This window comes from Manacus vitellinus, unplaced genomic scaffold, assembly GCF_001715985.3.
Source record: "Manacus vitellinus isolate BGI_N305 unplaced genomic scaffold, ASM171598v3 scaffold_2_pilon, whole genome shotgun sequence".
In the NCBI taxonomy this organism is placed as follows: Eukaryota; Metazoa; Chordata; class Aves; order Passeriformes; family Pipridae; genus Manacus; species Manacus vitellinus.
In genome coordinates this window covers 34,332,272-34,620,629 of record NW_021940208.1, presented here as the reverse complement: position 1 = coordinate 34,620,629, position 288,358 = coordinate 34,332,272, and the positions used below count along the sequence as shown (strand labels likewise).

General features: G+C 35.3%; 3 protein-coding genes across 8 annotated transcripts; 2 read left to right on the top strand and 1 right to left on the bottom strand.

Moving 5' to 3' along the window:
- Positions 1–52,207: 52,207 nt before the first annotated feature.
- On the top strand, positions 52,208–195,058 carry KLHL1 (kelch like family member 1). Its single transcript, XM_018070994.3, has 10 exons — positions 52,208–52,388; positions 64,490–64,626; positions 80,482–80,678; positions 115,559–115,771; positions 137,986–138,172; positions 158,641–158,865; positions 172,941–173,103; positions 188,122–188,334; positions 192,267–192,438; positions 193,452–195,058. The coding sequence occupies exons 1-10, from the start codon at positions 52,246–52,248 to the stop codon at positions 193,509–193,511; spliced, it is 1,710 nt and encodes a 569-aa protein (XP_017926483.1). The 5' UTR covers positions 52,208–52,245; the 3' UTR covers positions 193,512–195,058.
- Positions 195,059–243,642: 48,584 nt separating this feature from the next.
- EXOSC8 (exosome component 8) lies at positions 243,643–254,462 on the top strand. The gene is given in 12 exon segments (XM_029960837.1): positions 243,643–243,674; positions 245,290–245,326; positions 245,947–246,010; positions 247,067–247,140; positions 247,683–247,728; positions 248,703–248,808; positions 248,896–248,939; positions 249,192–249,219; positions 249,221–249,288; positions 249,842–249,962; positions 252,210–252,316; positions 252,742–254,462. Coding segments are annotated over 12 exon segments (828 nt in total). The 5' UTR covers positions 243,643–243,657; the 3' UTR covers positions 252,858–254,462.
- On the bottom strand, positions 252,675–286,406 carry SUPT20H (SPT20 homolog, SAGA complex component). 6 transcript variants are annotated; one of them, XM_029960836.1, is made up of 23 exons: positions 286,305–286,406; positions 283,728–283,763; positions 282,531–282,589; positions 282,380–282,446; positions 277,046–277,172; positions 276,318–276,421; positions 275,688–275,804; positions 275,507–275,560; positions 274,459–274,598; positions 273,498–273,654; positions 273,355–273,411; positions 271,773–271,844; positions 270,661–270,818; positions 268,428–268,460; positions 266,377–266,494; positions 263,995–264,103; positions 263,607–263,765; positions 261,570–261,882; positions 260,437–260,591; positions 258,192–258,247; positions 256,754–256,879; positions 254,937–255,042; positions 252,675–253,399 (listed from the first exon to the last, which is right to left on the bottom strand). In XM_029960836.1, the coding sequence occupies exons 1-23, from the start codon at positions 286,320–286,322 to the stop codon at positions 253,299–253,301; spliced, it is 2,442 nt and encodes an 813-aa protein (XP_029816696.1). In that variant the 5' UTR covers positions 286,323–286,406; the 3' UTR covers positions 252,675–253,298. The 6 variants fall into 6 exon arrangements, with proteins under 6 accessions (XP_029816696.1, XP_029816694.1, XP_029816695.1 ...); XM_029960834.1 differs by lacking the exon at positions 256,754–256,879 and having other exon boundaries at positions 277,046–277,175; XM_029960835.1 differs by lacking the exon at positions 256,754–256,879 and having other exon boundaries at positions 252,883–253,399; positions 261,570–261,639; positions 263,995–264,100.
- Between the last annotated feature and the right edge of the window lie 1,952 nt (positions 286,407–288,358).

Here is a 288,358-nt window from a genome sequence, read left to right as displayed (position 1 = left end):
TAAAGGAAGAAGTGAAAGGGCTGAGTACTGTGCCCTCCTCACACACCAGAGTCTCATACTCAAATTTTGCTTCACTAGAAAAAATCATGAGGAAAGCATCTTACACTGTTTCTCTTGAGTTTGTCACCGTGAAGTAAAAAATTCAGTATTAGTGGGAATCCAGAAGGTTAATAAGTGAGGGCATGATTTTGTAATTCAAACATTAACTGAGAAATTTAGTTTACAAGTCTCCATGGTCAAAACTATTTATTTAAATTAAATCATTATTTGATAAGAAATAATAACGATCAGGGTAGAGTCAGAAACATAAAAATTTGCATGTGTAAAATATAGTATCAAAGCTTTTGTATAAGCAGTTCTTTTGTATCTTTCTGTTCTGAGAGCACAAATCCTGTTTTGATGGTTTCTGCCCATTAGTCTTTCCCACTTTCATGTCTTCCTTCTTTTCTCCTAGCAACCTACAACTTTGTGGTTAGCATACTGCTGTACAAAGTTACGAATTTGAAACCTGTCAGGATAAGCAACAATCTCAATGCAGCTTTCTAATTTAATGAGAAAATATTTTGGTCAATTCAGAAAATGTAGATAAAATTATCATCAAAATTTGCAACTTAAGTACTTAATGTACTGTTGCATATGTATCTAGACTCAAGAGAGGGTTTCGGTCTCTGGTTTCTAAGTAAGTGGGGCTTCCCATTTACAGCTTTGATCTTGGTACCTGAGCTTACAAAAAGAGAGGAATCAAGATACTTTCCTTATGTCTTAGTCTATCCTGTGAGCTCTCACATATTTAAATATTTTCACCAATGATCATGGCTATGGCCTTTCTGAGGTGCTATCCAAATTGGAACCATGGCTTCTGCAGTGATAGCCAGATCCTAAAATTAAGTACTAAAGAAGTAAAATTTATAGCTGCTTATGCTTTCCATTGACTTGGCTATTTCATATAGAAGGCTTTGTAAAGAATGTAATTTAATGCTCAGGGTGGAATATAGATCACACAACTCCACATTTCTAGGTTATGGAATCAGAAGAGAATAATTAATTTCTTTTTTGACTTGATTATGAAACTTTTAACAATGGTTATATAACTTTTGTGCTTTTATATTTTTAACTTTCACAACAAAAGAGGCAAGGTTCCTACACGACACAGGCCACAGACCTGTCTCCTCCGAAGTTCTTGTTCATTCTCAGAGGATCTGTGATCTGTGCATGGGATGCAAAATAATATGGTGATAAAAATAGTGCAAGATCACATAGCTAGAGACTGTATATATATATGTGGATGGCATTAACTAAATTACAAGGAAAATCTAGGTCTAGAATTTCCTCGCTGTAAAGTCTGGCTTTGCTACTCCGAGAACAACATTTCTAAATCTGGGTGTTTAGCACCTTTGTTTGTTGTTTTATTTGGGTTTTTTTTTCTAACAAAAGAACCAGAAGAACACACAAGTAACTTTATGCACTGTCATTTCTTTTGTCCACCACGTGGATGCAGGACTGAAACGTGAGGATTCACTGTATACCCCATTGCCACTTAACTGATAGAATAATTGATAGCAATTTTTATGTGGACAATTACAGTGATGATTGCATACTCTCTCTGAAGAAAGACTAAGGAATTCAACAGCTGAAGGGATGGCAAGTCTTCAGAGTCTTCTGCTGCATTTGGGATTCTAGTGACAAGCAATGAGTCATATATTTTCTACTTAGTGTTACCAAACTTTCTTTTGTTACATCCTCTTTACGCTCTTTTTGTATTGAGTTTGTGTCCTCCTTCTGGATCTTATTGTAGCTTTTTTTTCTCCTTTCCATAGTCTCAGAGGATTCCTGACTGCCTTATTCAAATTCTGGGTACCTCACCCAGTGTTACTCGATTTTACTGACTTCTCTTACTATCTGCCTTGTTGATTTACTCAGTAGGTTATTTACTGTCCATTCCTTCCCATATCGTGTCCTAGATCCTACCAAAAATAAAGTCAAATTTCTCCTAGTTCATTAACAGCTTCTTGGACTGCTCATTCTGTTTCTATTTCCTAATCTTTGAATTTCACTATCATTTACACCTTCCTGTAGCTCCTTTGTCAGTTTTAACAGAATGACCTCAGCTCCCAGTTTTACTTTGTTCTCTGACCTGTTTCATCAGCTGCTGCCAAGTTGATGGTACTATTTGCTATATTTAATGGGTCAGCAAGACACTAGTATGAGTAATTTGTTCAGTCCTTGATGGGGATTTATCTCATCTCCTTTCTTTCTTAGATGCAGAATAAGGTGAATTATCTTCCAGGCGTGCCTATTTTTCTTCATTGAGTGTAACAGTAGTCTAAAGTGGCTAGTTGAGGTTTAAATGTTCAATTTAAATGTTTAATATTCGATTAAACTTGAGAAAATGAACATCATTTGAAGTCTACATTGCAAATTTAAACCGTTCTAAAAGGGTAGAGTAAAAGGATAGCATTAATTGAGTCTTGGTACATTTTCATAGTGTAGTAAAGGTCATATCTATCTTAGTAAAGATCATATCTATTATCTCAGTAAAAGTATGGATGCTGCTCCAGAACATGGGCCCATTAAATGCACTAGAAAGCAAGACTTGACAGGTTTTTTGGTTGTTGTTATCCGTGTACTTTAAACATTGACAAAAACAATGTTTTTTTTTCTTCTGGACTTATTTTCAGAAATACTTACACTGTTTTGCAGTAGTATTTCCAAAAAATTCAACATGAAGAAAAGATTTGGCAGTGGAAATATCAGCTGCACAGAGAGTGATTAGATCAGTAAAATACCTCTAAATGTATGGTTCTCTTAAGGGTTACATCAAAGACCATTAGAAAAGGGAAATGCTGTTCGTCCTTTTCATAGTAAAAGTGAAAGCAAGTAGAGAGAAGAATAGCTATCTTTGGAAAATCCAATTGATACTATATCTTTATAGATAAGCCTCCAAAAATACTGTCGGCTTGAATATATTTTTTTTCCCCCCCCTCGATAAAACCAGTTCTGGAATAATAATACTAGGGACATATGTAGGTCTATATGTGCACAAATAAATATGTATTATCTGCATTTCTCTCTTTATATAAGCATCATTGTATATATATATATATATATATATATAAAGTGCATATATGTATATAATATTTATACACAGATACATACTTTTAATCTGTAGATTTCTACACAGTTATAATAAATCCTGTATAATATTTTTGAGAGCAGTGATGGTGGAGTCATGGTCCCTGGAGGTGTTTAAGGAAAGAACAGCTGTGCCACTTGGTGCTATGGTCTAATTGACAAGGTGGAGTTAGGTCATAGGTTGGACTCAGAGGTCTTTCCCAACCTAGTTGACTCTGTGATTCTGTGAAGTTCACTTAAATATTATACATGGAGAAAAGTTATAGCATGTTGTTGGAATTAACATGAATTCTTATGTTAAATTCATAAGAATGGTGCTGATACATGTAGGTTAACATATTCTTTGCAGTGATCATTGCTTTCTAGCAGCTACTTCTTATCCTTGTGACAAGTATTTTTTTTATATCCTGTTGCAAGTGGTTTAAGAGTTTACTCTTTCTTTTTATATCTCAAGCTTGCATTTTTTAGGTGAAAACTGCTCCTTAAATATTATTCTATGATGTTTCGGCAGAATTTCCTAGTGAAAAAGTTTCCTGGTGTTATTTGAACAATTTTTTTAGAATACAGGATTAATGACCTAAAATAAACTATTTACACTAGGGAAATAACTAGGTGTTATTAAAAGTTTCATAAAGGAAATTTATCCTGTAAAAAGTTGAGAACTGCTGCAACTTCCACAGAAAGATAAGTAACTGTGTAGTCATCCCTAGTAATATGGATAAAAGATCCCCATAATCCCCAAAACTAAACTTTACCAAAAATATAATTTCAGCAGTACCTAAAATTTCTGATTTTTATTTCAAAAAATTATAACAATGATAATTTAAGACAAACACAAATCTAAAATATTATTATTTTTTGGTAACAGTTTTACTAAAGCTCATAATTTTGTTTAGATGTTTTCCATTGGTATTTTAAATATTTTATTTCAAAATTTTTGAAAATGTTAATTTTAACTGTAATAATAAGTTAAAACATTATTATAATTTACACTCTGAAAATACTCTTTTAACTTATTACAAAATAAGTGAAAACATTTTGCTGCATAATAAACAAAACAAAGTAAGTTTCTCCAAAATTCATGTTAAAATTTACCTGGAAGTTTCAATACGTATTTTAGGTTTATATCAAGTTGTTCACTCCATATCTCCTATTTACAACTGAAGTCTGGAATTGAAGTACTAGCAATGGTGAGGATTACTGTAAGTTTAGACCATTGTAATCATACCTCCTACTTCTTCACTCTTCAGTCCTTTACTGCATATTTCATTGCCAGATTTTGGCTGTCACAAACACCTTTTCTTGCAGTTAGGGTCCAGAATCCATTCTTTCACTCACCTAGGCACATCTCGTCTCTAGATTTCCATTTTGACTGAATTTTCATCTGTTCTACTTGACCCATGAAAGATATAAATTTTAATTAATGAAATAAAATGGAAAATAAAGGATGAGGGTGAGTAATTAATTCTCAGAAACAAACCGACAGAAAAACATAGAGAGAATTAAGACTTGGTTCAATGTGGTATGTGTTCCAAAGTTTGCACTGATTTGCTTCAACTTATTATGTTAAAATTTAATGTTAGAAGTGAAACATGTAAGATTAGATCTGGTTGAAAATAGGAGATTTTATATTTTGGCCTTTACCATTATCTCAAAATAAATTTGAAGGAGAGAAATGTCTTTTTCAAAACTTAGAAATTGTTTTTTGAATCTGAACTAACACTCTCTGTCAAACTGAATTGATTGTCTGAGTTTAATAAGTCACTGATGTTCTTATTGTCTAATAAAGGCTTAATTCATGGAATGCATAACCTACCATTCTTTCTTTTTCTAACTATATCAGTCAGGTTTTCTGGTTTACTATGTCTTATCAACATTAAAATATTCAACCTTTTGTAACATGTTTATTTGTCTGTCATGGGTTTTTTCCTCCCTCTCACTCTAACCATATGGAAAAAGCGTCATTGTTTTGACCTTGGTATCTTTTTGCTGCTATTTAGTGTTGCTTTGTGCAAAACTCATAGAGGAACACAAAACCAAATCAAATAAGGGATCACAAAAGATCCTTTCATCATGCACGCCCTCTTTGCAGAATGTAGTCCTAGCCCTATTTGGGCTCTTAATTCTTTCTAGTGATTCTTCAGTGGTGTGATTCATACCTATAAATAGAATGTAGAAATATGTAAAGAGACTTTCTGTTCTTAGATAGACTTCTGACTGCCTATGGAGATCTAAGTTCTTTTTATATTCTAGACCAGTCAGGTGCATCACTAACCAGCTTTCAGACTGATCTGGTTCACCACTTTTTCTCATATTCCTTGTTATTTCTCTACTTACAAATTGGAATCTGTAAAATTAGTATAAATCCATCCACTACTAATCTCCACATGCATTGCTATATTTTTATTCATGCAATCAAATTATGATAGTTTGCGAATGTCTGAAAGACTATTTTTACAAAATTATTTATACTGTAGAATTTTATAGTACTAATCATGCTAAATGTAAACCTTCTGTATGTAGTGTCTCGTGGCTCTGTTTATGCAAGCTGAATTATCTTCTGCCGGTTGTTTTGTCATAATTTTCATTATTAACTTGTCCACAAAGATAACCTACTTTTTTATCAATTATTTGAAGTTCAGAACAAAAATACCCCAAAACAAATACCACCTCCACTCCAAAGTAGCAATAGTAAGGACAACTCCAAAATATATGAGAAATTGAAAATAGAGAGGGAGAGAAGAGAAGGAAGGGGAGAAAGAAAGTAAACAATATGAAATAAACAAAAGAAAGTAAACAATATGAAATAAACAACCCAATATTTTCAGCTAGTGAGAACAATTTTTTTTGTCTTCTGTTGATAGACAATGAGAACTTCAAACTACTGTACTATTCAAAAAAAATTTTTAATGGAAAAAGCTTCAATAAATTATTGTTAATCAACAATGCCTTCACCAACATATTTGATGAATTAATCCTCCTGAATTAAGTTTTTGTATATCTTGACCCTCTTATTTTAATTTGAAGATTAATGACTTTTTTTGGAAAATATAATAGTTTTTGAGAGGATTGAAATGTAGATGAAAGTGAATGCTTCTGTATACTGTTCGTCTGGTATGGAAATGGAATTTATGAAAACTGCTATGAAAGGGATTGAAGAAGAAAGCCTCGTTCACATGCAAAATTGAGAACAGGAGTTGTATCAGTTGGAATGCGTCATATGTTTCTTTTGCCCCCAGTACTTTCATTCTAGTCAATAAGGACTAAAGAATGAAATAAGGCATATGCTTTGTAAAAATAAAGATGAAAAAAGTCTTAGATGATTCACCCATATGTTACAGAAGGTAATTAGAATGCACAATAATCTTGGGGAAAAAAATCCTCTGGAAAAATGAATATGGAATAGTATAACTTGATATCCTGTCATAAGAATAATCAGCAAAGGTATCAAGTAGGATCAAATGTCTAGATAGCATTCTGCAGAAGTGTTGCGCTTAGTACAAAGCAAGCAAAATATGAATGAACTATTCCATACTGCTACTAAAATTTAATCACAGGAGTAGGTGAACAGGTACATAGCCTACAAAACAAGATTCCTATTCTCTATTCAGTTTTGGCAGAGCCTCAGCTTCATTATATTGTCTAGGACAATCAAGAAACATATGGATTGTTTCAAGAAATTCTGAGTAAAAAAAATCACTATCATTTTAGGAAACATGTTGTACCAAGAAAAGATTGTCATAGGAAAGAAACTTTATTTTATTTTACAAATACTGATATACAGGAACAGATTTCCTGGGAGGGGTATGGACTATTTGATATCTGGGATTATGAGAATAAGCTAGTCAAATATCTGTCAACCCTAACATGTTTAAACATGACAATCCTTTTGCCTTGAAGAAAGAAGCACATCAAATAGTCTCTCACAAAGTGTCAGTCAGTATCTTTCTGTGAAAAGGTTGCCCATGTGCATGCTGACAAAGATTAAAAAAATATCTAACCTTTCATATGGCATGAAAAATTTTTAAAACAATCTTTGAATATATCTATTAGAATTTAAGTATCTCCTCTCTTTACATTTTATGGCTTCATCTTGCTCTTCCATTGGAGTACTGTGGTGTGCCAGATCTCATGACTATTCATAAACAAAATCAGTCCCCATCATGTTAGGCATTTAACATAATGCACATATTCCTATCTTAAAAAGCTTAGCATTTAAAGAAATTATGCTAATTGAAAGTAAATGCCAATACTATTACTTGTGGGGGTTTTGTTTTTGGTGGTGGGGTTTTTGGGGGATTTGTTTGTTTATTTTTATTTGTTTCTTTTGTTTTTAAAGACAGAAGCAAAATAACTGAGTTACATGGGCAAATTTATAAACTGAAACTGGCTATTTCGAATCTGAGTCCTTAAAGGCATGACCCTATATCTTCATCAAATAACTGTTAGAGTAAAATATATTTATCCATAGTGCTCATAAAAAAAATGAAGTTTAAGTGCATAATGAAAACTCGTGTGTTTAGTTCCTCAAACTCTTTCTAATTTTGTAAAATTTAGTGTGTTCCTTTTTGTGCACAAACTTCATTGTTATGTCCCCAGTTATCCCACTAAGTGTCATATTTCTCATTACATTATCTTAAAAAGATTGTGGAAATACAATGAAGTTTGTTGCTTCCAGATAGTGAATAAGATACAAAATAAAGACTTAAAAGTAGTTGTGTATAGTTTCCTAATAGCACTAAGTAATCTCTTGTGCCATCTCTCTCACCACCATGTAAGTTGTCAGGTTGATTTCTCTTCAGGTGATACTGTTTTCGTGACAGGCTTCAAACATTACTAAAACTGAGAGTTGAAATAAGATCTTTTTATGTACTAGACAATCCTCATAAGAAGAGAGCACACAGCATTGAGAGTGTAACTCACAGGATCAAACCTGGTTGTCTAATCAAGGAAATTGCTGTCTGAAATGTCCTGCTTCCTTTATAGTGGTGATTGGGAATTATGTAGCAAAAAGGAGGCGGAGAGTAATTAAGAAAGGAAGGAATGTACCTTGCTTTATGAACTCTGATCCAAGAAGCTCACTTCAGAAGGAGAAAATCATTGGAAGGTTTCTTTCCAAATTTCGGTGATTAAGAACTCATACAGATGTTTCTTAAGTCTTTGGTTTGGTGTTGAAATTAATTCCTTTGTGCCTGACAAGAACATTTGGAAAGTTTCAGTCCAAAAAAATCAAGATACAGAAAACTGAAAAATAGTGAGTTTAATTGCTCTCAAAAATAGAACTTGGAAAGAACTTCTTTTTTTTTTTTTTTCTCCTGCAGTCTAAGTGTTCTATTACAACAGAGATGTATCTAAGCATATGTTATTTTGCAAGGTGAAGTCAAATAACTTCTCTCTTCCCTTTTCATGTAGTCTAAACAGAGCCACTCTGTAATTCCTACAGATTACTGTACTGTAGGAAAAGCTCATTATACTTCAGGATTTGTATTTTGTTTTGCTTTTATATTAGCATATGAAAACAGCAGTTGAAAAAACAAACCCATCCAACAGATGGCTTGTGCATTCTGCTACAAGCAGATGATAGGTTCTCTGTCTAGTTTATGCAGATAACATTGTCTGCTAAAAGTTTTGAGGAAAGTACTATTATGGAAGCAAAATGTCAATATATCTTTTCTCTTTTTTACATTAAATGATGCAAGAATCTCCAACATATGCACAATTGTATGTTTCTGTATATATAAATCTAGATAGACAAACATGAAACAATAATAATTTCTGGAAGTGTTGCTGCCTCTCTTTTCAAATGTCATGTTTTGATTATATGTCGCAAACTTTGCTGTTGGGGCCACAACACTGTAATAAAACTTATATGTCTGCATGTTTGAGCATATTGAAATGACAAGTAGATGGGTCTGACTTTCCTCACTGATTTGTACATACTTTTTAAAAACTATTTTTCATTATTTATTGCAATTTTTTCATGGAAAACCCCTATGAATAATTATATTGCCTTTTTTACCTTTCAATAAAAACACCACATTGGAGGAGACTCTGGTGGAGCTCAGAAAAGTACAGTTCCCCTTTGAGTGCAGGTGAAATTTAATTTTTTTAAGATTCTTTACTGTTACCATAACAGGCAATCCTTCTGTCAGAAATTGAATTCCAGCATCATATCAGAGTAAACAGCAGTTGTAATTACTCCTTAACCACTTTTGTAGAGATTTTTCTCTTCAGGAACAGAACACTGTCTGAAAACATATGTTAAAAAATGCACCAAACTTCTTGTCATGTACAGTAAACAAGTTTCAGACTATCAAAACTCAGTCTAAAGTTGATCTAACTTAAAGATTATTGATTTCTCAAGAACAGATGTTGTTCCTGATGACTATTTCTGTAAATGTGTTGCATGCCTTGTCTTTGCTGTACAGTATTTCAGAAAATTTTGTAAGGTTATGTGCATTTTTGCCATAACCTTTGTTTCCCAATCTTTGATTTGCTTTATCTCATGCTAATTCATGTAATAATGTCTGATTTTTAAGTTTTTTAAATGAGTCCTTGCAGCAAATTTCTTTAGTCTTGTTTGAAAACTAATGAAAACCAAAATGTGTTAAAAGTAGTAAAAAGTAATCCTAGTGTATACAATTTGATCATTCTGTTCTAATTCAATGTGCTATGGGTCATTCAAAAAACGTCTGAAGTTTCCTTTCTGTACACAAAGCAGAGATAAACATCAATTTTCCATGAAAATATCTTTTGTAAGAAAATAATGTTTTATTAAAAAATAGTGAAAAGAAGTGATTCCACTGCTGCCATTTACTGATTTAAAATTAATAATTAAGATTTTCAAAAGTACTGAAGCATCCTCTACGGCATATGAACAAAATCCTACAGTCTCATTTTAAAAAAAAAGTGTGTTTCATAGAACATAATTAGATAGTTAAAAGGCCTGAAGAGGGTTACAAAAACTAGTACTAAGTGATTCAAATGAATGTGTTGATTTGAGCTGAGTAGGACTTTTTATTTAGCAATTTGTAAACTTGTTCATTAAATCATTCAGGTTCTGACTGCATTATTAGAACTTTGGAAAATTATTACAGAATCACAGAATATGCTGAGTTGGAAGGGACCCACAAGGATCATGGTGTCCAACTCCTGGCTCTGCACAGGGCCATCCCCAAGAGTCACACCAGATGCCCAAAAGTATCATCCAAACACTTCTTGAACTCTGTCAGGCTTGGTGCTGTGACCACTTCCCTGGGGAACCTGTTCCAGCACCCAACCCTCCTCTAGGTAAAGAAACACTGTTTTGTTAAATGTTTAATAGGGGCAAAAAAGCAGTATTATTCTTCTGCTAAACTTTTTGTTACATGCTGTGTATTGTCCCTGCTCTATGACCTTTTAAAATGGCATTTAATTTTAAATCTCTAAATTGCATTAGAAATTAATTTCTGAGATTAAAACAGCAATACTTAGAACGACAATAAATAGTAAATTTAGGAAAAATAGCATGCAAGCAAGAGGAAGACTACTAGATTTTTAATAAACCTCTTCAGACTACTGTAACTTTTCTTACTATTACTTTTGTGTATTGGATTATCAGGCCCCAAATGATTCAACAACTTTTCCAAATTTTCTGTGCTAAACCTGCAAGCAGTTGATTCCTTATGCATTCCCCATTAAACTGTATTTATCTCAACCCATAAGTTTTCTACATTTTGTGCTTCTGATTCTCTCCCTGATCCTGCTGCTAGGGGAGTGAGCGAGTTGCTGCGTGGGGCTTGGTTGGTGGCTGAGTTTAAAACATGACAATGTAAAAAAAAAAATTATTTGTTAGGATAAGTATCCAAAACAATATGTTCACACAAGTTTTGTAAATCATTTTTGAAAATGACAACCTATATACCCCCACTAAAGTAATTTGTGGAAGGATAACAAAAGTCTCTGAAGAGATAACAGGAAATCTTGTTCTAATTTGACACAAAGAAGAAAAATTTTGTTTTTAAGGAATCAAGCCTCACTAGTTCTGGAATTATTTGTTTGATTTTATTACATTTTTATGTTTCATGTATGCAGGAGAATTTTAACTTCTAATTAAAATGTTAACAGTCAAGTAATGCTTAAAAACTAACTTCCTGCTGTTGATTGTTGGAACTCTAATAGTTTAATTTGTAATAGACCATAAATTACTGTATAATGGGTTTTTTTATCTGAAAGAATAGATTTGAGAAAATATAAAACAAAACAAATGGAAAAGATAGTTGTGAGAAGAATGTGAACTGCTACTGTCATCATGGCAGTTTAATTCATTTTGCTTTATAGCTACATCAGTTTAGGAGCATTTGCAGGGAGAGTTATTGTATGTCAGAAGAGAAACAGTAATATTTTAAGATAGGTCAACTTTTTAACTTGCTACCATGTGCTCATATCCAAAGACTAAAAGCTGTAAATCTTAAGAGTTTCACTTTATTCAATAAAATAGAAAAATGAAAGATGTTAGTTGTCTTATAGTATCCAATATTCTTGATATACATCTAGGTTAGAATCCACAGACCTGAAAAGCTATCTGAAAGAAGCTGTGCTTGGAAGGGATTCACTTTGTTCCAAGACTTGGTCTGGAATGAAACCTGAATTGTCCACAGTTGTTTATTATTTTGTTGCTTAGAAGATTTTCAAGTATGAAGCAGAATATTCATTTTGGTAAAAGAAACTGAAACTTCAGTAATGTGTAAAGAAAAGGCATTTTGAGGTTCTCATGCTACAAGGGAAGCAAGATCAGAATTCTTGAGTGAGATCTTCATTGAGGCAGAGTATCTCAATTCATTTTAGCCATTTACATTTAGATTACCAATTTCAGCATGTCTTCCTATGCTCTATAGTCAATGAAGAGAAATACGTGCTTGAAGCCATGGCTCAGCTAGCATATATCAGATGGCTACAGTAGTATGGATTGGATCGTCCTTAAGAAGTGCTTAGATTTCTCTGCTGCCCATTCTGTGTTTCCATAAAGATTCTCTATGAATAGAAAAATGGAGACTACACTGGGGCAAGGCAGATTCTGAATTCTGCCCTTCTAATTTGCTTTCATTACCGAGAAGGAAGCCCAAGCCTCATCATCTTATCTGAAATGATAGAAGGAATGAATTAAAAGAAAATAAACATTCTTTTAAAGGTAGAAGAATAATTTTTAGCTGTCTTTCATATATAGGTGGTGTTACTTCAAATTACAACTACTACTACATAAAAGAACACATTGGAATAAAAATGTAACTCAGAAAGTTCTATGCAGAAGATAGAAAACAAGAATTAAACAGTACATATAAAGAAAATTATATAAGCTACTTTACAATGAAAATTCTATACAGTAAAAAAACTTATATGAAATGAAAATTTCAGAAGCTAAATACAATTTTTAAAGCTACTCTTGCAATTGGAAGTGTTATTTGCAGTCCAATGCACATTTTTTTACCTATGGAGAAGTAAAAAAACCTCAAAAGTTTTTAACATTGCAGCATTGCTGAAACATCTACATTCATGAATTTGAATTATTTTTAAGTGTGCTTAAGAGCTGGATTAAGAATTTCATATAGAGATACTGTTTAGAGATACTGGACGAACATTTTTGAGTTCAAAGAGAACGTATTCAGATTGAGGCCCAACCTTAGAGGGCCTAAAGCTATTGACAGTTCTGCTACCAGTATTGACTAAAATGGATTTCATCTCTTGTGACCAGTAGTGCCTAATAAAATTTTGAGATTGACCAAGTCTAACTAATTGAAAGTTTTGAAAGAAAGTTTGTAACAATTTCATTTCATTGGAACTCAAAAGTTTTTTTCTTTTTTCTTCCTCTTATTCATTGACCAGAAATAAATTTATCATAAATAAATGAGAGAAAAAAAAAAAGCATCAGAAAAGCATCCCTGTAAAGCACTAAAGCAATAAAATGTGTATTTCTTTCCTTTCTGGTAAATACACTTGCTCTCTTTTAAACAGAACTTATCACAAGCTCAACTCTTGTCTTAATATTTTATAACCTTAAACCTTATAAAACTTTAACTCTGATATAAAAGTTTAATACATGGCAGAGGATAGTTGCTGAATAAGAATGTTTTGAAAGGAGTTCTTTAGCACAAAGAAAAAAGCACTGAAGTAATTTGTGAATATTTCATGTTATAAGAACCAGCTTCAATGTCAACCTTCATTTTTTTGACAAAAAAATACCATGAAAAGGTTAGTTCTAACCTTTGGAAAAGGTTACTTCAGTAATACCAAGCAGGGAAGCATATGAAATGTTTGCAAGCCTTTGTGTTTTTAGTTTGCATGTTTCTGATGTCAATTAAAAATATCATCCCTCAGGGATAAGTGCATTTCGGAATAAGCATCGTTAAAACCTTTATCCTCCAGAAAGTATTTTAAAGGAAAACAAATAGGGGAAAAACAATTAATATGTATTTCAGACTGAAGTCTGCAAACCCCGTTTTATTGTGGGAGTTAAGTAGTAGCAGTTGAACTAGTTTTCAGTTAATTCTGACTGACTATTTCATTTTGCTTGGCTTCAGTGGTCCCACTAAAAATAAAACCCAAAGTCATGAATGAAAACAACAAATTTTACATCCACTTAGAGAATCATGCCTGAGACCAAGAGTATTTGATCACAGCTAGATGAGGTAATCCATTTATGCCAAGTTCTGCCAGCTGCAAGTAGGTTGCTTAAAGCTGTGTTTGGTCATCCTATATTAAAAATTTCCTGCTCAGCTAGTGTGATTGATGGCTATCCAATGTTTTTGTGTCCAGTCCTCAACTCAGAAATAGTTTCAAGGTCTGAAATGAGGAACATTTTGTTTTGGTCTGTCATTTCTTTGCTTCCTGTCCATGCCCCAGTTTCTCTGTAGTTTACAGCACTGTCATATGCAGGTCACCTTACCTTACAAGGTGTGGCAAGCGTCAATGTAAAGGAGAGTTGTATTTCGAATAAAGGAAACATCTTCACAAATGATCTTCCCTTCTTCTTTCCTTTCTCTCTCCCTTTTTTCTCCCTTTTTTCTTCTCATTCCACAGCACTGAGCTGCATTGCTGTCATAGCCTTGTGAAAATAGTACTTTATAAACTGCAAACATAATAAAATTGCTGGTCATGACAAATGTCTGAAGTCAGTCTTTCCTATTAAGTCGATGTAATGGTTGCAGTATGTACTGTGCTGTACTGAGGAATAAGACTATAGCTTTTGCAAGAACTATACTACCAGTTTTTCCCACAAGTAAATCAGACAACGACAAATTTTCTTCTTCTTTAGGAGTATTCATAAAGTCTCTACTGTGCATTTTTATGGAGGTAGAATTTGCCCAGATTGCTGGAACTTTGCACAGATTCTGTGTACTAGTTTTTCTGTTATTAAGGTCTGTTTCTAATTTCATTGCATACAAATATTCCTGGTGACTTGGAGAAAGTTTGATTCAATAAAATGATATAAAACTGCCTCTTTATTTTGCATCTGTAAAGTGTGGAGTTGGAGGACATTACCAATAACTGACTTACTAAAGGAATACACAATACAGGAAAGACAGAAGGAGGGGTAAGATGCTCCCAAGGTCTGTTCTGCGTCATCTTAAATCTATGGCATGTGGTTCAGTAGATGATTATATTTGTATATTGTGGATAATTATAAAATTATCCACAATGAATCCAGAGTTTTCTTCTAAGTGGTAATAGCCAATTTTTAGTCAATTTAGAACGTATTATTTCCCATGCTTGGTGATTCTTCCCTACTCTCTTTGATTCTGCATTTATCAACACTGAATTTAATCTACTTTTGATAACATTCAAATTTATTACTCTATCATTCAGAAGCATGAGATCTTTCTTATACTGCTATGATCAGGTTAGATTTGATTATCATTAATAATTTAAATAAAATATTTTTCATACTCATTTTTCTTGGGTAAATAATTAACAACAAACCCAGCACACAGGTCAGAGATGCCTCTGTGGAGATCTCTTCATTATGAAAAATGACCATACATTTCAATCCTTTTCCATTCCAATCTTTCAGCTGATTAATAATTTATTAAAGATCTTCCTCTTCTTTTAAAACAGAATGGGTTCTTTCAGAGGCTCTGAGGGGAGAACTTAACAAAAGTATTTTTGAAAACAAAGTGCATATCTTATATCATATTCACGTAGTTCGTGATCCCTTTACATTACTAAAACTTGTAATCTCTGATTTCCTCCATAGAAGCCAGTTTGAGACTTCCAGATCTAACTTATGTGTTCATTTGCCTATGAATCATGTTCTTATTTTGTTTTTATGCCAAGTTCCTTTAACGGAGGTAAGACAATGACTAGTCCTCTTTTTAAAGTTGATGTTACACCTGTAGCTTCTGTCCATTGTTCTCATACCAAAGGTGATTTAAGTTACATCTTATACCAAAGCAGATTGCTGTATATTTCATAGAAAATTAGTGGATGAATACAAAATTATCTAGGCAATTTATTGTTTTCTATTTCAAAAATTTATTCCAGCACATTTTCTGTTAGCAATTTCATTTTGTGACTACCTGTCAGATTTTGTTTCCAGTGAAAAGAAGACATCTAGTCAGAGAACTTACATGTGTACCTCTGTGACTTAATTCTGTTGTAAATAGAAAATGAGATAGAATAGATAAAAAAACAAAACAAACCCAAACCGAATGAAACATGGAATTTTCCCATATTTTTTAAACCTTGATAAATGGCATATTTTTATGCAGTTTCTTTCCAGATATGATACATTCTTTCAGTCTGTGGTACTACAATATTTCTGCTATCAATTTCTTGTTCTTTGCTAGAACTATCATCTTTATTTCAAGGGAATCTCAAAAAAATGGAACAGGCTTCCAAGCACACAAAACTAAAAGATTATTCTTTTTTAAAACCTTCATTCTGTCAGGCTTTTTTAACATGCATCAAAAAATACCACTTCATAATAATAATAGAAAAATAGAATGGGAAGGAAGTTTTTTTTTCATTTTTTGCCATCATAGTCAGTATACAAGGCAAAGTGAGAGTTATGATAAAAACTTAATTTTTAGTAAGAAAATCCAAAGACTCATTTTTTTTAGAAATGCATACTTATGGAATTAATTATATTTACTTTCTGTTATCAGATGGCTAGAAGTGACTGTTAAAATCTCAACAAATACCCTTCTGCCTTTGTAAGTACAAGGAGATAATGTGCCATCTCAAACATAGATCATTTGATGCTCAGTGAAGATCATTTAAGCTACGAAAGTTTTACCATTTATTTAGAAAAAGGAAAGGATTATCTTCCTCATAATTTTACATTACTTCTACAAAACAAAGCATCTTTTGGGAAGGAAGAGAAGAAGGGAGGAAAACAGGAGTAATTTAAATGCCATTTAAATGATCTCAGTATTTGATTATCCTCCACATGAAAGGTCTACTGAAGTATACTGTCTCTGAAGATAAAGACCAAAGTTCAGGAGACAGTCCAAGCCTAGGACATGAGTCAGAAAATAAGCATGCCTGTTACTGAGTAGGTTGATTGTCTAAACTCTCTGGGTTTGGGGATTTTTTTTTTATTTATTTTTTTTTTTAATTTCTAAATTACTCGGCAGAATAAAATCTGCTTTAATGCCAGAATTCTGATAAATACTACTATTGAACTACATTGCCTCTTGAGTATTCTGGAAGCTTCTAATTTTTCTTAAAAATGAAGAAAAGTAGTACAAGAAAGAGTTTCTCACTTTGAAGATATCACTTCAACTAGTTTGTTTATTAATCTTTCAATGTCTATTTTTGTACAATAACTGATAAATAATTGCAGAAATACAAGAACTTGCAATATGATGATCAGTTAAACTGATAATGAATTCTGCGCCCAAGATTTTCTTGTGATAATTTTAGCCAAATTAAACTTAAAAATAAATCTTCAATAAAAAGCAATCACCTACATTGGAATTTTATTTCTCATTTTAGGAAAGCTTGAATGTATCTCTGAATTACTTGTGAAAGATTGTCTTTATTCTTGAAAGGGTTTTTTTAATATTATTTGTGCTGACTAGAGGATTATAAAGGTCTTCATAAACATAATAGCCTGGATTAAAAGCATAGTTGGGAATTATATAATCACATCTCATTTCTTGCTCACTTCTAAATACACCTGCTAGGAAAAATTCAGAGTAACTTAAAGCATGTGGCTAACATGAAGCACAGGCAATCTCATTAATATAAATGTTTTTTTAGGTTAGTTATATACATATATGTGTGTATATATATATACATTTACATATATATATGTATGGCCAAATTATACCTTTTTGTTATGTGGGAGCTCTGTATGGGAAATAGGCTTGGATGTTGTTACAGTAAACATTCACATCTGCCCACCACTGATCATCTCTCCACTGGAATGGAGGGCTGGAAGACTGCTGAAGAGGATGTTGAATAACCCCGTCTGGTCCTGTGGAGAATACCTGAAAGTGCGAACACATGCATGACCCACTAACTTGAAAAAAATGAATCAGTTATAGTAAAAAATATTTTTGAAAACTATGCAATAAAATAATACTGTTCTATAACTGATATAAAGACTCCTACATTCAATGCAAAAAAGTCCCACAAGCCTTGTAAAGTTTTGAATTAAGAATTCATCTCTAAAATAGAGTATATGTGTTGTTATTTAAAAGTAAATGTAATATATTAAAAGTTTGTTTAAAAAGAGTGATATATATATATACATAAAATATGAGATAATATTCTGTTTCTTTTTTTCTTGTTATGTAGTACTTGTTTTACTAATATATCAAAATACTTAAAATATTTATATCAATAATATAAAATCTGTGGCACTTTTAATAATTCTTATTTAAATTAATTAATAAATTAGAATATATGGAAATAACATGCCAATTGTTATGACTCTCAAAAAGATATTATTTTATGAATTTATGCCAGCCAAGCAATGCTATTAAGAGTACCATCTTGACTTCAATCTAAGAAACACTATGTTACCTCTACAATAGTTCTAATTTTTATTTTTTAAAAAATTATATTATTTATACTATATTAACTGGAGAAATCTACTGCCACTTTTAAGAAAACAAAGGTGGAATGGAGATCCGTGGCTGTACCCAGGAGAACAGTGCTCTATGTGAAACAGTGTTTTGACTGATGTAGATCTCAAGGGTCAAGGGTATATTTATTCCCACCCAAATATTCAATGATTTCTCAGCCTACTCACTGTTTCTTAGCTTAAAAGCATGTGAATTGTTCATAGTGACTTGAACAATATTAATTTGGACAAGTCTGCACCACACTACTCTGCACTGCATAACCAAACACACTTCGGATTGCTGAAGTGGATATAATTGGACTTTGTTTCTCAACATGTTTAAAAAAAGGACAATAACTTTTCTAATTGTCTGTAGTCTGGAGATGTTCATGTGTTTTGGACAGGCTCAGAAGCTGCAAGTAAAACCCACATTTCTTCTCTCTCCTAAAGAATATTTGCTTGGTATTAATATTAACTACATATACCTTTCAAATCCATCACTGAAAATAAATCAGAAACCAGAAAAGTGCTCTATTTGCCTCTTTCTGAAGTCTGTGTCTACATCTAGGAAATATCTTCCGGAAAACTTAATGTTTAAGTCCCACCAATTTAAATAAGAATATATTTGCTTTCCTTAATAAGATCTTAAATTAATAGTATCTTCATTTTGGTTTCTCTTCAGTACACAGGAAAAAACTAACACCTATCCATGATTTCTTCTAAATGAGATTCTTACAAAGCAGCAGTAACGTTTTTATTTTTGCAACTAAAGTAGCAAGTAAAATTTTACTTGCAACTTCTGACTGCTGAACCAAACAGTATTCAAAAAGCCAGTCATCTTCCTTCATGAAAGCTCTATAGAACAGTAGTGTAAAAAAGGGAACAAATAATTGATAGTTTAACTTTTTTTAATAGATACTAATGTTCAGAATGCTCTCTAAACAAAATAAGGATTCATTGGAGAGGCCTCATGAATATACAGGTTGGAGTCCTTATTCTAAAAACGACTAAGCTATTAAAAGTTACCAGTAGTTTTCAGTGTTGTCAATGAGTAAGATAAAATGTTTGTGTGAGTTTGAGGACCAAAAGCATGGTTGATGTTCCTTATTCTGCTAAACAGGGAAATGAAGGCAAAAGATTTTTCCCTCCCATGTGTCTTCCCGCTGTGTTCACAAAGGAGCCTTCGCAAAGGCTCTTAGCCTTGACTAAGCACACACCTAGCTTTAGGCATCTAATTGAGGCATAAAAGTGAGTAATACGAGAACTGCCTGTAATGGTAGTAGAAAAATGAAAAGTATTCCAGGTAATCTAGTGCATTTGATGTCCATTAGAAGCAGCTAACTCAGTGCGATAAGTTAAGCCTTTCCCCATTAGCACCTTTAGCTTTGTGACTTCTTGAAAGAAGGGCAAGAGAAAAGTAGGGGAGCATATGGTAGCATTATAAAAGAGTCAACCTCCATTTATGGAGGACGGGGAAGACTGAGAAGTTGCTCCCAGCAGACACTTCTTAGTTTATTCACTCTAAGCAATTGCTCTCAGATCCATATTAGGCCATGAAATGTGGAGTTTGACATTAGGGAAACACACTTGCATAGTTCCATGAGTCCAAGATTAACCTAGAAAATTAGATTTGCTGTAGTAATAAATATCTTGTAGGCCTCTCTTGTCATCTTCCCTTTATTCTGCCTTCAGATGAACCTATGAATACTAAAGGAAGATGCAAGTAGAATTCAATATCAGGCAAATTAAATGACATTTGGAAAGAGCTTTATTTTTATTCTGGACAAAAATCCAAATAGCTATGGATTTTTAAGTTCTAATTTAAGAACATAAGTCTACTAACCTTTAATGAGACTGTTACTGTAACTGACTGTTGAGATTTCAAATACTCTTTTGAAAAATGTGTGAGGTTTAAGAAACTCAGGAACGATCATGTATTTTTCTAATAATTAAACTGAACAAATTTGGTGGGTCAGCCACATTTAACTGTGTGTCACACACGAGCATACATAAAGTGTTCCAAGGATTGACGCTCTAAAAAGGTATTTTTGGATATGTACTAAAATGTTGCATTGGTTATTTCTTGTATAAACACAGACTGGCAAAAAAAAAAGTATTTTTAAAGCAAAGAGCAGGTCTGTGGAAACTTAAATGTTACTGAGCTAATAAATCTAAACTAAGTGAATCTAAACTGCCACATATTGGAAATCCTTGAACAAGAGCTATCCATTAGTGTCTTAAAATTTCCTATTCATGGGTTGAGGCAAATGAACTCTCCCTTCCCTTCTACTGTTTTGTTTGCCTTAAGGATTGTTGATTGATCTATCAATCCACAAGTATTGCAGATACCTCCTTAGAATGAAATTTGTAAGTAAGCTTGTTATCCTTCATCATTAAATGAGAATTGCACACTGTTGTACTTAGCCAGCTAAATGTCAACATGATTCGTTGGTAAGGCATTGATCCATCTAAGTCTCTTCCAGCATCTCTACTAAGAGACTTTAAAAATAACGTCACTAATATTTCATTCAACAGCACAAACTTTTATTGCTGTTCTTTCATTTCATGTGATTTTTTTTAAGCAAGAGAATCTGCTTTACCATTCTGATACAGAGATTATACTTTAGAAATCCTCATTTATGTATCACTCCCATGAAATGATGAATGGGGAATCATAATATTGTCATGTGCTTGTTATATAAGACAGCCGTGTCAGCGTCTACCAACTATATACAAATAACTGTTGAGGATGACAGTTGTGGTACTCCCACTTAGCAGCTTTGGTGGGACCCTCTCAGCTTTAGCAGAATGTCTTAAAGAACGTTTGTGAGATGTGAGCAGTTAGGAGAATATTTACCCACTGACTACCCTATATATATGGCTTTTTGAACCCTATACTCAGCAGTTTCCTTAGTTGATGAAATGGGGAATTCCCTTTTTCGGGCTTTACAGAAATCCAAATCTCAAGCTTATATTTAATTATTTATAACTCCTATTGCATAGCCGAGTGCATGTACTGATCTACTTCAATGCTGTTGGGTTTTGTTAATTCTATTAAATGTATAATTAAGAGTGAGCTGTAGCAATGTAACTATTAAACTCAAGAAATGTAAAAAAAAAAAAAAATTTTTCATTTAACAGTCAAAACAATACCTGCTGGAGTTCCTTCTTTATGCAATTTTAATTCTTACTACTGGCTTTTCAGGAGCAGACTTTAAACTGGGGTTTGTTTTACTTTACTTCAGTTCCTGTAATGTATACATTTGAATGTGGTCGAGCAATTGAAGCACATGTTATTAGAAGAGAAACCAAATAAGGTGTCCAGAGAGCTGGTCATCTCATCACTAAAGTGAATGCCTGTAAATGTCCAGATGAATACCTCTCTAGGCTCCAATAACAGCTTAGTTCAGTTCCTCATGCATAGATATCTAATGTCATTTGGCATGCCCTAAGATGTCTAAGATATGTTCCATGGCGTTGACAGATGCTACGCTGGATCTAGATAAAACCAGGCTTTATATAATGCCATCTGAAGACTGGACAAGATACTTGAGAGCATCTTAATAAAGAATACCATAGAGTGATACCTTTATGTTCAAGGCATAAAGACTTTTGTCAATTACGACTAATTTTAAATGTACAGATATATCTTGTGTTTACTTGGTGAACGTAGACTGTGCTGTAATTTGGTTTTGTCTACTGTAATTTCCTTTTTAGAAAAAAACTCCACAGTTATGGGCCATGTTATATTATGATTTATGCACACATGGCAGAACTATAGTAATGAAAGTTGTTAATGGTGATGGTGAGAAAAAAAAATCCTGAAAATATTTAAGATTCAAATAACACACCTATTTCCATTTCTCATGTTCTTGCCTATCTTCTGAAATGTAGAGTAGATAAATGAATTAATGTTTTCTGTGGTTCTTTACATGTTCTAAGTTCTTCATCTTAAATTGGTTACTGCAATCAGACTGAAGTAATTCATTCTATATATTCGTTTAAGATGCTTTGAGATTGCAAATCTAAGAAACAATTTTCGTAGGATCCTTTCACTTTCAAGAGACACTGTACAAAGGTTTATTTAATGAGATATTCATTGAAAGGAGTACTGCCTCTTGAAGGGAGTACTGCCTCTTGAAAGGAAAACTGCCTCTTTGAGAGTTTGAAAGCAGTGAAGAAGTGATAGATTTATAACAGTTAAATCAAGAAGGGACCATTACATTGGATTAAGACACATAGAACACATACACAGAATTTCATTCGGGTACCTTTATGCTCAATAAATGAACACTGATCTTATAAGATTGGGATCAAGAGATAAAACCTATCCTCCTATCACCAGTATTTGAAGAATAAATCATGTCTAACCAATCTCTTTGTTAGATTTACTTTCCCAATGAATTAAAACCCAGGAAAGATTTTGGTACTTAAGCAATACTGATAAATGAACTAATGATATATGATGGAGGTATAATCAGCCTCTGTAAGTGTTCAGCTGCTTAAAATCAATCATAGAATAGTTTCTTAAAGGCTTGTTGTAAGTTGAAAGGACATTTATTACAGTTATGTCCTGAAGCCAGTTTGATTCACTTACTTGAATAGTAAAATTTAAAAAAAAAAAAAAAAAGCATACAAACTGCAGGTGAAAGTCAAAAGTGATTACAAAAATGATTGTAAATATAAGTCTGATCTCCCATTGATTTTGAACCATTTGGAAGGAAAAAGGAAAAAAAAATTGAAATCTTGATGTTGAAACACAAGGCTCAGACACTCAAGCAAATTACCCATGGGTACTGCTTTAATAATCACAGATGTTTATATCCCACAGCAAATGCGAGGTAATTTGAATTAACTTATTTCTCTTGTAACAAAGGGTAAGCTATTTCAGATATCTGGTTTCTGTGGTTAAGAATAGAATTTTTGGTCAGCTGATGTGTACTGTCTTTTGGGAACCTGTTTAGCTAGAGAGAGAAACACTTATGATATCTCTGAATCTCATTCACTGAAAAGTTTTGAGAATTAGGTAGACATCTTTCAGTAATTGTCTATATGTGCTTAATTCTTACTAGGCAGATGGGTAAATAATTTTTCAAGATTTATTTAATTTTAATATTTACATCACTCTTAGCCTTCTTACTCCAGCTGCAGGAGGCATTGTGGTTGCAGACTTTGCAGCCTGCTGGGGGAATGAAGCCACCCTGACATCTGCTGGAAAAGCAGCACAGTGAGCTTTAGGCAGTCCAAGAGACTCCTGGAATGCATGGAGGATAACTTCTTAAGCCAGGTAGACAGCTCTGCCAGGGAAGATGCAATACTGGACCTGATGGTCACCATTGCAATTGCACTAATCAGTGATGTGAAGAATGGAGACAGCCTGGACTGCAGTGTTCATACACTGGTGGAGTTTGGAGTCTTAAGGGATATGGGTCATGCAAAGAGCAAAGTCAAGACTCTTAGGAAAGCAAACTTCCATCTATTCAAGGAGTTAATCAATAGGACCCCTTGGGAAAGTGTCTTCAGGGGCAAGGGAACAGAACGGACCTGCCAGATCTTCAAGGACACTTTCCATGGAGCCTGAGTGTGGGATCCTCAGGCACAAGAAATTGGGCAAGGAAAGCAAGAGACTGTCATGGCTGAATCAAAATCTGCTGGTAAACTAGGGGGCAAGAAGCAAATGCACAGGCAGTGAAATCAGGGAAGAGTATAGGGATGTTGCTTGGTTGTGCAGGGATGGAGTCAGGAAGATAAGGCCCAGCTGGGGCTGAACTTGTCAAGGGATTCAAAGAATAATAAGAAGGGCTTTTACAGATATGTCAACCAGAAAAGGAAGACTGGAGAAAGCATACCCATCCTGATAAACAAGGCTGGCAAACTGGTAACAACTCAACAACTTTTTTGCCTAAATCCTCACTGGCAACATCTTTTCCCACACCTCTCATGTGGATTAATAGCAGGATGGGGACTGGGGGAGCAAAGTCCCTCACACTGTAAGAGAAGATCAGGTTTGTGAACAGTTGAGGAACATAAACATAGTAAGTGTATGATGAGATGCATCCCAGAGTCCTGAGGGAATTGGCTGATGTAGTTGCCAAGCACCATAATATTCAAAAAGTCATGCCAGTCAGGTGAAATTTCCAGGAACAAGTGAAACATTGCATCTCTTAAACAGGGTAGAACAGAAGAGTCTAGGAACTGCTGAGCTATCAGCCTCACCTTTGTGCCTGGAAAAATCATGGAACAGATCCTCCTAGAAGCTATGCTAAGGGACATGGAGGACAAGACAGCCAGCATGACTTCACCAAGGGCAAGTCCTCCCTGACCAACCTAGTGGTCTTCTATGATGGAGTCACTACATCAGTGGACACCGGAAGAGCTGTGGATGTGATTTATGTGGAATTTGGCTGTCAGGCTTTTGACACGGTCCCCCATAACATCCTTCTCTCTGAATTGGAGAAATATGGATTTGATGTGTGGACCATTTGGTGAATGAGGAATTGGTTGGATGATCAAATCCAGAGGGTGGTGGTCAGCAGCTCAGCGTCCAGATGGACATACTGACAACTGATGTCCTCTGGGGGTCCGTACTGGAACCAGTACTGTTTAATATCTTCATCAACAACAGTGAGCTTAAGTGTGCCTTCAGCAAGGTTGGTGGTGCAGTTAACATGCGTGAGGGTTGGGATGCCATCCAGAGGAACCTGGACAAGCTTGAGAAGTAGGAATGGGAATCTCATGAAGTTCAACAAGGTCAAGTGCAAGGTGCTGCAGCTGGGTCAGGGCACCCCTGGTATCAATAGAGGCTGGGGGCTGAACAGATCAAGTTTGAAATCATTTGGTCGTTGCTAAAATTCATGGGGGAACAAACATATCCAGAAAGTTGTCTCGATCTCACACTTGAAATAGTCATGATGGTAGCTTCTGAGATTTGCTATGGTTTTGGCACTTAGGCTATCTCAGGAGAACAGCAGGTCACCAAGCTGTCACCACACTGCTCGAGAAGTTGTGACTGGATCTGTTTCTATACTTTCACCTTGACTCCATTTTTGGTAACTAGTGTCTCACTAATTAAGGGATGGGATGAATGGAGATGGCAGTATGAATTAGGACAGCTCTTTGTTTTGTTATCAGTAAAATGACACTGAATGATTGTCGTTGGCTTTTCTGGCTCAAGATGCTTTTCAGCTGTACTAACATTTATATATTATGTATTCACATCTTTCAAATGCTAATAGAAAGGAATATTCAAACAATCCCCTAATAAGCATATTGTTTCTCCCTTCTAAGTTAGGATTAGATACAGTTGTAGCTAGACTGCCTAGACCTTTACATTGTCAGTGCGAGGATTTGGGGAAATAAGCAGCAGGAAGAAGAAAACTAATATATCTTCATAATATCTTTTAGGAAGAAAAGCAAATGGAAGAATTATTTACAGTTTAGCTCCTCATCTGCTATATCAGAATCATATATCTTCCCAGTACAGTTAGTATAATGAACATTTCTCACGTTCCTTGCTTGGCCAAATGCATCCAAATGATTAGCACTTGTAGTGTTCACCAGAACCCCTCTGACTCACCCTGAAAATGCTCCCTCCCACCCTCATGTAATTTACAGTCACAAAGTTCACCAGGAAGACCAGGAATATGAGTGTCACCCCTGTCACCCGTTTTCTGAATTTGTCAGACTACTTAGTGTGCAGTTAAACTAATCTGCCTAAGTGACATCTGTGTACAAATACTGTCTTGATACCAATGCTGTTTGAGAGATATAAAGTCCTCAGCTTCCTCCAGCAAGCTGATGCCAGGTCTCCTAAGCAAGCTGCTATGACTCATTTACTCTACCCTCACCTTCCATTAGCCTTGACGACCTGCTGTCCAAGGACATTGCGAGTGGTGTATTTCTAAAGTGGTCCCTCCTAGTGCACAGCTAATGTGCGTATATGTTTCCTTAGTAATCTCAGGTCAATTTAGAATTGTTCTGCTTGCTGATAGTATCATTGCACAAAGAAATGGGCTTCAGCAATACCATGTGTGAGAAAATAAGGAAACAAGATTGGCAAAACAAATTAGTATCTTACTGTAGCTTCTTTTGGGATCACAATAGCAGCCTCCCTCTGTTCCATGTCTTTTCTCATCTCTACACCCCAAGTCACATTACATGCTAGTTTAGTTGTTTGGTGCTGTGAACATTTCACAAGAATTTATCCACAGCTGTCAAACTCACAGCTATCATTATTTTTATTAGTCATCTTCCCTTCTAAAAAGTCAGCATCTTTCCCACAGCCTCACCTTTCTCCCTGCCTGACTGTCTACTTCTCAGGATTGCAAGCTGGTATTCAGTTGTTGTCTTCAGTAACACTGGGTTTCTATGTGCATTTGCCATTAACTGCACTGAAAGGAGCAAGAGCTCACCCTACTGAGCAGGACTCCAGACGCTGGAACCAGTTAGGAAAGGAAGAAGTGATAGAAAAATATGTGGTATTGTTATTGTCAAGCTAAAATACTTCCACACAGAAGCTCAAGAAGGAAAAGTGAATTCTTCCTCAACATTTTTACAGTCCTAAGGTTACCCTTAAAATTCTACCCTCTCTTCCAATTTAATGTGCAGTTCTGCACATATGCATACATATATGTGTACACAGAAGTGTGATGCAGAGATATTCTTGCAGTGCAAGTGGAGTGCAAACCATCTTGGCAAAAATTACTATCTACATCTGCATGAGGTCTGTACTGTTATGAATTATTTCTAAAGAAAGAAAAAATAAACCTATAGAATTAGATTTTTTTCTTTAGGAGTTCAGAGCACTCTGACAAAGCTATTTACCATAAAGTGAAAAACCTCTGCTGCAATTCTGACAGTAAATTTATTTCTCTGCTCCTATGCTCTCTCATTCTGTAAAGCGAGTGAGGATGGAACTTATTTATCAAGAACATACTGAATTTTTGTAGTTACCTTTTCTTATTCATTTATATTTTTCAGCTATGTTAACATCAGAGTGTTCTTATTTGTGGTGCTTTTTTTAATCCACATCTCTGAAATCTTTGCAAAAAGCAATCCTTTAATAAGCATATAGGTTTTCTCCTTTTTAGGATACAGCTAGATACTAAGTAAACAATCAATCTGTGGATCAAGTGTTTTGTCAGTTCAGCGTATTTTCACAGGAATCAGCATGATTCCTACCATAACTGTAGTTAATAACAAGTACCTTAAAGTCCTTGCTTTTATTGTTATTTTGGCCACTGGTAAGCATGCTATTGCAACTATTAACCGTGGCCAAATCTATCAGAAGGAAAAGACAGTCTATATAGTTTTATGTAGTCAGCAATGAACTTCACAGAAGCTTAAACTTTTTTTTTTCTGAAAAAAATCAATTGCAGTTGAGCAACCCTGTATTTTTGCTGTTGCTGTTGTTAGATCTATGCTGAATAACGATCATAAGTTAAGAATGCAGATATCAACCAGGAACTCAGTTTCATGTAGTATAAATGCAGTTTTGCTTTAAAATAGGTTATAATTTTATAATTAGATCCTATTAACGAATGTACATAGTAATAAGTAATTTATGCTACTGCTTGTCATCATCAAACTCATTACTTGCAGAGTCTTTCATCCCTCTCCCTAACCAGAAATATGAAAAATTCTCCCAAAAGGCCCTCTTCATATATATTCCCTTTCCAAGCCCCACCACTGAAACTTTCCTACAGAAAAGTAATGAGATTAAGCTTACAGGACACGATGAAAACAAGTTCTGGAGAGCAAGCTCCAGTTTTCAATTGCCATTTCATCCAAAGTAGTAATTTCTCAGGGTCAAAACATAATTTAGGTGTATGAAGTTCCCTGTGAAATAGCAATAGAGAACAAGGGAGAGTACAATGGGAAGAAAAAAAATAACCTGTATTGAAAATTTTTATAGAACTGCCTTTTAACTCAAACAGGTTCTAGCCAACAGGTTATCTTAAAATTTTACCTTACTTAACTTTGAGAAGGGTCTTCATGAAACGTCTTACTGTGAAAGTGTATCTCATATTTTTGGGAGAAGGGAAATCAGGGACTGCTACCATAGGAAGGTGAATAGTGAGCAGAGGGAGACAGCTGATGTATTGTACAGCCCTACAGCATCTGAACACAGCAGATGGAGCCCAGGGCTGTTAACTGGGAGCCAGAGCCAGGATGCTTCCAGGGGATCAAGAATATAAGGAGATAAGGCCAGAGACAGGACTAGAGATAAGGCTACCATATAGACAGTAGTGGAGTTTTAAAACAATTAAATTTCCTCTTTCACTCTTTTAAAATAAGAATTATATTCCCGCAAGCCTGCAATATCAGCAATAGCTCAGGAAACAAATCAAGCCTATATGACCACCAGCCTCTGTAGACATTAAAAGGAAGAGTGTTGCCTTCCAGTTTCAATTCCCCTGTGGAAATGGTATTGAAGTGCTTGTGGGGCCTTCAATTTATATATAGTTAGAGACACTAGAAAACTGCAGTCAGGACTGTAGGCATATAAAGGACATTAAATATATCCATGAAGAATTCTGAGCAGGACTAAGAAAACAAGAATACATTCTTTTAAATATTGGGAAGAAACATACTTTGCTAATGTCAGAACTTGATAGGCAGGGCATACTGAAAATACAAGAGTCTTATGCCTTATATGTGGTGCATTTATAATTTTCCATTCACTGAAATGCTATCTGATTCGGTTTTAATTTGTGAGATGTTAGTAATGAACTATTAAATGTAAATAATAGCAGACATAATAACAATAGGTCTAATGTGTAACTACATCTAACAAGGTGTAGTAACAACTAAAAGTGAACTCCTTGATCAAATCTTTGAGCTAGTCTTGAAAAAAAAAAAAGAATGTCGGAGAATATCTAGCGGTCTAAGGAAAAGTTTGTTTCTTCTAATGTTCAAAAAGGCCAACTACATGTTATAGGCGAAATAGTCTCATGTTAATCCTAGGAAGATAATAGGGAAGTTGATATGGTAAACACTACAAAAGAATTGATTAAAAACAAAAGAGCTTCATGGAGTATAAGTTTTATCAAATGAATTCATTATGTTTGTTCAAAGCAAGAGATGGGTACAATCTAGAAACACTGGTATATTTTGACGCTGGAAAGGTTTTATATTAGTCTTTCATAAGATTCTAATTCAAAAGAAGAGTTGGGTTTTTGTGGGTTTTTTGGGGTTTTGGTTTTTTTACCAGGCTTGCATTGAGTTAATTAATTTTCACTGCTCTAGACTTCATGCTGTCAAATATGCATAAATATAAAATTGGTCTTAAAATATATTAATTTATTGATTTAATTTTTAAATGTTTCTTAAATTATGGAATCTTACATAATAATTACAAAGTAATACAGTTAGCATCAGTGCTAGTAATGGGATAACCCAAAGAGAATCTTTTGAATACAAGCTATTACAAGGTATACAGGCATATCTGCTAAGAATATAAAATATATTCATAAGATAGGAAATAGCATCCTAAAAGATAAAAATAATTTAAAGAGAGGATCAACAAATTTTTTTGAAAAGAAGAAGAAAGATTAAGTAAGAAAATACATGGCAATGATGAAATCATCACAAGAACTACACATTCTATGCTGGTTTGCACTTTGAAGAAAGTATGATCTGAAAACAAAACTAAGAAAAAAACTATAAGGAAAAAAATAGAATGATCTGGTAATTAAGCTTTAGAGAAAGTTAATAAGAAGGGCAATGTGTAATATGTACACTGGAAGACTGTTTGGGTTTCAGAACTGATATTTGAATTGTCTTGTAAATCCTGAATCCTTTCTGAGCAAGCAAAATATATAGGAATATTATTCACTTGAAGCATATGTGTGTTTCTACTAAAGTCAATTACATTCTTCTGTGTGTTTTTCTAGTTGACTGTAGGGAATTCCATACTAGGTTTCTGCATCATGCCCTTCTGCATCATGTAATGTGTTTAAATATGTCTTCATCTGTGCTGGGACTGTTGCTACCTCTGTTGCTGTCAGGCATATTGGTAAATATGCATTTAATGACAGCCTACTGTACCTTTGACTTGGTTAAAGTGTTTCTTCTGGGGATATTAGTAACAGTTTGGACTCTTGAACGCATTCGAGGTGGCATAACCAAGGAGGCTGGTCTGAATGAGCCCCTGAGAAATGTGAATGTTAGATAAAACGATGTGGATTATTAAATGTTTGGAGATAATAGTATTTTTTTTATTTATTCTTTTTGCATATTGTGGCAATCTCTAATCCAATAAATGTATTAAGTGAAGGAGGAAACAATGTGAAAAGAACACATGCTTTTTTTGAACCTTCCATCCCCCCAACTCTCCACCCTCCCAAACACTGTTGTCCTACAGTCTTGTTTTAAAGAAAGCCAGGATTTTCTTTTATAGAATCGCTTAAATAACATAATTAGGCTGACTGGTAGAGGTATGAGCTCTAAGATTTATTAATATTATCTAGTTCTGTCTTTTCTCCAGAAAAACAAAATGTGGAAAGGGAAGGAAGAAAAAATAGAGGACAGTTTATGCTTATCTCTGATTCTTATTACACATTACTGGGAGACCATAATTCTAATGAAAAGCATGGGTTCCAAGCCACTTTAAAGGTTTTACTTCAGTGATTCATGAAAAATATTTAGCTAGGCTTACTTATTCTTACTTGGTTACAGTTAACTTTGTGAAATACAAGATTTACATGATAAGAAAGGATAGTTCTGTCATTGAAACATTATATTAATACATAGGAGATTTAAGTTCAGGTTTTGGTTTTACTTCAAGCTTTCAATGTAATTCTGTGGACAAGTCACTCAATCTCAAGGTTTCCACATGATCTGTAATATAAAGATATTCTCATTTTTCTTTTTATTATGTTTGAAGGATGGTATTATTCTATCACCAAGTGCTATTATGCTCTTCAAGAATAGTTTTTTATGTACCAAATAGGGCAAAAGATGTAATTCTATATCTTTGTAAACTCTTTACGTTTTGGTAAGCTGCACTATTACTTTAAAAATACGGGAGACAAAAAAATTACTGGAAAAGGATAGTTGTGTAAGAAGCAAGGAAATCTGATAGATTCTTTTCATATCAGAGGATTTCGGCTATGATGATCTGTTAGAACTTGTTTTAAAGAGAGGGAGAACTTGAATCCATAGGTTCATAGAATCATGGAATCATAAAATGGTTTAGGTTGGAAGGGACCTTAAAGGTCATCTAGTTCCAACTCCCCTGCCATGGGCAGGGGCACCTTCTACAATATCAGATTGCTCAGAGCCCCATCCAACCTGGCCTTGAACACTTCAGGGATGGGGCATCCACAGCTTCTCTGGACAAAATGGTAACACTGTGATTTCTATGGAGTACCAGTGAAAATGTTAACTATTCTGATAAAAGACATAACACTGAGAATATTAAGTAATTGTGCAGCCAAAACCATTTTCTCACCATACAGTTATCAGTTTAAATTACATTTGGTAATCTTTTACATATTTGATTTTGTCATTACTCTTTATGACATATAAAAAAATCAGCAAAATGAAATTTTCAAATGTGACAGAATAAAAGCCTGATACAAATGAAAATAAAGTCTGTGATTAAACATAATTTAAAGGGTACACTATCATAATTTTTAGCTGCTTTACATTGGCCTGATTCTTGGCTGTGCATTTTGTGAATTTTTCTGATTAATGTTTGCACCAAAAAAACCAAGCAAGTAAAGAAAAAGGCTATTTCCTTGCTTATATTAGAGAAGAGACCTACCAAAAGGTACTGGAAGGATATTGGCAGTAGGGTAGATTCTTGAGGAATAAATCTACTTGGATTAGAGAGATGTTTGCAAACGTTGACTGCTTATAACTCCTTTTCATCATCTAATTTTTTTTTTCCTTTGTTAAAGGATTTTCTGTGTTAAAAAGATAAAAGACTGGTTCTGTTTTATCGTTTTGGTTACAAAACTGTTTTTTAATGTAAAAAGACACATTTCAATCAATGGGGGAACATGCTCCTCCAAAGAGCAGTGTTTAGCTCAATCTGATGAAGAGTGGTTCATAAAGATATGGAGTCAGACATTCATAGAGATCATGAAGAGAGGAGATGCAGCTCTGCTAAAGCATGCCATTCAACATTTATGCCAAAGCATAATTGTATATTTAGAGTATCCAATTAGGTGTCAAAACAGTACTTTAGATTATTTGCATTCTGCCAAGGAATCTTAAGATTTTGGAATGGTTAATTCTAAACGGTAAGCAAGCAATGTGAGGTAGTTTTAAAAAAATAAAAGGGAATAATAGTGAGATGATTCAGCTGGGATGAAAAGTGAATACTAAAGAGATATCTGTAGAAGGGCAAATAGCTCTTAAGAAAAATAATTGGGGGGAAAAGTGATTATGGTTAAAAGAAATAATATATTTAAATATGTGCGGTATATTAAACAATAAGTGTGTTTTCCCAATATTTGTAAAAGTAGTGGGATTAATTGTTTCCGTCAAAGATGTGCTTGCTATTGACAAGATGGTACAGAACAGCTTAAAGAGCTTTAAGAGATTAATTATGTATATGAGTTTGAATCCTTTAGAATACACAGATCCTCAATACATGTGAAATCTGTGCTCAGAACAAACATATTTTAAAAACACATAAAAAACTTGGGGAAATTAACCCAGTCAACTGATGTTTAAGTCTTTATTTCTACAAGGCTTAAAAGTAGTGCAGGGAGGCTGGGGAAGGCAAACACTGTTTCAGGTCCTTGGTCTTGAAATGAAGCATCCCAAAATGAAATGTTATTGTAATTAATTTTTTTTTCTGCCAACATTAAGCTTGGCATTGTATACTTTAAAGTCTCAAGACAAATTATAAAGGCAGAGTTGAGAAAATTCACTGTAGTAACAATTTCAATAAGAATCCTTCAACAGTATGTTTAGGAAGGAGAATTTCTGTTGACTTAAGACAATCAAGTGATTATGGTTTGGAAATATATAGCGAGCAAATGTGATATGAAGTCCACTAAAATAGGCTTTGTGCTCTTTGTCCATTTATAAAGTAGGAGAATTATGAATGGACAGCAATATAAGATCATTCCACAGAACAGATACTGTTGGATTTTTGTTGAGATAAATATAATATCACTTATGCATAATATTACATTTCAAGCTTAGGAACAAGCCAGTGATGGAAATTCCTTCTACGTGATCTTCTCTAAAGCCATAAGTAACACATTTCAGTTACATGGTGTAACATAGTCAATAGTCAAAGTCAATGGCCAGTGATGGCTAGAGAGGACTTCCAGTTCAGAATAGTGTGTAATCAAACCAATAAAAAGCTTTTGTGGTCTGGACAGCTGTAGGTACAGAACCCAGGGTTCTGGGCACAAGACCCAGATCTCCCACTGTCTGAACAGATACCTCTTACCCAGAACCACTAAGGACTGTTACTCTTAACAGTTGGACTCAACAATCTTAAATGTCTTTTCCAACCTAAGTGATTCTGTGATTCTTCCCAAAGGCAAGTAGATGAATAAGTCTGGAATGGTTATGTGTCTCTTCATCACTGTTTTATATTAGTGTTAGTCTGCAATCATGAGGCAGTCTCCCTTATGCTGTATGCCTTTTCCAGTCTTACAACTGTAACACTCCAGTTTTAAGCCTCACGCTTAATTGGGAATATTACTTACATTTGAGACTTTTAAGTTTGCTTACCAAACTTTTGAAAAGCCTTTAGTTTGTTATACCTCGAATTCGTATCTGGAGAAAACGCTGCTGTGTTTCCTCTAAAAAAATTTCTTTTGATTTAGTGAGAAAATGAGATATTTTGGCAAAAGATTTTACAGGGATAACCTATAACTAATGCAGAAATATTTCCCCAAAAACCCAGCAAAAAGACCCAGTTCACAAAAGCACCCACCACAAAGCAATCAGTTTTAGTAAAACACAACTTACTAGTCTTAAGTTACCCACAAGAGAAAGAAAAGAGTAAAGCAAGAAAAGAGAGATTGAGAAAAGAAAGAAGTAAAGAAATAAAGAGAGGAGGAAAATTAGGTGCACATATTAATTTCATTTCTGGAATTAATAGGCATTCTGTTTGGCATCTCATTATAATGAATTCTAATTTAAGCTTATATCCCATGGATTTTGTTCTCCCTGCAGCAGATTTTACCTGGCATTATTTTCTTCACAGCTGTAGCCCTCTTTAACCAACCAAGGATGAACTGATGAAAGGTTACAGTATGTGCTATCTTGGTTCTTAAAATCTGCTAGGTCTCTAGTTTTACAGGTGAATCAGCCTGTTTTGTTGCACACATTTGCAAAATTTATGTAATAGGCAAGTATCTGCTAAAACAGTGTTTCCAGGAATAAAGAGAAAGGGTAAATTTATGTTTGTTTCAGGCATTGACAGGGCATGGCAATAAACACCTGTTAAGATCATTAGGGGTCATTTGATATAACATGTTTCATCTGTGAATTACTATCCATTTAGGCAGCATAATAGAGCTTGATGAGGAGGTTGTATTTGCTTTGTTTCTGTGTCTCCTAGGTTTAAAGGGTTTAAAGCTCTAAACTAGAGTATAATAATTTGGAGTTAGGAATTTAGCAATGAGAACTGAAATTGAATTAAGGTAAAACGTTAATCATAAAATATAACATAAATATACTCTTTGACTGCATTTGGTTCCAGCAGTAGAATAGTTGATGGTTTGGTGTGTAAACGTAAGTACTATACCATGATTCATAACTGTATGTTATCAAAACAGCATTAGGACAATAAGAACATTCTCATGCTAGGCAGGTTTGGGGTTGTTGTTTTGTTTTTATTTTTTTTTTTAATGGAAAGGATAAGGGTTAGATTTCAATTGAGTTTTTTAATTGGTTTTTTCCACTTAACAACAGTAGCTTGTATTTCCTTTGTTTTGCTTTTTAACTATAAAAGCTGCTAGCAATTGAATGCACATCCATTTTGTCTGAGAGTAAAAATGCTTTGTGTATAATTGTTTTTTCATGCCAAAACCTTTAAATAGATTAAGTAACTGTATCATCCTTCTAAAATTAAGTAAAATGGCTTTCCAAGGATACAAAGTTAATTAATTTTAAAAGAAAAATGTACTTGATAGTAGTACAAAACCTTATGTACCCCAAAAGTTATCCTGCTAGATTTGCAATTCTGGCACATTGGAAATTTTTTTGTGTGTTGATATTGCAGTTATGCAAAAATCTATTTGAAGTCTGCCCTTTCAAAATTATTCCACAAATCTAGATGCAAAATATACCTGTGCTAATGAGTAAGTGCTGACAGGGAAAAGTGGATGTTGGACTGCAAAGGAAAACCTTACTAGATGGATTAACATTATGATTTCTGTTAAGATAGGAGTACTTCCTTTCCCTTTGCTAATTATTGTAGCATTCTCTTTTTCCCTTTCCTTCTTGGAGCACCTCCCTGGGAAAAGAAAGACAGTGTGCTTGTAAAGAATTTTGAACACCTCAAGTGTCTGACCATTTTTACCTATGACAAAGTAAATAAAATAATCTAAATCTTTTAATTATTTAAATGCTTTGATTTTTTAAATATTATTTTCTATACATTGTTTGTATTATTGTTCTTTAACTTAGTTCCTTGGTTTAATGTACTTAAGCTGTTTGCTTGTGGGCTTTGAAGCTAGTTTGTCTGTAACTCAGAATAATCTACCTGTATGTTTGAACACATGGACTTTCAAGAATACACAACACGACAAATGAGACAAATCCTTTTCCTTTCTGTAAAAGATCCTCCAAGAACTTTCAAAATACAATCCACCCAGTCAATATACCAAACACTGTTGCTTCTCACCTCAAGCCATGCTGAAATACAAAAAAGGAATCAACTCAGTGGTCTTAAGTGCCTTTTCCAACCTAAGTGGTTTTATGACTCTATGTTTCAACTATTGCAAAGCTTTGCAAAACATGATAAATATATTATTCCAAATAAAATTTACACATATCGAAGTTTTAATATAATTATTAAATTCAGCAAAAATTGTGGTAAGAGAACAATGGTGTAATTGAAAGAAATGCCATTAATTTATCTTTAATTGTTTTTAATTTTATTTTTTTTTACGAAAGCATCACATACTTGTTAGCTATTTGTTTTTGGGATCTTTCATTTAAAATGTTACTTGAAAATTATGTTAAAATATAAAGGCCAATTCAGTAGATACCTTTTTGTTTTCTGTGTGATCTGTGATGAACTTAGGATTCATTGGGGATTAATAGCATCTGGCTATGTCTGTACTGTAAACAATACAGACCAAGGCACAAACTCAAGCAGCCTCCTATCACCTATGCCATTTAACTACAGGCAAATTTCATGATGTAGGTTTGTCCCAGTGTCTGGGCAGGATCTAAAAAATAGCACAGCCCAGGGATAGTTCCTGATAGGGAAAATCAGCATGCTTTGGGGCAGGAAGATTTTAGCACAATGGGTATTAGCTATGCCAAGGACAGGTTCTGATATAGTTTTTTTTTACTAGTATGGATGAAGCTATTGAAATGTGTTACATTTGGTTGCCTACATTAGGTTATTTACATAAACCACGGCGTTTTGCTAAACTACAAACACGATCTGGTTAATTCTGGCATTTATTGCTTCATTTTTTCTTGGCCAGGTAGTAGATTTTTGGAAATACCACTTCATATGCTGATGACACAATTTCTCCATTGCTAAAATATAGTTAATAATGCCAGCATTCTTTTAAGAACAGTATTGGTGACTGTGCAGAATATATCTAGATAATATTTGAGTTTAATGGAAATATTAGACTGGTAAATGTAAATTAGTATAAAGGATCATATAAAGTCATGCTGTGCTACATTGGTGTTAACCTTTTAATCCGTTTTAGTTTCATGTGTAAGAAAACTAAAGCAGTCATTTGCTTTATTTATATGACCTTCCTAAATGTATCACATATGAAAATACATTGTAAGAAATTATTTTTTTCATTTTTCAGTAATAGGTGAACAAAAATCTCTTGTTGAGAATAGCTTGACATAAAATCCAATCTAGATAATGCTACCATGAGTTCATTAGCTGAACTCTGCTGAACTGATGTACAGTGGATTACTGGTATCTTGTGACAACAAATGTCTTAACCATGCAATCCTTGAGACCCCTAATAGATCTTGAACTGTACCAGGAATTCAATAGACAAATGATGCAGTTTGCAATGCAGTCAGGTCACAATGCATCCTTGGAAGTTTTTTCTTTCCTTTTAAAGCATTGTTAAGAATAGTTTATTACAGCTCTCCAGTCTAGAGGAGGTCAAAAAGCTCTGATTATCAGCTGTGGTTGTAATTATTGTGCAAAATGCATGTGAAATAGATGAACTTCACAGTGAATCACTTGAAGCTTCACAGATTATCACTGGCCTTACTAAATTTCTCCTGCATGTGTAACTCAATAATACTGCTAGCACTATTAACAGTACTTGATAAAATTTTGCTTTCATTCCTTCTTTTTAATTGCACTGATAATTTTTGGTGTTAAATTAAAAATTAACATAATAATGTGCAATGGCAATGACAATTAAAAACCAAAAAGTGATATGCAAAAATTCTTGCTGAGCAAATTGTATATGTCTGTCTGTCTGTATATGTTCATATGTACATACATGCAAATGTATATGTAAATATGAAAACTCACACATACCAAATATATATGTATTATGCACAAAAATATATAAACAGACATTTTTACAATTTATATAAAATTAAGAACAAATTCCTAATAGATTAGAGTCAAAGGAGAACCCAGAGGAGAAAACGTTTAAGCACACCAGACACACCAAGGTCTGCTCTCTCTTCATTCAATGTTTTTCTCAAGCATGGAAAATGAAGGTAAAAGATTAGGTTTCTACTTTTCTTTTAAGAAAATGGAACCTGGAGTTTTCATGTCTCAAGACACCACCAAAGGACTGTAAGAACAGTCTTAGTGCTGTATTTGTAAGTTTTCCTCTACTGCTTGAGGAGCCTTATATGATGCTTTATATGAAGAAATCTGGCTTAGCCTGAGGATTACTCATTATTTCCTAAGGGAGAAGCACATTTTTGTGGTCCTTTATCCACTAATAGCTGTTGACATATTTTTCAGTAACTTTTTTATGTGTCTTACATTAAGACTCTTTGGACTGGTGAACTGAAACAAGTTTCTTTGTGTATGAGAGAGAGGGGGTCTGTACCAGCAACTGGAGTGGCCTGTGACCTTGGTATGTCCAGCTGCCATCAACTGGGTAGAATGGGGTGTCTGAGCCCAGCTGCTGGAGACATCCACCTTGTCATCCAAGTTGGTGCCTTGTCAGTGGTGGTGTTTTAAATAGGAAAGGTCTGTCCAGAAAGAATGAGTAGTATTTTGCAATCTGTTGCAATTACATGCTATGATTGAGAGATTTCATATCATAAATGCTAAATGAATCTCTCTTTTTGACAGCAAGAAGAAAGAATTATGCCAAGCACACAGGAAGAGCTTCAATGGAATATGAATCTTGGAAATCTGTGCCTGTCAATAGCATAATGCATATTTGACAGATTACCAAATACAACAGATGAGAAACCCCAAAATTAGCATGCATGCACATATCAACATTTTAAATTGAATCATATCAAAACTTGGCAGAACAAAATCATTAGCAGGTATAGTTCATTAATAAAAGTCAGTTTCATACATAACTGTACCTAATTTCATGATATATAGTATGCAATGATTGCGGTCATCCAACAAAGTTTTATTGATAGCTGCTTTAATATGGTCACACACAGCCTACAGAAGAGATATATATGTTCGTTACCCTGTTTACTAGTGATAATTAATATTCAGATTGTCAAAACAATTTGGAAATAGAGACATTGTATTCCACTGTAACATAAATCAAAAAGTACAGGTGTGCTGCTTTAGTCTTTCATCAGTGAGAAGTTAAAGATCTTCATCTACTAAAAAAAAATGGGTCTAGTTTAGAATTTACTGATGTGGGGTAAAGTTTCTTGACTTTTGATTGAAAATACCAGTGTTTTATTCATAAGCCGTGAAAGAAATGCAGAATCAAGTAATTATCGTTAACATTGCTTCTTATTGAAAGAAAATATTGAATAGCATAAAGTGGTAGACAATTTATCTTCCCTTTAGAATAAGATTGGTGGAAACCTTTGTGTTTGTTTTACAGCACTCCTAATGAAAGCTGGGACTTGCTTATAGGGATTGATTTATCTGCTAAGTTTGGGTATGTAAGTTGCTCAGGTGTAGAAAGCAAGCTGACAATAAAACTCTTATAGCCTAAAGACATCTCTGGCCAAGAGACTCAGCTATAACATTGCCTAATTGTTACATTTTGCCCTTAAGCATGTGTAGGATAGTTTGGTGTACTCCATTTATAAAACTGTTTTATGGAATTTGGATTTTTAAGTGACAGCTAAAAGAAATGAATTCCACAATTAGGTCTCTGTAATTATACATTGTGTAAACTACTCATCTCAGGCAGCGATTTCAATAGTGAAAAATTGTTGCACCTATATCATTCTTAGAGATAGGCTAGTAATTATGGCATTAATGCCTTCTCTTTTGTCTTACAGCTGCCAAAAATATAGAAACATTCAGTCATGACTGGGAATGGCTTTTCAGCAAAATAATCTCAACCAAATAAATTTGTGTGACAGCGGATAATGCTTGCAATAGCTAATGAATATTAGGTGTTGAATCGAATAAGTAATGAACATACCAGGGCAGTGCACGGGGCTAGAAAGGCATCTATACAAATCATAGAGCTATTTAAACTGTTTCAGGTGAAAGCAGTTACCTGTAGTTGGGGTTCGTTTTTTTAATCTTTTTTTTCGCCTTTTTTAAATTTTATTTTATTTTTTTAGCTAATGGCAGGTTTTCCTGCTAATTTACTTCTTTTCTCTCCCTCAAACTTCTGATAAGGAGGAGTATTCTGGCAGCAAAAATGGTAGCAACAAACCCTGAGGAGATAAACTTGCCATGTCACTTTTACTGATGTGAGATTACCCTAGAGCTATTCAAATTTAAGACCAGAAGTGAACAGTCCCAATGACCTTACAGGTTAAAAGATTTCTCAAAGATACCCTATGCTAACACGCTCATCTGGGCTCTGTATGAAACATGATGAGGCCAGAGATGCAATAGGACTGGTTTTGTTTCGCCAGTGTGAATTCACTGTTATAAATCCAGTTTTATAGTATTATTATTTCTGAAGCTTGACTGGTATTAAAGTGATTGAAGAAAAATCTTAGTTGAGCCTCTGTATTGCTGTTCTATAGATTACTATGTTTGACTTGTTGAAAAAACAAATTTTGTGTAGTTCTATGTATCTTGCAAATGTGGAACAACATTTTTTCACTTTTTGAATATTTAATTTGTTTTAATTTGTTTAATTTGGTTTAATTTGACAATTTTGAAGGTGTACTAGAAAACACAGGTGAAGACAGCATATATGTATATAACTCCTATTTGAACTGATGTAGTAAAAAAAATTCTAAATATGAATGCAAAAGACCGTGGTACCTACTTGGAGACATTCTTCATGATTTTTGGCTGTTTAAGCCCAAAAGGATGTTGGTTTTAGCTTGCTCATGTCTGAGACATAGAAGACCGTAGTTTACAGTAGGCAGGATTTTCTATACCTTCTGATTCATGTGAAGGAACACCACTAAATACATTTTTAGCACTTTATTTGTCTAAGCAAGATTACTTTCCTCAAAATAGACTTTAAAATGTCATTTACTACTGAATTTGGGTAATGTCTACATTTTAGTTTAAAAAATAATCTAAGTTGCCTTTAATACTTTTATTTATTTATTTTTAAGGCACCCAGATGTTTGCTATGGTATTTGCATTTAATCTAAAGAATGACAAAGAAATCAATGAAAAATTTTCTTTCTTTTTAATCTGGTGTGCAGATGTAAACAGTGTTACAGATATTTTTAAAGTAGGTTGATGAAAAGTACATTTCTAGTCTCTATTTTTATGTTAATCTTCCAATTTCCATTGAATATTAGATTGATCAAGAAAGACTAATTAGTCATAGTATTCAAATATAATTTATAATAATATTATAATAGAATATAATTAATATATTTTGATATCTGGTATTGTGATGAAGAGAACATTCATGACTTAAAATTGTACAAGATATAATTGCTCATTTTCGGATATTTTTCTTCTAACAAGTTATATAACTAGAGAAATAGGTAAAGATATATTCTACAATCAGTGGTCATTTTTAAATATCTTTCCAGAGAAATTGAGTTTGATGGGTATCATGTTATTTGTGTTGAATTAATAACCCATGATAAAACAATGTAATTGATTCCTGAGAGGTCTAAAAAGTTTGAGAAATTGTTCAGCATTTCACTTTGATAATCATCTTGATGCTGTTTGATAGCTTTTTAAACATTTCAAGGGTTCTTAAAGATGTAATATTTTTAATCCATTTCTTTTAATCCATATGAACTTCAATCTTTTGTCTTTTCAATTATAGTTGAACTAGAATTTTGTTTCTATCCCAAAATTAAAGAAATAAGTAAGTATAAAAAAAATCTACTAATCTCAGGTCTTAACTACTATTAACTATAGCTACAGTATTCTATGTACACTGAGTTTGTCAGATAGTCAGGAAATGGAAGGCTCTGCAAATTTGTCCATATCCACTGAAATTAGCTTGACATTTGAAGACACATTTAGAAAGCAAAAACAAGCACATGCAATAAAAAAAATCAAGTAGACTTCAGGTTTGACTAGACAGGCACTTTTTGAGATGCAAACAGTGACAATATAGATTAGCCTGGTATATAATGAATTTGACTAAAATAAATCTTATTCTAGTAATTAATTCTTAATTTTGAAGTGGTGTGGTGTTCACTGAATCTAGTTGGAAGTGCACGCTTAAAATTTTACAGACCTGAGAAATTAAAGGATTACATATTTTGTTAGAGAAGCAGGTACTTTTAAAATATTTAACAAATTTATGAATAATCCATATGGATTAAAGATAAAATATAGCCAAGTAATCATTGCTAGCTGTTTTAAAGGTGTCCCGAGACAGTAAGAGAATTTATGGAATTTATGTCCAGTCATCAAAGATATGCAAAAGATGTGAATAGCTTTTATCTCTATATATATGACCTGCAGTTTGTTCCTCTTGTTCTCTATCTAAATAAAAAGTGGAAAAGAAAAAGAAAGAGAATGGCCTCAAAAAAAATTGCTGTGATACAATAACCTAAGAAAAAAATCAGAAACATAAGGAGAAATCAGTGTTGTTACAAAATATTCCTGAGCATCCCTCTTCACCTACACCGGTGTTGCATTAAATTGAATGTAGATAGAAGCATAGGTCAGAAATGTAGACATTCCTTTTATCATCCCTGGAGCTCAGCTTCCAAAGGAGACTGTTGCTGCCGTGTTAAGTACTGACATGCCTAACACTGAGTTCCTACAATTAAAAAAGATACTAAGGTTCGTTAGAGGTTTAATGCAAAAGGTTAAGTACCACAAAGCAGAGATGCATCAGACTGAGAGTCCTCATAAACTAGCCAGTTTAGGGCAGGTGAGGAGAAGAAATACCTTTCTTTAAATCTTACTTTTTTTCATATGTGCTTCTGGAAGTATCTTCATCTTTTTTGGAGTAGCAGGCAAGACTGTCTCATATCTGTATCTCTTTAAAGAAGTTAAACATTCACATCTGTTTTAATACCTTTGTGTATGCCCTGTGCAAAATACCTGATCACAAAGGTCTGACTTCTCTGTGTTGTTTGCAGTTAATTATGTGGTTAGGGCACTCATGCTCTGCTCTTGATTATTCCTCCAGTGAAAGGTCTTACCTAATTTGGTAGTCTGCTGACTAGCCTGTGAAGTGAAGGGAGTGAAAGTGTTTCATCTACTTCATCTTTCAAGAAAAAATAAAAGGCAGAGGGGTACAAAGAAATAACTTTAATGGACAAAAAAAAAAATCTGAATTCCAGGTTTTGTTTTTATGTTTGTGTCATGCTTTGGATAAAAAATGTAAAACATCTTCAAATCACAAGCAGTAACATGGAAAAGATAGATAGAATAGATAGTAGATAGAGAATAGATAGTAGATAGTGGGTTTTTTTTCTATTTTATAATATAAGCACTAAGTATGCCACAGGCTGTCCTGTAATTCTCTGTAACTGTACATAATATTGAGGGTTTGACTGGAGGTTCCATACCTACAAGTTTGCAAATTAAGGTCAGTATTTAACTTGGATATGTGTGTACCTACCTTTTTATTTAATTCAGTCTAGCATATCACTCTTGTTGCCTGATTTCAACCTCTGTAGATAGTAATTTTACAAATACTGTGTTAGACAAAAGTAATATTAATGGCTATTAATACGCATACATATGAAAAATTCATTAGACCTTTTTCATATTGATCATAGGATGAAGAGCATGGCTTGGGTATGTGCTGGGTGAATGAGTGGTGGCTATTATGGAACATGTAGTCCTTAATTGCTTGCAAGTTAAGTTCCTAGGGTTGTAGTGATCCTGCAGTGTAGAAGCTGAAACCATCAAATTTGTCTTAGACAGGATTCACCAAATTGTCAATCTTAATTGCTGTTTTTGGGATTAGCAAATGAATCGACACTTTAAAACAGCAGGGCATAATAACCTGCAGTTTATTTCTTTATTTCAGACATATCTTTCTGATATGCAGATTTGCAGATGCAGGCAGGCATGTCAGGGCCATGAAATTCGTGAATGTCACCAAAAGATGTATGACACTCAATAGATCTGTAATGAATAGCAGGAAGAGATTGTATGCTACTTGCCACTGAATGCTGTGCAAGCTCCCTAAAAGCTTGTCTTGCAACAGAACACGGGTTGAATCATTCACACAGTTTACTGAAGGGCAGGGGTGCATGCATGTGTGTTGTGATCTCCCACCTCACCAAGTGTAGTATTTGACTGAACCAGAATTTTAAGCCAGGAATTTTAAAGATTCAGCTTACTGTGGTCTTTGACATGATTTCCGTTGCAGTCATAATGTGTTTCAAGCTCTAACATGCTACCTATGCTGTGGAATATCAGCATGTAATAGAATAGCGCAGTGAAATTTTATACATACTAAACACAATATTCATGAAATACTTGCTTGTCTTTTTTTGAATGCCATCACCATCACTCACCTTTATGATTTCTGTTTACATAAAGTCCCTATATCATAAAGTAAATGCTGGAAGAAAATGTCTCCTAATAAAAGATAGATCTGCATTCTTGTATGTATTTGTGTACACTCTCTGAATGAGTAACTACATCAGCTAATTTACTTAGTTTATCCATACAGATAGGGCCATTTGTCAAGACAAAATAGTTAACACATGACACAGGCACCTCTCTTAGGCATAATTCAAGCCATCCATTCAGAAAATAGAGCACTGTTACAGAAGGAAGTGCAAACATCTGGGAAGTGGTCAGCTGGTGCTGGGATGGAAAAGCCTGTTTACTGTCACACAATGGGAAGCATGCCCTATAGCTTTTCTCTTCCCTCTTTTTCTTTTTTTTTTGTGTGTTTTTTGGGGGGTTTTGTTTTTTTTTTTGTTTGTTTGTTTTGGTTTTGGGTTTTTTTGTTTTCTTTGTTTGGTTGGGGTTTTTTTCTCCTTCTCTCTCTTAACCATCCCACTAGTAAGTCCAGCACCACTCTTTTATAATCCATGATTGCATTGTTCATAGAGTAGTACAGGACTAAGGTAGAAGAGAACTCCTGTGTCAGTGACACTGGCATTGGTTGAATGGACTTTACGAAGTTGCATTTGTTGGAAAATTACACACTACTGATAAAGGAATTACAGCCAGAGCTTTCTGAAATATGTGGGACTTTTCCCTCCATGGTATATTAGAACTTTCCTGTATGGTGTTGGCTTCATCAGTTTCTGAATGTACAATCTTTAATGTCTGTATTTGTAAAAATCTCATTTTGTGTGGAAGTATGTGCATAAACGATGGGTGGTGATAAAACCATAAGTTATTTTATGTGCATCACTTCTGCATTAAAATACTATGTGATCTCTATTGATAGATCTGTCAACTGCTTATTGTACCTAAGTCTGAAACCATCTTCCAATTGTTCTGCCTAAGTCAGAGTTCAGAATTCCACTGTTCTATGTTTTTATCATGTATCCATATAGTATAGGAAGTAAAATATTTAACATTATTTTAATGATGGAGATCAGCAAATCAAGTCAATACATTTATCATAATAATTTTATAAATTGAAAAAATAAAAGTGTCAGTGATTGTTATTTGTATGGCTGTTAAATGCTGTTAAGTCCCTATTATGAAAGACAGTTAATGTCTTTTAATTTTTAGTCTTTTGCCTTGATGTTCTTTCATATTCTATCCACTTATTTGACTTACAGAATCACAGAATAGATATGATTGGAAGGGACCTCTGGAGATCATCTAGTCCGACCCTCCTGCCAAGGCAGGGTCACCTAGAGCAGGTGACACAGGAACGTATCCAGGTGGGTTTTGAATGTCTCCAGAGAGCAAGACCCCATGACCTCCTGGGGCAGCCTGTTCCATTGCTCTACCACCTTCAGTGTAGAGAAGTTCTTTCTCATGTTGAAAGAGGTGAAACTTCTTGTGTTTTAGTTTATGGCCATTGCTTCTTGTCCTGTCACTGGGCACCACTGAAGTGAGTCTGGTACCATCCTCTTGGCACTTGCCTTTGAGATATTTATATGTGTTGATGAGATCCCCTCTCAGTCTTCATTTCTCTAGACTAAACAGACCCTTCTCCTTCCATCTCTCCTTATAAGAGAGATACTCCAGACCCCTGGTCATCTATGTGGCCCTCCACTGGACCCTCTCGAGTAACTGCTTGTCTTTCTTGTACTGAGGAGCCCAGAACTAGACACAGACTTTAAGTCACACTCAGTGAAACTCTGAATATTATCTATGACTGAGTGAATTTGAATAATGATAAAAAATCAGTGAATAAAGATTATAATATAAGAATCATTCTGAAATGCTCAGCAGAATTCTTCATTTATAAAATTCATCAAAGTCCATTCCCGTTAATTTTAATACTGCTGTTTTTTTCACTGTGAAATAGTGTTAGTCAGCCATCAATTTAGCAGTTTCTAAAAACAAATACTTTCAGTTGTAACCAGATTCATCAGAACCTTATTTGTATTTTTGAGAAGCACATCTGATGCCAGACACATGACCTGAGTCTCTTTGTAGTTCTTGAACGATAGTATTTGTGGCTGCTCACATTTTTTTTTGCCTCTACAAGGGGTACAAATACAGATTATGCATCACAGTGTTCATTCACACTCATCTTCAGGCTCAAACTCAGTCCATTTTTTTATAACTGAATTATAAGGTTCCAGCATGGTGTTTGTCACCTGGTAAAAGGTGGCATTGGGGAATAAGGGAATTATTTAAATTATATAGGAGAACTATTTTGTCATCTTATATTTGACCACTTAAGTAATTCACAAAGACTCAGTGCAGTTCATTATCTGGAATAAGCTGTTATAACAACTGGGCATCAAGGAAACTGAAAGTCTATACTTTGTGTGAGTGTGAAGTCTGTGTCTGCCAGCACCACTCAGTGCACAGTGGTGTTCAATATATTGTCATAAATTTCTCAAGCTCTCATTTCCACTAGGGCAGCTACTTCTTGATGTTCTTCCTGTACCTGTCTACTTGTGGCTGCTTCTCAGCCAGAGGAATGAGTAGTCATCACGAACACCTTACCTCTGCAAAAAGACAAGGAAATACATCTCCAACCTGTTGCATTTAACTACTCAGACCAGTAGTATTATCCTCCTGTACAAGAGTCTTTGTCTCAGACTTCTGAGATGATAACTTCCACTGTCTTCACTAAAATATGACCCAGCAGCTCTGCTTTCCTTCCCTCATGTCATTAATAACAGTAATAAATTCTAGAAAAAAATGGGGGAAGACTGAGGGAAGGGGCAGCATTTGTCATGAACGTAACTGAACTCTGTAAGTAGTTGCTTTCAGAAAATGAGATTTTTTTTTTAGTAATTGTCCATTAATTGAATTAATTTTATTTAATCTTTTAAAAGTTTTTACAACAACAAAGTCAAAACCAAGACATTTTTAAAAGAACTGAAATCTAAAAAACCCAAGTATTTTGGGAGACTAGGAAATCTTTTTCTATGTTGGTTTATCACACTGACAATAGAGAGGTCAGTGCTTGGAGCTTAGGTTTGGTCATTATCTGGTGAAGGGTCATAGATAAGAAAAAATCCGAGTGTATTTTGAACTCAACCAAAACACATACCTTGATTTGTGTATTATTAGTAACCTGGAAAAATCATACTGCAAACAAACTCTTCCTTCTCTAACTGTACTGCCTTTTTGTTGAACTGCCTTGTTGAGCCTTTTTTTTTCCTGTCAGCAACTAAACAAGGCATATATTTCTTCTCTATAGAAGCAGTTTGGGGTAGTGCAGTTGTCCCTTCTCATTGTCCTTTCTGTGTTTCTGAAGGGCTGCTTGAACAATTTGTCTGAAATCACACAATAAACTGGTAGCTAATATTTTGTTTCTCAGGGTTGGTAATATTCTTAAGTTGTACAGAAACACAGAACAACAGAGGATTCACATGTATTTTTCCTAGGCATACAGATGACCTAGTGACTGAATTTTGCCTTATGGTGTCCAAAGAATGAGTTACATTACAATTATCTTGATCCAGAAATTGCCTTTAGGAGGAAACGTCATTGTAAAGGATACATTATGCAGATTTATCTATATAACAAGAACAACGGGTTTATAATGTGCACTGGACTCCATTTTTTCTTTTACATGGAAAAAGAATCCCTGAGACAGCAGCAATGCATCTCCGAGCTAACCTGGTATAACTAAAAAGTCCTATTTGATATTCCCATTATATTTTTATCTGGCACTTCTACCTGCTGAAATTCTAGGTAGAGCCTGTAGTTGCAGATATCACTGCAGGTAACAGAGTGAAAAACGTAGCTTTTGTTCACGAACAGAATTTTAGCCTTCCTGTTACTGTAAGGAAACTTTTTTTTTTTGCAAGTGATCACTAATGAGAGCCATGACTTTTGACAGTTCATCTTAGTTTGGTAATTGCAATTCCTCAGGCTATTGATTTCTAAGCATTCAATAAGCAATTTTTAGAGAAAGAATTGTGTGGATTTTGTTCACTCATATATGGAATATTTCTTCTGGCTTTGCAAGTTACAAATAGCAAAGTAATTTTCACTGAAGAACTGGTTATGTTTTTTTTCTTGACTATGTGTTTTGGATATGTGCCCAGTAATATACACTAAATTACATTGAACAGGTTTTGAATAAGTTTGCGTCATCAATCCTGCATAAGTGAAAACTGAAAAAAAAAATTGAAATAACAGCAGGATTTGATATTCCAGTAACAATGAAATGATATGATATTTTCTGATTAAAAAGTTCTTTATTTTTGGCCAGGACCTTCAGTGAAATGAAGGATGTGTTCTGATAGAGTATTTAATATACCTAAGTACTCTGTAAAGTACTTTGCTATATACAGTGATATGAATCTGTTGTTTTCTGCACCTCTATGAATATAATTTCCAGAATGGAAACATTTCTAAACCTAAGCCTCTGGTTACTCAGAGAAATGTAGTATAGTTTCAAATCATATTTCATACTACTTTTTTTTATTTTTTCCTTTGATTTATTCAGGATATGGTTTAACTACTGGTGTTTGTGTTGCTGTTTTCAAATGTTTGCAGCTTAAGTGTGGCAGTTTTACTAACTACTTAACAAGACCGATACAGGTAGCTAAATTTGTATGTAAGGTCCTCTTTTTTTCTTGGCATTTTCTCTGTAACTCTGTAGCGTTACTATAAGATAAAGGTTTTAATTTCTTTATTTTTGTTCAAATCAATGTGCTTTTTCTAGTAAAAGAGGAGCACTGTGGACTCAGATGTTATAGATTCTCTAAGTTTTTATTTCTATTTACACTATTTTAAGATCTGTAGAGGCTCAAAGACTGGATTTTCTCAACACCTTGGGGCTCTTTTTAAAACATTTCTCTTTTGAGGGCAAAAAGTTGTTCTTAACATTGAAAATTAGTCTATACAAACTTGCTAAGGTGAATTGTTTCCTTTTTTTTTTTTAAAGACTCAGGGAATTTTCAGTCAAATTTGTGTCAGGAGTTGCTGCTGAATGCAATCAACAAGCATCTCACAGCATGTGTGGTCCAGTTTCCCTGCACCTAGACAAAAACAATATATGCAAAAAGAAAATGTGATTTTCATATCTCTAATTGGCCCTAAGTGCCTATACATGCCTTTCACAAACTGGTAGAAAGTAAATGGTATTTGCTTTAAATAATTCCTACTTGAACAAGGTGCTATCTACATTTAAAGCATTGATTATGCAGACAGAACTTTTGTAATAAACAGAGTTAGCTCCTGAATAGATAAGTAGCAGGCTTTTAATCTGGACTTTCTGAGAAAATAAATAAAAGATTAATTTATTGTCTTCTACTAAGCTTATTGGTTCCTATTTTTCAGGATAATAATTTAAAATATGCTGAGCCTTTGGGGGCTTGCTTTTGAGCAGTCATTTACTGACTTGCTAAGTGACAGATATACTGAGTTAGACAGTAGAAAGTCTATGGCAAACAGGAAAGAGGGCAAAATTTGTGGCAAACACTATCTAACAATTCAAGAGCAAAATAGACTAAGCTCATTGCAGCCCAATACTTCATAAGACTAGGATAAATTCAATCAGGGTACTTCTTTTTTTCTGACCTGGAAAAGACAGGATTTTGAATAGCCAAAAAGAGTCAGGACTAGCATCCTATCTGTTCAAATGTAAACTGACTTATACTTGCTTTCTGAATTAACAAACAATATGAACCTGTTAAATCTGCTCATTCCTGTTATTTTCCTTTCTCAAAATTGCTGTTGTTGTCACTTCTAGATTCCTCAGGGGAGAGGAAGAAATGTGTCTGTTTAACCCCAGCAACCTCATTTATTAGGAACTGATTTATTTCTTGTAATTTACTTGTCGTTCTAATTCTTCAGCAACAAAACTAAAGTTTGAGTAGGGCTACAATCAAAGTGAAGAGAAAGAAAGAAGGAAGAAAGGAAGGAAAGAAAGACAGACAGAAAGAAAGAAAGAAAAAGAGAGAAGGAAGGAAAAAGAAAGAAAGAAAGAAAAGAGGAAGAGAAAAGAAGCCGAAATACCTACCCACTACCCATTCTAATGAGCTTAGCTCTATCATTAGAGGTTTTTTTGGGAAAGGATTTGTTGATCAACCAAATATGTGAGAATAAATTTGGATTTCTGATCAACATGTGTGGCACTCCAGAGTAGATAGGAACGCATAAACAGATTATACCACTCACAGAATCAATGTTTGTTTGATCCGTTAGGAGGAGATATCTGGCACAAAGCACTTAACAGCATAACAAGATTAACTATAACAGAATTAAGGAAATGTTTCTTTCTAAATCACCACTTCGTAACTGTGTCTGTTGAGGAATCAGGTTTAATAACATTTTACCAGTTCAGTTTCCTATAGACAGGCTCACACATAACCTTTACAGCATAAAAATTAATTTAAACCAATTGATGACTTTTCAGGATCTGACTTAATGTTATGAAAGTGAATTTACTTCTTTTAAATGAAGTTTAAATAAAGTGAAATTACTTAATTTTAAATGATAACTCATTATATTGAATTAGTACCTGTATATGACACTTAATAGCTGGTGGGATGAGATCCTAGCGTAACTGTGTCGGTTCACTGTGAAATTATCTGCATGCCACCTTCAATTATGGAGGCTTCCAGATGCTTTAAAGGAATGCTGTGAAGCCTAGAGATTACTGTGACAGAAAGATGGAGTAGCTCCTCCTTAAACCTGTTGACCCTCATACAATGACTGTAGGAGTGGAACACTTCTGGACAAAAAATAATTCAAAAGTAAATCACAAGCATATCTCAACATTTTTTTTAACTTTTTTTTTTTTTTATAACTGCATTTGATTTTAATAGCTGACTTTTAAGCATTAAATTTTTTTCCAGCACCAGGAGTTTAGACTGCATTTTCTTATAGGTCTTTCAATATCATTCTGCAAATATAGTACCTACTGAATTCAAGCCTTATGTAATGAAACTGTTGTATTATTACTATAAATAATCAACATTTCTTATGTGCTCCTTAATATTTATCTTTCAATAGAATATATATAGAATGAGTTTGGTTTGAATTAATTTATAATATTGTTTCATATGCTGGACTAAAATATGTCTTCTATTGCTCTTCTATTGATTATGTAAACTGTTTTCTATATATCTAGTTGAAGAAAAAAATAATTAGCTTCATCTGTGAAATCCTGAATTTTCAGCACTACAAGTTACACATCTATATATAATATAAAAAAATCTTACAACATTAATTTGAAACTATCTCATTGCTTATTTTTAAAAGTTGTTGTGAATAATTTGGAAATCTAGTATTAGCTAGACCTGACACTTTTTCTTATTTTCCACTACAACACTGCACTGAGTAACTTTGAACTAGGAATAGGTGGCTATATAATGAAAAAAAAATTACATTTTCTCCTGTTTTTCTTTTCTTCTTTTTTTTTTTTCCTAATATAGACTTCATTATTTTTGCATGCTAAATTTACTTTCTGTTAATGAGCCTTTCGGTTGAAAAGTAGCTATGTCATTTATTGTTGTGGAAATAATCACAATTCTTTACAAATTAAATCAATTAGAATTTTATTTTTCTTTCCCATGGGATGTAAAATGAATGTGAATTTGAGAAAGTAAACTAGAGTAGGCCCTCTTAGAAACAGTGGAAAGATAGGATTGCTTTTTTCGTTTCTCTCCCAGTGCAGTAAGATTTTTGTACTTCTAGGGATGAGAACAGGGAAAGGATGCACTGATTACTTGTATCAGGTTGTAGAAGCCTGTGATGAAGCCTGGTTACATCTTATCAACGTGGAGTTTCTCTTGTGGTTTACAGACTGTCAGGAGCCAGCCACTCCTTGCCACCCCACTGTGACATGGATTCGTGTAGCTCCGAGGAATTCTACCAGGCTGTTCACCATGCAGAGCAAACCTTCAGAAAGATGGAGAGCTACTTGAAGCAACAGCAACTGTGTGACGTTATCCTGATTGCTGGGGACCGCAAGATACCTGCGCATAGGTAGGTAATAAGCATAAAATATGGAAGTTACAAAAGTAAATGTTTTGGGTATGTGTATTTATTAGAACAGTGTTTTCTGTTACCCCTCATACCTGCTTCTGTCTTGCTTTAGACATAGCTATAAGGGCTGCAAAAGGTGTATTTGAAGGTTGGGGTTTTGAAGGTGAGGGTTTTTTGTACGTATTCCAAACGTTCAAGTAGCACTCAACTAGCAGACTGATTGTGAGTGTGACAGACAATTCTCTCTACTGTGATTCTGTTCATATGTGAGGAGAATGGAAATTTCTGAAATGAAATGCTGTATAGGTACACTGAACACTGTGTAATTTCTAGTTTAAGATCCTGATACTCTGATAAGTCTGTTGTACAGAGTTTCTCAGACACTTATAGAGGAATACTGAAGGCTTTCTCCTATGATCTGTACTTTTCAATGAACGTTTGGAATATGTACAAAACGTATTTACTTTTAATGATAATTATTGATATAAAAATATAATAACATTATCATTTATAAAATTCTATACGATTATCTGGTATTAAAACAAACCAGTATATATGAAACTATGCTTGGTTTTAGATAAAAATTAGAGTTTAAAATGGTTACTCTTCACTGAGATTTTGGTCTTAGCAATAGGTTTTGATTTAACAAATGCAAATAAAAATCAAATCCTAGAGTTTAGATTAAAATACAGAGAATAATTCAGAATTTTCAGGTGAACAAGTAGTTTTGCATCTGAACTGTGCATAAAGTTGCAAACCAAGGGTGATCTATTTCCTACTTGTGTCCTGATTTCTCTGCTGAGTTACCAGATTCAGAGCAGGACTATGGTTTCCCAGCAGAAAATCAGAAAAACAGCCAATGGATTCCTGAACTTATAAATTAATTTTGTGGTGTAGAGGGATACTATGAGATCATCTTGGCAACTTGGACCTTACGAAGTTGCTTTTACCCTAAGTGAATAAAGACACGGAGACTATTCCTGTTTAACAAAAAACGTTGGATATTTTATGTTGCCATAACAGTAAGTAAAAAAAAAAAAAGGTGCAATATGCAAGACTGGAAAGCCAAAGTTATTGTCCAAATGGTAAAAAGTAAAGCAAGACAGAAACCATTAAAATATTCAAATTACCCCAATAATTGTAATAAATGGAAGCATAACTCCACTTAACAAGCAGTAACAGATTGATCTAGGTAGTTTGCAGCACACATGGAATGGAGTCCCCCTCAGATTAGTAGCTGTAATAGATATAGAAATATTTCTCTTCTTCTTTCAGCAATTTTCATTCTTAAGACTTTGTTTCTAGTCTTCTATCTTCTAAGAGCTGCCATTTCTCCTGTTCCTCCCTTACCTGCGTGTATTCAGATTTCCGTTAGGTCCTTAATAATTTCTACCCAGCGACCTGGCACCTGATCCAGCTTCTGTGTTCCAGGCCTTTTGCCACTGTTAAATGTATTATGCATCTAGCACCTTATGCACCCCTGGTAGCTGTGGTCTGGTACTATTTTCATCTAAATCGCCAAGATCTTTCCTTTATGGGTATATCAAGTACAGATGTAATAACATTAGACTTTAGTCCTTCTATCCATCTGCATTTATATTGTTCCTACAAGAGCTACAAGATTTGCCTTAAGGTGCCTACCATCACAAAGAAAACTGTAGGAATAATAGCCTAAGGCCTTCTAATTTGTGTCCAGTTTTACATTCCTGTATATTACTGAAATAAATCTTTTTTTTTTCCAGAAATAATGGGAGTTTTATTGTTCCTTCTTAGCAGTTACCAGTCCAGTTTTTGCTTTTCACATTTTTCAACACATATAAGGTGAAAAAGTAGAGCAAAATAAATGACTGAATCTACATTCTTAAAATGACACAAAAATACTTATTAGATACATATAAACATTCCATAATTGGTATCATTCACCCTATTGAATATGGACGGTACAAAATATACATTTTTTACCAGTATACTTTTTGCCCATTTTAGTTATTTTGGTAACCTGCATAGTTTGTAGAGTAGGAAACAGAGGAAAATGTAAGTTGTTTGGTTTTTTTTAGTTAGTTTAGTTCAGTTACCCCACTATTTTTAATACAGATGTTCATATTTGTATGCCCACCTTTCAGCAGTAATTTAATTTCACATTTGTCATTTCAATTCTACAGTATATGTAAATCAGTCTTGAGCTGGAAAAATACCCTAATAACAAGACTGAACATGAAATAATAGCCAGAGTCTTATTTAGATTTTCTAATAAACCTTCAGAGACCTTTACATTTATTTTTCTGCTTCTCAGTGGTCTGCAGCTGAAAGTCCAAATCTCAAAGAACTGGAAAAGTCAACTGTTAAATTTTGTAGAGCTGATAAGGCAAGATAAAATGAGATGAAGGGTATTCTGAATTTTCTTTCCGTTTTTATTTTTAACAGTGTTTATTCTATGTTGTTTTAGACACATGGCTGGACAAGCACAGGGAACTGCTTATTTTTACTGTGGCTGTTAAAAAGCTAGAAATTACAGATTCAACTTTCCCTGCTCAAAGCAGGATCAACTACAAGGTTAGATTAGACCATTGAGGTCATACCTGGTTAGTTTTTAATATCATCACTTGCAGAGGTTACTCTCTTCTTAGCTTGTTCCAGTTTTTTATTATTCTCACTGTTTTTAGTGATCCAGCACGTGGTGTCTAGGCAAATTTACTCCATGATCTCGGTGAGGCAAACCAGTCTATAGGTGTCTACATCTTTCTTCTTGAGGATGGACATGGAAATTGACTTTTCCAGTCAATCTCAAACCTACAATTATCTGATCCATTAAAGATAAGAGAGAGTGGCCTTTCAGTGACATTGTAGATCTTCCTCTAGCATTGTGCCTTCAACTTATCCTCTCTGCTCCGAGGACTTATATATGTCCAATTCATTTAACTGCAGCCTAAGGACATCTTCCTGTGTTGTGAGTTACACCCTCCACAGAACCTGCCACTGGGAGATTTTTTCGTTTTCCTTTTTCACCTACTCTCTTTTTGCATTTGACTTTCATCAGGAGTCACTTCAGAAGTCCAGGCTTGTAATTTGCTCTTCATTTTACAAACTTTTCTTAGGATCCATTGTCTAAAATTTCATTGTCTCATGGTCACTGCAGCCAAGTTTGCCAACATATTTCACAGGTGCTTTCTTTTGTCTCTCCAGATCTGTCAGGAGCAGATCCAGTAAAGTACCTCCTCTAATTAAAGAGATCCAGTAAAGTACCCCCTCTAATTAAAGATTTTGCGATTTAGGCTAGATAATACATACTTTGCATTCCTTAGAACATATAAAAAACCTGCTTGCAGAGGACAATGCAAAACCAGTATTTGTGGAGTTTTTAACTGTGATACTTATCATAAAATCATTGAATTAACCGGGTTGGAAAAGACCTCTGAGATCATCAAATCCAACCCTTGATCCAACACTGCCGTGGTTACTAGACCATGGCACTAAGTGCCACATCCAGTCTCCTCTTAAAAACCTCCAGGGACGGAGAATCCACCACTTCCCTGGACAGCCCATTCCAATGTCTGATTACCCTCTCTGTAAAGAATTTCTTCTTAATATCTAACCTAAACCTCCCCTGGCACAGCTTAAGACCATGCCCTCTTGTTTTACTGACAGCTGCCTGGGAGAAGAGACCAACCCCCACCTGGCTTCAACCTCCTTTCAGGTAATTGTAGAGAGTGATGAGGTCTCCCCTGAGCCTCCTCTTCTCCAGGCTGAACAGCCCCAGCTCCCTCAGCCTCTCCTCATAGGACTTGTTCTTGAGTCTCTTCACCAGCCTTGTTGCTTTTCTCTGGACCTGCTCCAGCACCTCAATATCCTTCCTGAACTGAGGGGCCCAGAACTGGACACAGTACTCCAGGTGTGGCCTCACCAGCGCTGAGTCCAGGGCAAGAATCACTTCCCTGGTCCTGCTGGCCACCCTTTTCCTGATCCAGGCCAGGGTGCCACTGGCCTTCTTGGCCACCTGGGCACACTGCTGGCTCATGTTCAGCTTCCTGTCGATCCAAACTCCCAGGTCCCTTTCTGCCTGGCTGCTCTCCAGCCACTCTGTCCCCAGCCTGTAGCACTGCCTGGGGTTGTTGTGGCCAAAGTGGAGGACCTGGCACTTGGCCTTGTTGAACCTCATCCCATTGGAATCAGACCATCTTTCCAGCTTGTCCAGGTCCCTCTGAAGAGCCCTCCTGCCTTCCAGCAGATACCCCCCCCTAACGTGGTGTCATCTGCAAATTTGCTAATGGTGAATTCAATCCCCTCATCTAGATCATCAGTGAAGATATTAAACAGAACTGGGCCCAACACTGATCCCTGTGGGACACCACTAGTGACTGACCACCAACTGGATTTTTATTTCTCAGAAAATAAATAGGAGAAAGTCAAATTATATATTACAGCTGCGTTTTATTGTTTGGGTGTCTCAAACAGTTTTAATGTGCTTTTTGTTAGCTCCTGAACATTACATTTGTCTAATCTAATATTCCATTAAACAGGTTGCAGATGTAATATTTTGCATGAAGGAATAGAAAAAGGAAGAACAAAAGAACCATGTGTTGTAATAATGAACAAGCAACCAAAAAGGGTACTGAGAAAGTAGGAAGACCTTTTAATAGGTATTTCAGAGGGAAAAGTAGCTGACATTTAAATAAATTTCAAAAATTAAATAAACCTCATCTTTTTTTGTTATATTGCTATAACATGTATAAATAACAATTAAATATAAAAATGTAAATACCTTAAAGGGAGAAAGAATGCTAAAATAGTAATTTTCCTTCATTTAAGCTGTTGTACTATTAGCACTCCATCCTAATATATTAGGATGAACATGAACATGGAGTTTCTAGTTTCTCCACTCATTCTGGAGATACATATATATATATTTTTCTCATTTTCTGTGACTGTCATTTATAATATAATATTTAAATCAATTATTGAAACACTTATATTAAAGCTAGAAAAAATAAATAATTATTAACTAGAGACTGATGTAACTCACCGATACCAATGTTCTTTGGCATCTCTCTTTCTCTCAACCTAGAGAACTGTCCTTGAGGGACATCCCAACCCAAGGGAGGAATCTCCACTAATACACCCCAAGAAGGGCTATGTTACAAGAACCTGGCAGTATGGAAGTCCACTTTATACCTTTACAGTATAAAGTGATTGACTGACTCTGGTGGTTGCCTCAACATCCGGATGTTAATTCAGGATGTTAATTCAGGATTGAAGCCAGACTGGTTTCAACATTGCCAAACCTGGGGATTAGAGCCACCTCAGCCCACCACTGATACATTTGCAAATAGGGCATTGTCTTGTTCACATTTGGGGGAGGGGAATATCCTGCTACAATGAGAAATCTGAGTTCTTATGCATTTTTGTTCTTTCTGATATTCAAGATAAGGGCTAAGAGGGGCTCTTACCGTGGCAGAAAAGGTAGTACAGAATTATTAGACAATTGTCACTTACATGTGAAACAAAGAAATACTTTAGTAAGGCTACAACTGGTTGGATGAAAAGTGAAGAACTTTCAATACAAATTTAAAATTTTCATTACAAATATGGAAACAAGTTCAACTGGAGCTTTTTTTTTTGGATGCTCAGTTCTAAAATAATACATCTTTTATTTACTATCACCCTGATAAATTTAATAAAACTCTTTCAACAAACTGCAATTAGTTTTGTCTTTTTCAGTTCTCTGAGTAGTGATACCAACTGTTTCAATTTTGAATGCTACTATTAGAGACAAAGTTTAAAAAAGTATCAGTATAATGAGATAAATTAATGGAGAAAGTTAGACTGAAAGGCAAGGAGAAAAGATAAAGAAGCAGGAAGAGAAGGAAGGACAGTTTAGAGGCAGGAAGTGAAAGAAGAAAAATGCACATTGTCCTAACTGTTGATTTGTTTTCTGGCAATAGTAGCAGATGCACGTGGAAAGCACACAATAAAAGCAGTACAGCCAGTTCACTCCGAGATATCTGTAATTAAGATTTGAGGAACTTCCCACATCAAACATTGCATCTGAAATGTGTTGTTTAATACAACCTACTGTCCATGAGTTTAAAAACAGTTTATTCAAGTAATATGGTTGAAACAGAACAACAACAGCAGCAAAGATTCCTCCTACTGGAGGGAAAGCAGCAAGGCACTTTAGATAAGCCTTTAATGTTAACCTTGATTGATAATCTTGATGTGGGGATTTGGGTTGGTGGCAAGTTGGATATGAGTCAGCAGTGCCCTGGCAACAAAGGGCCAACTGTTGGGGGTGCATAAGACTGGTGCCAGCCAGTCAAGGGGGGTTATTGTCCTGCTCTACTCTGTGTTGGTGAGGCCTCAGCTCCAGTACAGTTTTGGGAACCATGGTACAGGGACATCACACTGTTAGAGTATGTCCAGAGGAGGACGACTTACAAAGAGCAGCTGATGTCACTTGGTTTGTTCAGCCTGGAGAAAAGAAGGCTGAGTGGTGACCTCATCATAGTCTACAGCTTCCTTAAAGGGAGAGGGAGCAGAGGGGGAGATGCTGATCTCCTCTCTGGTAACCAGTGACAGAACATGAGGAAATGGAATGAATCTGAGTCAGAGGAAGTTCAGATTGGACATTACAAAAAGGTTCTTCATCAGGAAGATGGTGAGTTACTCCACCAGGCTTCTCAGGGAAGTGGAAAGAGTTCAAGGAGCATCTGGATCATATGCTTAGTCCTATGGTTTATTTTTGTTTTAGTTTTAGGTAGTCCTGCAAGGAGCCTTATGGGTCCTTTCCAACTTGAGATATTTTATGATAGTATTAAACCAGAGTACTAATGGTATTACTTTATGGAGTGGAGGCAAGTGCAGTGACTGAAATGAACTTTGAAGGGTGAAAGAAACAAGGATGAGATGTCTGAAAAAGAAAGTAAAAAAGAAATGTTCAGCTGCCTAATCTCTCCTGAGGTACTTTGAGTGCCCTGTCTGGCTTCCATCATGTAGTTCAGAGGGAGACAGGGTTTTTATAGGTCAGCGCCAGCCTATGTTGATGAATTAGGTACTTTGAATTATCTGAAACTGGTCTGACATCGATGTTTAGGGGATTGATTCCCCTTCCAAATTGATTGTTAAAAGAAAATAAAATGAGGGAGAGGCTAAATGATACAGAATATGAAAATAAAACAAACTAATTCAGATATATGACAGATTGACAAAGAAGGCCATATAAGAAGTACTTGGATCAGGAAGATGTGACAACCCACCATCAAAAAAGGGACTGAAAATCACACACAAGGATTTGACCAAACCACATTCTATGGAGGAATAGGTTGTGAAGATAAAATAATATTGATGCTCTATTGTGTAATTTTGTAAAAAGGAGTTCTAAAATAAAAGGATGACAAATGGACTTTAAAAAATCTAGATACTTAAGCAGTCACTTATTCTAATAAATTCACAGATCATTCTCTATACTTCCATCAAACCTAGCATTTATGTTTCTGAGATTTCTGCTGATAGTTCAAAGGAGATAAAACTGGACTTTTCCTTCTCCCGCAAGCTTTTTCCCCTTTTTCCTTGTGGAGTTACAGTGAATAAAGGAAATCATAAAGCCCACATATTGAGTATCACAGTTGATTGTGTCATCTTTCTACAATCAAATATGTATGCTATGTCTGAATTGTGTGGGTATTCTTCTGGAGAAAACCACTGAGCTCTGTTTTGTATTTGCATCATAATGGATCCTCATCAGCTCTTATCTTCATCCCTGTGACATTTTGCTTGTCTTGCCCATTCCCAAATGTTGAGAAGTTAACGGCATAGAGTTCCAAATACTGGCTGCAGTTGCAGGTATCTTTAAAATTGACATAGGACCGCAAACACACTGGCAAAGTGTTTTGGACAATGGACTTTGTTGTCAAATCTGGCAAATGTGATATGTGCATTACTTACAGTTTCTGAAGAAAACTAAAACTCTGGTCGACATTGTGTATTTGTTGGAAGTGTTGATATTGGATTTGTGTAACATTCCTAAAAACATTGAGACAATATGAGAATATAATGGAATGTAACTTTGCGTTTCAGTTTGTAGAATAGAAGAGATAGACGCACTTACTGTATTTACACTTTAGTTTCTGGAAACAGTGAAAGAATTAAAAGAAGATGAATTAAAGAAAGAAGAGAATGTAAACTCGAAAGGCATGGTCCTCAGGGAAAAGAGGGAACATCACTTAATGTAGATTACTGGTGTCACTTGTAGCTATGTGTTGTATAAAAAATTAAAATGGAAGGAAGCTGTTTAAATAAAGAGAAAAAGTAAACTTTCTTGCTTCAGGCTTAATCAATTCTCTTCAAAATTCAATCTACCTCTCTAGTTGACTTCCTTGGAGATATTATTATTATTATTATTATTATTATTATTATTATTATTATTATTATTATTTAGTTGTTCTTTAAAAATTCCCTTTATGAATAGGCTAGTTTATAAAAGTTATTGTGATGGTCTTGGGGAAGAAAGTTTATCACATAGTTCTCTTCCATTCTCTCAAAAATGAGGTAAGCACACAGAACACAATGTCAATATCAACAGTTATGATGAAAAGTATGAGAAAATTCTCATTAATTTAACTGTTACATACTCATTGCTTCTTTACCCAGTAAATGTGGATTTCTGATATGATAATGAGCTAATCTGATGTTCCTGAATTATAAGCAAGATGATTGCACTATGATAATGGTTCTGAGTGGATACTAAATCCCAAACTTATTCTAAGATTGCCTCCTGTTTGTTAACTGCATAGGAACACCTTCTGTTTAGAAAAATTTTGGAAAAAAATAACAATATTGAGAATTTTACCGCATGACATTTTAATTTTCGCTTTCTTTTTGACGGATACAATTGTGAAGTATGCATATATATATCTATGGACTCACATATATGCATTCATAAATTATTTTTTTTTGAATATGCGTTTTTAGCTCTGAATTCTAAAGAAAATTTAATTTTCAATGAATGGTGGAATACTTCACAGAAAACATGTTTTTGAAAAGTCAGTTGGATGCATGTTACTATTAATGCATATTACTTAATGGTGCTTTTGTGTACCGTTCAGATGACTACTGTCTACTCTCTTTTTTTCCTGAAATTATTTCAAGGGCATGCATGGATACATCTTAGTATAGGTTCTGCAAACCTTAAAATTTATGAAACCATGGAGCCTTATCTATACATACAGAAGATGTTTGTCTGCTGCAAGAAGAGCTGTAAAGCAGATATCAGTAAAGAACTATCAGTAGAGCTTTATTATTATTAGTAAAGACACACAGTGTCAGCTGGTGTCCCCTGCAGAGCAGCAAATCACATCTTAAAGCAGTGAGTCATGGAATCAATGATCAGTTATATTGATTACTATAAAACAAACCAGAAATATATCTGGCTGAACTTAGTTGTAAAGGCAGAAAAGTCCCTTAATCTGGAGAAAAGCTTTCTGGGTCCACAAATTCATTTAAGCCACGAGTTACCTGCTATGAGTTTCAAGGATGAAAGTTTATTATGTATTCTCTCTACCAGATCAGCAGTTAAAAAAGGTGACATCCTGAGACGGCTGACCTTTATTGATGAATAGGTCAACATGCCTTTAAACCAAGATTTAGGAATGTTTGGAGCCTTCTGATCTACAAAAAGCAGCAGATCATTACAAATTCATTGATCTCTTTGATTTCCCACTTTTCATCTTCTATCTCAACACTGGAACGCAATTAAGTTTTACAAAAGGTGTCACCTTTCAGAATTAAGTGTAATTAGCAAGTTCCTCTCACTTTAGTTCAACTTTTGGAGCGCTTCCCAAGGTAAAAGTTAGTGTCTTGAAATCAGTTAACCGTTTCGTTGCAGTTATATTGATGAAGAAGCTGGTTCCTTATTTCTGTTAACTATTGATTAACATAACGTACTTAAAAAAAAAGAATCCTTGTACATCAAGCTGCTACATCACAGAGCCTTTCTGCTGAGTTAAACCATCTTTAATAGGTGATGCAAACTTCTAAGTAAAATGGGTAATGCTGAGGACCTGACATCTGTATTATTTCTTTTTAGTCTTTTTTTTTTTCACTTTGGACTGGATCTTGTCTGGTCCTGTAGACTGAATTCTCCTTCACAACTGAAATCCATTAGATGACTTCTTTGACTTTCCTCACACAAATTATGGAAAACCACACATTTTTATATAAGTTTGTGAAAGAGATGTAAACCTTCTGTTATTTATTTTCTGTTCTCCCTCTGTTGTTTGGTTTGGTTTTTTTTATATTTGACAATAAGATTATATAATAAATAATTCATGAGCATAAATGATGTAAATTGAAATACAAGTTACTACTGATTGAAAATATTTCCATTAATCATTAACCTCTGTATTAAAAGTTCATTCATCCATTACTTTTGATGCAGCAAATGGTTTTGGCTTTGCTTCTAGCAAGTGACAAAGTTGAAGACTCCTAGTTGAATTTGAATGATGGTTAGTAAATCTGAAGCAACAGCTTAAGCAAAATGGTCTCAAATGGAAATCTCAATCACATACCTAAATTACGTCTTTGCTGGCTGTGAGAGATTTTATTTCATAGAACATCATCAATATTTCATTTTTTTCTTTTCTATTTTTTTATTTTATTAAAGCATCTATTAACAGTAAAGTCACTTATTTATAAGTGTTCAAAAATTATTTGAAGAAGGGATTTAAAGATAATAAGTAAATAAATATTTAATTAAAATAAAATGGAAATAACAAATAAACAAATAGAAGTAAATGTTCCTCAGTGATGAGAAAACAATGATGGAAAAATAGGAGCTTCTGGTGGCAGCACCAAAGTATGGGGTTTTAGCAATTACATAAATATAAATGTGAACTGTTTATGAATTAGGATGTTTACTTCTAAAATTCATGATTGCTAGAGTTGAGAACAACACAAAAATTGATAAAACTACTATACCTAATTAGTCATTTCCTATCATTAGAGCCAAAGTAAAGGCCATATATATGTCTTCAAGCTGCCATACTTGCAGGTAAAATATAGTAGCTTAAAACACTGTAAAATTATTAAGCCAATTCAAACTTTCATACTTTACTTTGCTGTTGGAATGAGCTAAGAGAGTAAAAGGAATCAGTTACTGTGCTGGCTGATAAACATTAACTCATTTATCTTTACTATTTCTTTTTTTTAATTTATAATTTATTTCCCTTGAACAAAATAGTTAACAATATACTAAAGGCTAAGTATTTTTCTTGGTTTCCAAGTTCTCCAGTTGTGATTCTCGTGTCTTTTATTGTGTTTATATATTATAGTTTCAAATTAATCCAGAAATGTGACCGTGTTTTATGGAAGCATGTAGTACACTATTTATAGCTGTACCACATTTCTGTCTCAAGATCATCTGGGAATATTCATTCCTAACAAGATCAGAATTTCACTGTAGATGGTATTTAGAAGAATTCCTAAGCTTAAAGCCCCAGTAATTACAATCATACCTGATACTTCCTGTGTTTTGATTTATCTGAATCAGATCCTTAAAGAGCAAGCCATGCACATTTTGTAGGTATTTTGAAATTATTTTCCTTGGAAATGTTTCTTAACAAAAACATTGCATTACACAATGATTCTATTTTGTTTTTAGTGAATAACTTGTTAAGCTACCAGTAGTTTTATTGAAGATTGATAGATTGTCTGAAGTCACATGCTGGTTTTGAAGTTTATAAAAATAAGCCTTTAAGAACAATGAAGAGTATGAAATGGAGTATGAAATGTATTGGTTTTGATACTGAGAGGTGATCTTGTTAACATTTGGGATATCTGCATGATTGGAAGATTATCAGAAAGACTGAGCACTAATTTCTATGTCGGTTTTATAGTCATATGCTAAAGTGCCACTTGGTTTATATCACAGGAGGCAAAACCAAATTAGAATGAAATGTCATGCTGTGTTTCGCTGCCTATATGCATTAATAATATTGCTCCTGGTAATTTATAACTATTCTGAAAATATGTTTTTTAAAAAGTTTACATATATATGAAATTTCTAATACATATATCAATGCAAATTATACCAGTTTCTAACTTTTTTGCAGACTTGTCCTCAGTTCTGTCTCTGACTATTTTGCTGCCATGTTTACAAGTGATGTTTGTGAAGCCAAGCAAGAAGAGATCAAAATGGAAGGCATAGACCCCAATGCGCTGTGGGATCTTGTTCAGTTTGCATATACAGGTATTGTACTGCATACATTATCTTAATCATCCAAAATGCTTATTTATCATTTCTAGGGCTGAGTTCAGATTATCTCTTATCTCCAAGTTGTTAAATATACCAGACTTGGCAAATGCAATAGGACAGTCAAGAAAATTATATCTTTTTCTTGGTTTTCAAATACTTAATACTTGCCTCATATGCACATAATTCAGATTACATAAGATCACTGAAGGAACTGCTGTATTTTTTTAAGAATAGCCCTATATTGCTGTCTTAATAAAATTTCAATTTAAACAATTGCATAAATCTTTTAAAATTTAAAATAATACAATGTTTTAAAAGGTTTTATTAGGAGCTGGATATTGTCACTTTCATTTCCTGTTATAGGGTACTACTCTGTTGTATAATGTAAACTTATGAATAACAGACAACTCAGAGTTAATAACTCAAATCTTTCTTCTGAATAGCTTTTACATTTTACTGCATTATAGATTTGGGCAACTTGTTATGCACAATGTAACTGAAGTGCATTAATAATAAAACTAATGTTACAAAATAAAGTCATTAGAAAAGAGGAAATGCCAATAAGATTTGTCTTTCCTTGACTTGAATCATATAAATATAAAATAGATGTTGTTTTCTGTTTGTTTCCTAAAAGACATCCTTATATTGTTTAAATTAACAGTATTTTATCATGATGATTCTATTGTATATTTGATTTAGCTTCAATTTTAAATGGATACCCCAATCCCTGCAGTTTTAGTTTTCTATAAATACACATAAAATAATTTAATCACAAGTTGCAGTTTGCTTTGATATATTTAATCAGGATGTGTTCTGTGTTTTCCATGACATAATAACTTTACCATCCTAATGGGAAACAGAAACTGCAAATAAATACAATTTAAGTTAAAAATGCTCTTTTTGAGAATAATGTTTGACAAATACATGTTCTAGGAATGTCTGACAACATTTTATGTAGTACTCTACGTGTTCAAAGGTTAGTGCCTATTCCCTTCAGTTATAGTTTTGCCATTCAGGAATGTACATCATCCAGAGGGTTTCAAGCTAGGGATCCATGAAATGAAGAACATGTAAGTAGTTCTTAGGAAGCATAAGAAGGATACAATCTGATTCCTTGGTACGAGGCTAAAATCTATGGTAGAAGAATACTGGGGCAAAATCAAGAATACTTTGGCACAGAATAGAGAAAGACCTTACTGGTAATGTTAAATCATTCTGTAAGATGAAGGTAAAAGAAAGAGGAGGCAAGAGAAAGATGAGGGACAGTGTTGTTCCCCTGGGAACTGTGGAAATACTCGAGTACTGCATGATTCTTGCACCTCAGTTTTCACTGAAAGATCTAATGGAAACATACAGCACAGTTGTTATTGACAACAAAAGACAGCACATAAGTTTAGATTAAGAAAAGAAGGAGAGAAAGAAGAGAGAAAGAATAAAAAATTTAACCATTTTCAATATGACTGAAGCTATCAGAACTTTATGGTTATCTCTGAGAACTTTGGAGACTGGATGAGGCAATGAAAAAGTAGAAAAAGTGAACTCCTGCTTTCTACAAAAGATAAAGATTTTCAACCACTTTACACTCCTTGATTTATCTATGCTTTGTGATGTACTCTATTTTTTGAGGTGAATAACATGGAATTTTCTTTTTGATGTTAGGTAAATAAGGATCAGCCTTCACAAATGGATGAAAAGAGAACTCCTCAGCTAGCATACTTCCTGTTTTCTAATTTGCCTCATGTGAATTTGTGTCTGCAATATTCTTTCATTTATACAGTCACACAAAGTCCAAACTGTGAGAAATGGCAACCTTACGTGCTATTGTAACATCACTTTGAAGAATTAGAAACTTAAGGTGATAACCAAGGTGTCTAATTTCTGTCACTTGTAATGGTAATACACTATTATCCTTTTTTTTCCTAACCTCTTTTAGAGACCAAATAAGACTCAAAAAATATATTCATAAGTTTACACTTGCAAATTTCACAAACACTTTCTGACAATAGAAGCGTGATGAGACTGAGGAAATGTGAAACTATTTTACATGTTAAAAGAGTACATTTATTGGATGCCATGGACCATTCCGGTTTTGATTACTCGGTCTTGCATTTCTATTCCATTGGGTTCTTTGTCCTGACTTATTCTGATTTATCCTTATTTATTCTTAGCTTGTGTCCTTATCTCTTGAAATTCATGTTGGTTTATTTCTTTCCCTATTCCTTTTCTCTGCATCAGATGTCTTAGCAGGCACCTAAATTTCCTAGCTACAATTACGCTAGTAAATTAAACAGTACTAGGGAACATTTGAAGGCACTGGAACACAATTATCTATATTGATCCTGGCAGTTTTAGCCAAATCCATCTAGCAATCTCTCTAACAAATGTTGGCTACAGCTTGGATACACAGGCTTATCATTAATGCTCATCAGAGCCTTGAAAAAGTGCTATGGAGAATTCAGTGATAACTCACATGATCAGGTAATTCCTAGAAAATGGTCCCAAACTTATTCAGTTTATTGAAACTAAATAAAGTTTTTGCTTCTCAGTTAATCATTCTATTTCCCCTTGACCTTGCGAGATCAAAATCATATTTTTTTCCTTCCCTTTCATTTCCATTGTTTCTCATGATTTATCTGGCTTCACAGTTTCTTATCTCTTTTCTTACCCTCTGATTTCTTATTTACCACCAGTCTAGTTCATGTCCTCTTTTCCTTTGAGTCAGTTCACTTTCCTTGTGCTGCGTGGGTGTGTACAAGGGTAACATTGAAAAGCTAAGAAAATAGCCACTGTTCTGATACCCAGTAGCAGCCAACAGAAATTCTCTTTTAGCCTCTGTAACCTGGAGCATAGATTTCTCTAGACATAGACAGAATATTTGGAGAATCTGGCTGCCAAATTCCATTTACTGACTGCACAATTTGTGAAAAAGTTTTCAACTACTCATGTCGGTGACCAATTTAGCTCTTTATTCTTTTACCTCAGGCACAGCAAACTATTTTGACAAATGAGAAGTTATTCACTCTTCTATTTTCTTTTTCCTGCCACTTCCTCCTTAGCTCAAGAAGATTAAAAAACAAGAACAAAAAAAAAAGGATTTCACATATAGTTGCTACTGTTATAGAGAAGTTTTTCCCTGAGGACAACTGAACATTTCAGAAAAAATACAGCTGAACATGGGCTTGCTTGCAAAAATTTAGAAGTTAAGAGTATTACAATTCAAATGTGTTGAGATGCGATTTTAAAAAAGGGAACCATTTCCACATTTAATGAACTGTAATTCAGTCAGGTTTATATTTTTTTTAGAATCTAGTGAAATTACTTCATTTTTAATTAGGAGTTCAAGAAGGATAAAATATACATATCTATGAAAAGTATCATTATAGATAGAAATATCCTGAACTGATATCAGACCTTTCAGCAATATAATCAAATACTGTTGCAAAATATCAGAATTAAAGTTCAGCAAAAGGGAGGTTTTGTACATCAGAGACCTGAGGAAAGATAGGTATATTGTTCTGAAATGAGAGTTGTTAACATCTGCTATGTCCATCATGAGTTAATTCCCCATTGTGGTGAGTTTACCTTTGCTGGACACCAGGGTTCTACCAAAGCTGTACTATCACTCCCCTCTTCAACTGGGGAGAGAAAATATGAGGAAAGACTGATGGGTTGAGATAAGGACAGGGGAAGATCGTTCACCAATTACCATCACAGTCAAAACAGTCTTGACTTGGAAAAATTAACTTATTGCAAATCAAAGTGGGAAAATAAGAAATAAGAAAAAAATCTTAAAATACCTTACCCCACCCCTCCCATCTTCCCAGGCTCAACTTCACTCCCCATTTTCTCTACCTCCTCCCCTTCGGTGGCACACTGGGGACAGGGAATGGGGGTTGCGATCAGTTCATCACACACTGCCACTCCTTAGTCCTCAAGGAGAGGACTCCTCACACTCTTCTCCTGTGCCCAGCATAGTGTTCTTCCCACAAGAGAAAGTCCTCCATGAACTTCTGCAATGTGATTCCTTCCCATGGGCTACAGTTCTTCACGAGCTGCTCTGATGTGGGTTCCTCCCATAGGGTGCAGTCCTTCAGGAGCAGGCTGATCCAGCATGGATCCCCCTGTGGGTTCACAGGTCCTGCCAGGAAACCTGCTCCAGTGCAGCCTCCCTGTCTTCACAGGTCCACAGGTCCTGCCAGGAGCCTGCTTCAGCACAGGCTTCCCATGGGGTCACAGCCTCCTTTAGGAATCCACCTGCTCCAGTGTGGGGTCCTCCACGGGCTGCAGGTGGATGGATATCTGCTCCCGCCTTGATATCTGCCTCCATGGGCTGCAAGGGCACAACCTGCCTCACTATGATCTTCACCCTGGGCTCCACTGTAATCTCTGCTCTGATGCTTGCTGCACCTCCTCCCCCTCCTACATGTCATTGGTGTATGCAGGGCTGTTTCACATGTTCTCATTCCTCTTTTCTCTTGCTGAAATTTTCTTCTGCACAATAACTGTTTTTTCCTTCTTATATATATTATCCCAGAGGTGCTACCACCATCACTGTTGGGCTCGGCCTTGGCCAGCACAAAGTGAGCCCAACACGAAGTTTGCATTGACTCTGTCAGACATGGGGGAGACTTCCAGGAGCTCCTCAGAGAAACCACCCCTGTAGCTCCCTCACCACTACCTAAAACCTCGCCACACAAACCTAATAAACCCTACAAAGTAAAGACTACATTTATTTTCAAGATGTCCTATTTTTTATGATAATTTGGTGCATGTTTATTATTAAGAGCAATCTCTTGTATCGATATTGAGCCTTTACAAAGTCTTAACAAGTAAAGAAATAACTAAATAATATCTCAATGGGAGACCAAGTAGGTAGGTAGCAACTTCGGCAAATTTAATTTAGGAAAAAAAACCAAACAAAACCTATCACATAAAAGGGTGTATATTGTCTCTTTGCCAATTATTTGAAGTCAGGATATTACTTACTTTGCAAATGAAAACAAACTTCAGGAAGAGCTTGCCATCTTTTAGAAATCATTATATTAAATAAAGCCAGTCATTTTTTGAGGCTATTTATAGGAGTAAAGTTGGATGAATGGTTAAAGAAGATACAATGGGGACTTTTTTGTCTGTTTTTCTTTTTTGTTTTTTTTGCTTACTTGAATTCTTTTCCCACTCTTTTACTTCTTTTAAAATAGGTAGTATTTTTTGCACCTTTTCCCTTCTTTTTTTCTGGTTAAAGAAAATACTACTCTGTTAAATAAAGGAGACACAGTACTTACATTATGGAAGACTTTATACAATGGTAAATTGTCTTTCTTGTATCTCTTAAATACGTAGATGACAGAGTCATGACACACTGAAGCTGGACTGTGTTCAGTCATGTGTAAGCAAATAGACTTCTAAATAATTGGCAAGATAGAGTTACATGGTGACCAGCAGAGCATAAAGTCCTGTATAGCCTTCATAAGAGCTGCTCCTGAGTGAAGGCAGCTGCCCATCTAAGAGTAGTAATAGGAAGATAGAAAATTAGACTGCCAAAAGCACTGATTTAAAGATAATAAAAGGTGTTGAAGTTTCTGTGAAGATTCAACACGACTAATTATATAAAGTTAATGCGATAGAGGTACCTATAAAACACAATTTGATTAAAGATTAAAATGTGTTAATGTACTGAAAACTATGTTAGATCAACTTTGAGGTTCTTTTGGTGGTTTTATTTTTATAGACAACTTTTTTTAAAAAATAATAAGATAGTGACTGCATATTGTTTTGTCTGAAATAAGCACAAGGTTGTCTAACGACATAAGCTAAATTTTAGTGTAATTACCACTTGTATAATTCAAATTATATATATGATGTAAATTTGTTAGAAAAACACTCCATCAAAGTTATGTACTTCTTGTAGTTTACATAGGTCCACAACGGTAAGTCGAAACTCATTTCCCACTGCTTTTTTGTGAAGGATATATTTGAGTAGTAAAAAGATATGCAACTTCATTAATCTACCCACACTTTACTGCATTTTGTTGGTTTATTCAAATAGACAAAGTATGTTTTGTCTGTGATATTGTCTATGATTTGTCTGTGAATTATGACTTAATGGGAAAGAAAACTTCCTCCTTTGCATGCCTGCTGCTTGTGAGCCAGCTGAGGAAATCTGAAGCTGACACTTACGTACAATGACTCTGCGGAAAGAGCGTTTCATTTCTCAAGCAACAAGATGATTAACAGCAAAAATTCTAGGTTTGAGTATACTGGCTTAGTGTCATGGGGCACAGGGATAGGTTTTCTTTGATCTTTTTGGAGTTCAGTATAAGCAGTAATACAGAAGAGTGTTTCTTTACCTTATTTTCTTAAGTAATGCTGCTTTCTTGGTCTTAAAACTTGGGTTTTCATCATGTGCAATCTTGCTCAAATAGTTCAGATAGGAGTGGAACTAGAGATTGATATTCTAGTGTTTTGCTGCTACTGGTAACTCTGGGAGCCTTCCTTTGAAGTTACGACAGAGCTGTGAGGTTACTATAGATCTCCTCATACTGTATCAGGATATCTAATTAGCATGCATTCCCAACTGTGATCAGAAAGGTAGACTGGTGCTTTCATACTATTACTGAAACTGAAAAAGCAAAAACTATTTAACTAATAGAGAACTAAAAATCTTTGATTTATTGATGCATATATGAAAAAAGAAAAAAAAAGAGAATATATCATACATGGAAAGGGTTCAAACCCTGCTGAATAGCTTTTAATTAGATTTTATTTGGGGGATTCTTTAATTAAAGTACTGTCAAGTGTTTTTGTCAGTGTTATAGCTAATAACACACAGGGCATACAGCAGGGGTGTGGCAAGAAAATGCCTGTAAGCACAAAGACCTTTAAGTTCCTGCAGAACAGAAACTGTATTATTTAAACATCCCAGGGAGGTTTGTTTCTTAGGTTTGGTTTAGGGATTTTTTTTTTAATTCCTGAACTCAGTTGTCTGTATGAATAAACAGTGAGAACAACTCTTAGCATACTTTTGGCTTGTGCCAGTTAATAGTGTCATAGAGTGCAGAGGTTATCGCAGCCACAGGATTGTTCTGCAATGTGCTGTTTGAATGGGACAACTGTGGTTTGAAGGATGACAGCGTTTGGTGTATAACTGAGGCCATTTCATTCCCATTAGTCTCAGTCCCAGAAAAGCTTAACTTGATAGGTATAACATAAGGCTTATGCTAAGACAAACAATCCCTGGCTTTTAGGTGCTGGTAACCTGTTTGCAGTGCTTCAGGCTACTCCTCTCTAGTAGATACTGATCACGTTGAGAATTGGAGTGACCCCTGATACTGTGTATGCTGTGAAGGTCCCTGCCTCTACCTCTATGACATGTTGAGTTTGTTCAACAGTTATTTGTTCTGTACCATCATGTTAGAGATGCCTGTGAACATGGACCATGTCTAAAGAGCGCTTTTTGCAGGAGACTATTACCTGTTGCTGTCCCACTACATTTGCTCTGCCATGTACTTGATGGTTGACTTTGCACTTTCAGAGAATAAGCCCTTAAATTTCCATTCATTTCAGATGGGAGATCATTCGTTCCAGGAACTCTGGGATGGGTGATAAAAGGACAAATTAAGGTAATTGGATTGATCTGGAAGACTTTAGCCATTATGTAATGGAGAGCACAGAAAAATGGTCATGAATCATATTAGATGCTGGTAGACCTTGAATAAACTTAATTTCTGGATATGGATGATCCGCTGTAAAGTTCTCTTCTAGAAGCAGATACTTGTTATAAACTCCTTTTCAGGAGTCAATAAAGAGGGAGTTGCAAAGAGAGCTATCCAAAGAAGGCTTTTTTATCAGGGTTGCTCCAATTTGGGAAGTAGGAAGTGGTAGTAATCTCATGATCTTTAGAGCCATCATTCAGATATATGTCATGGATGTTCTGCATTGACTACCCTTCCAAGTTCATATGTACCTTTGTTCCAGTTGCATTTCTTACTAGTGCTAGAGCAATTTACAAGATTGACGTTTTCAAATAGTTTCCTCATAAAAATCTTATTTATGCATCAGCAAAGCCTTATTGCAACACCAAGGATTATTCCTGAATTGAACTCTCATCTATACTGTCTATGTATACAGTGCCAGAATCTTTCAAAGTTTCTCAACATAACTGTAGGACTAGATTGTCATCTTCTTTCATCTATGGATGTCAGGCTACTTGGAATTAAATACCTTACTTCACTGAATGTCTTTCTGATACTAAAACAAACTGTGGACTTTCATGTAATTCAGTTCTGTAGGAAAAAACTTCATAGACACATTTGTCTTAAAGAACTGCAGAAACTGACTGACTGCTTCCTTTTTTTTTTTTTTTTTTTTGAGCAGTCCCTACTCTGAGGATCTCGTTTTCACCTGGAGCAGTTGTTTTCCATTCCTGTCACTGAAACACCAAGTCCTTGCTCTTTTCTGAAGTTATGCACTAAAACAAATTGTTATTGTTCCTCTTTTTACCCAGGATACTTCATTAAGGGATAGAACTGGCAATTATGTGTTAGGAACCAGCTGTTCTCTCATTCTTTTGGCAATGTATATGAGAATTGCTTGGAAAAGAGCTCTGAACTGGATATCCATAAATTTTAAGTATTCAGAATGATCTTGAATATTATGGGGAGATAGCTAGTGACTGTGTGTCCTCGTACTGTGGTGCAATCTGCTACTCCTGAGAAGTCAGTAAGAGTAAATTCAGGGAAGCAGTGAATATGGAGGGGGAGGACAGATAACTGAGTGCACTGCAGGGTGCATTTTAAAGCTGTCCCTTGCTAGGTTCAAAGTTCTCAATCTCTAAAGAGAGATTAAAACAAGTACTGAACGTTAAATACAGGACCTGAGCGTTCCTTTGAGTGGAGTGCCATCCTTCTGTGTTGTCATCTGGCACATGCTAGGCTGTTACCTAAATAGCATCACTGAAGTGATCAGACAGGCTGCTGTAGCATGTTATGCCTCTTTAACATGCTTCTCTCTGGAGGTCCTGCAGTGGAGATGTGTACCTGTATCCACTCTGTTGAGCTCAGCTGCCTAGCTGTGTGTCCACAGTTCCAAAAGAAAGCAAAAGAAATCTTTGCAAAAAAAAGAAAATTGCAATGGTTGTTTTTTAAAGAGGTCCTCACATTTCAGGTGTTTTTCTACTCCTGTCTCTGCATTGTAAAACACCTTCACTCCCTTTCTATTCCATGCCCATCTGACAGCATCTGTGCTGAAATGTACCCACAAAACAGGACGTGACTGTAGTACTCAACTTCTTCCAGAAGTGCAATCCAGTCCAAAGCAACGCATTAGGCTGTAAGGTGGAGACATAAGCAAAAATCTTTTCTTGGCAATTGGTGCCTTCATTTCTGTAACATTTTGTTCTCTAAGTGTGGATTCAAACTGCTCTTTGCTACCATAGCACAAGCTGCCAAATCATCACCTAAGACGTTAAGAAGCTTATTCTGGCAGAGGTGAGTGTTCCTGCTTCTGAGCTGGCTTCAGATCTGCAGAATAAAATACTTCTCCTTCAAACCTGAAAGCTGAGCTCCTTTGTCCTTGAGACATTTTTTCCTTTTTTTAAATTTTTTTTTTCTACCAGAGGTCAAGGCTTGATTGTGTTCACTGTAATAGAAAGGCTATATCTCTCTAAGATATACCCAGTATTTGGTACAATTCTTTTGGAATGAAACTTGCCCCACTTCTCAAGATGAAGTTTGCTTATGTTTACAAAAGTAAATTCCTGGAATGGTTTTCAATGTGTGCTGCATGATGAGCTGGACCTATATTCTGGAAGCAAACAGAAGTATTGAAGTCCATTGCTTAAAAACACTTAAAGGAAGCTAAGGCCTTATGTATGAAATGAGCTTTTGGGAATACTTCTTCTCATCTCTCAGCCTATTTTGTGTATGAGTACAAGATTTGTGCTGTTTGAAATTTAGTTAGTAAATGCTGTTTAGATTTGTGTATTTTTTGAGGTAACTCTTATATTGTTTTTTTCCTTTGTTTGTTTTAACATGTGAATTCGTATTCCTCTATTTATATATAAAATTAAGCTTAAAATTTCCAAATACGACTGTGTAATAGTTGAATTATTATATTACTAATATAATGACCATCTACGCAAGTACAAACTAGTAATATTTAGCACATAATCCCAGCAATGTTATTCATATTTTAACGAGTTTTCTATAACCAATGGAAAAACATATCTTCAGTCTCAGAGTGCTAACATACCTTTCTTCACAGTTGTCAAAAAGGTTTTATGAATATTAGACTCACAGCTAAATGATTTATTGTTTTTACTCATATATATCTTACAGGTCACTAAGTTAAACTATAGAAAGTGAGATAAGGCACGTGAATGGCAGTTCCTTCATAAGGAGAAAATAACATCTTAATGTCTCTCTCTAAAAAGCTGATGTATATAAGTCAGCGGACAAATTTTCTTTGAAAACATGACATTTTAGTTATAAAACAGAGGTGTTGTGGTTTGTTGGGTTTTGTTGGGTTTTTTTTTTCACAGACCAGGACATGAAAAGGTAACACATCATGGATTTTTTTTTTGTAATTTACTTTTCTAATCTTTAGCCAGACATTTGCAAGAAGTTTCTTGCTCAGGGTGAATTTTTATTTGTTAATACCATTTCCTTATCGCTCTGCAATATTGTAAATTTCCATGCCATTTAAATACAGTGGACTTTGGCAGTACTGATGAATGATCATGTGATTAGGCCACTTTAGTCCACTTGCTTAAAGATATAACATGATTAAGGTGTAAATAATTATACAGTATTTTAAAAGAGTGATTCTATTCAATTTATAATAATTCCCATATTACTGTGATGGAGGCTTTTTAATTTTTGTCAACCTGCATATATTTATGGCTCTGGAATAACTGATGAAATTGTTTTATACGTAATAATGCAAAAATATAAATTTAAAATTCATTTTATATTACAGATTTCATAATTTTGAAGTCGTGCTTGGTAGTGAGGAGACTACCAAATAATAACATAGCTGGCAATATAATCGACCATTTAATCATAGTCGAAATTATATATCTGAATCAAGTGAATGCTTTTCTGAGCATGTAGTGACAGGACAAACACTTCAAACTGAAGCAGAGCAGCTTTAGATCAGATAACAGGAAGAAATTCTTTACTATGAGGTTGTTGAGGAACTGGAACAGGTTGCCCCATCCCTGGCAGTGTTCAAGTCCAGGCTGGATGGGGCTCTGAACAACTTGGTCTGGTGAAAGGTGTCCCTGCCCATGGCAAGGGGGCTGGAACTAGATGATCTGCAAGGTCACTTTCAACCCATCCCATTCTATGATTCTAAATAAACACAATCAGCCTATCTTCCTCACTTGCAACTGATGAATGTGGTCTGCAGCAAGTAATTAATAGAAAATAAAAAAAGTTTGATCAGGAGAAACCTCTGCAAAGCGAATATATTGTGTCCTGTTTTCTGTTCTGAAAACAACTTCACCTTTATGAAAAGTATGGAAAATGATACAATGTAGAACTTACCTTTCAAGGCATAGGTCAAAATCAAAACCTTAACATTGCCTTTAGAAATCACCTGGAGACTAAAAGATGTTCTGCTAAGGGAAAATACTTTTTGTAGCATTCTTCACTGACTGATATTCATGAATAGACATAAGAGGTGATTTTACACACTATGTCATTACCAGGAGTTGACAGTAACAGAGAGAACTGATCAAACCAAAGAGCATTTCATCACCTGAAACCTGATGATTTTGATGATTCAGCTATTGTGTTTGGGAGCAGATGCCCTGAGTTCATATCAACAAATATAAATATCAGCAGCATCTCAGTAAATCAAATGAAGGTGCTCTTTTTGTAGCTGAAAACAAGAAATAGCCATTCAGAGTGATTCATCTCATTCTGAAGTACACGACTAAAACAGGACAGGTGAAACACCTCATATTTCTCTCCGTGGACTGTAAAAGGAGTGATTAGCTCAGGTGGCTACCTGACAAGAACCTAAGACTTGGAAAGATTAATGATAAGCAATGGCAGAAAGGCCTATTGTAGCAATAAGAAGTATATTACCTTTTTTTATAAACTTTTTCAAGTGTTCACTGGCATTTGATGCTTCTTCAAAAAAGTTATTTCTTGTAGTCATAATTGTAAGCAATTTATCTACTATGCAAAAATCTGAATAAATATTATCTTGATACCATTTACTGCCTTTATTTTTAAAAAAATGACACCTAATAGAGAAGCTGCATTCCTACAACTGGTTAGCCTATGGAAATAATTCCATTCAGCAGCACTTCAGAACTGCAACACAGTTGATCAAGACACATGAAATAGAAAGGTAAAATTTTAAATATCTGATTACAAAGAATTAGTTCTAGCCTTTGTTTCTAATTCCTTGACACTTCCAATGACTTCACTGTTACACCCTTACTCACAGGTATCTTAAGAATGTTGAATAGTCTTGCTATGAATGGATGTGTGTAATTACAAGAGAGAAAAAAAATTACTGTGCACATGAGGTAAAATGATATTATGATGTGTGAAAAATTTGGATGAAAATTTGTTGCTTATGCACAGAGCAAATGAGCAATACCTACTGAGTGGTCCCACCACAGGTCCCACCTATTGGTCAATAGCTGTGAAACACTGACCTTATTAACATCATCCAAGGGTGGTCAGCATGCATTCATTATGAGAATGCATGCTAGAGACAGGCATTTTAATTTCTGCGTAAGGAATGCACACAAAATTTGTCACAAATAAATCTATAATTTAGAATAACAATTAGAATACATAAAAGTTCTTTTGATTGTTTTTTCCTCATATTTTTTTCATCTTAATTAATTTAATACAAAAGAAGATTTAAAACTCTGGTTAACTTGTTTTTCCCAGACTGACACACTTGTGTAAGCTACTTATTGCATAAAAATATGAGGGGGAGGTGAATTGAAGAAGCAATAGTATTAATGCCCCCTTGAATATCCTATTAATCATTTTTAAATAGATACTTGCATCTTCTAATTGCCAGTATGAAACTGTCTGAAGATTGTATATTCAGAGCTTCCTAACAACTTTCTTTTTTCAAACTCTGACCATACTAAACACTTGATATCCCAGAGCAATTTGCATAAAAATGTCATAGCATTCTTCTGAAAAAGTGAATACAGCCCTTGTGAAAAAATTTATGAAGGTGTCTTGATGCTTAAAAAAGAAGATAAAAGACTTGGAAAATATTTAGATGGATTAAAAACTTATCTATGATTGAAGCCTAAAGAATGAAGAACAATAAACTCTTTAACTCATATTGAGTGTACTTTTCTTGCTCTTATCATAGTAAATAGTAAGCAGTAAATTAGTATTTCTGAATTTATTTAAAAATAAGTCAAACTATAATATATTTATATACCTAGATACCCCAGAAGCCATTTTATATTTACATCCTCTATTAATGTGTAAGGCAGAAATGTGTTTACACTCTTTCATAAAAATGTGAAGGATCTTCTTCAAAATAACCATGTTGGTTGCATAAGGAAATATGTAATTTATAGAACAGATAATGATTTTTATTGATTTAAACTTAGTTTAATTCTACTATTTCCCAACTAGTAGCCTACCAGGACTAGTCTACCTTAAAGTTAACAGAAAGTATCTTCAATTTGAAAACAAATAGATTGATGTGGCTTCAACTGATTCCTTTGTGCTCTTCTCCTAAGGGTAGCTACATTCAGTGATAAAAAGCCGAACTATGGTAGCTATACCGTTACCTTTCCTCAAAATGATGGTCATTCTTTCAATACTTACATCACTTTGCAAATGATATCTGGATCGGTTTTATAGGGCCAGAGACTTTACTGAGCTCATTGTTGAAAAATAAATAACACATAAGTAAAGGAGATCGAGGACTCCTTTTTTTTTAATTTTTTTTTTCCATTTCTCAGTCCATCTCCTTTTCACAGGTGTTTTGCAAATTTTTAATTTTCTGCCTTCTGGTACCAGGGTGATAATTTTTAACATGAAAACAACTATCTTCTGATATATTCCACTTGACACAATGAAACCATCTTCAAGATAATAGATTGTATGTTGAGCTAGTCATTACCTGCAAGCATGTAGCAAATGTGGGAATGTCATTGCTAAATTGATTGGAGGTCACCCAAGAATCTGCTGCTGAGTGTGCTTTCTGACCACATTGCATAAAGGTGTGGTGGACAGAAATTCTGAGAAACTGCCAGATAACATAAAGAGAAGCTCACGTGACATTAATAGAAGCATAAAAATAAGCAGAGGAAAACCACTGAAATCAGGCTGTGCACTTGATCCAATGCAAAGGATTGCAAAAGGATGTATTATCACTACATCCAGTAAAATATAAGTTCAGTTTCCATCATGTATTAAAAGCTCCAGATAAAGTGAAAGTAGAAAAGATCAGATGTGTAGTGTTAATGTTACTGTATTTTGGGTTTGGTATTGCAATATAAAGCAGCTTTTCAATGGCATACTGTTGTGAAGTTGGTGGCTTTAGAACTCCTTAGTGCCATGAGATAGAACTGTTAAGATTTGTAGGTGGGGTTTTTTTTATGTGACAACAGATACAAAGTTTGTGTGGAGAGAAAAAAAGGAGTTTATCTGAGTGTTGAACTATATCACTTTGAAGAGAAAGATCTATATACACTTAATCCTCTTATAGTTTGAGATGATTTTCCAAGTACAGCAAAATAAAATCAGAAGTGTTGTTTACAATTTATAATTGCAGTTTTTTATTTTCCTATACTTTTTTTTCCCAGTTCCACAAGTCATCCTTGTAATCTTTAATTTATGATTTCTTAAGTTGTTAATGCAAGAGATTTATAAGATACTAATGAAAAAAAAAATAAAAATTTTGGTTGGGAGGGAGCATTATAACAAGAATTACATATTTCTCAATAAAAAAATGATTTTTAAAAGTTTATTTTATTCTATTTTACCTTTTATTTGTTAAAAAGTGCATCAATCTGCAAGGTAAAGATACTGACTTGTGAAATTACAGAATTAAGTACAATATAAGTATGATTTAATGGAAGATAAGTATTAGGCATGCATATGTGTACTTTTCACTAATATAAATTATTTTAGAAGAACGATATGCTATGAGAAGCCTGCCATATGTTTCTCAGATAAAATTAACCCCAAAGTCACATTACAAATGAGCAACACCAAGTTGGAAGATTGTAAGCCTTATTTGAAGATATGTGGTCACAGCACCAAGCCTGACAGAGTTCAAGAAGCATTTGAATGATACTCTTGGGCACATGGTTTGAGTCCTGGGGATGGTCCTTTGCAGGGCTAAGGGTTGGACTCGATGATCCTTGTGGGTCCCTTCCAAATCAGCAGATTCTGTGATTTATGGGTTTATTCATACTATACTAGGAAGTTATTTCATTCTTTTCAGGGAAGTAAATTATTTTGAAGTTTGCTCTGTGCCACTGAACATAATACAAGTTTTATCACCAACTTCAGTGGAAAAAAAAAAGAAAAGAAACACAACAAAAAAAACATCCACAACCCGGTTGATATTCCTAAGTCTTCTCTTCCATTCCACACTCTACAGTCTCTCTTTGTATGCCTATTATATAGTTGAATTAATAGAAGTTTAAAAAGAAATGTTTTTAATACTGTAATGTTCAGGTCCCTGAGATGTTCAGTCAGGGAGACTAATCCTTCTTTTCTTCACTTTTTCTGTAGATTTATTTATATAGAACTATGATTATTTTTAAAAATATCTTTTGAATACTGCATGTTTTGTAAATACCAAGTAAATAAGTTTGCATGTGTTACCAACCCTTTTTTTTAGGCTGCCTGGAACTGAAAGAAGATACCATTGAAAATCTTCTAGCAGCTGCCTGCCTCCTCCAGCTTCCTCAAGTAGTAGAAGTTTGCTGCCATTTTCTAATGAAGCTTTTGCACCCATCCAACTGTTTGGGAATACGAGCATTTGCTGATGCACAAGGATGCACAGAGCTTATGAAGGTGGCTCACAACTACACCATGGTAAGACAGTTTTGGAGTATCTAAATTATAATCTTGTGAATACTATATATCCTCTATAAGTAAAAATACCTTTTTTGGTTTTGGCTTGAAATTATTCTGTACTTCCATGGAACTTTATTCATAAGTGGTCCTTTTGAAACCATAGAAATGGTGATTCCTATGAAGGTTAATTCTGATAACTTCTAGTGAAGTTCTCATAACTTTACTTCCTAGTGAAGAATTAACCTTCTATGATGGATGCACTGTCTGCTAGGTCAGAACAGCATATGTCTTATTTAGATGCATGATCACATACAGGTAAGAATAGTAAGAGTGTATGTAAATCATGAGAATACTTTTTAATCCCTTTCTTTTAGTTTAGCTTTAGGAAAGCTTTGTAATTGTCATTGTAATGCATAGGAACAATATCAAGAGAAGTTTTGTTGGGTCGTGGGGTTTTTTTAATCAAGGATTATCCCTCCATTTAGTCATCTGTGAAGTAGATTAAGACAAAGAGTTCTAGAAATAAGGAATTTTATCTGATAATAGTTAAAATTTTTCAAGTTTTATCTGACGGTGCAGGTATGGTATTAATACTAAAAATTAATCAGAATCAGTGAAGCAAAATATGCTACTTTTTCAGAAATTAAATCATATTGGTAGTCATTTGATTCTTCATACTTTGACAAAATTAAAAACATCTGGCTCATGAAATTAAACTTGCAGAAATAGTCGATTATTTATCATTTCTGAGAAATAATGGTCCCTTAAGGTCTATACTGAAGTTATTATTGAAGTAATAGAGCACATTTCATTGAATCTACTTCTCTTGTTCAGCAGTTATGTCCTTATTTTTTTTATTCTTTACAATAGCTAATAACATGTTGTATTTCACAGATTTAACTGTGTTTTTCTTACCACTGCAGTTCAGGTAGTTATACCCATCTTGCACTTCTTGAGCTTAGTTCTATGGTTTCTTTGTATTTATTAATTTAAATTGTAGCTTTCCAGATCCAAGCTAGTCAGTTTAACCTTCATCTGTCAGTGGAGAGAAATAAGCTGTCAGAGCAGCATTCATCTGATCTACTTTGGAATGAGATTGCATTAGAATTGAACAGATACATTTTGAAAGAATTCAATCTTTTTGTAATTTTTTTATATTTATAGATTACTTTCATATTTTCAGATTTATTTTGGTTTTTTGTGAGTGAAAAGCGGTATAATGAAAAATATAAAAAATAGACAAAAACATTGATTAAAAAAAAATCTTGTTATTCTTTAAAACAACTTACTGAAATATTTTTTGGGTGAATGAAATTACTCATTATAATACATTTGAAGACTTGTGACTAATACATATCTGACATATCACAAGGTCCACAAAGATCTGTGCCCATTTCTGAGATATTAGGTATATAATCTATTATTCTTTTTAATGCTCAGATCTAAAATCTGAATTATGTGTAATGGGAAAATCATCAACAAAAGATGGCAGATCCAAAATGATGTCAGTTGTAATTAATAAGCACACTGTGATTTAACTGCAATGGCATTTGCAAGCATGCACAATAGTCATATGTTCTCTTTGCATGAAAAACAAATACATCTAATCAGCAGTGAAATTACAATATTTTTTTTCTGATTCAATGAAAACATAACTCTAACAGATAAGCTTCATGGTGCATGACATTTTCATAGGCATCGTGTTACTTCATTTAGGTGTGAGTCAGCTCACATCTATTTGACTTACTGTTTTGTGCTAGAGGGTGCAGAAGACCAGTTGGGAGTGGGGAAAGAGTACCTTACTGCCTGTCTTGAGTACAGCACTCTCAATCGGGGGAATCTGCATATGAGAAAAGTGGTTTCCTGCATAGCCAGGAAAAACTTCAACAGTGCAGGGAAGATACCTTGGAACAGCAGAATCTTGGGATGTGAAGAAAGGATAGGAAAGTGATGAGCACAGGCAAAGAGCAGATGCATCACCTCTGTGACAGAAACCATTATTTTTTCCTTCAGGCTCCAGGAGATCAGTGTGGACTGTGATTAAAGCAAACATTAAGTAGGGAAAGAGGGAGTTTAATAACAAACTCCTCCAGTCTTATGCAAAGGATTTGAAGGGACACCCTCTTTAAAAACAGGATGGAAAAACCACATTTCTTTTTTAAAAAGTTCTTGTTCTTTCAAAAGGACTTTAAGGCCCTTTCTTTAAAGCTTTTAAGGATGCTTTCTTTAAGAGTTGCAAGTGATCTCAAATTCTTGTCCTGTGAATCCTCTTCCAAGGTGTCATGACAAAAGCCTGCTGTGAATAGGAAGTAATAGTACTTTCTTAACTGGCATACTGTGAATTGTTTGATTGTAAAAATTTACCATGCAAGCAGAGTAACATATTCATGAATACAGCTTTCAAAGTTTCAGGGTTTCAGTTTTCAAAAGAGAAAATAATTTTTGTCTTTGAAAATGTGAAACATGAAACGAGTGAATTGAATTTTTCTTGGCTTACTGTCTTAAATATTTACTTAAAGTATGTATCATATTAATTGTGGAATTGCTAGGAAATTAACATCTCTGATGTCAAAAGCACTTAGTGGGAGAAAACTTGGATGAAGGGGGAGCTCTGACAGCATTTGAGAGAACTCTAACAGCTTTTGAACAGTAAAATAATACTATGATTATAAATGCATTAGAAAGATTAAGTTACTTTCAGGATATTTAGCACTGTATTACCAAAATATTTTAATAATATATCAGTTCATTTAATAGGGATTTATAACTGACTGACTGAATTGTCAGTTCTAGAATGCTAATCTTCATGACTTTTTTTAATAGAGTACAAATAACAAAGCTAAATGGAGTAGATATAAGGGTCCCCAAAGTAAAGAAAAATGAGGGTAATGACTGAAATTGTCTGCTTTTCGTTTTGCTCTTTACATCTACTAATACATTAAGTTTTGACCCCACTGTATGTCTCTTCAACATTGTAGCCAAGAACTGTCAAAACCAAAAATAATACTCTTTATTCAACTAACCTTAATTTATTTCTATACAAATAGGCCTGACCAGAAATAAAAGTGCTGTACTATAATGTTTTTTGAGATAAAAACACTCAAAGAAATAAAAGTTCTACACTGGTGGGAAATGGAGAGCAAGACAAAGTTTTTCAAATAATCTTGCAAAAATAGATTTATAGGTGTAGCTTATGCAATCAAATGTGTAGTAATTTTAATATATGACTCAAATCTCATCTTTGAATAATTTTGCTTCATAGTTAATTACATAGCTGAAAATAAATTCATTGATTCATTAAAAAAAGAAGCAATAAAACTATAGCTCTGTTATTGCATTGTACCTGGCAAATGTCTTACAGCTTTTCTCCACCGGTTCCTTTTAAGTAGAAAGTCATTCACAGTTGTATTCACAACAGCATTTTAATGAAAATCAATATATTTTCATGGAAATGGTTTGCTTCATTGAATCTCCATAAATGTTTTAATTTTCATTTTTCAAAAGAAATTTCCTTACCTAGTGTCCAACTTGATATAAATTCTAAATTACACTGTTGTTCATTAAACAGAAAAAAGAAATTATATGCATATATATATATAGTCAACTTGCTTTGTGCATTCGCATAACTTGTTACAAGGGCAAGACATTTGAGCTTGGAAATTTCTTTATATTGAAGAAGAAATAGCTTCTAAGGAGCAGATAACTGAAATTAAGAATCCTGTTGACTTCAGGAGATATATCCTTTCCAACACTTGTTTTCTGTTGTATTGAATAGCTTTGATTTCCTTCAACCATGAAATCTGTGGAAGCAATGAATACAAATTTTTGTTTTCATAGTTGTCAGAGGTATGTCGAGAACTAATTCAAATGTGACAATTTTTTTTCAAAATGTAGTCATTGCTCAGCATGCAGAAAGTATCTAATGGAAGTAAAAATTGTTCACTGTACAGTTATATGTCCCTTCCCATGAGCAGAGTTATAATATCCCTGGTATTTACTGGGATATTTAGATTCAGTATCAAATATCAAATTATTATTTTGAAATTCAAAATCTAAGAGAGGAATATAAGAATAGCAGTGAAGGAAAATCAGATAACATTTGAAAAATCTTTAGAAAATACACTTGCCATATAGCAAATTATGAGGTTGGTGGAAGAAAAGGGGAAGGTAGACTTCATAAAAAGTTAGTGAACAATTAAAGTTGGAGATTGCTATGTTTGCATTCTCTGTGCTTTTTAGAAATGGAACTTAGATAGCAATGTTTCAAATGAAAACATTAGGAGGAAGAAGTTAATAATAAGACCAAAAATGTAAATTTTCATTGGTTTCTTTTTTTGTCACATCAGATTTAATGTAGTTTGTTTTATTTCTGAGGTATGAAATCATCCTGCCAGTGTTTTATTGTGTGATTTTTAATTTTCTTTTTTTTTTTATTTTTAATGAATCTGCTAATTTAAATGGCAACAAATATCCATGTCTCTTGATTCAAGATTTCTGTACTTCTTAATTACAATCTGGGTTGTTACTAGCTTGTCAGTTTCTGAAAACTTTCAATCTACATCTCCATATGTCTGATAAGTTTAATTTTCTAATTTACTGCCAGTTACATGATAATAGAGTGAATTGCATGTGTGATGTCTTTTTTTATTAAAAAAAGGCAGCAAAATAGAACATATCAATTAGTTAAAGCAAATGATTTTTTTCTGGCAAGCATTTTTAGTGACAGATCTTTATTCTTCTAGTTAAAAGGGGTTTCATATATAGGTAGTGCTTAGAAATTGAGAGTGTTACATTCCAAGATATGGTACCCGTTTCTTCATCTCATTATTATGCCATTTGATTGAAGCCTGATTGCTTCCAACAGAAACTTGAGATACTTCATAGATAGAACTATTAAATCTGTCAGTGCTTCACCTCTCAGGAAACTTCACTTAAACCTCAGTGATCATTTTGCATCTTGAAACTGCAGTTTGAGAGTTGAAATGATAGAGCTTGTTCTACATTTTTATTTCATCATATTTCAAGACGAATTACTAAACATAAACTTGTAAAATCTTTGAATTACTTTGATGCACTGAGCAGGAGAATGGCCATAAGTAAAAATTTCTGAATGATCTGAAGAACATAAATGAGTAAAGTGATCGATGTGTCTGTAACCCAATCATAATGTTAGCAATATAAAGGACCCTAACATATATTACAGTTCCAAGCCTGGGAGATGCAGAATGTTTGCAAATGGTAGAAGGTGTTTAGCTTCTCACAGATGCAGTTCTGTGCTTCACACTGCAAGGGTCATTAGTCCTAGCACAGCAAAACATTATTCAAACCTAATTATAAGCACTTAAGTAATCTCAGTGACATGTACTGACTCTATATGGACTCTTTAACTTGCTGAGAATCCTGATTATACTGCAGATGGAGCAACTGTTTCATTTATGTGAAGTGTATGCCTTATGCAAATTTTGTAATGATCTTTTATGGTGAAGAGCTTCAGTGATCATGTTATTAGTTATGTTTATTATCTAAGTTACAAAATTTCATGGTTAAAGCTTGGTGGGGTGAGTGGGTAAGGAGGGATATATAAAACCTTTACTATCCAGTTGCATTAACAATAGCTCATCCTGAGTATTTTGAAATATTGCAATGTTACTCCATATTCAAATTAAGGAAAATATTATTGAGATACTGATAGATGGTGATAACAGTCATTGAGCTGTGGTTGCACATTCAGACATCGGGGTTTATTTCAGTATTAATATGACTTTAACTAAGGTCAGATAGCAAGTGAGGCAAGAAAACTCCCTTTAACAGTTCTTCAGTGTCATGGTAAGACTGGTATTCTCCAATTTTTTAGTGTTCCCACCACGTGCTGCTCGCTCACTCCCCCTTTGTCCTCCCCCTCCCCCTGTGGTGGGCTGGAGAGGAGAATTGGAAACAGAAAAGGTAAAGATCGTGGATTAAGAACAATTTGCTGCAAATGGCCATGAAATAAGACAATGAACAGAGGTAAATGATTCACGTGCTCACCACAGGAAAAAACTCAACAATACCTGACCCTTCCCACCACCATGCTACCCAATACAGAAGGGAATTCTTCCAAAGTCCCCAGAAAATGACTTGAGGTGTTATAGAATACCCTCAGGGTCCTAGCCACATGCCCTCTTCTGGCTACTGCAAAAATTAACCCTGTCCTGGCCAGAACTAGGACATTTAGCATATGGTGCTTAACTTTTTATGTACAAGGTCATCAGTTGGCTTTCCACACCAGATGCTACTCAATAGACACTGATCAGATAACTGCTTTATTAACTTCATATTGTACTTTCTTTTGACCACTTTGACCTCCTTATCATCACATTGGTAACATATGGATAAATATATAAATAGATGCATGGAAGGCTGACTGGATAGACAGACTCAGAGACTCGTGATCTGTAGTAAAAAGTCCAGCCAGTAAATAGTGATGTTCCTCACAAATTATTTCTGGGTCCAGTACTGGGTCCAGTCTAGCAACTTTAATAATTATCTAGATAATAGGATGGAGTTCTCAGCAAATTTTCAGATGTCATGAAACTGGCAGGGAGAGACGATCAATATGTTTGAAGACAAGGCTGCTATTTAGAAAGCATGCTGGAGCAATGGGCTGAAAGCATAAAATCATAGAATCATTAAAGTTGGAAATGACCTCCATGGAAATGACCTCCAGTCAAATCCAGGCTTTGACTGAATACCACCATACCAACTAAACCATATCACGAAGTGACAATGTACTTCTTTTTTGAACACTTCCAGGGACAGTGACTCCACCAGTTCATTTGGGAGCCTGTTCCAATGCTTAACCAGTGAAGAAATTTTTCCTAATATCCAACCTGAACCTTGAGGCTGTGTCCCTCCTCTTGTCCTATTACTAGTTGCCTGGGAGAAGCCACCAAACCCCACCTCAACACAAACTCCTTTCAGGTAGTTGCAGAGAGGAATAATGTCTCCCCTGAGCTTCCTTTTCACCAGTCTAAACCTCTCTCCAGAGCTTTCTTCCCCTTCTATACTCCTGCCCAACTTTTTGTTGCCTGCAAACTGACTGAGGTTGCACTTGATTTTCTTGTCCAGATCATTAATAAAGGTATTAAACAGGACTGGTCCCATAACTGAGAAACATTGTGAAGTTCACCAAAGGGAAATGCAAAGTCCTGCCATCTGGGGACAAGTAACCCGATGCATTGGTACAGGCTGGGGAGCAACTGTTGAAGAAGCAGCTCTGCAGAAAAGGACACCAAGTTGAATGTAAGCCAGCAATGTACCATGGCAATGAGGCCATCAGCATCCTGGGGTGTATTAGTGAGAATGAAAAAATTAATGAAGGTGATCCTTCCCTGTTTGGCACCCATGAGACCAAATACAAAGTGCTGTGTCTCCTTTGGTGTTCCTTAGTACAACAGAGAAATGGATATATTGGAGTTAGTCCAGTGGAGGTCAGCATGCTAATTGGATGCTGGAACACATAGCACCTGAGTGAAGTCTGGGGAAGCTGGACCGATGAACCTGGGAGGAGATGTTACTCTTCTCTGCATCTACATGACTGGGGGATACAGACAAGAAGGTGCCACACTGTTGTTGGAGGTGGAGATTGATAGGCAACAGACACATATTAGACTACAGAAAATCCCAACTGGACTTTAAGATTTTTTTAAAAAACAATTGGAGTAGTTAAATGCTAGGAAAACAACAACCAGTTGAATTTTTGGGATCTGTTCTTGACTGAATATGTTACTGAGTACCCTGACCTAGTTGAAACATGTACAGGGAGTATGATTAGATGAGGTCACTTTGAACTAAAATTATTCTATGAGGCTTGATATATATTTCCTGTACATTTTCAGTGGTCTTAGGAATGAACTATGTATCCATGGATGACATGAAACAAAAGTTCAGATATTTTTTATTTTTTTAGTTTTACATTTCAAGCACTGTGAAACAGATGGGTTTACCAGAGCTAGCATTTAATTGGCTTTTATTAGCAATAAGCTATTGGTAGCATGTTAGCAACAAGTTAACAGTAACACATTGAAATTTTAAAACATTCAGCAATTTTCTTATGTTCGTGGCAGTAGCTTGAAGCAAAAAGTTTAATTATATCTCTACTTAAAATGACTCCTAGATCTACATAGAATGATAATTAAAGAAAACAGATCCCTATTTAACCATTTAAATTCTGATTTTTAAAGTTGTTTTTTTGACACTCCAACTGCTTGTGGTTTTTTTTGTTTGGGTTTTTTTTTGGGGGGGGGTTGTTTGTTTTTTGGGGGATTTTGGTTTTGGTTGGCTGGTTGGTTTTGGAGGGGTTTTTTGTATGATCCTTTCCCTCTCTGGCATCCCTTGACAAGTAAAATTAAGTTGAAAATACTCCAAAGAAACCAGAACAATTGAAATAAATGATGTTACCAGAGATACAGAGATTAAAAAGAAAAGCATTTTGGAACAGACTGTATAAATTATGCCTGATGGGGAAGTATATTTTTTGAGGTTTAAAACTTTCTGTTTTGCCTTTTAAAAACCATACTAGTGATACCCGAAAGTGAACATCTTCAACACTGCAAACACAAACAAAAGTCCTAAAATGCTTGTAACTTTCAAACAAACCACAAAATTTGATCTTTACATACAAAACTAAACTTAGACTAGGATATTTCTCTCCATAGGATGACTTTCTTAAAATATTTCAGGGTTTTTTTTTTAAAATCATGACATTTAACTATTATGAGTATTATTATGACCCTTATTACCTATGTCTTTTTCTTTTTTTTCTTCTTCTTTTCTTCTTTAAGAAGAAATTTTTCTTCACAGATCACTTTTCTCACTCAGTATTTTTAAGATTCTTGTTTGAAAGTAATAATCAGCACTTGGTGCTTTTTTTTAAGTTCTCCTTAGTACAGCTGTGACATAGCACATTACAGTACCACTCCATCAAGACACAGTAGGAGAAGAGGAATGTAAGAGCATTTCAAGAACTAGTATATGGACAGCAAGATAATTAATAGAAAGTAGAAAAGACAACTGCTGATAGTAAAATGCTGTGAAATCTACAGGAAAATAGTTAAGCAAATAGTCTATAGTAAATTAATCACAATTTGATGGCTTCTTAATCATCAGGAATTTAAATTTGATTACCTAAATGCCACATTAAAAAGGTTCATATGGCAGAATGTTGTATTAATCCTAGAGAGTGCTGGTCTGAAAAGTAGCACTCTCAGATGAACAATCTTTTTACATGATTCACAAGACTCAACAGTTCCTGTGGTTTTAATCTGTTTTTCAAGTTTTTTCTAGTTCCAGAAACCTAAATATTCACCAGCAATGTTAATATCCCATCAAATTAATATTTTCTATACTTCAGAGTGCTATCAGAAGTAGAATTGTGTATTAAGGGTGCTCTGATACGTCTCTTCTTCATCATATGGTTATTGTTTGTCTTTGAGGTCAGCAGATGTACATCTCAATCTCTCAAGTGAAGAATATATCAATTCATAAATTCTGCTTCATCTCACTGAACTGTAGGCAACAATAAATTACTGCCTTTAATAGGTTGCTCAGGACAAGCAAACTCTTAACCTAACAAACATTGGTGAATACCTAAAATCAGCATGAATCTCTCAGTACATACAGAACTTCAAACATCATATTGAAAAAGCCTCCAAAGACAGTGAATTTTGGAGGATTTTCTTGGCATTTGTGGAAAACAATGAAGATGAGAATCAAGGCAGCTGAATTTTGTAGCTGTAAATTCAAACCTTTGAGTCTGCATACTAGTGTAACATCAAATACCTGAATTTTTTGCATGTCCCAGTACTGGGGATAAACTTTCTTTCTTTGTTTTCATGAAAGAGCATCCAAGTGTGGATAAATACAAAACCCCTCAAGAGTACTTAGATTGTGTATGTAGAAAATTAGAAGTTGAGGGCTGAATTCTCTGAAAATGTAGTATGTATTGAAGTTCCAATTCAGGGGTACCAAGAAAGCATGACATAACCTGTGAGTGTGTTTTCTGTCTGCTATTCCCAATACTTTAGGATTGAGAAGAGGTACTTTAGGGTTGAAAGGTCCCTAGTGATTTCTGTGGGCTTCTCCAGTAACAAAGAATATAGCCTAACTGGAATATATAGCTGGCGGGAGGGGAAAAAGAGATAACATTGGACAGGATGATTGAACTCATACTATCATGGGGAACTCTGTTAGGAAAAACAGAGGAAGGGAAGATACAGGAATGAGACATGGTAGAAAAGTGAATCTTAGGCTAGGATTGAGAAAGTAAACAGAAGAGTATATGGCCAGTAGAAATCTTACTCTGTAGAAACTCCATCTCCAAGATTCTTGTCCCTAGTCATTGCTCTGCTTTCTGAAATCATCAGGGGCTCATATTCTTAAAATGGCTTAAGAATATTCAGTCTGATCTTATCTGGCAATAATGTTTTCAGTATAAAGCAGGGCAGGTAGCTCATTTCTCTGTTGACTAAGTCATAAAGAATTTGGTGTCATTCAGAAGTGAAGACAATGGAATCTCAAAGAATAGTATCTTTTTTGATATGCCAGTACTGGGAGGAAAAAAAGTTCACAATAGAGGTTAGCCCTACTCTTTCCTGAAGCTGTATGAGAAATTGAAACTTTACAGTGTTCTGTCCATGTGCAGGGACCCTTCAATACAATAATGACAGATGTTAGAGAGTCATAATGCAGAGATACTGGGAAAAAACATCATGTACAAGTATTTCTTCCTAAGTGGACCCAGGGGGACAGAAGAGTGCATGTTCTGACTTACACCGTCTATATTAAAAAAAATATTCATTGTTAATAGACAAGACTTTAGTCTTTCCATTTCATTGACATGTTACTCCATCCTGAGCCTTAAAATATGCTGACTCACATTTAGAACACTTTTTGTGATATTGCAAACTTTCAAAAAGTTTTTCTGTCATGGGAACATCACAACCTTGTGCTAATAAGGAGTTGGGTGACTGGATATAATGAGCTGAGTTGGGTGACTGGATATAATGATGTGTGGCTGACAATACAAAGCAAAGATGGACTGTGGTAAGCCTTGGTACAGCAAGGAAGAGAAAAACAAAGCCTGAAGCTGACAGAAAGTTACATCATATCATAATGGACTGATTTTATTGGTGGCCTGTGTGACAGCTCCTCAGTAATAGAGATTGGGACCAGAAGGGCAGAGGAATGCGTGTATTGTTGTGCAGGCATCCAGCACTGAGCTGCAGAAAGTGTTGCATTTCCCGAGGCTCCACTGTGCCAACTCACATTTAGGGCCAGCTTCAGTAACTGGAAGTGTGTGTGGGTTGTACGCGTGGGAGCATGAAGTTTTTCCTGACACAGCTTACCCACTGGTTTGGTTCAGTTATTAAATTGAACTTTGCAGCATTACACTGTCTGGTGCTCTTTCTCCCTGCCTCCTCCTCATTGTCAACTGTTCATCATGTATTTCTTTCTTGACACCAAGAAATAACATATCGTCTCATGTTGACTGGAAATCATCCGTACGAGAAATAATTTTTTTTTCCTTTATGGAAATATTTAATGTAAACCTGTCACATTTTTATAACTCATTTAGACTTGAAGGTGTTAAAGACATCTGTATTAGGGAGAGATTCGAACATACTGAATCTTGAAAACCATGACACCGTTGCAAGCTCAACAAAACTGATATTTATTACCAAGAGGAGGAAGGAGGAGAGAAATAAGCCCCCAGCACGACCTCCCCAGTCACCCAGCTGTTGCCCATAAAGTTATTTTACCGACCTAGCATGCCTATAGCAGAAGCTACATCCTTGGAGAGTCAGTAAGTTCACAAACTGGCAGGTGTCCCTGCCAAAAGGCAACGTTGTCCTTGTTGTGAAGCTAGCTCTCTTCCAGGAAAACACTGTCTGCTTTTATACAATCAATGAACACCTCTGCCCAGGGAGGTGTAGCCAGTACCGCCCCGCCAGAGGTTCTCAGTCCCACCCTCTTGGTTATGTAAGTTCATCCCTTCAGCGCATGCGTGGGAACTTTGGAAATCCCCTAACGCAGACACAGTGGGCTTTGGGGGTCTTTTCTAATTGAGTGGGTCGAGCCTTCCTCCCCTCCTCTTCGATTTCTCCTTCAAATGCCCTTGGCAGACAATGAACCAATAGTAGAACACCAATTAAAATAGTTTATACAGAAGTTCTCCCTCCAAGGACGAATTCACTGTTTTATCAGTGAACGTGGCAGGGAGAATATAAACTACAACAGGTGGCTGGGGCCAAACACAGACTAAAAGTAGCAGCATAAATTCACCCTGCTACAGACATCGTAACAGATGATAGCTACAAAAGAGGACAATATAATATAAAAAATTAAAATATTCTGAATCATGTCCTTTTATATAAAAATAAAAAAAGTACATTTAAATTGTTGTAGAAATGCTCATCAGCTACATTGGATCTGCTTTTGTCATGTAATCTTTTCTGAAAAAAAAAACAATAAAACTATACAGCACCAATATGGTGTGCTTTTTATATGATCAACATCTAAAATGCATGAGGCTAGACCAAGAAATATAGCTATATCTAATGAATTATGTAATTTCATTTTTTACATCTTGCTGTCTTTCACAATATGATTAACTTCTTTCACTTTTCTCTCCTCTTTCTTCTCCCTTCCTCCGTCTCTTCTAGTCTCTCTCCTCCTGCTTCCGCCTTCCCTATGTCCCTTTCCCCTCCTTCCCTCTTTCTCTTCTTGCTTTCCTGCTTTCACACTCTCCCTTCTTGCTACCTGCTTTCCTTCCTTCTTTCCTTTCCTCCTTCCCTTCTCTTTGATTTCCACTCTTTACCATCTTTCCATATGTGCTGTAGGGATATTTCACTTCTTGGTCACTTAAAGTAGACACACACCTTAATAGTTGTCTGTAGCAATTCTGTGCTACATAGTGACTATGTAATGGAAAACTTAAAATTAAGCTGGAAAGGCAGCAAATATAAAGAAATCAAAAAAGGATTACCAGAAATGACAACAAATGTTAGCTTCGCTCTCCAGGTATGCTGCTCATTCATTGAATCCTCTCCTTTTCTTCTGCTCTTTATGGTACGTTTTAATTGCCTCCATAAATTTAATGACTATTCCAGATGAAATCAGAGGGATTTTTCAGGTATCACTCAAGACTAATGATGGTTTCTTTGGAGATTTTCTGGGCAAGTATTGATCTTCATCATTTGCAACTTTTAAACTTAAAAACAAATAGTATTATAACCAAGTGTTAAGTTACTGGATATCCCCATTATATAATAATTATACTATAATGATATATTTTTGTAATATATTGAAGGTGTATATATATTATATATTGTATATTAAATATACATTATGGTATATATAATATATATTATATATATATCAATATATTATATTGATATATAATTATGTACTTATATGATATATAAGCTATATTATATATAGTTATAATGTTCAATCTAATGTAATTATAAAGGCCTTGATGCTGTGTAAGCACTGCTCAGCAGTAACGAAAACATCCCTGTGTTATCAATGTTGTTTTCAGCATAAATCCAAAAAATAGTCCCATACGAGCTACTGTGAAGAAATATAGCTCTATCCCTGACAAAATCAGTGCAGCCAAGAAGTTGGTTTCTAACTGTAAATGAGAAATTGGTTGACCTCAACACTTAAAAACATTCGTAAAAACATTTCTCAAATTTTCTGAAAATGTAACCAATGCTGACGTGGAATGAAAGCAGTAGTTATTTCTGTTGCAAGTATCAAAATTTTCTAGGGTATGGCAAATTTCTGTCAGTTAGAGATAGCTGGCATTCCCCTAGGTAGAGAAGACTTTTTTCAATTAACAGTTACAGCTGATCCCCATTCCTATATCTGGAGATTCTGTCTTTTTTTATGATCAGACTTGTCTTATCACTTTATGATCCTCTTTATATGCAACCCCACTTTTGTAACATCCAGTGTACTTCCAGCCTAGCGGAAAAGAACAACTATTCTTTAGAATAAGATGAACAACTCAAAAATTAAAAGAAAGAAAAGAAGGAAGGAAAGAAGGGAAGAAGGAAAAACGTGTTTATTTGAGTGATTCCTTTAAACTTCTAAACTTTTGAAATTGCATTTCCAAAAGCCTGTCTGAAGATGACTGCTTCTGAATTACTTCAGAAACTAAAACATGCTTCAAAATAAGAAGAATCAGTTTCTTCTTAGAAGGAAATAGCCTTACTTGATTTTGCAATCATTATTGCATCTAGTACTTTAAAAGGTATTTAGAGTAGCAAAAAAATAATCTAGCTTAAACTGAAATAATTTTGTTAGAGTCATTAAAGCTAATGCTCAGTTATACCAGCTGGCAAACACATATACTTGTAGAATCTCCCTGTTAAGATTGTTTCAACTTTTTTCAGGAGTATTGTATATTCCTTCATGATTCTTCTTATATTTTATCTTTATTTGTAACCCCTGAAATTATTTGTTCAAAATGGTGCCATATTAACATCACATTTGATGTTAATCTGTTTAGCTAGCGTGCTTTACAGGTTAGAGCACATTAGTGTAATCTGAGTGTCTTCCTTAAGGAAAACATTACCAAGAACTAGATATAGAGAATTGTTTGGACATTTCTTGGGGCTTTTATGTGGGATAAAATAGTTTGGGAAATCTGTCACTTAGCACTGATAGTGCTAAAAAAAAAGACTTGTAAGGATATTCTGTAGCACTGAAGTGCCTATAATAAAAGACTGGCAGTTGACTCAAGGCTAAATATGGTTTTCTTCAGTAATTACTCAAAAATACTCATGCTACCGAAAATTAGACTCAATATCAAATAGCTGCATTTCATTCTCCTCTATACCAGTGTTCTGGAACACTGAAATTTTCAACTTCAGTATGAATCTGTAGTTACCAAGCTCTCATTTTCTTGACATAAACTTGACTAAAAATTTTAGTGTTCAACAATAAAGTGTAAGTATTTAATTTTTTTTTCTAAGTGTTTGTGTTTGTTGTCAATATTTCTATTTCATTCATATAACTCCCTCTGGTGGATTATTTAAAATATGAACATGCAATCTCTAAAGAATGTGGCTCTAGAGGCTCATTTTAGGGCTTTCAGTACTAAGAATATTTCAGTTAGCATTTTATATTTTATATTTTACATAGATATTATTTATCTTGATAGCAGTTGTGTTACTTACCTTCAAAGTAGTTCTCAGAGTACATCTGAGTTTTTTTGCCCATCTGTAATACTGGTATCCTCTATCATGCAAAGGAGAGTTTATTAAAAAAAAAACACCACAAAACCACAACAACAACAAAAAACCCAAACAAAACCCAGTTCTAATAAATTGAATGATCTAAAGTTTATCAGTAATACCAGGATTGGCAGGGCAGTCATGAGAAACACCAACCATGGGGAACTACCTGCACTGGTTGCTTAACATTAACATTATTTTTTAATATGCCCACGAGTGAGTTAGTTGTATATCCTAGAGCAAAAAGATGAAAATGAAGAGTCTGAATTTGAAATGAAACTCTGAGCAAGAAGGACCAAGAGAAGAATGCTACGGCCCAGGAAACTGTAATGAACAAGAAGCCGTAGTGATATGTAATTATTTATGTACTCATGTTAAGACAGAGCAGTTAACTAGATGAGTTTTTAGTTCATATGTGAAACTTGATTTTTTACAGGTAGCAACAAGCTGATTATCATGCACATCATCCACAGGTATGAGAAGATATGGCTTATTCATTAAAGAAAGGAAGTGAAAAGTAGCAGTGGTAAATGGAGTGACAGTCAGGAAAATAATAAGGATTAGCACTTATAAAAGAGGTTCTGATAGACTGAAAAGGGAAGAATATTAAAATAGAGAAAAGTGTCTGTTAGAGACCAGCAGAACTAGATTTGTAAATAGATGCTGTTGTCTTTCAAGTTGTAAAAGTGAGAGATATTATGAGGGATTGTCATTATGGAAGATTTGAAGATGTAAAAATGTAGTAAGTAAATATTTCTAATAAAAGTAGGGGCTAGTAATTTCTGGATGCCAGGTTTCTTTACTAAACAGTTACTAAGCCAAAATAAATTCATGATGTCATGACTTCAGAGTATCATTGAAACACTGGTTGTCAAAAATAAAACTGATTCACGTGATGATGAGCAAACTTAAAATGAAGGATAAAGAAACCATGGGTAGCACTTAACAATCTTGATTGCAAAAGCTAAAACAGTTATTATAATAAGTTAGTCAACTTCACCAAATAGATTAAGAACTAAGATATTGAGGAGATATAGATCTTTAAAATCAAATGTATAAAATAAACTTAGGTGTAAGACTACCTAGATTTTGTATTTCTAAAAAGAGGAAAAAAACTTTTAGAGAGGATCCTCACCAAATAAATAACTGGCTCAAACACAAACCCACAAAAACAACTTAGAAATGAGATAAGAAAATACAGGTAATGGAAAAAAATCAGTGTAGAAAAAATAAAAATCAGTAAATACAGACATCCAGTGGGAAGCAGCAAGAGCAGATTTAAATTATTTTGAACAAATACAAAGAAAACCCCCACAACAACTTAAGAGGATTTTAATTGCTAAATCTAGAGAATAACAGTGTTAATTGCAGTGCAATAGTGAGCGTATTTACCAATAATTATGTAAACATCATGAAACTTAACAGAAACCTGAACTTACTTTTAATAGTTACACTGATTTCAAACATGTAGACCATAGCAGGATGTGCTTAAAAGAATACTGAAATTCTTGAAAGGAAATTTATCACAATTAAGATGAAGGTAAAACTCAGAGTCCAAAATTTATGTTACTGATACACATGCATGTATATGTCTTTGCACATATGTATATATATCTTCACATGTCATATACATATATGGAATAGATTAAAAAACCCTTTTCTGTGCCAGTGTGGTATTGTGACAAAAGAAGGGCTTATCTTTGGATGCAACAGTGGATTTTTGCATATTTTGTGTAATCCTCGTGTTACCATTTCTAAATAGCACTTGACATTTGGAAGATGTGAAAAAGGGAGACACTGGATTATAGGACAAGAGAAAATATCTTGCAATAAATACTTTAGAGTGCTCAGGCTGTTTCAGATTATTAAAAAGAAGAGAAGATGAGGTACTTGATGACAGTGTATCTCCACGGGGAGAAACTACTGTGAACTAAAGAGCTCTTTAATCTAGTTGAGAAACCTTCACAAGAGCCAATTCAGTTTAGATGGATTGGAAATAAGGTACACTTTTCCATCAACAAGATTGCTTAAACAGTGGAACAAACTGGGATAGTTACAAAGAAAAGCATTGAATTCTCCGTCTCTAGATATTGTCATCTCAAGATGGAATACATTTGAATAAAATTTAGGTAAAGCAGAAATTGTCCTGTCAGAGGGTAATTGGTGAACTGTATATGCAGAATATATTTTATATATATAAAAATTAGATTGATGATCTAACTGGTCTTCTTGGCTTTAATTCTAAATATCTATGTCATGCTAGTCTGTTTTTTTCCTTGTTAGTGCTTGATATGTCCTGTTAAAAAGGTGCAACTGAGGAGCAGGCTGCCATTTTGTTAAGTCATGAATACTGAAAACTGAGTGAAGTGGAACTGTGTGGGACAAAGGCTAAATTCTGCTTAACAGGTAACTCAGCAGGGGGAACATTTTGGAGTTTAGGGTGTCATTAGAGAAATTTTGCTAAACGAGGAATCCACAGTATCAGGAAGGATAGGAAATTTCTTTGCTCAGGAGGAAGCAGATAGTCAGCTGTTTTGCTTTTATTAATGTCTTTATAATAGTCTATCTGGAGCTGAAAAGCACTGTAGAAAATGAGACATTAGACCAGCAAAATGAACTCCTATCAAACTCAAGTCATCTTTCTGAACCTTCTCTCATCAGTGCATTTCCAACAATGTGTTATTTTTCACTTTTTACGTCTATGTTAGAATTCTGTAGTCTTCCCTGCTTGCAATGAGTCACCTAGACAAGGCTGCCCAAGAAATTAATCTGACGTTTTATAAAATAGATCCTATCAAAAAGACATGATATTAAAAATCAAAATATTTTTCACCTATATTAAATGTGTTAATTTGAGGTCCTGTTAATTCTGGCATGTTCTTTTACACTTCCTATGATTTAAATTTATCCTTCTAAATACAGGGTTTCACAGGCACACTGTACCTTTTGACATAAGTACAGGTGTTCTTATGTACTGAGGATTAATAGAATTGCAGAGAATCTTTTCCATTTGTGAAACTGAGGTACATGTGGGCCTTTTATGTATCACTTTCTATTGCAATTAAGGAGTTGATATATGATTTCTGTTTAAGGTTGTTAACTTAAAAAAAAAATTGAAGTTATTTAAATTAGCAGAATATATTTGGTTAAATCTGCAGTTTCTCAAAACCAAATTGTGTCAGTGGCAGTCATGGTTTAGTATAGCCTAGTGCAAAGGTCTTAAATAGGTCTAGACTTGTCAGGGTTTTTTATTGTTGTCAGAGCAACATTTTGTGCTTAACAGCAATATAATTTTTCAGAAGGTCAGTGCTGTGCACTGCTAATACAAATAAAAGAAACATTCCCCCCTTCAAACACTTTCAGCAGTTATATCTAGCCAGTGTAGCTGCTGTTGCAATAGGGTTAAACAAAGTATAGAAAAGCTTTATGATGCTGCTATTACAGTCAGGCAGGTAAGGAAATTGCTTTTTCCCAAAATACAAAGGTTAATGAGAATTAATAGTTTCACTTGTGTTTCATTAAAGACTTTCCTACAGGTAGTATAGTCTAATTCCCTACTTCTGTATCCTACACAGAATTAGATTTTTAAGACTTTTAGTTAAAGGTCCAAAACTGTTGTTCAGACAATTATATCCATTCCATTTTCTTAATTTTTTCAGTCTGTGCCAAGAAGGTGCTGATACCTCATTCCCCCCCCCATATATTTAATTTATATGGAAAACCTCTTAGTTGGCATACAATAATATTGTAGTTTGCTATGAATAAATCCAAGCTAAGTCAAAGCTCAGGTGTTTTATGTTGTTTATTGTTGGGTTTTCTGTAGTTTTTTGAGGGGAAAGTTGTTTGTTCTTTCTTTGCTTTCACCTGGAGTGCTCTGAATTTTCTGGAATGCTTCCAAAGGTTAATCAGTGTTCCTGTTTCACATGTTGGCAAAATATACCAGTTTTGATTTAACAAAAAGATATTATACAGGTCTTTATGTTGTCAAATGGAGAGTAGCACACAGTCTACAGACTGTCTGAATGACATGCAGCCCAAGTCAATACCATCAGTTTTTAACTGTTTAGTCTCTCTACTGAAATTATTAAAGGATTTTCTTCTGATGAAGTTTTGTGCTGCATCTGTATAAATACTAACCATATACTCAATTGCATTAGCCAACAGACTGAAGGAAATTATTATTCCCCTCTACCCACGATTAATGATGCCTTAACTGGAATGCATTTTCCAGCTGGTGTCCTTTCAATTGATGAGCAAATTGAGCCAGCTATGAAGCTGAAACAGGAAGCATATAATATATGAAGTGAACCTGAGGGGACATTCATGAAGAAAAGAAAGCTAAGGGAGACAGTATTTTCAGTTTCCTATCAGGGGTTGTAGAAAGAGAAGATCATTCTTTTCTTGAAGAGGCACAATGAGAGGACATCGGGCACCTGTCCCAAGTTGCAGTTTTCAAGTGAAAAACACTTCTTCACAGTAAGAGTAGTACTCATTGTAGCAGTTTTCTCTGAGAGTCTGTGCAATCTCTGTGCTTGGAAATATTCCAAGCTAGACTCATCAAGGCTGTGAGCATCCTGTTTCGTCAGTCAACCTGATGCATGAAGTCTACATTTGCTACATTCCACTGCTGTACAATCAAGGGAAAATGTAATAGTCACATAATATTCAGATGTAATTATTTGTGACATTCTGCAATTTTCAATTTTCTGTAGAATTTTCATGAGCTAGAGCTATCATTCAGGTCAGATTCAAAACCCTGTGGTGGAATGTCTTCAGTATATGTTTATACATATTCATGCACATATACACATGCACCTGTGTATGTCTATATACATTTGTAGCATTACTGACCAAGTTCCAGTTACAAAAAACACCATTTAATCAATAATACCTGTAATTTTGGACTTGCTGTTCATGTCACTGAAATGAAGATAATTAAAAAGAAATGTGGAAATTCTTGTAACTTATGACTGAATAGTATCCTCTAGACAGGTGACTTTATATACTAAGCATATTCTGCAGATGAACTTATGTTCAGAGAAATAAAAAAAGGAAGTTTTTTTCATATCTATGGCTCAAAAAGCCAAAACTCTCAACCTAGGAGTGTAACTGTAAATTCTACTGCATTACTATGGTACAGTTCTGTAATGGGCTTACTGTGGAGTTAGTAAGTAGAGTTTCACACAGAAATCAAACTACATATTTAGAAGTTAACAACTTGTACATGCAATCTCTCCGCGTAAAAGAAAACTGTCAAAACTGTGAAAATCACTAGCTATTATGAAACATCTGCTTCTACTTGGAATTGGACCTCTGACAAGGTTGTATTCAACCACAATCAATTTTCCATTATTCTTTTGCTTTTCAAAAACACTGAACATACTGATCATTTTGATTCTAAACATGAGCCATGTACTGACACACAGAGCCAGAACTAAAAGTATTGCTAAACTTCTCTGCTGTAGTTTTGAGGATCAGTATTTTAGAGACATACAAACTTTTTCTTTAAGCCAGTTTAATTCAGCTGTAAAACCTACAAAAGGTTCATTCTGATGGTTGTTAAGCTGCTTTGCTTAGGTTTAGACGAAAATCTGAGGTAGAGTTGTGAAATTCCTAGGGGAGTTTAAACTTTATGTTAATTAGAATTTGATTATAATTTTTGAAAGGTATGATGTAAGAATTTATTCAGAAGTACACTTGAGAGTTTTCTTATTTGTAGTGACTCTTCAAAACATATTGCCATGACTTTCTCATGAAAGTTGTTGTCACAATGTGAATCCACAGAAAGGATTTTGCAAGTCTCTTTTTAAACACTTGTGTTTTTCTTATTACAAATTTCATACATATCAGCATAGATTAATGAATTCTGTAGAATAAGTTCCTGAATTAAAATACACTTCTTTTTTTTTTACTTTTTGGTAGCTAAATTGCCTTTGAATATGTACTAAACATATATTCTCAACAGTCTTAGCACTCTTAATATGTTATATACATCAGGACCTCTGAGATGTATTGCAACTGACTTATTTATTGGTATATATTGACTTATTTACTCGGTAAATACCTATTCCTTTTAAGAAGTGATATCCAGAATATATTTTGGAATTGCATTACATAATTCAGTATCTCTGTCAAGTACCTGCTGGGAAAATTAAGTATATGAAAATATAGATACTTTGACTTTTTTTTCATTCAGGATGTCCCTGTACAATGTGCAGAATAATATCTACTGCTGTCTGATTTTATGTTTAACTAAAACTGAGAGGGGACAAGAGCAGCCAGAGTTTATCAACACTTTCAGCTTTTCATTAAAATTCAATGTTAACTGAAAATTTCCTTATTTAAAATAAGATTGTATTTACTAAGTACTTTCTCAGTAAGAAGAATTAAAAACTTGTGCTTGGGAGAAAGCAACAAGTATGAAATATCAGTGTTTATTTTACCTTTATCTTATTCTTGCTCCTATTTCTACTCTTCCTGTATTTCTTTTGTAAGTGAAGCAGTATACATAACATGGTATGTTGCAATGGATATTACTTCCAAACCTGAGCCTTGCTTCCTAGCTCAGAGAGACTTTTTTCTTAGTGTTGCTCACAAGATAAAAATGTGCTGTTAGGTTATAGTATGTGTATATCCTGTGTTCATGTGCTGAGGCAAATTAGCAAATTTAAGTTGAAATGCAAATACCCCAAAGTTATTTGGAGGAGGGATTGCTCTGTGATGCAAAGATGGGAAAGCACAGAACTCAAAGGCATGTAGCACAAGTGCATCACATTTAGTTCATTGAGTGGACCCCGTTTAGTCTAATTACTAGTCTGTTCTGCACTCTCCATGCCACTGTCTCCTGTCCATAGGAATTAACACAGTTAAACCTGAATCTTTTTTGATCCTCTTTTTTTGTTGTTGTTCACTGACTTAATAGGGCTGCCATTAGAAAGGGTTTTAAATCCAATGATGACACATGATCTAAGATTTGAAAATTTTAATATCCCATCTGTTGTCTTGATTGAATAGTCAGTCCAGTATCTGGCAAAAATGTTGATGAACAGAAATATGTTCAAAATCATCTTCGCAGGGAGTGCACTAAATAATGTCTTGTTCATGAACACTTAGAATATTTTCTTGGGAACTGATGAAGTTAATTCATTCAAAATGAGGTTTGTCTTATGGCCTAAAATTTCTCAGGTACATATTTGAATTATTAAACTGTTTGAAACACAGACATCATACTACTGGTGCCCCATATTTTGTGGCTTCTCTTCCACAGAAGATTTGTACTCCAAGATCCACAGAGCCATACACCAATAAGCTTGATTTCCAAATAAATTGATTATAATAATGGAGAACAAGTATAAAGATGGATTAAAAAAATGGAAATGAAGTAAAAGAAATTTTGGTAAGGCAAACCCCATATTGCAATTCTATTTTGTGCTGTGTACTTGCATTTAGAAAAGTCCTTTGATAAGTCTCTGATTAGCAACTCTTAAAGAAACATGTGATCAACAATTAGGAAAAAAAGGATGAAAATGAATATACAGATGTCACAGTGTAAAAAGTTACCAATAATAATCAAAAGGGATGTATGATGTGAATCACTCAATTAAACATTCTAATGAATTGTATGGAAAAAGAGCAAATTATGAAATCAAATGGCCTTATGGACAGTAAAAATTACTAAGGATAGTAAAAACCACAGACTGTCTCTAAGAAGTTGCACAAAGGTCTTGCAATTGTAAGCATATAATGCCAAATAAAATCAAATAGCAATAAGTTAAAAATAATGGAGCTGGAGAAATCATCTGTATACATTTAATGATGAGATCTCAACTGACTATCAGAGAGGGAAAAAATACAAGCAACTTTTATTTATCGAGTTCTGCTCTCTGCTTATGAGAATGTTTACTGAGCACACAGAGTGGTTGCAAAAGAAGTGGAGCTCTGAGGAGCATTAGAAAAGGAACAGAAGATAAAACAGGAAACACAAAGTTTTGCTGTGCTCCATGGTTTTTGTTTGCACCTTTCATACTGCATGTAGCTCTAGTTATCTAATCTCACAAAGAATATATGGAAATTAAAAATCACTGAAAAAAAGGATCAGTGATGACTGCACCTAAGTGGATGTGTGAGTATGTTCTACAGAGTAATCTGAAGTCAGAATCTTTTGCTGTCCAGTTCAAATAAAAATCATGCAGCTTAGGTTTTCCTTTTCATGGGAAGAAGCTTGCGAGGTGAGGCTGGTGAGTGTACATCTCTCTCCTTGGATTACTGTGAGTAAAGACATGTTGGAATGGCACTTCCATGGCATTCTGTTTAGTTGTAGCTAAGGATAATCATGGAATAATAATCAAAAATGTGAGGAAGACCCCTCATAAGAAAAGAGATGTTTTGGTAGTGGGGGGGGGGGGTTGGGTTTTTTGGTGGGGGGGGAGTTATAACTGCTGGAGAAGCTGTAATGGACACTTCAGACATGAATGGCATGAAAAGAGAAAATAGGATATTATTTTCCTCAATTCAAGAACTGAGCTTCATCAAATCTATTTCAGCAACAGATTTAAAAGTAAAGAAAAAGAAAAGGAAATATTTGCCTTTTACAGGCATGTGCTTAAACTCTATAGTGGACTGCAAGGGATTCTAGGAAGACAAAACCTAAATAGATTCAAACTGCTATTAAATAAATTGAAGAGAAGTCCAAAAAGGTCTTCTAAACATCTCATACAGAAAATCCCTAAAATCACAAATTCCAAAATCTGTGATGCACAGACAAGATAGAACATTCACCATTTAAACTTCCTCTAATCATTGTCAAAATTACATCTGGTCACTGGTCACAGATGCACCTCTTCTTGCTCTAAACCCATACAGCTCGTTTTATGTCCCATGAACACTTAAGCACTGAGTATCACCTAGATACCTCAATTCTGTTCAAGACTTTATCAGCTATCAATAAGCTTATCTCAATAAATACCATATTTTTAAATGCCATGAGTACCATCTAAAGCATAAGGGAATCAGGAGTTCCATTCCTAAAAGTTGAGCAAATCCCCATGTTATTTCAAATTCTTCATTTTAAAGAAAGAATGTTTATATCTCCATTCTACTGTGTTAGGCAGCATAATTTCAGGTGTAAATGTCATCTACTAGTGTTCTGTTTATTTCTAGAAAAAAATTATATGTTTATTTTTGCCAGGTCCTGCACCTGGGTCACAACAATCTCATTCAGCAGTCTTGAGAAAGAGCGGCTGGAAAGCTGCCTGCCAAAAAAGGACCTGTGGGTGCTGGTCAACAGCTGCTGAATATGAGCCAGCAGTGTGCCCAGGTGCACATGCCATGTGCATGATGCAGTGGCATTCTGACCTGTATCAGAAATAGTAGTGCCAGCAGGACTAGGGCAGTGATTGTCCCCCTATACTCAGCATGGGTGAGGCCATATTCGAATACTGTGTTCAGTTTTGGGGCCCTCAATACAAGGACACTGAAGTGCTGAGATGTGTCCAGAGAAAGGCAACAAAGCTGGTGAAGCATCAGGAGCACAGATCTTGCGAGGAGCATGTGAGAAAAATAGGGTTATTTAGCCTGGAAAAAAAAGAGGCTCAGGGAGGACCTTTCGCAATCTACAACTACCTGAAAGGAGGTTGCTGTGAGGAGGGGATCTGTCTCTTTCCAAGGTAAAAAGGGATGGGACAAGAGGAAATGACCTCAAGTTGCACAAGGGAAGGTTTAGATTAAATATTACAAAAAATTTCTTCACTGAAAGAGCAGTCAAGTATTGAAATAAGCTGCCCAGGTAAGTGGCAGAATCATCATCCCTGAAAGTGTTCAAAAGATGTTTGGATGTGGCATTTGGACATATGGTTTAGTGGTAACAGTTGGACTCAATGATTTTAGAGGTTCTTTCCAACCTTAGCAGTTCTGTATTTCTATGAACTTGAACACAAGCTAATGAAGAAGACCATCAAAACAACCAACAACGAGACACAACTATGAAGTTCTCTTTACTTCCTTCTCCTTCCTAATAAAGAATTTATCCTAAGAAATGAATGCATATCACAGTTAGTTGCAGCATAAGATTGTTCGATGTTAACATAAAGTCTTGGAGAGAATAAAACAAAGTGTCCGTTCCTTCCAAATTTCTAATTTCCAAAGCACCAATAAAACAAGACTAACTGTCAGTTTAATCAGTACTATGTGCAGGATGACAAATGTTTTACAATTTCATTTCAATCTGAAATTTGGCTTTTGAGATTTACATAGTAGGTTAATATATTTTCATCATTAATTTAATAGTTTTTAAAGTATTTTATCAAACAACTTAATGTGACAAATCTTCAGCAGCCTTGTATCTTGACAACCACTTAAAAGCTAAATACAGCGGTTCTTTTAGATTATAATATATATAATTAATTTATTGTATATATTAATATATAATATAAAATATTATATATAAATACATATAAATATAATTTATTATATATTATTAATATATACCATTATTTTCTTGAAAAGAGTGTAGAAACCACCATTGTTAATGGTCAGACACCTTTGTGTGAATCATTCTATTTTGTGAAATACTGTGGAATACATTTCAGTCATCTAGGAGAGGACCTATTTCAATTGACTTCATACCCTAACTGCTCCTTTAGCATTAATATGGATTTAATAACATACTTGAAGTTTTTAAGTGCTGTCAGAAAGTAATAACCATACGAGTTTCTTCAAATTTACTTATAGAGTGGAAGTCTATGGAAGTCCCCTTTCAATTGAGAGGTGGTCCTTTCCCACAATTCTTCCCGTATTTTAATGTTTGTCTAATTTGAAATATATTCTCTTCTTTCATAGTAATTAAAATTCTCAGGAATGTTTCAGTTTGTGCTGGATGTTGGGTGGAAGGTGGATCAGAGTTTGACAATGAAAAACACAGTGTGTGAGACAATGATTCAGGCATATAACTCAGGCATTTCCTGAACTTTGTATTTTCCATATTATGGGCTTTTTTTTTTTCTGTAATGCTTTCGAAAGGTATATGCTTTTTCAATACAGTGATTTGCTATAATTTAGTCAGAAATGCTAAAATGTTCTTATGTCCCTGCTATGATACTTTAAATATTTGATTTCAGTTGAAATGAATACTGAATCTGAAATAGTAATATAAACTACCATTTTTAAACACTTCCCTCAAACAAAACTAACTAAAACATTCTCCAGCAACAGCATACATGATGTGACACAACATGCATATGCTTTGAGATGCATAATGAAGATAAAAGAAACAGTGGTTTTGCAAATCTTTTTAGTGTGGAGAGTGATAGAGCAATGCATTTTTCCTTTATGATCTTGCAATTCCCTGTGGCTGCATTTTGATTTTAATGGCTAAGTAGGCTGAGGATAGGTTAGTGAATGATTATGAGATTACCAGTATATATTAGGTGTTATGAAAAGAAAAAGTGTTAATGATTAAGTATCTTGCTTTCACTCCTGATCATTACAATCTGGTGTTATAGGACACAGTACTGTGAATGAATTGTAAAAGCAAGGCCATAACCACTCAGCCTTTTTGAGTTATTAAAGATCCAAGAGATCATTTTGAGTTTTTAAGTTTTGGTGCTAATGGGCTCATTAATCAGAGTGAGAAATTTATAATAGGAATCAGTATGTATGAGTAGAAAATGGACAAATTCAAACGGGATATTAGACACACGTTTTAATGTTCAGATTGATTACTTCTGAAAGCTACTGTGAAAGAGGCAAATTATCCATCTCCAGATGTCTTTGAGATGATGCCTTTATAGGAAGCAATCTTCAGTGAATCGGATGTTATTAGGTTCAACAGAAGGGTAACTGGGTTGAAACAAAACTGAAAGGGATTCCAAGGCAGTTTCTTGCTCAGGGAAACACAAAGCTGGGAGAAATGGCTGATACCCCAGGGTGCTGTGCAGCCCTTCAGAAGGACCTTGAAAGGTTGGAGAGATGAATGGAGAGGAACTGTCTGAAATTCAATGAGGGCAAATATAGGGTCCTACACCTGGGGAGTAATAACCACATGCACCATTACAGGCTGGGGGCTGACCTCCTGGAAAGCAGCTCTGCAGAGAAGGACCTGGGGGTCCTGGTGGACAACAGCTCTCCATGAGCCAGCACTGTGCCCTAGTGGCCAAGAAGGCCAGCAGAATCTTGGGATGCATTAGGAAGGGCATTACCAGCAGGTCAAGGGAGGTGATCCTGCCCCTCTGCTCAGCCCTAGTGAGGCCACATCTGGAATACTTTGTCCAGTTCTGGGCTCCTCAGTAAAACAGGGACATGAAACTCCTGGAGTGGGTCCAGCAGAGGGCTATGGAGATGATTAAAGGACTGAAACATCCTCTTATGAGGAAAGGCTGAGGGAGATGGGACTGTTCAGCCTCAAGAAGAGGTGACTGAGAGGGGAACACATCAATGTATAAGTATGCAAACGAAGAGTGTCAAGGGAATGGAGCCAGGCTCTTCTTGGTGGTGCCAAACAATAGGACAATTTTTCATCAGAAACTGATGAAAAAAAGTTCCCCCTGAATATGAGGAAGAACTTTATTGTGTGGGTGACCGCGCATTGGAGCAGACTGCCCAGAGATGTTGTAGAGTCTCCCTCATTGGAGATATTAGTGAACCATATGGACACAATTATGTGCAATGTGCTCTAGGATAACCCTGCTACCGTGCTTGAGCAGGGACGGTGGTCTAGGTGATCCTTTCAACCTTACGCATTCTCTGTTTCTGTGAAGCCACCTCCTGTAATCGCTTTTGTAAACTGCATCCTAATTTATTACACTGGTTCTAATCAACCTGTTCCTGTCCTATCCACTGGAAATCTGTTCTGGAGCTTAATGCTTTAATAGCCAGATTACTTTTTTTTGTGATTTCCAGTTTTCTTTTAATCAAATTTGAGATAGATGAGATTCCTGATAAACTTGTTACCCTCCATTTTTCTTATTTTTCTTTTCTATACCTGTAATCAACGTAGCCAAGTGCTCCATTAAGATATAAAAGTATGTGATCCTTTACATAAACCAAAATTATCATAACTCCAACAGTTATCAACATTATTGTCATACTGAGTCCAAACCACAGCACTGCACCAGCTACTAAGAAGGAAATGAGCTCTATCACAGCTGAAAGCAGTACGGTAGGGAAGAAAGAAAAGTCATTCTAGGAGAGTAAGAAAGTGAGATTGCCATGATGAATGCTTCCCTGGAGTGTTATAATTTAAACCCGGAAAATTGTCCTTCTGCTATCTACATGAGAAGGGTTGCATTCCTGCTGTGTAAACAGCACGATTTAAAATGCAGGGGGAAGCTCATATTTTCCATACTTGGGAAGTGCTGAGGGTAAATCTTATACAAGTAACAGCAAAACAAGACAATCACCAGAGTCAGTAAAAGTGTGTATTCACACTATACAATACTACACCATTTTGACAATTTGCACTGTGACTATATTTTTACTACTTTTAGCCTTTTCAGTCCAAAATGCATCTGGATGATTCACAGTGATGATCTGTTTTGCTATTTCCTTGAAATTGTGCTGAAAACCCTTCCAGTGGCAAATATATCAGTCTGGGCCTATTCAAGTGACAGAAGACAAACATTCCAGTTTTTTTAGGTCCCAAAGTGTGCTCCCTCATTCTATTAACTTTATTTTGGGAAGGTAAATAATAATTAAAAAAGACACTCCTCTGTCCCCGCCCTCCCCCCCCCAAAAAAAAAGTGGAATAATGAACAACAAGAAAATTGTTTTCCAGGCTGCTAGAGGTCTATTTTTCCTAGATACCATGCCAGGAAGAAAATGTTATGCATGCACTGAGGCTTAACACTGAGAAGTTCCAGGATTCGTAGGATACAGGGTCTTCCAGAGCAGTGTTGGAAGATTTTTTTAATCAGGGCAAGCAAGATGTCCTCATGCATCTTGCAAGTTGTATATTTTTTGTGTACAGGTTTAGGCTTCTTGAATCTTCTTAGATGTGAAAAAGAGTGTGCAGGATGTGTAAGACAAGATCCTTCAGGAATAGAGGAAACAAAAATTAATCATACTGACTGCTTGAAAGTTTTAGCCAGTTTATTGTGATAAACTGGCATATCAGCAAATATCTATGAACAACTGATTCGGAACTACACTTAGATCATGAAATCCCACAATACCACATTGAATTAGACTATAGTATGGCTAATTCTGTGGCCTTGTATCCTAAGAGCAAATTATTTTTATTTTTAAAAATTAATTTAAAAGTTACAAGTAAAATATTTAGATTGTGGAAGTGTAACTTAGTTATCTAGAAGTCTCTATTAAGATTTCAATATGCTGTGTGAGCTGGTGTCCATAGCCACAGGCTCTTCTATCCTCAACCTGCTGTCTGCTCTCCCCAAAAAGCAGCCCTTGCTGGTCTCTCTTCCCACTGACAAAGTTCAGAGGAGCATACACATATACATATGATTTCTTTCCACTATCTTTTGAACACTCTAGCCTTTATATCCCTTCTGTAATGGTGACATCGGGCTGGCATCTGATGCTGGAAGAAACATATAGCTCTTTGGATTACGTAGGTCAGGTGGAACTCACTCTCAGATAACATCTGAGATTTGCCTAGAGATTCAGGTTCCTAGATAGAATCTGGGATTTGGCTAGAGAACCAGACCATAAGCATATTAATAAATACTGGTCCTTTGTCTAATTGGAGTTCAGGAACCTGAAAAGCCCATTCTCCTTAGGAAAGAAGTTACACAATAGTACAGGAGGTGTAGTCTTGTGTGATACACAGCAGATATGGAAAACTGAGCATAAAAACAAGAGGATTGAATTCAATGTAACACACTGAAAAAGTTTGAGACTTGACCAAAATCAAAATTTGCTTCTATGTCTTTAGAACTTTAGGAAGTATACCATATGATTTAGATTGGAAATCAGAGTCACTATTTATTAATTTATTTAAATGTTCTCATGAAAACTTAGTGTCTAAACTAAAAGCTGTGTGGGCTTAAAATATTTATGAACATTAGTTATGTACTAATTAAGTGAAAACCTAGTATCTGGATATCTTTTTTTTTCAGCATTAGTTTATGTGGTTTTCATTTTTGTATTGGTAAGGCCACAGCATCAAAATCACAAAAATGTAAAATATTTTAAATAAGACCCTTGCATCCAGAACAAAAAAAACAACTAAGCATTTTACTTCCATGGCAACTCTGATGTAACAGGTTCTAAGTAGCACTCTCAGAACATGACATTGTTTTTCAACATATGAAATTATTTAATATTTTTCAGGTTCTTCCTTACAACTGATACATGCTGATTAGTGAAATCAATGACATAAACATCAATGAGAACTAACTTTTGCAAGATAATTTAATTCCATGTGAAATAGTGATCATTACAAGTCAAGATTAAAAGAAAACAACCCTAATTCATTTGTATTAGTGACATTTTTATAAAGATACATGCTATTAAATTACATTTGGTAATAGTTTATTATGTTCCTATGATGCACAATCTATTAGATACTCAACTGCTTGCTTATCTACCTTTAAATATAGATATGTTTTGTTTATGTAGCTTTACTGTTCTAATACTTCATGGTCATTTAATTCTAACCCTGTGTACAACTGAAAAGGTTTAAAAGTGAAACAGCTCAATCATGGAAATGCTATAACCCCAAAGCAGTGGTTATTGCATTGTCATTTTTGTGAAAGTGGAAGAGCAATCAAGTGACACATAACTTTCTTCAAGCAGGTTCAGCGACTTTCATACTTTCTATTGTAAGCTACCTTTTCTGAATTAAAACCAAAAATCCACTACTCCATTTAATTACAACATTACAGCTTTTGCTGAAGAGAAAGGCTAAGTGAATGACTCATGCAGAAGAGGCATTAGTTACAGCCCAGTTGATCTTATGAGACTTATGGGACATTGAAGACCAGATCTACAAAGTTTCTTGAGTATCAGAGTCAAAAATTACAGGTCCTGAAAACTCGTCCCACACTGTCACATAACCTAGGGCATACTTTAACATTTAGCACCCTTACTCTTGTAATTATTTATCAGCCCATGAGGACTTAAGCATTCCTGAAAGCATTTCACTAGAGCAGGATGAGAGGAAATGGCCTCAAGTTGTGTCACAGGAGGTTGACATTGGATATTAGGAAAAATTTCTTTACTGAAAGAATGATCAAGCATTGGAACAGTCTACCCAGGAAAGTGGTGGAATAACCATCCCTGGAAGTGTTCAAAAAACATCTAAATGTGGTACTTAGGGACATGGTTTAGTCGTGAAGATGGCTGTGTTAGGTTAATAGTTGAACTCAATGATCCTAGGTCTTTTCTAGCCTTAATGACTGTATGATTCTATAACTGTGCAGCTCAATTCCTATCTTGCACCATAATTAAGATTTATTTAATTTATCCTGAAAATTGTAATGAGTAGACCACAGACATCTGTTGAATCCTGTTCCCTAAAGTGCAAAAATGAAGACTAGTCACATTAAAAAAAAAAAAAGGTGGATATTTTTCCACAATAAGCATAGGAGAAATTATTTCTGTTATTATAAAACAGCAAGGCATTGAAATATGCTTTGCTGCTCCAAAAGAAATTAACCTCAAGAAATTAAAGTGTTATCTAGCAAGTTTTAAGCATTCAGTAGTCAATTTAGGAAATGCTAGGGACTTAAAGGAGAGAGTTTTTAGCTCTGAAGATCAAGAACCGGGATTTTATTGCTGCTATTTACGTATTTTATATATATATATATATATATATACACGGAAGTTATATGATTATGTAAAGAATTTTTATTAAATGTAATTTTCTACAATACTCATTCCTAAGTAACATGAAATTAGAGTAAGTCCACATGTTTGGAAGAAGAGATTTGAGATTGTATATTTTGTCTAAAAACTTCATTAATTCTACTTTCAGTCAATGGTCAATTAGTACAGAGACTGGAATAAGTTATTTTTAAGCATATATGCAAATAAAAAGATAAAAATGATACAAAATCTTAATAAAACCTAAAATTATTATTTTGAAGGTAGAGCTCCTTCTTTGAGTGTTATTAAAGTTGTGTGAGTTCTTTAAATGTGTTTCACCATCACAATGCTTCTCTATGATATTAGGTCTTTGTGTTAATATGCTATTGCAAAGTTTGATGTTGGTTCCTATTAAGAAGTAGAGTAATATTTTTTTCATAATGAAATTTAATGTCGGTTTAACCAGGTTTAATTAAACTTTGGCTTATAAATCATTTTATTGAGAAGTGCAATGAAATTTTCTGAGTTTTATGGCTTTTTAATTAAAATTAATTAAGCCAACTTGTGGTTAAGTGCCTGCAAACTAGTTCCCTTACATTCCCAAGCTATTGTGCAATGTTCTAGTCACACAATTTAGCAGGAGTTAGTGGATTAAAACACCATTACATAAAAATCTATTTTTTTAGAGACATATTGACGTTTAATCAAATAATTTAAAAAAGAACTAACTCATGTTTTAACCCAATTATCTCTTACGTTAAGATAATTTAAGAGCATGGTTAATACAGTCCATGACCACATGAACACCTTTGATTGTCTTTGTGTCAGCATCCTACTTTGCGTATATATGTAAAGTTAAAAAGTAACTCATTGAAAGTTATATTTTACATATGAAAGTATTTACATTCGTAGTAATAAGCATAATTTTCGGCTTTATCTAATTTATTCTATCTGCACTTATGTATTTCATCTGTAATTACATTACATATTTCAAAGAACTTCTGTCTGTCATGATTTTGTCATGTCTATGTCTTCATTATTAATCTCTGCTACCTTATGTAAGATAATATGCAGTTAATTTTTAATAAATTCGTTTAAGCAGTAAATTTCAAAAAATATGAAGTTGGAGAATCGAAATAGGAATTTCCTTCTATCGCATGGGATGGAGGAGGACAGCATGTGACACACTAGAGCCAGAGTATAATTCTGATGTTATAAATCTTGCACCTTTTTTTCCTGCATTTGTTATAATGGCCGAGACCCAAACAAGCAATTATAGACAGCATCGATTTGGATTTTGATATGCTAAGAACTGAATCAAGCGGGTGTAGCAGTCGAAGTATCCACTTCCCTGAGTTTTGATGTTCTTACACTTCATGACTGAAGTTTTGTCATTCCTTCCCTGCTTCTTGTCTTACTCTCACAAAGTCTATCCAAAATAGCATGAAATTCATTATTATCTTTTATCTGTTAGATGCTATAACTTACTGCTCCTTTTATTACTTTTTGATTTTTTTTTTGTTTATATAAAAAATAAGGGTTTTTTTCATGTGCCTCCAGTCTACAACTACTTCATATTCATCTCAAAATTGTCTATGAATCAAGAATTTTTAATTTCTCCATGGAGATTAGGCACTTTAAAAAAAAATGTTTGGAGAAAGTACCCTGCAAAACTGTGATTCTATTGTGTCCTGTTAATGTAGAGTAGGTAGTTCAGAGAGTGCTTAATTCAATCCTTAGGATTCAGTCAACCAATTGAATTTTTTTTGTTTAGTTTATAAGTTTTATGTAACTTATATAGTTTTTGTTTATTTTTTTTTCTATCAACCAAGAAAAGGTTAATTTTTTGCAGTAGCCTGGAGGGTGCATAGCTAAGGAACAGTGGTTATTCTGTACTACCTCAGGTCATTGCTGGGGGCAGGGCAAAGGGAATCTCTTGAGAGGAGAAGGGGTTCCATCAGTCACGTGAATGAGGTGGAGGGAGCTGTCCAGTATTGTCTATTGTCGGGGGGGGGGGAAGTTCCTTTCTTGTATCCTCTCTCATTAGTATTGTTGCTGTCACTGTTCATTTTCTTACCTCATTGCTGATTCCAGTAAATTGTTCTTATCTCAACCCCTGAACTTTGCCTTTTGTGCCTCCAGCTCTCCTCTTCAGCCTGCCCCAAGGAGCGGGGAGAGGAGAAAGGCAGGGGAGTGAGAGAGCAGCAAGTGGTTTGGAGAGTCTTGGTGGGAGCACTGAACTGCTGAGTACCATTTCTAAACCATGATGGTATTATAAATTTTAATACTGTGAGACCTTAATTGCTGTATACATTTTGAATGTTAACTGGATGTTAACAATCTGTTCTAAACAAGTTCAAGAAATAATGCTAAGTTCAGGTGTTGATCTTCCTCTCAGCCTTGTCATGTATATAAACTGACATCATCTGGATATTGATAATATAACTGTATATGACTGACAAGTTTTTTAAGAAGTAGATCAGACAGTGAAAAAACACAGGAAAATGTAGTATGTCCATATAAAGATTTACAATATATTGAATATGTTGAATTACAACTGAGTTTATAAAAATTTCAAACACTAGCCTTTTCTAGTTCTGACAATTCTTAATTACAATATTACCATATAGTCTTCATATTTTTCTCTGAATATATTTATATATGAATTGCGACTACAGCTGTTGAACTCATCCGTGGTTTGTTTTTCTCATGAGCTGTAAGAATATGGCACAGCATACCCATGTCCGTGTATGGCAGATACAGGCTGATTCTATGGTCTTATTAGCTTTAGCATCTGTTTTTTCTTTTCTGAAATATTACTGAATTACTGAATCTGAACTACTTTCTTCTTCTCAGGAGAATATAATGGAAGTTATAAGAAATCAAGAATTTTTACTTCTACCAGCTGAAGAGCTGCATAAACTTCTTGCTAGTGATGATGTGAATGTTCCTGATGAAGAGACCATTTTCCATGCCTTAATGATGTGGGTGAAGTATGATATGCAGAGGCGATGCAACGACCTAAGTATGCTACTTGCTTATATCAGATTACCACTCCTTCCACCTCAGGTATTTTTACAGTTATGTAATAATAAGAATAAAACCAACATTGTTATTGTGTTATTGTGAAAACTGGCATCAGTTTATAATCTGCAATACTCTAATACTCTGTGTGTTTAAAAGAAAACCTGTTCAGAATTAGAAAAAATTATTGATAACCCTTAACCCGGAGTGATCTCAGTAAATTTGAGGAATGGACCAACAGATATGCAAGAAGGGCAGAGCTGTGAAACTGAAGAGGAGCAACAGCAGATTTCATAGCATGCTAAGAATGATAGACAGAATAGCAAATATTCTCAGAAAAAAAACAACCAAACAAAAAAAACCATAATCAAACACATGGGGCTTATGATGGATACCAGGCTGAGTATGAGTCAACAGTATGAATGAGGAAAACTGTATATTGTTCTACAGCAGGAAAAATTCTGTCAGCAAGCCATATGAAGTTATTATTCACATAATACCTGGTGCTGCTAAGTCTGCACCTGAAATATTGTTTCCAGTTTTGCACTCCACAATTCAGAAGGCATAGGAACAAATTGGAAAAGGTCCAGAGATGGGCTACCAAGATGGTATATCAGCTAGGAAAGGAGAAGCTGAAGAAATGGTCTAGTGAAGGGGAGGCTAAATGATGACCAAATAGCAACTTAAGACTTGAAGGGAAGGTCATGGAACCAAATCTTGAGAGCACCACAAAATGTAAGAAGAGGCAAACAGCCCAACTTGTAGCATGGACAGTTCAGGTTGGACATTGGCTTAAGGGGAATCACTTGGAATGCAGTGAACAAATGCAGATGTTTTTTCAAAGTCTAAGTGATCTTCTTCATTGAAGGTTTTCCTGAATTCCTAAATCCAGTATTGGCACTAGCCCTGATTTGAGTGAGAAGTTTATCTAGTTGGCCACTGAGGTCCTTTAGATCTCCCTTCCTATGAATGCTTCCATGAATCTGTGATTCAGGTTTTGTATCTATGTATGTGTGTAAGGTATGTAATGGTCTCATTCTTATCTAGGTTCCCTTTCTCATGAAAGGCTGGACCAGAAGATCTTTCAGTCACTTCCAATCTGTGCTGTTTTGTAGTTCTATGATTCTATGGTTCTGTGGTTTCACGTTATATAAAGTATCTGTTGAAACAACTTAGAGGCGAGATTTCAAACTGCTTTTATATTCATAAGCTTTAAACCTGCTACAGATTCTAAATATATGACTCACAAATTTAGCTGCGTTCATCCAATCAATAGGGATTTTACTACATCTAGACATGCCTTACTTTGCTTACCCCTGAACTGCTATTTGCATGTAAACCAGTGATCCCAAAATTATCAAGATGAGTGTTTTAGCTTTTTATCCATAATGTTAAAGGCAATTGCCTGTATAATTGTTGTTTCACATGATTGACACTTACCTATACACTCCTAAAACAGTTGTGTTAACTTAACCTGAAAATTAATTCCATTGTGTATCTTTCAGAAAATTTCTCTATTATTTTCATTGCACTGAGAAATAACTGAAGAGCTCTCTGGAAAGAAGCCAGGTCAAAATTAGCAGCTAATGATTGAACCTTTGAGAAAAAAAAAATTGAGTTCCTTACTTTTGAATTCACTAAAAAAGATGAAGTCATAGTCTACAAGTATTATTAACAGTTTGGAAAGATTGTACTGAGATCCTCTTAAAATGAATGTTTAAATTTATAGCCTGAGTTTTCATGATACCTCATTTCAGTCTCCAGGTGCTGTAATTATGTTGGCAATGTAGTCAGACTTAAGTAGTACGATATCAAACAATGTAATTCATAATTCAATAGCAGAATTATCAGAAGCTAAGCAGTATTAACATGTTAAAAGGAAAGTATCATGAAGATGAAAATGAAATAATAGAACCTGACGCGTTACTATAGAACTTTTTTACTCCTTTCATTTACCTGAAACAATCTGCTAAACTTAAACAGTTTATGTTTCTTCATTCAAGTCAAACTAAGAAAGATTGGTGGCTTGACCAATATAAGAAATCATTTCACATTTAGTCACTTCCTTTCAATAGGCATTGCAGATATTTTGTGTTGGTCCATACAGAAAACATATCTTAATTTATGCTTATTTCACTTTCCTTGACTTACTGACACTAGTTTGTCTAATGCAGCTCAAGATGTCACCTGTCTTCTTTGAGACACGGGCACAGTGCTGGCTCCTGTTCTGACAAGCTACATTCCAGCTGGGTGTCCCCCAGCCTATATTAGTGCATGAATGTACATACATATACACATGGACATAAACATATACATTTATTTCATTCTTTTATAGTAGAATGTTCTTATAAACCTTTTCCTTAAATGTGAAATTCCACAGTTGTGGACAGATATATTCATTAAGGTCTGATTAGAATAGCTAAAGGTGTTCCCACCTAGCTCCCTGATGCCATGTGATATAGTGATTGCTGTCCCCACACCTCAGGGAGCAAAACAGTTCATTTAAACCCTCACTAATTCTACACAGACAAAAGTCTAACCCTGTCTGCACTTGAAGCTAAAACATTAACTTCTGACCATGAACGCAAAGAGTATAGAGAAGTTTATATCTATTGAGCTGTATTTTCCTTATCTTTCTCTCTACCTTTTCCAAAACAGAATAGTTTCTTCTGTGTTTGTATTTCCTATTCCCTGACTCAAGCTGTATCTGGAAACATTCAGTGCAATTCATCAGCATGTTTGAGCCTCTGCCTATTTTGATTACTAAGGATGTAATCACATTTATTAAGATGAAAAGCTGGTTTCTGCTGTTTGCCTATACACAGTGTGATGTATCTGTTAATGTTGAGCCTACAGCATGAGCCAAAAATGTATGCATCTTCTATTGGGCAAAACATTATTTCATGGTGTTTTTTAAGAGTGTAAGAAGTTGCTAATGACACTTGGGCTGCTGAAGGAATTTACAAGCAAAAGTTAGAAGTTAACATATGATACAGAGTACCTAGAATAGCATGACAGTAAAGAGTGAGGATGTTACACTTTAGGTTTCAGTGTTTCTCAGCAAAGATGTGCATGATATAAAGACCACAAATATTTCCTTGTAGAAATGTTTGAGTTAAAGATAACTTGTACTCCACCAGAGTGCTATGTTTATAATGGCCATTCTTTGCAACTGTTTGTAACAGCAGATCACTGGTTAACTGGGAAACTAAAATAGCATAAGGTAAAGCATAGGTGTTACTGCCTTTTCCTCTGCAACACTTTAAATGATATCACTTTCAGAGGCTTTGCGAATCACATCAGTAGAATAATGCATAGTCTTTGAGTACTGTGACTGTGACTCAGATTCAGTAAATCTAATATAGGCATCTAAATTAGATTTCTTGCCCAGGAGCAGAAACAATGCAGTCCTTATAAAATGAAGTACTTAAATGCCCTGTAACTCACTGGAGAGAAAGTGAATGGGTCCACATGGGTCCTGTTCTTATTTATACAGAGATGCTGTAGGTAACCTGTAGGAAATGCTAAGCCTCTAAATCCCCTTAGAATGTACACATTACATCTGACTGTACATGAATTTAAAAGTGTATATGAATTTGCATGTACTAATGGTGTAGAAGCCCTTTAAATCCTAGCTTGGATAACTGACATTATGAGGCAAACTTATAAATTCCTTCTCCAGCTCAGGTAGCATTTGGCAAAGAGGTACTGCCAAAAAAAAAAGCAAATTAACCAGGCAGTTGTCATCGAACTCTGACCTCTTCAATATATATTGAGCTAGATGAAACAACTGAAAGTTCCTATGTCAATCAATCTTTAAATTTCTTCTTCAGAGCAGTGTGATTGATAATACGAAATGAGAAGCTTTTTCTAGAAGCTCTAACCACCTCTAGCATCACTAAAGAAGTGCAGCTTATAAGAATTTGCACCTGACTAGAGTTCTAAGCTTTTTAGAATGGTTCTTCCCTACTGGTCTGAGGTAAATGCGAAGTATGTGTGTATATTCAGTCACACTCTACAACATTTTGTGAATTCTTTCAATCATTTCTGGATGAACTACATACCAGGAGATTATAACTTGAATCTGAAAAGACTAAAGGTATGATACAGCTTCTTATTCACCTTTGTGTTTCCACATCAGCTGGATTCCTAACCTCCCACTATAGGCAATGAAGATCTAGTGCACTTTCCAACACATAGGAACAAACCTGTGTGCTGATTTGAGAGGTTCCATGATCATGTTTTCTGGGTCCCAGCAGATTATCTGGAAGCATTCCTTCATAAATCCAGTGCCATGTTTATTGACCCTGTGTGGGTTCTTAGATGCCATGTGGCATGTCAAATGGTGCTAAATGCTTGGTTTTGTGCAAGTGGATTAAGCAATTACTCAATTTGAATGTCAACCTCTATCAGAATAATATAAATTTGGGAATGTGAGGAAGTTTGACAGTATTTTTAAAGTAATATATATGTTTATTTAAATAAAATAAAAATTAATTAATTAACTTAAGAATTAATAAATTCTCAGTCCATAAAAATGAAATTTCAGAGAAGCTTCTAGGATGATCTCCATATTCCTCTATTAGCTTATCATTGTAGGGGAAATTTAGGCCCAAAATTTCTATTGCCTATGAAGTGACAATTAGTTGAGTATGGTCAGTACAAACAAGCTAATCTGTTATTTCTCTAATTTTCTTAGATAGATCATACAGTAAAGCTAACTTACTCACTTTTTTTTATAGCAGCTTCTCTGCCTGTGGATGTAGCTTGTCAGAGGATACTTTACCTGAACAAAGATATGATAGTTCAGTGCAGTGTGCAGATACAATCCAAAGGGGTTTGTTTTGTTGTTTTTCTTTTTTATCTTCTAGCTAATTCTAAAATTGTCCAGAAGTCCTGTCAATGTGGCGAGCATTTCTTATGTAGATAAGTGACATTTGAGCATTTGTAAACAGTGAAAATGATAACCATTCAAGACAGTTATGTGTGATATTCATTTCCAAATGCATTTGTCTATCAGTAAATCTTAGTGAATACCAGTAAATATCAGTAAAGTATCACTAAATGCTTTGAAGCTGTCGTGGGGTGCTGTTCAAATAAAAAGTTGTGACAACATAATTCTATAATACCATTTATCTGACACACAGGCAACTTACCTGACTTTTTATTGAGTGTCTCATGATATACTGGGCATATGGTTTGCTGCTAAATATTTTTGGGGTATTTTTATATAGTGGAAGAATGTATTTTCACTAGTAAATCACTATTGGAAGTGATCATAAAATACTTGTGGAATGATAATGATGCATAAAAAATACAAACCTTGTCTCTCTTTAATTGTGCCTCCACAGGTCATGCAAATATAACTTATTGAATGTAGTGAAGGCAAAGATCAATCGTTGCTCTCAACAATTGTTAACAATGGGTAACTTTAAAAGCATAAACCATTATTGTTGTTGATTTCGTTGAAATCTGTTATTTTAAACAAAGAAGGAAAGAAAAAGGGAGGTCTAAGACATGGGTTGGACTTACCCTCCATAATATTATGTCTCTTTTTTGCACTGTAGTGCTGTGTTTTGCATTCTTCCTTCTCCCTTAAATTGATGCAGCATAATAGGAAAGCACAGAATAAGAAACATTTTCTTTTCTATTTCTAGTTGAGCCATCAACATTTTGGAGATTATGTATGTCCTTAAAGAATTCTTCATATTGGTAACATTTAAACTTGAAATACTATCTGGAAAAGGTGCTTAAACAGACAGTTCCCCTTCTTTGTGAGTTTTTCCTGTCCATCCTTTTTGCCTACTCCTAGGACGTGAAGATTATGTTTGAATAAGGAGAACATCATTTATGGGGGGAAAAAGCTTCTTTTATGTTTTATTTCTTTGTATTTATTCTCTTATAAGAGTTTTATGAAAGTAACATGAATTTTGGTAAATTACAGCTAGCTGCAGATAATAGGTAATTGCAGTTAAAAATAAAAAACCAGTAATTTCCAGTAATTTTTAAATGTAGACTATTAGTTTCTATCGGCTGAATAACATTTGTGTTCTATTTGTTAGCATCTTTCATGCTTTTACCTAATCTTCTATTTGATTTATCACTTTCAGAGAAAAAAAACAGAATTTTATTCAGAAGCGCTTCAAATAAAGACATCTACCTTTAAACCAAAGGAGACCAGACAATAAAAACATTTTGTCAAAGACCTTGTCTTTGTTGGTTGGGGCATTTTTTATATTTTCTCTTTTTTTTAATGTGATTTTCTTTTTGTTCAACTTCCTTTTGAATGCAATTTGACCACTAGAACTTTTCTTATTTCTTAAGAAGTATTTTAACACTAATGCAAAATGTATATTGTTCTCAGAATTATGATCTTAATTTTTTATCTCGAGAAGTAGAGAAGAAAGAATTCCAAGGTACTCTAAGACATATTCATCCCACCTAACTTTATCTAAACAAATACTAAATAATTAATAAATAAAAACTAAATAAATAATTACTACATAATTACTTTAAGAAGGGACTGTTTTCCTAAACTGAATAACATTTGAATCATTAATACATCAGGATGATAAGTAAATTGGTCAACTTAGTACAAGTTTCAAAGATAGACCCAGTAGTACTGGTAGTTCAACAAAAGTCAGTATGCGTGACAAAAAAATATGGGCATATTAAGAAATTAAGTTAAAGTTTGAACAGCGTCATAGAAGAAGACAAGGGTCCACTTATGGAAAATAATACTGAAGATTTTAATAAATGGTCTCCATAAATCATAAGCTTTGGGGAAGAGTTAATGTGAAAGTGATTTCAACACCACAGTTTAATTACTTGCTACAGATGCTACCAATGAATATTCCAATTTCATTGCTTAGTTTATTCAAGGGGGGTGGTGAAGTCAGCTTCTTCATTTCTGTATCAAATGTACAGCCTCAGAGAATGTGTGTGTAAATGGTTACTTGTTTCTCTAATATATTTATTAGGGTAATGTAATGACAGGTTAAGAAAAACAAATTTCAACTATGCTGTATTCTTTTTGGTCTGGGTTGGGTTTTGTACTCTGATGTGAGGGGAGAATAGGGAGGACTCAGGATTATAACTGAAGGGTAGAAAGCAAGTTTAAAATTTCTTTTGAATATGAAGTTATAATGTGTGTGCAAAAAGGAGAAATTGCAAATCAATTAAATACTGACAAATTTCTTCTGGCAGTGACTATGATCACCAAAACTTAGTAGATGTAAGAATTCAGTTTTTAGACAGAAAACCCAATTAATTTTTTTTTCAAAATCCCAGTCCAAGACCATTCACTATTACTGCCATGTGACTGATCTATTTGCCATATATTATCACCTGCATGCATACACAGATCACAGACTTGCAGTCACAATAAAAAAAGTCTGAGGTGTCTAAGCAGTAAATCCTAATGTAGATTTTCGTAATAGAAATTATTAAGCCGTATGTTGCAAGGAGGAACTGGTCTAGAGTTTCTTAAAGATGCTTAAGTCTGATGCATCTTATTGCTGGGAAGAAAGTAATCTTACTATGAGAATATAGAAATCTGAGGGATTTAGTATAGCCTTTCTTCTTGCATTAGTTGAGCAGCTGGCTTGACTAACACCTTATGAATAATTTAGTCCAGAAGCAACAAAAATGCTGAATTTCATGTACTGAATATTTGTGTTACTACAGAAAAGTGCCTGGAAATCTCTGAGATAAAACAACTTTACTGAAACCATTAATTAAGCATGAATAACAAAAAAAGAATTCCAAAGAGATCCAGAATGTTCAATGAGCTGAAAGAAGATGATAGAAAACAAAGCAAAATAAGACATGCTAAATTTGGGAAGTTATTAATTGCAGATATTTTTCATTATTTTATTTCTAAGACAATATATGGAAATGGTTGTTTTAAAAGCAAGTAAAAACTCAAAATTATAAATTAGATATAAAGTTTTTAAAAAATTTCAATTTAAGGCCCCTCATTGCAAGTTAGGTGAGTAAAGCAGATGATTATGTTGGATTTAGCTCAATTCATTCAACTCCTAGCAAAACAAAAAAGGTCTTTAAGTAATATTGCTAAGGTTCATATGGACAAAATGAGTTTAGAAATGGAGTTTGAACTTTAGCTCCATACATGATCAATTTGAGACCTTGTGGTCTCTATGTTTAAGGGTCCCAAAAAAGTTAACAACTTTTCTATTAATTTTTTAAAATTAGAGACAAGAGTGAAGGAATGTTTAAGTATTTTCATTTACTTTAGGTAAAAATCTATTTGTAAATCCAGATTTGTATAAGAATGACACTGTTGGTAATACCTTAATATATCCTCAAAGTGCAAAAATTGGTGGAAAATTATTTTATGACTGCTATACATTATACTTTCAAAATATAGTAATTTAAAAGAAAAAGTTAAAAGAATTTGTAAATATATTTGTCGTAAATTCATAATTATATGATTCTTGAAGTGGTACGTTCTGTTATGCAAAGTTAAGTTAATTTTGTGTGTACAAAGCTGGCCCAATTTTCAAATTCATATATAATTTCCAATGTATTTTTGAGAACTATTCTAAATCTTAATTTGAATTTTTAAAGTTTTTTAATTTATTCTTGTTCTCTGATTATAAATCTTAAATATACTAATAATGTATGCTTAATCAATAGTCCCAAATACTTTCTCACACAAACAGTGCCAACATGCTGTTGTTGTCTTTCCTATTTTCTTAGGATTTTTTCATGAATGCTTCATTTTGTATGTATAAAATTAAAATTTGTTTTGTATTTTTCTTTATTTGAAAATATTACTGATGACTGAAATATCTTACTGATTTTACTTGAAATACTTAATAGTATTACTAGTGGAAACCATTTAAATTTCTAATGCAGGAATGTAAATTAATATCATGCATTGTCAAGAAAGGTATAATGGTCTCTTAACTTAAATCTGTTCCTTTCAAGAATAGATGTTAAGCAGAAAATTTACTTAATGTTACAAGAGCAAATATTAAAGTGATATTGAAAGAAGACATATTTTAATTCCATTCCCTAGTACCTTTCTGTAATTAATTTCATAATTATCTTTTATTTTTATCTTGAACAAAGGAAGAAAATTAATTTAGAGCTAACCCATAGTATTGGAGAATTCTGGATTCTGATATAATTTTATCCACCTTTACAAGCATGTAAGCCCCTTCACACAAAAACTATGCAGTATGGAGGTTTAAGATTTGAAAAGCGGGTGTTGTGGTTTAACCCTAGCCAGCACTCAGCCCTACACAGCTGCTTGCTCACCCCCTGCCCCTAGTGGGGTGAGGGAGAGAATCAGAAAGTAAAGTAAACATGAGAAAAATCATGGGTTGAGATAAAGACAGTTAATAAGTGAAGCAAAAGCTGTGTGCATAAGCAGTACAAGGAATTGAACACCAAGCAGGTGTTCAGCCATCTACAGGAAACAGGAAGGGTGATTTGGAAAAACCAACGCCATCACTCTGAATGTCCCCCCATTCTCCTTCTTCTCACAGCTTTTTATGCTGAGCAAGACACCATATGGTATGGAATATCCCTTTGGTCAGTTCACATCAGCTGTCCTGGCTGTGTCCTCTCCCAGCTTCTTGTGCACTCCCAGCCTCTTTGCTGGTGGGGTGGGGTGAGAGGCAGAAAAGGGCTTGACTATGTGTAAGCACTGCTCTGCAACAGCTAAAACAACCTTGTGTTATCAACCCTGTTTTCAGCACAAATCCAAAACTCAGGCCCATACTAGCTACTGTGAAGAAATATAACTCTATCCCAGTCAAAACCAGCAAACTGGTCAGAAAACAGACTGTCAATTTTCAACTGAAATAAGAAAAATAATAAAAAGTATGAAGAAATGGGATATATTTTCTGCAGATAAAAAAAAACCCCTTTAATTCAGAAGATACGATATTGAATGCCTAATCATGTATCTTTTTAAACCCCACAGAGAGTGTTTGAATGTAAGCCTTTGTTTCTGTATGTATGTCAGGGAGTCAAATAATTAAACTGAATCTGCTTGTAATGCCTCATAGGTAATCACCAAAAATGTGAAAAACTTATATGGCCTCTTGAAAAATTTGTGAAGACTAACTGGTAATTGGTTAACTAAAAATTACTTGATGTAGCATACTTCCCAGTAATAAGCACTAAGTGTGAGTTTTCTCTGTCCATATTGTATTCATTTTCAGAATTTTCAGTATGATTTTCCTACCATACTTTGTGACACTATGTAGATAAAATGATTTAGGATAAAACTTGATATAGTCAGCTTTGGGAATCAACTCAAATGTGTTAAATCTAGATTCAAAAGACTCTGCATCAAAAATAAAATTTATTTGAACCCGCCCTTTAATGTGTTCCTGAAAAAAGGCAACACCCTTTTTTCGCGGTGTTTCTCAACCTTATGGGACCTTCATTTAAAACAAAAAACCAAACCACACCGAAACAAACAAAAAAAAAAACCAAAACACACCAAACAAACACAAAACCAAACCAAAACAAAACCAAAACAGAACAAAAAAAAAATGAGAAAAACCAGGAAAAAAAAAGAAAAAGTAAGCTTACATCACTTCTAGGGGGAAAAAAGTGCTTTATTACCTAGATGGTGAAAAGGAACATTCTTTTCTACCTGTTTTAACAAGATTTATAATGATATAAAATCACAGTTTAAGTGAAACCTATTATTCCCAATTTAAACCTAGTTAGTGAGATTAGCATTTAAATTATCTGTCATCAATTTTATTTCAGTTTTTAGTAGTGGCTGATGTCTATTCAATTCCTGTAGACTAAACTAAAGATATTATTCATGTCAACCAAGATTTTAATCTGAGAAAGCATAGATATATTCATTCAGGAAGAATCTTGAATTATTGATTCATGACCAAATTTATTCATACAGAAGTTGATCTGCTTGGTATGCTATTGATAATAGTAGCTCAGTATACTGTTGTTTCTACTTATAAACCCTACATTAATTGGGTTATTATAAAGTTTGTTTTCAAGATGTTCTTGGAAAAAGAAATAACAAAACTATTTACAATCACTACATAATTGCCCTGAAAAACATACATCTCCAAAATCAATTTACTATGAAACATGTAAATGGCAGTTGTTGATCTATTACCAGTTGCAGAACAGTTCCGCTCTCTCAAGGAATTCTGCATAATTTTTTAAAAAAATCATAGAGTTACAGCATGGTTTCAATTGGATGTGACCTTAAATATCATCTACTTTCAACTCCCCTGCCATGGGCAGAGATGTCACCAGCTAGACCAGGTTGCTCAAAGTCCCATCCAGCCTGACCCTGAACACTGCCAGGGATGACCTGTTCCAGTGTCTCACAATGAAACAAAAAAAATTAAATTACTTAACTCTCTATTATCTTTATCCCATAAGTTCAAAACTTTTTAAGTAAGAAACTTAAACATTATTAAACAATAGTCTTTATAACAAGATCATTTTTATCCAATAGAAGTAGCTCAGAATTTATTTGTTTCATAAAAAAAGAAGTAGCACTTTGTGGGGGATTTTTTTTTCCTTCATGTTTGCAGTGGAGCACAAATAACCTAACTGATATTTCTTAAAATGGGTATATTTATATTTAGTTCTAATCAGAATAGCAATTAATTAAGTTGAAATCTTCAGTTACAATAGTATTACAGGCATTTCTTGCAATTGAATTACAGACAGAAAACACAAAGTGTCAAAAATTTATTCCTTTCATCACATTAGGCAACTGAAATGCTTGCATTCATATGCCAACATTATGATGTAGGAATAATGACCTCTACCAGCTTTAGACAGATAAAAAATTCTTCTAATTGGAACTCTGTCCATAGAAACACAGTGTTTCCTAACAACTAGAGCAGCGTAAGCATGGTAGGACTTTGAAAGTATAACTAATCTTATAGAAAGTTTCAAATTAGTAGTTTTATACTTTCCAGAAATTCCTATGAACCCTTTATTTGCTTTTCATTTTAATCTGTACAAAGAGCAATCATGACCTTACCTTTCAGAAGTCTCTATCCTTTCCTGGTAGCTGCATTACTGTGATCATCAACAGTAACCAGCCATAACAAATCTGTACATGGAACAAGACTCATAAAAGGACAATGATGGCTAATCAAATATCTCTCTTGAAAACTATTCAATGTGTAAACTTTCAGATTTTTCTTTCATATGGTAATGTGTTTCTCTGACTCAAGGTTGTCAAGTGACTTCAGATGTGTTTTGGATCAAGAAAGAGACTTATGGGCTTTGTTAAATGAAATGTGCCATAAAAATCCACATTTCATTAATTCACAATTCATTTAAAGGACTTTAAACTTTTTGTTCTTCTCTTACAATTATTAATGCTATTAAGATAATTCTAATCCTCTGTTCCACATGACATTGGCATGTAAGTTTCCAAGGGCACGGGACTCTTTAAGGTTTTTCAAAGGGAGAATGCATCTAGATACTGGGATGGTTTTTAGAGAACTGAAAGATGCTTTCTGTCTGTGATAAAATTAGTGATTGGGTATGAAATTTAATACTAATCAGGGTATGGAATAATTATATGTTCTTAAGGACTATTCAAGACTATAAATCATAATAGATAGACATGGGCAGATAGACACCACATAACGCATAATTTGCAATGATGCTGTCCCTCTTTTGGCAGCAATTATCTGTTGGATTACAGATTAAAAATTTTACATGTGCTTATTCTTTAACTTTGGCATGCAGGGAGTACTTTCTCAGTTTATTTTATAGCCCTGATATCTGTCCTGGAGGAAATACCCATGTTTTTCTTTTTAGTGGTAGGAATCCAATGGTGTTTCATCATCTCCCCTTTTGGATAATTACTGTGTCTGAGGCACATACCAGGGTGGTGGAATTTGAGGTTTAGTTCATCCTGACTGAGTGAATATTGTCACACCTTGCACTTTTCACAAGGTAGAAAGCTCTATCTAAATAACCACGAATCGTTCAGTGTCTCTTCAGAAGTATGAGGTTACTATGAAGGTTTTTCTCTAGCAGTGGCTAAATTTCATCCTACATGACACATACTCAACAGGGTAGAAAAGGACCCATCCTATTTCTCAGGTGATCGGTTATGTAGAATAAGTGAGATTTTGCTTAATATCATTCGAATCAACTATTCAAATCACCTCAATAACTGGAAATCACTTTCATAACAGCAGGCTGGAGGAGATCTGTCAGGAAGCAGTAAATGCAGAGATGCTCCCCAAGGAAGGAAGGTGGGAGCTGAGAATAACAGCAAGGCAGGCAGCAATCAGTGAAGTCTCATGGTGCACCCACTGTCAGTCAGCGTACCAAAACTCCTTCTTTTGAGCTCATTAGACTTGACTTTCCTTTTGGCAGTACTTGAGTACTTTACACTCCAGATCTCCAACTGAATATGCTTCACTGAGTTGAAACATGCCAGCTCTCTGCAGCATGGAGTTGAAAGTAATTTGGAAGTACATCTGAGAAAGCACTTGTTCAGGGTTTTAGCTAGGAAAAATGAGAAACATGATGACACAAAGTTACAAAAAATTCTCAGGATGTTGCTAGTCTGAGAAGTTCTAGCAACGCTAAAATTAACTATGCTGGAGTAGCATTGATATGAATCTTCTGAGAAGTGACAGCTCTGTGAATTTCCACATGTTACAAAACCCATCAATCTTCATTTAATGTTAGATACAATTCTCTTTTAATGAAGCATGTCATAGCCATGGAAAAGCTAGCTGAACATAATATAGTTTTCAGGGAAGTATCCTTATTAACTGAATTTCCTGATCAAATGCATCCTGATTTAATAAAAATATATTGATTATCCTGACATAATAAGGAAAGATAACTATGGAGTAGAAAAAAATTGAAGCAGATTATTGAAATTTAGACAACATGACACAATTAGCTTTATATGACTTCTGGTTTCTAAATAGTAGCTTCAGTTTCAGTTTCTTCTTTTTTCCCCTCGCTCACAGGTTTAGCCTTAAGGAGATTCAAAAATACAGTGTTTATCAAAAGTCAGCCCATGTGCTAAAAAAAGTGAGTAGGAGGGATAAATCAATATTTTTCTTAAAATTATTGTTCCCATATCTTTACAGTCGGGAAAAGACATTGGAATAGTATGTTTTGCATTACACGGTTGATTCTTTTTTTTTTTACTGTTATTTTTATAGTAAGTTAGAGTAGGCTTTTTGACAAAAAAAATAAAGAAAAAGGTTTTTATGATTTGGACACTGAGTATATATTTTTTTTAGGGAAATGAACACAGGTTTCTGTCTGCTTGAATTGATTTTTTTTTCCCTTTCTAAGGTGAATTTCTAATTGGAAAGAAAAAGATATGCAGCTTTCATTTGTACTTGGTGCATGAAATCTCAGGATTTTGGGACAGAACGGTGTTTATGGATTATTAATTCTTTATTTGAAACACCTGGCAACTCAGTTGAAAGATCTCAGAAATAAATATTTGCTTTAAGAGCCTAGGCACAGATTGGAATCTCTGAATAAAGAAGTAGTAGTCTAACAAGAAATCACGAATATTATTGTTGGACTTTGATCCTCACTGATATAATAAGCCTGCCATAAAGACCCTTGACATCAATTCCATTAATTCCATTAAGCATTAGAAAGTATATATAACTTAATATTACCTCAAATTTGTGCAGAGAAAACTGATAATTTGATTTCTTAGCTCTCTTGTGCCTGTATTCTGCTAAGTTAATGTTGACAGAGTATACTGTTCAGTTCAGTAGTCCTAAATGTACATTAAATCATCTTGCAAGAGACGGCATGATCCTGCTTAAACTCTGAATATGGTTTGTCTTCAGGTCTTTGATTTTTAGTCTACTGACAGCCTGCTGAACACTTTAGAGGAAAAAAAATCAGGAAAAGAATATGTAAAAAATCTTAACAGTATGAAATAAAAATTAAACTAGTGTTCTGAAAAATGCTCAACACCATTGCTTATTAGCATACTTTAATATTCCTATTTATTAACATTAATTGCATCCTAACCAGAACAGGCACACACAAACACACAGAAACCCTTATCGCACAATCATAGAATCATAGAATGGGTTGGATTGGAAGGGGATCTTGAAGATTATCTAGTTCCAACCCCTCTACCAAGGGCAGGGATACCTTCCGCTAGATCGGGTTGCTCAGAGCCCCATCTAACCTGGCCTTGAATATCTCCAGGGATTGGGCATCCACAACTTCCCTGGGCAACCTGTTTGTGTGCCTTGTCACCCTCACAGTAAAGATGTTTTTTCTCATACCTAATCTAAATCTGCTCTCCTTCAATTTGAACCCATCCCCCCTTGTCCTGTCACTATAGTGCTTGTAAATAGTCTTGCCTCATCTTTCCTGTAAGTTCTCTTCAGGTACTGGAAGGCCACAATTAGGTCATCCTGAAGCTTTCTCTTTTCCAGGCTGAACAATCCCAGATTTCTGCCATTCCTCATAGGAGAGGTGCTCCATCATTCTGATCATCTTCATGGTCCCCTCTGGACTCACAAAGGTCCATGTTCTCCTGTGCTGGGGACCCCAGAGCTGGATGCAGTGCTCCAGGTGGGGTCTCTTCAGAGCAGAGTAGAGGGGCAGAATCACCTCCCATGACCTGCCGGCCACACTGCTTTTCATGCAACCCATGATACGACTGGCTTTCTGAGCTGCAAATGCAGATTGCTGGGTCATGTCCAGCCTCTCATCCATCAGCACCTCCAAGTCCTTCCTGGCAGGGCTGCTCTTGATCTGTTCATCCTCCAACCTGGATTGATACCTGGGGTTGCCTCAACCCAGATGCAGCACCTTGCACTTGGTCTAATTAAACTGCATGAGATTCCCATGTGCCCACTTCTTGAGCTTGCCTAGGTCCCTCTTCATGTGTGCCATCCCATCCTTCAGGTGTGCCAACCCCACCACTCAGTTTGGTGTCATCTGCAAACTTGTTGATGGTGCACTCAATCCCTCTGTCTATGTCATTAATGAAGGTATTAAATAATACTGATCCCAGTCCGGACCCTTGAGGGACACCACTTATCACTGATGCCCACTGGGACTCTGAACCTTTGACATCTACTCTCTGGAAGCAACCATCCAAACATTTCCTAATCCACCTAACAGTCCACACATCAAAACCATCACTCCAATTTGAAGAGAAGGATGTTTTGGGGAACCATATCAAAGGCTTTACAGAAGTCCATATAAATGACATCTGTAGGTCTTCCCTTATCCACTGATGTAGTTACTCCATCAAGGAAGGCCAATGGGTTGGTCATACAGGATTTTCCCTTGCTGAATCTCTGCTGGATGTCTCAAATCACCTTCCTGTTCTCCATGTGCCTTAGCATAGTTTCTAGGAGAATCTGTTTCAGGCACAGAGATGAGACTGACAGGTTTAGTTCCCAGTGTCATCCTTTCTTCCCATTTTAAAGATGTTTCCCTTTTTCCAGTCCCCTGGGACTTCCCCTGACTGCCATGACTTTTCAAATATCGCAGAAAGTAGCTTGGCAACTACATCAGCCAGTTTCTTCAGGACTCTGGGATGCATTTTGTTGGGTCTGATAGACTTGTTCACATTCAGGTTCCTCAGGTGGTCATGAACCTGATCTTTGCTTAAAATGGCAGAGATTTTGCTCCCCCAGTCCTCATCTCACTGTCCATCCACTTGAGAGGCATGGGAAGAGAGGTTGCCATTCATGACTGAGACTGTTAACTACCTCAACCTTCTCCTCGACTGCTGTTACCTGTTCACCTTCTAGCAAACAAAATGCTTGCTTTTAATTTCTTGATAATCAGAAGTTTTGCAGCCCTTCCATTGATATAATGCGTGACAAGATTATTAGGGTACACTCACTGAAAGTTGTTAAAAATCATAGCCTAAATACCTTCCTGAGAATTGTGTTTTCCTCTACATGCTAGGGAAGGTTAATAAATCTGAAAATTAATTGGACTCTAACCATAGACTCTATTTTCTTGATACTCAATTTAGATTAAGAAATACTGAAAAAAAATCCAGTGATTATTCTACTATTCTTGTACTGACTCTAGCTCATTAGAATTAAGTGTAAAAGCATATAGAAATTCTATTTTTGTATAATACCATTACAGTCTGTGTGAAAACACTGACATGCTATGAGAGAAGAGAATAGAATCTTGATATTTAATATCATGAAATTAGATATGAAGATCACTTATGTTAGATCAGAGACATTTTAAAGCACTTATTGATAAAATTTTAGGTGACTGCCTTTTTGATTAAGAATAGCAGACTCTGGGAGATGGCCACTTTCCTGTAAAAAAAAAAAAGTTAATATAAAAGTTTAAGAATATTTTCAAGTATAATTTATTTTATGTGCAATTTATTTACAAACATTTATATCAAGCTATTAACCTCAACCATGTGTAGTGACCCCTCTTAAAAATATTGCCATCCAGGAACACAAATGTCTCTGCCTCTTTTTTTGGAATGTGTCTATTTATGTTCTGTCTGTGCCTCATACTGTTTTAATAAAATTCTTGACAACCCAGCGCCCTGAGCCTTCAACCTCAAAGCATTTATATTACAGATGGAAGTACATATTGTTTTAATCTGACCACAGTATTAAAGCCTCTTCAGTGACTTTGCTTTCCAAAAGCGGCTTTTTCTTGTTAAAATTATCCGAAATCTAGATGCAGGCAGGTGTGTTTCTAAGGAGTAAGACTACAACAGATGATAATTTTGTATATGATATTGACTCCCTCTTAGTGAATTTCTGTCGTCAAGAGAATATGGCCTTGGAATATATAGATCAGTAGAAACAAATTAGTTTAAAAGATACATACATGTTAGGAAGAAGCCAGAATGGAAGTTGTGACAAATTTAAAGGAGCAGCGGATCAAATTTCACATCTTTTCTGTAACACTTCTCTGAGACTGAATTCATATTAGTCAATCTCAATATTTTTCTTGTTTTTCCAGTCAGTGCTGCTATTTCAAACATTTTTTTTTAGTTTCTTAATACAGTAGTCATGCACATTTGTAAAAATGAATATGACAGATACAGTTGTTTTATGAGAAAAAAATAGCAAATACAGTTTTGGAGAACAAATATATGGAGGGATTTATATATATATCTCATTTTCCATGTAAGTAAGAAAAGTGCTTGGTTCACCAGACATAGAAAGTTGATATGACAGTTTTCAAAAATCTAATCTACCTAAATGAAAGAAAGCATATGAGCCATTCATTATTGATTGGGAGAAAAAACTTCAGCCTCATGCCTTCATTTATTGATACATTAATCCAGGTTTGGTACTTTGACAGCAATTTATTCAGAAATCCTGAAAGATATTTGAATTCCTCAAAATAAATTGATATTTTCAATGCCTTTGTATCTCATCTGTCTCTTTCTTTCTTGAATTTCTTTTTACTTTCATGATCATGGGATCATTTGTAGTTGGTGCATAATCTATTTGAAAACATGGACCACATTCAAAGATGTTTTCTGAAAATATTATTATCAGAGAACATAACTGTCTTTTACTTTCATATATTCATTCTTTTAATATTCTTGTATCTTAACTGATAAAACAACACCATAGGTTTAGTGACCAAAAAAAAAAATTTGTTTGGTTTAGCCTTCTTAATTATACATTTGTGAGATAGCATATATTTATTGGAGCATTTAGTTTCGTATCTAAGGACAAAAAATGAATATTAGGATTACTCCAGTGAAGACATTTAAGTTTAATATTTATGCAGTCCTTGTGCAAACTAATGATTTGCAAACCCATGGTTTCCTTTGTATTACCTGTTCCCTCTGTGAGAGAGTAGAATAGAACAGAATAAAATAGAATAGTTCAGCTGGAGGTGACCTACAAATATTCTCTCGTCCAACTGACTGACCACTTCAGGGCTGACCAAAAGTTAAAGCAAGTTATTAAAGGCATTGTTCAAATACCTCTTAAGCACTGGCATGCCTGGGGCATGCACCAGCTCTCTAGGTGTAAATAAATGCTTCCTAATGTAAATTCTACTGTTTTCTATGAACCAAGGGGCTTTGTGTATTGCTATGCTAAATTATCACACTTTTGTTCTTATTCCTCCTCCCTAAAACTAATTCAATTACTTTGTGGTGAGGTCTCTTTGTACCTTTTTGCATTGTCTTCTACTTTCTCTTTTCCTCTCCCATTTTTTTTTATACCCCAACTTTTTTTCTCTTTTATTATATGGATATGTGGATATTTTATGGTACCAGATATTCGGGAAGTTGGGCAGAATGAAACATGATGCATACTGTCATCTGAAATGTGCCAGAGGTTTTCAACACACAATAGATGGCTTAAAACTACAAATCTTGTTAATTAGATGTTAATGCTTTAATAATGTCAACTGTATTTCATCAGTTTTTTGCCTGGAATGTCATTGAACATTGGTGTGACTCAAACCATCCACAAGTTTTCTCACCCATGAGTAACCCATGGAGGACACCTCATAGTCTTGGTAATTTGGACAGCCAGCTTTAATTAAATGGAAAACATTTTTAAAAAATCCTTTAATATCTTCAACTACAACTTGTGGAATTTGTATTAGAACATAAAAGAATGAACTACCCAGTCTCCCACTGTAATACATATTCTCATCAAATTAAATGAGAGTTAGTTCTGCAATTTAATAATAGAATCAAACTTTTGGATACAAGAAATTTCACTGACTTCCCCAAGACCTACAAAAACTCAAGATGTGAGTAGAATTTAAATCCCTAGAATTTAAACACTTCAGAATTCCTAATAACTTTTGCATTTTTACAGTTTTAATGTAGATAAATTTAATATAATCTACCTGGAGAACAAACAATAATTGAAAAAAAAACCAAACAAGAAAAAAAAGCCAAACATTAAGTTCAAATTTAAAACCATAGATTCTGGATTGACCACTTTCATTCAGGAGTAAAATTTTGGGTCTCTAAAATAGGAATTTCTGGAAAAGTCAGCTTCTGACTTTGTAGTCAGTAGATCTGCAGTGGTCAAAAATTCAGAATCAAAAGTTGCAAGTTGTTAGAAAAGAAAAAGTAAAAGATAACAAAACAGAGCACATCATTTTACCACCACAATAATTCATGGTTAATAACGTGTGCGGTTCTGATCCCTTCACAAAAAGAATCCAACAAAACTGAAAGGTTCAGAAAAAGTCAACAAAGGTGATAAAAGATATAAATCTTCTTTCATCTAAGTAATGACTGAGAAAGCTGAGGCTTCTTGGTCTAGAAAATACTTGACTAAAAGAAAATACAACAGAAGTCTAGAATATTCTAAGAAACTTGGTACATCAGTAATTCATTTTCTCTTTCAACAGAAGAATTAGGGGGTACTGAAAGAAAGAAATGTATGAAACAAATCAAGTGAAAGCAAACAAAGCAACCAGAGCCAGGTTTGAAACAAAAGGAGGGAGGTAAACCTTCATATACAGTGAGTAATAGGCTGGGTACATTGTGGATGCTACAAATTTATGTGAGTTAAAAGGAAGATTGAACTACTTAATGGAAGATAAGGTCCCTGAGAATTACAAATTGCATGGAAAAGACATCCACCTCAGAATGTGCCTGATCTGAAAGTCGGACATTGGGTGAATATTAAAGGGAGTTACTGTATATTTGAAAATAATTTCATGGTTTGCTCCCTAGACATTGACATATGGTCACAGTTGGAGACATCTTTTATCTAGGCTAGATGAGCCTCTCTCTTCACTTCTTTTAACGTATTTATTTAAACATATCTATTAAGCAATTTAAGCATATTTATAATCTGTTAGGTCGTCAGCCATGAAAAAGAGTTCTGGATCACCAGTTGAGATACTGTAGCCTGCATTGCCTTTCTTTGAACCTGAATAGACTCATCTCATCATAGACACTTAAAATCAGAAGCAGGACACAACTGTCTACATGTGCAAGCTATTAATACTTAGATGTCACAAAAAAAATCTGCTAAAGGCTGACAGATTGACAAAGGACATTCATACGTTCTTCAGCAGCCATTGAAACCCAGATGAAATAGCTGAAGGTTCTTACAAGCAGTCTAACTTCCTGTTTTTAGGCAACTGCAATACAGTTTGCATATGTTTGCATATATGTGTCTGGGTGGAGATACATCCTCAAACTTCTGGAACTAAATTCTCCTGCTTCCTGGCCTTCAGCGGCTTCTCCGAAAATTATTTGGTCTCCCAGTCATATATTCTAGGAGATCTAAAAATTTACCACACTGTACAGATATACTGTCATATGCAGTTAAAACCTGCTCTAATATGATGGTCAGCGGAATGTAGGGATCAGCATGTAGATGTAATACTCAACTGCCTAAATATAAATATTGAGAGTTTGACTGAATTTGAATGCCCTAGTGTATCTGGCAGATATGGCCCAAAATCTTCATAAGCACTGCACTCTTCTGACCTGACATCAATGAGATCACAGAATCATTCAGGTAGCAGTAGAGGTCAGGAGGTCTGTAGTCCAACAGATCAAAGATAGGTCAGCTGTGAGATTAGCCCAGGTTACTTAGTTCAGTGGGATCTTGAAAACTTATGGGGTGATTTATTACTTCTCAAAAACTGGTAGATTTGTACATACAGGCAGATGAATCCAACACTTAACATTTACAACTTGCAACCTTCTTCTTTGGAAATGTAACATAATAGTCTTTCAACTGTATGCACTAAGCATTTGGTTTTGTAACTATTGATTACATTTTTAAGCCAATTGTAAAAAGTTACATTTTCTGCATTATTAGTCCTTTATTTTGCTAATAATACGGCAAAACAACAGATTCAAAACTTGAATAAGCAAGTTCTTTCATTGGGTTGTTGTTGATGTTTTGTTTTGTTATTGTTGTTGTTGTTGGGGTTGTTTTGGTTTGGTTTTAGAAATAAAGGATGTTCCTGCAAAGAGATGCTTTCCGGGTCCTTTCAGTGTCACTTTGGAAACCATTAGAAATAAGTCAGCCTACAAGAGAGCAGTTAGAGGTCTTCAATGCCTTCAGTAAGAGATTAGTAAGATTGTAGTCTTAACGGCTGGCGAAACAGTGATTTTAAAGTCTTTTAAAAATCAATTAACTATTTACTTTTCTGCCCCTGCTGCAAAAAAAAACCCAGCCCTGCAAAACCATGTATTCTACAATGAAGTGATATACTTACAACATCCTTTTTATCTTCTCTCATTGCATGGTATTGCTTTTCTAGGAATTTCTAGCATTTTTGATTCACCTTCATGTCATTCACAGATATTGGCAGACCTGGAAAACCATGTGCTTTTTAAGGATGACCTAGAATGTCAGAAGCTTATTCTGGAAGCCATGAAATATCATCTTTTACCAGAGAGAAGAACTCTCATGCAAAGTCCAAGGACTAAGCCTAGAAAGTCTACAGTTGGGACACTTTATGCTGTTGGAGGAATGGATAACAACAAAGGTATTAAAGGATATTTATTGCTTTATAAGTTATACCTTGTATTTTCTTTATCAGCAAATGGTGAAATAACTTTCTATTCCAGGATTGATGTGGGGATGTCTAATCAGTCAAGAAATGCTGCCAAGACTTTAGGTCTAATAAAAATCTACTGATATTTAAGGAAAAGAATAATAATGTTAGTGAAAAGAAACTGAGGTTTTAATTCAGTCTTTGTTAAAAATTATTATAATTTTCAGAAAGAAATTTAACAAAAAAAAATTGAATGAAGTTAATTTACCTTAGTTTTAGATTTCTAGAAATTATGTTTGCTCTATAAATGACTCAAATGCTTCTTTCATTCTTTTTTAACCAATGAACAAAGGCAGTTTGATATGCAGTATCATTGATGTGCAGGTATTCCATCCTTAAATAGTTGTCTAAAATATTATGGGTGATTCATGGTCTTCTAATGCAGAAATTTGTCAGTCCTTTAGAGAAAAAACCTAGATAACTAGCTTAAACTAGATTACTACTTTGTCAACAGATAATGGAAGATGAAATTATCCCCATTTTTCTGTGAGGAAAAGTAGAAGGCAGTTGAAATTTTATTTAAGTATTTTGTTGTTATTTGTTGGGATTAAGAATTAAAATTATGTACTTTCATTTCTGCTAAGAAGTCTAATCCACTGATTTCTTGAATGAATTAAATAAAATATTTGAACTTAAAGCTAGCTGTGTTATAAGCCTACATACTCAAAAAAGGCTTTTATTATTTTTTTGGTGATATTCACTGACAACTCCACAGTATCTTAAATTTTAATGTCCGTATTTAGACTGAAGATTATGCCTTCAGAAACACTAGTTCTCATATAAAATAAACTGTACTTAAAAAAAGTATAAAATGATATCTTCAGGATTTTACAACTCTGTGTCTAGGGTATAGTTATTGCAGTTGTTTCACTAAATAGGTTTGGCCATATCATATGCAAAATTACATGACATGCTTTTCCCATAAAGTTACACCAATGAGAATGATGTATGACATTTGTGCATGTGTGAAAAATAAATGGGCAGCATCAAGAGAAGTGTGACAAGCAGGTCAAGGAAGATTAATGCTAACAGTTTCTGTTATATATCAGAAAAAGGTTTTTCACAGGTGGTGGTTGGGCACTGGAACAGGATCCCTAGTGTTCCTGTGGTGACACGGCAGTGGTCACAGCACCAAGACTGTCACAGTTCAAGAAGAATTTGGACAATGCTATCTGGCACCTGGTGTGACTCTTGTGGATGGTCCTGCCCAGGGCCAGGAGTTGGACTTGATGATCCTGATGGGTCCCTTCCAACTCAGCATATTCTGTGACTCTGTAATTCTGTGATTTTTTAAAGTCCCTTCAAACCCAAATTGTTCTATGTTTCTATGATAATAAGAAAATGTTGATGAATCAGTATACATATATTTTTTTTGTAACTGTAGATTATTTTTGTCCATTTAGCATTTATAAGCATTTGTATAGCCAAATGTGAGGCATGGATGTGCACAGAACATTGTCTTTGGATCATAAAATAACTAAAATACAAATGTCCTCTTACTTAGAACAAGTTACTTTGAACACAAGTATTCATTGTGGGTAGGAAATAAACCCAATTTGGATGCAGCAGTATTTGTTCTCATTTACTATAAATGTCTGTTCCTCAGTCGAAATGTAGAAATATTCAGGAAGAGAGCGCAGAGTGTAACACCATTGCAGCATCGACACACAGCCTATTTTGCAGTTTCAGGTCAGGCAGAAGCAGTTTTTTTCTGTAGCAGCAGAAGAGGACACAGAGCAACAGAGGTTCAGCCCTCTGTTGGTGAAAACTCTGACTGAAGATAACCAGGACTTTTATACATTTACAGCAGATACAAACTGCTTTGAGAGGGGGTCTGTTATGGCAGAGCAGCATGTGCACAGTAGGAGCCTTTGTTACAGCTGATGTAATATGTATTCCCAGTAACTCAGGTCCTGCAGCTGTGTAGTCTCGGCTTGCATCTGTTCAACTCATCCCTCTTGTGACTCTTGACTGGCTTTTATGTCCAGTGAGTCTTGTTTCCACATGTCAGTTCAGGAGACCTGTTTGCTTGTTTTGAAGAATCACTGAGTTCATAAAGCAAGCCTGAATATTTGGGCTGTGAGATGATGCTGATACTGTATAATCTCTCCTCAATAATTAATAATTTATTTTTCCCCCCACAACTCTCTTCACTGAAATGCTGACTTGGATGGTTGCAACTCAAAATGATGTATTTTTAATGCTTCCTAGTGTTTGCTACCAAATATGAAACAGTTACACATAAGATCTGGATGAGCTAATCAAATTAGCAATTTATTAAATAACATATAAAATAGTGGGAAAGTACAAATATTATGAAAGTATTTAAAGGTTATGTGGCACATCACATAAAAAGCAGCCTAGCATGCTAAGTTTGTTTTAAAATCTCATCTATAGTTATCTTCCTTTCCATAAAAAAAAGTGATAATTAAAATCCAGGAAATAGCAACTGGAATTTTGCCTGATGTGAAAAGTTAATGCAACATAGTTCTAAATGGATAAAATTGAAAGGATCAAAGTTGGATAATTTTGTAATTTTAATTTCATAATTGTACAAAACCTCATTCAAATCTCTGTTTCTACAGACCTTTGGTTATTCATTAATTTAATTTCAGAGGTGCATGTAAGAAACACACTTTCCCTATATGTTTGCATTACTGAAATGAGATGTATTGATAGATTGGGGGTATATGCTTCTGACAATGTTCCATTCACTTTACCCATTAATATTGTCACACTGACTTCTCTAATTTGGATTATCAGGATTTAATCATCTAATAGCATACGAAAGCTAAGTCCACATATAAAGGAGGACAATAGACTGAAATGAGTAATTGCAAGAAGTGGACGTTTACCAATTTTAAAGAATGATTAAACACTGACTTCCTGCAGCCATCTTGGAATCCTAAATGCAGAGAAAAAACCATGTGATAGAACATGATGTATATGGTCTATGTTAGATGGTGCTATGGAAAATTATGAGCAGGCAAATATACTTGTATTTTACTTGAAGGAAAATATACCAAGAGGAGATTGGTATCAATAATCAAGCAGTCTTACACTGGTGTCAGAATTCTGATTGATGTCTCATGAAGTGTCCTAACCTAGCTGACTCACTAGCTAGCAGTTAGAACAATAAGGGAAAAGTTAGAATAGTAAGGGACAAATGTCTTTCTTGTTTCCAGAAAGACATTTCTCGCAGCAGACTTCACTTAAACCTTATTTATTTTACTTTTATATTTTTCATTCTCATACAGGCATATTTTTTAAATACTGAAAGAAATGTTGGAAAACCTATTGTAAATACTGTAAAGAAATGCAAAAATATGGAGAGGTCATGTTTTTCATCTTAGTAATTCTTGCTTTTTGAGATATGTGTCTGAGATATCTGTAACTTGAAAAGCTATCTGCCTCTTTCCTCTTCAGTTTAGTGAAAATTTGTAAAAACAAAAAAAAGAAAGAAAGTTAAATGCATCAAAATTGTTCTATGGCATTTTGCAAGTGGTAGAAATTACTACAAACCACTTTGTTTTCACATACATAAAACATTTGACGACATTCATTATCTATCCATTTGATGCACATAACTATCTTGAGCAAGCATCTTATCTTCATCTTACTTGCATTTTCATTCAAAATATACAGCGTACAGTAAATGAGTTTAATTTTCAGAATGTGAGTGCTTATAGTCCTGTATTTGTATAATACACAAAAAAACCCCTACTCAAGATAGAGTATTTTTCTTTAAAGAAATAATTCCAATGTGTTTATGACTTTCTATTTTTCCCTGGTGTGCTTTTGGAAAGGTTTTATATAAGTGTGTATATATATATATATATATGTATGTATGTATGTATGTATATATATATGTATGTATATATTTATAAAATCACACATATAAATTATTGAGGTCTTCTCTTAGAAGTTTGAGGGTGTAGCATAGTTAAATACCTCAAACTTTCTGTTGTACTTCACTCTTTCCTTAATCCAGCATGCAAATGAATTCATGGTTGGGACTTCCTGCATTTAATGGTACATAGTGCTCATAATATATTGCTAATATTTTATTGTTATTACTATTAAGAACTTGGTATATTTTCTTATTCCTGTTTGTATATTAGAATGCAAGAAATAGTCTAATGCTTACAAACTTCTCAGGAAAGTTGGAACATCTCCTGGATCCAGCTGTCCTGACCCAGGACCCTCCTGTCCAGCTGCTGGAGCCCAGCATGGTGCTCTTGGAAAACCAGGATCTCTGCTCCGTCTGAAGGATGCTTCTGCCATTTTCCCATTGGCAGGTTCAACCAGTAGTGAAGTTGAGTGTGTGTGCCACAGACAGGCACAGACACAAAAATACACAGAGGACACAGATAGGCTGGTCACACAGATGGTCACAGACAAAGTGCTGCTCTCAGCAGCCCCCACATTTAGGACTCACACCAGACACGTTTTCCCTCCTCCTTTTGGGCTGACAGAGGTTTCTGCACACCACACTCCCCAGGTTCACGAGCACACACACATTCGTGGATCCCCTGAGCACCAGCATGGCTCTGCTGCGCTCCTCACTCATGCTTGTGTCCCAAAATAGCTGGTTTTCATGAGGAGGCCCCCAGTGGCTGGAGGTTAAAGACCTCACTGCTCCCAGTAGCTGGCACCACAGACCAGACTCCAGGAGCAGCTCTTGTCAAGCGGGAACATAAACATGCTGTCATTACTTATGGTATAAGTAGATGTTCACAAAAGAACTGACAAATGAGAAATTGATGGTCCCTTTTGTAATCCTACTCCTTTTATTTATAATATCACATATCTGTCCTCACCATTCCTATGTATGAGTTTCTTCTGCCTTTAGTGCCAGTTTGTTTTCACCTGTGTTTTCGATGAGGACATTTGCTATGTTAAAGGATTATGTAGTTATAGCCTTGAAATACCTCAGGAGGACAATAAGCCAAAATAAATTATGCCTCTGAACTTCGAAGTAGCTGTCTGCATACTGCTTTTATTTAGATACAGTTTTTCTCTGAAATCTTGTCTGCTCTATTTTAACAGTTCTGACTCAGCCCAAAAACTCCAGTGATTTCAAGTATTAGAAGTGAGTAATTTTACTGAGATAGATGGTTGTAATATGAAAGAGCAGGGTCCTGGAGTTGATTAGCCTGCAGAATAGGAGGCTCAGGAGAGACCTTTTGCACTCTCTACAACTTGTAGCAAGGTGGGGGTCAGTCTCTTTTCCAAAGTAACAAGTGATAGGATGAGAGCGAATGACTGCAAATTGCATCAGGGAAGGTTTAGATTGGATATTAGGAAAAAGTTCTTCACTGAAAGAGTTGTCAATCCTTGGAACAGGCTGCCCAGGGAAGTGGTTGAGTCCCCATCCCTGGAGGTATTTAAAAGGTGTATAGATGTGGCACAGAGGCACATGGTTTAGCGGTGACCTCAGTAGCTAGGTTAAAGGTTGGACTCAATCGTAAAGTTCTTTTTCAACTAAAATGATTCTATGGTTCTGTGTTTACTAATTTCCATGTAATATATTTCAGTATTCTTTCTTATAGTTTCTGGAGTTCATTTTTCCAAAAAATTTACACATTTAAGTGTGGGGTTTTTTTAAACATAAAATGTATGTTGTTATAATCCTTTTTTTCTCAGACATTTAATAGGTAGCAATGGTAAATAATTACAGCATAATTTACCTTAATTGTAAAATGAACTAATAAACAAGTAACATTCCATTAGCTTTAGGTCAACACTGTGTACCAATGACCAACTCTGTTTTCCTTTTTCACACATTCTGGAAGACTAAATAGGAAAAGAATAATGGAGTATATAAACAAGAACAGCCAAGCAGAGAAATGTCTCTCATTGGAGTCATTAAGACAGCATAGTAATGAGGTTGTCATTGTGGTGAGTTTTCCTGAGAAAATTAGAAAGCCAAAGTAAGAGGCAGGCAGGCTATGCAGAATGGATAACAGAATTTTTCAGTCTCTGTATTGCAAATGTGCATTGAAACTTACTTATCCTTTTAGATTTCTTAAATGAAACAGACATAAGTTACCTGCTTGAAAATAAAAAAATAGAAATCCACTGCTTTTTAAGACAGAAAACAAGACATTTTCCCAAATTTTGGGAAAATTAGTTTTATCTACTGCAGAAATTCATATTTTCAGGTACTTTAATATAGCCCAAGAGTTCATCATTGGATATATGTTTGATAAACTGCAAAGAGAGTATGATTTTTAGTTTGATTCGATGAAACAAAAATGAACTGTTTCAAGAAATATATGCATATGATGTATTTAGCTAACAACAAAACATTCTGGGGAGAGAAAGATAATTAATGAAATAAATAATAATAAAATGAAATAATAATAATGAAATAATAATAATGAAATAATAATAATAATGAAATAATAATAATGAAATAATTAATACTTAATGAACCTCAGGAAGTTCAACATGGGGAAGTGCAAAGTCCTGCATCTCAAGAGGAACAACCCCTGGAACCAGTATAATCTGAGGGCCACCCAGCTGGAAAGCAGCTTGGCAGGAAACAACCTGGGGTCATTTTACCCCTATACCAAACATCTGCATAATCATTGTTCAGATATATGGAAATGCCAAAATTACACATGTAGATTTGATCCCTGAAAGCAGATCTAGGGAGCAGAGGAAGCTGTACAGAGCAGCCACCCTTTCTGTCTCACTGTCCTAAATTCTGCTATCGAAGAGTCAAGCTAATGATCAAAATTGTCCTTTCTGGCTTGAAAACAGGAGACACATAGCTTGTGGACATTGGAGAGATAAGATCACAGCATGTTCTCTGTGCTAAGCTCTTAAAATCGTTCTTCACCAGATTTTCTTTCTTTAGTTTTGCATTTTTATTCCAATTCAGGTTTAAATACTCCTCTATTCCTTCTCTTTTCAGTCATTAACATTGCTTACATTTTCCACACTCTGCTCAGATCTGGAAATACTGATGAATCCTTTAATAGCATCTCGGATAGATGATGAAAGGACTGGAGCATCTCTCCTATGAATAAAGGCTGAGAAATCTGTGACTGTTTAGCCCAGAGAAAAGAATGTGAACCAGATGACCTCCAGAGGTCCCTTCAACCTCAACTGTTCTGTGATTCTCTACCATGTTAGTATAATTGTAGAGTAAAAGTAGAGCTTGGTTAATTACTTCAGCAGAGGAATATAAAATACACTGGTTAATCACTAATGAGATAATTAAATCTATAAATCACACTAAAATTCTCTCCTAATCCAGTTCTTATAAGTATTAACATGATTATTTCCTTCTTTTCACTGCTGTGATTTTCAATATGTTCCAGAACATTCAGTCTCGTAGGCCAACTAGCAGTCAAAGCACTTCTGAATAGAAAAAATAATCCAGATTTTAACACCATCTGGTATTTTTTTACTACTTATTTTATATCATCTAATTTCTGGCACTTTTTTAATCGTAGTTATCTTCTGAAACTGCTGATTCAGTTATGGTTTGAAATAAAGTGAAGATCCTGAAGTGATCTATTCTGAAGCCTACATGGCTTCAAATATAAGAGAAGAGCCAAAATTATCACACACAAGATAAATTTCACCTTGGCCATCTGGTATTCACTATTGTTGATAGAAACTATGGGGTCAAGCAGACAGTACCAGAAGCTGCTGCGTGTATTTGGGAGATTATTCTCCCAAGAACACGCCTCTGTTCTTCCTCATTGCTTCCTTACTACTTACTCTATTGTCTGACATTTCCAGTGCAGATATTTTATCACTGATTAAAGTGCACAGAAAAAAAAAGGAAACCTTGTGTGCAATTTGGAGAAGAAACATACCTGGCAGATGGATGATTTAGAGAACTTCTATACTATCAGAAACATTATGTATCTTGTTCTCAAGACAATTCACTTCTGGAACCACTCTCAATACCCAGTGTGGTAGACTAGCATAGTGCATGATATGAATCATTAATAAAAGGAAGTTTTGTAACTTTTAGACTAGATAAAAACATAAACCATGAATGTTTTATGTAATAAAACATAGCACTATATTATAAAACAAAACACCCAACATTAAAGACATTGCCTAAAATCACTGTGGAAAAGCTGTCATTTCTGATACTCAAAAATATAAACGTTGGTGGAAAAAACTTGTGTTGGTTTTAGAGAACTCTGATCATATAGAATAACTGAATATTCCCAAGGGTTTTCTGATTTTTTTTTTTCATATCACTTTATGGCAAATCCTTGTGACATTTTAATACATTATTTTCACTGAGAAAAGAGCAATATTCCTTTTTTTGTACATGTTATAGTTTTTTGAAGAGTTTAAAGGAATTTTTTGCAGTCTGACTACAGAGTAGTGAACTGCTACCCTGTGTTACCATTTTCTCTATAGCTCTTTCATTACCAAAATATTCTTCTTGGTATCTACATCAGTAACCTGCTTAGGTCACATATGTTCCACTTGAGTAACTGTCTTTTCAGTTCAAAATGTAATGTTGCAGATCACTGGATCAAGGTCATCATTTTGCATCTACTCACAGCAGCATCTCTAAATCTTGAACAAAATTATCAGAGCACCAGTCAGCAACAGCTTCAGCAATAGCAAAATCAGCAGAAAGTGTTACCGGGGAAAAAAAGTAGAAATGTTTTTATGATAAATGTAGAATTCCTACCCTTCTTTATGTGTTTAAATACCAAATCATTCTAATAGAAAGGAAAAAATATAAGGTACCTTTATGGTGGAAATGTCTACATTGAATAAAAAGGTGGGGTTGGGGACAAGGGCAGATATTTAGGATTTGCATCTGCTTATGAAACAATTTTCACTTTTTTTTAATATACTGCTGGCTATATAAAAATTTACATGAAATTACATTTAAAAATGTATTCTATTATAGTTTCCTTCACTTGTGTATCACTACTGGTTTTTGAGTTGTCTAATGGTTAGAAAAGAAATACATGACTTATTAGACTGTCTTTAAGATACTGGATATGAAACTGTAAAGATTAAACAAAAACAAATACACAGAATATTGAGGATTTTACAGTAAAAGTGCTACACACCCAGGCAATTCCTCTCTACATACACAGATGCACAATCCCCTATTTTTCAGATGGACAGAGTTCTAAAACAGAGTTATTTCAGTGTGTAGCATTGAAGACAGAGTATACGAAAAAGACATAGAGAGGTGAAACAGAATTAATTTAATATCTATTGGTGTGATTAAAAAAAGCGCGTAGTAAATTTAAAACCTATGCCATGACTATGGCAGCACAAATGATTTCCAGTAAGAAATAAGGATATTTCTTGATGTTCTGGATACATTTCAACATATTTTTTTTCTAACCTAAATTCTACTTATGATCCAATTGGGTATTGGATGAGATTAGTTCTGTGTATTGTGCATACTTTCATAGGCATTATAAACCTGATTAATCAAGGTCTATGAAGTAATGAGAGACTTACAGAGAAAGAAAACTTTAGAAAATAAATACCGTAGATGATCAGAGTAGTGTTGCATGAATGTTCAACTGCTGCTGACAACCCCTCTGTGTGTGCAGCAGGGGTGAATGTGATCCTACCGTGCCATGTTTCTGTGAAACAATAAAGTACTAGATCTCACAGTTTTACCTTTATGTACAGAACAGTACTCTATTGCACAATATAAATTTCTATTTTTTTGCTTTAATTACAATTTGTAAACTTATTTATGACTTTTTTTCATGAAGCCTTTCAAGTGATATTCTAATTATCTTCTATTACACTTCATCTTTTTCTAAAATAAGCAATTTTTGCTTATCACTGGAACCAGCATCTGACTGAGTGACTCCACTGTACCACAGCATGGTGGTTTAAAAACTCTAGATACTGATCTCACCTTAGAAGTGGTGAAAATGAATGGGGATAAGGTTCCATCCCTCTCTCTGCTAGTTGCATATGTCCAGGGATACTCTGTAGTCCTTCCAGATCCGGTGGCAAAGAGCGACTCATTGTCCTGCGATGTAATTCTTGATTATATATGCACTTTTTCAGAGTTAATGAAATAATGTGAGGACTGTGTCACAGACAACTAGAATGGTGTTTGTATATCAGGGTATGGATGCTTAAAAAGTGTAAAGGTGCTTAACCTTAGAAAACCTACTGAAATCCTTATCAGCACTGCAGGATGGATGAAATCAAATGTGCTGCATTCTCATCCAGTCTGCCATTGTGGATTGGACCCTGAAGTGAATGCTGCATACAAATATTTCTTCCGTTTTTATTTTACTGCTCCCACTAGAACCTAGTAAGGCACAAATACATGTGAAATATAAACAATCAGGGTCAGGGAACAAGCTGGGGGCCATGCTATTTGGCAGAACAGATGCTTCTTAGTTTGTTATTTGCACCTGGCTGAAAACTTTGGAGGTAGACACAAGGGCAATGCAAGCAATCATATAGGAATTGCAGGATAAACATTCTCCCTATACCCTCCCTGCTCCAGAATATCAAAAATTCCTTTGTGAAATAAATAAACAAATTAAAGATACAAAAGTGATGTTTTTAGAATGGATCCTGTAAATTCAATTCTTCACAGACATGGTTGGATTCAAACCTTTCCTGCTCAGGAGCAAACAACAGAAAGACATGCTAAGATAAGCCTAAGAACAGTCCTATTTGTGTCTTATTCTGTTCCCTGCAACATCCTGTCTTTATGTCAGTACAAAATTCCTTATTGCATTTTTAAATTATGTCAATCTTGGACTTAACATTACAATGTGTTCTCTTCATGAACTAGCTACAATCTTTCCTCTCAAACCTGTGTTTCTAAATCTCCTATGTATTATCTCACATATTTTGTCCCTCAGTTACTTCCATTCCTTTGCATGTTTCTCTTCTCTGACTTTCTCCCTCCAAACTATTCTAAAAAATTGCAAGTAATGTTTGAGTAGGGCAAAGTGGTGCTGTTATTTTAGAGAGTGTAGATAAAGAACTTCAGAAGCAAAATAATTGTCTGCCAAGTTCCTTTTTTTCCTGTCTTTTATTTTCCTTCCCCCACAAAGAGTCTGGGGCAATTGCAAAGGCTGCTGTAAAAGGCAAAATATTTAGGGCAGAGTATGTAAAGAAAAAGATTAGAAAAGAGGTGAGATAGACATGTGCAACATATGGTTATATAGTTTTGGGACCGGTAATTATTCAAACCACAGGGATTTGCATAATTAAAAAATTATGATACAGTTGTGGCTCTGTAGTTTATAGAAAATCTCTCTCTACAGGCTGTGATAATTTTAAGTAATGTTTGTGTTAAATTCAAGGCCATATTTCCTTATAGCAGGAGTAGAACCATCAGTAAGTTGGAAGTAAAATAACTGCAAAATATTAACAAGTAAATTTGAAAATATGACTCACACTCTGTACGTTGTATACTTACTTTAAAATTTAGGAGTTATTTAGTCAGTACTCAGACAGCAGGGTTACTATTTTAAGAACAACAGCTTTTCAGGACAGAAATTTTATGTTCAATTTCTTTATAAAGCACTTTCCAAATGCTTTGTTAGGTTCTGGGAATGAACAGTCCCTTGGCCCCTGGCTGCATTGGTGAATGGATACTACAGTGCATATATACAATCTATAGTCGGGAACATTTTACTTTTCTAAACTGAATAAATATACCTCCTTAAAATTTACATATTTTGAATACACATCTTTATATTTTTCTGATTTTTCAAGGAAAGTGCACAGGCATAATTATAGCACAGGAAGAGGGAACAGGCTATGATAGCAGGCAGGCAAGGACCATGGCAAAGAAACATTTTATTGTCACTGTATGTGTTTCAAACAATAAAATGAAAATCTGCAAGTGCTAATAATAAAATCAGTTATAATAATAAAATAAGTTAGATAAGTTGCAATTATAAAATAAGTTATGAATACTGAAAGAAACTTTAAGGAACATAAAACAATGATACTGCATTAAAATGTTGTCTAATAATTTGTACTTAAAGAGCATTTAATCTTATTATTCACATTAACTAAAATGAATCAGAATTCTAGGAAAAAAAAGTGTTCTATTGTTCCTGAAATATGTTATATATGGGAAACCAAGTTATACCTGAAAGTTGAAGACAGAAAATAGTTCTTGTGTCCTAAAACTTTTGTTTTCAAAGTATTTATTGTTGAAAGCTATTTTAAAGTGTCAGCATTGTTTTATCTATATTCTCATAGAAAACAAATATAATAGAAAAATTGCCTGCAGTCCCTTCCTTTGTCTTAAATTGCCATAACCTGCATTACCAAAACCTATATGGTGTCTCCCCTTTCATTCTGCTATATGAAATACTAACAACTGACATAAGAACTAGAATATGGTTCATCTAAATTTTAGTGTTTACATTATACATGTCTACACCTAAACTATACAGTCAATGCTGAGTATAGTCAATACTGATGCAGATAGTACACTTGGTCTAGTCAAGACCAGCATTTACTACACAGGAGAGATGTACAGAATCCACTAGCAGCACTGACCACCACCACCCTGGGAGCTTATACAAATAGCTCAAATTGAAGATACTTACATTTTCATGTTTAAAGCTGTGTCCATCCCCTCTCCTGATAGAATGAACTGAATCCATTCCAGTTATCGAAACCAGTCAGGAAATTGAACAAAGGAAGAAATTGCGTCTGTTCAGAAAATACTGTAGCAGTGTGTCTGTAGTGAAATATCATCACTCTATTATTATTGTTTAAATTCATCTTTTACCTGTCTCTGAGTGTTTTCATTCCTACTCTGTGAAACTTTTTGTCTATTGCCATCATCATATTCTTCCCACCATCTTACTTTCATCTTACTATCTGCTTTTATCCATTTTCTTTCATATTGTCCCAATTATATTACTTCTACCTACTTAAATTTCTTGAATAAATATATGGCCATAGACTGAAAAAATATTTGATGCTATCACATTATTTATTTCTATATGCCTTACTTCTCTTTTTCTGCCTGTGTCTGGTTTTTAGTCTGTAATATATAAAGTTGATTTTTACTTTGATTTTTCCAGTACCTAGCATAGTGGGACATATTGTGAATGGTTCTTTACCTACCACCATATGATTAATAATGTAGATTTTTCTGGTCCAGAAATCTACAGCCTATTTAAATCAGAAATTTATTTGGTTTATTTAGCTATATCAAAGGTAATAAATTTACAACTATTTATAGTTCTAAATGTACCAATACATTGTTATTAATACAGTAAAATCACATCAACATTGCAGTAAATTCAACAATAAGCTCTTCATTAATCATTTCCATTTCCATTTGAACACATTTTCTCTTACATGTAGTGTTGAATCAATTTATTTCTGTTTCTTCTTTCTGCTTCTTTTTTTCCCATATTTCTAACAGTTTTTTGTAGCATCTGATAAAATCATAGCTCCATGAACCTGTGAAACAGAGGCTTAATCTGCTATCATAGGGCATCCAACAGAACTGTCATTGTAATGTGTGCTTAAGTTATTTAACTCTACCATGAAAAGACTCCTATGAGATCATAGATAGATGCATAGATAAATAGAAAGAGATATATGTATAATGTTATTGTGAAAAGTCTACAGGGAAAACAAAATTATAAAATTTTACAATTATAGACACTATAGACAAGTCAAAACATTTATGGTCTCTGCTTCAGTAATGTTTCCCATTTCCTGCTTTCTTTCTGATACCATGCTAGTTTAATGACAGACTTGCTTATTTATTCTTTTTCCAGTCATGTAAAGATGGTCTAAAATTACATCAGCTTTCTACTGATAAGAAGAGAGATAAAATATCAATAAGAGATTGAAGTATATAAAAAATTTGAGTATTAATTACTTATTGATTACTTTCTGTAAAGATAGATGTACGCCATAATCACTTTGACCTGCATAATTCCATAATACCCATAATATCAATGGCTGCCTAAAGTCAGTAGGTGTCCTTTATTGAAAATATGTATGGAAAAATGTCTTTCACAGCAAAATGATGCACTACCTATCAAAGTTCATATTTCTTACATTGTTTTTACTCACATAAATACATTTGCAATCTATGATTCCTGTCCCACTACACTAAGTAAAAAACTAATCTTTTATGAACATCTATTATTATATTATTGCCTAAAAGTTATTATGAAAACAAGTTACACTGTCATTCGTGATGAGAAAGACCATGACTTGGCACTTTATTGTATATTTATGACTAGTATACTTTCCTGGAGCTTTGTGCAGTGAGCTTTTGTTACAGTTTTCTGCATTTTGAGAGTCAATTGAATTGATAACTTGCTCCTTTAATCCTGTTCATCTTGTTTCAATAACTCTAGTTACTCCAGTATCTCAGGGACTAGACACAAACACCCACTATCAATTTTGGCAGAAAAAAATCGTAATCAGGAATTGCTTTTGTGACATTCTTTTGTAGGAACTCTTATACTCCCTGATATATTATTTAATTTCTGTATCTCTAAAATAGAGACTTAAAGATAGACACTATATTCTACTTTCCCAGGCAGGTTCTGCTTAACTAACCTGATCTTCTATGACAAGGTGACCCACTTAGTGGATGAAGGAAAGGCTATATAAGTTGTCTGCTTGAAATTTAGTAAAACCTTTGACACCATTTCCCACAGCATTCTCCCGGATAAACTGGGTGCTCATAGCCTGGATGTATGTACTCTTATCTGGGTAAAAACCATCAAGATGTCCAAGCTGAAAGAGAGATGGTAAGTGGATTTAAATCCTGTTGGCAGCCACTCACAAGTGGTGGTCAGGACAGTGCCATTTAATATCTTTACCTGTGATCTGGATGAAGTGATCTAGTGCACCTTCAGGCAGTTTGCAGATGACATCAAGTTGGTGGGAGTGTTGATCTGCTGCAGCATAGGAAAGCTCTGCAGAGGGATCTTGGACAGGCTGACTGGATGGGCAGAGACCAGTTGTATGAGTTTCAATAAGCTGAAGTGCTAGGTCTTGCACTTGGGTCACAACAACCCCATGCAGCACTACAGGCTTGGGGCAGAGTGGCTTGAAAACTGCCTGGTGGAAAAGGACCTGGGGGTGTTGATTTACAGACAGCAGAATATGAGCTATCAGTGTGCCCAGGTGACCAAGGAGGCCAATGGCATCTTTTCTTGTATCAGAAATATTCTTGCCAGCAGGACTAGGGAAGTGATTGTTCCACTGTGCTCAGCACTGGTGAGCACACATCAGGTACTGTGTTCAGTTCTGTGCCTCTCACTACTAGAAAGACATTGAGGTGCTGGAATGCTCCCAGAGAAGGGCAGCAGAGCTAATGAAAGGTCTGTAGCACAAGTCTTATGAGGAGTGGCTGAGGGAGCTGGTGTTTAGCCTGGAGAAGAGGAGGCTCAGGGGGGACCCTCAACTACATGAAAAGAGGTTGTAGCAAGGTGGGTGTCAATCTCTCCTGTCAAGTAACAAGTGACAGGAAATGTTCTCACTAGAAGAGGTTTAGATTGGATATGAGGAAAAGCTTCTTCACTGAAGATGTTATCAGGCAGTGGAATTGCCCAGGGAAGTGACAGACTCCCCATCCCTAGAGGTATTTCAAAGATGTGTAGATGTGCCACTTGGGGATATGGTTTAGTGGTTGACTTGGCAGTGCTGGGTTACTGGTTGGATGCGATTCTATGATCCACTTAGACTCCTTGGTGCAGCTTTGGTCCATTTCTATATGTCCTAACAGTGGATACTGGGAAGAAAAACTCCACTTCAGCTCCTCGGGAAGCTGTAGAGAACAATGAATTAACCTCTCAACCTCCTTTTCCAAATTAGACAACCCCTAAAGACCCCAGCCTCTTCTCACAGGACATTCCTTACAGCCCCTTCACCAGCTTTTCTGCCCTTCTCTGGATGCATTCAAGGAGCTCCACATCCTTCTGAAGTTGTGGGGCCCAGGACTGCACACAGTACTTCACATGAGGCCACACCAGTGATGAATACAGTGGGTTATCACTTCTTTTGATCAGCTGACTGTGCTGTCTTTGGTGCACCCACCCCTGGATAATTCAGAGCTTCTGCTTTTATTTTTTTCAGAGCAAATAAATTAGTTTTAATATTTGTGATGTCAACATTTGGAAATGTAAGGATACTCTCTTTCTGAAAGTATTATATTCAAATATATTCAAACCATAAAATATATGATAAATGAAAAATCAATATTCTAATATGTTACTGATTTTATATATCCAAAGGACCCAATTCTTAAAGAGCTAAACTAATTTGTCTATTATAATCCTGTTGGAATTAATCAAGGTTTTGCCTCCTATTCTAGGTGCAGAATATCCTTTTACTTGCAAGATCAAAACAGTTGAGCTAAACAAAAGAATCTATTACTTTGTCAGAAATACCCTTTTTTCTTCCTAGGTAGAAGTTTATTCCCTTTTATAATCTTAGTTGTCCTATTACTTGTCCATTTGTATGTGAATGAAGAAGTTCTCAATAATCTGCAATTAAACTTATCCTAAAATCTCTGTTGATGATATCTTTCAGCGGTTCCACCACCTTTTTGTTGAAAGATTTTTCCTGTTTAAATTTAACTCCAGCAGAGCCATTGCAATCAAAATATTTTAAAACAGAACAGCACTAAGACAAGACAGGTTTTTTTGTTCAATTACATATTTTTTGGTTTGGGTTTTTTTCCATTACAAGTACCTAATCAGAAAGAATTATCTGAATGTCATTAAACCAAATGCAATACTATGACTTAAATTAGGAATATCTTAATGCTAATTAAAAAACTATATTTTTGTGTTCTTAGAACCTATTCAATTGGAGAAAGTGCATTAAAAACAGTACTGATGTCTGATATGTGGGGTAAATTTTCCTCCCTTCAATTTAAACAGAGGACTTCATGTAGTTGGGAGTGAAAGCTGGCAGGAATTGTTAAGATTTTAGTTCATAAATATGTATATTTTTTCCTGGATAGTTGTTCATATAAATAATATATAAATAACAAGAAATTCAAATAAATATGGGACATAGCAGGAGATGGAGAGGATTACAACAGTCTTTTATTCATATATTATTTGATTCACTGTCTTAAGTGAAAGTGTTTCATATATGAGGTTTTATCTTGTTGAAAGTTTTGAATGGATCATGCCTAGGAAAAGAAACTGATGGCTACAGTCACCACCCCAGATCATGCAATCAGATTGCAAAGGGCTTTATGAGGTCTCTAGTCCAACTTGCTTCTCAAAGCAGGGTTAGCTATGAGATCAAACCATACTCATTTGGGTCTTGAAAGCCTTGAAGGATGAAGCCCCAATGTCTATGGATGAACTGTTCAATTTGTTTGACTATCTTCCTGATGAGGACATAGCACCGTTTTTAAAAATTTATTTACTTGTATTTGTTTGTTTAGGCAGGCTCATATCCAGCTGTATACTGAGACTGTTCCATGACAGGACTGATGTATCAACAGAATAGATGTTGGTTCATTTTGTGGTTGGGGCTATAAGCAGAGGTTACATCTGCTTCTCCATTTGCTGCAGGAACAGGGGAGAGACTGTAGATGTTTTCTACATAGCTATTTAACATTGAGGCTCTGTTGTCTAGAGTTTCAGCAGGTAGATTAGTTGAGATGAGATTTTACTCATTTTACAAGTTGCAGGCTGATCACCCATGCTGAGAGTCCTGAGTGATGAGATTTTTAACTTGGCTCAGTGTTTTTCGAAAAAAGTCTGGAGAATGGCCTGACTAGAATGATGACAGATACTAAAAAGCTATAGTGACAAATTATAGGAAATTCTAAGGCCTAGAGTTCTTCCTATAGGAACTGTCATCAAATAGTGTTATAAAGATGTCGCTTCCACCTTCTTCTTCATGTGATCTTGGCATCCATAGAGAGTCTATGGGCATACCTGTGCTGAGACAGAACTGACTGGCCTGCATGAAATAGAATTCAGCCAAAAAAAGACAAACTATGCTTTTATGCCCATCAACAAGATAGCTATATTCTTTTAGCTGATTCTATCATCTCTTCTTCATCCATGAGCTGATTTTATCTAAGGACTATGGTAATTTAAGAGATCTTTTTTTTTTTTTGTCTGAAATGCAGTCTAGAATGTATTATATTCGTGTTCCTGACACTAAAGATGATTTTATAGGACTGAAACCTATTTCACTTTGTGTTGTTGTTTTTGTTATTATTATTGTTGCTGTTCTTGTTATTGTATCATCCACATTCTTATCATCGTTACAGATTAGCAAGGTACCTTATTGGATAAACAGAGTTCAAGCACTCCAGAAACTCCTTGATTAGATGCTCAATATGTAATTTAAGAAAACTTTGTCTCAACTCAGACTTAGCCAATATTAGAAAATATATAGCTGAGCATAATTCAAAGACTCTATTTGTTATGTAAGCACTATTTTCTGAAATCAGAATGGCAAAACTTTTAAACTGTACTCTTTACCATTTGAGTAGACAGTATTTCTCGCTTTATGGTGAACTTACCACCAGCTGCTGCACGAGAGGAACCCCAAAGAGAAGATACAAGGACTCCCTGAAACAACATCTCAGCCTTGGCCATATTTATCACCATAACTGGTCTACTCTGGCCTCCAATCGGGAGGCCTGGAGACACACCATCTATAACGCTGCTGATGCTTTTGAGAAAGCACGCAGGATCACCCTTGAGGAGAAAAGACAATGCAGAAAGAATTGTGTCTTGCAGAATTTACCACCTAAGGAGTCTTTCTGCTGTGCCTTTTGTAATCGGATATGTCTGTCTCGTATTGGCCTTTTTAGCCACCAGCGTGTTTGTAACAAACGTGGGTAGAGCCCTCCCCAAATCTTCATTCGCGAATCCCAGCCATGAATGAAAGACAGTATTACGGAACTCATGTGCTACAGTTCTAGCTTTTAGCATGAATATATTCCACATATAAAAAATTTCCAGCAGTACAACTTTATTAATATGCATCATTATAATATGCCCTGCAGCACCACCAAAAACCTGTATCAAATAATCTGTATATTTTCTTCTTTCAAACCTGAGGATTTATGCATTTACAACTCAATTTTAAACTAGAGTCAAAAAGAGAAATAAATATGTCTCTTTGAATCAAATGCAAAATTTACTTCATATATCTTATGGCTTCATAAAACTAGAAAGGGATTTAATCCAGTTGTTTTGTTGTATTGTACATTATTGCTGCTCTGCTACACTTAGATACTAATTGAATTTAAATTATGTCTTTTTTAGTTCAATTAACAAAGCTATTGCTTTCTTGATGTTTGTTTGCACTCAGTTCATTGCTCTTTTGTTCCAAAGAATGAATGAATCCTGAAATAATTAATTCCCATGGAATTCTAACCTTTTATTATAATCCAAATAGCTAGTTGGTAAAGCTTAATAATTATGTTGATTTTTTTCTGTAGGATATTTAAGCTTTGGAAGCACCATTATGTGTACCATTAAGATAAAACACCAGTTACATTTCAGATGTATTATCAAGTCACCCTCTAAAGGATTAATTTAAATTCATCTATTATTTAGGTATTTGTAGTTCTGTTTTAAATTTTTCTACTGTCATACTACAATAAATGGAATGCATGACTGACATTCTGGAATCTAGTTAAGTTAATTATGCTTCCTTTATCCCTCTTTTTTTGTTAATAAACTCTTCATTTCTTATAACATCGTTGTGATATCTTGCATATTACGTGCGAGTTAGTTTAAACAGTGGAGGCTTCTTAATGACATTTTCATTACTAAATGGTAAGTTATATTACGCATAATGGTCTTTATAGTTTTTTAATTAATCTTTGAAAGTAATTCAAATTACTAAACTCAGAAGGAAATAGTTTTGACTGGATATGGAAACATTCTTGAAATATTTTGCTTCAGATTGTAAGTATAGCATTCTCTACTTCCAGCAGAAGCATGTCTGAAAGAAACCCTACACAAGTATCTAAAATAAGAACAAAAACATGAATGCAAATTAAAATACTACTTCTAATCTTAGATGACAATATACATTGTATGGAAGATTGGAATCAAGTGTAAAAACATTAGTATTTTATATAATTATTTCACTGAACTTTAAAAAATCATAAAGTTAGAGCATAGTGTTATTTGAAGTTGTAATATTTTGTTTCTATAGCAGCCATTTAGATTTTCTTTTTTTTCATGCTACTTGAAGAGGTAAGAAAGGTAATCTATCACACACACATGCACATATTTGAGGGACTACTTTATTTAAAAAAAAAAATTTCAAGATGTACGTCTAATCAGAAAATATTATCAAAGTTTTAACACTTTTAGGGAAAAAAAAGAGAATAAAAAGAGAAACATTGCCTTTTTAAATACATTTTTATACATAATTCTATTATTATTATTATTCTATCTCATCAGGTGCTACGACTATTGAAAAGTATGATCTCAGAACAAATATATGGATTCAGGCTGGAGTAATGAATGGCAGGAGGCTTCAGTTTGGTGTTGCTGTCATCGATGACAAGCTGTTTGTCATTGGAGGCCGGGATGGCTTAAAGACATTAAACACTGTTGAATGTTACAATCCAAAGACCAAGGCTTGGACTGTGTTACCGCCTATGTCGACACATAGGCATGGCTTAGGTAAGAAAAACATTATTTTTAAATGATGCCTCAGTTTTCAGTTATGTAATTTGCAGTGAAAAACTGAAAACTCAGTACACTTAAGCTGTCGTAGCATTCTGACCAGTAATAATAACTTCTTGTTAGATCACTATGTATATTGAAGGTTAAAGTAAATTTTTATTATTTGACAAAATAATACTGGAAAAAGAAACCCCAAACCAAAAAATAAATGGCAGAGGAACGCTGAAACTTACATAAATTAGTGAGAAAATTCAGATCTGTATGCATTGATTTTGAAAAAGGGCATTTTTAATTTTTCAAGCAGTCAAGGGACTATTTTAATCAGAATTATGTGTTTACATTTATCTATTATGATAGGATATAAAGGTTATAAAGACTGTCAATGAGGGACTGATATGCTTTACAAAGTATTTATAGCAATAGCTTCATCACGACTGAAAGGATATTTTTTCCTCAAGTGTTTTCAGATAAGTTGGGTTTTGTTTTGGTTTGATTTTATAATAGTCTTATCAATGCCATTGTCATCATTAATCAAACCACACTGTATTCCTCTTCCCTATTGTTTTTTTAAATTAAATAAAATACAGTTCTGCTGCTTCCTTGAAAAAAAAAGAGTCCTATTATATATCTCATATATATTTATGGTAGGAAAAAAGCTCTAGTTTATTCAATTACATAATTAATTTTGTGAAGTTTCAGAAATAGTATAGTGATGAGATTTTCATGCTTAAATAAAGGAGTTTAGAATCTGTAAGTCATACTACGTATACTGGAATACCCACCAGAATATAAATTTATAAGGTATGGAAAACCGAACTCCTCATTATCTGTTCTACTAAAATCACTTGGTGTGATAGAGTTATTACAACATGATGAAAAGTAGAAATGGGAAAGAAGTGTTGGGAGGAAAGGGTAAAAAGAGGATGAATGGTGACAAGGATGGTAGATTTGCTCAGGTGACCTCGCAGCTGGGAATGCCAAGACCTGGAGAATAACAGTTGGGGAAACCCCATATATCATGCCTAGTGCTGTTTATCCTCTGTTTTGAGAAGTAGAATTTATGTGTAGAGATAATGTAGGTGTTTGGGGAGACTTGGAGGCACTCTCATGGACATACTTGAGCTCCTTCTTTTGGGAGAGAGATCAAAGCTCAGAGATCATAAAAAGCACAGGGGAGATCACAACACGGTGGTAAACTACGTGTGTGCATATCCTTGATAAATGGGTGCCAACAGCAGGCTGGCTGCCCACCAGGATAGCCTGAGCCTGACGGTGCCTGTATTCTCACTGGTGTGTCTCTGCCTGGCTGTTACTTTGGGGTCATCTGGTTAGGGAGGAAATGAAATAGGTTTACTCTTTGCATTTCAGCTGTGGTTTTGTGGTTATTCTGGCTGCCTGCCTGTGTCAACTCACACAACAGGCTATGTTATCTTGTCCATTCCCCTGAGTTACAACTAACAGCAAGTCCTTTAATGTACTGTTGGGTCAATATTGCACAAAATGAACATGCTTTCCTGCCCCTCCAGTCACAGCATTGGACACATGTAATGCATACATACTGCTGCTGTTAAACAAGTCTTAACATATAAAACAGTGATGGGAATCTATATCAGATGGCATCATGACACTAAACAGCTCTGTGATTTAGAATTGTTTCCTAAGTTTAAATTTAATTATAAATTAGAAAGCACATGAGAAAATACATAAATTACATGCAGAAATATATGTAATATCTCTTTTACCAGTGTTCCAAAATTTTACAGAATCTGTTATTAGTTTCAGTACTGTTCCCAAGGGTAGTAAAAATACAATAACTTCAGCTAAAACACAGGAAAGTATTATTAAAACATTATGGAATTCTTGATAGAGAAAAAACTTTTCCCAGTGACAAAAGAAATGGATCCATGATCAAAAACCCTTGACGATCAGTTAAAAAAACAATTTTGGACCAATCATTTTACAGATGCTTTTGGTCAATAGATTTAAAAAATACCATTATAATTTAAGTCGAGGAAAGTTGAGGTTATGACGAGAAAAACTGGTACACTTTCTATAGGAAAAAAAAGGAACAGCTGAGGCATTTGACCACTGAAGGGTTTTTTTTGTTTTCTGTGGAATCACTTTTGAATTTTTCTGTTGAAGAAATTCTGGCTTTTTGTAAACAATATCTAAAATGAGGAAAGAAACGTAAAATGAGGAAAGAAACATAAACTGAGGTGATTAAATGCAGTTGTTTGGGAAGCATTAGAGATGTGCTCTCTATTTGGAATTGTGTAAGAATCATGATATATTCTTCCTGAGAAGCTTAGTTAATAGAATTTAATTGCTTTTTTTATTGCAACTTTTTTCAAAATATCCCATACAGTTATTAGTTCAGTAATACCCTTTGTAATAAGAAATTAGTCTGAAGTAATAAATCTTTTTTGTTAGTTTTCTAAACTATGTGCTATGTTATATCCATGTAGTGGTAATGCTAGAGCAGTTTGAATTGGTTTGTATACAGGATTAGAAATAAGCACCCATCCTTTTCATGAATGTCTTTTTGTTGACATAGCAAAAAATTTTCAGATGTAGCCCATTGTAACTGAAGTCACAACCAGGTAATACAATTCACTTTATCCTGTCTTCATATAATCTTCAACAGATCCATGTATATATAAGTTAATATATGTAGAAATGAGGAAATAAAAACTGTCAGGTCTTGTAGTGAAAGTACATAGTGTAGAAAGTCATATGTTAGGCAGTTTCAAAGCTGCCATTGAAAGATGAGGGAAAGCTCTGGTAATGGTAGTTTTTGCAATAAGTCATGCTTAACTACAAAAAAGAAAGGGCAGACTGTGAGATGCAAAATTATTATTTAAAATAATAGTGATTCTAATATCCCTGTTGAGTAATCCATAAACCAGAACGGAATATGAAAGAGCAATAAGACACCAGAAAGGCAGTGAAAGGCAGAAATGAAATGTAAAACTGATTATGGTTTATAAATTCAGCAATTTTGTGAAGCAATTCTGCATCCCCTTGTCCACTTTCTTTGCTGAACTTAATAGTCTACACAGAGGAGAAGAGAGAAAGGAAACCAGTGATAGCCTAATTAAAATTTTAGATATCAAATCCAGTGAAACCAAGATTTAAAAAAAAACCAAGCAAACAAAAGATTGATACTGAGTTTGTCTTTCCAAAATAAATGATTTAGTGCCAAGCTAAAGTCTGAAAATAAGCTATAAATCTTTTGGTTCAGAAGGAGAATATTAGTACCAATATTATGTTTATAATCTAAAATGTAATTCCCAAATCATCATAAAAAGGATCATATTTGGACAGAGTAGTTCCATTTAGATTTTTTTTAATAGGAACATATAAGTACATTGCAAACTAGAACCTTAGAGATAAAATTTGGGTACCACAGCTTAAATTACTTTTTATCAGCTGTACTTAGCAGTGGAAAGCTCTTTTTGTTTTTATTTCAGGGAAAATTAAGACATAGCATAAGCTAGCTTTATGCTGTTATACAGACATTAAGAATCTGAATTTGTCCAGAAACAGACTCAAAGCAATGACAGTTTCCAGTAGTTCAAATTTGGGTAAATCTGGACCCCTCCTTGGTTACAAACTGGTCACCAAGGAAGGCCTAGCCCAAACCACCACAAGTGCTAATTTGGACATATTGAATTTCACCTTCAGATGAATGGAGGAGTTTTCCATTAAATAGAAGTAGAATAAAAGCTTCAGAGTTAACCTACAAAAGAAAGGCACTCTTTTGAAAAAAAAAAAAGGCATTGTCTTCTTAATAGGAATACTTTTAATGTTTTCTATCATAGCTGAGTATAAGAAAAATTGGAACATTATAATTAAGCACAAATATAAATAATTTTCAGTCTAGGTACACTAGGTAGATTGTATTTTCCCCTTCTTCACAGGTGATTTAGCCAAGAATACTCTACTGAAAATATAATTTTAAAAGCCACTTGTATCTGTGGTAATGCAAATATAACTTAGATTCCAGTTGCACTTGAAGTTAGAAAACCAAAGAAGTTGTATTGAGTGTGTACGTATAACTTGAGAGACGTCAAAAATATATGATCTTGAAAAACTGTTTAAGACGCAAAACTAAAACAAAAATTATAGTAAATTTGTAGGAAAAGTTCTATTTAAATAAAACTAACATAGTAATGAAGTACATAATATCTTAAAGGGCTAGTAGGTAGTATCAATGGAACTGCTTACCAGTTTAGTAATTTCTGGTAGAATTATTCCTTCATAAAGCAATAAATTGAAAAAATATTATATATAATAAAGTTTCTATATATAAATATTGTCATGAAGCAAATATTTTTAATCCCTTTGCTTTCCATTGATGACATAAAGAAGGTAATTTTCAACAATAAATTTGTACCATTTCAACAGCTTTTTAAAATGAGCCTTCAGTGCAATACCAGAAAAAGCATCAGATACTAACCTTAATAGATCTATAATAGCAAAACAATATATGATTACCTTGATACAAGTAAAGGAGAAAACAAATCTAACACAAATTTATAATGAACAGGTCATTACAATGAAAATTTGAGGATTAAATATGCACTTTATGAAGTCAATAAAGTCTACTTTACTTTATGCCAGATAAACTTTATTTGTAAACAAAACCTTTAAAGAATGAGTATTACTAAGAGATTTTTTAAAATACTTTGACCAGGAAAATATATGCCAAAGGATTTATGAGCACAGTTGATCAGGTACACAGCAAAGAAGCAAAACCACTAAATGTACAGGCTGTCTGAGTTTTACCTTTTTCATGAAATATTATAAAACATAGTTTATTGCTTGTTGAACACTGAAATCTGATGATGAATGATACTACTCTTTAGACCTAGTTTGAAGGATGATTTTCAAGTCAATGAGAGTTGAACTTTCATCTTCCATTTTAAAAACATTTGTCATAGCAGTTAAGCAATTGTGTTATTTTAGATAGTGCTTAAGCCCCAATAAATACATGCTTGTGTATGGAGTTCCAATCTATGTGAAAGGTGTGGTAGAAACCGTTAAAGTATACTGGGAATATAAATAAAAGTTTGGTACAACCTTAACACTCCCATCCGTGATAACTGTAAAATAAGCTATAAAAATGAAGAAGATAAAAAGAATCTTTGTTCTTCTTTCTCCACTAAGTTGCAGAATAGCTTTTTCTTTTTATGTACCACTATTGTTACCAAGGAGGCAAAAATGACAAATTACATCTTCCATCAACATAGAAAAGAAAATAAGTAGGGTTTTCTTCTGCATTTGGATATATTTTTTCTTTTGGAGTTTTACAGCAAACTAAATCTAAATTTCATGTATGTTTTGTGTATGTAAAAGAAACCAGACTGTGGAGATTAAAAAGAACAGACAGATCCATGAGAATCTGAGATTCCATTCTGGACATCAGGGCAGATATGAACCTGCAGTGTCCTTATGAACTGGAGGCCAGAGATGAAAGGCAGGAAGAAAGAAATGTCAGTAAAATGAAGACAATTGAATTAGCATTGAAACCAACAGATTAGCTCATACCCTATTGGTATGATAAAACTGTAATTATTTATGATTAATTAATTTCCCAGAAGTGCTGTAAGCAGAGCAACTATTTATACATAAAAGAATTCTTGAAAGATATAATCATATTTTTTGCTGAATGTTTGTTACAGTGCAAATCAGCTAAAACATTGGATAAAGGAAACTTTTCCTGTTACTAGTTATTAAAGCATATTGAACACTGGAAATATTATACCACTTCATACTACCACACATATAATACTGAACAAATTCTACTGCACTGGGCAATGATATTCCGTATTTCCAGATGTATGCGGCAGTATTTAGATACTCTGAGGAAATGACCATGATTGTTCAATTGAAGCTTAAATCAACAGAGCTGTCACGGATGCATCCTCTACATGTCAAATCTGCAGCATACTCTGCTAGTGCAGGAAATCTGAGGTGCTTTTGGACCTTCATATATTGGCAATCATAAACAATACTTTCCATCATGAAGATCACATTCATATATTGATTATGTGCTTCAAGAGTAGAAAGAAAAATTTTCGCTGCTTTGTTACTTGTGCAACACGAAGAAACAGTTTTCCATGTTGTTGTGATTTAACCCCAGCCAGCAATTTAGCCCCACAGAGCTGCTGGCTCTCTGGCCCCTGGTGGAGTGGGGAGAGAAGCAGAAGTACAAAAAATGAACTTCTGGGATGGGATAAAGGCAATTTAATAGGTAAAGCAAAAGCTGCACATGCAAGGAAAGCAAAACAAGTAATTCTTTCAGCACCTATCATCACCTGAGCATTAAGTAGAATAGTTTTTCAACAGATCACAGAGTGCTCTGACATAGCTTATTGTTTACCCTTTCAGAAGCAGGTCTTAAGAGATTAGTTTGAGAAGCTTTCTTTTATGCAATATTGATTAGTAATGTGTACCTCTATGTAGTTAAATTATTGTTATTTTTAATGTGAAAATCTCAGGAGAAATATGTCATTCTGGCTGCTTTCACTATGTATTGACATAAGGCCTGAGTGTTTAAAAGTATTTTTTCTGCAATATTGATTTGCATGTATATTAGATTTTTGCTTTGGATTTACTTCCTAATCATGGGGAGCATTACAGAGATTTTTTTTTCTGAATTATTAAGTATATTTTTATTGTACTTTACACCTTCAGTAAGTAGTAGATCATGACCCAATCCACTAAAGAGTTACAAATCATAACAACAACACTTATAATAATTTCTGGGTCACGTTCTCAGGATAATAGTGTGGCAGTGTTAAGAATCTAGTGTCTTGTCTAAAAAACTGAATGTAATGCAAGAGTACACAAGCAGATCTTTACTTCTATAAATTTGTATTATATTAATATGTTAGTATAATATCTTTGGCCCAAGAGAGCAGTGATATTTCTATAATTCTTTAAATCAGCCTCAATACTTGCTTGTGAATAAACATAGGAATAGGTATTTTCAACAATGAGTCACTGAATATTCACTAAGGAAGGTAGGAGGTCTAATTCTCCAGTTAATCACCCACTTAATTCCCAGTTTGGCCTATGGCAGTCTTATATGCAGCATCTGAAGAATGATAATTGTATTTCACACCCAGTTAATATTATGGTTGTGAGAACTAAATACGAGGTTTAATTCATTGATGCATAATTTAAAACAAATTAGACTTTACTTTCTCTGACACCACAACTGTGGAAGAAAAGTGGTTTAAGACTTAAAGGGCAAGAACAGAGTAAGGAAAAGCAGCAATGTTAGTTACAATTAATACAGAATTGTCTAATTATGCTTCTGTGGATGTGGGTAAGAAAGGAGATTGTTAGAAATGTACTCCTACTTGTAAACTAAATAAATGCAGAGCTTAAAAGTGTATTATTCAATCAAGTTTAATATTTGGATAACAAATCACTGATTGTCTTCTCACCTTCAATGTCATGATATAGTGTCTGTCTGTGATGCTTTTTCAAATTTCAATATGTGAAATTAGATCCATTAGGCACATAAGGAAATGCAGAGTTAAAAATATAATAGGCAGTGTTCCTTTATTTTGTAACATCAGAGAAAAGCAATTTAAAAATCCAATTCCAGTTTTTAAGTATAAATAATGGGAACTGTACAGATCTCAGCATCTAATTAAACATAATAGGGGTTTTGCTGAATAGCTTTGTGAAGGCAAGCAAAAGTAAAATGCCTGCCATTGCACACTGGACAATATTAATTTTTTAGATCTCAGTTTAAAAATTACACTGTTTGCTTTCGTAGATTCCTAAGTCTAAATACTTAGAGGAATTATTTTTAAGGTACTTATGTTTGTTTGCTTCTGTTTTAGTTCAAGAATCTACCAGTTTCTGAATTATTGTTTTCTACAAATTAGAGAAGTAAGATCTGATTCCACCAGTTTCCAGTTTCTTTGTTCAGATATATAATAACCTTGATTATTTTTAATGTAATTCTCTTACAATAAAATACTCCCTTTCTGAATGTATTATTGCTTTTCTCAGAAAACAACAGAGCACTAGCATTGTGTGAAACATTAAATCCAAGAGGATTTCTTCTTTCCTTGTGCCTTAAACTAGTTCTGCCAAATTATTGAAGATGAGGTACAGGAAGAAAAGCTGTGAGGGCCTCGTGTCCTTCCTCTTCTCATAGCAAACTGTCCTGGAAGAACTAATAGTACTATTCTTGTGTGCAATTTGCTTAATGACAATCAGACTTCAAGTGTCAGCTGAAAATTATTATTTTCTCATTGAGGAAACAGGAAAAGTCTGTTCTATATATTTTAATAAAAACATCTACATTCTGAGTGTAAATCTAGGTGAATGTTTATTATCTAGTGGAACTAGATGACAGAAAACAACAAAATTATGTACTCTGGTGTCAATTTACTGTAGGACACATACTGAACGTTAAAACCTGTTTCATGAAGTCAAAATGAACTCTCATCTTCTAACACACTGTTCAGTATCTTGACTGCAAAAAGGTGAAAAATCATATCTCAAGAGACCATGCAGAAATTGGCTGCACCATTTAGAAAAAATAAAAAGTATATAGAGTTCAGTCCCTTTGCTCTTAAAGGAGTAGGAATTATACAGTGTGCTAATAGGATTGGAACTCTGACATTTCAACAGAAACTATTTTAAATAAATTTAATTTTTTTTCCTATTAAAACAAACGACCTGGAACATTCAGAAAAGTGAATGACCTTGTTTCATCAATTTTACTGGAAAATATTTTGCTTTGTGATCTTGGCAGAATGTATCCCTTAAGATTTTCATTGTGGTATTTCCATTTGCAGTTACCATGGACTGTTCAGTAACTTCAGTACAGGTTGACACAGGGGTGAGATGTACTGGAATCCATCCATTCTGTATGATAGGGAGGCTAAAAGCAACACCTTTGGGACTGCCCTTTAATTTGTATATACAATATAAAAATCATGTAGAAGTTCTGGCATCTAAACTTTAAACGAATTCAAATGCTTGAATTCAATACTTGAATATGTGACACAATCTACTGTAATATAAAATGTGTATTTAATTATTTTCTTGGGGGAGTTGATTACATTATTTTTACTACTCATTAAATTTTTTTGAAACATATGGTGCAAGCACTGCCTAATGGTGAAAGAAAATACTTCTTCATTGCTTAGAGCTTTTCAAACTTGGTTTCTTAGAAAGCATAAGAATTAGACAGTGGGGCTTCATAGGTAGGTGGCTTTGAGCACAGGTAATAGAAGCAGGCAAGAGATGCAACAGTTTGTACATCCGTTGCCACAAAATGGAGCCAAAACTACTGAGGGCAATATATTGGGTTCTGCAATGGCCACTCTGGGAAATATGTCTCTGGAGAAAAGAGGGACCCAGAAGAGCTGACAGATTTTCCAAGGATCACTTGCTTTAATCTATCTTGATGTGCAGAAAATCAATCAAGAAAGTAGGAGGATGTATTGAGAGCTTCTGATTAAAGTCAAACTGAAAGAGTAGCGTGCAAGTGGTGGAAAATGCACAAGTGACCCAGGAGAAATACAGAGGTGCTGGAGGGATCATCTTAGGAAAGGCAAAGCTCATTTTGAGTTGAATCTGATGGGTGACTTGAAGGGCAACAAGAAAGGCTTTCTCGGGTCTTTAAACAGCAAAAGGAAGACTCAGGGAAAATGTGAACTTTTTTTTCCTGGTTGGGGCAGGGGACCTGGTGAGAAAGACCACAAAAAAAGGATGAAGTACTCAATGCCTTCTTTGCCTCAGTCTTTAAGACTGACTTTGAGAGTCCTAGGTCCCTGAAACCAAAGAAGGAAATCTGGAACAAGGATGACTTACCCTCAGTGGGGGAGGAAAAATTTAAGGAATATTTAAGCAAGCTGACCATGGAACCTGAAAACATGCACCTACAAGTGTGGAGAGAGCTTGCTGATGTAATGGTGAGGCCAGTGTCAATTATCTTTGAAAGGTCCCGATGATCTGGTTCCTTAAGACTAGAAGAAAACAAATGCTACACCTATTGTCAAAAAGGGCAAAAAGAGTCTGCAAAGTTACAAGTCAGTCAGCCTCACCATGATCCCTGAGAAGGTGATAGAGTAAATAATACTGGAACAGTTTTGGTTCATATTAAGTTGACTGGGAATATAAATTTATAGAAGAAAAGTAATTCCTGACCAACTTGACTAGATGAACAGTCAAGGTGAAAGAGCTGTAATCAGCAGCACAAAGTCCAGATAAAAGCCACTAGTGATGTTTCCCAATGCCCAGTGTGCTCATCATCTTCAGTGGTGACCTGGATGATGGGAAATAGTGCATGCTCAGCAATTTAGCTGATGGCAAAAACAGTGAGGAGTGGTTGATGGTTCTGCTGCCATCAGATAGAACACAACGGGCTGGAAAATGAGCTGATAGAAATTGTCAGGCATCACAGAAACTAGTATATTCCTAAATTCATAATTTAAAAAAATCCTTGCCATCATTGGTTAAACTACAAAATTCCCATGCTTAATTTAACAGGTTACCAACTCCAGTCACTAGCTTTTGTTATTCCTCTTACAGTTAGACTCTTAATCATACAATCTGTTCTTTATGTGGATACTTATATACCGTGATTAGATTACTACTTGGAAAAAATTATCTTGGTATACTCTACATTTCTTACAGAATTTCTGGCAGATTTTCCTGATTTTTAGTGGTACTTTTTCAATTCCCTCGGAAGTTGTTTTGTACTATTTACCTTCTTTACACATACTACATCCACACCCACTAGTTCTCATGGATGTACCATAAGAGGAACTCCCTACCAGCTATGTCTACATGTCTCTCAATCTGTTCCAGTTTGTATTTATGCTTTTCAGATATCTACAAATATCAAAATTAAAAAAAAAAAAAGAGAGAGAACTTAAAATAGGTGCAATACTACTTTCATGGAATGCAGCATTGTGTGTTTCTTTTATTTACTTGTGAGAAAACTGGACTTGCACTATTGAATTTACATAATCTGAAATGATGATTTTCCCTTACATATACAGCCGTAACTATACCAAAACAAAATTAATTCAATATTGCAGAATGCATTTGTCCAGTATTTTAAAGTTTAGTGAGCCAGAAGTGGTCCAGCTCTTAAGGAGCAAGTGTAAGGATGTCAGTGCATTTGGTATTCTGTAAAGAAGAGACTTTAAATGTGTGACCTCACAGCACATTAATATAACGCTGTAGTCAGCAGCATGGAAGACTAGTTTTGTACAGAAGACTTTCTGTCTTTTTCATGTATGGAAAAAATTATTTTCCTATACCTTTGCCAATAAGTTTTCCTGTTATAGAAGAAATGCAAACAGGCAAGCTCAAACAGGGATTGCTGTCTTGAATACCTTAAAATTCTCCAAGCAAAATAAGCTTCTAGGTTTCCTTATTGGTGTATCTGTGACTATATTCCCAGCTTTTGGACACTTTTCTAACTGCAGCATTTCTTTGTGTCAATGTAAGATTAATTTGTGTGGAAATGGAATTGAACATCATGATAACAAAGTGTGTAGAGGTTATTCAGTAAGATCTGACAAGTTCAGAGATCACCAATAAACTAAGCCAGTTGAATTCACAACATAGCACCATTTGCTACATGCAAAATCATTGGGGAAAAATCAGAAGGAAATGTGCATCTCACAGGGTTCTACATGCATTATATAAACTCAGAAAAGTTCTCATTAGAAGAGCAGAGAAACCAGTGTAGACTATTTTCTGTATAAAGCCCAGTTAAAGAGTATGACAATAAATGGAGAGAGAAAATAACATTATATTAATGCCATGAGCTTATCAATTTTCATGTCATTAAAAAAAAAAGGGAGTGATAAAAATCCATGAAAAGGCAGGAAGAATGGTATTTTGATTATGGGGAAAGCAAATTTCCTTCCAGACAGTGACTGAAATAATTGTGATGCCTTAATTTACAGCAAGAAAAAGATGAGAATTAAACTCAAGTATGAGGTACTTGACAAAAAGTATGAAACTGTGAATAAGATAAAAAGAATAAGTTGAAAACAACTCTTTATATCTTAATTGAAGTACAAATAAGCTATTTGAGGAATGAAAGCTGGAAATTTCAAAATGTCGAGATGTGTTTTGACATGCATCATAGTTTCCCTGTGAAAATCACTGCATAATAATAAAATTCTACTTATTTTTTTAGGTGAGAGAGGGTTTGTGCATTTATCTAGACAGCAATTATGTATGTGAGTACCTGTATAGAAACATTCAGGCACCTAAACTTTCTTTGAATATGACTCATTTTTATCCCAATAAGAATTTGATTTTCTATTTAACTTTGCATTAAATTAAGAGCATATAGATGAAAAGCTAAATAGTACAGTGTTGTTATAATAAACCATAGCAAATACTTTTTTGACAATGTAAATCAGTTTGTTTGGGATTTAAGAGTATTTAAAAATATTAGATATTAGAATAGGCAAAAAGCCCCACTCGCAAACTGCTGTGTCGTACAGCCTACTATGCCCTAATTTTTGTGTGAACACTGACACATCTTCCTACATGTTGTTACTGGTTGCATTCTGAGATAAGTCATTGAGATCTATATTCAATTTAATATCCTCTTTAATATTCTGGAAAAATTATAACTAGAAGATCTAATTGAATAGAAAGCATTCATAAGCAAGACAATAAAAAAACATTGGAGAATGAGTTGGCCGAATGAGAATGAGTTTCTACAGAAAAAGATGAGGCTCAGACTTCATAAGCAGAAAAAGTTTTGTAAGGGTTAGTAGGGCTTTCTAGTTATTTTCTTTCTAAGTTAAAAAATACCAACAAACCAAAACCAACACCCAAAGTGCAGGAACACTTTCTGTGAACACTGAGAGGAAACATATTCAAACTCATTGATAAATATAATTTTAAAGTCAAATAATCTTTTAACGAGTGACTTTTCTGAAATAGAACAACATGTTTTTACACAGAAAGTGGAAACTTTACATTATTTTAAACTAAAAATGGACTTTTCTGCAAGAAAAAAATAAATCAGTTCTCTGAAACTTCAATGGTCTACTGTTTTCTGACTTTCTGATGAGTTCAAATCATGTGAAATGGAGTGGGGGGTAAAAAAAGATATTGACTTAGGAATAGAATTGTACTTAGCCTGAGATTTTTCAGAATGATGCTCATTTGGGGTGATGGATTCATAGAATGGAATTACTGAGCTCACTTTCTTGTAACAAACGGTACTTAGCTCTAACTTATCTTCCAGAAACTTCTAAGCTTGACTGAAGATACAGTGAGAGAATTGATCAATTCCTTTAACTGGGTTATTAAAACCCCTCATAGTTAAAAATCTGTTTCTTATTTAAATATTTCCTTTTTAAACTTTCATGCTTTACATTTTGTTTTACTTTTCTTCAATAAATAAAAGAATCCTTACATATACAACATTGTTTTCCTGTGAAGGTATCTGGCTATTTCTTCTTTTGATAGGGTAAAACTGATGAAGCAGCTAAATTTCTCACTCTAAGTTACTTGCTCAAGACTTTAAATGTATTTTTTTTATTCTGTACGGATCCATCAAGCTTTTTGCTAGTGAAAAGTTGTGTATTTTCTTTTACATAATTGACAAAAATGCTAAAAAAAAAAAATCAGACTTCTTTCCCTTTCCTGTGGAACCCACCAATACCCCTTAGGTTGACAATAATTTGAGATCCATCAGCTATCCAGTCCATACTTTTTGTGCTTTACTGCTATTCTAAAGAGCTAATTCATAATCAGAATGTTATAAGATACTAAGTCAAACCGTTTACAGAAATCTAAGAAGCAAACACTCTTCTCAAGGAATGAAATTAAGTTTGTGTAACAAGACCTGTTTTTCATAGAAATGTTTGGAGTGGCATTATTTTATTCTTGTTTGTTAATCCTTAATTAATCAAATCTCAAGTTGGTGCTTCCATTTTTATTTTGAATATACAAGTTCATTTGTTGGTTTTGTTTTGGAAAACTTTTTTAATTTTTACTACTGATACAGAAAGCATACTTTTATGTTCTCTCACTCTCTCTTCCATTTTTAGGAGTTACAGTGCTTGAAGGGCCTATTTATGCGGTGGGAGGACATGATGGTTGGAGTTATTTGAACACAGTTGAGAGGTGGGATCCTCAAAGTCAGCAGTGGACATTTGTGGCAAGTATGTCAATTGCCAGAAGCACTGTTGGAGTAGCAGCATTAAATGGCAAGTGAGTAGGGTATGCTTACACAATTGAAACACTTTTCATAGAGGGATGAATAACTGTGATACACAGTAGTAACTAACTTTTAGCATACTGAAATTCAGGGTGTCTTTTGAAATAAATGTAGTCACATTTGGGCACACCCTCCTATATCTCATGGCTCGTATGTTGATTTGAAATAAGTATTATTTTATGCATATTCTATATTGGTTTTGTGTAATATTCTTATCAATGCTTAAGAATATAGAAATTTCAGTTTGTATAGTATAAAACAATTCAGGACAAATTGTAGTTGACTCATCTGACTTTTATGTGTTGTATATGCCAATTCCAGTTAACCGAGTTTATCTAATTGTCCTAATTCCAACCACAAAAGGGTTAATTTTTGCAGTAGCCAGGAGACATCGTGGCCAGGACCCAGAGGTTATTCTATACCACCTCACTCTTTGCCGGGGTGGGGAAAAGGGACTAATTTCTGGGGAGAAGGGGTTCTTTCCAGTTGTGGTAGCATAGCACTGGTCCTGAGCCGGAGGGAGTGGTTGGGGGTAGAGTGGCTGTGGTTGGGTGTTGTCTATTGTTGGAGGTTTCCACAGTGAGCAGTAACATTTCTTTTCTTGTACCTTCTGCCGTTGGTATTGTAGCTGTCACTGTTCCTTGTCTTATTTCATTGGTCTTTCCATAAATTGTTCTTATATCAAGCTGTGATCTTCGCCATTTGTGCCTCCAATTCTCCTTTCCAGCCACTCACAGGGGGGAGACATAGGGGACTGTGGGAAGCAAGTGAGCAGCAGCATGGTTTGGAGTTTCAGTGGGGACACTTAATTGGGGAGTACCATTCCTAAGCCATGACATTTACCCATGAAACCTTATTTGTCTGAAGGTGACAACACTCACCCACAAGTAATGTCATGGTTTGACCAGCTCCCCCCTCCGTGGAGCTGGAAGATGGCTAGAGGCAGGGTACTAAGATCCTGCACCCTATAGAAGAGAGAGAGAGATTTTCCAGCTACGGCAAATCGGAGCTGTAATCTTGAGAGTAAAGGAGAGACTTCTTCTCCTCCTGGACTTTATGTGGGAGGAGGGGTGATTTTTGTAAATACATGATTTTATTATCATAGGAGAATCAGTTAGGATTGTTGTATATATTACTTTATAGTTTTTATTCTGTTAGCAATAAATTTTGATATAATTTCCTCCATTTTGCAGGAGAAGGGGCAGGGGGAAAGGGAGGCTTTTCACTGGGTCTTGGGGACTTAGCGAGGAACCAAATCAAAACTAAGACAAGTAAACAGAAATTTTGTTCTTGTCAAAACAGACTACCTCAAACCTATAATTCTAATCATGTTCATATTCTAAATTTCTCTTTTATAACTTTCACTTTTTAGGTTTTAATGTGGCACTTATTAAAACTCATTTTATAGTAACATGATATTATGTATTCCTTGTTACTTACAACTTTTAAAGTACTTACTTTTAGCTAAAAAATTATGGTATGAACTGAAATAATTTATAGGTGGGGAAGAATTCATCACACCTAACTTCAGATATTTTTCTTTAGACATCTACTACTGTTCCAATCATACTAAGCTTCCTCTATGGTCAATGAAAGAAATAGAAACTTTTAGGATATTGTTTGTCTTACCTATTTTAGACATCTATGTTCAGACAGTATGAATTGTGCTCTGTAAGTGCCCATTTTTCTCAAGTAACTATACAGGAAACCTAAGGACTCTGTCTCAGAGCTTGACTTCCAAGGTTTTGATATTTAAGCAGGAAAGGTGTGTCCCACTATAGAAAACTGAACATAATAGGGGGCAGTCAGTAAAGAATCCCTGGAAAATAGTGGGAGCAATGGAATAAAAATTTTGGAATATTGTTTTCCTCACACTTTATTGCTACTGAAAAAAAAGGAAGAGAGGATGTGAAACAGCTGCAGTTGTGGAATAGAATGAAACATTAAAAAAAATTAATAAAAGTTTGGATAAAAAGTATATAGGGATAAAAAAAGGACTTATTAAGGGTATTGTGTTTCATGATAGACTGTGCTATTGAATAATTCAGGAACCCACTGAATTTTGCCCACCCCATTTCTTCCAGCTGAAAATCACTCAGTTTTGATTATACAGTTGTAAAAATCTCTTAGAAATCCTTTTTACTAGATTTTGCTTATCACACCTAAGATACAGGCCTGATATTAATGGGCTGAATTGATTTCTGGGATTGTCAGACTCTTCCCACTGACTGTAAATCACTGAATATAATAAAAATCAAACAAGAAGCTTAATTTAGCCTTTAAACAACTATCTTACATTAGGAAATTGTGTACCTTTCTGTAGCAACAACAGGAGACCTGACAGAGTATCCATAATTCCATCATTATAACAATATACAGGTTGCTTTTTTTAAATTTATCTCAAATTAATTAAAACTACTGGCTTTAAAGGTCTTAGTTCATTTTGTGAGTTTGTCATATTGCAGTTATGTTCTATTAGCATAATGACTCCAATTAAATAGGCTTTATTGGATGCATTCATTATTAATATTTTATTATTTAATTCATGGTATGAATCAGTGATGATCTCTCGGATGATCCACCTCTCATCCATGGCACTACGAGTTAGTTTTGTGTTGTGAAATCATTTGAAAACCAATGAAGCTTAATTGTCATTGCTTTGTCTTATTAAGTCAAACTGGCATTGAAATGTTCCAGAGTTGATCAAATGGACAAAGCTGCTTTAATAACCCTGTTATTCTAAAAGAATCTGGTTTCAATAGTCCATAAGCCATGAAGCAAACCAGCAGAAACAAGATCTAAACAAATAACCCCTCAAATATTGATCTAAAATCATGAAGATCTGCATATAATTATGTATATATATTCCGGGTATATTTCTTTTGCACAACTGAACATATATCTAATGCTTCCCAGTTTTAGGATACTCAATTGAATTTTGCATTACTTATATCACATTTAAAATTAAAAGAAATGTTATCTGTGTCCCAGAAAAGTAGAATGGACATCACTGAAAACTGAAAAGCAGTGGTGTCACTGAAACAAATAGAAATATATTATTGATTTATTTTTTTTTAATCTGAATAACCGTCTTCAAAAAATATTCCATTTTCCAAGAACTGATACTTGAAAACATATGTAAGAACCAGATCTTTCAACTTCCTGGTGCTATTCTTACTACATTGCTGTTCCACACAACTGACATATGCTGCATTCCTCAGGATATTGGAAAGGGATATCTCAATGAGCAACAAGATGTTGAATTTATCATTCAGCAAGGGAGAAACTATTTTGATATGGAAGTCCTGAGGAGTTTTTTTCCTGGTTATTCCCTATGTTTCCTTTCTTCTGCACTGAATTAAATAATTATGAAATGCATTCAACATTTTTAAATTTAAACTGAAAATTTTATATCAAAATCTTTCCTAAAAATTGAAAAGGTTTGTGTCAACATGTGCATCATAATCTAATCTGAAAAATCTTTAATTATTGAAGCCATAAAATCCTGCTGAATTTCTTGGAAATTCAGAAAAATAAGTATCTGAAGTATGTTTTTTTAAACTTAGTCCATTTCACAAGGTTCTTTTGTATAATCATGTTACATTATTACATTTTTAAGTTGCAGTACTGTTTCACCCATAAGGCCTTAATGGAATATCTTCCTGTTCAAGCACAAAGGTCACCTGGTTTGTTAACTTCAGATTTCCCAGAGGAATAGGATACAGTAGTCACTATCCATCAATAAGGAACACAGGCAATATTCATTTTCTTAAATGTGATCCTACAGGTAGGGAGCTGCTAGAACAACTAATAAAAGTGATATGTGGTTTTCTAGATAAAAGAAAGACACATGTCAGATTTATTTTACCACAGTTTCAACAAAGCAGTTTATCTGGTGTTACATGGGAAATAAATAGTTACAGGGATTTGAAGAAGAAAAGAACTTCTAGTTGTTGTATGCAACACATTTACCCCTGGAATTCTTTAAAGATTTGCCTTGGGATAAAAGAGTGTAACAGCAAGAGTACTTTAGTTAAATTATCATTAGACCATTCAAAGTGTCACCAAAGGGAACAATATCATGTGGGTCACGTTGGGCTATTCTACAGAAGTATTTGGATAACCCTAAGAAGCAACACAAATAGGATGTTTAACAGTATATATGTGAATTGACAGGTCTTGTGTTTGAAGAAATTTAATGTGAAAGTGAAAGAAGCCCAGTACCTTGTAAGCACAGAGAAAGAACAGTAGAAGAAAGAAATCTGTTGACAAAGAAAAGGAAATGCTACTGAAGAATACATAAAGTGTTGCTAATAATGGAAATACTTAAGTTATTTGGATTACTGTGTGGAAATCTGGTCATGCATATTGAAGGAAGTTTAACTGAAAGTGCAAATGCTATATAGGGTGTACCATGACTATCAAGAATGCCTGTCATACCAAAGAAAAGCAACAAAACTATTACAGTTGGCAAAGGAATAGATGCATAAAAATAGCTAAAATTCGGGTGGGAAAGTAGAGATGGAATGAAAATAATACAGAGACAACAAGAACATGTACACAAAACTCTCTTCAGTTCTAAATGCATGTTTATTGGTTAACAGAAAGGGTTATGTATTTTCATGCAACACCAAGAAGGAGAATTTTCCTTTTCAGTAACATTGTTGTTTTCCCAAATCAGCAATTGGTTCTGTGTACCACTAACAATGTGTAGTGAGGCTTTGGAGATTCCATCACCTTCATCCTCATGTGTTTCTTATAATCAAACAGTACATATATAAATATAATTATTTATTGTTAATTTGATGTCTTTATCAAATTTTAACACCTGGTAGGTGTTGTAGGACTTGCCACCGTAGAATATCATGGGATGAAACATGGTCCTGATCTGGAAACAGCATCATCCTTTCCACCTTGTTAACAACCTGTTGCACAAACTGGAAGAGAAAGAGTGCATGAACTTTGTCAGATCAGCAATAAATATGAAATATTATTATATATATTATATATAATATAATTATATAAATATGTAATAAGTAAAAAAAAAAAGAAATGCAAAATTGAGATTTACACTTTGAAAAAACTGTGAGGATGCTGTTTTTTATATACAGATAACAAGTCCAAAGTTGGGATGATTTATTTGAATTGTTCTTTGGGGCTGACATAAGTGGTGTATAGCTAGTATGCAATGTATACTATGTAAGACTACTATTCTACAGTTTTCAGCAGATAATAATGAAGCAATAGTACTGTTCTACACTGTAAGTTAGAAGCAAGTATGAGTATGAAAAGTATGAAAAATTCCTATCTTTTCCAGAAGCTTTTAAAAATTGTCACGTACTATTTCAAGAATATGTCGTAATTTCTTACTTTTTAAACTAGAGAAAAAAAAATCTAGTTGACACTTTCAATCCAATAGGTACTAATCCTTAAAATGTAGTTGCCTCCAAGACTACCATGGCTATTTATTAGCCTTCTATAAACTCTCTAATACGCAAAGCGTACATTCCCTAAGAACACTAAACCTTTACACTAGTCTAATTTAATTTAATTTCAGAACATGTTTTATGCTAATAATGTAACTCTAAGTAAAAATGAAATTAATTTTAGACACTTTCCTCAGGAATATATACACCTCGAAGACATGCTGTGTATCATACAGATTTGTGTTATTCCAACTATTTTTGTGACACTGCAATAACTGAAATTTTTCTAGATTGTCCCATTATATGGCCATAAAAACTGCATTACAAAAAACATTCCTAAATTTCTGCTTCTGTGTTCTAAATTATCAAGATTCTTTTGAAGCAATTGTAGCTTTCTTGGCAAAAAGTCTGGCCCTTTACCTTTGATCTCCTTAACAAATATCAATAAATCTGTGTTAAAAAAGGATGAAATAGTCAGCTGTTGATCTGATCTGCAGGTTGACCGTAAATGATAGAACATCACAGCAGTACCTTAAGTGTCAAAAATAATGACTGTGACACACACTGGCAAACAGTTCGATCTCATGGTAACATCTTGTGGAATTCAGGCGAAGGGGGTCCTGCCCTTTATTGATTGCCACATCCTCAAAGATGTGCTATAGTAAACTTGATATTTCCACCTACTGCTGTTGTTTTTATTAGATATCACACACTATTGTTCTATGATAGATGACAAAAAGCAAGGAGTTGTTTAATCTTAACTTTTAAAAATAGAACTGTTTCAAGTACTCTTTCAAATAATGTTTTACTCTTATTTCAGAAAAAGAAAAGTTTTACAAGTACCCAATGTGTCTAAAGAACAGTGAAAGAGCAAGGAGAAATGCTGCAAGAGAATATTATTCCTCATAAATATCTATCTGACATATCTGATTCTTTCAAGAAAGAGGAATCAATGTATTTTTATTATTATCGTTAGTATTAGTATTTCGATTACAGTTATTTTTATAGTCACCTTCTGCATTTAGGCACTGTACAATGAGAGAATGAGAAAGGGGATGCTGTGAACTTGCAGTTGCTTTTAAATTATTATGGTGGGTTAGTCTTGGCTAACAGTCAAATGCCTGCCCACTTCCCACTCCTCTCCTTCTTTAGACAGGGGGAGAAAATAGGCTGAGAAAACCCATGGGTTAAGATAAAGTCAACAAGATCACTTACCAGTTACTGTCACGGGCAAAACACACTTGTTATGGTGAAAATTAATGCAATTTATTGCTAATAAAAATGGATTCTGGCTAGTGAGGAGCAAAAACAAATTTTAAAATACCATTTTTCTTCATCACTGTCCCAGACTCAATTTATGTCTTATATAGTCCTATAGCCCCACTCCTGACTGGTGCAGGGGAATGGGGAATGGGGGTTGTGGTCAGCCCATAACTGCCTCTATCTGCCACTACTTCTTCCTCATGCATTTCCTTTGCTCCATCATGGGCTCTCCATGGGCTGCAGTTCTTTGGGAAATAACCTGCTACTCCAATGTGATGTCCTCCACTGGCTGCACTGCCTGTGACTGGTGATTATTTTAAGCAGGGAAATTAAATGCAAATGCTATAGGCAGGATGCATAAACTGACCCAGAGATATTTTCTTTTATAGGAACAAAACCCTAAACATAGATCCTCTTAATCCAATCCAACATCTTTAAAACTGGAGTTGTTTGGAAAACCTCATCCTTCCCCATCAATTATGTTTCCATCCTTTTTTGTGTTTATCTTAGTTATATGTTTTCATATTGTTTTTTTCATATTTTTGTTGAAAGACAGTCCAACATTAAAAAAAAGTTATTTTGTGGTTACATCCTTTATGAAATTATTTATTATCAATTGGTAGTGTCAAATTTTGTCTCTTACTTAACTACAGCAGATAGAATTCAGAATGGTTTCTACATTCTATTAATTCTATTTAAACATTCATAGAAATTGAACATACTAATGATATTTTTTTTATAAAAATGCATCTGTATATACATATTTACTATTTTTCCCTTCATACCCATGCAAATTCATTTGTTGCATTTTCAACTTCACTTGTGAGGTGGAGAGACTTTAATAACTATCTAGCTTTGGGCATTTTTTTAATATTTGTTTATTTATATTCATTACATTCATTCACTTCCATCAGTTTTGCAATAATTGGATTCCTTTAGTAATGGATTTTCCTTAATTGGATTATTGTTTCAGCAGTGCTTTTCCAGCCATTTTTCTGTTTTGTTTTGAATGGGAAACAGAAAGCTGGCCAATAGAGATGTTGGCATATGTGAAGTGGAATGTTTTGTTTTCAGGTCACTTAATGAGAAAAGCTGGAATGAAACTTGTGTTATTTAGATCAGTATTGTGCCTGTGGTAAATAGCAGTTGCTTTAGTTTAATATATCCTTTATGATTATTATGCACTCTTATGAAGTGACTCTCAGAAAATTTAGGTTGCTGAACCTTCATTTTTAAGAGAAATGGCAAAATTCAAACCAAATTAGTGTGTGCACAGGAAAAGTTCTCAAAATTGTCTTGTAGTTAGTCACCCACCAAGAATATGTTTGCTGTGTACTGACCTTGGAGAGGCAAAGGTTAATAATTCCACAAAGTCCTTAACAGCATTCAGTGTTTGGCACAAGAAAATTAGCAATGTATTACATTCATATAACCACTTACAAAACTTGATTGCGTGGCTGATTATAACCTCCTCCAGGAGTTCTGCTTCTTTGCCTTTCATGCATCATATAATAAACTATCTGTGGTATTTTCTCTTAGCAGAATCATTAAGGCTTATTACTAAATCAAAGTGCTTGTCTGATCTTTTGTGCTTTTGCACACAAATTCATATGTCCTACACAGGGGTCCCATGCAGCTCAGTGAATGTACAATTCAATTCAAAGTGCAACATATTCTCCCCTTTTCAAGCAAGATTTAACTTGGTATTTTACATTCAGCCTGTACCATAGGAAGTAACCTACAGAGGTTTACTTCTTTCTATGTGGTTAGGCTAGCCCTAAGAAGATACAAGTTAAATAAGTACGTGTGACCCTTACAAGAGGACAATGAAAACTCATGACACGTTACAGTAAACCCACTATTCTTTCAGCAGTCCAAGGCAGATACATACGCACCTAGGATGCATTGCTCTTTAGAACCTAAGTGATTGTTATGAGACATGGCAGGTGCTAAAGACATTGCTGAGTTGCAGGATGGGAATTTGATCAACCTTTTTTCCTCATGATATACTGTGTCCAAACTCCCACATGCTCAGACCACATTTCTGTTTTAAATGTTTACTGCGCATCTACATCTTTTAGTGTGCGTGCCCCCAGTATGCACTTCTCTTCATCCATTACCCATACAACAAAACTTTTGGACTAACTGACTGTTCATTGTTATGCAGCTAGCATGACTGTCATTCGCTATAAGGTCTGTCATTCAGTTTTTGTAATAAGAAACATTTTGTCTATACTACATAGTTCTTTTTTTTCTGTAAGTTTTGTGATGAACAACAAATTCTACATAGATAATGCATATGATATAGTATGTAAGCATTAATTTGGACATATATGGGTACCTCAGACCAAGCAAACATAGTTAGTTAACTCACTCAGTCCTAATACCTGGCAGGAAAAGGCAGTAGGGTCACTCCATCTAACTTAAGCTTTTAAATGTAATGTATGCACCAATCTAGACAGTGGGAGGCAATGTGGATAATGCCTAGAAAAATTCACAGCCTATTTTTTAATTGTGCAGCTTCCAAAATTAAGCACAGACTTTTAAAAAGCATTCAGACATCTCTTGTGGCTACAAAAGGTGTTAACATCCTATATTCTGGATTATTCTGAAAGTCTGGTTTTTCATTATTATCTTTTAGTGGGAGATGAAGTATATACACATATGCAGTCATTTGTGTATTTTCATTTGTATGCACATGCTTCCTTATTTCCACATATGTTTAAAATATAAATCTTACAGAAATTAACGAAATCTAGATATCTAATCTAATACTCAACTAGATATCTTTATGGGCAACAGCCCTTACAGCTGTCAAATATCTGCTGTACTCAGCAGAACAGAATACCATGCCATCTCCGCTCTTAACTTTTTATTTTTTTCCAGTTTGAAGCTTGATTACCTTCTTAATGACTAATATTGGGGTAAAATGAAATTCCTTTTGACTCAGTAGACCAACTGCAGCTGAATCTTACATTAGTGGTTGAATTCGCTGAACTGAGAAGGATTTGTTCATTGTGAAGGTCACAGACTAAATGATCTAAGACTTTTTTGCGAGTCATCCATATAATTGTAATGCATGGATAATTTTCATACTTCAGTAACAACTAGGGAACTGGATCAATATTATTAATTAAAAGAGGTATTATTATGCTATAAATGTGATTTTTAAAGCTGAAGTAACACTTCAAAATTTCATACCAAACTACCAAGATAAGAAAGTATGACTGAAACCATTATATTTCCCATCTGTGCAGTTTTTTTCTCATGGCTTTTGTTGCTTGAGGTTTTCTTTGCTCTTGTACCTTATTGGTGATTCAGTTATTCTTTTACTAATCCATTTGAACTAATTAAAATACCTTAACTGGCATACTTAATCACAGTTATGTAAGGAGAAAAATGTATGTTTCAAACTGTGAGCTTTCTGCCCACAATATTCTCACTGACTACAAACAAATAGTTTTATATCAATATTTTATGAATTACATGGATATTTTGCCTGATGCTAAAATACAGCAGTGCTTTTCCCTGTCAGAAAATTCATGCTATCACATGTCTGCTTCCATAACAGACCCCTACATCATGTACCTAACTATAGAGTATCTCAGATTTATTTTAGGAAGTAATTAGCTACTAGTAATGAATTTTATAAAACTCTTTTGCCTTAGGAAGAATAACAAACATATTTCAGAGTCTAACTCACAAGTTATCAGCCTTAGAATTTTTCTGTTGAAAGTTTTAAAATCTTTTCTCTGTTCTTACTATGTTTTACTGTAAATGTACTTTGACCTATAAATAAATTTATAACTTAATTTAAATCCTGAGAAGTTATTTCAGGTTCTTTTATGACCATTTTGATGCTGATGATATTTTATGAATATGCTGTTTATTAACTGCTGCTTTTGATTAAACCCTTTTTTCAGAAAGGCAATTATTCTGCATACCACTATAGGGAAAATTAGACAAATGTTGAAGTTATTCTTCCTTAACTGTAGAAACTACAAAAAGATGTAGATATTATTTTTAATATTTTAGTCAAAATCATGCAACAGATGGATACTGAGACAGAGTAAAATGCAACAACTCTATGGGCTATTATTAAACTCACAAAGAAAATTAGTATCATAAACACAGCTCAGGCTAACACAAAGTAATTCTGTGGATTTAATAAAAAATTCATATTTACTGATAGATTCACTGTCTGTTTTTTTAATAAACAAGAGAGCAAATAAAGGGCCTTATGCACATCCTGTAGTAAATGATTAATTTACAAAGACTGTTTTGCCTTACCTATCCTATAGCCTGATAAAGTCAACAATGTTTTTTAACTGGTGGAATCTGCATTCTGTCAATGGTCTTGAAGAGATAATGTAGCCCATATAAGTCCAATTACAATTAAAATTGCTTGGAAGAGGTTCTTTCTACTAGGAAACAACAATTTCTAGTGTAGGAAATCAAGCTTTATCATAACAATACTATCCATGGAAAGAGTGTTTTCCTCTCAATATTTTATATCGTAGCATCATAGAATGGCTTGGGTTCGAAGGACCTCAAAGATCATTTAGTTCCAACTGCCCTGCCATGGGCAGAGATACCAGCTGCTAGATCGGGTTGCTCGGGACTCCCATCCAACGTGTCAGTAGTTAATTTTATTGCACTTATTTTATTCCCTTTTTTTTTTGGTCCAACTCTATATATTTTTACTTCACTACTACATTACAAGTACATGAAATGCCCTTCCAAATTTACACACGAAAATAAGACTTCATTAATGCTTTCCATTTAGAAAATTGTCATATTTTCAACTTTTGCAAGTGAACTAAATTGTCTTAACCAAAGCAACATGGATAGATACCTTTCCTCTCCTACAGTCTGATTCCTAGGTCAGGTATGGACTGATTCAGCAATACAGTAGCCCAGCATTTCTGAAAAATATTACAGTGCCTTCACTTCTACAAGCAGATATCTTTTGTGGCGCAGTAATTCTCTGCTGCTCTTTCAGAGACACTGAAAGGCCAGGAAAGGGTACAAAAGGGCCTAAGCAAAAGGCTGGATAGGGTCTTTGGTATCCACAGTGAAAGAATTTTGAAAAGCAAAACCTCATTAAGAAATGCAACAAGGGTATGATTCAACTGTTTTCAGCCATACCACCTCACATCAAAGACAGTCTGGTCTTTTGAGGTTGGCTTGTCAAACTGAATTTAAAATTGGCTCTTCTGAGTAGTTATCAAAGGTTTGTAATGGCTGAACTGAGATAAATGCTTTTGATCCAGCTGGTCATGATTTCTCCTAGTGTTTCCTGCTTTGAAACCTCTACTGCATTTTGCTAGCCAATTATACATATAGTTATATATATACAAATGTTCATGAATCTCTTTCCATCTTAGTACAAGAAGTGACAAAACCCTGAAAAGACAAATTTCCAGCTCAGAGGAGGCTGAACTTGGTCCAATTTTATATCTATGCACAGTGTCTGAATCAGCTGAAATGTAGAACACTTGGAAATAGAAATCCATAACATCTTCACAGGCAGAACTTTTACTGTGGAAATAAAATTGCTCAGTACTGAATGCTTTCTTTTCTATGTTCATCTTCCTCTCCAAACAGTGATATGTCATTATTATTATTTTTATAATTTCAACAGTTTTGATGGGATACACAATGAAAAGCAATTCAGCTAATTCCTTTGTGACATAAAAAATTGTTTTTATTTTTATAAACTATTCCTTGCTGAGATAGAAACACAGTCAAACTCTAAAGTGACAATTCTAAAACCTGGTTTGGAAATTAATTTTGTTCTGAATAGCATAGAGCATTTTAAGAAAAGCTAGTCTTTTCTAGAAAAGACCACCACTAGTGGTCCCAGTCACTGACTGAAACTTTTATCAGCTACTTGAGAACAACATTTGCTATCTTTTTACCAGCAACTCTGGAATGCTTTCAGCCATATTTTATTAGCAATAGAGGAATGAGAAAGTGTACTTCACAATCAGCATGGAAATATCAGCTTATAGATTTATTTCAATTGAAAGACAATGGAATAAATGAGAACTTTTCTTGACAGAAGAAATAAGTAAAGTGGCGGGTATTTAGACTAGGGAAACACAAGACTGTTTGCACTGAAGCCTGCAGAAGTGTTGTTGCTTTACATTTTTAAAAATTATGTGCAGTTGTTTAGGTGTCCAAATATTTACTTAGAAATCTATTTGAAAATCTCCAGTTTGTTAACCATGGTTTGTTTATATTTTTAGGTATCAATTCATCTATCTACATGTAATTGTGTACTGCCATTTAAATTGCTTCAGGGTAGCCTACTTGACCTCCAGCAGTCATGCAAGTTTCTCCTTTGTGCTATTTGCCATATCTCTCAGCTCACAGGGAATGTCACCATACCTTATATGTCACAAATAAAATTTTATCACTGTGGGTCGTTGAACCGAGTCAGATCTTTGAAGATAAAGATAACATCCTTGCAGACACATACACATAAATGCTTATATTTACATTTATATGAATGTAAATGTTTTTGATCACATATTTAATTTTTTTTTTAGTGCTGTTCTGTGTTTCTTATTTTCAGTTGAAGGACAAAAATATGGTTGTGGTTGGTGAACAAAATTGTTCTTTAGGCTCAGCTGCTCTGAGCACAACAGCAATTTAGACACTGTAGACACCCACAGGTTAACACCTACATATGGGTTTCTTAATACTGATTTCGTCTGTAGATATCCAATAATTGTAAAGAAAGTTAAATGTATTAGGACTAACTCCAAAGAAATAGTTGCAAAAAAATATGTACTAAAAAAAATGTACTTGCTTTAGTATCTCTCATAGAGGAGTATGGATTCTCCTGCGTACTTCAGACAGAGCACAAGTATGTCTATCAGAAAGAACTGACATGTTCTCATGCTTCAGTGACATATTTATAATAGTATGGTACTTCCTTATTTATCAGCATCCATACCAATGAAATGTAATGGTAAATGCACATTTAAATAGCTCTGAATTCATGGAGTGCTTAGGACAGTAAAAGCTTCCAAATGAGTAATTGCTGCACGCAGACAGCTTTCACAACCTAAATTGCTTAGTGGCTGGACTTTAAAATAGCGTGTGTTTTTATTAGTTAATCTCCAGGCACTGTAGGAAAGGCAAAAACGTACAACAGTATTCATATAAGAAATGAATGCAGTACAGTATTAGTGGGAAAGAACAATCAGAACTGTTTCCTCCTGGGAACCGTTATAAAAAGTAGACTGTAACAAGTTTCTTGCCTGAAGATAGTTACAAACACAACATATTTTTTGTTAGACCACATTTTTGTAATTTCAAGTTTAAAATACTTTTCAGAAGTTTTCCATGACTTTCCAACTTATCCTCACAATATATTCTGATGAAGAAAATATACAGTGCCTGGGGGGTTATAATTTTCTTACTTGCAGGTAGATACTGTTAGTGTGGGCAAGACTTTTCTTCAATATAAGCAAGATTCTTGAAACTGAGTTAGCTCTCTTTTAAAAATCCATGTCTAAAACAAAATGTCATACTCCTATCTGCAACACATTTCATATTTGATATCTACTATATTGTATGTGTAAATTCATTCTGACCATGAGCTTGATAGATTCTTTTGTGGAATTTGTCAAATATCAGTTTGAAGACTGACTACAATTTTCCATATCATTTGTATTTTAGCATACCGAGTGCCTCTTTTTTTTTTCTTTTGTCAAGAAAGGCAGAGTAGAAGCTTGTTCTTCTAATTGTTCTGATTCTAACATTGAACGTATTCAGTATTGTAGTACTATATAAGATAAATTTTAAAATACAGAACAGCAGTTGACAGGGTGTTTCCTACTAGTTTGATGCACAATAAAAACACAGAGAAACTATAATAAATGGATAGCATATTTTTTATGTTGTCTGGATTACCAATTGTAAATTAGCACTTCCACTTTCATCTCACAGATGATAAGCTTAGGCAGCAACCCTGCTTACATGATTTATAAATCTATAGAGACATATCTGCATGTCACTTGTGGCACCCTTGACTGTGTATGCAGTAATGGAAGAATGAAAATATCCATTACAGAAAGAAATATCTTCCTTTCTATTCAGGTGGGCAAAGAACTAAGTAGCATGTGAGTTTTTTAATAATATCAAAAACATCTATTTGCTCACTATATAAAAATCAAATTATTTAAAAATATATTTTTTCTTTTTTCTGTTGGCTGATGTCAGATAAAAAAAACACATACTCCTTGTTTTTATTTCTGCAGTTCTGAGCACTTGTTTTATTAACATTCTTATTTGTGTGGACTTTCTTAGGTTATATTCAGTTGGAGGCCGGGATGGAAGCTCGTGTTTGAGTTCAATGGAATATTATGATCCTCACACAAATAAATGGAACATGTGTGCTCCTATGTGTAAGAGAAGAGGAGGTGTAGGAGTGGCTACATGTGATGGGTTTCTTTATGCTGTGGGAGGCCATGACGCTCCTGCTTCTAACCATTGTTCTCGACTGCTTGACTATGTAGAAAGGTATTCAATTATACATGCATTTTTTTAAATAGAAAATAATGTCTGGTAGCATAATTTTCTTATATTTGTGATGGTAAAGTTAAACAGACTTTCTTGAAAAATTCTGTAAGGGTCTGTAAAAGATAATTTCTTTGAAATTTATTGTCCTTCCTTTTTATTCACAGTATTATTATATATTATCATGAACACAAAAGTCCACTCTTTTCAAATAGCATTTAAGTAATCTGTTCTTTTAAGGCACTATATTACACATTGCAGAATTATAAACTAAACTTTGTAGAGATCAAATTTTTTCCTTGAAATAATTTTGTTTAGAATTTTTGTTTAAATTGTGTTTAGAAATATTTTTTAAATCTAAAAACATAGCTAAGCAAAGAAGAAATAAACAATTGCTTAAGTGATGGATATTCATAGTACAATATATTGTTTCCTTTAGCGACATTGCCACTTTCTAATGTGTTGATATAGGCCTTATACACTGTATTTACAGTACCCTGAGTTTTGCAAGTAGATATTCTACAAAGTCAAGAATATCTAGTAGGGCACTATAACACAGTGGAAGTGATTATGGCATTCCATTTAAAGGTATTCTTCAAATGTTTCATGAAGGTTTTTTCTGTTTCTGTATGCTATAAAATAGAATAAGGAAAACACACTCTCCAAATATGTACAGGTTACAAAAGTTAAAGTAGATATGTTTGAGTGGATGGTTTATCTTAATGCACAAGTAAGACTGGTGCTGGGAGAGATTTATCTATTTATTTATTTTCCGAAGGGGTTAAACTTTAGTTCAATGTCACTTATTGCTTCTGCTGAATCTGGATTGGCATTCAATATTTAACCAAAAAATTATAAGTTAAAACGTACTCCTTATGTTATCCATATGATTTTGAGGAATCTTAGACACGTTGCCATCTCTACTGTATATGTAAGAAAAGATCATAGGCTGCCAAATACTTTACTTTCCATTTCCAGCAGATGGACAGTTAATAAGAGAAATCCCATGATGCCTGTACTCTATGGACTATCTTTGTGGACTTTCATTTATAAGGAACAATAATGAGCATTTTCAGTGAAATAAATTTATATTAAGACTACTAGTGACAATAGTATGAGATCTTTTCAACTACTCTGCTTATTGGAGTTCTTCTTTCATTTTTCTTTCTCTGAGAATAAAACCCTTCTGGTATTGAAGATGAACCATCCCATCACATTTGTCTTTCTCAGGGGAGACTGTAACAATGAGCTAAACCACATATCCTTATGCTGTGTTATGTACTGGTATTGGAATGACATTATACTGTGTTCTTCGTCTAGGTATTTTTCCACTGATAGAAAAAAATGTGGATAATGTACTTCATGAATAGTAAGCTTCGAGACTAAAAGTTGGGACCAACAACTCATAAGATTATTGGCTTATGTAGAGTGGATGTGAATTAACTGGTGTACTCCACTAAAATGGGAAAAAACTCTCCTGGCCCTTCCAGTGGTTGATTAGTTTATAAGATGGCTGGGATGTTATTTTGTGTGTCTGGTTTTTTATTCAAAAATTATACGTAATTTTCAAAAAAATAAAAACTTCTCAATAACTTAGGAAAACAAAGATTAGTGATTACAGTAAGTTTTTTTTTATATCTCTCTGAAAGTTTTACTTTCTGTAAATATCTAAGACATGTTTTTTAACTGAGTTTCTTCTTCAGTCATTCTGTCATTCTGATACAGGCTGATAGGATGTGCATTATTCAAACACAATTTGCTCCTGGAAGACTGTCAAGCCAGACATAATACTTTAAAATTTATCTTTGAGATTATGCAAATATAGTGACAACAGATATATGGTTTTTAAATGCTATTGCTAAAATTCTGCTCAATAGTAATTAGGACTTCCAGATTAATCTCTTCTATGGACAACACAATTTTAAAGGATTTCCTATGGATTCAAGCATTCTGATATAAAATAAGAGTTATGTTTTTCTCCTCTTCACAAGCTGGTAAATGTTCTATTCCTTTTTAAAGGTAAAACAACTAATTCCTTTTTAAGAATTATACAATTTTTGACATATTTTGGCATATTTCATAAAGTAGCTTCCTTTTTCAAATGTTACTCAAAACTTGATGGATGCTAAAAACATAAACATTTAATCTATAGTTTTTCCCCTTCATCTCACCTTGATTTCAAAATTGATTTCTTTCCACATTTCCACTGGTGACTTTCACTGAATGGGAAATAGTTTCAGCTAGAGGCATAGGATGCTGTTGTTGAAAAGCTCAGAGTCTTTGAAAAAAATCCATTCAAATTTTCTTTTTCTTTTGTTTGTTACATATTCAAGTAATGTTTGAAAGTATTTTCCTCTGAAGTTATGAAAGACATTTATAATATATCTAGATATTTAACTTCAAACTTCTTAAGTAAGGCTAGAAAAATGAAAAATTTTGAATAATAAAATTAGTAAAAGTAAGAAAATTAGAAATGAAAATAAAAACATACAATATGATCAGGGTTACAGATAATTCTTTTATTGTCCAATTTAAAGGTTGTATTTATGAACCAAAGGGCTGTTACAAGCAAAGCACTGTAACATTGCTGTTGCAATACTTTGCTTGTACTAAAAAAAAACAAAACATAAAATTTTTCATTGTTCAAATATGTGGGACTTCAAATAGTATCCCTACTAGTTGCTTAATGCAAATGTCACAGACTGAAATAGTAACAGGTGCTAGAATTTTCCTTCTTTTTCTAAAACTTATGTATTTACAGCTAATAATTAACTGTATTTACAGTTAATAATCTTAACTCCTAGTTAATAAAGTTTAGACTATAAGAAAATATATCGAAAGAACTTGCCTCTCCCCCCAAAAAGCTAACTTACAGATAATATTGTCTCATAGAGTTGAAGGAGGAAGTGGCTCGATACCTAATTTTATGTAACAATATAGTAGGTAGAGGCCTGTAAATAAAGAAAATGTTAGCCATTATAGAGGAGTTACTTCATTATTATTTTAGAGAAATCACCATGCTCAAAGTGTGACCTACCTTACACTTTTAAGCAACTTAATAAAGTCGGGCAAAGGATTTGTATTTTCTCCGCTGATAATCAAGTGATTCTACCAGGTGGTAGAGATGGTTAATGACAGATTAAATTAATTCTATCATACTATGATACGGTATTCTATTTTAATAATATTTGACATCTAAAAATGAGGTATCTAGTTTAACCTAATACTCCAGACATCCATAGTAACAAACTCTCAAAAGATATTTTATTGCTGCTTTATGGATGTCCAAAACAGATACAATGGAATGCCTTCTGAAATGAAATAATTTTACATTGTTAATGAGTATCTAAATTAATACCTAGGTTCAATGTTTAATTTTTAAAGGAATTTTTCCCTCAATTTTAAAAATTCAGTGGTGATTGTGCCTTAAAAACAGTATTACTTTCCTTACTTGAGCAAATAGTGGGAGGAAAATGTAAGTCCTATGCAGTTAAGCATATTCCCTGAATACCTGGGAAGGTTTTCTGGCTGTGAACATTGTATAGTATAATTTCAGAAATTAAAATATAGTAAAATTTAATTTTAGAAATAATGTTTTTAATATGATACAAGAAATATCCTACTTAAAATGTATACATAAATATATGCATACATCCAGATATTGATCATATATCTTTCTCAAATCTCTTTATGACACATTATCCTACAAATACCTTAGTTTATTCTAGAAGATTAGCTGAGCAAAAGTTTCTAATCAACATTTGGGAACACAATAAATCTGTATCATTTCTTTGCTGTTAGAAAGAGTATTTTTGAATAGGATGCTAAAAGATGGTTTTTTCCCCAGGAAAAAAAGGTCTATATTCAAGTAAAAATCACCATATATTGACACTTATCTTCTCCCTGCACATCCAGTTTCCTTTCTCTTTTCTCAGATATGATCCAAAAACTGATACATGGACAATGGTGGCTCCACTAAGTATGCCTCGAGATGCTGTTGGTGTCTGTCTCCTTGGTGACAAATTATATGCAGTAGGTGGCTATGATGGTCAAACATACCTGAACACTATGGAAGCATATGACCCTCAAACTAATGAGTGGACACAGGTAATCATAAAGTCTATTTTTTGTATTATGCTATATAAATATTATGTATTATATACTATTATGTTGCTACCTTTCACACAAAATTCTTGTTCCGATCAATTTCCGTATTAAATTAATTTTTTCATCTTTCTTCATGCAGAAGTAATATCATAAAGAATATCAAAATGGTTCTAGAATTTTAATTGGTAACCAGCATGTCCTGAAGATCCTTCATATGAAAATATGAATTTCATTCTTCTAATGAAATTAGGAGAATTTCATTCTTCTAATATCATTTCATTCTTCTATTCTATTTTCTTCTGTTTGACAGATATTTTGAAATGTTGAACCGTATGTATGTCTTTAATTTTGAACCATAAAAGAATTAATAGGTATAATAGAAATAGTAATATATGCAAGAAGCTGGGGGCAAGTGATTTGGTTGTAGAAGGAATATATGTCACAGTTTGCTGGAAAGATTTTAATTCATTGCATAGACTTTAAAAGAAACAAAAAGTTATTTCAACACTTTTTGTTATTAGTCCTGCTGCAGACTTGCTGAAAAAGTAATTTTTTCCACCATTGTAGATGTTTACATCTGAATTAGTCATCCTAAGTTCTCTTTAAAGTTAATGAAGAAAAGTGCATGCTTTGAAAGCATGATGTTATCCTAAATAAGCATTTAAAATAGGTGTGATATATTATACTCAAGAATACTTATTTTTTTTTGAAGTTGTAAAAGGAAGCTTCTGTTGAGAAGCTTAAATGTAGACATACACATAGAAATCCCTTGCATATCAACAGTTCACAAAATTAATGACAGCTCTAAAATTAATTCCTCTTTCTTCTGTTCTCACACTTAGATGAAAGATATCAGGTAGGAGTAAGTAATTTTAAAACTACAATACTAGAGTAGTGTGGTTTGTATTTATTTTTAGTGGTTTTGAGCATTTTAGAATAATGTTGACACAGCACTTTGGCAATTATTGCATGGCTTGTTCCTGTTCAGTTAATTTCTATCTGTTTTTCTGCAGATGGCATCCTTAAATATTGGAAGAGCTGGCGCCTGTGTTGTAGTCATCAAACAACCATGACTTTGTCAGCACTGCTTAGGATTTTACTGACTGTGAAATGATTATTTTTCTATGAGACAAAGAGAATGATAATTTCACAAGAACAAGGATTTACACAGTGAATACTCTGTTGATCAGAAACTTGAAGTCTGAAAGTGAGAAAGATTAAGTATTTATGTCCTATAAAATCGTAAAAACTGTTCACAGTCAGTGGACAAGAAAAAAAAAAACCAGAGTGTGTAGGCGTAAATATGTGAATGTGGAGTAGTAAGCTCAAGTTCTCATGAATGTGTCCTGGAGAACTGGATTACCAAGGTAAAGCTCTATACAAGAAGCAGAAAGGAACATGAAAACAGTTTTTGTGGCTGCGAGAGAACTGCAGAAACATTGAAGTACATTTAATAAATTTGAAACTGTGGTTTTTGAAAAAGAAAAGTTGATAGTAATATAATTTTTTTCTGTCCACAACCCTCAAGTGGGTTGTGGCCTTCTCATTTAAATGGGCAATTTGATTCTTACTGAAGGGAAGAGGTCAAATGGTCTGGATATTCATAATGGCTGAGCTGTCACTCTACAGTAGGAATAAAAACAAAACTAAAAGTAAACTTGTTTTGTATCTTCAGATTGTACCTCCTTACCAGTTTTAACACGTCTTATAAATTAATCTATTGAATGGGAAGACTGTGTGTTTAATCAAATAATACATAAAGCAATCCTGTGGCTGCACTGGGGCTTTGTTGCAAATATTGGAGTCAAAAGAACAGTTTCCTAATTCTTTCTTAGTCTTATATTCAGTTTAAGCATGTGGGCTCTACTCTCTTTTTTTAATGCATTCTACTGCATGTTAGAAGCTCATGACAAGCTGGAAAATTGATATTGTTCTTTCAGTGCATCATGTATCAGATGAACCCTGACCAGAACAGTCTATAGAACCTCCTCTAATATTTCAAGAGGGAGAAAAGTCCTACATTTTAGTTCTTTCTAATGCTCGCAAATTTTACCTAACTAGAGCTGGCAATTTATGACTTTCCACTTATGACTGAGAATAACTGAGAATAACTCCAAGTAGGCAATTCAGAATAAATGCAAGTGAAATAAGGAAAAATATACCATTTGATCTAATAAAGTTCATATGGTAAATATACTAGTGCCATCTGTACTTCCCTTTAGAGTTGATAATTTCTGCCAGTAATGATACTTTGAGCTTTTACTTTGTGAGTGGATTTAACGCTGATGCTTTCCGTCTGCTCAGCTGAATCAGTTAGAACCTAAGGCCACTAATGGAATATGAAATTCTGCTATTCAGGGAGGTACAGTTTCTGGGAACAATTCTAGCAAGTATACTTCTTTAAAGCCCTGCTGATCCCTTAGGAAACATTTCATGGTCCAAAAGCAGAAACCTCACAATCCTCTGTCACTAGCAATTTTGAGAAGTAATTCTGGTTGCACTAAAACCAGTTTTCCAATGGAAACCTTTGAAACCACTTGAGATGAAAAATTACATACAGCTTCCAGCTTGGGACATTTTATTTGAAGATATGTCTTTCTGCCTAACAGCATCAACATGCATGGAGATCGTTACTGCTGCAAACTGAACCTCAGTTCTGAAGCCTAACTATACTGTATTAAATCTTTTAAATACCTCTCTGTACTAATTTGAAATCAACCAAAAAATCTTCACATTGGTTTTCTACAGCCACTTGGCTTTTGAATTGCAATTAGTCTTCCACAGGCAAGCATGTCCGTTTTTCTCCAACCACGAGAAGCTGTTGAATAAAAGATGTTACCTCTCTAAAGATTTTACTTCACATAAACACAAACTTCTAAGACCAAATGAAAAAGATTCTAGCATTATAATTGTAATATTAAGTATAGACATTGGCATTTGGTTCTACACAGATACCTAAGGAACTTAGAAACTGAATTTTAATTCTATTCCCAGAACTTTCTTTTGATTACATTATGTCCATACACAATAGAAATATGATTGTTCTACCTATATATTGATCTTCAAAATTGGATTATTTCTATTGATTGTATTCTGTGGCAGATTTGTTTTCTGTGCCTTGTTCATTCTTATCCTCAATTTGTCTTCTATTTTATTTTTGATTCTCGATTTCCTTTTACATTTTTTCCATTTGTCTTTATTTTGCCAAAATGGAACATGATTCTCATGTGAAATTTTTCAGACTATTCCACTTCTCTAATGCTGAAAGAATAAAATTTTTATTTGTTTTATTTAGGTTATGTAAAATCTAGCCACAATAAGAGCCAAATTTGGCTTTCATATTCTTTTTATGCAACTACATCAATATGCTCTGGAGTCTCTTCTAGAAGAGACTCTTCTAGAGTCTCTTCTAGTGGATAATTTTTTATTAATTTTTTTTCTTACCATTATGTTTTACCTTTATTTTCACAGGGAATGCATTTAAATTGAAGTAGTCTATAACTGTAGTCTTGGTTTCTGTGATTCATTAAGACCTGTTTTTTATTTATGAGACTTAAAATCACTTCTGATACACTGAATTGTGCTAAACAATATTACATTTACAGGAAAAGCTATTGTCTTTTCAAAAAACTGATAACCTCGTTGTTAGTGATCTAGCATGGTTTCTTTTCTCTCACATAATTTTGAAATCATACTTGAAAATTGATTTCAAAGTATGAAAATCAGAGTGGAATCAGAACTGCAGCAAATATTAGTTTCAGTGAAATCAATAACTGAATTCCTCAAAATGCTGCTTTTAAATTTTATAGTTTAATAGTCTAAGTATGGTCTCAAATGTTAGCTTTTTCTCTATATTTCCAAATTTTTTATTCAAGAGCATCAACCAGCTTTATTAGAAAGTCCTTCCCCCCAGGTGGGGCTTTTGGTGTACCAGTGGCTAATAGCCATTCTGGGGCTGGACTAGAGGCTCCAGGTGGTGGGGTGTGGAGTAGTGCACTGGCCCACCTTGGCTGAACTTGTCCTGCTCCCCCCACCCCCAACTTTAGTCATTTTGAACCAGTAATCATTTTCTCCAGTCTCTCACAGAAGGGACCTTAAAATCATCTAGTTCCAATCCCTCTGTCATAGGCAGGGAAACCTTTTACTAGGACATGTTGCTCAAAGCCCCATCCAGCCTGGCCTTGAACACTTCCAGGTATGGGGCACCCACAACTTCTCTAGGCAACATGTTCCAGTGCCTCACCAAGCTCACAGTAAAGAATTTCTTCTAATATTTAATCTAAACCTACTCTCTTTCATTTCAAAGCCATTACATGCCCTTGCAAAACACCCCTTTCCAGTTTTATTGAGGCACTTAGAGGGCTGCTTTAACATATCTCTGAGACATCTCCAGGATGAACACTCCAACTCTCTAGCCAGTTTTCATAGCAGAAGTGCTCCAGCCCTCTGGTTATCTACATGGCCCTCCTCTAGATTTACTTGAATGGATCCAGGTCTTTCTAATGCTGCTGGCCCCAGAGCTGTACACAGTACTCTAGGTGGTGTCTCACGAGAGCAGGGGGGAATAATCACTCCTTAGACGTGCTGGCCCCTCTTCTGATGCAACCCAGGATACAGCTGGCTTTTTGAGCTGCAAGCACATGTTGCCAGCTCATGTTGAGCTTCTCATCCAATAACACCCACAAATTTTTCTCCTCATTGCTACTCTCAATCCATTCTCTACCCAGCCTGTATTTGTGCTTGGGATTGTCCCAGCCCAGATACAGGACCTTGCACTTGGCCTTGTTGAACTTCGTGAGGTTCATATGGACCCACCTCTCAAACCTTACAAGATCCCTCTCTAGGCTCCAAGTCTCTCTTTCTGCCTCTGTCATTGAACTGGTAGTAGTGAGATAGATTGAGATTTTGCCCCCTGCCCCCCAGAAACTTTAGTTTAAAGTTCTTTCATTCATGACCAAATTTTCTTCTTGGAGTGCTTACAGAAGCAATACCTAAAAGACAAAATAAGTGCCTTCCCCAGAAGAGGAAATTCTTATAACGGTGGCAGTGCTTTTAATATTTATTAATAAAATTACTAAAGAAATCATAGAAAAAATTACATTTTTGCAGGGCTTTAATTAGTTATTTAACTAAACAAAATCAAGAAAAATACCATAGCACATCATGTCTCTGTTTTTCAAATTAATTAATATTTCTGATTTAATTCCTTTCAAAATGCTAGATAGTTAAACTTCAAAAATTATTCTCTAGACAATGTTTGAGGCTGTATAAATATGGAATATAATTCAAGTTGAAATCAATAGAAAAAATAATCAAGAAAAATAGGTAATTTTTTTCAGGTGACGCTTTTGATCTGTTTCTACAAATATTGTAGTGTTAAAAGATCCATTTTGCAAAATAAATACTAACCTTGTGATGCTCTGTTCCTTCTGGAACTGTTGGTTACTTTGCAGTTTTGGACCCTTCCTTTTAGTTATTTTTTGCATTTACTTTTCATTATTGACAATGATGGATGCTAGAAATATAATCCCCATTAGAAAATATCTACATAGAAAAATGTCATTTACTAGCTAGCACTTTATTATTGACATTATGTGATCCAGTTTTATTGAGAAGTTTTGCATTGAAATCAGTCACAAATAAGACAATAAAAAGATCTGTAGGTAAGAATGTTGTTGCTTTGGCTTTAATTACAACTGTTCAATATGTATTTTTATACATGTTCTTGCAATCAAAATACTAATATTGTTTATAACCAAAAGTAAATTTAAAAAAATCCTTTTACATATAGAACAGTCTTTTATTCATATGAAACTGGTCAAATTATTACGGCAATTTTAGGATGCTTTCAGGGAGTTGCCTGTCTCATAATTTTACTCCGTTAAGTTAACATTCATTGATGTAAGGGAATGATTTTGGCATAGACAAAGGATCTTTTCCTTGAGTAACATTCTCTTCTACAGAAAATTGCCATCAGTTGACCATTATTTTAAATCTACATATGTTAAAATATATCTGGAAAGCTCTATATATTATCCAGATAACTTTTATATATTTAGAAGGCCCAAATAAATTCCCCTAAATATATTTGCCAATGACTTAAACACTTTTAAATTACTTCAATAAAAATAACTCACAAATGAATTTGAAGTTATGCAAGTTTTAATGACTCAGACCTTGATGTCCATTAGCAAACACTAGAAATACCATGCATTGTGATTATAAATGTAATACTGTTTTTCCACAACAGAATTCACATCTTGGAAGACTTCCTTATTACTGTACTCACAGTGAACCGGGCAAAACAAAATGTGACCTATTATCTGTGACTTTGCCCTAGGTATTTCATGAGGAATAAGTAGAGAAGGCATTTCTGAAAAGACTTTAAAAAACTTTTGTAACTGTTATCAGTAGCAATATTAGATTACATGAATAATCTTGTAATATTCTTCAGCATTATTCTAAATCTAGTGTAAAGCTGCTCAGGTTGATATAACCTTGCATTTCATTCCAAATTCCCTTATATTTCTGCTTCATAGTACATTGGGGATGTATGCTTATGGACACAGAGAGACTGCTCAAAATCATTAAATCGGCAAAAGTTTGATTTCCATGTGTAGGACTTCAGCTGTTGAAAATTAAACCATAAGGAAAAATACTAGCACAGGTAAGAATTGTAGTGGCAGGGAACAATACAACCTCAAATCACTGGCTATCCACAGCTTCACCTTGGGGAATCTGTAGAGCTACCAAATCCATCACCCTCTAAGGATTACAAAAGTAGTCAAAGCTGAGGTATAAGCACCTTAAGCTTCCGTAGCCCCATATTTTCCCAGATTTCCTATGATCACATGATACTTAAAAATGCATAAAACTTACACTAATAATAATAAATCTTCCCTTGCAGAAGTCTAGTACTCCTCAGAATTAGGTCTGTGAACCAGGTTCATGTTCAGTCTTCTTCACTTGGAAGGCTAGGTGGGTGTGTTAAGTCTGGTATCTTTACTAAACTGTTTCTGAAGTAGCTAACAAAAGTCACTGAAGAGGGCTACCTCTGATGGTCTCCAGGAAGAAATATTGTTCCAAAGGTGAGATATTTCAATTAAATGGATGAGCATTCAGTTTAATCGCCCCCACATAAGTGTCTAATACCATCTGAGATGCCCAAAATTATCTGAGTCATCCACATTGGGCTGGCAAGTATGGCACAGATGAAGTTAGGAAGGGATAACAGAAGTTCAAAGAGGAAGCTGTAAAGTATCCCAGCTGATATTAGATACTTTTTTGTATATGAATGACTTTGAGTGCAATTCCGTAAAGATTTGGGTGGCATATTTCAGTCACATAGTGGGAAATCTCACATGTAGACATAGTGTGGAAAAAGACAACCTTTGGCTTGAGGTTCTGGGTTTTTTCTTGTTTCTACATCTGTATATTTTCCAGGACATCAATTAATTTAAAATGGTCATTTGTTCCATTTCAAAGGGAAAAGAGAAAGAAGACTTGCAATAGCAGCATGAATGAATAAATATCCATTTCATAATATAGAGTATATAGGTATCTACTATGCAAATGTCCACATTAGAATTATACATCAAAAGCTTTTCCTTATCACTAGAATAGAAAAATCAGTATTTCCAGGACATGATTCATCTCATTCTAAAGGTGAAATAAATCACACTTTAAAAGTGTGTTTCTCTCTATTGACTGCAAAAGTCCCTAAAATTCCTAGTTCAGACAGAAATAAGTTGGTTAAGATGAATCTCTAAACTCTGATGAATGCCTAGAAGGAACTGGCCACACAAACATTTATTTCCAATAACTATGACAGAAATTTAATTTAGAATATAACTGCAAGACTCAACTGTGCACTGAACAAAACCAATATCCCTGTTCTGAAATCCCTGTTATAGTAATTTTGAGCACCCAGATGACATACAAAAGAAGTTAAATATAGCTCTTTGTTAACATAGGAGAGAAAGTATTTAGAAAATCGTAGCTACAGGCCCCGGTTACCTAAGGTTTAGATATCCTAGATGTCAGAGATAAGGGAGCAATTTAATACTGTAAGCTGCAAAACATGTCTATATAATTAAAATTTAGAAGCCTTCAGAACATAAAAGAGGATTATTTAAAAGCATAGGATTGCTGTAATCAATGGGCATCAGTTATTCCAGGCCCTTGGGTAGGAAGAGAAAAACTGGAGAAAAGAAGGCACCTCCCACCAGATGGGTCATCTCATCCAAATACAGGCATACAAATAGATCACCTTCTTGAAATGCATGGTTTTCCTCTTTGATTTATGAAGGTGCTTATGAGACTACCCCAGATTTAGGCATCTAAATTAATAGAAATTCTAACAATGAATTGTAGAAAAATGTCAATAGTATGATCCGTCCGAAACTGTAAATCTGGTTGACTTTCTTACAGATTTATCACAAATAGTTTATACCATGCTGCATATTCATTGACAGCTCTATAAACAATTAAAGAGATATATTTTTTTAATTAAATGCAACTTTTGAAATAACAGATCTATTGTACAGCTATTGTAGGTAAATTTATTTGGTGGTTTTTTGCAACTTCATAATCTCTTTGTGCAGTTCTGAACAACCAATGGATTAATTGTTCATTTCATTACAAATTGTGAATGTTTAGCACCTTTTAAAATCACAAACCATTTTCTTTGCTCTTTAAAATCAGATGTTTATTTTTTATTCCATTTTGAAAAATTGTGGCTATATTTTATATGACATATTTATGTAACACATGTTTATGTGTCTGGAAACTTGCAGAAAAATACAAGTCAGCATTCTGCTGGAATGAGATTACAGAACACATAATCTTTTACAAATGCATTTTTTATGTCAGGAAACTAACATATCTTTGGTTATATTTAATTGACTTTAGGGAACTGGCTCAGAGTCATTAAAAAATATATAAAGAAAAAGAAACTAAACTTTTCACTGATTTTACTTGCTTGACTGCTGTCTTTCTCTTCTTCCCTCCTAAAGAGCAACCACGAAAAAAAGCAACTAAATAAATGCACAGATAAGTTGTCTGTCCTTCTAATTTCAGTGTCCATTCATTAACTCATACTGTCATAAATTCTAATTAATTGTAAAATTAGAATTAGACAGAGGAAAAGTTGCAACCAAAATGGCACAGAAGTAACTGTTACACAGAATTTCTTAACTGGGGGGGTGAGAGGTGGAAAAATAATAATTTTTCTAGAGTGGTCTAATCAACACACAGTGTCAGCAGATTTATGCTAATGGATGACTCATTCCTTAACTGAAAAGCTTCTGCCTTTACCTTGCATACCAAAAGATCTTGTATCAGATTATGGCTGCTTGCTCTGCATAAGAGACTGGAAACTGAGGGCTGAGTCTTCACTGCAAGTGGGACATAGTTAAAGCAGTAATGATGTGGTAACAGCATGTCATAAATATGAACTTTCCAGTGCCATCGTTTGAAAGTGCAGCTGTGTCGAATTGGTCCAGTCAGGAGTTCTGAAGTTTTAGTTGAAAACAAAATTAGTATTTAAGAAGTATCTTAGGATGTTGAGGTATGAGTATATTTAGTATGGCAAGGAACTACAGAGCAAAGTAAGTGTACAGTTGTTTGGAATCTAAGATAATATATACAGCAGGAAAATATATAAATATTGTTGTAAATACATTCAATTAAGCTGTCCTCAGTTTTGCAATATTTGCAGAGCAGTTTACTGAATGTTATGCTTTTACTGTGATTCTGTTATACCTTGGACATGTGTGTATAGAATGCAATTGAAGACAATAGAGCACAATATTAAACTCGTAACCTGACTTTGTTCGACACAATTTGCTTCACAGTTTGAATCTTGAAAATATCACTGTACAAAAATAAATATGCCTGGTTTTATGTGTTGCAGAGGTGATTCTTTTATGTGGATATGGTGACACAATTAGGGGTTTAGCTTGCATATTTTAAACTTGCCCATACACAATTTTCCCAAAAGGCAAGAATCTTAAGACTCTCATAAATATTAATATTTGTCATTTTTTCTTTTCTAAAGTCAGACAATAAAGACTATAATGGAATGACAAATAATATCATCAACAATTCAGACTTTCAAGGTTTTTTGATCTCCTTTTATAGGAAACATAATGAAAGAACTTATTTCCCTCAAAAATTAAAAAGTCTACATAGAGAAATACGTAGTTCAGGATTTAATTAGAGTAAGAGACATGAATTGCAAGTGAGTCTGGGTGCTGTTTAATATGATGATCAATAAAAAAATAAATTCCTAATGGAAAGAAATATACCTATTCAGGCAAAACAACTATCTTGAATCACACACATTTGGAATGCTTTAGTACCTAAAATGTTAACCTGGGATATAAAATAAATCTGTGTTATAAGACCTATGAGTAATTCATATTTCTTGAGCCCACCTGTACATTCGTCTTACAGTGAGATGCAGCTGCACTCTATCGTATGGTTAGACAGTTAAGATTGACTGAGATTCAATCTATTTGTTTCCTAAGTTTTTTTCTATGACCTGTGAGAATCATGTATTCCTTGTTCTTAAAATCCATTCTCTCTCTCTGCGAGTATGTAGGGATCATACTGTATACTTAACACACACAGGATTTATGAGAAGATACACTAAAATGGGCTGAGGAAGATATGAGAGGGATGCATGACAGGTTGAAGGTTCTTCCGAAGTCAAATTTGAATAGAGACTCTTGAAACATGAAGAATGCATGTACTAGAGTTTTCATTAAGTAATTTCAAACTCCTTAGAGAGACAAATATTTTAGACATGAGTGCATCAATAAGCACGAATTTTGAATAACTGATATCAGACTTTCTGCAGTGGACAGATTAAATGCAGATACTTTGCTGAGAAAATATTTTTCTTTGCATTTATCTAGTGTATTTTAGATGAGGGCTGAAGTGTCAAAATTCTCCTTTATAAGATATGTTAGAAAATATTTAAGCAAAAAATTCTCTTTGTGTTCAGCTGAGTTTAACTTTTGATACAATGGACCTTTGCCATATAAATTACTTTTCTCATGGTCTCAACATTTCTCTTGAGTAATATACAGTCAAACAGTGGTAATTGTTTCTGATTCAAAGTAATGAAAAGGAAGTTGCCAAAAGTGGCCTTAAGTTATATTCTACATAGTGTTAATTCGTGTAATTTTTGATCTACCAGTAAAGTACATGGTCAAACCTGTCCGACATGCTAACATAACTCACTAAAAGAAATACAATGAAGTTTGAGCCCTGATCACTGTATTTCAGATCATAAATAAGGTCATATAACAAGGGTCTTAGAATCAAAAAACATGCTATTATAGGAGGAGAGGTTTTATTTATTAAACAGACATATTGAATTATTTAATAGTTTCTTGTGCAGGATTCAGTTTTAAATCCTCATATGAAAATGTAAGACCTGGGAAGAAATTACATCTCTGCCTTTTTACTACTTACTCTTTTATGCTTCTTCCCCACCTTTTTTCATCCATGTTTCATCCTACTCTCACCTACAGCTTTCTGTCCCAATCATATGATCATTTTCTTCCTTCTAATAAGTGACACTTGTTTCTATTTCCCTTCTTTTCCCAATTTTCTTCTTATTGTTGCATTCTACCAAATCTCTGGAAACCTAATTTTTCTTACTGATTCTTTATATCATGGATTGCAATATCTCCTTCATGCCACATTTAGCTGGAGCCCATAGTTTTTCTTCTTCCTCTCAGTATATTTCCTTCAGCTTCCTCTTGTTTGTGTTCATATACATCATCAAAAAGTTCTGCTTACATTGTATTGGAAAGTGTTATATTACAGCCATTTATCCTTTTGAAGTCTTTCTTTGTGTCCTATTATAAGCATTACATTTAATGTTATGAAGATTTTTTTATTAGTAGTCTTGACACACAAAAAAGAAAATAAACACTAATTATACAATCATAAAGGCTTTTTTTTCTTCACACTGTCCGGATGTAAATGACCCATGCTGCACAACACACTGCATCATTTCTCTGTCATAAAATTTCTGTGTAAAAAACAAACAGTTATTACTATATCTGTGTGTTTTCCTCTGATCATCTTGTTCAATGAAGTATTATTTCCTGCTGAATCAGTTGCAAGGGGATGGACAGGAGGATTCAGAATCCACAAGGGATCATTGTTAAATGCAGTGAAATTAAGAATGAGACAGACTAGGACCACTAGCTGCAAAGTGAAGTCAGGAAAAATTGGTAAACAATAAATATAAAATAATTATCTACATGATCATACTAGTCAAGTAAAAAATACATTTTTAGTAGTTAAAAAAATGTAGACAGCAAGTGAGGTGTTTCAGTAGGAGAAGAGTAAATTATGGAACTATTTTTTAACTAGAATGCTTAGAAGTTAACTGAAAAATTGATTAATAGACTCAAAAGGATATAAAACATACATTATTCCTGCCTCAGATCATCTTACTCATGCTACCACATTTTGACCAGGCCCTCAATTGTCCTGAGAGGACTCCTTGCACTTTGCAAATTTGAAAAATAAATTATGGAAATAGGAGGCACCTAAAGCTGGTGTCAGTCTTTACAAATTACAAATGTAACTGAAGAATTTCAATATAATAACACCTTTTCTTGTAACCTCCACAAAGTTCTATGTTGTCCTCTTTTCACAAAAACATATTATTTCTGCTTGAAAAAAAGAAGAAAGAAACCACAATTTTTTTCCACAATTTCCTTCGGCCTAAGGACTGAAAAAAGTATTACTTTGTGAATTCATGATCGTCTCTCTGACCTCATGTTTGAGTTTTGCATTTGCTACACTCATCAACCTTGCACCTGGTACCCAAACTATGATGAGGCGATTTCATAGAACACAATCTCCACACTGCTGCAAATGTGTCATCAAGCATCAAGGAATGATGTTTGATCTTCTGTACATGAAAATGAGCTGGATATGATAAGTCTGATCATAATCTTTTCAATAAATATGCTTACATAAAAAATCATAAGACCATAGTATGAGCTCGTATTTTCAGAATTTCAAGACCAGTTTCTTAAACTGAATAGTAAAATGTCAGACAGGGATATATGTTGTACTACTACAGTAGAGAAAAAGTCAAACCTCTCATATTTTTGGCCTGAGAGTGAGTCTGATGGATCAAACAGAAGTCTTGGTATTAGCACAGTTACTAGATACTTTTGTGGGAACCGTAGGTTACCTCAGAAAATCAAAATTCTATCTGTATGACATTTTCTTAAGACTGTCTGAGTCTTCCTTGAAACACTGTGTTGATTACAAACAGTAAAGGAATCACTATAGGAGTAACAGTGAGCTATAAGGCAATGTGGTGATTTAAAATATATTTTTAAACAAATTAATTCTTTTTTTTAGACCATTTAGAAATGTTGGCCATGGGATACTGCTTTTTACAGACTAAAAAAAATGTTCAAGGAATAACTATAAAAAATTAAGTACTTAAAAATGTAAATTAAAATTCCTATGGTATGTGTGCTTACCATGTATAAAGTTCTACACTGAGAGTCCTATTGAAGAAGAAGAAGAAAAATGAGAATACCAAAAAATTAACTGCTATTGTTTTATTCAATGACTATCTTTCCTTCCACTCCTTAAACAACTTTCAGTAGATCACCCCTTTTCACAGCCCTTCTCAGTCCTTCTCAGTTCATTATCTCTGTCTTTCTCTCTCTTAGGTTTTCAGTCTTCCATTCTTTCAGTCCCTCCTTACCACTAAAGGGAAAGTTACTGTATTCAAATTCCTTCTACTAATATTCTTCTCTGAAACTCCATGTTCCAGAATAACCCTCCCTTCTTTTCCTGTTCTTTTCTCTAGTGTTTCACTTTAACTCTCTTCAGCCATATTTTAGTTCATCAATTTTAAAGCATGGAGGGAAACTATTCTTCAAAGCAAACTACATTTTTAGGCTGAAAAGGAAGAAAGAGTACTAATATTTTATAGGATCTAGCCATGTCTGAAAGCTGTCTGAGGGTGATTTTTTGTGTTAGGTGAACTAATTTAGATAATTAGGGAAAGAAGAATAATGGTAGAATTCTTTCTTTCTCTTTACTGTTCATAAAGGGAGTCTAATTAAAGAAGCAGCACAGGTGTGATGAAGGCAACTAAATTTTAGTGAGATGAAGACTGCACGAATGTCGACTTTTATCCTAAGTTTCAAATTTAAAAACAACATAGTGGCTATCTTTAATAATTTAATCTCTTAAATTTGACAGCAGATCTCTTGACTCAGAGCAGCTTCTGATTTCAGTCATTTACAGTAATGAAAACTGACAGTCATAAAATTAGTCTCCAGAAATGTTCGTACAGTAAGATAATGACAACTGGAAATTTACGTGCAATGATTTGTAAACTCATCTTCCTATGATTTATACCCAGTATCGCTCTGTCCTTGATATTACTTCCTTTTCCAAGCAATGAATGGCTCAGCTGCTCCACTTGGAGGGCAAATGTTCCTGATGAAAAATTTTTCATAGTAACAAAGTTTATTACATGAGAATTGAGTATTTTACATAGTAAATTACATTTCCATAACAGGGACATTGTCTTTTATCTCTCTGTTACAGAAGGGATGAAGAAAGTTCCTTTTTCTTGTTGTAAGAGAGGCATAAAAAGTCAGACTTCTTTATGAAGAAAATCTGCATTGGCAGAGACAGTCATGCAAGGAACAAAACTGAATCTCATTGGGAAGAGGAAGGAAACTATTATGTCTAGGACTTGCAAGTAAAAACTTAGAAGATGTATGAGATCCACATAGGTTCTGAAGAATCAGGATACTATTGTTTTACTCCAGGAAGAAGTCAATGATTGTAAACTAAAAGTTTTCAGTTTAAAAGCTTTGTCTCTCTTTGGAATTTCAGTTTAGATTATGTTTATCACAGTTTAAGTTTTCACAAGGAGAATTAAGATGACAACCAGCAGGGGAGAAGTTAAAGCATGGCTACCCATCCACAATAGACAGATGAGAAATTTCTTATGTGAAGGTGTCTGAAAAGCACCTGTGATGCTGTAACAGCCTCAGGCATTCTCCCCACTGCTGTAATATTACAGAGGCTCACAAGACCAGAACACCAAAAATTCTGTGCGACACAGTGACGGAGCCTCTCCTGGCTGTTTCTTCAGTAAAACCTTGAAACATTAGTCAGATAAACACTCTCTGAAAAGGTTAAGAGGTCAGAACAGGGGTTACTTTGGATTATTTTCAGTTTGCTAACATCCCTGAAAACAAGCCTAACAGCAAAATATTGAAATAAAAATAAGTAAAGAAGCAATTTGCAGAATTCAAATGTAGATGGTATAAATAATTTTCTAAGATGAATGTAAAGGTATATGAGAAAAAGAACATGCTTAAATTTACCTATACTTTGGATTAATCGAAGTATTGCAGATTTCATAAATATTTTTCCATAGCTAAATCGTGGTGAGAGAAGACCTACTTTTACAGTCAAGATTTAGAAAATATTTAAATGCAATTTTTGTAGGTGTTCGTTTGTTTTGTATAGAACTGCTCTTTATACACATAGATAAATAAGAATATGGATGATACTCATTTCACATTGCTGGCTGAAACTTGAATAGCTGTAGATGTACTTCCAACGTAGTCCCACATGACTACTTATGTCACTTTTGAGGGTTACCATGCACTAACGTGCAACAGCTCTCCAAATTTCAGAGTCGCCAAAATCACAATTAAGAAGGCAAATCACATTTGTCATCATCTGCAGGGGTTTTTTGTTGTTGTTCCTCTCTAACATCCTGAGATAGGATGTTGTATCTGTATCAAACATTATCTGAAGATCGATGAACTCAGGAACAGCACACGAAAAATGAAAAACTTCCTAATGTCAGATAGGAATACTATAGTTCTGTGTGACTCAGAGAAAAGCGTATTGTGATAATTACACTGAAGAGTGCCTACATGTCTTTCAAAAGTTGCATTGAAATAAGGCAACTGCTAGAGTAATATACTTCTCAACATTAATACTTGATCTGTAGTTATGATGTTTATTTTGTGAATTTCTCTGTCCCTTCTGAATGTAATTATTCTTAGTAAATGCTTGGAAAGAACTACACTCCATAGGAGAATAGCTCGCAAATAAATCATGTTTTCAAAATAAAAAACAGTGAAACCAGTGCAACTTGAGTCAGAGAGTGCCTTGCAGCTCTGTCTTCATCTCATTTCATTTGCTGCCACATAAATTTTCTTAATTTTACATTTTATTACCTTTGTCCTTCATAACCTTTATTTCTGGAAAGAAGTACATTCTCCATTAATAAGGAGTAAAAATGGAATACAGTCCCTGTGAGTTCCTGATCATCCTGCGCATAGCCCTACATATAAATATGGATTTAATACTGCTGCAGTTCACTGAACATTTGAAAAGATAAATGTTCCCTACATAGACTACTGCAACGACTTTGACATTGCTGGACATACATTTCCCCAGTAGTGACATTCACTGAGGAGACAAAAGAAGGATTAAACATTATAATTGTACTTTGACAAGAACATATGACTTCTGGGATTGATTAATACTCCTGCAGTGGATTTTACTACTATGTCTGACAATACTGCCTCCTGAACTTTTATTCCGTGTGCCTTTTTCTTTTGCAGTAAAATGATGCATGAATTGCTCTGAACAAACATTTATCTCTATTCCAAGGAAAATATATTGCAATTTCGTGAAAGATTATCCAGAGTTTTTCACTGCTCAGTAGAATTTGGTCATCTCATCTGACCTTACAGCAGGTCATAGATTCTTACCTTTTACCCTGGGTAATCTCATCTTCTGCCTATAATCTTGGATAACTGAAATTAAGGAGTTTGGTTTTTCCTGCTGTGTAAATCTGAATTGCAGAAATACATTATAGACTCCATTTAGATGGTTTGCCAACCTACAGGTAAGCCAAGTTTTTCGGGGCATAATAATTATCTTTCTTCCAAACCCTCCCAGGTGGTCATATTCATATCTTCCAGAATAGCAACACTGCCTTCAGTGATCTGCCTTGAGTGATTTCTACTGGATCCTTATTTACCTTTGAAACAGAACTGTTTAGATTCTTTCTTAGAGAAGTATGGCAAGATTATAAAAAATGCTTTAAAACAACTTGAACAAAACCCAAACAAACAGCAAAGCAAAATACAATAAAAACAAATAAAAACCCCCAACCCTTCCTCCCCCACCAAAAAAAACCAAACAAACACAGCAGAAAGTCTATAAAACATTCTCTTTCCACTATATTGTGGGAAAGCAAATCACAGTTTCCAGACTAGCTTTGTGCTTAAGGTTAGTCTCTCAGCAGCTCCCTCAATGAAAACTGACTCTACGCAATTCCACTTTGCGTAGATAGTTTCCTTTGAAACTATCTTCTGTTTGTTGTGACTTCTTTTCGAAAGCCCAGTTGTCTGCTCTCTTCCTTTTCACCAGTGTCTTAATCTGTGTATGATGGACAAACTCTTTCTTCTTTGCTACAGTATCACCATTTCTTCTTTCACTGTGCCAGGAAACACCTTTTCCCCAAGCATCTTAAAACAGCCATAGGAGTTCACCAGGTTCCATCTGAAACCCAGGAGTTCCACCTGACCTTTTCTTCTTTCCTTAAGGGAATACAATACAACACAAGGAGAGTAAATAAACTGTCATATTGATACTGCAAGAGTGCTGGTCTCTCCAAAAAAGGTGCATATAGGAGTAGCACTACAAATCCTGATTGATAACTTTTGAACTTCATGGAAGTAACTAATACATATTTTATCTCAGTAAAATAGTATTATTAGTAATTTGTGTATCTTCATATATTAAATGGTACACACAGGTAATAGTGGACATCTTGAAAGTTGCATCTCTGTCTCCAATTAAGTTCAGATTGATCTCACCCACTCATTTCTATCTTGCTCTGAATTTCAACTGAATTTGCAGGAAACCTGGTTGTATTATTTAAGTAGTGAATTTAATTGGGATAAATTTTTGGTTTATTTTATCAATTCAACACTTTCTTGTGTAACAATACAACTATGTCACATTGTAAAAGCCATACAAGAGTATTTAATAAACTTTGTTGCATATTAAATAGTGTGCTGGGATAAAAGAAAAATAATAAATTTGCCCAATGAGACTAGTACACTGTTTAAATTGCTAGATATTAAGCCTTAAAAATAAAAAAGCACCAGACAAGCACTCTACATTTTTTACTGATTAGTGATTATGATTTTTTTGTTCTGCATATATATGCAGTATTGCATTTTAAATGCAAAATTTAAAAATTTCCTTTAGCAACATGAGGATTTCAAACTATTGAAAATTGGGGCAATTCTTAAAACATCAGCACTTATCTGATATTTCCTAATAAAACCCACTGACTTTATGTGAGCAGTTTTAAGTAAATCCCTGGATAAACCTTACCCTCCACTCTAAAACACCACACGAAGGAATGGTATTCAGCATTGGTGTGACCTCCTCTGCACTGTGTGCAGCTCTGGGCCCTACAGTTTAGAAGGACGTGATAGTCCTTGAATGTATCTAGAGGGCAACAAAGCTTGTGAAAGTCATGTCCTGTGACGAGTGGCTGTGGACTTTTGTCTAGTTTGGAGAACGAGAGGCTGAGGGGCAACCTCATTACTCTGCAGTTTCCTGAGGAGGGGAAGTGGAGAAGGGAGGTGCTGATCCCTCCTCCCTGGTATCAAGTGATAGTATATGGGGAATGGGTCAAAGCTGAACCATGGAAGGCTTAGATGGGACATTAGGAAGCATTTCTTTACTAAGAGGATGGTCAAACACTAGAGAGGTGGTCAATGCCCCAAGACTGTCAGTGTTTAAGACACATTTGGACATGCCCTTATGTCTTGCTTTAACCTGTCAGGCAGCTAAAGAGGTGTTAATTCCTCTATCCCGGTAGGATGGGGGAGACAATTGCGAAAAACAGTCAAAACTTATGGGTTGAGACAAAGACAGTTTAATAGGACAGAAAAGAAAAGAAAAATAATAATAATGATAAAAGAGTATACAAAATCAAGTCATGCACAATTCAATTGCTCACCACCTGCTGACTGAAGCCAGCCAGGCCCAGAGCAGCAGGCTTCCACTCTCCGCCTAACTCTCTCCCAAAGTTTGTATACTGGACATACTTCATACGATATGGAATACCTCTGGCCAATTTGGGTCAGCTTCTAGTGCAGCCTCCTCACTGGCAGGGCAGTATATGAGGAACTGAGAAGTTCTTGACTTGGTATAAACACGGTCCAGCAAATAAAACATCAGTGTGTTATCCACATTATTATCATCCTGAATATAAATGACAGCTACTAAGAAGAAAATTATCTCAGCTTTAAATATAGAAAAACCTCCTGGAAGATTTATTAAGAGGAGATGAGGGTTTGGTGTTCTTTTGGTTAGGAGAGCTTTCCTACCTGGAAAGAGTCACCTTTCCCAGAGACAGTTTTTTGTCTTCCTGCATTCCAGTGGAGATAATTCCCGGGTACCAGAGAAGATAAATGTTTGAAGGCCCCGCAGCAGGGGGCTGAGGGTGATAAAAGGCCTGAGAAGAACAAAGAGGTGTGTCCTTCCTAGGCCCAGTGTAGCTTGTGAGAAAATATTAAGTGTTCTTGGCTTTGGAAATAAATTCTCCTAAATTCTTCCACTGCCTGGTATTTTGGGGGTACCTGTGTGTAATCTTCCTTTATACCAGCTGAAACCAGGACATGTTAATAACATGCTTTAATTTGATCAGCCCTGAATTGTTCAGGCAGTTGTAATAAATGTTCATTACAGGTCACTTTCAACTGAAATATTCTAGTCTAGTCTAGTTCAGTCTAGTCTAAATATGGCACTAGATTTCTCAACTACTTTTCTTGAGTCATCAATGGACTGCACTGGTGTTTGGGTTTCTTTTCTTGAAGGTTGTCCTTGAGGAGTAAACAAGGTTGTTGTCAATGGAATTCTGATGTTAATTTTTACCAGGACCTGTAGTTATAAGCCAAGGGGCAGTGGTTTTAAATTAAGAGAGGGTAGGTTTAGACTGAACATAAGGAAGAATCTGGAACAGGTCACTCAGAGAAGATGTGGATGCCACATCCCTGGCAGTGTTGAAAATCAGGTTGGATGAGGCCTTGAGCAACTTGATCTAGTGAAAGATGTCCTCAGCTGTGGCAGGGGGTTTAGGACTATATCATCTTTGAGGTCCCTTCTGACCCAAGCCATTCTGTGATTCCACGATTCCACAATTCCATGATTCCATGATCACTTGTCTCTGACTCATGCTGGAAATGAACCATTTATGCTTATTTACAAAGAGAATTACAAATAAATGTTTGCACAAAATTTTCTCTTTTTATGTTTCCGTAATTTTGTGGTTGATATTTATGAAGAAAAAGATATTTTGCTGGATTTTTGGATATTTGTTGGTCTTCCTCTTCTTCATAGCATTATAATATTACAAAATCTTTCTAAAGGATCTTGAAAATTGTCATAAAATTAATTAAGAATTTCTTAATTATATTTCTGAAAATATCACTTTTCTGTCACTTTAGCTGTTTGAAGTTATTCAAACTCTCATTAATCAAACACACACATACACACACGCACACACAAAATCATCATTACAGAATGCAATTTGAATAGTCTCAAGATTTCCCAATAGATGGTGAATCAAAGCTTTCAGACATAACTGGAAAAGAAATCTCTGATCACAGAGGAATACACCCACACCCATGCCTCAGGTCTGTTTGAAGGAGATACTTTGAGAGTCATAGACTAAAAGAAAAAAAAATCATTTCAGCTGTGCAACTTCAAAGTTTCTCTAACATAAATCAGTTCTTCACAAATACTAAAGACCCAAATGGCAGAAAATGCCTTTTGGCAGGGAAAATTTATCTCCACCTTGACAGATGGAAGTAAAAATAATAAAGTTTTACTTGTTAAGCAGTGATATTATGGTGGTGCCCCCATGGACAGACTGATACTATATTAAAAATAAATTATTGATATTAAAGTAGTATATATATGGCAGATGGTTTTTTTGTTGCTTTTTTGTGGGTTTTTTTTTGTTCTTTCTTTTTTTAATGCGAAAATTTGACTAAATGACAGACATATATGTGTAAGCACTTACCATATATACATCACTCAGGTCACAGTTAGATCTTAGGATCTACTTATGTGATTAGGTACATCAGTGATACACGTTGTTATTTAGCAATCCAATATTGTTAAGACAAATTCTAACGTTCTAAGTCTACTTAAAACTGAAAAATTGCTGCATAATTCAATTTATTATGAATCATTTGTATTTAAACACCTTATTTCTCCATCTGTGGGGATTGGAGGAAATAAGAAACCCAGCAAGAAAGTAAGCCTTTTTTCTGAAGCAAAGCTCAATGAGATTAAGAAAGGGAGTAACTGAATTGAAAGGAAGTCAGATATTTTCTTCAGGTGATACCAGGACATAAGTCTTCAGCAATGCCCCAGCAACACTCAAGACCACCAGCATCTTGAGCTACATAAGGACAAGCATTACCTGCAGGATGAATGAGGTAATCCTTTGGCCTTGGTGAGACACAGCTGGTGCCCTGGGTCCAGGTCTGTGAGCCCCAGTGCAAGGGAGACATGGAGATACTGGAGCAGATTCAGTGGAGGGACACTAAGATCATTAAGGACTGGAGCATTTGTCACCTGAAGGGAGGCTGAGCAAGCTGAAACTGTTTCTCCCAGAGAAGAGAGGGTTCAGGGGATCTTATCAATATGTATGAACAGTTAGTGGAAGGGTCTAAAGAAGGCAGAGCAAAGCTGTCCTCAATGGTGTCCAGCAACAGGACAAAAAACCAAAGGAAATATAATGAAATATAAAAAATTCCACCTAAAGATTCCACTTGAACATAAGAAAAAAAATTTTTGATGAAAGGATAGTCAAACATTGGAACAGGTTGCCCAGTGAAGTTGTGTATGTCTCCAAGTTGTCAGAGATAATATTTTGCTACCTTACTGATTTGTATTCTCTCTTCCTTTGCCCACATATGCAGCAAGCCACTCTAGGCATTTCTTAATCGATTTTCCCCAGCAGAGTGATCTTTCTTTTCTGTAAGAGACATTGAGATCTGAATTCCTACCAATCCCTGCTGTAACTTCTGAAAGCCACAGTATGGAGGTACTCACTACTAATCACAAATGCACTGAAAAAAATATTCTGCTTCTATCAAGTCTCACCCAAATTGAGTGGAAATACCTGAATTAAATCTTTCTGCAGTTCATTTTTTACTCTGTAAAAATAAGAATAATGTTATTACAGGATGACACATGAGTGTTGTTAAGATATGTTAATAGATTCTAATCACAGATTCTAATTCAGAGCAAAATTTGCAATTTAGTTTTTTGAACAATTTCCATGGAAAATTTGGACTGAAAATGTTATATGAAATTACGCTAAACACTAATCAGTGTGACAAAAAGAAAATAATGAATAGTTCATTTTGAAGCCACACTACCCTTTCATCTGCTGTGAATGTGTTGGGAGCTGTCTGAAGAAATATAGCCAATTAAGTAAGTAAAGACTGCATTTTAATGCAAAAGCAAAAGGATACTAAAACAGTGAATTAAAATTTCACAAGCTTTCACATTTAACATTAATTTTGGTATTTCATATCTATTAAGCTCTTGACCCTATGAAGTAATTTAATGTTTGTTTAAGATGTTTCTAAAATGCTTATACAATCTGCAATAAACTTACTTCCTTATGTTACTTTTGGTATTTTATAAACATTTCCAGACATGAGAGGGTTTCTATTTCTTGCTTTATTATCAGCCTGATTTTTTTTTCCTTATCTCTTTTTTCTTTAGGGGTGGTATTTTTTTTTTTTTAATTGGCAATTTTTGTTTGTTTGTTTCCTTGCTTGTTTTGCCTAAAATATGTATCATGTATATCTCAGGATAGTTCTTCTCTAATCTATTCATCTTCTTTGCATCTGCAGTAAACTGAAAATGCACATAAGCAGGCTATCACATATAAAAAATAGGTTTTATTTTCTCAACCACTTCATTTTATAAAGTAACTGGAAAACCAAAATACTAATATTTTTAATAGGAAAATATTTAATAACTTTGGAAATAGAGTGTTTAAATTAAAAAAATCTCTTCTTACTGCTGTTAGAATTCATTTCTATGACTAAATACTTTTGATCAGGATTTTATCTTCATTTAATAATGGAAATTCTTTCCTTTTTGAAATAACAGTAATAATAGATGTTATCATTACTTTTCTTAAATTGCAAAGAGTAACCATAGAAATAGTAGGTAAATCTTTATATATGTATAGAAATACAGACATACACAAACCATACATGTATGATTTATATCATGTTTTTTAAAATGCTTAGTAGATTGTAAAACTCCAATATTGTTTTCTTCATTGCTTGTGTGGAAATTATCAGTCTTTCAGGAAAAGTTAGTGATGCGTGCAGCAAGAAAGGCAGAGGATAGAAGAGACTTATTGTACTAGCCATATTAAAGAGTGGTGTAAAGGATTTGCTATCTCATTTCTTACCTGTCTGCAGTGGTTTACAAACTTGGGATTGTGGACACTATTAATGACTTCTAAAGGGACAGTGAATGTTATTGAGAAAGGCAGGTCTGCAAGAGGCAGGCTCAATTCTACAAGGTCTGAATTCCCACTGGTTTTTGGAGGCGTTTGTTTGGGGTTTCTTTGGTTGTTGTTTATCTGTTTGTTTTTTAATGGATTTGCAAAATAAGATTACCTTAAAGTGAAGAATTTGGCATACTTTCAATATGTATGGTCCCTCCGGATATTTTTTCATTTCATCTCATTGATATATATTTATTGATGTTATTTTTAATTTAAAAGTCACTAAGACAGTGAAGTCCATCAAAGCATCAAAGCTCAGCAGGTTTCACTGTCATAAGTGAAAGTTTTCTTCTTCATCTCATCAGAATTTATCTGTAAAAGTAGTGGTTGAACAACCTTAACAAAATATATTCCAATCCAAGCCTCAGTAGGTTAGGCTTTTATTTCTTATATCACTTCAGCTTACTATATCTAGGCAAACATTCTGCAAACCATTTTAATTAAATGTAATGATGTACATTTCATTGCATTATTTTAAATTATGTGGATTTAAATATCATATTTCATAAGGTAATATCTTGAAAAGCTACTATTTTTTCTTCCTAGTACTTTAAACTAAAACAGAATATAACATTCTATCCTGTATATCCTGCTTTGCAAAATAGGGCATTTTTCAAGTTGTTTTACCGCATTCCAGACAGAGCATCCTACTATACCCATCACAGACTAATTATACTGAAGCATATTTTTCAGGAAAAAATGCAATATATGAAAAATTTCTTTGTGGTAAGACATGTTTACTTGATGTAGTGTTAGTGAATCACAAACTGCTGAATACTTAAAAGTGGATTCGTGTAGTTTTGAGATAGACACAAATATGACCCAAAGTTCTCTTGTTTCTACTATTACATGCCATGAAGTAGTTTTTTGATCTAGTATTTCTGTTTATATCATAAAGTAAATATTTCTGTATTGAAATATAATTCTGTAATAACAGAGATTGCACTTTAAGTACATATATATCTTTGTGTACATATCTATAAACCCAACATTTCAATAATGTAAAGAAAATCCTCACACAAGACATACCTTCACTCATTTTTTTCTCAACTATTTTTATCTTTCTATTTTCTTTTATAAAATTGAACACTCTTTCACAACTCTTCACCTTGCAAAAAATTGCCCCAAAACTAAGTAAAAAAACCTATCCCTTGTGATCAGTTTTTCAACAGTTTCCAGTTCTTCAGCAGCCTCAGTCAATTAAACCTTCATTCCTAGCTAAATTTGCATTAAAATCAAGTTGAAAATATAGCCAGCTTAAGCCCTTTAAAAAGATATTTTGTATTTCATGCAAGGGTGAGTATTTACTACACATTTAAAACATTTAGCATGAAGTTTGGTGCAAAGAAACTAAACTGACAATATTTTCTTCTATTCTATACCACATAGAAATATTTTAGATTGCATAATGATATGATAATTAACATGGGATATTATGATTTCTCTGCTACTTATTGGAGCCTAAATGTTAACAGACTGAACGCAAAATGCAGTATTTCTGTGTCTGAATTGACTCTTTTTCTTTGTTCCAAGAACACTCAGTTTTGTACAATCGTGCTGTATCATTTTGTTGAAAAGAATCAGTTCAGAGGGGATCTCTACAGAAACTGGCAGTAGCACTAGAGAAGAGAACCTAGGCTTATTTTGAAGAGTTATCTAATCCAAACAGAAGACAATATAAACTGCAAAAAGAGTGGTGCTGTGTTCATAAGCTTGCCTCAGGCAAACCAAATGTTCAGTTCACATTTACTCCTTATTTGCCACAGAAAGGAACTATAAAAGCTAGGGGAAAAAAAGTCTTTGATCATATTTTATTCCTATGGGACCTCCCTGTATCTAAAGTAGCATGATCTCTACTATTTGTGATGGGAAGAGTGATCTCTTGAAAGTATCAAGTCTGTTCAAACACCCTGAAGTGAAATTTTGGAATACAGTACTTTTGAAGACACATCTCCATTGGAAAACCGATCCTCCAGAGTACAGCTAAGATTTAGCTATCCTTTTGTTTAGGCAGCTAGCTTTAATATACTTCATCTGCTACTAGAGGGGGGCAAAACATGCTTTTACTAACAATGTGTCTTTGGAAGTTTTCTTCTTGATTCTTGGGAGGAGTTAGAAACAGCTAACCCTTAACAGGGATCTGTTAGATTGATTGAAGTACAGATCAGCTAGGAAAAAAACCCAACATTATCAATAAAAAACTTCTTTTCTTTGACCCCTCAAAAGCAAGGCACAAAATAAAAAAGTTGCATGATTTCAAACACGCAATAAATGGACATGGATTATTTGTGCAGTTAACCTTACTGCGATTTTCCCCATAATGTTTGCAGTGCAGGCAGAGAAGGAGCTCAAATGCAGTCTTCATTTAACCTCTTCTGCTACCCATTCTGTCAGTGAAACAGCAGGTAGCAAGTGAAACAGAAAGGGGAGGAAAAAGGACATGACAGGTGAAGACAATATTGTTAGGGGCAGCATGACTGTATAGCTGTTGAATGAAAACATGAAAGGATGAATTGTAATAAAATTGCATATTGCCACAAACAAGAATTCCTACATCCCTAGATTCTCTAGTAACTCTGGATACAAGGCAGGCTGTAGCTGAGCAGCTCAGAGAATATGCTCAGATTTCACCACCCAGACCAATGTTGACATCATGACCAAGTCTGAATAGTAAATAGGGCAGCCAAGTGGACCTCTAGTGAGATACTTGTATCTACAGCAAGTTCCCTCTAGCAACTGACAGGCCTGGCTATATTTATGGCCCTGACCACGTAGAGAATTAGTAGAATTCGGAACCATTTGAGGAACTTTTCTGAGAAGAAATTTTTCTTCCTGTCCTGAAACTGTAGCGTCTGAGTTATCTGAGAACCCATAGCTGCCCAGTTCAGAGACCAGGAGTCTAAGGGCTGGATACTGGAGGGACAGACCAGAGTTCCCAGCCAGACAGTAACAGGACACATGCTTGTGTATGTGCCTTAGGAAGTGCTGAGTTCTGCTCTGACTAGGCAGCAAGTAAGAGCAAGGTCAGGCCATTTCTGTTGTTCACACTGAGGTCAGCGATGTTCAGGCATAATGCGCTACCAGTACTGCTATTTATTACTCTAGGGCTGAGATGTGTGTGCATGTATGTGTGTGGTAGCACACATACAGGTCCTGCAGTCCGTTGGATTCAGTCAGACCTTAAGGATTTACACAAACGTTAGTCTCTGCATCTGCATACTTAGGCCAATGAGTCAGAAGTGATGCCATGATAGTTAAAAACAGCTACTGCAATCCACAGAGAAAAGCAAGGCATTTAGATAGCATCTGGAAAGTATTTTAATAGAGTAAAAGAACCATAAATTAAGAATAAACAATGTTTTTTGAGTCAGTAATGTCTTTCCTTCAACAGATGAACATACTTAACTCACCAACTGTAGCAGTGCAAAAGAAATCTTGTGACAAAACACTTTCATTGGATTAATATGCGATATAGTAACTATAGATGTTACCATTTCCACTGGATGTCCATTTTTCATTTACAGTAACAAAATACAGAAGTGCATTAGGTAGAAATATAGTCTGGAAAACCAAATTTTCCTGTGAAAATAGTGTGCTTAATTGCTATAATAGCTTTTATATTTTCAATGTTTTGGTAGGATCATGTGTCAAGATTTTCTATAATTATTCTTCAAGTTTTCAAACATAGAAACTACTTTAGACAAGGCTCACTAGTGATAAACTCTAATCCAAACATATTAAATATTTTGGTTTGTTATTAAGCTAGGTAATATTAACCTCATTTACTAGATGAATTTAGAAATGAAATTTATTGCTATTGGTTTTTCATGTCAAGCATGATTAATTCTCTCACACAAATAATTAGTTATTTCCATTTCTGTAGAGGTGTAACATGCAGAATATACTCAGCTCGTTTTAATTCAGTTTTAATTCTCTATTTCAAGAAGCCTCTCAAATTAAGATAACAGAATATCTTAATAGACAAAATCCATCTGGGCTAATATGTATTTGGAAGTGGTGTATTTTAAGATTGCAATATTCCTTCTAGATGATGAGCTGTTGCTGCTGCTGGCACCTGGATTATGAGGTAAAATGGCAAATCCAGAAAAAGTACATATGGCACAATGTCAAATACATATATGCAAATTTTTATTTTTTTTATTATAAAAGATTTTTTTATGTCCAAATAATAGAATTCCATTAAAAAATAATAGTTTTAAAACATAGAACATTAGTAGGTATTGATATTAAATGAAATGTCAGAAAAATTAAACAAAATATATTTTCTTTATAATTAGATGCTCAGAATCTTAGCAACTGCATCAAACATTTTTTTAGTCACTAGGCAATGCCTACTGAAACTCTGTAAATACACTTTTTTTCATCACTAGCTTTGGCTAGTTTATATCAAGAGTCTTTTGTATTAGATTTATTTTGCTTGCTGGGTTGCTTGCTTCCTTGCTTCTAACAGCATACTTTAATAGCGTACTTTAGGTTTTGGAGAGACAGATGTCATAAGATCAGGCCTGTTCAGTAAATGAAAAAAAATCTTGCACTTCTGTTTCCTTCAAATTCACTACCTTTGTACTTTGACAGGAAAAATGACAACCTTGGAGCAATTTGAGGATTCTGGATATATATCTTGTAATACCATAAACTTGTAAAATATGAGTATTTGACTGCAATTCAGATGCTAGATATTTCACAGCTCAGTTTTTAATGACATAAGGTTAGGTGCTAAATTTCCAAAGAAATCCACGGGGATTTATTGGTATTATTACTGGATTTGAAAGCAAGTCAAAGGCTTAAGCCCTATGTACTCCTCTGTTTAAAAATAATAAAATAAATCTATAGAATTCCGAACAAAGAACTGGATATGCATGTAACAAATTTTAACCTTGAAAGAAAATAGAACAAGCCTGTCATCTTATGCTTGTATTATTTTAACAGTATATCTGGTTTAATCTGGTCACCATAAAATGAGCTGGACAGAGCTGACAGCTTTTTAAGGAGTGCAAGGGCTCTAAATTCCCACATGTAAGAAACTGGGCAAGGATGAAAGGTGACCAACACGGCTGAGTAAGAACCTCTTGGTCAAACTAAGGTGGAAGAAGGAAATGTACAGGGACATATGTTCTGGGAAGAATATAGGGACACTTCCCAGATATATAGAGATGGGATTAGGAAAGCTGAGGCACCGATGGAGTTGAATTTCACAAGGGATGCAAAGAATAATAAGGACTTCTACAGGTACATCGGTCAGAAAGGGAAGATTAAAAAAAATGTACTCCCCCCAGTAAGTAAGGTGGGAGAACAAGTGGCAACCAACATGGAGAGGGCTGAGGTATTCAACAATTTTTTGTCCCAATTTTCAATGGTAATCTCTTTCCCCATAACTCTCAAGTCCCTGAACCCCAAGGCAAGGATAGTGGGAATGAAGTCTCTCATACCACAAGTGAAGAACAAGCTCGAGACCACCCGAGGAATCTGAACATATATAAGTCCATGGGACCCAACGAGATGCATCCCAGGGTCCTGAGGGAATTGGCTGATGCAGCTGCTAAGTCACTCCATCTTAGCATGTCACACCAATAAGGTAGTCACCAGTAAGCGGGACAAAAAGGAAACATCACAACCATTTTTAAAAAACATAAAAAGGAGGCCCCTGGGAACTATTGACTGGTCAACCACCCCTCTGTACCCAGTAAGGTCAGGGAACAGATCTTGCTGGAAGAAATTTGAAAACATAAGAGAGACAAGGAGGTGAAAAGAAATAGGCAACATGGCTTCACAAAGGGCAGTTTGTGCCTGAATCATCTAGTGGCCTTCTAGATGGAGTGACTGCATCAGTGGAGAAGGATTAACTACAGATGTCTTTTCTCTGGACTTCTGTAAGGTCTGTGACAGGGTCTCCAAAAATATTCTTGCCACTAAGTTGGAGAGATATAGTTTTGATGGATAGACTTTTAGATGGATAAGAAATTGGATAGGTGGCTGTGTGCAAACTGTTATAGTGAATTGCTCAATGTCCAAGTGGAAACCAGTAATGAGTGGTGTTCCTCAAGGGTCCATACTGGGACGAGTACTGTTTAATGTTTTCATCAATGACATAGATAGATGTCATAGATGGGATTGAGCATATCCTCAGCAAGTTTGTGGATGACACCAAGCTCAGCGGTGCAGTGGATTCATTAGAGGGACGGGATGCCATCTACAGGGACCTTGACAGGCTTGAGAAATGGGCCCATGTGAATCTCATTAAATTTAACAAGGTAAAGTATAAGGTTCTACACCTGGGTCAGATTCCCAGTGTCTATACAGACTGGAGGATGAATAGGGTAGTCCTGGAGAGAAGGACTTGAGGATACTGTGAATGAAAAATTGGACATTAGTCAGCAATGTGTGTTTGCAGCCCAGAGAGCCAGTTGTATTCTGGGCTGCATAAAATGAAGCGTGGCCAACAGATCAAGGGAGGTCTTATGGAGGACTCCACGGTCATAAGACCCTATCTGAATATAAAATATAAAAGGGACTTGTAAGAAAGATGAAAAGAAATCTTTTACCACAGTCTGTAGTGAAAGGAGAAGGAGCAATGGATTTAAAATGAAAGAAGGTAGGTTTAGATTGGACATAAGGAATAAATTTTATATGACAAGGGTGGTGAAACACTGGAAAAGGTTTTCCAGAGAAGTTGTTGATGCTCCATCCCTGGAAGTGTTCAAGGCCAGGTTGGGTGGGGTTTTGAGCAACCTGGCCTAGTTGAAGATGTTCCTGCCTATGGCAGGGGTGTAGGAACTAGATGATCTTTATGGTGCCTTCCAACCCAAACCATTTTATGATTCTATGGTCTAATAATAATAATAATAGTTATGGGCTCTAAAATTAAAAGGTTGAGGGCAATTTTTCTTCAGTCATTGGGGGAAAAGACCCTTAAAAAATGTGTCAAAAGATATTTAGAAATGGAAGCATTGTTGTTTTGCTGGGGTTTTTTTGGTAACATATTTTCAATCCCTATAAGAAGGTGAGATCCCCTCTGTTAAAGAAATTTCTTTGCACTAGGTTTCCTGAAGCAGAGTCTCAGACATCTGATTCCAGAAAATAAAACTTAATATTTGAGTGGTGCAGAAATAGGAACAGCTTGAACTGGATGCCTTCAGAGAGGGACTGGGAACAAGGAAATCCCTGGACTTTTACACCCTCACCAGCTGATCCTCGCACACTCTTCCTGCACCTTACATGTGATTCTTGGTCCAGTGGTGAGTGTTGGGCTGTGATCTTCTTTGTTCCTTAGTGGATTCTTTCTGTGTCCTGGCAGATGTGTTTCTTATCTGGACAGGTTGAGGTTCTGCTCACAGTCATGGCTTCTTTATCTCCTTGTTTATATTAGACTCAGGACTTCCCTTTATGTAACATCTCAAGATAAATTGGTGGGAGTTGGGAGCTTCCTGCCTAAGCCTTCGGTGACTTTACCATCACGTGCCAAGTAAACCTACTCAGACAAAAGGATACAGTGAAAAGAATTTAGTTAGCTAAAATAAATTTACAGGTCCTCTGTGCACACCCTTCCTGTGTGAGTTAGGGGTGCTCTGTTTTTAAGTGCACCCCTGCTGCTCTCATCACCTCTCTGATGCATACACTGGATCATGTTTCCACACTCGAAGTGCGGTCCCTGCAGTATCACCCTGAGTACTGCTCCCTGCAGTACAACTACACCCCTTGCCAGAGCACAGCTGCTCCCACTGCCCCATGTCTGCTCTGTCCTCTATGGGGGAGGGTTGGGGCACTGCGGGGTGACTTCCAGCATGCTCAAGACAGGTTTGACTGCTGCTGCTTCCCTTATAGTGTCTCTGACCTTGCATTTCTCTTCAAGTTTCCTCCTTCTTTGTTTGAAAATCTCTTAGTAATTCCCGGTTACGGTTTAATCCAGTGGATTGGTCACCTTTCTTTTTCACATGTAAAAGCCTGTCTTTGGGCAGACACTCTCAAGAGAGTTTTGGTTGTTTAATTCACACCCTATTCTGTTACCCTTATTTCTACCTCAAGAACCTTGCCAGTTATGGGCCATCTGAGCTTCCCTAGAAATGCTGTTCTATACTGCAGTGATGCCAAGGGGATTGTATAAAAAAGTATTTTTCAGCCTTGTTAAAAGGTCATTTAACATTTTGGAAAATCTTTTCCATAAGATGACTAGAACATGGATAGGCTTAATTTGAAGCAATATTTTTCAGAAGCAATATTTCAGTAATGTCTGTGAGAAATATTTTTTGGAAATCATTTGAACTTCATTTTCACTGAAGGTTGAATATAAAAAATACCTTTAATAAAGAAAATATTTTCTGTAGTGGTTGTACTTCATACAGACAATTCTTCATACCTGAAAAAGTAAATTAAAAAAGTTTCTTATTTCACTTCTTCATAATACCAGAAGATTCAGCAATCTAGCAGTCCTAGAAATCTTCTTCACTGATCATGAGATTTTCTGGTATGAAGGAAATCGTAATCTTTTGAGGAACTCTGAGAGCTTTTATCAATTCATTTCTGAGTTATAGGACTAATTCTGAAATGTATATTCAAACCATTCAACAAGTGAAACATGTGTTGAATGATAATTCATTCCAAGGTTGCTCTCAGTGCTGGAAAGGGACGTAATCATACTTTATTTGCCAGCATAAAGTTAATATCTTCCTCCCTTCTGAGTGATGAACCTAAAATGTCAGGGAAAGTGTTGCCATTTCTTATCCCACAGTTCTGTTGTAGAAGGGGATAAGCACCCAGAAATCCTGTATATTTCAATACAGTATAATACATTAAGTTTAATTACTGTTTAATATTATATGATTTTTCTTAGGCGGTGTTTCCTCCTGAGGTATTTTCCCTGATTTCCTCTTTCTTCAGCAAAAGCAAATGTGCAACAGCTGTAGGGCTTTGGCTAGCATTACTAAATGAAAAATCACCTGCATTACTCTCACACCAAATCATTTTCTAACTCTCCCTTGAATATACCCATGCAACAGACATCAGTACTTTCAGTTCAAATTAATACCTCTTCTCATTATTCACACCTCTTTTACTCCTCCCTTTTGCATAAGCAGTCACTATTAAGTCTGTTTTGCAAATGAAAGTATCTTTTTAATGAAGTACCACTAATAGAATATGACTTGTATTTTAAAGTTAGTAGAAAATCTTTTCTTTTACACTTACTTTAGAAGTTAGTGCCTGTCACTGACTTGTGTTAGAGATTATAAGGTTCATACCATCTAATTTTTAATCATGCAGTTGTAACATACTGACACCTCTGTTGCTAATTCTCTTTCACTCTATTAGCTACATAGGGAATTAAGAACTAATTTCCAAGTCTCAATCACATCTCAGTTACACGTTTTAAGTACCCAAAGCAGATAGTGTGAATAACCCCTTCAGTTACCTGTTTCTGCTGCCACTCAAAATATCAGCTATCATAGGCTGACATTTGGCTTTAGTAGAGAGGGGGCTATGGAGGAGACTTCTGTGAGATGTCTGACAGAGCCAATGCCAGCTGGTTCCAAGACAGACCCGCCACTGGCCAAGGCCAAGCCTATCAGCAATGGTGGTAGCACTTCTGGGATAAGGTATTCAAGAGCATGGAAAAAAAATGTGCAATTGCAGCCAGAGGGAGGACTGAAAATATACAAGAGAAGCAGCCCTGCAGGCACCAAGGTCAGTGAAGAAGGAGAGGGAGGAGGTGCTCCAGGCATCAGAGGTTCCCCTGCAGCCCATGGAGGGGGGAGACCATGGTTAGGCAGGTTATCCCCCTGCTGCACATGGAGGTGCATGATGGAGCAGAGATCCACCTGCTGCCTATGATGGACCCCAACTCAGAGAGAGTTGATACCTGAGTGAGGTTGTCCTTATCTCGAACCACAAATGTTTAATTGTATTTTTTCTCCCCTCTCCAGATGAGGAGGGGAGGGACTTTGGTGGTACCCCATCATTCAGCCAACTGGATGCGTCTCCAGTCACCACCACTCTGCATCCAGCCATCCAGCCAGTTTTTTACCCATCGAACAGTACATCCCTCTACACCATAGTAAGCCAGTTTCTCCAGGAGAATGCTGTTGGAAACAGTATCAACTGCCTTGATAAAGTCTAGTTGGACACTGAAGTCACTAAACTCTTTAACATTAGTAACATTAAGGAATATTTATGGAGAACTAGCTTAACAGAAACACTTAAAAGTAGAGATTTGTTTATTTTTTTCTAGTTTTCAGATGATAAGTAATAATATAAAACCCTGTGTAGGGATTTAGACTATGTCACAGAAATGTCATCATTTTCTGTATTTTTCATTTTAGTGAATGTAGGTTCCATATGTAAGTCATTTTAGGTTCAATGCTCTTCCACATCTTCATAAATGTCTTGGATGCAGAACTTGAAGGTATACTAAGTACGTTTGCCGATAGCTGCTTGGGGAGGGCTGAGCATCAATCAGCAGGCGGTGAACAACTGTATTGTACATCGTTTGTCTTCCTCAGGTTTTATTCCTCTCCTGTTCCTTTTCATTACTATTATTATTGTTGCTGCTGTTGTTGTTATTTTTATTATCATCATTAGTGTTGTTATTATTTTTGTTTGTTTGTTTCAATTATTGAACTGTTCTTATCTCAACCCAAGGCTTACCTTTTATCTGATTCTCCACCCCGACCATGGAGGGGGTGGGAAGTGAGTGAGGGGCTGCACGGTACTTATTTGCCAGATGGGGTTAAATCACCACACATATCTCCTTGTAGTCCTTTTGATAATTATTTCTTTTTCCTTAGCTAAAGAAAAAGATGAAAACGAAATGTTCTCAACTGTTCTGGACTGGAACATTTATGACCGAAAAGGGAAGTGAAGAACGATATCAAACTTCTGAAGTTTAATTTTAGCTTTTATGAAATTCCATCTAACACCTCTTTCCCCAGACAACAGCAATTTTGCAGGAACAAGTTCAGATATTGCTTTCTTCTTAGTGGAACAACAGTCTTATGAGAACTGCTGTGCATATGAAATTTAATGTGAAGTGTTATCTTGGTTGACATTCTTAAACAGAAAAATGAAAGGTGTTTAAAGATGATGGCAAACTGTATCTTCAAACAAAAAAGATGATCTGCCTAGAACATCAGTGAAGCTTATTAGAAGAGCTTTTTGAAAAACAACACTGTCAGAAGAAGTGGATGTCAGCTGTTTTGTGAGTTAGATATTTGATAACTCCAAAGTGTGATACCTTTAAATCAATCAGTTATAAGTAGACTTGAACAGAGAATGGTTTTCCATGCTGAGAGAATTTTTTGCAGTTTGGAAAAAAAAGTATTTTTATTGAAAAAACTAAGATGTTTCAAAGCATTGTCATGTAGCAGAAATAATAGACTTGGTATTTAGACCCATGTTTGAATCACGGCTCTTAGCGAGGCAAACTGTGTTTCTAAAGGTGAGTTTACTATATCATAAACAGCATAGCTGTGTGTTACTGGTTATTCCAGTTTCTCCGTATGGTTGGTTTTAAACAGCAACAATGTCATATGTTTAGTAATGTTTTACCTGAAAAAGCTTAAGTACAGCTGATATGTTTGGGAAAAGCAGGGATGATTTATTCAAAATTTAAGAAACAATTCAACAAAGAAAGTAACCCAAAACCAGAAAAACACATCTTTTCTCCCCGAAAAAGGGCTTTTGAAAGAAGTACTTTGCTTAAGTAATAAGTGTTAGATTTTACACAAAATAACCACTTTTTGGAGAAATCTACTGATATTAGAACCAGTTTTTGTCATGTGGCTTTACCTCGTACAACGTTTAAATGAACTTTGTCTCTAAAGGCTAAATCATAATTATGAATTGAGAGCTACAGAAATGTTTACTGACTATGTACATGTTCAAACTCCTTTTGAATGCAAAGTCAAAGATCATATCTGTACCGAAACCTGTTTAAACTAACTTTATTCTAAAGAGGATATTCAAATTATTTTATGCAGCTGACAGGCAATTTAAACCATAGTTCCTTTCTGTTTTCAGCTGCTTATCTACAATATGTTAGACATCATGTTATTTCCAGCTCATTTGCCTGACCAAACTACACAGAGAATCTTAAGGTTAATTAAGGTCACTTGTCCTTAAATGCCTTTTAAGCAGGATCAAAAATTTGTAATAGAAGGGCCAAAAAGCCTAGGAGTTGTAATCATCTGAAAGGGGAAAGTATTTGAAACAAGAATTGTATACTGAGAGGGAAGGATATAACACAAAAAGGTAAAAGTATTTCCAGAAAGAGATGGCATATGAATGTGAACTATATGGATTAAAATTATTTCACTGTGTGGAAGTCCTACAAGCAACTGTGGATACCCAGGTGATACTGTGAGTGGATATTAGTGCTTCCATAAGTCACAATAATAAGGCATGTTAAGTTATTGAGTAGGTACCACTTGTGTAACAAGGCTGACATAAGAGGTTCACAGTGTGGCCTTCGGTATGTTGCTATATAGTTGTTGAAGATATAACTTTTATTAGATAAAGCAAAACTAGGTGGTGTTATGGAAAAAAAATAGAAAAAAAATTTAGTTGGTAGATGAAACGTACTTGAAAAGTCAAAGTTGTGTACATCAGAAATTACATCATAAATTACATACTTTTTTATTTATCTGAGGCCAGTTCTGTTAAATGGCTTTATCAATGATCTGGACAAGGTGATTGAGCACACCCTTAGTAAGTTATTTTGCAGTTGACATCAAGCTGGGTGGGAGTGTTGATCTGCTGGAGGGTAGAAAGGCTCTGCAGAGGGATTTGGACAGACTGGATCAATGGGCTGAGACCAACTGTATGAGGTTCAATAAGACAAAGTGCCGGGTCCTGAACTTGAGTCACAACAACCCCGGGCAACAGTACAGGCAGGGGAAAGAGTGGCTGGAAAGCTGTCCAGAGGTAAAGAATCTGGGGGTTCTGGTCAAGAAGGCCAGTGGCATCCTGGCCTTTATCAGCAATAATATGACAAGCAGGACAAGGGCAATGATAGTTCCTCTGTATTTGGCACTGGTGAGGCCGCAGCCTGAATTCTGTGTTCAGTTTTTGAGCCCCTCACTACAAAAAAGACACTGAGTCACTGAAGTGTGCCCAGAGAAGGGTAACAGAGCTGGTGAAGTGTTTGGAGTACAGGTTTTATGAAGAGCAGCTGAGGGAGCTGGGGTTGTTTAGCCTGGAGAAAAGGAGGCTCAGGAGGGACCTTATTGCTCTATATAACTCCCTGAAAGGAGGTTGAAGAAAATTTGGGTTCCGTCTCTTCCCCCAAATGACAGGAAAAAAGGGAATAGCCTCAAGTTGTACCAAGAAAGATTTAGATTGGATTTTAGGAAAACTCTCTTCACTGAAAGGTTGTCAAAAGTTGGAACAGGTTGCCCAGGGAGGGGGTGGAGTCACCATCCTTGGAGTATTTCAAAGATGTGTAGATGTGGCACGTAGGGACATGGTCAGTGGTGGACTTGCACTGGTTTAATGGTTGGACTCAATGATCTTGGAGATGTTTTTCAACCTAAATCCTTCTATGATTATATAATTCTATATTGGAGAACCAAAGTTGTTGCCTAGCAACTTGCAGCAAGAACTAGGAGTGATCCACCAGCTAGCAAAGATTAACCTCTCTGGAAGATGCTGTCTACTTCACAAAACCCATCAGTCCCAGCCCAAAGTGGAGCATCATGACTCTAACATTGAGGACATGACTGTGGAGGACCTCTAAGACCTAGTTCCCAGGATCAAATTCTCATGGCTGAAGCTGCCTGATGTACTCATGTTCTCTGATTCTGCAAGGAAAGGAGAATTGCAGCAAAGCCTTCATGCTGTAAGATCACAGAATATTCTGAGTTTGAAGGTACAAGGATCATCAAGTCCAGCTCTGGCCTGTAGGGTGATTGAACCCACAATCTCGGCATTACTAGCACTATGCTCTAACCAACTGAGCTAATCTCAGGGTTAACTAGACAGCCACTTTTCTGAAAGTTTGTAGTGTTATTTACATTATTAATCACCTGTCACAGTGGTAATAAGTAGGCAAAGTCCTTCACATAGATCCAGTTATTGCATAGCAGTGTGTTTAGTTTGTTCTGACCTGAAGTACAAGCACAGAGGTAGAGCATGTGTTTTGAATTATTACTGAGAGATAATCATATTATGATAGTATGGCCATACCTTCTGTTACAGTTCTGTATGTATTGCCTCCATATTTTATTTTTTTCCTAAATAACACATTACACATAACAAAAAGGTGGTAAATATTTAGTCATTTGGTTTATTTATATTTATTCCCACTCCTCAGGAAAAAAAGTATCTTTGAAGCAATTTTTTGATGTGGATACTGTAAAAAATGTTGAAAAATAATATCTAGATTGTGGGCTATGACTATACTATCTAATGTTTGAACTTTGATGTTTGTACAAGCCTAAAGTACTTTGCATAAAACTTCCTTAATTTACACTCTTCGTCTGATTTATAAGGTTTTGTCTTAAAGAATATGAAATTAGGCCAGTGCTACTTATCAAATATATAATTGAATATGAATATTCTAATTGCATTTATAAGTGGATGAAATGATTATTCACAATAAGACGGCAATTATAATCAAACACTGGTTTTTACTACACAAGGGAAAGGTCTTTATAATGTTAAGTATCAATTCAAATAGAAATAATGTAATATCAAATAAATTATACTTCATGGACACTTGATGATTCACCTTTAGAAGATAATAGAAAATTCAATTATACCTGGAGAGCACTCAGAGTATATTAACTTTGAATTTTTTTCAACAGTGAAGAGGAAAAATTACTTAGGCAAAGATGGGGTTTCACTCATCTAAATGTATTTAGCAAAAAAAAAAAAAATAAAGAGTTCTGTCTCTGAATAGGAAAAAAGAACTACTAAAAATTCCTGTCCCTGATTAAACAGTCCTTGCATTTGTAGGTTTGAAGTAGGCAACTAACCTTTAAACAGTGTCTAAATGAATTCCTTTTTGAGGATATGCAAGAAACTTCCAAAGTTTTGGTAATACACCAGGACTTCTTCAAAGAGAAGCAGCCAGTAAACAACAAGACCATGACTAGAGAATTCTTTCTGCATTACCCACCTGGTGTTCTTATCCTAGGAAAAATGACATCACCCACTAAAGATGGTGGAAAGGGAGAGCATATGTGTCCGTGCAAGAATGCACATGAAGACCTGATTATCTTTCAGCGCTGTCACAAAGACTAAACATAAAATTTGCCAGAGTGACACTGTATGGCAACCTTTCTTGGAGAGTGATGTCCAAGGTGACCTCCTCGGGATCCTTCAGCCCTCTTGTACAACCCCCAGTGCTGAGAGCACCAGCCATATAATCTCTAAGGAAAAGTACTTGGAATGCTCATGTGCAAAATGGTTTCCATATAACTAAAGTATTTAAAAGCATCACTTTTGGAATCTTCATCTGTATGTCCAGAAAAAAGGACTGATCTATCAGCAGTCTAGAGTAAGATCCTCAGACCTATACCCAAAGCTGAGCTAAAGAACTGGGCAATGATATAATGACTGTGTGTTACATGCTACGTTTCTTTTCTGTGAATCTGTTACTGTTACCATTTCTCTACCTTTGAGAGAAAAAACCTGTTCTACCCTGGCAAGCAGAAAATTTAACAACAGATTAAAACATAATCAGAAATGAGGATACTGAAGAAACCTCTAGGTTAAGCAGGTTAAGTAGTTTGTGCTGAAGTCATTGCAACATCCCTTCTGCCTCTTTAAACTGCCTCAAGTGAGCATTTCTCTGGGCATTTTATTAACAGATTCTTATGTCCCTTGGGTACAATAAGGTCTTGAACAAAATATTCATCATCCATGCCATGAAGGAGCATCAGTGAATCCTCAATCATGGAAAAACTAGAAAATGCACTGAATGGGGAAAAAGCATTAAACGCCATCAAAGACACGTGCTTCTTCCCTTTGACTATATTGGCAAGTTAAGCATTTTTTAAAACTTTTAAAACTTTTTCTAAAGGTCTGTACTTAAATTAGTCCTACTGTATTCCACCCAACTTTTGGAGGACATTTCATGGATTTTCTAATCTTTTCTTGTATTTCTATTCTCACGTAAAAGTGTCAGATAAGTATGAAAAAAACTTCAATTTTGTGGGACTAGGTAAGTTCCCTTTTTGCAGCTAAAGTTGAAAATGTAACATGAACAGAAGGTATAAACATTTACCAGCTTCTGTAAACAAACTTGAAAACTACCTGAGTCATATGCATGTCTCCAAAAGAATTTTCAGATCATATTCATAGCTAATGAATAAACAAGAAATGGGCTAAATCCCCAAATAAAGCTCTTATGTTTCTGCAAATAATGTCAAAACTCTCATTGCCATTAACAGAATCAGGAATTCAATTCCAACTAAGAACATTGTTTATGACATCTTTATGTGAATTATCTGTGCTACATAATAATGTTGTATTAGAAAAAGAGTCAGTGCCTTGTAATGTAAATTCCATTAATCTGCTGGAATAGCACAATAATTCACTTAAATAGTCTGACTAAAATTGCACTTCTCTAAAAAAATAAAATTACTTCATTGTGATATTTTACTCCTTTTAAAGTTTAATATAGTATTTTGGACTAGACAGGGATAGATTTACAATATACAAATTACAATTTTTAATACTATGAATACATATATATAAAAATAAAAATCCTCCATTTTTGCTTTTAAAAACTCTTAGAAATAATTTTAATGTAATGCCTATGTGGGGTTGGATTCTGAAATATGAAACATTTGACTTTTCTTCCTTTCTCTTCACACATAACTAAAAATATTGCTAAATTATCATTTATGTATATATCAACAAAAGGAGTTAGTATGGACTTAATCATACATGCAAACTTGTGCATGCATATGTAAGAAAGTAATGAATAAATCATTACATAAAAGCTCATATTGAGATTAGTAAACAAAATAGCGTGTATATGTAAGCTTTCTTCAGAAGATGCTGATGCTATTCTATGTCAAGAGAGAATAAAGTCAATAGAATAAATGTGCTGTCATTGGTTCTAAAGAGACATTCTAGAGAGTGGAAAAGGAAACAAACAAACAAAAACCAAACCAAACAAAAAAAAAAAAACAAAGAAAAAAAAAGTTGAGATTTTCCTGATTTAAAACTGAACACAAGCTTATAGTTTTGAGCTCTATCTAACAAAAACACACATGAATGTCACTGATAACAAAATAAAAAGAATGCTTGCAAATTATTAACTTCAATTTCCATTACAGTGAACATTTTCCATATAAAATAGGCTGTTTTCCAGAGAATGGCAGCTAAGGTGCATAACAGTCCTTTAAACTCTGTATATATGCATCCCACATGCAACATAGATTCAATGAAAAGGCAGGTTTTTTTACATATGACAATGTAGTTGCTTTTTATATTCTTCACTTTTCTTATTTCTACTGACACAGAAGAAGAAGAAAAGTAAGTTTTAAAAGAACTATTTTAAAAACCTATTACCAAAAAAAAAAAAAGGTGAAAATCAATGGTTCCCTCCATAAAAGTCATGCAGGCAAACAGAAAACTAGAATACTTCGTGAGTGACTGTACATTAGATGGCAAAAATCAATAGTTTCTGTAAAGAAGGTATCCTTAGGGATAGAAAGCTTCAAGGTATGAATAGAATAGTAGCTTCAGTGCTTGGCATCTGCAGAAGTGATAATACGGTTTCTAATCCCTGCCCAAGAGTAGGTAAAAGAATACAGTGTTTCAAAGTTTTAATGATCCAGGGTGAATTTATTATGCTATCTTTCCTGTTGAGCTGCTTGAGCCCTAGTTTACCTGAGGGACATGTTGAAAGACCAATCAAATAATTCAGAAAACCTAGCAGCTCAGCCAGCAATGTCGGAACAATGTTGGAATGATGTTTACCCTTCCTTTTGAGTCCCTTAATGTCTGCTGAAATCTCAAATACTTACCTCAGACAGCACCTTAATATTTAGTAGTAAAGTTTTTGTAAACAGTTTTTGTAAATCTGTTTTGTGCATTAAGTTCACCTTGAGGCACAAACAAACACAGGGCTTCAGGTGCCTGGGAATAAGTGTTGACACTGCCTTATAGTGTCCTGACTCCACATCTTCATTATCCATTTCTCTTTTCCATGTTCCAGATTCCATAAAAGAAAAAGTAGAATTGCAAAGTAATGGTGTGTCCCAGTTAATAATATCATATCTGCTTACAGGGAACTAGGGGGTGATAACTTTAGATATATATTCACCATAAATTACTTGTTTGCAATTGTCTTTCGTGTTGATGTCAATCCAGCATCCATACTGCATCCATGCTAGTTTGCTGTCAGACAAAATGAATCTCCAGAAGATGACTTCGAAGACATTTCACACCAAAAATTATTCTCTAAAATAAGTAGAAAGAAGTTCAACCTGGTGTAGGCTCTTTCTCCTCTACGATATTATTTATTATTTCCTAGAAATACATTAAGAACAGTCATTAAGAAAAGAAATGGACTTACATTAAGAAACTACCCCAGAATATTAAATATATTCTTTGCCCCTCTTTGCCCCACTGTGCAGAAAGAAGGTAAGGAAGAACAGAAGGGAAGAGTAAGAAAGGAAGAAAGAGTAACAAGCAGTCAGATGAAAAAAGAAAAAAAGACAAGAAAGATTGAAAGAAAAACAGATGGAGAGCAAGAAAGATGGAAAGAAAAATGGATGGATAGAAAGACAGGTAGATGAGCAAACGGAGAGGAAGTAGGAAGGCAGGGAGGGAGGGAAGAAATTTGTTGTGTTATTTCAGACATTTTAAACTGAGGAAGTTATGCCTTTGAGTCCCAGGAATGCCATGAGGCTGAAAGGACTCAAGACCAAATGTTTGGGAGTTTGATCTTCTGACTTTAGAGATTAAACCTGAGAAATGTGTCTGGAAACCATTCTGATCTGCCAGGGATGTGTCTGTGAGGGGAGAGTGTGCCCCTTGGGTTCATTTAATTTATCAGTACAGATGTAGCTATAGTGAATATTGCATAGGGATACTTTTTAATATCCAAAACCATTTAAAGAGATTATTTCAACAAAATAACTTAAGCAAGGTTTCCCTTAGAGATGTACAGATTGCTACTCCTTATCCATAATAGTAGCGAAGACAGAGATGACAGTCTTTGAGGGGAGTAAGTTATCTGTCCTTCAGATGTTCTAACCCCAGTGTGGGGAGACAATCTTCTATCACCAAATGTAAAGTAAACTTCTGTCAAGTCCATTAGATATACAGAGGTGATATCTGTTCAACCTGACTCTTTCATCACAATAAAATGAGAATTATTGAAGAAGATCCTTACATCTCCGAGAGGCTCCCTGCTGAGGAGGAGCTGCAGGTGTCAAGCAGTATGGTTAAGAGTTCCAAAGCTTTTTATGTTTCAACTGTTTTTTTTTCTTCCATCACTGTAAGTCATTTCATACTATCCATTTCATTATGATGCTTAGCAAAAAAAAACCCAGATTTGACACACTGCAAGTAAATAAATTATATATAATCTAACCATATAATAAGAAAATCCAGAAAGATCTCAGGGTTGCACTGTAATGGTTGAATGAGTCAGATTTGTCATGTATTTGACATTTTCCTTTTTGATTTAATTCATATAAACTTATTGCTACAATCTAACATTTTCATATAATTTAGCATACACAATAACTCTCAGTCCTTATCTAGTGTTCTTGTCATGTCAAAAAATGTACACAAAAGAACCAGATAAGCAAATATTGATGTATACCTTCCAATTATTCTGAGGGCTGTATTGGGTGCTTCTTATGTGCAGTGCTATTTTGCAGGTGTTATCTACAACAAGCAGGTTGATCTAAAATTTAAAAAAAGAAAAAAAAGGCATTATAATTTTCACATTTATCAGGCTGAGGTATGGTTTTCATTTGGAAAGAAAATATGACTATGTTTAAACACTACATTTACTGCCATGTCTTTCTGAGGTGCTTATTTCTCTATTTTCAAAATACATTTGGCAATATTACTAGCATTGTAATTGATTAAGTGACTGCAAGGCATGGTGAATGTTTATCATTCTTTTAGGGAGAGCTTTCAGAAGTTTTCCTGCTGTACTCCTCCCGCTGTGCTGAATAATAATTTGACTTTGCAAAATGAAGGCGATAATGATGAATCTTTTTTAAATTCCTCGTGGCTGTTTATTTAAGCAAACCCCATGGTTATTTAAAATTTTAATATTGTATTGCCAGAAGAAATAGTGACATAATTAAAACACTAAATTATGTCTAACCTTGCAATGTAAAAGTTGCTAAAATTCTCACATGTTCAAAAGCAAATGTTATTTCATAATATAAGGAAGCATTTTTTGTTGCATTTTTTTAACACAATTCATAAATTAGCAGTTTTGCTTTCTGTAATCATGAGTTTTAATCTCAGAAATACAACTGTTTTCAAACATAAATTATGATACATACCAGTCAGGATACTTTAATGCCATACTTTCATATGGTGAAACTTAAAGATTGGAAAAGTACGGGAAAACATAACATAACATAGTGTGCTGGTTTAAAAGTTAACCAGCAGGGGAAATAAACTCAACTCAAAAGAGAGATTATAAATCAGAATAACAATTTAATAAAATAATACAATAAGTACGATTATACAGACAAACAATTGGTCTTAACCCACAAAACCCAAATGTATAACCCAGCACCCTGGGGCATGAACAAAGTGGTGTTCCTTGGGCCCCCCCTGAGTCCAAAGTAAAGGGAGAGGGGAAAAACCTGCTGGTGGGAGAGCTGTTGCAGTCTGGTCAAAAGTGGTGATTGCAGTCCAGTTAAGGGTGATGAACTACAGTCTGGTTGAGAGCGGTGAGCTGCAGTCTGGTTGAGAGCGCTGAGCTGCAGTCTTCCTCTGGATCCCACGAGTGGTAAAAAGGTTCCAAAACTCCAAGTTTATATATTCTCCAGTTCAGGCAGGAATGCTCAGTCCTTCCCTCAGAGTGGGGAATTCCATAAAAGGGTATGAGGACAGGAAACATCTTCCTATCTCAGGCAGGCGCTTACTGACAACTTTTGTGAGCCTAGGGAAATGGCAATCGGAAGGCGCATAGAATAACACAGTCCTTGGGGGTACACCCTCCAGTGATCGAATTGGTCCATTGGCTGTTCCCAAACTAGGACCACAATAGTAAAATAATAGTATTCTAATATTTAACATAAATTTTATATTACTTCATAGTGTTTAAAGGAAAAGAGGGCATTCTTTATTTCTTAGTACTTGAATATTCATAAAAGCAAATTTTTAAAAATCTGTATTTCTATACGGATCAGATAACGGGCGAAATTTGTAGGTCTGGCTCTTGGTCCTCATCTGATCAGGCTGGGGGGGGCAGTGATGCCTATTTACTCCAAGGGCTGTCTCCTTACTCATTGAAACACATTACCGTTGAAGACAACACAGTTGGCTGTTCTCTTAGAAAAATTAAATTCCCTGGGCATCTTTCAATGTAAACAAAATTGGATAAACTTAGTTCGCTACTTTTATTTACGCCTTTAGCCTGCAGATTAAGGCCAACTATGTAAGCCATTAATAAACAAACCACTACAATGCAGCTCAAGTGCTCATCTCAGGGTGGAAGGAAGGGAGACTGGGGGAGAATTAGGGAGGGAGGGAGGGAAGGGAGGTAGAGAGGAGAAGGACGAAAAGTAGGGAAGGACGAAAGAGGGAAGGAGGGGGGAGGGTGGGATTAAGGGATTAAGAAAAGGAGGGAAAGAGGTGGGAAGGGAAGGGAGAGAGGGACGGGAAGGGAAGTTGGGAGGAGGGAAGGGGTGGGGAGGGAGAGATTAAGAGAGGGAGAGATAAGGGAGGGAGGGTGGATTAAGGATGAAAAGAGGGAGGGAGGGTGGGATATAAGGGGGGGCAGGGAGGGTCAATTAAGGGAGGAGCAAAGCCATTTGGAGTCTGCTCGTAGAAGACACACAATACACTTGAAATACGTGCCTCAAGAGGCAGTTGACTCAGGGCTTCACAACGGACTTGCACCTCTTTGTGGGAGAGTGAACACCAGACCACCTTCTGAGGAAGGTAGGAAGTAGGAACTATGTTATCACAACATAATCGTTACAGCAAAATGGAGCAGAGAGGTTCTGAGTCCTGCTTAGCTTAAAGGAATTTAATCTGTGGAACCTCCTTTCTGAAATAGCCACTGAGCTATGGAAAGGTCTAGCATGAAGCAACTGAACTCTATTTGAAATTGGGGCACTGTCCAGCAAGGAGTGCAAGACTCTTCAGGACGAAGACTAAGTGGAGAGGTACACACCCTCCTTTTTTAACAGAGGAATGTGTCTCAGAATGGAAAGTCTTGGTTCTTGTCCATGTGCTGGAAAGCACTTCACAACACTTGCCTGAGAAGCCATTGAATAAAATGTCTCTGCAGCACTGGAAACAAGACAGAGGACTCCTTTCCCAAGAGGATATTTAAACTTTTCATTGGAAAAGATTTAAACTTGTCATTGGATATATTTTGTCAGCAATGATTTTATTACTCAGTGGCTATTAATCATGTGCCTTACTGTGGGCATTCCTATTTCAAGTCATTATCCTTGTATTTTCTGGTAAAAATGTAGTAGATCTGTAAGAGTGACTGTTCCCTGATGTTGAGAAAGCCGCGGTATCATAACACTTGAGAAGACTTGCACTAATGTAATCAATCTACTACATGACAGCCATATTTGAAATATTGTGGGCATGTATAATGCCTCACAATAGAAAACAAAATACTGGTAGCACTACTGTGTTCTGGCTCTAATCCAGTATTTGGTGAGTTTTTTGTGTGAAACTACTTAATGCTGCAAACCTTTCTTCTACTTGAAGGTCTCTTCCTTCAGACTTAGTGGCGCTTATGTGTTGCCACATAACATTTTGATGTCAGATTTGTATCCTAGCAAAATGGCAACTACATCTTTTCTTTTTTTAATTATCTCTTTGATATGAAAGATAATGTTTGCCACTAATTTTACATCCAGTTTCCCATAAACTTTTTTGCTGTGTTAAGCAAAGCCCTGGGAAATGTGAGCCCATTTATTTTGAAGTTCTTTAGTGTGATACTGACTACAAAGCCAACAGCCATCTTAAGTGCATTGCTCACTTTGATCTATCATCTTCTTCAAGAATGAAGAATTTATCTCTAAAGGACACAGTCCCATCTAGAAGGACTGTATGGGATTCAACCCTGAGTGGATATAAATGCAGATTAAATTGGGAGCAAAATGTTGACAAGTTTGCAGGAGAAACATGGAAAGAACGAACCTTTTGCAGAGGTAGGAATGTGAGTTTCCTAAGGAACTTTTAAGATCCTTGTAAATTATTATCTAGACACAGCTGAGAGTAGCAGTTCCTGATGAAGTCTCCTAGTTCTTAAATATCTGAAGTGAGTGCAGTAGAGGCTTTGCAAATGACCATTCTGCAAATAGTTTCCCAAACATTTTGCTTGATGGGAAAATAAAAGCTCTTCTACATTGGTCAAACTTGTACAGTGATATCATGCATTACATTTGTACTTAGTAGCAAAGATGGTATTCTCCCCTAAGTAAGCACTGTGTATAATAAAGCTTCTTTAAAGCAGGGAACGTAATTGCTTGGTGTTGACTGCACACCTACAGAACTATATGCCTAGTGCTTACACTAATAGGGAACATCTTAGGAAGAGAGAAACTAAAGCTAAACCCCAGGATTTCTAGTGCAGCCTGCAGACAGAGTAATTGAGGTCCCAGGTAATCAACAGAATTATGTCATATCCCCTGTGAATGTTTCCTGTTCATAGCAAGGGGCTTCTATTCTAACATACTAAAATCTTTTGTCCTACCACTGGAAAATTCAGTAGGGGTTTCTTGAGGGTAAATAAATTATCATGCCCTTCTTCCAGATTAGGGCTAGACTGATGTACTGTATAATGTTGAGTAAATCAGGAGTAGCCAGGAATAGAAAGAATGCTTCATTATTTTACAACCCAGAGAAATCATTACATGTGAAACTAAGATTCCTGTAACCACGCAAGCCACTCCTGAAATTCCTTCATGAAGGTGGAGGGGGTACCCAGCAAGAAAATTTTCCCTTGCTACTTTCTCCAAAATCTTTCTGTATGGGAGGAAGACCATCTATGGTTTCAGGGAATGGAGTGAGCCTTACACTGAATTTTTCTTCCTTCCTTTATCTTCTCAGCATAAGATGCAACCACATTCTCTCTCCTTTGAATGACTGTTCAGGTGTAACTAATTTCCAGGGTACCTTAGTGATTCTGTATTTGGGATTTTACGATGATTCTCTTCTATTTTCTGGGGAAGGTAAAGTCCAGGATATGAAGTTAACTCTTCCTTAGTTATCACGAAGGTTAGGAAGGCACTGGCAAGGATGTGAAAGACAAATATCATACATGTAGACAAAATGGCAAGTAACATCTCCACTTTGCAGTAGGATCTGAAAAATCACAGCATTCTTTATACTTTGTTTAATACTTAAAAATGAATGAGTCTGTTAAGTTGTCTAGCTGTATTTATTCATTTTGGTAAACAGACTTTTTCAGTAATTAATTCATTTTATAAGTGAACTGAAAAGGTCCAGATTTCTGCTGCCATGGAGTCACTATATGCAGATATGAGTGTGGGTGTAAGAATTTCGGAGGTATCACGGAAGTTGAGGCAATGTATGAGAACATGAATAATGAATGCAGCCGTTGCTTAAAACTAATATTGTGCAGTCAACCACTCTTTTTTTTTTCTAGCTTTCTAGCAAATACAGGAATAAAATTGCTTGCTGTCTCCTTTATGAGAATAATTGGTCCTTCCTGTAGTCCCATTGCAGTATCATGCAGAAAACTGTTTTTTTTCTTCTGTTACTGTTCTTATGGAGCTTTTTATTGAGAAAATAAACTGTCAAGAATAGTAAAATTAGACATAACATCAGAAAACATTTTTGCAAGACCAGAATTTTACTGTTTGATGAAAAAACAGTAAAGGTTGTTCTATTAAGCAAGCGGGACTGGAAAAATTCTTTCTTAAATCAGGGAAATACCTCATTATGCAGCTTGGGAATTGAACAGCTCGATGAACAGTATAAAGAAAAGTAGATTAAAAAATACCCAGGAAAATGGAGGCTAGTTAGCTCTTTCTTTTCTAGCACACCCCTCTCAGCTATGATCTCGCAACTGTTACTTAAGTTTGGTCATATGAAAATGCCATTTCTTTTCCCAGTAAGAAACTAAAGTTTGTTTATAGCTTCTCCCCTGAGGGCTTGTGTGCTCAAGACTCCCCTATGTGCCGTTGGCTAATGCAACAAGCAGGTCGTAGGAGCATCCGATTCTTAACCTCTAAATCCCTATCCCACAGAGGTAGATAACTCATGGTTCAACTGGCAGGGTGCAGCCTTCAACAATGTTGGAACACTACTTTAATTCATGCCCCTTGAGCTATTACAGACATGCCACTACAGCCCTAAGAAACATACATGTATCATAAATAAGGTTAAATGTTATTTTAAGTAATAAACACTGAGATACAGAAGCTTCATTGCAGCTTTCTGTCTTCGCCTGTCTCTTCATTTCAACTATTTTTAGTTTACAGTCACCATTATGACTGTGAACTCAAGGAACACTTGGACAATAGGTACATAAATAATTATGGATAGGTCTCCAGAGCCTTAAACATTAGCAGAGAATTCAAGTTAAATACTGTCTGGGACTATTCAATGGCTTGGAAATGTTGCTTGTGCTTATATATATTGATATAATTTAATTTCCCAACAGTGACCTCTGAGAACTTTATATAGGTTAAAATTGATTAAAGCTGTGTTATTACTCATTTAAGAGTTACCCTGCCTTGTAATAATGCTGCAGTGTTGCTGAAACCTGTTCGAGATATTAACTGCTAGAGTTGTCACAGAGAACATACTGCACATCTGCAGACATACCTGAGAGTAAAAAGAGATTTTTACTGGTTTTCCATTAGATATTTAAAATATGAGTTAAAAAATAGCTTGTAAGGATAAAAGCTAAATGTGTATCAAGGGATACTGCACTGCTATTGTTTGTGATAAAAAATGGTAACAGTGAAGAAAACTCGTGTAAACTGAACCTTTTTCAGTAACTTGCTTTTTCTGCATGTGTTTTTCAAAGACAACTCTTTTATATCAAGTTACCTCTTGAAAAAGTCTCTTAGGAAGTATTAGTCAAAGGGTGCAGAAAAGTAAGGCTTTTATGCAGAGATACTAAAATATGTTTTTAAAAAATTGAAATCTGTATTTTTGAAAGCACTAACTATGCAGACATTGATGCTGGCAAGAATGTTGCAAAATTACCATGTAGATTTTCTCTATTTGTTTTTATTTCCTTTTCAAAGTCTTTGAGAATACTTTGTTTTGATGTGTCTTTGGAGGGCTGGGTCATGCAGGACAGTGAGTAACATAGAAGACTTCCACCTCCCTGGGTCACCCTTGCAAATGCAAGGGTAGGAAGAAATGGTAAAGGTTAAGAGTTCACTGATTTATTGCTGCAAATCTATAAAGAGAAAAGTGAGGACAAGTTAGGCAGAGCGCTGATTTGAATGACAAGCTTTGGTGATCAGGGAAGTTGTCTGCATAGCCTTCCGTTCCACGTTGTGACACTCTGTAAAATTAAGTGGGGGCTCTGGAATACATCAAGAGCCAGAGCCAGGACTTTCTTGCTTAGTAATTAAAGATCTCATTTTAAGAGGGCAGCAAGACCTTAGGTCATATCTAGGCTTAAAAAAAGGGGAATTTAAATTCACACTAGAGACGGTGACTCCACCACCTCCCCGGGCAGGAGGAATACGCGGCACTGCGGACAGGCAGCAGAACTCCGCCTTCCAGAGCGTCCAACTTCTGCAACTTGCCGGGTATTTCAGCCACGCAGAGACGCAGCGACCTCCCAGACGGTTACCGCGAACGGGCGGTACCAGGACACTTCCCAAGGTGTCTTTATCCCCTCCGCACGTCCCCGGACGCCTTGCCCGCACCAACCCCCGCACCAGCGCAGCCCCGCCGGCTGCTGCCCGCACGGCTCTCGGTGCCCCCCGCGCTGCCCCCAGCCTGGGCCAGCCCTGCCTGGGCCCGCCGCAGCCCCCCGGAACACCCCGGAGGGGCCAGGACCGCCGGGCAGCGCCGCCGCTCCGCACCGCGGGGGCGGGCAAGGGGCAGCTCCGCGATCGCCCCCGCCACGGAGTCCCCCGGGCCCGCCCCGAAACCGCGCTGCGCGGCTCCCACCAGACGAGGAAGAGGGCGGCGAGGGCCGCCGGCGGCTGCGGGCAGGGGAAGAGGCAGGGACAGGGACAGGGACGGGGACGGCGCTGCGCGAGGCGGAAGCGGGCCGCTTCGCCGGGAACCACCGGCGCCCCCCGCGGCCGGGCCCGCCAGCGCCGCCGCCCCGAGTTGCCGCCGCCAAGGCGTCCTCCCGCAGCCCGCCGGGCGGGCCCGCCGCCAGGGGGCGGCACGTGCGGGGCGGCGGCGCTGCCGCCATGGCGGCCGCCTTCAAGTAAGTGCCGGCTCTGGCGGCCGCAGTCCGCCCGCCCCGCTCCGGGGGCCCCCGCCCGCGCGCGAGGATCGCGCAGAGCCGCAGGTCCCGCGGCGCCGCCGGGCCCCCCTGTGCTACTGCGGGAGCGAGGGGAGCGGGCTCGGCGCGGCCCCCGGGATGGGGTCGGTGCTGAGGGGGCTGCGGGGCCCCGACGTGTGCGGGGGGCTGCTGAGCGAGCAGGGCACCCCCTTTCTTGCCGGGAAAGTGCCCGACAAAGCGCGGAACTCGGTGTGGCCCGGAGCTGCCTGGTGTCACAGAATTGCAGAGTATCCCGAGTTGGATCCACAAGGACCACCGAGTCCAAGTCCTGGACCTGCGCAGGACACCCAAGTCACACCACATGTGACGTCTCACATCTGAGAGCGTTGTCCAAATCTTCTTGGACTCTCTCAGGCTTGATGCTGTGACCACTTCCCCGGGGGAGCCTCTTCCGGCACCCATCCACCCACTGGGTGAAGAACCTTTTCCTGATATCCACCCTAAACCTCCCCTGACACAGCTGACAGAACTACAAGGAAGTTAAAACTGTAGGGAATTCAGTGGCTTCCCATTTATAACTACTAGTTTTAGAATAGTAAAATGGTTTGGGTCAGAGGGGATCTTCAAAGATCATCTGATTCCAACCTCCCTGCTGCTGGCAGAACAGCTTCCACTAGAGCAGATTGCTCAGAGCCTCATCCAACCTGGCCTTGAACACTTCCAGGGATGGGACATCCACAGCTTCTCTGGGCAGCCTATTCTAGTGTTCTTGCTTCTGTATTTATGTCTTAAATGCACAAAACACTGTTTAGTAAGTGCTTTTACGTGAATTGGGAGAGAACAGGCCTTGTGTTGGGCTTCAGAAAACCAGTAGTACAGGACCAACATATGTGGAGCCAACAGGAACTAATTCATGCTTGCCATTTGTTTGTGATATCTCTATATGTTAGTTTGCATTTCGAAAACTTGCTTTTCCCTTTTAAGTGTTAACACTTTTATAAAAAAAAGGTGAGGTTTTTTTTACATTAATCATCCCTGCTTAAAATACTAATACACAAAGACTGTTAGTAGTATGTAATTAATAAGGAGCATTAATTATTTCTCACCTGAAGCCTTGCACGAAGCATATTTTGTAATTTTATATTTTCTCAAAGATTCTAAGAAAAACTGTAGCATTTAAAATTGTTTTATACCATTTTGTACATCTGAATGTGGTCCTTGAACTAACATATTTCAGACACAGTTATAACATTATGCTTTCTGCATTTCTTGAAAACCATTCTATACCCTTCTGTCAGTAAACACTTCTTTTGATTTATAACTAATATTACTGAGGTGAAAGCTTAGTAGTTTTTGTTAGGTATATGTGCAGGCAGGTTCCTTGTAAGGAGGAGGCATTTTGGAACTGAATGTAGGAAAACATCTTAGGCAGTTCAGAGTTTCCTCCTCTTTCTGTAAGCATATTGCTAAGCAGCTTTGCCAGGCATCTTGCTTCTCAAATTATATGTTGTTGTGGGTTAGTGCTTGCTTATCTTTTTTTTTGCTATCAGTTGCCTACTCGAGAGCTTGCATGTGAACTTCTTTCTATTTGTTTTAGAACTGTGGAACCATTGGAATATTACAAAAGATTTTTGGTGAGTAAAATGTGAGATGCTTGTATAAATAGCTTATAATGAATTTTTTTTTCTTGCGGTTCTTCAGATCTAACATGATGGAATATTATTTTAATTTCTGACTTAAGAGTCCAGTATTGTACAGCTTCTGCCTGATGGTATTTGAATTATGCGTTTTTTTGGGGGTTGTTTTGGGGGTTGTTTTTTGTTCACTCTCTTTAGAGCTCCACTAGGTGGGAATGGAGGAGGGCAATTGCCTACGAAACCTGAACAATATAAACAGGTGGAAACTCTCATTTTAAGTTACCAATGGGTACTCATTCTTGGATGATATTCTGAATCTAGCCTGTAGTACTTACCTTTGAGACAATAAATCTATTGTTATATTTTCTAAATAAATTATAATAAAGGATATAATAAATTATAATAAGGGATTTTTTTTTTTTGCAGGCCTACAACCACAAACTACATACCAGTTGATGAAAAACCAGCTAGAGTGTGACCAAGTTTTCCCTAGCATTTTTGAGGCTGCATATTTCTGCTAAAAAGAATATTATTTTATATCAACTCCTATACCATAAATATTACTGTATTATTTAATAAAATATTTTTCTAATTTGAACTTTGTAATTTTTGTTTAGAAAGAGAACTGTCAACCTGATGGAAGGGAGTTAGGTGAATTCCGGGCAACCACTGTCAACATAGGCAAGTGCTTATTTGGAATAATAATAATAATGGGGGAGGTATTATTAACATCAGGTTATAATAGTGACCTTAATGACTTGCTTGGTTTTCTTGGTGCTTGCTTTGCAACAAGGAAGAGAAAGGATTTTTATTTACTGTTTCAGCAAGCATGAAAGAGAATGCATGGTACAGTAATATACTTTAACATTGTTTTCAGTCCTGATCCTAGGTTGATGTGCACAGTGTAATTACTCAGGTCTGCTTCTGTCCTGGTATATGCAGCACAAATTAGGTGGTTGTGGAATCTTGTCTCTGTCTCAGGTCAGCAGCATATGTTATAGATGTGGAAGGCAGTGTCAAGGCATACGCTGACCAGCACAAAATTGATGCCTGAGCATCTTGGGAGGGACACTGAGTCGTGGCTTCTGCTGTGTTCTAAGCTTGGTAGGCAACTGAATCAAGCAGAGGCAAAATGAGCCAGTAAAGTGCCCTTGCTGCAAAGAAGCCAATGCTATCCTGGGCTGCATTAGGCACAGCATTGCCAGCAGGTCAAGGGAGGTGATCTTGCTCTCTGCTCAGCACTGGTGAGGCCATATCTCGAGTGTTGTGTCCAATGCGGGGCAGTGTATATAAGGGGGGGTGCGGAGAAGACAAAACCGGGTTCTATTCATTAGTGCCCAGTGACAGAACTTAAGTCAATGGGCACAAGCTATAGCACAGGATGTTCCCTCTGAATATGATGAAACACTTTTTTACTGATGGAGTGATGGAGCGCTGGCACAGGTTGGCCAGAGAAGTTGTGGAGTTTCCTTCCTTGGAGATAATCAAAAGCCATCTGGGTACAGTTCTGGGCAACCAGCTCTAGGTGGCCCTCCTTCAGTAGGGGTGTTGGACCAGATGAGGTCCAGCTGTCTCAGCCTCAGCCATTCTATGTGATTGTCCCACTCTGGATTTGAGATGTTGCTTAGCCTCTGTTTAGTATAAAATGATGGGACGTTAACAGTTTGTGAAGGCAGATGTTAATAATGCTCTTTGAATGAAAAATAGATTTTATTGAACAGTACTCTTTCTCTTCAGGTTCAATTACAACTGCAGATGGTTCTGCCCTGGTGAAGTTAGGAAGTACCACGGTGATTTGTGGAGTGAAATCAGTATGGTTGGCTTTTATTTTAATTTATGTTAGCTTAATCTGTGCATTGGTGTTTAGAATGAATTGCCCACAGAGTTACAATGATGTGCCAGTCAGACACAATTACAGTTTTTCACCTGAGTTACTTTCAGACATGAAACTTAATATAGGAATTAATTACCTAATCCTACCTGTATAGTCTGAGGACATGTATTTTTATGGTGCCCATCATGTAGGGGGAAAGATGTATACAAATACAAACTCTTTGTTATTTCTAGATAAAAGATATATAATTGAGAAGTTACTGAATATGGATCAATAAGTGCACTGGGGATTAGATGGCTGGACTGTTACATGCTTTGTAGCCTCAACTTTACTGCTGGCCCTCCATGAACTGTGAGCCAAGTCACTGCATGCCCCTGTACTGAATTTTTCCATAGAAAATTTACAGACAAGGACTGACTAAAAATGGCTTTTGTAAATATCATTGTAATGATAACTGGTAAGAAAATGGCTATTTATGTATAGAATAGCTGGAAAATCTCGTCTTTTTTGTTTCTCCAGGAACTTGCTGCACCTGCAGCAGATTCTGCTAATAAGGGATATATTGGTGAGTGTTTCAGCATGGATCTTGCTCAGGTCTTGTACTGCTTCAATTAAGATGCTGTAATTACAGATTATGTTGTGAAGATTTCTTAAGAGAATGGATTTGGTAAAATTATATTTTCAAATTGACATATAGGCAGTGGTACTTCGAAAATTTTAGAATTCCCTCTGCTCTGCTTGTGAGTTTTCCATGTAAAAGTACTCTTTTATGGCTGATTCCAGGCCAGGTTGGAAACAGATCTGCAGCAGGGGCAAGTGTGTATATTAAGAGGGGGAAGGTAGTTAATCTGTAAAAGATTGTGGCATGAAAGGTTGAGCAAAGGCATGTTAACTCCAGTTTTGAAGTCCCAGTAGGCAAAAAATGTAACTCTTAAAAAAATAAACCCTGTTTATTTCTCAGAAAACTGTAAAAGTCGCGGGAGTACCTCCCTGCTCCTGTTAGGAGTTTCTTTGGAAATAAAATAGTTCTGTGGAACTGAGAGGTTAGACCAAATCCCTTTTTTGCAAGGCATCTCCAAAGTATGTTGTTTTCAGTAGCTTGGGGTTTTTTCCCAAATGTTTATGCATGTTTTTGCTTCAAGTTTAAAGCTTCAGTTTTTAATGGATGATGAAAAACAGATAGCAATACCGGTCAAGTCAGGCAGTGGGATGAAAATATTTCTGTTTCCTGATCTACTGAAGAGTGCCTAACACTTTAAGAAGAGTTTGTGTGGCGTTGTGATAGTCATAGCAGGATTATAAATAGAATATGGTAGTTAGGATTATATGTTTTTCCATGAAATATATATTTTCTATATACAGAGTACTACAAGTTCTTTAATATCAACTCATGCATAACTTTAGTTTTGAAGGGAGTAGGGAGGCTTGATTGAAAAATTTTTGGTCTTGCCTTGCATTTGAAGTACATGAAATGGTATTAAGAGTGACTGTTGTCATATCTGTTTTTGATATCCAGTTGCCTGCTTTTTTGATACCTAGTACCAAATGTAGAACTACCATCCCTCTGTTCAGAGAGGTTTCGCTCTGGACCACCTGGTGAAGAGGCTCAAGCAGCGAGCCAGTTCATTGCAGATATGATTGAAAAGTAAGAACCATCTTAGTACAGTTAAAACACAGACAACTCTGCAACACAGTTTTCTGTTTCCTGGCTTATTCTCTGATCTTATTTTAGTTCACAGATGATAGTGAAAGAAGATCTGTGTATTGCAAATGGCAAGGGAAGTTGTATATAGAAGTGAAGAGGGAGATACTAACAAGATCTCAGTAATGAGATGTAAAAGAAGGTATCTGGGGTTATAGGTTGTTCTGTTGTTTTGCTTTTCAGTCTTCATAGCTTGGTTTACATCTGAAGTGTAAAAATTGCAAGATAGAAATCAGTATCTGTATTCAATGTGGCCAGAATTTTCTTGCATATTGCACCATTTGCTTAGCTGCTGTGATATCTCACATGTGCAAACCTTTTTTGATAGCTTGCTTGGGTGTTATACTGTGATATCATGTCTGGACTATGATGGAAACCTTTTGGATGCCAGTGTCTTTGCTTTGTTAGCAGCATTAAAAAATGGTAAGTCTTCCTTAGAGCAAGAAACATGTTCTGATTAGTGTTGCTTGGAGAAATGCGTTAGTTTTGAACCATGATTAACAGGTAACTGGTTCACAGTCTGTTAGGACTGTTTGTTTCCTGTCATTTGAATGCTAAAATACTAAAACACAAAGTGGAAATGATGATACGGGTGCCATAGGTGTGTAACACCTGGAGAGACTATATTCCTGGTTTTTATGTGTCCAGTAGGCTTTTTGGGGAAAAAATACTTTTTGTTAAATATGACTCCAAACTATTTTAATTGCATGGCATTTTGGAAGTAGAAAATGCTTCTGTGCAAGGAGAAATGCTTCTGTTACTTTCAGGAGAAAAATCAAATACTTCCTTGAACAGGTAGTCCTAAGCTAAATACTTTGCTTGAAATCAAGAGTACCATTAACATAGCCAAAACTTTGATTGATTTTTGGTGGGTTAAAAGAACAGCTTAAATATTTCAGTAGTCTTGGACATCTTTAGGCCTGCTAAACCCAGCAATGTTTAATATTAGACCACTGTAATTTTTTTATCTCTTCAGTACAACTGCCATCGGTTATTATAAATGAAGAAACTGGTTTATCAGAAGTGAATTTAAAACAGAAGACTCCTTTGATTATCAGAAAGCATCCAGTTGCCACATCATTTGCTGTATTTGATAAGTTCATAACTGTTTTGTACTTACGGAAACAACTGTGTCTGTAAAAGTCTGAGTGAAAGACAGAGGATGCTACCAGTGATGCCTCTGCACTTCTAGTGATGAGTATGCAGCCTCAGGCAGTGCTGTTTAACTCGTCTTAAATCCAGGCCTCTCCTGTTGAACTGACCTGTAGTTCTGTGATATGAATGAGTATGCAGAACAAAACATATATAGCTTCTTCCTGTTACTTGAAGCAGAACTGTTTCCCAGCCTAAAAGATATGCTTAAAAGTACGGGGTAGGTATTGTTTTAGGTTTTTGTAGTATCCGTGAAATGAAACAATGTTACCAATGCAATTAATGTTTTAGAAGCCTATGTAAATAACTGATATAAAAGATGGTAGTTTTTGAACAGCTTATACTAATGATGTAATCAACAGAGCAAGTAAGAAGTAACAGTCCAGTTAGAACATAACCTCTGGATAACTGAAAACATAATTACCCAAGATGAAGTATGACCAGCATTCTTAAGTCATTGTTCATATAGGAAAATAATCGAATTATGAGATTTCAGAATAATCACATCTGGTAATTTACTCCTCACCTGAAATTGTTTACAGGCTCTTCATTAGTCCAAGTATGTTAAGGATATTTTCTGCTGCTGTTTAGAAGAAATGCAGTCATTTCTGGTGGCATCCATTTGAAAGCAGAAAATGACAAGAAGGACAGTGCTCACTGCACTGTGTAAGATTTAGCTCTATTTAGAGATATCCGTGATTTATGGCACATTAATCTGTATTCACAGAAGTGATTAGCAGGGCCTTTCACTCAAATAAGAGATAGGGTGGGGAAAGCAATTAACTCAAATGTTGACCAAGTGATTACCAAAATGAACCAGAACACCATTTTATCAGTACTTCAGAGTGCCTGTGTTAATTGCTTTAATACCAGTTCTGATGGGTCTGAAGTTTGATGTAGACTGAAAGTGAGAGAGGTTGGGTAACATACCAGACAGACACACAAATCACACTTACTTACACACAGATGAAAAAATTGCCTTTGTAAGAAAGCTTTCCATGCATGTCTCGGGCTTTGTTTCCTTCACCGAAATCAACTGTTGCATCAAACAAGCTACTTAAGTCTCCCTTGAGCTCCTAAAACTAAATATCGAGGGGGTGTGTGCCTATGTTGTGTGGTTTGTTTAATTCTCATTTATTAGTTCTACAGCTGTTGACACAGCCCTCTAAATAAAATGCTTTACATACTCTGGCATTCAGAGGCATTTTTATTCTGTATAAAAGCCCTCCTTAAATAAATAAAACTTGTAGGTTACTGGATAGTGTGGCCATGGGTGAGGAGCACTGGTGCAGAATGTGGTGCAGCTCCACAGCTGGCTCCTGGGGTGTTGACTTGTACATAAAAAATAAATGATGCATTGAACTCTTCACACCTCCCTGCATCACACAAAGGGCTGATGTGTCACAGTGCATGCGGTTAGACTTCAAAAAGCAGCATTTTTGAACAGTGTAGCTAAGGACTTGTGTTTTTTTACTACTGCTATTAAATGGCAATCTGAAATATTGGGAGGTTTTAAAGTTCAGCTTTAAGTTCAAGTTTTATTTGTTGAACAAAGTTGGCTTATAGTTAGATCCTCTTTTTTTTCCATTGATTTTGCTCTATTTTTAACTTAAATGGCTCAAAAATAAAAGTATTTAATCTCTCAGAGATATGCATCATGTGATGTATGACAAATTTATTTTGGATGCCTTAAGGACAGTCAAACACCCTGTAAATCCATTTTTTAACCATTCCCAGGCTGAGTGATATTAGAGTTCTCTGACAAGAAACTGAGAACTACTTTGGTGAACTTACCATTGGAAATGAGTTTTGCATTAAGGTGGAGATTAGTGCAGCCTACACCCTGTATCAGTCTTCATGTAACTACAAAATAAGTGACTGCATCCTTCAAATGGCAGTTTAGTGGCATTTTCCTGCAAGACACGGATGTCACAAATCTAGGAAACTTTAGGCATAAAGCTGCATTTTCAATAGACATATGCACTTGATTATGTGGAATCTCCCATATTTTTTGACTTTTTAATTTTTTTAAAATTGGTGCACTTTGCTAAGAAAACAGGTAAGCCTGGGCACTAAATCCAGCTGCAAGTATTTTGTAAGACTACAGTAAAAATTAACGTTATATGTGTTTTGCAATAATGTTAATGAAGCAATATGTACAAACAAGTCTGCATGAGTCTTGCTTTCACAAGCACAGTACTCATTGTTGATCCAACTGCTAAAAAAGAAGATTTAGCAACTGGAACAGTAACCACTGTCACTGATGAAGAAGGCAGATTATGTTCTGTCCATAAACCAGGTACTTCCAAACTTATTACAAAGAAACCTATGGAGATGATAATGTTTAGGTCAAGAAAAGACTATGTACCTGCTTTGTTTTGTAAGATTTGGGTGCTTTATAGTAATGGAGTGCCTGTTCAAGTACTCATTAAATTACTTGCTCTTGAAAATAGTTTTTAAGATGGTGGCATGACTGAAGTTCAAAAAGAAGTCACAGCTTGACCTACATACAGCAGAGGACAGATACTGAGCATGTCTCCTGTTACAGCTCTAGTTTGTTTCCATTATCTTTGCCTGAGGCTAGAGCTGGGAAAGCTGCATGCTCCCCTATGAAAGGTGTTGCTCATGAGAATGACTGTATTAATACTCTTATTTGGAAATCACATTTAGAGATACATAACTGAAGTATAAGTAGAAAATCAAATTGTTCCCTTTAATTTTTAGGTGGAAGTCTTCTTACAGGAGCCAAGCTTCAGGACTGTATCACCAGAGCAATTACAAGACACAAAGAAGTAAAGAAGCTGATAGACAAAGTAATAAAAAGTATAATGCCCAAGTGAACAAAAGGAGAGAGCTTTTCAAAAATGGATTTGTAAAAATTGTATTTGTTACAGTGTTCACAAACCTTTTATACTAAATAAACAAATACCAATACTACCTTTACAAAGTTCATTTTTTCTAAAATGTTTTTCACCCTATGTACAGAGCTGTTGAGTGGTAAAAAATACAAGATAAAACATTCTGTTAAAAAATTGACTTAAGGAAACCAGATCCTAGCTGCTTTATAGATGAAATTTCTAGGTTCTGTAGGGCTGGCTTCCAAAATCAGTTCATTTTTTTTAGTGTAATGTCAAAAGTTAATTTTCCCACCAGTAATAAAAACCACTGATTTAACTTTAAGCTTTCTCCTTATTAATCTGAAAAAAATCCCCTTTGAACCAATTTTTTGGGGAGGAGGCAAGTCTCATGATTTTGGAGGGGCCGGTGTGCCTCTTTTCCTTTTACTTTTTGAGTGGCTGCCTGAATGCTGTTGATGGTGCAGGTGAGCTGCTTGTGCTGCTGCCGTTGCCATAGCCATTTGATGCTGCAAGAATCGCAACTGCTGCCATGAAGGAGAAGGAGGAGAAAAAGCTTGTTAGTGTTGACTATAAAGCTTTCATGTCAGGAAGAATGAGAGGAAGGTGGGGGGGGAGAGGGGAAGGTAGAAAAATGAGGAAGCACCAGGTTGACCAAAGGAATACACCATGTACTGGGGCAGTGGGTACAGTCAAGCAGCACCAGTGGCACAGAAACCTGCTGAGGGCACAGCTATCATTTTATATGTGTATGTGCCCAGCCTTGTTTCTTTGCCCTTTCTCTCCATTGCAGTAACTTCAGTAACTCAGCAACTTCTGTGAATATTTAGGTCACATAGTACATTTTTAACATATTACCTTCTCAGTGTATGCATCGTATGTATTTTCTGTATATATTACAAAGAGGGGACTGTGTGCTGAAAAAATATTAAAATATTTTCATAAAGCATCTGGATGACAGAATGGTAAAAGGAATGCTTTGTAGAGCTGTTGCTTCCACGTGCTGATTGTAGCAGTGCTGCATTTGAACTTGCAGGTGCTTACATTCATGCCATTTTAAAATCTATTGGCACCTGGCAGAGCTGATTTAGATATGTGCCACAAGCACCCCTTGAATGTTTTCGTATCAGGAAGGTGGATGGCTTAAATGAATAAAAATAAATTCAGTGCTCCAAGCTGAGATAACCACAGATTATAAATCTTGCATAATGGTTTGCCAAATTCATGTTTGTTTGTTTTTTGTAATTTGTGAGACCATAGTGACATTAGTTAAAGAAGTCAAAAGGGCAAGATTTTTGATTTTGGAGCCAAGAATTGTATTTTTAGTTTTTTGGTTTGTTTGTTTGTTTTTTAAACACAGAGTGAAGTTGCTGGATTACTTGTATCTGTTGCTGCTGCTGCTGCAAGGCTTGTTGTTGCTGTTGCAAGCCAGAAGAGAGCTGGAGTCTCTGCTGAGGAAGGCTTTGCCCAGGTCTGTTCATGGCAGAGCCAAGCTGAGACAACACTGAGAAAGGAGAATGGGAAAGCAGGCAGGTCAAAGAGGTCGAGTTTGTCAGGGTTGGGGAAGGAAGACATAGGAATACAGTGTAACACAGGAATACAGTGTAACACAGGAATACAGGAAAGGGGGATCCATAGAATTAGTTTCAGAGTCAAACTGGAAACAGTGCAGAATAAGGTATACATGCTATACATACTCTGTTAGAACATAGTTAGATTATGAAGTGCTTGTGGAGGCACAAAGAGGTTTCTCACAGTGGATGTTAAGCACAGAGTTAAAGAATTATTCCTCAATGAAGTCTGGCATGGAAGTTCCCTGCATTTTCTTTTTGTATAAAGTGTAGCTTATTTTCGTGTGATACAATCAATTGACTGCACTTAACTGCCAAATAAAATAGAGAAGTGCATGCGTTAAAAGTCCAGTATTTCTTGTGTAATTCACATGCTGATAATCATTAAATTGTTCTGATCTAACACATGACTTCTTTAAGACCAAACTTCATTTCAGTGTGAATTTATCAATATACACATTTAACTACAAAAGGAGGCTCAGCAAGCACATACCTGTGGCTTGAGGTTGCATAAAATTCCCTACTCCAGTCAGGTTAATTACAGCAGCTTGTTGGGCAGATAATGCCTGATCTTGATTGGATGGACCTTGGTCAGACCCCTAGCAAAAATGAAAAGCTTGATCCTTATTACCAAACTTTGGTATCAATGTATAAGCAAACAAAGCCAGTGTGAAGGCAAACTTTTGAAGTGCCATTTAAAAACATTTAATGCTATGTCATCCAGTGCATGTAGATGTAGCAGTCACTACAAGTAGAACAGATGCAGATTGCCCCCAAACAGCTTTATTTTGGCAGAAATGGTACTGCACCTGTTACCCTGCAGAAGTCCCATGTAGTTGTCAACTTCTTTCCCTGCAGTCTAGCAGAGACTGCACTTTATGGTTGTAATCTTAGGACTATTTCCTATCCTACTCCCAGCCCCGGAGTCTTCAGGTGACCCTGAAACCATCCATGTGCAAAGGTCCTAATCAATCAAAGTGTTCAAAGCCTGACACTTTACTTTCCCATGCTCATTGTGCCACACACACCTTAATTTCATAAAAAATACAAACCCTGCTTTTAAAATTATATTTTCAGAACAGAGTAGTTCTCAAGTAATCACTCAAATGGAGTAAGTGGAGTCTGACAGTATCTCCTGAAGTCAAAGGGTGCTGAATAATGACCTCTTCTAGAACTTAAATTATGCATTGATTTATAACATAGGGAAATAAAGCATTATATTCACAATCCAAGCAAGCTGCATGGCTTATCAGTCAGATAAAGAGCTGGTGCATTCCAGGATTTGTGATGCTTCTTTAGCATAACCATATGATATAATGCCACTAAGATCTAAGTAAACCAGACCAAAAGATTGCACATTAAGAAGACATCATCACCTCAGTGATGACTAAGACTTATAGAATCATAGAACCACCATGTGGGGAAAACCCTAAGAATGACATGAGAATACATATATTCTGTTGGTAGCCAAGAAAATTGTTGGTCTTTTTGGGCTTAGTTTGTTTCCACTAAGCACTATACACCATAAAACATCTGAGACAGGCATCTTGTTTATGAACAGTCTACAGGAACACAAGTGAAATTATTATGACAAACTTCAGTATCCAGTAGAGACTATTTGGTAAGCAGAAGTCTTGCATGTCTGGGAAGACGAGCACAAAAGCAGAGCAGCTAGTTTTCCCAAATTGCTGCATCAGTGTTGGTAAAGATTTTTTAGTGCAGGTAGAACTAACCACTCAAAATTTGTCATTTTGATAACAGGTCTCGAGAACAAGACTTTAGACGTTTTCAATGCTTGAAGCCTTTAACACCAATTACAAGCAGCATTAGAGCAAATGCCTTAAGATTACATCATTAAAGCCAACTGATACTTCCTTTGGTGCAAAGAAAATTCTGTTGAACTACAGCAGTGAGGATTGTAAGCCAACTCACAGCAGTGTAAGTAGGAAGTTTTAGTTAACTCTGCAAAAATCCTGACAGTGTTTTTTTCTCTGTTCATCTGATGTATCGGCTAGTTATGACAAACGTTAACACTAAGCTGATTTTACACCTCTCATACAGTAGGCTGGCTCTCTTCATGATAAGAGTTAGACAATGCTCAGCCAGTTGTTTTGTTACAGCTCTTCTATATAGGATACAAATAAAGGAGTATAACCCAGTTAGCAACAGAGCCACTGCAGTCTTTGCTGTTTGAGAAGATTTAGGAGGAAGACTTTCCTCCCCCTCTGCTACAGATCTGTTGGGTAAAGGCTCATTTACTTGTGAAGATGGGGAGAATAGGAGAAACAGTTTCATCCATGCACCCCAGACTGAGGGAGGTTCTCCCTGTTGCTGAGATCTACAGGTCGTGGGCTGCTGAGATTGTTGCTGTGGAGAAAACTGTGCATGCTCCAGCTGCTGCTGGAGTGGGTTAAAAATAAGTGAACCACCTGGAAGCTGCTGAAGATTAAAAACAAAAGGCATAATTCAAACTGCTGAGTTTCCCACTGTTCTAGGATGAACATAATATTGATAATGACATACTCCCTAGAGGTTTGGTTTTTGTTTTGTTTTTTAATTCCTTTAAAATCAGTAAGTTTACAATTGCTGCTGTTTGTGAAAAAGTCTTATGTTCTGAAAACAAACCTGTGTGCAATTATAGTGAGATATGTCCACAGAAGAATATATTTTAATTATTCTAATTAAAACAGTATTGTACTGATACTGAAAATGTAAATGTTAGCCTTCAAAAGCCCTGCATATTGTTTCCACTTTCAGAACATTCCACTGGATTTTAATAGATAGTGAGATGGCCTTGATTCCTCTCCCTTACCCCAGCTTTAATTGCACTGATTTCAGCCAAATATTCTTGGTGTATATGGGTGGCAGAGCTAGCCTGAAATGTACTTCAATGTGGAATCACACAAATACAAGCATTTAGATCTATAGAAGAGCTCTACTCTGGCATAATTGCCTCCTGTGCCTCCCTTTTCCATGTTTCTGGAGTATGTTACAGGAGTGGGAGAAGGAAGTGGCAAAGCTACAGCTGTTCTTTCACTGGTAATAATTTTTGAAGCATGGTGCAACACATATGGAACACCGTAGCTGCAATTCTGCACCTGTAACTGGCAGCGGACTTCAAGATCTGGGAACGCCAGCCAGTTCCACAAACAGTCCCTGTTCTGCTTTTAAATGCAACTCTGACATAATAAGCAATATTCTGCTCATGTTTATATTTGTATGCATGCTTAGTGGAAAGAAAGCATTTACAGACATTCTAAACTCCTTATCCCACAGGAGCTTCTATTTCCATTACCAGAAACTCTTTAAACCTATTACTGTACTTACCTGGGCATGCTGAGCTCAGCTTTTAGGCATTCTATGTGTAACCCCCGAGTGATTCTACTGTACTGTTTTGTACAGTACAATCATAATTTCAGTATAGAGAATGATTTGCAATAAGAGCTTAGGCAAATCCTGAAAATGGAACATCGTAGTTTAGCATTAATCTTTTGAATCCAAATGTCAGCATTTTTAGATCGTTACTGAAAATTAACTGCTTTGTTCTGAGCTAGGAATATAATTTCCACCTGGTATCTATGGATGTAGCTTTTTCACTTATTCTAAGCATTTTAAATAAGCAATTAAAATTTACAGTAAATGGTCTGACCAACTGGCTCCAAAGATCTGTGTGGGGCAGTGCAGTAAACAGGTCTCTATAGAAAGATAAGAAATTATCATTCTTATTGTGTCCAAGTATATCAATTACCTGTAGAAGATTTAAGGGCCGAAGATTTGATGTATTTTTCAAACCAAAGGGGCTGCCTGTTAAAGAGAACATCTTTTCATTAGTAGGGAGGCTTTACTCAGTTATATTTGTGAATTGCAATATACCTTTCCACTGGGACTATTTCTAAGTTGGAAAACTGACAAGTGTAAATTTTATACTTAATACAATGCTGCATTTTCCATAATGTAAAATTCACAGTTATTCAGACTCAAAGTACAAGAGAGCTATATTGCTACTAAACACTGCACCTTGTAACCTATAACTTGCTAATGCATTTACACAAAGGTGAATGGAGAACCCTAGCAGTTACTCTTCAATGATTCTTATTCTGCCTTTAAAAACTTTTACTGTTTGTGCAGTAAATGTAAAAAACTCCATGGTCTCAATGAAGTAAGACACTCTCAGTTTATCAATCTTTAACAGAAAACAATCCCACACAAAATCTGAGCAGCTCTCCAGTAAGCCAGCAGCTATCAAGCAGAACCCCTGGAGGTCTCACACAGACCCATCTCAGTTCACTACTCCCATCTGTTGTGTGGGCGACAGCACAGCGTGGAAAAATCTGTGACACCAAAGTGGTAAAGGTTGGTAGTGCTTGAAAGGGCAGAGTTAGACTAAAAGTGATCCTAGTGAATTGAACAAATGGTCCAAAATTCAATAACACTGAATTTAAAAAAGACAAATGAACAAGTACAAACTTGTAACTAGCTTTGTGTCTATACAGCAAGAAAGGACATGAGAAGTTACAATAAGTCACAAACATATCCAAATCATCCATATCACAAACTACAGAGCACACAAAAGAAAAGAACCTCTTCAGAGAGTTTACATTTATAAAATTCACTGTCACAAGATGCTGTAGGTTCCAGAAGTATAAATGGGTTCAGAAACCAATTAGATAAATCCACAGACTAGAAATCTAGTATGGGATATTAAGCACAAAGATCCATGTGGATATTCTTCAGCTTAGAAAGTCTCAAAGCTGTAGATTGCCAGAAGAGGTACAGTTGTAGAGAAGGGATGTTTTACTTCACACTTTTGCCTCATCTTAAACTCTTTCCTCAGTATCCTCTAATGGCAACTGTCAGAGACAGAATATAAACTGGATGGATTTTTGGCCTAAACCAGTAAAGCCATTCTTATGTTAATGTAATGCTCTTGCAAAAAAATACAGATAAAAAACAGGCAGACCTCATTTGGGGAAATGTTAACAGGAATGTTGTAAAAGAGATGAGATGCATTTATTCTGCTGTGCTCCACAGTGGTAAATCAGCCAAGCTCAGGCTTGTGTCCAGTTTTGGTTATCACATTTTAAGAAGGATGTAAGCAAATTGGACAGTCTAGAAGAGAGTGACAGCATTATGAAAAGTTTGAAAAATACGACCTATCAGAAAGAGAAGACAAATGTGGGACATGACAGCATGTTTGATATTTAGAAGGTAAAGAGAAAGGGTGAACGATCATTTTACATGCCTGAAAGGTATAGGAGAAAAAAAAATAACTTGCAATTAAGGAGATGCACTGTAATTAAAAGGAAACAATTTACACGGATAATAAACTACTCCAAAGAGCTACTGAGGAAGATTGGAATCTTCTTTAGTGAAGGTAAAGACAATTTAGATAAACACTGGTTCCATATGGTTTAGACAGATTTGACTGTCTTAGCATAAGGGATGGATATCTTGAAGTCTCCTATCATTCTCATTCTGTAATCATACATTAGGGTTTTTTTCTTTATTATATGTTCAGAAAAAATAAACTGAGAATTTAAATTGGGCTTTTAATATTTACACGGTCACATTTGAAGGCAATAAGGAATTATTTAATTGTTGTACTAGAAGAAAGTAGTACCAGGGACAGAATAAAATGCCTCACACATTTAAAAAGTGAGGCCTCTTTCTAAGTTCAGTCATGCCCTTTTTCTGGCAGTCATCATTATCAAAGTTGCATTTGAATTTGGAGTTTCTCTCAAACTTTCTACTGAGCATACCGAACAATCCGGGTTTCGAGTGTGTATCCCCCAGTCTAGCTTACCGAAAATCAACTTCAAACAATCTCCAACATAGTCTATACTTTGAATGCAAAAACACATACGTTATTCCTGAGCTCCAGCCATCAAATCCACAGTCTATTCCCACAATGGTCACTTTCGTCCATCTTTCTCACAAAACGTTCCCACACTGTCCCTATCTGAAGGGTGGTTTTTCAACTGAGTCACACTGACCTGCTTGAGAGGCAGACTGCATTGCAGCGGGCAGCGCACTTGGTACCAGACCTCCTGATGGTAAAATGCCACTCAGATTTATACCCGCAGGGGCAATGGCACCAGTGTTGCACCCCAGCATAGGGTTTGAACCACTCATCAGTGACTGTGCTCCACTGTAGAAGAGGAAAGACAACATATGAAACCCAAGTGGCACGAGTGAATCTGAGTAACTACATTTTTTCCCTCTGTCTCATGGCAAGTAAATCAATTGTTTGTTGTGAATGGGATTATGGATAAAGCATCAATGCAGTTTAAAAAAAATTGTTTTGCCTAGAGCATAACATATTCTCACCATATACAGGTTTTTTAATTCTATGGTATCAGCTAAAGAAAGTAAACTACAAGCGGTTCTTTTACTCTAGAAATACTAAAAGATCAACAGTGTTCAAAATGGTTGTACTACCATAAAAGGAACAGGTCTGCATTTTCTTTTTGCCCTATAGAAAATATTCCCAATTTATCAACAGTGATCAACTGCTAAACACCTTAGATGAATAATTCAAGTGTCGGATACTTGCACTGGCGCACACTGTGTCTTACACCAACTATCTTAATTGCAGAATTTCATTTAGTCTAAAAAGTAGTTCATGTTATACCACACAAATTATTCTTGACAGCATTTATTATTTTCTTTAAACCACAAAGTGAGTTTTAAGGCCTGAAGAATGTTTAACCTCAATGTTTGTTTAAATTGATCAAAACAAATCTGTTTCCATTTTTCATTTAAATTGGTCTGCATATGGTATTCTACCTCCTCTCTGATTAATAAAAGCTTTCAAAACCTCTGAGCAAAACCTCAGAAATCAACCAAGATTAAGCCTTAAGAAATATGACTCCAAAAAGATTAACGTAATAAATGTCTTTCTTAATAGATCTTTTCAATATTCCAATAGTAAGTGCCTTCTATTTGAGAAATAAAAATATTTTCTAGTGGCTCTTCACTTTATAATTAAAAAAAGTGAGTGAACTTCTTATATTGCAGATCCTGAAATATATCTATCCTAACGGATGGTGGACAGTTCTGGACTACTCTCCCCCTCCCACCAACCAACCCACGGCAAATTAAGAAACCATCATAATAAAAGACTTACCACACAGAGCCCACTACATTGATGAAGTTAAGTCCTGCAGGGTTTGCCATGACCTGGGTGGAGGCTGTTCCTGTAGTAATGGATGTTACCATGGTGGAAAGAGGAATGGTCATTACAGGCAGTGCCTGGCTCAGAGACATTTGCTGCTGAGCAAACGGGGTTAACAAAGTGGGCTGAGGGGTGAAGCCTGAATCTTGGGGAGTAGGGGTGGCAGAAGGGGTAATAGGAGTTGAGCTCTGAGCATCAGGAGGGTGTGGGGTCGATGAAGGGGTGTTGGTTGGAGTAGGAGTAGATGGTTTAGGAGTTCCAGACCCTGCTCATTGAGAAAAATAAAAAGTGCTAGTTTGTTATAAAAGGCCAATCCTTTTTGTATAATATGGTTAATGGAATCTTACTTAGCAGTGACAATTTGTTCTGTTTTTTAGACTGCAAGTGTTCTACATGGCACGAGTGTTGCATCACGCACTCATTGTTAAGGATGCAGTATAATCACAAAGAAAACCTGTTCTCCATGCTTCATTCCTTATGGCATACACTGATTTGTATCCTCCTTTAAGGCTTCCATAATTTATCGTACATTAAGTCATAACTCCATTCAGGAATACTTACAAGTTCTTAGTGCCACTTTAACCTAATTAATGTTTTTGTCCTAGACTGTTAAATAAATACTATATATGCACGGTCTGCACAATAGCATAGTGTTAAAAACATATGAAAATGACAGAGCCAACAAAGAACACGTACTATTTCCATCATCATGGGGCTGATCTAAATTTCATCAGATAGTTAAACTGCCATTTGCCAAATATGGACCAACTAAAAAGCAATTATTTAAGAACCAGAGGATAATACTGCATCTTTAAAAGCTACTGTGTAATTCCTTCTGCTTGAATGTAGCATGTACAGCTGTATTTCTTGTGGATGCAGTAGCCAAAGTTTATCATTAGAAAAACATAACCCCCCAAAAGCTTGAGCTGGTTTTTTTTGTTTTCTTTTTTTTTTTTTTAAGCTTTCATGTCCTGCAGAAAGAAAGGAAATAAATGTGAATGATGACCAGAGCCTTAACGTAACAACTGTGTGCAGCAGATTTACGCAATTCAGAGCACTAACATAAAACCAGAGTCAATATATTAGAAGAAAACTTTTTATAAGTTTTCTTTTTTTTTCTTTGTGCAAAACAAAAAGTTACACCTTTTGAGCTACCCAGTTTTTAAATTATTTAATGCAAAAAGCATATTATAATACTGTGCAGGATACTGAAACGTGCAGTGTACAACTATTCGTAAGAAAACTGAGAAACTGCAGATATGGTTTCCTCTTTGTATAAATCTGTTCATGAAATGGCTCAAGACGCATACGTATTTTAAAATTTTTTTATGATCTATAGCTATGATTACAATGAACCTGACAATGTTAATGAAAATACTTAAACTGGGACATCACTTTTGATTGAAATTTGCATTTTAACACCTCAGGATATGGTGCTATTATCATCAGCATCACCACCACACTTGTAATCAGCAATGATTTGTAAAACAGTGTAGGAGTGTTTTTAAAAAATCATCTTATCGTTTATTGTATTATCACCTTGGGACTGATCAGATTATATACATACATAGATACACAACTGCACCAGCTCCTATAACATTTAATAAACTAGATGCTTAAATTATGTAAAGGCAAACTGATCTAACATACTGTTTTTACATTGGAGGAAAAAAATCTACACTTTGGAATTTTATCTCATCACATCATCTACCAGCCTTTCATATATGAGGAGATCACACTAATTGCATAAAATGTATTAAAACGTATACACAGAGGGTGCATACATATATATATACAGAAAACAAACACAGTTACAATAAACAGAAATTACATACAGTGAACAAGAGACCTGCCTAAAGCTGCACAACTTATACAATTTAGGGTACACTGTACACTTAAGTTTCATCATTCCACAGGTTAAGAAGTTTATCTCAGGAAGCATTTATACAAAAGCCTAAGATTTAATGGAGAATTTAGGTCGTGACTCACTTTGTGAAGAGCTCGCAGGAGACATGGCAGCTGGAGAGAGCATGTTAACTTGATTAAGATCCATAGATTGTTTCCGAGAAAGACCAGGAGGCTTAGAAGGAGGAGGAGGAGTTGGGGATTTTAGATGGCCACTTGACTGTTGTGAACTAAAAATATTACCTGAAAAAGCATAATTAAAATATATTGTTGTTCTGTGAGTACAGATTAACTCAAATATTTGTTAGGGTACAATTTTGTAGCCAATATAATTAGAAATCAAAAAAAATATGCTCTTCTCACAGATAAGACACTGGTATTTTTTTATTAAATCTTTACTAAAGGTATATCCTGTAATTTTACAACAGGCAGAACATGTAAAAAGGAGAGGCTTGAGTCAATAAATAATTACCTGAAGAACTACTTCCTGAACTTGAAGGTAATTTGATAGGAGGAGGTCGGTGTTTTACACCTTTCCCCAGCACTGAAGACTGAACAGAACCTGATATGCTTTCTGGCTGCTGGGAGGAAAGAAAAATTAACACTACCACAGCAATGATGTGAGCTTCCACACAGTTGGCAGAAAAGACAATTCAGTTAATGTGTATTAAGATACCTCAAAACTATGACAAAATTCCTGTCATACATTTCAGCAATTAGATTTTTATGTACTTATTTAAAAAACATAACCTATGACCAACTCCCTTTATCTACAGTGTTTATGATCAAGAAGCAGCATGAAAGTGCTGGCAAAAATTTAAACTGAGCAAATTAAAGTAATTAAGGAGTTTCACTTTTATCCATAATTCTGAAATCCTTCTTAGTAATTTTCAGAAATGCAAGAGTGACAAATGCACTTGAAGTAAATGAATACTTTGGTTTTACTTGAAAAATTGCATAATTTCATTCATTCTCTCTGTATATACTTGCCATTTCCAACCAAGATATATTTAAAGAAAGGGATCAGAATTCCTGATTCTAGCAGTAGGATTTTAAACACATTCAGCAAAATCCTGAATGTACAGAAATCAAGACACATTCCCCCATTGGCTTCAGTGGGATCAAAACTTCATTAATGTTTTTAGAGGGAAAATGCTCCCTTTTTATTTGTTCTTAAAATCTACTTATCAGGCTATCTGAACATAAATTAACTTCAGGTACTTGAGTCGGTAGTTTGCAGTCACTCACAACAGACCAAAATCCATAATTCCAATAGCTGACACTGTCAAAAGACTCAAGAATGAAACATATTTACAGTTATATATAGTCTACATATTTTTACCTATAAAATTTTTACCTATGTGTATTTTTCCATAAATGAAAGTAATGTCTAAACAAACGTAAGGCCCACAAACTGCTGAAACTAGAAAACAAGGCTGTTGACATGGTGAAGGGAATATTTCAATGCTGGAGCCTAAATTAAATGTGCATGGGTTAAGAAATCAGATCATTCTGCATTGTGCAGAGTCACCCTTTCTGGTAAGCTTAGCTTCCACTGATTCTCTCTATTTTCATAGAGTCCCTCTATGTGTTTCTAATTGCTTGCTTATAAAAAAGAATCTTATGAGGAAAATTTTAAGGACTACCTTTCTCTTCTTCTACTAAAATCTGCTTTCTTGGTTTTGAAAATAAAGACTAATGCCCCATTTCAAAGGTAACAAGATCACTGAATACAGTAAACCTGAGTAACTTTGGTCCAGATTTTGGTGGGGGCTTGTACAGGCAGACAAGATGACTTCTGCAAGAACCCTCCCACCCCAAGTTATATGATTTTAATGCATATATACATGTGCATGTACATGCCTGTATGTGTATACACATAAACATTCATATCCCTTTCTGCAACTGCTGGCCTTGGAATGCTGCTGGTCTGGCTGACACCAAGAACTACCTCTTTCACAGCAATGTTGTAGGAGTTTAAAACTAGGTGTTTAGGGGAGGATGTCACTAAGGAAATAGCCCAACAGATACAACTCTCATTGACTACTTGAAGCCTAAATACAGCTCACTGCTGAAGTACTGAATCTGACCAACAAAGCCAGAAGCAGAATGTAAAACAAGGCAATGCCAACAGGCAGGAAAATTTGGGAATGCAAGAATTTATACTGGAAAGGTAGAAATGTGTGTGCATGCAAATATACACATTTTAAAGTTCTTGGGGGGTTTTTTGTTTGCTAGTTTTTGTTTTGGGGTTTTTTGGGTTTTTTTCTTGTTTTGTTTTACGTTTTCCTCTTCAAAGTAAAGAGAAAATAATTTTAATTTCTACAGGTAAAAGAAGTTTAGCTACTCCATCTCCTTCTGTGTTTACTGACCTGTAAAATAAAACACATAGCTGCATTTTACTATACTGTTCTGTGAAAGGTTCATCTGAACAGGGGAAAATGCTAAAACAAAACCTTGGAGCTAACTACACTATACACAGCCAAAAAACCCCCGAAACATCTAGAAGACAGCATTTGAACACTGAAAACATAAATGCTTTCCTTTAACTTTTCCAATGAATGATCATGACCACAACACATTTAAAAACTCATTCGCGATGACATTTTTAGGTTATTTTACTTTTAAATGTCGGTAGCAAAGAGAACCCTGAGATTAACTCAGTTGGTTAGAGCACATGCTACGCCAACGACACGGGTTTGATCCCTGTATGGGCCACTCACCTAACAGCTGATGATCCTTGTGGGTCCCTTCCAACTCAAAATATTCTTTGAAACAAACAAAGCAATCTCTGAAATTCTAACAATTCAATAATCAAAGGCAAATAAAAAAATGTGTGGCTTAATAAACTCACTTCCATTTCCTTCCCTGGAGAAAGATGACTAAGATTGACTGATCCACTTGAATTATGAAATATTTTCACAGGACATTTAGCTTCACTTTGTACTAACTCCTGATACTGATTCACTACCCTGAAACAAACAATGAAGACATAAAAAGATTAACAACTTTTAACTTCTAAAATAGATACATATATAAAAACACATAATTGCATATGTTACGGTCATATATTTTATCTATTATGTAAGCATATCTCTATATAAAACAGATACGCATATATATAAAAAATATTTATATCTCTCTGTATCTTTCTACATTATGTTCCTGGGCTCTTAGGTTTATTCCATTTTAACTTTTAATCCCGGTCTTTTTTTTTCTAATGCAAAATACAGTGTAAGAAACACTCTTCTGGAGGAATATGTAAAACAGTAGATGGAGCAGTTCCCTTCCTGAAAGCAACTGCAGGTCTTTGGGATGTCAGTCAATGGGGATCCCATTCCCTTCACACAGGCCCAGAATCTTTTATAAAGGTGTCTCTTCTGCTTATGCTCCCTGTGGAACAGTCAACCCCTCCTTTAACTTGAGGTCTGTGTCAGATGAGGAATCTAAATGCAAGGGATGAACAATCACTCCTCTTTGAGCATCACGACAGACATTTAATAAAGCACCAATAGCATCAGGCAAACAAATTTAAAATACTGTTCTATCAAATGAAATACTACATCTCTACTAATCTAAGACAACCAAGTTGAGGGAAAACTCTTTCACAAACATGAGCAGAATATACGAAGTGACCTTGCTGACTTGAAAAATCAAGCTGAAGTGCTGTTGTCACTTACAGACTGAATCTCAATGAAAAACTGCTGGAATATTTCTAATACCTTACACCTAAGCGTGATGAACTACACTTTATTTTGGTATAGCACTGATTCTGTAATATGCTGTTACTTGACTAATGCAGACCTAAGCAAGGGCCCTGAGATACACAGCAGAGGAAAGGGTGCAGTGTACTTTTTTCAGCAATTAGATTTCAGACTGACTTAAAATTACAGTGGAATTAAGAGCAGTAAAATGCCAAATACTCAAAAAGGTAGTCCTGACCTCTTATATTGTTGCATCTTGTCCTAGTCCCTGGAACCCAGTTGCTATTCTGACAGAAGGACTTGTGCAACCAAGTGACAAGCAGGATCGGGAAACCAACCCCAGTTACAACTAGGCCCCTGTATTATTGTTTTAGTTTTCAGCCAGCCAATCCCCCAGTTCCGCTTACAGAACAAACAGCAAAAGTATCAGCACAAAGGATGCAGGAGAGAATATAAGCACAGGGTTTCTTGATCAAAATTACCTATTTAAAAAAAGAACACGATTACTGATTTCTGATCAAATCAAATACTCATTTCCCTGCCAGGCACATAAGATAGGGATAAGAGCTATGGCATGTACATCAGCTCGAGGTATCCTATGGAAGTATAAAAACACAACTGGCTTTGACAGAGGTTGATTTTTAAAGGTTCTGTGTTCATATGCACAGGTATCTAATGTGATGCATGCAGACAAACATTTGAAAAAACAGTTATTTTGCTGCCTGTTTCTCTGAATTGCTACTCCTACTCATTCTATGACTAAAATACACTGAAATACTCTTTAATTACTTGATTCTGTAGGAAAGCTGAATCAAGTAAGGCACAACACACAAAAGTAAGTTGTATAAATCTTAAGTCCTAGATTACACTTCAAATGACAAGTTCAAATGTACCAGTTCCATGACTGGTAATTTACTATCCAAAATGTCAGGATGAAATTCCTGCAAAGTGCTCTCAGAGTTCAGGTAGCACAACAAACTGTGCTCACATATTTGATTTCCTCTATTCTTTCTTGCTCCTTAAATAAAGAAACTACACACTATATTCTACTTCTTGTTATGATGATTAATTCCTCTTATTTCACCTCATCTGTTCTGCATCTGTTTCCATAATCATAACATTAGCAGTCATAATGGCTAAAAGGAACAAAATTCATTATTTGGCATCAAACCAAATGGCTGTACATACTATATTAAATTACCTTTCAGCATCAGTCTTCGAACCAATAAGGAACCTAAAATGTAAAATACATTTTCAGTCATGAATTGGACTAAAAGATCATATTTTTAAAATTACAAGACTTCAGACAAATGTCAGTGCTACCTTTTTTTCTGACCTGCTCAAAATACAAGTGATAATGTATCCATTCAATGGACTGGGTATTATTCAGTACTTGAAATACATACTTGACTTCCTAACTATATATACAATATACACACATGGTCTAATACGGTCTCCTTTAGGAGCAAATAACCTACAGAGAAAAAGGCAGAGTATGGAAGTTTGGGATTTTATATTTTCAAAGAAATGGACGTAACTGCTACAGAATTGTAACTGTAAAAAGTACAAAGTTATGTATAAATCAACAACATATCAATATGCTCACACTGAAATATAACTCTTCTGAGGGTATGTCAAAAGCAGCCCTACCCATAATATTTTAGCAAATATTTAGTTTCCATTGTTTGATTTCACTTATGTAAATTCCAACTCCCTCTGATTTTCCAGCCCTCCTAAATAAATATTTATCTTTTGCATAACACTTACAGCTTGCAAACTTATTACTGCAGTGATTTTTTTTAACACTTTTTTCCTCTTTCTCCAGCTCCAAAAATAAAAAAAAATATGTAAAAAACATTGTTTTATTTTACTGAACAACTTTTATTTTGTATGACAGTTTGCTAATGAGGAATTATCCAAGTTTTGATGAACTTCAATTGGCAATGTCTTAGCAATGAATTCCAACCTCCCCTGAGGCATCTAATACCTCTAAATCCATTTAATTCCCAGTCTTATTACACAATTCTAAGTTAGCACTGCTGGTTTAGGAAGATAAATTCTAAGTATGTATGCTGGTTTTCGCTGGGGTAGAGTTAACTTTCTCCATAGTAGCTGATATAGGGCTGTGTTTTGTGCTGAAAATAGTTTTAATAATACATGGGTGTTTTAGGTATTCCTGAGCAGTACCTACAAAGTTCCTTTTTGTCTCTCACCAGCAAGTGGGCTTGAGGTGCACAAGAAGTTGCAAAGTGATACTGCAAGGACAGCTGACCTCAAGTGACCAAAGACAGGGATATTCCATACCATATGGTGTCATCAGCATATAAAGCCAGTGGGAAAAAGAAAGAAAAGGGGGAGGGGAGTATTTAGGGTGATGGCATTTGTCTTTCCAAGTAACCATTAGACATGATGGGGCCCTGCTGTCCCTGAGACAGATGAACACGTCTGCCCATGGGAAGTGGTGAATGAATTCCTTGGTTTGCTTTGCTTGCGTGTGTGGGTTTTCCTTTTCCTATTCAACTGTCTTTATCTCAACCGACAAGTTTCCTCACTTTTACCCTTCCAGTTCTTTCCCCCATCCCACTGGGGAGGCAGGGGGAGGAGGGGCAGAGTGAGTGCCTGCATGGTTCTTAGTTGCCAGCTGGGGTTAAACCACAACAGTATGGAAACAAACTGTAAATACTGAAGTCTATGGATAAAATATTCCTAATACTCAAGATGTTTTACGATTTGGATAAAAAAAATAAGAGAAGAATTACATACTAGACAATAAAAATAATTTTCATTAGCAAAACTAAAAAGTTTGCTCAGGCTCACTGCTCCTTGCCTTACTGAAATTTATAGGTTCTACTCTGCTGCACAGGTTCCTCCACACAAGTAATCTAGTACATACAACAAAAAGAGCCAAGAATAGCAAATATTTGTAGCACCACAGCCAAAACCAGCATATTCAAAACAATTCAAAATTAAAAAGCTTCTTAGAAGCTTATGTTTTCTTTCATCTATTTAGCTTAAATTTCTCTGTCTAAGGGTAAATAGAATAAAGTCATGTCTTAAGGTAAATAGAATAAAGTCATGTCTTAAGCTTTCACAGCATCAGGGACATTTTAAGAACAATCAAAATTCTGAATAACACTAAAAAAAGAGTGCAACAACATCTCATGGTGTCTCCACAATTTGCGTGGATTGTGTTTGTGGGAGATTGCTTTTAGCCCCAATATATTTTCAATGTAAAAGAACAGGCAAATTTAACATAAAAGTACATTAAAGATATGATGGTTGCTTGAACGCATTTTGTTTGGTATTGTTTTTTGTTAAAAACTCGTAAATCAGATTTTAGCTCTGGAGTAGTTTTATGACTGAAAATGACAAGCAATATTTGTATTCCTTCATCCATCAGATCACAGCACAGTTTAAAAGAGCATGTAACTTACTGTGATGGAGTTAATAGGTTGTCATTTTCCTCATCACCTTTGAGTGTCTGAATTTTACCATAGTACAAGGGATTGCCAAGAGACTGGAAAATGGTCAGCTTTGTTTTTTGAAGCTGATTACCAACTTCACATTCAAATACATAATCATCTTTTATTTCCTAAAATGACAGAAGAAAACAACCTAGTAAGTCTTGAACAAGTGTTAGCAGAACCAGTGACTAAAACAGACCAGCTCTATATACAACATAGTAAAAAACATTCTATAAGTAACTCTGTAAGCAAGTAAAACTCTATAGGAAGGAGTGCATAATATGAAATGGAAGTGATTTGAGAGTAAGTTATCTAAAGGGATGAAGGGAAAAAGAGTTTATCATCTCTTAAAAAACACAACGATATTGCAAAAGCTAAACAATCATGTTAGACATGGAAAGGCAGATGGGCTAAACATATATAGGAACAGTTGTATATAAATTATGACAAAGCAAAAAATGTTCAGAGTAAAATGTTGGGAGTGAAGATTAAGTTCTGTGAGAAAGTATTACTTTTTTTCAATATGAAACTACAAAGACATCATGCTGTTAATAAAGATAGTATCTTGCCTCTAAAATTATAAAAAAATTAATCAATTATCTATGGTTGATTACATTAAATTATTACTTTCTATCAACATAATTTGTGCCAAAAATCTTAAAGTTCAACTTACATATTGCAGAAAGAGCTTTTTGTAAGAGGCATTTAATACTAACCTCTTTCAAAATTTAACATTTTGATTTTAACTGAAGCTCTTTTCCATCAGCATTGGAGTGTCTGAGTAAAGAAAGCAATTTGTTGAGCAGAGTACTGCTCCCTGTAAATTATTATGCTTTCTTTACTGCAAGCTGCTCTTCCTTGTATTTCTGGAAAACCTGAGGAAATTACAAGACTGATCACATGCTTGCTGTACTGTAGAAAATTACAAGTATCTCTGGTAATCTTCCCATGTCCATATAACACATGGAAGATTAATTAAATTGGGGCAGAGAAGATTATTCCTACTTTACTTTGTTTTTATTGAAATAAGAGGCATTTTAACTAGAGACAGTGAAGTTTGGCCAAAGGCCTAAACTACTCACATGTGCTGGCCAGACAGTTGGTTGTGAGTCATCAGGCTTGATAGACTTTTCCACTTTGGCATATTTTTCCACCTTAAAGAAAATAGAGAGATCAGAAAATAAAGAATCTCCTATTTTATGCGTTCAGAAAAACTAAATCAGAGAATCTTCAGAACTTGACACTTACAGTGTTACACCGTATTTGCTAGGTTAAACAACAAAAGAGTGAATGAAACATAGCTTAAGACTACAGATCAAAATAATTGTCTGCAATGTGGAATGATTAAGAAGTCAAAGTGAAAAAAGTACAAACTTATACCATCATTTCATGTGTAATGCACGTTCTTGCCAGCCCTATGATGTCCAAAGCTTGTAGACTTGTCTAGTCTACAGAGTCTTGCAGAAGACTCGTTAGACTAGGGAAGACTTGTGGAAAAGGCCCTCGGGGTCTTGGTCAATGACAAGTTGAATCTGAGTCAGCAGTGCCCTGGCAGCCAGGAGGGCCAACCGTGTCCTGGGGGGCATCAGGCAAAGTATCCCCAGCCAGCTGAGGGAGGGGATTGTCCTGTTCTGCTCTGCACTGGTGTGGCCTCACTTTGAATATTGTGTGCAGTTTTGGGTGCCACAATCTAAGAAGGATTTAAAGTTATTACAGAGTGTCCAAAGAAGGGACAAGAAAAAGGTGAAAGGCCTTGGGGGAAAGCCATATGAGGAGCAGCTGAGGTCATTTAGTCTGTTCAGTCTGGAGGAGACTGAGGGAAGACCTTATTGCAGTCTACAACTTCCTTGTGAGGAAGAGGAGGGGCAGGCCCTGATCTCTTCTCCGTGTTGACCAGTGACAGGACCTGAGAGGAGGTTTAGGTTGGATTTTAGGAAAAATTGCTTCACCCAGAGGGTGGTCAGGTACTGGAACGAGCTCCCCAGGGAAGTGTTCACAGTACCAAGCCTGATGGAGTTTAAGTGTTTGGACAAGACACTTGGTGTGATTTTTGAGGTTGTCTTGTCCTGCAGGACCAGGAGTTAGACTTTTGATGATGCTTGTAGGTCCCTTCCAACTCAGGGTATTCTATGATTCTATGAGTCCCTTCCATACACTGGTAGTATATGTTTTGTCAGTGATAGAAACTAAGAACACAAATGTCCCTGAGAGAAGAATGCACACAGAGTGATCAAAAGAACTCTCAACTAGAATTCTCTGTATAAAAATCAAAACTTCTCAAAATATTAATGTGCCATAGTATCATAACATATCTAAAGAGAGGAATTTCTACCAAGATGAGAAGTGACTCATTTTTAAATAATCCACAAATCTCATTTGTTTTTCTGGTTTTCATATTATCAAACAACTTCAAATAGACATGTGCTCATTGAACCCACAGAAGAAAAACAGTAACAGCTGTACTGTTTACCTCATACAAACTATTCTGTTACAATTACAGTGTGGTTTCACTTGTGTTTATACCTTATGGTATAGAAAAGTAACTGTAAAAAGTAAAGTTATCCCATTTTTTCTTTGATACCAGATACTTTTTAGTCACTTCTTCATATAATACAATGTTCAATAAAATTGCTAATAATTGCTAATGGTAACAACTGGTCTTACGTCTACTTCAGAAGGTGCAGTCAAGTAGCAAGGGTTCTGTTTCCACATATCTACGCACTGGAAAATGAAAAAGCAGGATTAATATGTTAAATGTTCTAATTAAATAGTTAGAAGCATATGAAATTACTTCTCAGAACACTTACATTTCCAGCTTTAGAAATTTTGAGGTCATATTGCTGGGCTGCTTTCCTCTCCTTCCTTTTCTGTAAGTAGTCAAGTATTCTGAGCTGAGGTGGAGCTGAGTAGTGAGTTACTTCCTGCTGTCTGTTCAGAGAGGACCTTGAGTACCTTTTGAAGCACCTATGGAAAAATGACACAAGCTTGTAAAACCATCAACATTAAATTCTCCGCTGCCTGTGTACAAACACAAAAATATGCAGAGAACTCCTACTTAAATTGAGACTAATAGGTTTTCAAATATTAATTTAAAATTGCTTTTCTGGGTTACACTGTACAACTCTAACTTTTTAGTTCATATTTATAAAATATAATAGTATTCTGTTCATGTGTTTCAGCACTAAGAATGGGGTTATTTTTTTGATGCATAATTGAATGCAACTCTTGTAGCAGAATAAATATTAACCATTTCAAGCTTTTGTGGAAAAAAAGTGAATAACCACGCACAAAAGTGAAATAATTTCAACTTTTCCAAGATTCTGATATGCTTACACTTCTGTTTAGCCTGAATGTCAAACATGCAAATAATTCCCTTGATTTCCTCATTCAGGATTAAGCTTATACATAGCTTTTAACAAATCAGAGACCAATATGCAACATATCAATTTATATATTTTACAATACTAAGCTGCCATCTGACTCAGCCTACACATAAATTACGCAAAAAAAAGGCAAAATCCAGTATAACAGGTTATGTTGAGAAAATATATATATACACACTTTCCTTTGATATACAAAAATAAGCCTACTGCTGTATCTACTACTAACTGAAATAGAGCACAATATTGAGCACTTTGAAATAAGATATAATTTGACTGTTCCTCACACAATCCTAATATTTCAGTAAGTATTTCATATGAGTGGCTAAATTTTCACATAAAGCATTACTTATATTTTTCTTTGAAAATGTTTCACACTGAAAACTACCGTTTCATTGGGCGAGTGTTCATCTTCTGCTTGTTGTACAGGAGTCTGTTTGTAGTACACGTCACTGCTATTGAAGGATCAAGACACAAAGGCTCTGCTGTAGCCAAAATAAGTTGGCTCTCAAGTAGGAGTTTGTCTTCCTGTAATATACACAGCTATTAATAAATGTAAAAATATGAAAACTTTTACACTAATTAAGCTCTTATATACCTGTGCACATGGACATCATTTTAGAGAAAACTGAAAAAATTGTGTGTGAATAGTCAACAGAAGAAACTGTTCAACAATTAAGTATCCCTAACCATTATTATTAGTTACAGACCTTGGGTAGGGTTTCCCGTAGGAAAAAACCAAGAAATCTGCTGAAAAGCAGAGGTCATGTTCTGGGGTTTTTTGTGTGAGTTTTCTTTGTTTGCTTGCTTCAAACACAGTACCAGTGGCACTGAAATTCATTTTCTGTCAGTGATTTATATTGATGTATTAGCAATCAGTGCCATAAAGATGATCTACTGGGAATTAGAACTACAATTTGAATTAGATTTGAGCATGACTGTGGCTCTGAAACACAAAAAAGAACACTGAGTACACCACCCTGTTCAGCAATTCACTACCTATAACTGTACTACTGTAGTTACTTTAGATTCTCTTTACTTTAAAAGTATCAATAGTAAAATAAAGGTGGAGGAGCAATTGTGTCATTAGATTGCCAGTGCTGTTCTGGGGCTGCACACTGAAGATGAACGAAGTAGGGTAAACTAGCTAGAGTCACTCCAAGGCTGTCATTTTTCACTTCAAAAATTAAGGTCTGACTCCACAAAATTTTTAGCAAATCCTATTGTATTCTATAGCATCTTGTGGAAAGATGCTATTATGTTAATTTGGCAGCTCTCTGAATCATGTACCATGCACAACTATACACACTGACAGTTTGAATTAATAAAAAAAGAGTAAGTTCTATATTTATTAAACAAATAGAAAATTTTACATAATTTTTTTTTTTGTGTATTTATGACATCACTATAAAGTTTTAAAATAACCTCTAACCCACCTGTGTCCATTTGTGGTTGTCACTTGTTATAGAATGCACATCACAAATTAAAGTCTGAGGAAGAAGACATAATGGTAATTAGCTTTTAACTGAGTAGTAAGATTTCTTAATATATGGTCTGTAATAGTATCCAGTCTAGGAACTATGGTAACACTGAGAAATTACTTAAGCCACTTCTTACCTGCATTGTAGGACGCAAAAGAATGTGCTTGCTTTGGTATGTTGGAGATTTCATGTTACCAGACTGCCTATAGTCACGTATTTCTGCTATGACACATCCACAGTGAAAAATATTAACCTAGTTGAAAGAAAAAAAAACCAACTTTTAAATAAACAAATATTTACCAATCCACCCCTGCCTCTAAATAGAAGTTTTTTATATAACATATAAAATTCAGTGAAACTATGAATAAAACTAATCATTAATTTTTTCAGACCGGTGCTCTTTACTACATGCCTAGACATACCTAAAATACAAGCTTAAAATGTAGTGTTTCATATGCCAGCAAAGTAGTTTCAAAAAATTCCCATGCCAAACATTGTCATTATGACCAAGAACAAAGGGCATTTTGCTAGAGCACAGAGTCGAAGTTGTTTCACAGCTATAACCACAGCAATCTCTCTTCTATCTCTTTCTCCTCAGTATTTTTTTTCCTAAAGAACAATAAAATATTTATTTGAGGCTTTAAATATTACAGTTTCAAACGCAGAAGTGTCTTGTGATTAGAATCACCTATGTGAAGCATTCAAAAAAATCAAGGTCTATCTGGGTAAAAAACACAAGTTCTTGTCCAAAACAAAACTTCCAAACCTGCGATTTTTCCAAAAGATCAACCAAAATAGGTGGTAGTTCCTCTGCATCCAAATATTCAAGCAGCTCTGCTTCCTCATAAGGCAGACGAATGGTCTCAGAATCTGAATTTAAACAAAACATATTACTTTTCTTTCGCCTTTCAAGTTCCAACTTTAACAATGAGAAATCCAAAACAAACTTGCTACAGGAAAAAGCAGGGTTGGCAGAAACCTATCCAAACAGATCGGTTTTTTTTTTTGCACAGTATTAATTTTCACATCCCTTTCTGTTTCTAGAGCTTTATTTTGCTCTTACGGTGCTAATAGACAGAATTTTTGCTCCCAGGTGACATACTGCATATGCTCTTATTGCACGTCACAGTACCAACAGCAAGGAAATACAACCAAACTGGAACAAAAATGCCTTTAGACAGACCTAGATATAGGAAACAGCGAAACAATCAATCTGACAGAAGGAACTTGATATAAGAGAAACCTGAATATGCAACTCCAGAAACTAAGTGGAAATAAGAGAATGAAAGGCTATCAAAAAGACTCATATCTACAGATTTACACTGCACCTCACAGCTTTATGTAAATTTTTAATTCAAGTACAGTTGTTTGTTCTCCGTCCACCCGTCACCCCCAGAATGATCTTAGAAGTGGAACAGTTAAATGTAAGCAACAACACATGCTATTTATATAGCATTCTGAGTGTTTTTAAAAATTAAAGAGTAAAATTATTACCTGAACCATTTTTTCCCCTGAGCATAAGTGAATAACCCTCATTTCCTGGATAGAGGTTCACTACCAGACATGACAACGTCTCCTGCATAACCAGCTTCTCAAGTAAATTCACATTTCGTCTCAGCTTCTGCTTTAAAAGTAAACATTGCTCATGAACATAATACAATGAAATAATTAGTAGAAATAAAAACAATTGCTAGAATATGACTAATATTTAGATTAACAACAAAGTATACATCTAAACAAGCCAGTTAAATTTAATTGTACTGTATTCAGCAGAGTAAATATATTATGTATTATCACACATACTAATATACACTGATTTTTTTAAAAACCCCCACTCATTTAAATTACAAACCCTAGAACTGGAAGTTCACAGACAACAGAGTTAATGATGCTATGCTACGATGTTATTAATCTACAGTGGCCCTATTTATTTGTATAATTTCTATGAACATCATTTATCCTCTACACATTGTTTGATAAAAACAACAAAATATTTAGTACTTTCAAATATTCCTAACAGAAGCAGATTTTTCTCTCCAGGATTAAAATACTTAATTACAGCATTTGGAAGTTTTAATTGCATTTTCTTGTCTGTATTTGCTGAAATCTGATCCAGCAGCTGCAGACACTATTCCCTTATTTAACTATAAGAATGATTTTTCCCATGTATAACAGATTTTTAAAATTACTTGCTATGTGTTAGAGACCTCGTGTATATCCTATCAACTGAAACATTTAAAGCTCCCTTAGAACTTAAGACAATGAATTCTGAAACTCAGATAATTTAATACTTTCTGGCTGGAGGCCAGATTTCATCTCTGAATATCAGCCCTGAGTGGAGCCATTAATTGGGAGTTAACATGAGGTCTCTACTAACCCTGCCAAACAACTCATTTCACACACACCCAACTAAGTAGTAGTGGGCTATCTTTTTTTGAACAAATTCATCTTTCCATAGATATTGAAAAGAGGGAAAGCAGGATCATAACTTATTGGGGAACAAACTTAGAGAAAAGGACTGAAAACAAAACCTCCAAATCCCACAGCAATATAATTAAAGGAAGAGAAAAGGGAAGAAAGTATTTTCAATTTCCTGCTATGTAGTTTTAGAATCATTGCCTAAAGTTAATTCTTCCCCATGCATCATGAATGATGGTGACTACATCTCACTGGCTTTTACAGTACAGAAATAGTGGAAACTAAGAAACAGACAAAGTAGCATCTAAATTCTTTCAGAATTAATGGGAAAAGAACTGGAGGAGTGGGGGACAATGGGAGAAAGTATGTCATAGCAACAACAGAGGTAAGAGACTGGTCATGAAAGCCAATTTCTCATACAGGATGCTGGAGATGCAGCATGTTAAGTAAAACATTCTTCAGCCAGAACTCCTATTAACCCCTCCACCATCCACCAAACACCAGGAGGCTGCATGTGCAGTGCTTCAATTTTCAGACTCATCCCTGAGTAGAGGATTTAGCTATTGGGCTTTCACTTAGACATAGTAGGAAGCAGCCTGAGGTACAGGAAATGTCATCTGAGACCAAAGTCAGCACTCAACTACTCTGACATCCTCTTTTTTAAAAACTGAGATACTGTCATGTTTTGATGGAAAAGTTTTTCAGTATGTTCCCCTGTGTTGGGTTAATTAATTCTTTCATATTTAGCTATGCACTGGCACTAGGACAGAAAGAAATATGAGAATTCTGTAAGGTATGTAAAGGAGATTAATTAATTACACTAAAGTTATATTTAAAAATGCCAAATAAAACAATAAAAAACAATTCCATTTCTCTATCACTGGGATAGAACCAATAAAACTTCTAGAAGCTGTTACTGATAATACTGTTAACAGTTCTAATCCAACTTTGCTATTTTCAGGAGCTGAAGAAAAAGGATCATTCAATTAATGGCATTATTTCATCCAAAATACAGGCACAGAATAATTTATACTAACTAGTAACCACTCATGGAATTTCTAAATAAAGAATATTTTTTTCCTAAATATTTGTCTATGTATGCAAGAAATAGACATGAGATTTATTTTGTGGAAGGCTTCTGCTCCTTAAACACCTCAGAAGTAAAATATATATCATGGTAATTAAATTGCGAATATAATAAAATTTAGTTAATTGCATCACTCTCTAAATTTGTAATTCAGTGAATGATATGTTAGTTTTATTTTTTAAGTTTTGTTCAATAATCTTCGGCCACTCATGGCTTGGATTTTTAGGTTGTTACACTTTTTTGGAGGCTAGGATGTTGAGGGGGGAAAACAGGTAAAGGAAAAAGGAGAGGACAATCACATAGGCCTGAGAACATTTCTGACATTGCATTCGTATAACCTCAGATTTTAAAGACATATTATAAAAACATTTTAAAATATAAAGCCTTTCCAAGACATTGGAGTAAATTAGTGTTTTAAGTACAAACATTTCAACGTGTTGATAAAGTTACGTTTCACTAAGTACGAAAAGTTTTTATGTCTACAAAAAAATACCTTTCTCCTTTGAGCTGGCACTCAGATACTGTGTCAAAACTGATATTAAGCATTAGCTCAGGTCTTGTGTGTAAAGGTTATAAAGATCAAGGACTGGCCTGAGGTGTATTATGTTTCTTAAGCATTCATTGCTTTATACTACAAGAGTTCAGATACCAAGCCACCAGGCCAGCTCTACTGCTCTGTTATATCAGCTAAACTTTTACCCTCTCTGATTTCACTCAGAGAAAAGCAGCACTCCTCCCTCCTGAACATGCACTGCAGGGACTGGATGGGACTGCGTGATGGATGGGAAGCTGCACAGAGAAGACACAGGTGCTTCTTTCACTTCCTGTGAATTCTGATGACTATCACTGAATAAAGAATACTGAGCACTCCTGCCTAACCAGACTGAAGTAGTGATTTTATGTTGTTTATTACTCCTCCACCCTGGGCTACAAGCAAAATGTTAATTTTAATACCTAATCCTCAAACAGTGCACAGAGTATTACACAAAATTATTATGTTATCTTTATCATGATTGCTTTTCTTATTCCTCACTGTAGCATATTAAACTGATTTTCCCATCTACCTTTATAACTGAAAAGTTGGTCAAAAAGCTTAAAATAAACAGATCACTTCCAAAAAAAAAAAAAAGGCACTATTTCATGAATGCACAGAAGATGCACCTTTAAGGGAACTGAAGTGACTTTCATTAACAGTGTTCTGAAACTCTGCTTTCTCCAAGATGTTTTTCATTCTTGCACACTGATGCTATCACGTGCAGCTGTCAGAAGACACCAATTGAAAATAAGCAACTGATCAATGATTTTCCATTTTTTTTAAAATTTGTTTTTGTAGCAGAGATCTTCAGATTGACCTGCCTTGCAGAAGGCATGATCTATGATCCTAAGAGTCTATGATCCTTCCAGTCCATAGGCCAGGTCTGTTTCCACATTTGTGTTTAACACTGAGTCCAAAATTATTTTTTGTTTGTTTTTTTTTTTATTTCAACTTTTACATATGGGAATGTTGCACACTAGAGGCCAAGTGAAGCCAACTGTTTTATTAGACAACCACCTCAGCACAGTTAGTTCTCTCTTGAGTGTGCATATGCAGAAATAGAAGAGACCCAAAAAGCAATGAAGCTGGCAGACTGGAGTAATAGAGGAAGAATAATTAATTAGGGAGAAAGTTAAGACTGAAAAACAATATTCAGTGTTAATTTAAAAATTGCTTCTGAGTGGACAATCTAATTACAACTTGTACCATCAAAACGGTGCAATACTGGAATACAAACTTTGATAGTTCTGTACACTAAAACCTTTAAGCTACATCCAAGTCATTGATCAAATTCAAGTTAGAACTCAGTTCAGTTTTACTTTGCCAGTTAAGAAACAAATACACAATCCTATGCTTGTGGATGAAGTTTCACAGTAGCATTATCTTTTAACCTTTGTACCTTGATCTTTGAGCTTCTCATTTTCAGTTGTCACAATCCCTAACATAAGACCAAGGTATGTATTTAATATCCACATCTTAGTTCAGTGAATAAGGGCTCAACGTACAAACTTGCCTATCATAAGCTTCCAACTCCTCAATAAAGAACTTAATTTTTTATTCAAATCTAGATCAGCAACAATCCCTTTCACCTACTCTGATGTTATAACTCGTTTCACTACTTCAATTTTATTATAGTTGGGTAAGTTTGCCCAGTGCCTTCTAGTTTAGCAAGACCTATTGCATTAAAATCCCAGGGGTTTTCCTAGATTCCAGTCTAGCAAGGCTGATCTTCTCCCTGCTGCTCAAACATTTTACTACCCATTCACTACTGATGTTTTTCAAGTCTATAATTTGCTTAAAACCTCACATCTGTGATTTGAATCAAGATCATATGCTAAATACAATCAACCATATCAGAATCACCGAAAGGAATTACAGGTGCTCAATAACTAACATCTCACGTCCATTTAGCTTCTCATTTGTTTTTATTTCCTTGGAAGCAGCAATACAGCAGATTCCACAGCTTGTTCTTCTTGTTCCATTTGACATTCATGGTTTAGCAAAGTAACTTGTGCCTATTTACACCTTATATTTAGCATTGCTAAGTCTGCTTGAGCTTCTTTGCTAACGTTATGAAAAAATTTCACAAACTTCTGAGTTTACAAGCTGCTAGAGAAATAAATCTGACTTTACAGCAAAGCATAGAGTCAAAAATTACCCACATTTTTTCCTACGGCAGTCATTCGAAGCAATTGATTCTGAAACAGTGATACTGACAACAGTGCACGTGGCATTGACATCGGCCCTGAACTTGACCTCAACTGACTTCTGTGACACAGGATTAAGACAGAATGAACAGGTCACTCAAGCCAGTCTAGGCCTTACTATTCATATTATATCATTCAGTTACTTCAATAGTACTGCTCTCTAATAAACCTGTTAGATAGATCTGTCCTTTCCAGACCGTTCCTTTGAAATTCTCTCTTTCCATATAAAGAAAAGCATCTCAAGAGTACACTAAATACAATCCTCAGTAAGCATTCTACCTCAGCAAGCATTTATAACCTCTAAAAACACATTTAGGGTTACCAGTTACCAGGTAGTCATTGGCCTTCCCATTACCTTGTTTTTATTTCAAACTGCACTAAGATGATGCTATTAAATTACACAGTTTAGTCCACAAAACCCATAATAATTGTTTCTCCTTCAGTCTTAGCCTTAGGTAACTACTACAGTCGGAAGAGTTTATTCTTCTTTTAACAAAGAAATTAATTGAAATAAAAAAATGTATTTTCTGAACTTGCCTGTTTAGACAGCAATTAAAAGCTTCTCAGCAATTTCCACTTACCTTTATTTCGGGCTCTTTTTCACATTCTTCTGTATATAAATCATAGAGTTTTTGAAACACAGATTTTCTGCAATTAAAAAAGCTTAACATGTAACCAAAATTAAATCAAAAGAAATGCTATTTAAAAACTGAATACTGAAACTCTTAATACCTTCCACTGGATAAATATTTTCTTTTGGGAGGTCTCTGACGGGCACTTTCAATGATATACTACAAGAGAAAAGTAAACCAAAAAAATAACATACATTACAAAGAAATTTAATTCTATCTACCACACAGCTTTAGACCATTACCAGACAGTGTTCCACATATACAGAAAGTAATTAGCAGCTATGCTACATGACTGTTCCAAAAGTGTACTGAACACAATTTGGTCTATGTTATAGTCATCAACAAGAACACAGCTCAGTTTAGTTGTCAAAAGTAGCATTTCATGGCTATGGCATTAGTTGCACACAAAGTCTTGATTCTGCATTCATGTTTTTTAATTACAGCAGTAATCAACACTACTGTACTTCGCTAACGTTACTGAAGTTGACATAGTTAACACGCTGACAGTAATGCTAAGATATGACCAAATTTATGCATACTGGCTCAACAACATCTACAATCAAGTACTCCTCAACAAAACTAATTTCAGGAAGTTTACTTTCCCCCTTGTCTTTTGTCTTTTCTCTATAGAGAAAACATTTGTTTTCTCTATAGAGTTGTGCATTATAAATACAATTCACGTTCATTAAATATTCCTATTAAAAAAGAATGAGAGATATCATCCTACATTAAATGTGATTTATATTCTAATAAGGTTTTTCCTAATCACTGTTCTTTGTCTGAAGTATTTTGATTAACAGCTTAGTTCAGAATTTCAGTGAAGAGAGGATCGCCCACAGAAACATTTCCCATTACAGGAATGGTTCAAGGTAACGTGTCACGTGTCAGCATGAAAGAACATGAATGTGAAGACACTTGCCTCTTTGTTCTAACTGGGCTATCCTTAAAAACAAACAGGATTTTACCATATATTTCTGCCAGCTGTCTTGTAGAGCTCTGCCTATTTCACAGCACACAGATGCTAGTTTAAAAAGGGAAAACTGAAGTCCTGCATAGTCTATCACCATCATATTTGATGTCCGTAGTACAATGGGTAAGAGACAAATATATGACAACAATTGTAGTGAGGATTTTGTAAACTCAGTGTTACATGTATGGGTGATTATTTATACACATACCTATATTTACATAACATGCTTTTCCACTGCTTTTCAGATGAAATAAAAATATAACTTGTACTTTTATAACTGTGAGATGAATATATTATGTACAAGCAAGTAATTTAGCTGCTTCTTACCTCAGCACGATCCAATGCCTGTTCTAAAGCTTGTTGCTGCAAGAATCACAAAGGGGTTTTTCAAATTACATGACTTGTTTAAACATCCTCATGCATAAAAACACCACATATGGACTTATAATTAGAAGATGTGCTCAAACATTCTTTAGCCCATACTAAACAGCTGAAATCTCATGTAACTGTATCACGAGGTTTGGCTAAATTATGTAGCCTTAGAACAATGAAAGGCAATTGAAATTAAAAATAGGAATAGAAATTACACCTAATAAAAGCAGTAACAATTATTAACCAAAACACTTAGCGATGACAAGTAGATAACCTGTTCTCCTTTGTTAAGGTGGTCACCGACTCAACAGAAAGCCTAAGCCAATGTGTCCCTCAACAGTTGTCCAGGAAGAAAACATTTTAACTTCTAGATACTGGTGCCCAAGTATTAATACATAAAATGGAAATTAAGATCTTTTGTTAAGAATGTTACTTCTGCACACAATACAATTTGAGAAGAGTTTCTTATGACATACTGTTAGGTGGCTAAGAAACAAAACCAGCTTCCACTCCAGATTTCCTCTAAAGTAGGCTAAGTCTGGACAACTCTACCAAAACACAGCAAAATATGGAAAAGCTACTCTACATCCCATTGCATAGTATACTCAATACCATTTACTTTAATGAATTTAGCTCCTCTGAAATGTCTTTCACTTCAGTATACCTGCAGCCAATATTCCTGTATTTCAAGAAGATCAAAAAGAATAATGAGTTCTTGGACTAAAATTTAACAAGTATTTCAATCTGGAATATACAAAAAAAGAAAGTCTTCCTTGGCACCTAACTTTCCTCCTCTGGCACTCACTTTAGTTCTGATGCCTCCTTTGCGTCCTTTGTACAGGAATAACATGCAGCTGCTAAATGCACCTGATATGGTTTGAAGCTGGCTCCCTGCCAAGTCTCCAAACCTTACTATAGGAAGTCCCACCCCCTCAAACCTCAGGGAGAAGAGGGAGAAAAAACAACTAAGAAAACCCAAAACGAGAGAGAGACAGCTCAAGTGATATATATAAATATATTTATATAAATATATATAAATATATTTACACTTATGTTACAGTATATACAATTGACATATATACAATTTCACAAGGGAAAGGGAAGGGGGAAGGGAAAAGGAACAAAACCAAAATAAAATATATATATATATATATATATATCCCGATTAGTGGCCCAATATCTAAACAACTAAAAGAGTTAGCAAAGAAATAGCTCACTACTCTCCTTGGGACAACCGAGAGTCGCTCTGGAACGATCGCCGGCAACCTCTGTCTCCCAAGGTTGGCAAGGCCTAACCAGGCCTCGCTCCCCAACACGGCAGACTCAACAGCAGGGAACCTGCATCTCCAAGCCGCCGGAAGGAAAGAGAGCGAAGGCCTCTCCTCCTTTCTTCTTATAGTCTGGCTTACGTAAAAATCGTAGGGAATACTGGGTACATCTGGACCCTTCCTTGGTTACAAACTGGTCACCAAGGAAGGCCTAGCCCAAACCACCACAGCACCAGACAATGAAACTGATTTGGGGCAGAGAGGAGAGAGAGAACAATACTAAGAACTAAAGTCTTGGAGGAGAATGCTTGGGACTTGATTCAGCTCCACGAAAGTCCAGAGAAGCAATGCATTAATTTCAGGGACAGGGGGATAATGCCCCTAGGAACGTATTGTAACAAGCTCTAATATTCAGTAAAGCTTAAAAACATTTGTAATAGATATCTCTTCCCACATACATATTTGTGTTATTTCCTCAGTTTAAACCATCCCTATGAGCTGTTCGTGAAAGCAAATACCTTTACTTGAACGTCAAGGAACAGAAGGCACATGAGCCATGTCCAATCCAAGGTAGCACCAGTTATTTCACAGATAGTGAATATTTCATATTTTGTTATAATAGAATTCAAGAAAGAAAAACATTACACAACAACAAAGTAACAACAAAGAAATATACAACAAAACCACTCAGGCATTTTACCATTCATCTACAACATACCTAACACAAAATTTCTTACCTGTTCACGAAAAAAGCCATCTACTTAATATGCTATTACTTCTTAGAATCCACCACTACAGAACATGTAAATTTTCAAGTGTCTAGGTGTTTTAATGAAAATGTCTAATACTCATGCTTTCTATTTAAGTCTAGTGGATAACTGCATGATTTCAGATATTCAGTTTCCTGACTGCTTAACATCAGGTAACAATCCAAAGCAATATTAGGACTAGTGAACAGAATACTATGTGGAAGCACGATTTATATGCACCCAACTGTCCATCAATTGTGACTGAAAACCCACCACTAGCTTCATATGACAATTCCTATGATGCACTGGTCAGTGACTAAGTGTTTAGAAGCATTCACAAGCTATGAAGGAATGAACATACCCCTGAAAAAAGGAATGTCAGAGCCCAGAAGTGACACGTAAAATAATTTTTTTAAAGAAGATGTGAAACATTGATGGTATTCTCCTTGTCAGCCAGACAGCTAGCAGGCTAGAGCAAAAAGATCTGAAAATATATTATCCGAATCGTAACTTACCATTGTAGTTGAGGCCATGTGACCAAACTACAAAAGAAGTACTCAGGGAGTTTGGTGCAGCAGGCAAAGAATCATATTTTATGGTCACACTTGGGGTACTGAAAAAAAAAAAAAGAGAAAAAATATCACTAAGAAACTAAATGAGTATTTTATTTAAATATAAGATTTTTCGTAGGTAATTGTACTGAAATGTCATTTGCGTAGTATCCTTTCCTCCAAATGTAGAAACAAAAGAGTTCCATTCACTGCTAGTGTAGAGGTTCTCCTTCTAATGACTACTACTCCTCTTTATAATCATTTTGCACTAGTCACATTAAATAGTAATGAGCATGTAAGTAAGCTTACATAGCCAAGTACTCTTCTCTATTGCAGCAGTCTGCCTAGACATCCCACATATCATATCCTCAGATGCACAGAAGGCTAAAATATTTAATGACAATCAGAGCGCTTAGCACACTCCATCAGTTCTTTTGCTTTCGAGCAGGTGTCATTCCCAGCCAACACCTCCACTAGCGGTGTCTTCCAGCACTGTTTTGCGATGTTAGTTTAACACTGACTCACGGCAAGCGTCTGCCGGGGCGGAGAGCGACCGAGGGCAGCAGCCGACCAGGAAGGGCCGGGCCGGCCTAAGCCGAGGGCGCAGGACGGGTCCCAGTCCCGACACCTCCCGCCGCCCCCTCCCCGGCGCGGTGGGGGAGTGCCATACCCGGGGACCCCCGGCGGCCCCGCCAAAGCGCAGCTACCTGTCGGCCTGTCCGCGGAAGCCCCCGGCACATCGGCCCTGCCGCCCGCCGACATCCACCCCGCGCTTCCGAGCCGCTCCGGAAGGGGCGGGAGCGGCGCCATGGCGAGCGGGCGGCAGGGCGGGGAGAGACTGGCGGCGCTGTTGGGGGGGCGGAAGTCCGGAGGGTTCAGTGGTAAAAAGGGAGGTGGGAGAGCTCTTCGAGGCGAAGGGTTAGTTCCGTTATGAAGGTCAGAATAGGTTTCCGTGTGTCTCAAGGGTGCTGTAAGGATATTTGAAGGTTTTTGGTGTGTGACTCCCGGCTAGCAGCACGTCGTGGAAACTGGTTTCTTTTGAGAGCAGAGAGGATTCAAAGTATCCTGAGCTGGAAGGAACCCACTGGGATCATCAAGTCAAGTTCCTGGCCCTGCACAGGACAACTCCAGAAATCACACCATGTGTCTGAGAACATTGTCCAGACACTTATTGAACTCTCTCAGGCTTAGTGCCACGACCACCTCCCTAGGGAGCCTGTTCCAGTGCCTGACCACCCTCTGGGTAAAGAACCTTACTGTAAAATCCAACCTAAACCTCCTATGACACAGCTTCATGCCATCCCTTTGGATCCTCTCACCAGTCACCTGAGAGAAGTCCCTCCTCTTCCTCTCACAAGGAAGTTGTAGGGTAGGATGAGGTCTCCCCTCTGTCTCCACTTCTCCAGGCTGAACAGAGCAAGTGACCTCAGCTGCTCCTCATATCGCTTCCCCTCAAGGCCCTTTACCATCTTCTTGCCCCTCCTTTGGACGCTCCCTAAAAGCTCAATGTCTTTCTTACGTTCTAGCACCCAAGACTGCATGCAGGACTCGAAGTGAGGCTGCACCAGTGCAGAGAGGAGCCAGACAATCCCCTTGCTCGACTGGCTGGTGATGCTTTGCCTGATGCCTCCCAGGACACGGTTGGCCCTCCTGGCTGCCAGGGCACTGCTGACTCATATTCAACGTGCCATCGACCAGGACCCCCAGGTCCCTTTCTGCAGGAAACGTTGCCTTGTGGGTGGTGTGATAGCAATTGAGGGTCAGAGAGGGATAACCTGGGAAAGGTACGGTGGGCACATGGCTGGGGCAGCTATGCTTAGTATAAGCTCAGTGATTGTAAAGTTTACTCAATCTTAATGCTCTGTATTTTCATAATTCTTGTTTGAGGTACACAGGAATTATGCTACAGAATGATACTGGGAACATTTAGGCCTCTTTTCTCTGTAATAAATTATTGCGTTTTAGCATCTGCTTCTGGGCAACTTGCTAGAGCTGCTGGATGGTTCATCAGATCATTA

Bases quoted from the DNA above. Each gene is read 5' to 3' on its own strand.
- KLHL1 (XM_018070994.3), top strand. From the start codon at position 52,246: ATGGATTCGTGTAGCTCCGAGGAATTCTACCAGGCTGTTCACCATGCA. The intron at 52,389-64,489 runs GTAGGTAATAAG...ACTTTTTTGCAG, and splicing joins CGCAAGATACCTGCGCATAG to ACTTGTCCTCAGTTCTGTCT. The intron at 192,439-193,451 runs GTAATCATAAAG...GTTTTTCTGCAG, and splicing joins AAACTAATGAGTGGACACAG to ATGGCATCCTTAAATATTGG.
- SUPT20H (XM_029960836.1), bottom strand. The intron at 275,561-275,687 runs GTAAGAAGTGGC...CTTCTTCCTCAG, and splicing joins TTTTGCGTCCTACAATGCAG to ACTTTAATTTGTGATGTGCA. The intron at 260,592-261,569 runs GTAAGTCTTTTA...CCTCTTCTACAG, and splicing joins AATGTAGTGGGCTCTGTGTG to TGGAGCACAGTCACTGATGA.